We start from the raw sequence: 248,115 nt of genomic DNA on the forward strand, positions 1-248,115 counted from the left end.
TGCCTCAGCCTCCCAAGTAGCTGGGACTACTAGTGCCTGCCACAACGCCTGGCTATTTTCTGTTTCAGTTGCCATTGTCGTGTAGCTGGCCCAGGCTGGGTTTGAACCAGCCTCGATGTATGTGGCCAGTGCTGTCACCACTGTGCTACAGGCGCCAAGCTGCTTTTAGGTAGGTTTTTGCCTCTCTCCTCCTACCCCTTCCCCACTGCTTCATTTCTGCTAAGTCTGACTTCCCTCTGTGTACATATGTGCTCATTGGTTGGTTCCAATTTAACACATTGACGAGCAGCCCAGAAAAAATATTTTTCTTTGAGGCCACATTATTTTATTATGCCAAGATAGGTCAAGAGACTTGTGAGTTATATGAGGTTGGATAATTAAATTAAAAAACTTATCCTGGGAAAAGTGCTACATACCTCATTGCTGAATATCAGTATGTAACTGCAAAAAAAAAAAAATCAGTATGGTCACTTTTTTTTTTTTTTTTGCGCCTGGGGCTGGCTTTGAACCGCCACCTCCAGCATATGGGGCTGGCACCCTACTCCTTTGAGCCACAGGCGCCACCCCAGTATGGTCATTTTTAAAGCTATGCACCAATGCCTTCAGGGCACTTTTTCTAGGAGGAGTTTAGAAACTTAATTGTCAGACTTCATAAGATGACAGTTCTGATGGCCATTGCAGAAAAAGAGTACCAAAATTGCTTTCAAGCATAAACCTTCCCAAAAGGAGTACTTCGAAGGTGACCATGGTGATATTCAGCAATGAGGCATGTAGCACTTTTTCTAGGATGAATTCTGAACTTAATTGTCCAACCTTATATATGCTTCATGAGGCCAGAGCTCAAAAGTAGTGTAAGTTAAATACAATTCACTCGGCAGCTAATGGTGATTACATATGGTGTTCGTTTTTCCATTCTTCGGATAATTCACTTAGGATAACGGTCTCTAGTTCCATCCAAATTTGTTGCAAAAGGCATGAATTCATTCTTTTTATGGCTGAGTAGTACTCCATGGTATACATGCACCACATTTTATTAATTCATTCATAAATCAATGAATTAAAATGTTATTTAACAGATTTTGTAAGTGTGTTTTATATATATGTGTGTGTGTGTTTATGTGTGTATATATATATATATATATACACGTGATACACATATATACTCATATATATATAGACACACAAACACACACACAGGGTGTCCATAAAGTTCTTGTGCAATTTAAAATAATTATAAATTTTAAATTGCACAAGAACTTTATGGACACTCTATATATATGGAGAGAGAAAGAGACTTTTGCTACAATGCCAAGGGTGGTCTCAAAATTCTTAGCCTCAAGTGATCCTCCCACCTCAACCTCTGGAGTAGTAGGGTTTACTGGTGGGAGCCACTGTGCCCAGCTACAGTACTGTTAACCATAGGCATAATGTTGTAGAACACATCTTTTTTTTTTTTTTTTTTTTTTTTGCAGTTTTGGCCAGGGCCAGGCTTGAACCCGTCATATGGAGATGGTGGTATATGGGGATGGCGCCCTACTCCTTGAGCCACAGGCGCTGCTCAGAACAAATCTTTAGAAGGCATTCATTTTGCATGACTGATACTTTATACATATAACATTATTTATCACCTTCTCATTTCCTGTCCCTCTTGTCCTTGGCAACCACAGTTCTACTGTAGCCTTCTCTGAGTGTGATTATTTTTGATACTTTATACAATAGGACTCATGCAGTGTTTTTCCTTCTGTGCCTGGCTTGTGTCACTTAAAATAATGTCCTCAAGGTTCATTCATGTTTTCAGATACTGCAGAATTCACTTCTTTCTAAAAGTTGAAAACTATTGCATTGTAGCTACATACCACATTTTCTTTATCCATTCTTTTGTTGATGGTCATTTAGTTTCTTTCTGTACCTTGGCTATTCTGTAGCACTGCAATGAACATGGGAGTAGTATTAACTCTTTGAGACTCTAATTTAAGCTCTTTTCAATAAATACCTAGCGGTGGGATTACTGGATCAGATAGTTGTTCTATTTTTAATTTTTTTTTTTTGAGACAGAGTCTCACTTTGTTACCCTCAGTAGAGTGCTGTGACATCACAGCTCACAGCAACCTCAAACTCTTGGGCTTAAGTGATTCTCTTGCCTCAGCCTCCCGAGTAGCTGGGACTACAGGCATCCGCACCAACACCCAGCTATTTTTTGGTTGCAGTTGTCACTGCTGTTTTAGCTCGCTGGGGCCAGGTTGAAACCTGCCACCCTCAGTATTTGGGGCTGGTGCCCTAACACAGAGCCACATGCACCATCCCTATTTTTTAGTTTTTTAAGAAATCTCCATACTGTTTCCCATAGCAGCCTCACCATTTTTCATTCTCACTAACAGTGTACAAGATTTCAAATTGCTCCATATCCTCACCAATGCATATTGTGTTTTGGTTTTTTATTATAGTCATCTTAACAGGTGTGAAGTGACATCTCAGTACGATTTTGATTTGCACTTCCCTGAAGATTAGTAACATTGAGCATGTTCCCATATATCACTGGCCATGTATATATCTTTTTTAAAGAAATGTTTATTCAAGCCCTTAGCCCATTTTTTAATAGTTCTAAAGACCAACAAGTATTTTATTTTTTATTTTTTAAGCAGTATGACATTTTATTAAAATTAAATAATATATGGCTCAGCGCCTGTGGTTCAAGTGGCTAAGGCGCCAGCCCCATACACCTGAGCTGTATGCGGGTTCGAATCCAGCCTGGGCCCACCAAACAACAATGATGGCTGCAACCAAAAAATAGCCAGGCGTTGTAGCAGGCGCCTGTAGTCCCAGCTACTTGGGAGGCAGAGGCAGAATTTGTTGAGCCGAGGAGTTGGAGGTTGCTGTGAGCTGTGATGCCATGGCACTCTACCCAGGGTGACAGTTTGAGGTTCTGTCTCAAAAAAAAAAAAAAATTAAATTAAAATAAAATTAAATAATATAATATACAACATGAATGAATTTTATAATCACTGTCCATATCAGTGCCATTGAAATTTCATACTTTTATTTAAGTTTGTGAAATAGATATTTTACTGCTATTCTTTAGACAAACAAGTATTTTAATTGTTTCCTTTTTTTTAAAATTTCAGATTAATGTGAAGGTACAAATAACCAAATCATAATATTCGAATTTATTAGGTACAGTCCCTCTTGTCGTTAACATTAATCATCACCTGTAATCCCAGCTGCTTGGGAGGCTGAGGCAGGAGAATCGCGGAAGCCCAAGAGCTAGAGGTTGCTGTGAGTCCTGTGTACATCATGGCACTCTACTGAAGGCGGTAAGGTGAAACTCTGTCTCTACAAAAAAAAAAAAACATTAATCATAATATTTGAATTTATTAGGTAGAATCCCTCTTGATTTCTGCATCAAAAAGGTGTGCCATATATCCCTACATTGTGCCCATTCAGTGAGAGCACCCCAAGCCCACCTCCTCTCCCACCCCCCAACTTGAATTGAAATGAGTTTTTCTCCTATGTGGGCACGAATTAGATCACCTACTGGCTTCATATTAATAATTGAGTACATTGGATAATTGCTTTTCCATTCTTGTGATGCTTTACTGAGAGGAATGTGTTTCCACTCCATTTAGGTTAATACAAAGGATGCAAAGTCTCCATCTTTTTATGGCTGAATAGTATTCCCTGGTACCAGAAACAGAAAAGTTAAATCTGTAATAACCTCAATCAGAAATGAAAAAGGGATAACAGGGCGGCGCCTGTGGCTCAGTCGGTAGGGCGTCGGCCCCATATACCAAGGGTGGCGGGTTCAAACCCGGCCCCGGCCAAACTGCAACCAAAAAATAGCTGGGCGTTGTGGCAGGCGCCTGTAGTCCCAGCTGCTCGGGAGGCTGAGGCAAGAGAATCACTTAAGCCCAGGAGTTGGAGGTTGCTGTGAGCTGTGTAAGGCCACGGCACTCTACCGAGGGCCATAAAGTGAGACTCTGTCTCTACAAAAAAAAAAAAAAAAAAAAAGAAAAAGAAAAAGGGATAACAGTAACAGATATCACAGAGATACAAGAGATTATCTCTGACTTCTTCAAGAAACTCTAGAAATTTGACAATGTGGAGGAAATGGACCAATACCTGATTCCAGAATCACACCCTCTCCTAGACTTAACTAAGAAGAAATAGATATCTTGAACAGACCAATATCAAGCACTGAGATCAAAGATACAATAAAAAATCTTCCATCAAAAAAATCCCCTGGAGTAGATAGGAATTCTATCAAGCCTTCAAAGAAGAGCTTTATAGCCATACTGCAGAAACTATTCTAAAACATTAAGAAGGAAGGAATCTCCCCCAACATCTTCTATGAAGCAAGCATCACTCTGATACCAAAACTAGTAAAAGACCCAACTAAAAAAGAGAACTTCAGACCAACTTCACTAATGAATAGAGATTCAAACTCACAAAATCTTAGCCAACAGATTATAGGTACACATTAAAAAAATTATACATCATGATCAAGTAGGCTTCATCCTATTGATGCAAGGCTGGCTCAACATATGCAAATCCATAAATGTAATTCACCATATCAATAAAAGCAAAAACAAGGACCATATGATCCTCTCAATAGATGCAGAAAAAGCATTCAATAAAATTCAGCATCATAATCAGGCAAAAGAAGGATATAAAGGGCATCCAAATGGGGGCAGAGAAGTCAAACTCTTGCTCTTTGTTCATGATATGACCCTAGAGAATCCCAGAGACTCGAACACAATACTCCTGGAAGTGATCAAGAAATACAGTAACATCTCAGGGTATAAAATCGATGTCCACAAATCAGTAGCCTTTGTACATGCCAATAACTACCAAGTTGAGAAACTAATCAGAGACACAATTCCCTTTACAGTAGCTTCAAAGAAAATGAAGGGCGGTGCCTGTGGCTCAGTGAGTGGGGCCTCATATACCGAGGGTGATGAGTTCAAACCCAGCCCCAGCTAAACTGCAACAAAAAAATAGCCGGGCATTGTGGCCGGTGCCTGTGGTCCCAGCTGCTTGGGAGGCTGAGACAAGAGAATTGCCTGGGCCCAGGAGTTGGAGTTTGCTGTGAGCTGTGATGCGACGTCACTCTACCAAGGGCAATAAAGTGAAACTCTATCTCAAAAAAAAGAAAATGAAATACCTAGGAATATACCTAACAAAAAAGCTGAAGGACCTCTACAAAGAGAATTATGAAACCCTAAGAAGACAGATAACAGAAGACATTAATAAATAAAGAGCACACCATGCTCCTGGATGAGAAGAATCAACATTGTTAAAATGTCTTAGCCCATTTTTAAATCAAGTTGTGAGATGTTTTTGCCATTGAACTATAGGAGTGCCATATATATTTTGGAAATTAACCCTTTATCAGATATATGGCTTGCAAATATTTTATCCAGTTCTGTAGGTTGCTTTTCACTTTGTTGATTGTTTATTTTGCTGTCCAGAAGCTTTTTAGTTTGATATAGTGCCACTTGTCTATTTTTGCTTAGGTCACCTGTGCTTTTGATGTTGTATGCATGAAATCATTGCCAAGACCAAGGTCATGAGACCAAGGTCATGAAACTTTCCCCTTATGTTTTCTTCTAAACAGTTTACAGTTTCTGGTCTTACATGTAAGTCTTTGATACATTTTAAGTCGATTTTTGTGTATGGTGTAACATAAGGATCCAATCTCACTCTTTTGCATATGAACATCCAGTTTTCCCAGCACAATCCATTGAAGAGACTGTCCTTTCTTCAGCGTGTATTCTTGGCACCGTCAATGAAGATCAAATGATCTTATACACTTGATTTATTCCTGGGTTCTTATTCTGTTTCATTGGTTTATATGTCTGTGTTTATACCACTGGCATACTGTTTAAATTAGTGTAGCTTTGCAATACATTGTGAAACCTTGATTCCAAAGCCAGACAAAAGGCATCACAGAAAAAAAAATATAGGCCAATACTTCTGATGAACATAGATGCAAAAGTCTTCAACAAAGTAATAGTAAAACAGTCAACAGCACATTAAAAGGATCAAACACCATGACCAGGCAGGATTATGCTGGGATGCAAAGATAGCTCAACATATGAAATAAAATACTGTACTGTGATATACCACATTAACAGAATGAAGGATAAAAGTCACACCATGACCCTAGGTTCTTTTCTTAGCTTTCTTGTATGTATTTTTCCTCTGACCTTAAGTATACCATTTCTCCAAGAATCCAAAGTTTTCTTCAGTAGGAAATATTTGGAATGAAATACAATTTCTAAATGTCTAGGTAATTTGGTCCAATCATTTTTTAGAGTCTCAGAAAATGCTCAAGTAGTATAGGGGTTAAAAGTACAAAGTTTGGAGTCAAACAGCTCAATGTTTAAATCCCAGATCTACCATGTACCAGATGGGGATCTTAAAAAACTTATAGGGCTTCTGGTTTGGGACACAACAGCAAGGCAGCATAGACTGAGGGTTCTGTCCTGGAGAAGATGCCACAGGAAGACAGAGAGAAGATGGATCTTAGAGCTGTGCTCAGCAACTCACAGCAGAACCCCGTAGGGTGGACAGAAATCGACTTGGTCCTCTAGTGGGGAAACTGGCCAGTGGGTGGGGTGGGTCTGGGGTCCCTCATAGCAAATGGGTTTGCGGGAAAACTTACCCATCCCTCGTCAGACTCCCCCCTACCTCTTTTGGTACTTCATAGGCTATTAGCAGTGTCGTCTGGAGACTGCGTGGTTATGAGGAGATGGCAATGAGCATAGGTGGCCTGACTGGCCCTGGAAAGTCACTTCCCTATTCTCTACACATGCACATCACCACTCTCACAACTCTGTGGGCATCCACTTAGGATAGAGAGTGGCTGCTTCCAACTGAAGGTTATTTGAAGACCAGTTGAGCACAACATCATGCCTCTCCCATACACACACACAATAATATAAACATCAATTCCCTTGGAGAAGCACAAGCTTGGCTAGACTTCTACCCCTCTCCATGGATGCATTTTACTAGGCGGGGGCAGCTAATGATCCCCAAGGAACGAGCATAAGCTCAGAGGGCAAATTCTGAGCACTGCATGTTTAAGAAACAACAAATTGAACAAGCTATGCCAGTGAAAGGAGAACTAATGAAAAGCAGTAAAAGAATTAAAAACAAGAATAAGAACAATAGGCTGGGTGCGGTAGCTCACATCTGTAATCCTAGCACTCTAGAAGGCTGAGGCTGGAGGATCCCTTGAACTCAGAAGTTTGAGACCAGCCTGCGAAGAGCAAGACCCCATCTCAACTAAGAATAGAAAAAATTAGCTGGGGTGGTGCCCGTAGCTCAGTGGGTAGGGCACCGGGCCACTTACACTGACGCTGGCGGGTTCCAACCCGGCCCGGGCCAGCTAAAACAACAATGACAAATGCAACAAAAAAAATAGCTGGGCATTGTGGCAGGTGCCTGTAATCCCAGCTACTCGGGAGGCTGAGGCAAGAGAATCACTTAAGCCCAAGAGTTTGAGGTTGCTGTGAGCTATGATGATACAGCACTCTACCCAGGGCAACAGCTTGAGACTCTGTGTTAAAAAAAAAAAAAAAAAAAAAGAAAAGAAAAAATTAGCTAGGCATTGTGGTGGCTGCTTGTAGTCCCTGCTACTCAGGAAGATGAGGCAGGAGGATTGCTTAAACCCAGAAATTTGAGGTTTTTGGAAGCTAGGCTGATGCCATAGCACTCTAGTGTGAGCAACAGAATATTTTGTCTTAAAAATAAAAATATATGTAGAAAGAATAAGAATGATAATCCATTGTATATTTCAAAATAGCTAGAAAAGAATAATTTGAAAGTTTCTAGCATGAAGATGAATATTTAAAGTGATAGCTATTCCAATTCGCACTGACTTGATATTTACAAATTATATGAGGGAAATACCACCTGTGTCCCCAAAATACATATGTCTGTTATGTATTGATAAAAGAATTTTTAAAAATAAGAAATACGCTTGAAGAGCTGAAAAGAAACACTGGAAACTGGAAATGCAAATAAACAATTCAATAAAATAACAACTAATTTTAAGAACAAATCCTGCAGTCCTTGAATAAAGAATCTGATGGATTGGTGCAATAGTGAAAGTTCTAGTAAATACGATGAGCTAGAAGATTATGTCAGGGAGTCTCTTAGGAGGCATCAGAAAAGGATTTAGATACAAAATACAAACAAAGAGAGAAAGAAGAAATTTGGAGAATCAGGTTAAGTGTCAAAGTCACTGGGGATACCAGAAGAAAAAAAGAAATGGAAAGATGCAAATGGTTGGAAAAATAATGACCCACGAATTTCCCAACGTGGCACAGCTAGTAAAAGGCACAGCCAGGAGGTCAGGCCAGGCAAGCGAGCTTGGGTAAACTACATACTACTATTATTTACTGCCTTGGGTATTCTACATCAGATGCCAGTCTACAGGAGGAGGACTCAGGTGAGAAAAGGGCATAAAAGGGGGAAAATTATAAAATAAAGAGCAGAGGCAGTGCTTGAACTGAGGAAGAGAGCGTGTCAGGAGCAGAGGTAAGTCTGAGTATATTAACTTGGTGTGGCAAAATCCTAAAAACAAACAAACATCAAAACTTTCGAAACTACAGCCACTCACTGTCTAAAAACAGCAACAAAAAACAGACAAGTTACTTCCTATCTCTAATCCTTAATTTCATCTATAAATGGAGACTATACTATAACACCTACTTCATGGCATTGTTATCAAGGAATAAAATGACCTAATATGTGTAGAATTCTGAGCACAGAAACATAACTGGCATGTTTTTTAATGTGAAGATAGACCCCATCAAATAACATACATTTTATTTATTCCAACACTCAGTATATATTTGTTGAGACTCATTTAGGCATTAGGCACCAAAATCTAGTGGTGAACGACAAAAACCCTACTGTGGTGGAGCTTCTGGTGGGAGAGAAGGGCAATACACAACCAAGTATAAATGGATAATATAATGCCAGGTAGCTTAAGTACCAGCAAGGAAAACAGAACAAGGTAAAGGAATAGAACGTGGGGTGTGAATATGTGCTGTTTAGATGAGGCGATCAGGAAGGGTCTATGGCAGAGGGCAGAGAGGGAGAGATCTGGAGGAAGCAAAGGAGTTCTTGGCGAAGAGAACAGCAGGTGCAAACATCCAGAGATGGGACAGTCCGTGGCATATTCCAGGAATGGCAGGATGCCAGTATCGTGGGGGCGGAGTGAGCCAGGGAAGAGCTGTTGGAAACAATATTAGAGAGCCCCTTCCCCTGTCACTAAAAAGCCAGTTTCTCTTTCACCACTTGAAAATGTCTGGCCCATGATATGAGTCAAAGGTGCCAGTCACGGAGTGTGTCTTCCTATGTTAGTAAAAACTCTTTCTGGCTTCTAAAACTTACGATATCAGAAGACACCTCTGTCTCACACTTGTAGCGTGATCCACCTCTAAAACAGAGTGTCCTGGGCAAACCTAATGTCCTTGCCTTTGCCCCCCTGGCCACTGGAAGTATTTTTCAGTCCTCTGATTGCCCTTGCCCAGGTCTGTGGGAGTTACTCAGACATGTTTCAAGTACCAGAGTCAGTCACACTCTGAGTCACCCCCTCATTCTAGGGGAGGCGGCCAGGAAGTAGCTGGGTCCTGGGGGAGGTCTTGATTTAGTACTGTTGGAGTCTCTTACACAGCCCTGCCCACGCCCATGGATAACCCTATCTCACCACTTCAGGCTGGGGTGGCTGCGTTCTTTAGAATGGCACCCCAAACACCACCTGATGCTTCTCTCCCCCAGGGAAGGCTGTTCCTTGACCCTACGTTTCACGTCTCATGCCTCTCAGAGAGGATTTCTGGCAACAGTCTCTGAAGTCAGAAACAAATACACCCCTCCCTTCTTGTTTTATTTTCCAGACACCTCTGAATTTGTAACTGGTCTGGAAGGCTATCCAGTTTTTACCACCATGAATCTGGATTGCATTATTATTTGTCAACAGCTTCATCTAGGGGTTTCAATTACACTGGGGGGAAAAAAAAGCCCAGAACCAAGGTTATAAACAAAAATGAAACTAATGAATTGCCACCTGTTGGGACTTTAAATTTGGCATCTAGGATACTAGGAGGAGACGAGTCAGCAGCCCCTAAGATTGGAATCTAGGGTTCTCAGGCTTCTCCTTCAAATTAGACACACATTCAGAGGGCAGTGCATCTACAGGTATTACCAACAAGGGCCAATAAAAGGGGCCAGACCCTTTTATTCTGAATATAATCATTATGAGAAGGGAAAGACAGACCTCACAGCTCCAAATAGTTTTCTTCCGAGGTTGGTGAGAAAGAACTGAAAAATACACACATACGCGATGGAGAGGGGCAGCTGTTAATATTTAAGTCTGAGATGTCCTGGCCACTTGACATCATTTTATCTCCTGAAAAATGATTTTAAGAGTCCGCTCATAATTATTATTGTTATTATTATTTTGAGACAGAGTCTCACTTTGTTGCCCTGGATAGAGTGCTCTAGTATCACAGCTCACAGCAACCTCAAGCTCCTGGGCTCAAGCGATTCACTTGCTTCAGCCTCCCAAGTAGCTGGGACTACAGATGCCCGACACAACGCCCGGCTGTTTTTTAGAGATAGGTCTCTCTCTTGCTCAGGCTGGTCTGGAACTCGTGAGCTCAAGCAATCTATCCACCTCAGCCTCCCAGAGTGCTAGGATTACAGGCATGAGCCACTGGGCCCAGCCAGAATTTCTTCTTCTTGTTTTTTTTTTTTAAGAGACAGTCTCCCTCTATTGCTCAGACTGGTGTGCAATGGCATGATTATAGGTCACTGCAGTCTTGAACTCTTGGGCTCAAATGATCTTCCCACTTTGGCCTACCAAAGGGCTAGGATTATAGGTGTGGTGAACCAATGTACTGAGCCTAGAATTTCTGTAACCCAGTTATACCTATCAACCTGGCACCTATTCTCACAACATGGCAGCAAGCAGGTATGTAAAAAAGATTAAATAAGGCTAATTACAGATTTTATTTACCTGCCCTTACATAACTCTGAAAGGGCTGGCTCCTTGGCTAGCCACAGTAAAGCCTATAGCTGTGCACCTTCCTAGGAGCTGGCCCAGGTAAGGTTGTAACAGGATAAAGAACAGTGACCCAGTAGCACCTGTGGCTCAAAGAGTAAGGCGCCGGCCCCATATACCAGAGGTGGTGGGTTCTGGTGGCCCTGGCCAAAAACAGCAACAAAATAAACAAACAAACAAAAAATAAAACAGTGGGCCCAGCTACAGCTCAGTTCATGGATGAGAGATTCACAAATATTCCGAGAAACTAGGTATCTTTGCCCTTTTGAGATTGATGTCATAAACAGAAACTACTCCACACTCCAAAAGTATGACTTCACGACAGCCAAAGGTACCAGCCTCCTGTGTGCTAGAAAGATAATTAACCAAACTTGCCAAGTCTTAGACTTCACATGGCCAGTAGGTGAGGACATTAACTCATAGGAATCATGGAAGCTAATGAAATAAACAGCCCCTAGGTACTGAAGTCCTTTCAAAGGACTTCACTGCTTTCTGACCATACAGCAGCAACTTTCATTTCCCTTTGCACTGGGTGTACTCAGAAAAAATGGATAAAGAAGGATTGAAAACAATGGAAACACACACACTGAGTATGTCTTTCCTTGTCTGCCCAATTCAGAGGTGTCTCCTGACAAACTCCATGATGAGAAGTTTTAAACACAGTGTTTAAAAAAGTGTGACCATCACTTATGGTGATGTTCAGAAAACTGTACAGCCATATGGTAGCTTAGAAAGAATAGGAACTATGGAAATAAAAAGGCCCAGGTTTGAGTCTTGGTTCTATCACGCACTTAGGTACGGTACAAGGACATGTACAAGGTACTTAAAGTCTCAATTTATTTCCATGTTAAGGCAAACACATAAATACAAAGCAACCGTTTACCTCAGTGTATTGGTGTGACTGGGCTGCAATAACAAAATACCAGAGACTAGGCCAGGTGTGGTGGATTGCTTGAGCTCGGGCATTCAAGACCAGCCTGAGCAAGAGCAAGACCTCCACCTCTATTAAAAATAAAAAATACATTGGCTGGGCGCTCATAGCTCAGTAGTTAGGGTGCCGACCACATGCACTGGGGTTGGTGGGTTCAAACCTGGCCTGGGGCCTGCTAAAACAAACAAAAATATAGCTGGGCATTGTGATGGGTGCCTGTAGTACCAGCTACTAGGGAGGCTGAGGCAAGAGAATTGCTTGAGCCCAAGAGTTTGAGATTGCTGTGAGCTATGACCCACAGCACTCTATCAAGGGTGGCAAAGTGAGACTCTGTCTCAATAAAAACAAAACAAACAAAACATAAAAAAATATATAGCTGGATTTTGTGGTGGTTGCCTTAGTCCCAGCTACTTGAGAGGCTGAGGCAAGGGGATTGCTTGCACCTAGGAGTTTGAGGTGCTGTGAGCAGTGATGATTCTTTTTTTTTTTTTTTTTTGTGGTTTTTGGCTGAGGCTGGGTTTGAACCCACCACCTCCAGCATATGGGACTGGCGCCATATCCCTTTGAGCCACAGGCGCGGCCGAGCAGTGATGATTCATGACACTCTACTCAGGGTGACAGAGTGAGACTCTGTCTTAAAAACAAACAAACAAACAAGAAACAGACTATCTGGCTCAAACAACAGAAATTAATTTTCTTACAGGTCTGTAGGCTAGGAAGCTCACGATGAAGGTGCTATCAATGTCAGTTTCTGGGGAGTTTCCCTCTTGGCAGTAACAGGTGACTTCTCATTGTGTCCCCACACGGCCTTTCCTCTGGGCAAGTGCAAAGAGAAGGAGCTCAGGTGTGCTTCTTCTTCTGACAAGGACATCAGTCCTATTGATTAGGGCCCCAGCCTTATGACTTCGTTTCACCTTCATTATCTTCTTGAAGGCCCTATTGCTAAATATAGTCATTTTGGGGGTTGAGGGCTTCAATATAGGATTTTGGGAAGGACACAATTCAGTCAACACACTTAAACACTGTTACCAGGATTACTCCAGATTATGTATCCACAGCACCTAGCCCTTTTTTCCCCCTAGCACATAGCACGTGCTCAGTGGACACTGGCACCCTCTCCCTCCCCGTGTCCGTCTCTACCCCAGTGTGTACTTTCTTCTTTGCACAGGAGAAGCCAAGCCTGGGCCTTTGCACAGATGCTGATAACTTGAACAGAGAATAACCCAGGGATTCCCAAGACTTTCCTTTGCTAATCCATTCCCTTATTGATGTGGTTTCAGGTGTGCCCCTGGGCCAATCTCTCATTTCTGAGAACTGTCCTTCCCATCCAAGCCATAGCAGGTGCAGGCCCAGCCACAGCAGCCCGTTCCTTCTCCATGATAGTAGATGAACAACTCAAGCCAGATTCTTTCTTTTGGGAATATGGATTGGAGATTCAGTCCCTGCTGAAGGAGAGACATCGGCCTGCAAAAACAGAATTGGGTTGATGATAATATTAAGTAACATACTGAGAGCTCAGTATGTACCAGGTACTGTTCTAAGTGTTTTTTGCATATTGACTCATTTAATCATTGCTACAACCCTATGAAGTAGATACTTTGATATTCTGCTTTTATAGGAGAGGAAATTCAGGCCCAGGGCCACATAGCTTTAAACTTGGATATGGATAAAAGTGTAGGCTAGCACCTAGCCGGAGGAAAAAGCAGAGTCCAGCATGGGTGTGTGGCCAAACCATTCTTTATCACGGTTTCCATGACATGTTCCAGTATCTGGTCAATATATTCCTATTTTGCTTGAACATTTTAAAATGGGGTTCTGTTCTTTGTAATCCAGGAAAACTTTTACTACGACCATTTGCCTTATCTATAAGAGCTGCTGTACCAAACATTAGAGTATGGTCTTTGCATTTAACAATTGCCTGTACATGACTATGGAGAATAATTTTTCTTTTTTAAATCCCTCTATTCCATTATAATGTTTAAGACTGTTAAATCAAAATGAAGAAGCCCCCCCCCCAGAAGATATCTCAAGAATAATGAAAATGTCCTTTTCTGGACAAAAGGTAGATGGCTTTTAACAGTAGGAGTGCAGCATGCTCCCGAGAGATGATGATGATTAGCAGGTCCACACAGGTGATGTATACAGGGAGATAAATTGTATCTTTCCATCAAGTCTGGAAAAGCTGGAAGGCAAGGTTAGGGTCAAGGGTAAGGGTGTTGGGAATATTAGCAAATTGAGCCAGGTAAATATGATCAGGAAGCTTATGAATTGCCATTCACGCCAGTCTATTGGAGCTCCTGGAATTACGTTGTGTACCATGCATACAGCTGTATGTGACAGCTCTGCTTAATCACAAAGTTTTGAAAAAATTCACTAAATAACAAGAAGTTCCTATTGCAGGGAATTCCCTAACTAGTTTTTGTTGAAAAGAAACTCTGAATGTAGCTACTATTAAAGCACTTTTAAGTGTGGTTGCTGTAAAATGTTCTCTTCCTTTCCTTCTCTGTTGCTTCATAGTTTTTGCAAGTATTAATAATCTAGGCTTTCTATTTTATTTTCTGTAAGCCAGTGGATCTGAATTAGAGGAGGACAGGCATGAATGGAATTATTTGGGAGGTATTTTCACGATACGCCTGCCCAATTATTAATAGGAGTCTAGATAAATTGTAACATGTTCACACAATGGAATCTATTCTGTAATAACAAGGAATAAACTCCTGATACATACAGTAACATGAATAAATTTCTGCAACATAGTAAAGAAACCAGAACTTTCATATATTATAGACATATAGAAACACTATATGATTCTGTTTATATGAAGCTTGAGAATGAGCAAAATGAATCAATAGTGTTAGAAATCAGCTGAGAAGGGCTATCCACACTAAAAAGTCACACAGGAATATCTTGAAGTGATGGACATTTTTTTTTTTTTTTTTTTAGAGACAGAGTCTCACTTTATTGCCCTCGGTAGAGTGCTGTGGTGTCATGGCTCACAGCAACCTCCAACTCCTGGGCTTAGGTGATTCTCTTGCCTCAGCCTCCTGAGTAGCTGGGACTACAGGCGCCCACCACAATGCCTGGCTATTTTTTTGTTACAGTTTGGCCGGGGCCGGGTTCGAACCCGCCACCCTCGGTATGGGGCTGGCACCCTACCCACTGAGCCACAGGCGCCGCCCAGTGACGCACATTTTCTGTATCTTGATCTGGGTGATGGTTTATGAATGTATACATATGAAAAAGTCCTCAAGATGTTTGTACACCTAAGAAGATTTGTTTTTACTGGATGTGAATAGTATCTCAATACAATACTGCTTAAAAATATTATACACATACATCTACACCCCCCAACCTGCCTCTGCTCTAGCCCAAGGGAATAAGATATGGGAGCAGAGGATTCAGAGATAATGAGTATTTTGAAAAAACTCCCCATTTCCCTCCAATACTGGAAGCTGACAAACATTCTTTTAAGAATTGGAATTAGGCTGGGAATAAATAGTAGAACCTCTGTAAGTTGACCACTCCAGGGACTATAACAAACTGACCAATGTAAGGAACTAGGCCTACTGTACTGATACTGACATGTGCTGCCTGACTGGCCTATGAAAATCAGGTCAACTTAAGGAGGTGGTCAGTGTAGGGATGTGGTCAACTATGAAGGTTCTATTGTGTATAAACACAACTTTAAAATTCATAGAAAGCCCCTAGATATCATCAACATTTTCTTAACAAAGCCTACTTACTTTCCAGTTTGCCTTGGTTAGGGAACTTGTTTTGGTTTCAGTGATTTCAATGTCTTTAAAGGTATAAAATTAATACATTAATGAGAGGAACATATGGGTGGGGGTGGAGTCATGGAGGCTCAAGAGATACTGCTTGGTATTTATATTTATAGTTTGAATCATGCTTAGAAGAAGTCAGATGTTGCTTTTTTTTTTTTGTAGAGACAGAGTCTCACTTTATGGCCCTCGGTAGAGTGCCGTGGCCTCACATAGCTCACAGCAACCTCCAACTCCTGGGCTTAAGCAATTCTCTTGCCTCAGCCTCCCGAGTAGCTGGGACTACAGGCGCCCACCACAACGCCTGTCGGTAGGGCGCCAGCCCCATATACCGAGGGTGGCGGGTTCAAACCTGGCCCCGGCCAAACTGCAACCAAAAAATAGCTTTTTTTTTTTTTTGAGACAGAGTCTCAAGCTGTTGCCCTGGGTAGAGTGCCATGGTGGTGTTGCAGCTCACAGCAACCTCAAATTCTTGGGCTTAAGCGATTCTTGTGCCTCAGCCTCCCAAGTAGCTGGTACTACAGGTGCCCCCCACAATGCCCAGCTCTTTGTTGTTGCAGTTGTTGTTTTAGCTGGCCTGGGACTGAATTCAAACCTGCCAGCCTCGGTATACGTGGCCGGTATACGTGGCCGGCACCCTACCCACAGGGCTACGGGCTCCACCAGATGTTGCTTTCAAAATTTAACATTAACAAGTTCCTAAAATTGCAAAGCTGTAACATGTAGTAATGTGTTCATGGGCAATCTCATTAACCAAATCCTGTTTACCCTGATGCAGAGTAAGGAGACTTAAGTGTGGCAAAGACTTGGTAAATGGATTTCCTTTTTTGTTTTTGAAAGAAATTTGTGACTAGCTTTTATATATTTATCCAGAAAATGCAAGTTTTTTTTTTCCTTACCTCAAATTGTACTTTCTGTTTTTAAAAAAATATTTTCATTGCCTTTCTGTGGTCTCTTTTAAGAACAGTAAAAGAAATGTGGCTGGTCAGATGCACTTCATAGGCTTTAAATTAATAGTGTATTTTTTCTTGTTTTTAGTACAATGATTCAAATTTAATAGATGAACCCATAGAGTTAGTTCTAAATTTTGGCTTTACTTACCACTGAAAACTCAGTGACATCCATCAGAGTTTCAAAACTTTTTTTTTGAGACAAGAGTCTCACTCTGTAGCCCTGGGTTGAGTGCCATGGTGAGTTATAGCTCACAGCTTCTGGGTTGGAGCAATCCTCTTGCCTCAGACTTCCAAGTAGTTGTAATACAGGCATCTGCCATTAATTTTTCTGTTTTTAGTAGAGACGGGGTCTCACTCTTGCTCAGGCCAGTCTCCTAAGCTCAGGCAATCCACCTGCCTTGGCCTCCCAGAGTGCTAGGATTACAGGTGTGAGCCTGTAACAGTCAACACTTTTTGATCTGAAGGAGATGTGAAAACAGACCTGTCCACTACATTTTGCTTTTCATTGGGTTTATCGCTTAGCTTCCTCCCCAGGCATGTCATTTCTCTGGAGGAGTATACACTCCTACAAGGTCAGGCCTGGGGAGGACCTCAGAGATGGACTAATCCAGCCAAACTCTGTCTGCTGTCACACTCCAATTAAAAATAAACTCAGGCCTAGAGGTGAAGCGGCTTGTTCAGGGTCACATGGCTGGTCAGAGGCGGAACTGGAATTCTTATGACTGTGTGCAAGTCCTTTGCCCCTATTTCTGTGCCCCCAAAGCCGCAGGGTGCTATGCTCTATTTGCCATCATAGCAATTTTAGAACAAAGATAGGCATGTTACCTCCTTTCCACTGGGAAAGATGCCAAGAGGCCTCCCATCTCCCAGGATGGAGCAGAAGCCTGAGTCTTACATTGAGAGCCTGAAGGCATTTTCTTATCTTTAATCCTAATCCTGTCTTGGTCAAATTTCAAAGAGATTAACAGCATGCAGTTTGGGCTGGACAGACAAGGGCCCATTATCATATCTTACAAGCTGCATGACCCTTGGTGTGATAGGTAATTTCTTCATACCTCACTTTCCTCGTGTAGGAATGGGGATAATGATACAGGAGTTCCCAGAGTGCTTTACATACTTTCTGGAACACAGTGAGGCACTGCCTAACATTTTCTTTGGAAATCCAGCCTATACAAACATTTTCTTGAAAAACTGAGAAACTTTCAGTATTTTCTTTCCATCCTTTTCACATTGCATTCAGCGTCTGACTCTTCATAGTTCTGGAGATTGGCAAATGCTCAGAGAAGTTAGTCACTGCAGGTTTGCTCAGGGTGGGTACAGTAAGGCTTTGCTCTACAGTTTCCAGTTCTTTTTCCCAAGAGTGGGACATTTTTGAGTTGTAGACATTTGAAGTAATTCGGGATAATTTCTGTGACAATGACTTCAAAGTCCTTTTTCAACCCAAGAAAGCTTGTAAGGACTACACTTGAGTCTGGTGAGATAAAAGAACCCAAGACATGTATGTAGCACTGCAAAGGACAACAGAAATGTAGGCAAACCCTTTAATTTCACAGCTGCAGAAATCTAGGATCTCAGGGGCTGGGTACTTGTCAGTTATCCAATCGTTCAGCAGCAGGGGAGGGCCTAAAACCCAGGTTCCCTCGCCTGGATCAGAGCTTCGTCGCATTAACTCCACCCAAAAGTGCGAAGGAAGTCCCCTCCCAGTGCCTACCCAGGCAGGGTGGGGCGATTCTGTGGCACAGAACAAACTGGGAAAACCGCATATTCCAACTCTCAGCACCTATATAAAACTGGCTGCTTTTGCCATTCCTGATGTGGGGTGGGAATGGGAGACATAAAAGGAAAAGGGCGCTAAGACACTACTTGGTCCAGTACCTGGAAGTCTGGCTGTGCTGGGGCAAGATCTCTGACACTGCCTACTTGGCAGGGCCTTCTTACTCTCTCCTGGTCTGTCTTGTCTTGTGTGGTGGCTGCACAGAAGCGTCCTGCTTGGAGGGCCCCGCAACAAAAGGCGGACTGTCCTTGCTCTAGGTCCGAGTGGACGAGTTCGTGCCACAGCCACGTCCCTGTGGTCTTCGGAAATCTAGGTGGGATTTTCCTTTCGTGTCCGCTGTCTCCCCCAAGGCGGGGGCAGTGTAGGCTTGAGTTGGTTGTGGTGGCTTTGCCTTCGCTTCCAAGTCTCTTAACTCCGGGGAGTTTCATCCTGTCCTCCGTCGTCAGCACCCACTTTACCTAAAACATTTTTCAAAGCTACCCTATTAAAAGTGCGCGACTTCTCCAGGGCCTGCAGAAGGAGCTCACGCAGTCGGCATTCCTCGGATTCCAGCGCTGTGACGTCCCCAAGGACCGCGCGCCCGCAGCTCGGTCGCTCCGGCGCTCGGGCTTCACGTTTCGGCGCTCGCCCGCGCGCCCTCCCGGGCCGCATTCCTCCCCGCCCCCGGCCGCGCGCCCCGCGCTCCCTCCGCCTCCAGGCCCCCAGCGCCGCCGAGCCCGGCCCGGGGGTGGGGGAGCCGCGGCCGCCGGCGCCTGCTCCGTCCCCTCCCACTCGCACGGCCCCTTCCTCCCTCCTCTCTCAGCCGCTAGCATTTCCTGCCGCTTTGGCTTTCCCGGCCTCTCAAAGTTCTTCCCAACTTTTTCTCCGCCGAGCGAGCGCAGCCGGCGCAGTCTCGGGGGCAGGTTGCTGCGCTCCTCCGGGCTCAGCTGCCTCTTCTACCGGCTCTGGTCCTCGGGGAGCAGTAGACTCAAAGTGACCGCTGGCGAGCTCTGCCTCCCCACCTCCGCGATCTCCCCTGGCCTTCTCGCCCCGGCCCCCCTCGAGAGGGACAAGCCGGTGCTTAGGTTTTCCTCCTTTGCTCCGGTGCGCCCCTGCGCCGACTCTCGAGCCGGGATCGCGGCGGAAACCTCCCTCCCCTTTCGCCTCCGCCGGCTCCTTCCCTCCGCCCCTCCTCCGCCAGCCGCTGGAATCAATTCCGTGGGGAATCGGGGCTCTGCAGCAGCGAAGGACAGCCTTTCCACGCGGGACTCCGGGGCGCGACGAGGGCGGTGTAAGCAGGTAAGCCCCATCCGAGGCGGGGGAGTCGGGCCCGAGCGTGGGGGCGCCTCGGTGCTCCGGACGTCTCGAGGATGACCTGGGCAAAAGTTGGCATCGCCAACTTGGCTATTGGCGGCCCGGGACGCCTGGCAGGGCGCAGGGGCGCGAGGTGGCCAGGCCGCTGGGCTGTTATTTCGCTTTGGGAGCTGCCCGCGCTGAGGCGCATAGCCTGTCTAGGGAGTAAGCTGGAAGGTGAGCGCTGTCCGGGAGTCTGTGTTTCAACTCACACCCTCGTCCTTCTCCCCAGTACTTTCTGCGTTTGGGGAACGAGAGAGGGCCTGGAAAGGGCAGCTAGACCGTGGGGGCAACCCGGGTGAAAGACGAACGACGTTGCGGTCACAGCGGCGCTGTAGGGAGATGCAGCTCCCAGACGCCCCGTCTGCCTCCCACGGGGACAGGATCTTGAAAGGGAGAGTTTTCTTTCCCTCTCACTAGGCCCCAGCCGGTGCCACCGAACTCCTGGGCATCGAGGCTCCTGGGTAAAAGCTGTAGACACGTAATTTCAGATCAGGTCTCCACTTTAAACTTTCAGAATTCTGAGCATCAAGAACCCTTACATGACCCCTATCCGCTTTTCTTCTGGAGGGGACATTGAGGCAGCTCTGTCCCTTTCTCCCTTTCCCTCACACTTCCTTCAGTTCTCGTCGCGCTCCCTCCCAGCCTGCTATTTACACAGATTGTTGGGTTTTGACTTAAGTCTATGGAAGGACTGCCTGTTACAGCGCTTTGTGAAGGCGAGGAATCTCTAAACTGCGGGCAGCGTTATGGGTTGCAGATTTTCCACCAATGTGTTAATTTCTTGAATGGATTGGTTCACTTCTTTCATTCAACAAACCCAGTATTGAGCCGCTACTTTGCCTGGAAGTGGGGTGGGGAGGTAGAAAGATGCTAGAACAAGATGACAGTGCAGGAGTCTGCTGCTTAGTGGAGGAAACCCACAAGCTGATTAAGAGTTATAGTGCAATGGAATACTGCTTCCCTGAGAAGCTCCGGAAGGCTAGATCCTGGAGGTTAGGTGTGTGCACCCTGGGATTACAGGGTCATGGTGGTGCTCACCTGTGATTAGGATGGTGTCTTCTAGGCAGAGCAAAACTGCTGGCGCAAACAGAGTGCCGAAAAGGACAGAAAGGTCAAGCCTAGTCCTGGGGGCTGGAAGGGGACTTATGGCTAGGTTGATGCACCCTAATTCCTCCTTTCCCCATCAGAAATTAAACTAGAAGCATGTTACCCACTTATGTGAACCACAAGCAGCTTCCAGAGAAACAGACACCTCCCTTTCTGGATACACCCCAGTGCCTGCCTCTGTTTCTCCTGTGAGAAGCTTGTATGATCATCTACATTTTAATTGGCCCATGCTGGGTTTCATTAAAATGGTATTGATTCTTTTTTAAAAGAGCTTCTAAACACAGCAATAGGTGATGATAATACTGATGCACTTACACACCTTTTGTTATAAAATTACCTTATGTTTTGGTGATGGGGGTAAAAGCTTGTGCTGTAGAAATGACAGCCTTAATGAGCAGCAGTTGTTTTTTTTTTTTTTTTTTGAGATAGACTCTCAAGCTGTTGCGCTGGGTTAAGTGCTGTGGCGGTGTAGCTCTCAGCAACCTCCAACTCTTGGGCTCAAGAGATCCTCTTGCCTCAGTTTTTCAATTTTTAGTAGAGACGGGGTCTCGATTTTTGCTCAGGCTGTTCTCAAACTTGTGAGCTCAAGCAATCCACCCGCCTTGGCCTCCCGGAGTGGTAGGCGTGAGCCACCTGCCGGCCCAACGAACAGGAGCTTAATAGCATGATACCCTTTTGCCTCATCTGAATGGGTGGCCATGCTGTTCCGAATTCATTTATTTGTGTTTGTTCTCTACTTGTAAAAGTCTTTATTACTGGTTTAGCAGGATTGTAAGGAATAGTGTTTCTTTCTCTGAAACTTTATGAAAACTGAATACATTGTATCTTTTTGCAGGTCCTTGTAGCTCAATAGCATAGGATTCAGCAAATCCTGCCTTGAAAAATTCCTTATAGTACAGTAGCATTTTGTACCTGGCTTGCCTTTCAAGGGTGCCTCTTCACTGGGCTGAAGTGGTGTTGTAGTATTGTTCATAGTGGCTGAGTCCTGGCCAAGGTGACAGATGTCCAGCTTTTGGTGACCTCAGGCCAGTACAACAGAGTGGAAAGAACACACTGACTTCCTCCAACTTTGGGTATTTACCCAAACCCCTCTAACAGCATCTTGTCTCAAAAACAGCCCCTTGACAGTTTTCCTGAATTAGAGAACCTGCATGAGAGAAATGGCTGAAGAGATCCCTTTTCTCATAATCCCAGGCATCTACTTAGTTTCCATCATTGGCTTAAATATGTAATTATTATTAACACATTAGTTATTCAGCTTTATGCATATTGTGTCTTATTATAGACAGCTGTCACAGGAAGAACAGAGAGACTAATTTAATGTGGAAGAACCATAAAGAATTCAGAGAAAAAAATCAGAATTTGTAGAGTAATTCTTTCTTCCCCTGAATGGATGAGCCAAGTGTCAAGAATTGTGAGGATTTTTTTCTTTCAATGCCTGCCTTCCTTATTAGGCGTTTAAATTTTCCCCAGAGAAGAAAACATCAACCCTCTGATTGCATATTACAGCCTTCCTGGTTTCTATATTCTTGTTCTTTTTAAACAAGAATTTGATCAGATTCTTGCGTTTGAACCTCATTAGTTAGTCACAAAGTGCTGTGTATTTTTAAAATTCATTCTCCTCAAAAGGGTGCTATGCACTTTGTTAGAGATAAGGCAAGGGAAAGAGATAAGATGTAATACTTAATTAACCAATTAAAGAATGAAGAAAAACAAACACAACAACTTTGGTAGGAAGGAGGTTCAAGTTAATGTCTAAAATAAGCTTTTTGATCTCCCCTTACTGATTTAATTTGCCCTCCCTCTGTTTGGGTCCCGTGGAAGGCTTGAGTTGTGTGTGTGTGTGTGGCAGGAGGTGTGGCAAGTTTTGCGGCCTTTCCTGCCTGTCAGTTTACAGCAGCAGGGGGTCCAGATTTGGGGGTTTGAAATATAGCTAGGTTCAGATTCCAGCTTCACCATTTTTTCTTTAGCTGTGTGATGTTGAATGAACTTTTTTGTCATGGAGTCTCAGTTCCTTCATCTGCAAGGTGGAGCCAGTACTTTGCCAGTATATTTACGGAGAATTCAGGATGGTGCAGTAGATAGCACTTCACCCAGAATAGTTTGAGGATGGCCATTTATATATTCAGAGTTGTATGTGGCAATGAATATGCTCTTTGTGTGTTATTTTCCAGCAACCTGAATTCACATGTGTGCCAACATACACATAAAGCTTTGTCTTGACTTTTTTTAAAGTCTATTGGCTAAAAGCAAACATGTTTGTTGACAGCTACCATGTGACTCCTTATACATGGGAAGTTGAGAATTAGAGGCCCAGGCAGTAGGGAAGTTTGGGGAGGGTAGCCACTTTGAGAAAAAGGCAGAAACAGGGATCATTTTCCTTGTATGCTTCTTATTGTAACCAGGGTCATAAGGATTCTTGTAGTTCTAACATTGAAATGTAGTCATGTTAGGCCAACTCTGCCTGACTTTAACAAGAGTGCAAAACTGTCTGATGTAATTCTGCAGCCTTGGTTTCCTTCTTTGAAGCCCATAGAGTCAATGGCAACACCTCTAGTGTAATGCCAGCCACTGGTTGCTCGAGCTTTAATATTGCCTTTCATCTGAGAAGCCTGAACATTAGCTCATTGGTCTTCATGTGAACCTCCCAGTGGGAGGAAATGTTAGAAGAAAGGAACAACTCAAAGGACAGGTGTGTAATATGTATTCATGAAGCAGAATGGATGGCCAGGAATTAGTTAAATCTTGCATGCAGGCCTGAGGTCATATGAGGGCACCCTACCCCTTTGAGGAGTCAGGGGGAAAAAGCCTAGGAAAGAATGCAGATCTGAGTGAGATATTTGCAGTAGAAGGGAAAACAAAATGCATCTTTCTCAGATTAGCAATGCCTTTGCTAAATGTTGCATGCATGCTGACTATGAAAATAATTTCGGAATTATTTATCATTCTGAATTAAAGGATTGAGGAGGAAGGACTTAGAGTAGCTGAGAATAAAAGGTAATTGTAACTAAGTGCCTTTTTGTGTGATGGGCTGCTTTAAGTTGGGTTAGAACGACATATTAACATTGCTTTAATTTCCTTTCCATTTTTACTGTGGCTTTTGTATTTCTTACCTTTCTCTTCTCAAGCTTTTTTTTTTTCTTTTAATTCTTTGTCCTTGCTCTTGGGAGAACCATAAGCATTCTTAGATGAGTCTCACATGTAAAATTTGGTGTATGGGTGATTAAGCTCAGTTCTTAGGAGGTGCAATTAGGCCTAGGTCAAGAGTTTCATCCTGAGGCTGGTCAATTAGCTTGACCCGCAGGACTATCACATATCCAGAGAGCCTGTAACCCTAGTTAGCCATCCCATAAATGCTTGATGTTAGCTGATCGGGAGGAGTCTGGTGAGAAAATGAGCTAGGGATCCCCTGTGGTGTGGTGTCCTCTAAGTCAGTGTTGTTCAATCATTTTTATCTCACATACACTTGAACCTATAGTTAAACTTCTGTGACACCCTTAAATTAGGTTGATAAAAAAAAAAGAGTGAAAAAAAGAATATACTTATTGTGCTTTGAACTTCTTTCAAAAATAATGTAATTAATGATCTTAGGTGTTCAGGCACAGCTAAGCTTGTCTCAGGGCACACTGGTTGAAAAGTATTGCTTTTAGTAGTAGAATATCTTCTTCACATTTGTAATGTTTGAGATTTTAGTGTTGAACTGAATTCCTAAGGTAGAACGCCTTACTATGGGGGATACTGACTTGATCTACTTTGCCTTACAAGTTTTGAAACTCACAGGAAAAAATTACTCATTGCTGAGAATTAACAAAAATTCCTAAGGTATATCTTTGCGTGAACTGTGTATACTTACATACCTTATATTGAAGTTCCTCTTGTCTTTGGAAATCTGCCTTTGGGGGTTATCTCTTTCACATCCCATTCCTTTCAAGGAGTGAGGACATTAGTGAAGACAGGAGATCTCAACCTCAGGTGAACAGCAGAACCACCTGGAGGGCTTGTGAACAGGTGGCCTCTCCCCAGGCACACCCTGATTTCTGATTCAGTACCTTTGAGGTGGGCCTGAGAATTCCCATTGCCAAGGATCTCCGGGTGATACTGATGCTCCTGGTTCTGACAAATTGCATTTAAAGAACCACTGAGCTAAGAAATCTTATTTCATCCACCCACTCCTGTTTTGTAGGCTTGGTATGGTGGTCACTTCATTTTTTCACTTGTTAGGTTGAAGGATCTGTTCCTGGTTGCTTTTGAGCTGCAGAGAGGCCGGGTGTCACTGAATGGCCTCTTATCCAAAGCCAGGCCCACGCAGAACATAAGTTCAGTGTTTCCACTTCATTGGATCTGCTTGGCTGTCATCTCCAGTTCAGACCTCTCTTGCTTGCTACCAAACACTTTAGTTTACCTGGGGCTTATATCTTGAGTATCTAATATACATGCTAAATCCTACTTATCTGAAACTGAACTCTCCAGTCTCTTGCCACAGGTTTTCTGCCTCTGTATTTCCTATGTCAGTGATGTCGCTGTATATTAAGAGCTGCTCAAGCCAGGCACTTGAGTTTTCTCCCATGTCTTATTCTTTCTTTGTACTCTCAATCTTTCTTCAAATCCCGGGAACATATCCCATCAGTTATTAAGCCCTTTGAGTTTGAGTCTCTAGAATATTTTTAATTGGCTCCCTACCTTCGATCCCGATGCCTCTTGGGATTGTTGGACGAGTGTTGCTATGAATTGAACGTCCCCTCTGAAACTCATGTTGAAATTTAATTGCCATTGTAATTGTGTTAAAAAGTGGGATCTTTAAGAGGTGATTAGAGCCCTCATGAATGGATTAATGTCAGGTACATCATCTAGAGAGTTGGTTGTTATAAAGCAAGTCTGGACCCTGGTCCTTCTCTCGGGCTTGTGTGCTCCTTTTGCCTTCTGCCATGGGACGACCCTCGCCAGATGCTGGCACCGGGCTCTTGGATTCTCCAGCCTCCAAAACTGTGAGCCAAGTAAACTTCCGTTCTTTCTAAATTACCCAGTCTGTGGTATTCTCTTATCGCAACAGAAAATGGACAAAGACAAGATTAAAGATTGTCTTCCAGGGTGGCGCCTGTGGCTCAATGGAGTAGGGCGCCAGCCCCATGTGCCGGAGGTGGCGGGTTCAAAGCCAGCCCTGGCCAAAAACTGCAAAAAAAAGATGTCTTCCACATATTCTTTGGGCACTATGGAAAGGACTTTTAATAACAAATTCTTTAAAATCTGACTTTTGAATACTAAAGTCTTTTGCTTCTTGTTCCCTTGGTGAAATGGTCTGTTTCTGAGTAGCTTTCCATCCGTTTGCTGTTCCCCTTCGCTGTCTGTGCTAGTGCCCAGTAACACATACCATGTGGTGATGTTTAATTCCTCATTTGTTACATTCACATCCAGAGCAGCCTCTCCCCTTCCTGCCCTCTTAGCCACTGTGCATTTAGCTAAAGCTCTGTCTTCATCTACTCCTTTCTACTACTAGTTAGGCCTTCTTGTCTTTATAGTCCAATATCACTTTGAACTTACCTACCTTGGTAAATTCACCATATTATGCTTATTCATCTTCGTGTCTCCTCTTCTCTGAGTAGGGACCTGACTCAGTTTACTCGGTGGAGGTTGCATAGCAATGGCCATGATGGTGCTAATATTATCGTCATTGTATAGATAATGAAATGCAGTTGATTAAAAAAAAGACGTGCTTATAGAATCGGTGAATGAGTGCATTTCTGAAATAATTACCTTAGGGTTGAAAGCCCAGCCTAGGCTGGAATTCATTAGTTATTCTCTAGTAAATAGTTATTATGCTTTGGGAAAATTACATCTTGTTAATGACGATATGTGATTAAAAAAAATTAAGCTGTTGTCTGAAGTTACTAATACTATGGTTCTTAATGTTGTTTTGCTTTACTTAGATACTTCAAAAACATAATTTTCTTTTTTCTTTTTTATTGTTGGGGATTCATTGAGGGTACAATAAGCCAGGTTACACTGACTGCAATCAAAAACATAATTTTCTTTCAAAGTATTGCAGATCAAGGAAATGTAAATATCACAGAAAGATTAGGAAATAGGAACATTTGAGGGGTAAGACCTAAAACTAAGTTATTTTTGCAGGTTTAGATATATTGATTAGAATATGCTTAAGTTCTTTCCTGTGGATCATTTTCCTTGGTACCTGTGTAAAAAGGGCAGATGTTACTCAAAGTCTAAGTTACAGTTTTTAAAGTAAGAGAGACGAGGCTGGGAACAGTAGCTCATGTCTGTAATCCTAGCACCCTGGTAGGCTAAGGCAGGTGGATCGCTTGAGATCAGGAGTTTGAGACAGCCTGAGCAAAAGTGAGACTCCATCTCAACCAAAAATGGGGGGAAAAAATTAGCTGCACATGGTGATGCCCACCTGTAGTCCCAACTATGCACGGGGCTGAGGCAAGAGCATAGTTTGAGCCCAAGAGTTTGAAGTTGCTGTGAGCTGTGAGGACCCCATTGCACTTGACCCAGAGCTACAGAGTGACACTGTATCTCAAATAAATAAACACATAAATAAAATAAATAAAACAAACATAAAGTGAGAGAGATAAGACTCCCCACGACACTACGCAAACTCAGATTTGCCGGTCTGCCCATAACCGTGTCAGTCAGCCTGTTTTACTTACAGAACTATCATAAACAGCCATGATATCATTGATGTTTCCCCTACATCACAAGATTGACTTTTACCATTATTTTAGTTCTCAAGTAAAAGGAATTAAGGCAGATTTCATGGTCATGAAAGTGAATTCGTCATGTATTACATACATACTTCAGCTTGATATTAAAGGTTTTCTGGAAATAATCCCTAAGTGGACCTCTGAGTTCTTCAGATTTATGTTCTGCTATTCCTCAGGGTTCTGCCAAGCTGCAGGTGTTTCCTGAACAGGCCCAGTAATTTTCCAACTATGGTGGTGCAGTTTCCTTGCCTAGGAATTGTAACACTCATGATTGCCCATCATAGCTGTCGTCCCTCAAAGTCCTCCTCAGATACTACGTTCTCTGGCAGCCTCCCCTCATCTCCCTTGGGGTCAGGCTCTCCTGCTGCTCTGCACTTGGTGTTTACCCCACTGTGCTTGTGCCTTGGTTCCCCTGCCTCATCCCCTCATTGGCCATCAGCTGCCTTGGGACTGCCTCTTGCCTCACTCCTCCATGTGGGTTGTGCACTTCTCTTCTGCTCTTGGTCACTTATAAATGTTCACTCAGGTCTGCCACCCCTTTTCCCAGGACTGCTCTGGTGCCCTTCCTTGTTCCCTAGGACAGTCCTTTCTGTCACAGCAGCACCACTTTGTGTAAGCTGTCCCCTGTTCCAGTTCTGGGACCAGTCTACTTTCTACAGTACTGTCTTTCCTTTCCTTTTTTTTTTTTTTTTTTTTGAGACAGAGTCCCAGCTATTTTTTTTTGTTGCAGTTGTTTTGGCTGGCCCCGGTCGGGTTTGAACCGGCGACCCTTGGTGTATGTGGCTGGTGCCATAACCACTGTGCTACAGGCACCAAGCCTATACTACTGTCTTTTCTAAGACACATCTGATACCTTCACTCTCCTGCTTAGAATCTTTCTTGCCACTTTATATTTAGGGATATACATGCATATATTTATTCCTACTATATATATAATATATAAATATGTATGTAATATATACTACTATATATATAAAAAAATATATATATATATAAATAATAAGGGCATAAGGAAATGGCAGAAGAATAAGCACTAAATACCAAGCGTGGGGGTAACTGGGGTGGTGAGGATGAAGATGTGATGGTGTTTTGTTTTCTAAGTTGGTGATGGGAACGTGTGTTTCTCATATTCTCTTTTAGGTCTAAAATATTTAATTTAAAACATTTTCCAGGGCTGAGTGTGGGGGCTCACACCTAAAATCCCGGCACTTTGGGTGGGTGGATTGCCTGAGTTCAGGAGTTTTATACCAGTCTGAGCAAGAGTGAGTCCCTGTCTCTAAAAATAGCCAAGTGTTGTGGTGGGTGCCTGTAGTCCCAGCTACTCAGGAGGGTGAGGCAAGAGGATCACTTGAGCCTGAATTTGTGGTTGCTGTGAGCTATGGTGTCATGGTACTCTATTGAGGGCAACAAAATGAGACTTTATCTAAAAAAAAAAAAAAAAATTACCAATACCAAATTTCCCATCTAGCAAAGCATCAAGGCGCTGGTTTCCACCTACATTCCTAGCCTTGTCTGGCCACTCCTCTAAGCCTCTCCTGGCTTCCTGTCACCTTTCTCCCAACATTTCTCATTGTTGAAACTTGGATGCTTTGACTCACGCTGTTATTGTTATTTCTTTCTGCTTTGCATTCTTTTTACATCTGATCACGTCATGATCCCCTACTCATTCTTTAATGCTTAGTATGATGTTTACATCTTTTGGGGTGTTTTATCTGACATTCCTTTTTCATTAATGGGAATGATTCCTTGCATATCTGTCCTCCTGTGGCACTGTACACGTCCTTTGCTGGGGTGTACCTCATAGTGTATTAGAGCTGGTTGTTCATCTCTCTCCCCAAGTTGTGAACTGTTCGAGGACATGTTTCGTGATTTGTTTATCCTTGGGTTCTTGACACCTGATGCAGAATTGATGTTTAATACAATGTTTGGAGGACTGGGCCCAGCAGCTCATGCCTGTAATCCTGTCACTCTGAGTGGGGGAGGTGGGCGGCCTGCTTGAGCTCAGGGTTTTGAGATGAGCTGAGCAAGAGTGAGACCCTATCTCTATTGAAAAAATAGAAAAACTAGCTAGGTGTTGTGGCAGCTACTTGGGAGGCTCAGGTAAGGGGATTGCCTGAGCCCAAGAGTTTGAGGTTGTTGTGAGCTCGGATGCAATGGCACTCTACCCAGGGCCACAGAATGAGACTGTCACACACACACACACACACACACACACACAAAGTGTTTGGGGACCTGATGAGTAGTAGATATAAAATAAATGTTTTTAATTGAAGCAGTTCTTAAAAAGTGTATCCATAAAATCTTCAAACAAGTTGGAGGTAAAAAATATCCTTTGGGCTCAGTATCTAAAATTTTGATCGAAAATCTAATGGATTTATACATAGATTACCTATTTTTATTTTTTTGGCTGGGGCTGGGTTTGAACCTGCCACCTCCGGTATATGGGGCCAGCACCCTACTCCTTTGAGCCACAGGCACCGCCCTGGATTTCCTAATTTAAACACATGATTTGTTTTGCTACTATTTCTTCTGCTTTTCCCATTTGCTTTATGTAGGTGGCTTTTTTTTTTTCTTAGCCTCTCATGTTCCCCCTCCTCCCATCCTTTCTGCCATCACCATGGAGTGTGTTTGTGGTTTCTGTATAGTGTCTGCAGGTGTGTGCAAGTCTGAGTTTGGAAAGAGCTCTAGGCTGTGAAATGGTACCACTTGTAAAGGATGACTTCAGCCCTCAACATGGCTTGCACTCGGTGGAGAAGTGGCACATCCATTTAGAAGGAGGCTGCAGGGTTTACTTTTATGGCAGATGTGTCCCACTGCAGAGCTGTAATAACCATAATGAAGGAGGATTATGCTGCATTAGGTTTATGAAGGGTGCACCAGTCTGTTACCAGGTCAGTGGTGACAGCTCAAGGCAGCAATTAGGTTTCATTTTAGACTCCAGGAGGCAATTAGCATTCCCTTCTGCCAGGGAAATACTGGGATCTATTAGGCATGTATTTCATTATGTGTCTTTTTCATTATACATTTTGTAAAATGTGCTTTTGATGATGAAGGTACACATTTTTTGAGCCATAAGCATGTCTCTAAATTATCATTTGAAAAATGGAGCTGACTTTTAGACTCCCAGGGTTTAGACCTATGAGTTATATGTGTACTAACTTTCTGGTTGCTTTGTGCTTTTTAAACTGGGATTTTTTTTTTTTAAAAAAAGATCTTATGCATTCTTTTAGTCAAAGGTATGACTATGTTACAGAATATTATATAATTATATAATTATGTGATTTATGAGGAGAAAAAAGTATGACTGATGTGCAATGAATTAAAACACCAAAATAATGAAATGACACCTACTGATCTTAATTATATTCTTTAGAAAATTATTGTTTTACTTAAGAGGCATCTAAAAATAAAGACAGGAGAGGATGATTTGTGCTGTGCTTCTGCTGAGCAGCTGTTTGGTTGCTTTTTAAGATGAGGCTTATTTTCTGAGTACCAGGTTAGGGACAAGTGTGGGCTGGGTGTCCCTTCATCCTTAGGAATGTTTGTAGGCATTTTAGTTCTGCCTGTGACTATAAGGTGATATTTAGTAAGTTATTTAAGCAAATTTCCTCCCCTCTTACCTCCTTCCCTACCTTTCTCCCTCTATGCTTCTCCCTCCCATCTTTCTCTGGAATAATCTCTATTTAGAGAATTCTGATAGATTAATTAGTATGTATATATTCAAAATTAATATGTTTTCAGGTATGATGGAAGGGAAAAGTGCATAGGGTCCAGCACATAAGGCTGGGAATGCAGTGCAGAAGTTTGCAAAGGATGTCTCTTTCCTTGAGATAATTAGGCTGTGCCCTTATCGTTTGGTTCTTGGTTCATATTATTATTTTTTCTCATTTGTAGACTGGTAAAACTATAAAAATGATTTAACATAGCACTTTGAAATCTGTATTACATTTGTATTGTATATTAAAGTATTGTATATTTCATTTGCTACAGAAGTCCTGCCAAAGCTAAATTCTTCTTGGTAAGGTTTTTTTTTTTTTTTTTGAGATGGGATCTTTTTCTGTCATCCAAGCTGGAGTGCAGTAGTGCGGTCCTAGCTCACAGCAGCCTTGAACTCCTAGGCTCCAGTGATCCTCTGGCTTCCATCTCCAGAGTAGCTGGGACTACAGGTATGTGCCCACCATCCCATGCTAATTTTTAAGTTTTTTTAGAGCTGGAGTTGTACCGTGTTGTCCAGGCTGATCTTGAACTCTTGGCCTCAACCTCATATCTCAGCCTTGCAGATTTGCTACGATTGTAGACATGAGCCATTGGGCCCAGCTAGAAAGGATCTTTCTCTTTTATTTTTCTTTTAAATTCCATTTTTTGCAACACTTTTATATCTCAAGGGACGTGAATATCACATGGAACACTTATTAGAGAAATCTTGGCTTAGAAGGTACCTGGAATAGAGAAGATATGTTTGTTATATTTAAGAAATATAATGTGTAATTTAGACAGTGTAGTGACTTGGGTTGTTACGGTTAAACATTTAAAGTCTTCATTATCAAACCAGAACTATGTTTAACTTTGTAAATAACTAACTGGACTTTTTTCTTTTTTTAAGAGCATGAAAGTTTAAAGGAAAATACCAGGCATTTATTTACACAGTTAACTTTCAGAAAAAGTTTAAAGGGCAATAAACATTTAGTCTAATTTTATGTATTTATAATACAGTGAGAGTAATTTCAGATTAAATTTGAGGCACTTATAGGAACCTCATCCTTCAAAGAAAGACTCAGATCTATTCAATTGTCTGTGTTATTGAGGCCAGAAAACGTGGTTAATATATACACTATGGAAAAAAATCTTCATTCTGCAAATTTTGGCCATCAGCCCTCTCCTTCCTCCCTTGCTAATAATGATGCCAAACAGCGAGCAGGCAGGCTGGGGAGGGGTAAGCCTTTGAGGTTTTTAGAAATGCCATTGCAATTATTTTATTAATAGTCGCCTCTGTTTGAATTGTTTTGTGTAATTGAGCACGTAACAAAGGCATTGTGAATATAATATGAACAGGTTTTTACCACCATGGCCTCTATTTATGTCAGGCTAATTTGCTCAGGATTCCCTTCTTCACATTTCCCCAGTCCCATCTCTGACCTTTCACAAAATAGAGCTTTATATATAGAAGTCTCTTCTACAACCTTCAAATTCATAACAACATTCTGAAAGAAATGTTATTTTTTATCTATAGCTTATCCTTGAGAAATATGCAAGTTAAAGAGATTATTGGTTTAGGTCTCACAGGTAGTAAGTGAAGAAGTAGCATTTGAACTTGTAGCCCAAGTTCTTCTTAAACACCGTGCGAGGCTCTGAAGTCTGTGCAGGGCAAGTACATGTATACCCTTCCTCCTTTCCTTCCTCCTCTTTCTTTCCATCCATCCACCTGTCCATCCATCAGTTTTTTAAATAATTGCATTTTGTTGTTTTTGAAGGTGGGTATGTTTTTCTGTGGTCATAATCTTTAAAAGAAGCAGCAACTAGTAGTAAAGCCATTAGCCCTGCTGGTCATTCAGCATTTGAAATGCATCTACTTTGAGTTGAAATTTGCTGCCAGTATCAAATACCTTGAAGACTTTGTATGACAAAAGAAAAAAAGGAATGTAAAATATCTCATTATATTTTTTTATTGATTAGATGTTGAAATGATATTTTGGCTATATTGAGTTCAATCAATTATTAAAATTAATTCAATTGTCTTTATTTGCTTTATATATGTAACTGCTAGGAAATTAAAAATTAGATATGTGGCTTGTATTTATAGTTTGTGTTGTATTTCTTCTGGACAGCACTATTTTAGATGGTCAGACTGTCCTTAGGAGCCCTGGTCCATTGGTGATGGCTAAGAGAACTGGGGGAAAGTGGTTAGAAGGTAGTAGTAGTTATTTGCAATAGTGGGAGGCCAGCCTGATGGCACCTTGGATGACAGGTCGGCAGAGAGAGGCTAATATTAGTGGGCATTTATTTAGTACTTAACCATGTGCAAGTACTTTGTCTGGTACTTTCATTGGATTATCTTTATTGATCCTTACAACAACCCTGTGAAATAACCAATGATTGGCCCATTATAGATGAGAAAATCTAGAGCTTAGAAAGACTAAATTATTTGCACAAGATCTTACAGCTAGTAAATAAATACTGGTTTACTATCTAATACCATTGGTCTGCAAATACTAGTAAATGACAGCGCTGAGTGTCAAATCCAGGCATGAATCCAGAGCGTGTAATTACTCTGGACCATTCATCACTTCTCAAAGGCAGACCCCCTTCCCCGCAAACCTACCAGAATTGATCTCTTATAGTCCTTTTGTTCATTAATGGCAACTAAGGGTGCCTGGTCTCCTCAGTACTGAACAGTGTCATCTTGGAATTAGCAAAATTTAGTACAACAATTGATGTTCCTAAAAATCACCTCAAGGTAACAAGAAATGATGAGATCATGTTTAGAATTCTCTATTTACTAACCCAAGGTTATCTTAATTAGAAAGATACTTAAGAGATTGCTTTTAAAATCTTAACACATACTTCAGATTCCTTTTTAACTAAGAGGCATTGCTGTGTTTCGTGGCAAGTACAGATTTTGTAAATACAAGCAATAAATCTTTTCTACCTCAAAGCAACAATATTTTTTAAAAATTGGTAAAAGTCTATCCACAAATCTATTCTAAGCTATTTTAATTTACTTTTTGTGTTTTTCTAGACTATGTGCATATGTAAATATATTTTCATAGTTATAGTTTTATATACTCCACATGTAAGCATGCTTTACATACTATCTTTTAATAACTAATCCTTTTAGTACGTCTACATATAATTGTTACACTATAGATCTCATTTAAAAAAAATTATCAGGATAGGCATAGTAATCATTCCTGTAATCTTAGCACTCTGGGAGGCTGAGGCAGGAGTATCACTTGAGGTCAGCAGTTTGAGACCGGCTTGAGCAAGAGCAAGACCCCCATCTTCACAAAAAAATTGAAAAATTAGCTGTGAGCAGTGGCATTTTTCTGTAGTTGCAGCTACTTGGTGGCTGAGATGGGAGGACTGCTTGAGGGCAGGAGTTTGAAGTTGCGTGGGCTGTATGAGAGACTATTGCATTCAAGCCTGAGCAACAGAATAAGACTCTGCTTTAAAAAGACAAAAAAAATTATTAGATGTATGAATATTTTATGTTTTTATGCTTTTTGCTATTCCATAAAGAGATTATAGTGAAGATTATTCACATTAATAGATTTTTTTTGCTCTAGAATCTACTTTAGGATCAATTTTCCATGAGAAAGATTGTTATGATGAACATTTTAATGATTCTTGACTTATACAGATATAATAGAATTTCAAATGTAGATCATGTAGATAAATTCAGTGGTACCATAGCTTTATTTTCAGAAAGCTTAGGGTCTTTTAGGTCTTACTTTTGTACAATGTTTGAGTAGGAACTGGATTATCCCAGCAAATACTTCTTCCTAACTTTTGCTTTTGTCTGTTTTTTTTTACAGACAAAAAATTCTTTATGGTCTGACAAAAGAATTGGTGAACTCTAAATCATACACTCAAAGGCTGATTAATAACCCTTGTACCAGATTCACTTTTGCCATAGGCGTCCATTAAGCCTTACATCAGATGAAGCAGAAAAAAGTGTGTCAAGTAGACATATTTCTGTTATATATGTAGTATGTATAGAATTTTGGGAAAATATATGTGTAAGAAGTTGACATTTAAATAGAGATTCAAAGAGATACAGGTATAGATATATATGAAGTATTAACACATACCTCATTGAGAAAAGGAAATAATTATAAATGATGACATCATTCTCTATTAATTTTTGGTGCCTGTTGGCTTGCCTTATGTAAATGTCAATGGTATCTGCCTGTTACTTTTGTATTCTACTTTATAATGAGCTTTTTCAAATATCTGAAGCAAACATATATTTGATTATATCAGCTATTGTATAACTTGCCATATTTTAATGGCCAGCTATTGTCATCAGAGTAACTATTCTGTTGTTAGTTTATACTGTGGTTAAAAAGGTTCTAAAGTCTTAGTGGCTGTTAACAACAGCCATTTATTTCTTGTTTGTGGTATGTGAGTGCTGTGGGTGGGCCGCAGCTCTTCCTGGCCTGACTGTGCTCAGTTCAGCCCCACATGGCTTCTCATTCAGGGATCCAGCCTCTATCTGGAACATGCTGTTCCCATGGCTGAGGGCAGTAGCTTAGTGAGAAGTGTGTAACTCCTTTTAAAGCTCTACGCAAAAGGATCAGATAGGTTGTCTGTTTACATCCCATGGGCCAAAGTATATCAGGTTGTTAAGCCAAAAATCATTTAATTTGGGGACCTGTGCTCATCCTGCGAGATTCCTAGGCAAGTCACAGCGAAATAGGTGGGATGTATTGCAGGAAGGGAGTAAAGATTTGGGATCAATAATTGTATGTTTTATTATAATAAGTGATTTAGCTATTCTCTTGTGTTTTGATACTTGGGTTGTTTCCAATATTAATGATTATAGATAGCATCTCTGTAAACATTATTGAACAAATTATATATATTTTACTTGGAGAGTATTTCCTTAGGGTACGTTTCCCAAAGTGGCTCTGTGGGTCAGAGGATGTGAATTGCTTGTAGCTCTTGTTACCTACAGCCGGATTCCTCCCTCAGTTTATAGCGCCATCACCAGTATTTAAGTGAACAACTTTCCTTGCGTCCTGCCAGTGCTGGGTTTTGGACTTCTCTCCTTTTGTTAGTTTCATAATTGCTTACACTTCAGTTTTTGTAATTACTAGCGATGGTGTTTTAAAACAAAATTTCAAACAAATTGTATTGTTATTCATCTATTAAATTGAATAAAACAAAGGCCGTCTATTATTTTCTTTCCTAACTTCTGAAAGCCATTGTTAAAAAATACTCATTTTCATCCTTTTTGTTTTCTTGACTTGTACTTTTGTCAATGGACTATTCCTTAAACACATCTTTATCCTTGTATTAAAGTAGGGGAAAAAAGTCAAAACAAAACATACTTGACGTGAGGATTTAGAACCTTTATCTGAATCAAATCATAGTTATTATGACTGTGGAACTATGGGTAAATGGCCCAATCTCCTCAAGTTACTGAGTTTTGTGGTAAATTTTAAACTGTTAAGAGAGGGGATTTATTTACTGCCCTGTTGCCTGACATTGGATGGCTTTAATTCCATGGTTTTCAGATTCGCCTTTTGCCGAATGGTTTATGTAGCAAAAAAATACCACCTGAAACCTAAGAAGCAGTCTTTCCTACAGCTTTCTCCCCCACCCCCAAACTGTAAAGGAAAACTTTTTATTACCAAGTGTATCTTCTCATTTGGTTTCCTTTACAAGTGTCATGTTGCCTACGGCTACACTTGCCTTTGGCTTCTGCTTAGAAATAATGGTGTCTAGACATACCCATAAATATCCTTGGGTATGTTTCCTCATGTAAAGCTCTGAGACTTCATAGTGGGGGCAAGAAGATTTGCAGGACAGATGTGAGGAATCTTCAGGCCACTCAATCCAGAGTCCTTGGCAGCATGGGGTGGAGGAGAGAGATAGGATGGGAAGTGGGCATGGGGTTTGGAAATGATGGTTGGATCTCAAAAGTACCATTGGAGTGCAAATGCCTCCTACCTCAGTTAGCAGAGGGATGCCAAAAATCCTCTGAACTGAGGAATCCTTTCTTCATGTTTTGAGACACAGCCTGGTAAAACTTGTAAGAAATATTACAGCTCCATGGGAAGCAAGTGTGAGAGAAGCTAGGTGATGTCTGAACCAGGCATTAGTATGTGAACCAGGGTTTGTTTGAACAGTAATATGAGAGTTAGTGGTTGCACAATGTGAAAAGTGTGAGCAGAAAGCGTACTGATGGTCTGGTGGTTAAGATTTGGATTAGCCTTGAAATATGAATTTGAATAGATTTGCCATGGAAGTTTTTGGATTTTTGTTCTTGAAATGCATTTTGATTTTAGTTCCAGTTCCTTTTATATATGTCTTTCCGGAATTCAGTACAGATTTCTTTGAAAGATGACATACCATTGATTTATAAAGTTTTGATTTTTGCATAGTAAATCTTTTGGGAAGAATGGGTATTGAGGCTCAGAGTAGATGGGAATGAGGATGCTTTATATTAATATAGAAGAAATCAAGTAATTAATTATAGAATAAAAGCTTTTAAGGTTAGTGTGGTATAATAGGATGCTTATTTATATTGAACTGGAGCATATCTTGGCTGAATTTGTAGAAAGCTTACTACAAAACTCTTCTTAAAGGTTGTCATACTTACTGTAAAGGTTTTCTTAAGCTGCTAGTAGTTTTGACAACAAAGGAGTGCTTATCCTTGCCATGTGTTCTGCGTCACTGAATTTTTCATTTTGGAAGAGTAGAGGCTGAGGGTGTAAAATGTATTATGCTTGTGTGTTTGTAGAACTTTTGGTCTGGGGTTGATCACTCCTGGGAACCTGTACTGTGTTGCTCCAATCAGTTGGTGTTACCATTGTTCACCCTCATTTTCCTTCCCTTTCTTTTTTTCCTCCCTCCTGGCTTATCAGTTGTCTTACTAGTGTAATCCAGGCGAAAGCTGTAGTTGTTGACCTAGGAAGGCCTATGATTGCTAGGCTATTTTATATACTTGAAGTCATCTATTCTTTCTTAAGTAGAAGGCTTATCCATCACTAACAGGGAATGTTCAATGCAATGCATAGCTTTTTTCAACATACGATAAATTTGTGTTTCTTTATAAGCTGTTGTGTGTCTTGTAGTGATTAGTGCATGTTTGTTTATGTCTGCGAGATGTTAGAGGTTGTTTATAAGAAGGATAGTGGCCAAAACCATGTTAATTTCTCCTATATCTCCTTGCCACAAATCCTCAAGGAGAGCATATTCAGAACATTTTATTTTGCTGGTGTATCTTGTTGTCAAATACAAATATATTGTTCAGGTAGCCATCCTGTGGGTGACCTGTTTGTCATTTTATCTCCCTCCTCACTTTAGGGGTTTGATGATGTTGGTCTCACAAACGCACACTTTTTTTTTTTTTATTAAATCATAACTGTATACATTGATATGATCATGGGGCATCATACACTCGCTTCATAAACCATTTGACACATTTTTATCACAGTGGTTAACATAGCCTTTCCGGCGTTATCTCAGTTACTGTGCCAAAACATTTACATTCTACATTTACCAAGTTTCGCAAATACCCCTGTAATATGCACCACAGGTGTGATCCCACCGATCCCCCTCCCTCTACCCACCCTCCCCCCCTTTCCCACTTCCCCTTATTGTTAAGTTGTAGCTGGGTTATAGCTTTCATGTGAGAGTCCCAAATTAGTTTCATAGTAGGGCTGTGTACATTGGGTACTTTTTCTTCCATTCTTGAGATACTTTACTAAGAAGAATATGTTCCAGCTCCATCCATGTAAACATGAAAGAGGTAAAGTCTCCATCTTTCTTTAAGGCTGCATAGTATTCCATGGTATACATATACCACAATTTATTAATCCATTCGTGGATCGATGGGCACTTGGGCTTTTTCCATGACTTAGCTATTATGAATTGGGCTGCAATAAACATTCTGGTACAAATATCTTTGTTATGTTGTGATTTTTGGTCTTCTGGGTATATGCCCAGCAGAGGAATTACAGGATTGAATGGCAGATCTATTTTTAGATCTCTGAGTGTTCTCCATATATCTTTCCAAAAGGAATGTATTAATTTGCATTCCCACCAGCAGTGCAGAAGTGTTCCCTTTTCTCCGCATCCATGCCAACATCTCTGGTCTTGAGATTTTGTGATATAGGCTAGTCTCACTGGAGTTAGATGATATCTCAAAGTAGTTTTGATTTGCATTTCTCTGATGATTAAAGATAATGAGCATTTTTTGATATGTCTGAAGGCCGTGCGCCTGTCTTCTTCAGAGAAGTTTCTCTTCAAATCCCTTGCCCAGCCTGCGATGGGATCCCTTGTTTTTTTCTTGCTGATGCGTTTGAGTTCTCTGTGGATTCTGGTTATTAAACCTTTGTCAGAGATATACCCTGCAAATATCTTCTCCCATTCTGAGGGCTGTCTGCTTGCTTTGCTTACTGTGTTCTTAGCTGTGCAGAAGCTTTTTAGTTTGATCAAGTCCCAGTAGTGTATTTTTGAAGCTGCTTCAATTGCCCGGGGGGTTCGCCTCATGAAATACTCACCCAGACCAATTTCTTCAAGGGTTTTCCCTGCATTCTCCTCTAGTATTTTTATAGTTTCATGTTTTAAGTTTAAATCTTTAATCCAGTGAGAGTCTATCTTAGTTAATGGTGAAAGGTGTGGGTCCAATTTCAGTCTTCTGCAGGTTGCCAGCCAGTTCACCCAGCACCATTTGTTAAATAGGGAATCTTTTCCCCACTGAATGTTTTTAATTGGCTTGTCAAAAATCAAATAGCGGTAAGTAGCTGGATTCATCTCTTGGTTCTTTATTCTGTTCCAGATATCTACTTCTCTGTTTTTGTGCCAATACCATGCTGTTTTGATCACTAAAACGCACACTTTTGGTCAGTTATCTATGACCTACGGATTAGGACTCACCTTCTAGGCTGGTGGATATCACACTGAAACCCATTTGTTTTTAAAACAATAATATTTCAGTTCTTAAAATATCTCATGAATATTCATGCTAACTTCCCTACCATCCAAGCATATCTGTTGAGTTTTTATATATGGTTTCTAAACTTTCTGTTATTGCAATCATGTCATATATTTAGAATCATATCCAAATGGAATAATACACTGTGGGACTTTTTATTCTGCTTTTCTGCCCATTTGTCTTTTTAGTCATGCTTTTCCTTGTTTCTGCATATTCTTCACATATTTATAATGTTGATAGTTGTATAGTTCATTGATTTAGCATGTTGTAAATAACAATTTTCATTTGTTGACTATTTGGGTTATTTTCAGATTTTTTTGGCTATTATAAATAAAATGTCATCAACAACTTTATCCATATAGTATCTTCTTTCACATTATTGCTTTGGGTTAAATTCCTAGGAGTTTAATGCATCAAAGAAAATAACATACATTTTTATGTTCTTTTTTGGAAAAACTTTTCTTGTAAAGATTGCCCAAGTTACGTGCTGCTAGATTTTTAATTCATAAGCCTCATATTTAGTCATTGCTTTGTTTTAAAAGTTAATATTAAATATTTATTATTAAGATATTGATTACTTGAAGATGAGGGTCTTTTATTCCATTATTGACTGTTGGAAGGTATGCAGCAAATTTTGATTAATTGAGCTGTAGAGAGAAGTGCCTTATCAGTATTTTTCTAATATTGTAACTATTCATTTTTCTACATCTTATTAATTTTTAAATGTTCTTTATAGATTTTTATTGTTTTTTAGAGACAGAGTCTTACTTTATCGCCCTCAGTAGAGTGCTGTGGCATGACAGCTCCTGGATTTAGGTGATTCTCTTGCATCAGCTTCCCGAGTAGCTGGGACTACAGGTGCCTACCACAATGCCTGGCTATATAGATTTAATAAAAAGCTATGAAGAGAAAAAAAAATTTAAAGCCACCAGACTGCAAGTTCAGCCTTTTAGATTTTCTTAGTTGATTATGTTTTGCTAGGTATGCCTCAGCATGTATTTCTGTGCTATTACGAAATACAGTCCGTGTTTTAACTGCATGACTATTAATAGTTAAGGTGATTTAGATCTCTTTATTCAGATTTTTGAGAAAGAGTTTCCTTCTATCACCCAATATAGAGTGCAGTAGAATGATCATAGTTTACTGAAGCCTCAAATTGATTCTCTTGCTTCAGCTGGGACTACAGGTATTCCCCATCATGCCCAGCTGCATTTTTCGTAGAAATGGGGTCTTGGTCTTGTTCAGGCTGGTCTTAAACTATTGGCCTTAAGTCATCCTTCCAGCTCCGCCTCCCAGAGTGCTAGGCTTCAAGTTGTGAGCCACTACTCATGGCCTGTTCAGAAGTTTTTAATTCTAAACTGCCATATCCAGATACAAGTCCTTTTGGATTGAGAATGAGCTGAGCCCTCTTCACAATTAGGCTTCTTGGTATACATTTCTAAGTTAGGCTCGGGGCCTGTAGCTCAGCGGTTAGAGTGCTGGCCACATACACTAGGGCTGGAGGGTTCAAACCTGGCCCAGGCCTACTAAACAACAGTGACAACTGCAACAACAAAATAAATAGCCGGGCATTGTGGTGGGCGCCTGTAGTCCCAGCTACTTGGGAGGCTGAGGCAAGAGAATTGCTTAAGCCCAAGAGTTTGAGGTTGCTGTGAGCTGTGACACTACCACACTCTACTGAGGGCGACATAGTGGGACTCTGCATAAAAACAAAAAAAAATTTCTAAGTTATTGTTGGTCACTCTCGGTTGACCTGATAAGATCAAGTTCTTAAAATAGGCAAAGTGAAAGATCAGACCCAATATGTTGGATAGAAACCTCTGTCTTCACTCAGACACTACTCCCTAGATATCCTATAACAGCTGGTCTGATTTTTATGTCTTGACCAGAACTTAGCTGCTGAAGGCTTTTTTGCTGTTCTTTGCTTACGTTACCTGTTGTCTTCACCACTTCTCACTGCTTTCTTTCTTGTCCTCTGATTTTTATTATTATTATTATTTTTTGCAGTTTTGGCCAGGGCTGGGTTTGAACACCTCCAGTATGTGGGGCTGGCGCCCTACTCCATTGAGCCACAGGTGCTGCCCCACTCTGATTTTTCCTTTTTCCCTTTTTTTGCCTCCTATCATTTCTTTAACACATCTCAGACTTAAAACAAAACAAAACAATGAATGGAACAAACAAAGCCTGGATTTTCAAATGCTTTGCCAATCAGAATGCCCCTTCTTCTCTTTTGTGTTTGGGCCAGTCAATCCTTGGGTGTAATTTTGGTTTCCTTTCATTGCTGTGTTTTGTTTCTGGCTGGAGTGTTGTAGGAACTGCTGTTTTTCCTCCAAAAGGATGTCTTCCCTCTCCTTCTTTTTCCTTCTCTCCCTCTCCTTTTTTTCTTTTAGCTGTCTGGGGACCTTGAGTCCTTACATAACAAATTCTAAAGCCAGTCTCCTTATAGTGTATATTTTACTTGTGATTGAATGCATTTGAATGATATTTTTCCAGAAATTATTATCTCACCTTTAGAAAATCAAACAGTGACTTTTGGAATAGTGTTTGAATTACTGTTGATATGTGTACACTCTAATTCCAGCTTAATTCCAACCACTATGGTGTCTAAAAAATCGACCCAGGCACCTTTAGAAATGACTCTAGCTTGTTCCATGAGAGTCCCTTAGGCCATGTAAGATGAAACCACCCTGTGCAGATGTGTAATGGGCCAAGCGCATTTCAGATTTTTGCAAGCCCTCCAACCATCCCCCACGATCACCCTAGTGGAAAGTGCTCGCCTGTGGAATTTCAGAAACCCGAGTCCTGTGCTTGCCACTAATTAGCTATTTTGGTTTTAAGTGAGTTGCTCAGCCAGTCATGACTCAGTTTCCTTGTCTTCAACCTGAGCTGGGTGATGTAGGGAAATATGTTTCCTCAGATTCCTAGCTCCTCAACTTTCTGAAAATTTACTAATTCTAAAAACCTTTATTTTGATTTTTGGTTGAATTTGTAGACAGAACAGAGAAGGAAGCCTCTGTGCAGTTACTCTTCTCAGAAGAAAACAGTAGTTGCCTGATTTATTTTTGTCCAAGGAAAGACTCAAGCAGAAGCAAATTTAAATACTAAATTCAAACTTTTGTTTTGTAGGGATAGTTCATTTTATACTCTGACCCTTCCCATGAAAAATGGGGCTGTGCGGTATACAGTGCTTGTTTTTGCATCTGTTTACATGAATATTAATTTTGTTGGGTTCTGTTTTCAGAGGTTTACCATAGTTGTTGAGGTCATTTTAGGCAGATGTTGCCCTATCAGAGGGTGAACGTCACTGGGCTGAGAGAATCAGTGGAATTTAACAGAAGTTTTTCTGTACTGTGGGAAAAGATGGATACTCTGTTGTACCTACAATGCCCTTTGCAAAACATCTTTTTCTGTCACACTACTGGGAGAACCTTCCAGTCTTCCCTAGACATTCAGTGCTTCCTGGGGCTGACTTTGTTGGCCCTGTGTTACGTGTGTCTAGTTGGCATCTCCTGAGCTGTGATTTGTGTCCTTTTGGGAATTGCAACATCATCTGCTGGGTTTTAGGTTTCCTGACACCCTCTGTGGCTGATTTCGTTTATAACATACACTTACTACATTGATTTGTTTTGCGAGTTTCATAATTTATTTTGAAATAATTTAAGACATTTGGGTGTTTCACATTCTGGGCTGAAAAAAAAAATCTCCATTCTAGAGAGCAGGACTTGATAGGAAAGAAAAGAGAGGACTGGGAGGTGGGAGAAGGGTTTCCAAACAGGGAGCTGCAGCAGATGTGTCGGGAGCTGCAGGAGAGAAGCATGGTTTGAAAATATAGGTCTCACAAGTCCAAGTGTTGTCTTTCCTTTGATTCTGTTGCATTTGAGTCTTTCAAATTGTTTTGAAAGCACACTTTTATGTTGCTTACTTTCTACTCTTAACTATTTTGATTTTAATTTAACCAAAAATCTTTTTTGTTCATTCAGTTTTTATTGATACAAATTGCCATTCTTTTCCTCTTTGTTTGTAGTACTTTGATACATGCACACTATTTCCCATTCTGTACCTTTTTTTTTGAGACAGAGTCTCAAGCTGTTGCCCTGGGTAGAGTGCCGTGGCAACACAGCTCACAGCAACCTCAAACTCTTGGGCTGAAGCGATTCTCTTGCCTCAGCCACCCAAGTAGCTGGGACTACAGGCGCCTGCCACAACACCTGGCTATTTTTTGGTTGTAGTTGTCATTGTTTGGCAGGCCTGGGCTGGATTCGACCCGCTAGCTCTGGTGTATATGGCTGGCGCTGTAGTCACTGAGCTACAGGCGCCAAGCCTCTATGCCCATTTTATTAAAAAAAATAATAATAATAAGCAAATGGCTCTAGAAGTTTGTAAATCAGCCCAGAAGGAGGAATAGATTTTTTTCTATAGAATAGTGTTAAAATTGGTGCTTAAGTTCTCAGCTATCTGGCAAAAGTACTGTTGCCTCTTAAGTAGCATATGAATAGAAACTAGCCACTCTTTCAAATACTATTTCAGTGCAAAAGAGATTTCAAGCCCCAGTGGTCAGTGTTGGGGGCTGGAGGGCCCTGGTCAGCCTCAGCAGGAGTAGGGTGGCCTTCAGGCTTTGTAGCAGTGGGCAGAGGCTTGGTGAATACCCCAGAAGCCAGGCTCACTTAAACTGGACTCAGGGCTCCCAGTTGTCAATCGATGGTACTTAACCATTCTGAGACATGTCATTAGATGATTTCCTCCTTGTGTGAACATCAAAGAGTGTTTTTGGACAAACCTAGGTGGTATGGCCTCCTACACACCTAGACTCCATGTAGCAGGAGCCTATTGCTCCTAGTCCGCAAACCTATACGGCAAGTTTACTGTTACTGTCCTGAATACCGAAATTGTCACACGATGGTAGTATTTGTGTATTTAAACATAGAAAAGGTAGAGTAAAATTAGGATATAATTTTTGGGATCATTGTCATGCATGCTGTCATTGAAGTCCTTATGCAGCTTGTGATTGCAGTTACTCTAGGTTCATTCTTGGTCAGGGAGAACTTATAATAAGGATTATGTATGCAAAATGTAAAGATAAGGGAGAGTAGCAGATGTATTCCTATGAGAAACTGTGTTGACCTCGGAATGCCAAGTTCAAGGGCACCACCTCTGTGAAGATGGATTTGGCCTGTCCTTGTAGATCCTGTCTTGTGACAATGTAAAAATTGCCCAACTAGGAATTGTTGTATTAATCTGTAATCTTAGGTGCCTTCACAAAGTATGATTGGGTCTTGAAAGTCAGGATAATTTTCATTACTCTTGTTCAGGCGTCCTCAAACTTTTTTTTTTTTTTGTGATTTTTTGGCCGGGGCTGGGTTTGAACCCGCCACCTTCGGCATATGGGACCGGCGCCCTACTCCTTGAGCCACAGGTGCCGCCCCTCAAACTTTTTAAACAGAGGGCCAGTTCACTGTCCCTCAGACCGTGGGAGGGCCAGACTATAGTTTAAAAAAAAACAACCATGAACGAATTCCTGTGCACGCTGCACGTATCTTATTTTGAATTAAAAAAACAAAACGGGAACAAATACAGTATTTAAAATGAAGAATAACTAAAGTTAAATCAACAAACTTACCAGTATTTCAATGGGAACTATGGGCCTGCTTCTGGCTAATGAGATGGTCAATGTCTGGTTTCCTATTTGTCACTGGCTAGTCATAACAAGTGATGTAAGTGTGCATAAGTTAGTCCCGAGACTGAGAGGAGGAGTCAAGAGACAGAGAGGAGGGGAGTCCGAGAGTGCCGCACACATTCCATACATGCGCACTGTTACAGGGCACACAGCGGCTGGAGGGCCAGATCAGTGACCTCGGCGGGCCACATGTGGCCCGTGGGCCGTAGTTTGAGGACCCCTGCTCTTGTTTGTAGTTAGCTCCTGATCACCATTGCAATTTTCAGATCTTGAGTTGGTGTTTCTTTGCTTCTGAATAGCTCTAGTGTAAGCCAGCCACTTTGGCATGTACCCAGAGGCCCAGCTACTCAGAAGGCAGGAGCAGGAGGATTGCTTGAACTCAGGAGTTCAAGACCAGCCTGGGCAGCATAGCAAGACTCTGTCTCAGAAAAAAAGTAGGCCTAGGGTCTGCCTCCATTTTCTTCCGTTTTATCTGGCCAGCATTTTATTTATTTTTTATTTTATTTTTTTATTTTTTGAGACAGAGTCTCAAGCTGTTGCCCTGGGTAGAGTGCTGTGGCATCACAGCTCATAGCAACCTCAAACTCCTGGGCTCAAGCGATTCTCTTGCCTCAGCCTCCCAAGTAGCTGGGATTACAGGCACCCGCCATAATGCCTGGCTATTTTTCGGTTGTAGTTGCTTTGTTGTTTGGCAAGCTTGGGCTGGATTAGAACCTGTCAGCTCTGGTGTATGTGGCTGATGCCCTAGCCTCTTGAGCTACAGGTGCTGAGCCCTGGCCAGCATTTTAAACGTAGTTCATATCACTTATTCTTTTATGAAGTATTAAACATAAAGTACATTAAATTGTTAAAAACACCATGGCATTTATTTTCACAGTAGATTGTCTTTTGTTTGTTAGTAACATTTGTGCTCCATTTATTTTTACCTCTGGTGGTCTGGATTTATTCTTTTCTTGTTCTTATTAGAGTAGCCTGCAGTTGGCTCACGGCACTTCTCAGCAACCCCCTCCACTTAATGACTACTTGGTTTAGACTCAGGGAATGTATGATTATTATTATTTTTTTATGCCGGTTTAAACTAAATGTACTTAGGACAGGGAGTTTATTTCAGAACCTGATGTGAAACATGTATTGTATTATATATTCCTTGATTATACCTATATTCTAGATATGGATGTTTATATCCTGCTCAGTCCTTTTTTGAACACAGATAATTATTTGAGTTAGTTCAATTATGTTTGTCTATCAGTCATTTAGCAAGCTATCATTTTTGAAAAGGAGATACTAGTTTAATTTAAAGCTTACCTTGTTGGTGGGAACTGTACCACTTTCCAAACTGGCCAGGGATTTCCAGACTCCTTTTGGAATCTTTAAGATGCTATGTTACCGATATGAAATATCTCATAGTTGTGGGAAAAGTGGTGTAAGAAGTTTCTGATTTATATTTTGTCACCAGATTAAGGAAAAAAAATCTCCTAAACTGTGGTTTTTGAGACATGGCCTTCTGACAAATAATTGGGGGCGCATATGCTGGATCATTGTTGCCTGTGCTTTTCCTAACTGCCTATTTTCCTACCATTAGTAGTTTTTCTTTTTTAGAAGTTTTTGTTTGTTTGTTTGTTTATTTATTTATTATTCTTATTTTTTGAGGCAGAGTCTCACTGTGTTGCCCTTGGTAGAGTGTTGCGGCGTCACTGCTCACAACAACCTCAAATTCTTGGGTGTAAGCCAGTCTCTTGTCTTAGCCTCCCCAGTAGCTGGCACCACGGGTGCCCTCTGCAATGCCTGGCTATGTTGTTGTTGTTGTAGTTGTCGTTGTTTTAGCAGGCCCAGGCCGGGTTCGAACCTGCCAGCCCCAGTGTATGTGGCCGACGCCTTAACCACTGGGCCACAGGCACTTAGTCTATTCATTTATTTTTGAGATAGAGTCTCACTATGTTGCCCTGGCATCATAGCTCACAGCAACCTTAAACTTTTGGGCTCAAACGATCCTCTTGCCTCAGCCTCCCCAGGAGCTGAGACTACAGGCATGTGGCCCTGATGGGTGGCTTGTTTTCTCTATTTTTAGTAGAGATGGGGTCTTGCTCTTGCTCAGTCTGGTTTTGAACTCCTGAGCTCAAGCAATCCACTACCAACCAGCCTTGGCCTCCCAGAGTGCTATGATTACAGGCATGAGCCGCTGCGCCTGGCAGTAGTTTTCCTTATTGAACATTTCTTGCTTCTTGTTTGTGTTTGTTTATATTGTCACCAGCTTAGCATTTATCCAGTTTTCTCTTAAGATAGGGATCTGCTGTTTTATTTGTATAGTTATATCAGAAAGTTCTTTTCTTTACCAGGGCTAGTTGGTAGCGAAGAATTCCTTTCTGCCACTAAGAGACTATCGACTACTTTATGAAAACGTCATGCATGTGTATGCATTTATATGGGAGGTCTTTTTATTTGCGCTGTTCACATGCTATGTGTACCATGCATGGCCCTTTCATGCCTTTTCAACAAAACATGCTTTTGTTTTAATTACATGGAGCTGCCTTTCTTTTTTTTTCAACACTGTTGTTTCTAAAGATAAATTTCATTTTCTGCTTAGGAAAACAGATGACTCTCTTTCCCTGAAATTCCTTCTGTGAAATGACAGGTGGACCCGGCAGCCATGTGAGTCAGTTTTATTTACCCTTGTGTTTCAAAAAGAAGGAAGGCTAATTTTAGCCGCGTTAAAGAGATACTAGCCTGGGGTAAATAACCATGTAGTCCAGGTGGGTAGAAAAGAATGCTTGTGACATTCTTTTCATCAGCTCCAAGCAGGGGGTAGGGCAGTAAAACATTTGAGTGAACTGGTGAAATGTTTTGTATTTATTTACAACGCACTTAATCACAAGACCGATCCCAATAAACTCAACAAGTCAAAGTGAAGAAGGAAAGTATATGAGGCATGCAGAACCGTAAAAGGGGGCGCTGGAAGGGGCCTGCAGATTGCATTTGGCCTGTGCCTCTTTCTGTGAAAGGATGGTGGTCCTGGGTGGATTTGACCAGGAATGTAATTAGGTCCATTCTCTTCCCACCTGCTGCTAAACTATTAATACTTGACATTTTCTTGTAGGTTCCAGGCATCTGAAGCATCTGAATTCTGTCTTGCTGAAAATCCTTCTCTTTTCTTTAGCCTTTTATCATTCCTAGTGTTATCTCCATTCTCTGTTGTGCTGGAGTCCATGACTTGATTTCATTGTTTGCCACCATCTGATTTAAAGCAAAAGCATTCTAAAACTACCCCTGTCATTTTCATTGTTCCTAGATGTAGTTTGTAGAGAATCAAAAGGAAGGAAGGAGGATAGCAAGCACCTCTAGATGAGAAGTCCATCACATTTCCTCCCGGGAAGGCCAGGAGGGAGACACAGCAAGCTCTGACGTCCTGCTCCCTCCGGCCCTGCCTTCCTGCCTTGTTGTGATCTCATTGGATCTACACCAAACGATGGGCAGACGGAAGTTTAGTTCATACCTGCTGGCTCTGCTTTTAATATTCTGAATGAAAGATTAGAATCCAGATTAATTTGAAAGAACTTTCATGTAATACGTTACTAGAAAAACAATTTATACAAGCAGTTATCGCATTCACCTAGCAGAAGTCTCTGCAGGATTGGTTTAGTCAGTGCCTAAGAAGAATGTAGTGTTAGCTTACGATACAAGTAGAGAGCTTTAGTAGCCGGAACTGTCCCTGCAGTATGTCAGTGCATCTTAGGAAGTAACTTCACTTTATTATGGATCAGCAAGCAGTGAGAAACTGAACAAGATGCTCCTACTTGGCGCTGGGGGTACAGGAACAGACTCCAGTCAGGTCATTTTGAGAGTACTGTGGACTTTGCTACAGAACACTATTGATGCTGTGATAGGAACATGCCTCCCTCTTGATTCTTGAGGGATGTTTTTGTTTTAATTAAAGGCAAATGATCAATCTATCTAGGGAAATAGTTTAAAACCAATATATTTGGAATGTAAAACAGAACACAAGGGCAGGTATTCTTAAGACATTTTTCTCAGGATACCATTTATTTTGCTGTTTAATGTAAAGACTTTTTTAGAGTAGCTTTTTAATTTTACCTCTTCTGTTTTAGTTTAGCTGAATAAAACTCTACTTAAAATGAATAGCTGTCATATTTAGAGGTAGCAGAGGAACTATGCTCCTCCTTTATTCTGTCCCACTCAGACCCCACTGACACATCTGTCCAGCGGGGTTTTGGATGGGGTCAATCCTTGGGCTCAAGAGATCCCACAGGAAGTTCATTTTTCAAGACTCACCCTTTATGTGAATAAATCACTTGGTCATTATCAACTGTTTTCATTCTTTGTGGGTGACTGAGAATAATACTGTTTAAGGCCAAAGAGCTCATATTTGGATCAGTTTGTGTAATATAGCATATTTAATATGCTCAACAACCACAATGAATGGAGATGTGGAATAAAAAATACAGTGGAACCTCCATACTTGACCTCCTCCCGACATTGACCACCGCTGTATGTTGACCAGTTTGCTGCAATCCCTTGGGTGGTCAACTTACAGAGGTTCTACTGTATTGCCATTCTGGAGACATAACTTATTATATCCTAAAGAGGGTCATCTTTGAATGTACCCAGGAAGTTTCTTTTTTTAGGACTAGAGAATACAGAGTAGATTTGGATGTGCTGGAGTCATATTTTAGTTGAGTAGAGATATCGCTGACATTTTTACATGATGTGTTGCTTCCCCCTCAAAAAAAACCAAAACACAATAATTTCATCCCTGGGAAGAGAAATCTAACAGCAATGGATTTTGTTGTAGTTGTAGTCTACAAACTTCTCTCGTTTTCCAAGTGCTAGGTGAAATAGAGGCAATTGCTGAAGGGTTCTGAAAGAAAACAAAGCATAGTTCCTTCTTTGGAGGATTTAATTAATAAATTAATTTACTTATTTATTTTTTGAGACAGAGTCTCACTTTGTCACCCTGGGTAGAGTGCTGTGGCATCACAGCAACCTCAAACTCATGGGCTCAAGTGATTGTCTTGCCTCAGCCTCCCAAGTAGCTGGGACTGTCAGCGCCTGCCACAACACCCAGCTGTTTTTAGAGATGGGGTCTCACTTTTGCTCAGGCTGATCTCAAACTTGTGAGCTCAAGCAATCCACCTGCATTGGCCTCCCAGAATGCTAGGATTTTGGGAGGATTTTATATGTTTTTTACATTTTACGTCCTTTCTTTAAAAGGGTTTATTTTAAGCTTTCTTTAAGTCCCATCTCTTTCTCTCCCCACTCTCCCCGCTGCCGATTTTTTTTTTTCTTTCCATTTCGTCTCAGAAGAAAGATAATTTCCCTTTGCTGGTGTGTTCTTGCATATTTTCATTTATAGCCTCTGGTTAGTACTGTGATTAAGATTTTTGGATGCAAGTGGTTGACTGATACTTCTTACTTCAGCTGTGCTTTAATGCCACCCTCAAATTGGTGAGCTGACCTAGCACTGCCTCCTTAAGTGTTACATACACCATGAACTTTGCTTCTAACTAATCTTAACATAGCTGGTCAGGGAACCAGAGATGTACTCGAGGAGGGATTCTCCTTTCTCCAGTTATGTTCCTTAAGTTTTGGTGCAATAATTATTTCAGAAAGGGAGACATAGTATGCATTTTGTAAGATTTATGTAAAGCTCACCGAGGAGGAAGATTTTATAGCACCTACTGTGCTTTTACAGAAAAAAAAGTGGAGGGGGCTGTGCCATAAAAACAGAAGGAGATAGACATGCAGGGTTGATAATTGCTCTGTGAACGATATTAACACAGTATTGTGAAGACTTAGAAGTGGGACTGATTACATTGCCTGGATGGCAGGAGACAACCTTAGCAGAGGAGGATGGAGTTGAGCCTGGAAGGATGGATAGGACATGTTTGGTGGGAAGACGAGAAAGAATGTCTCCAGGAGGAGAGAGGGAACACGAGCTATGAGGGAGCAGAGAGCAGATGCCTTAAAGTTCAAGGCATGTTTAAGAAACCCGGAGGAATCCAGTGTGTCTGGTGTGTGGGGTGGGGAACGAGTTGCCTGCAAAATGCTAGTGACAAAGGAATGTGTGTGCCTTTTCTATTTGGAGAGATTAGCATTTTCCTGGATGGGATGCTTAGTACCTGCCTGTCTCTCTTGAGGTTTTTTTCTTGTATCAAAATTAATCCAGTGTTTTCAAACATAAACTGCCTTTCTATTTCCTTTGAATCTGTTCCCAAGGAAAATAAATATTTGCAGTCCTAGTTGTAATATGTATTGCCCGGGTGAGCTTTTAGTAGTAGGTAACATCAAACACACATTACCCAAACCACATTTTGTGTTTGTTTTGCCTGGGTGCTAATCTGGCAAGAATGATGTCCAGCAGGAAAGTCAACATATCTTAATAAACCATCTGTTTTGTGGGAATGCTAGCTTTCTGGCAAATGTAGTATCTGCTTGGCATACGTTTCACAGTGAACACAGTCCAGTGGGGGACAGCAGTGTATTTTGTTGGTCACTGCTGTCCTTGCAAAGGAGCGTCTGAAGGGCTGTTATTTTTCAGTTTGTATGTGTTACCTCGGCCTCTTACACTGTCAGCTTTAAAAAGAAAACAAAATCAAAACTAAGAACACTGTACGGAAATTATTCCTACCCCTTCAGTACTGTAGCTTCTTCTGGGAGAGAAGGAAGGTGACGAAGCTGGAGGAGCAAATGACTTGTTCCCATCTTGTGATTGGCCTGTCACTTATGCACAGGACAGTACACGGAGGTTCTCTTGCGGTGGTGGGGTGTTGTGGAGGTGGGGGTGAAGGTAGCTCCTGTGGGTGGGGTGGAAGTGTACTTCCTGCTTGGATGTTTTTGGAAGGAGGAGTTTAGAAATTATACTCAGGTGTTAAGAGATTCTTTGAAAAGTTGAGTACAAAGTTCTTTATCAGGTGTAGAAGGAAGCCTAAGTGAGAATGTCAGCCTAAGTGCAGTTTGGCTGGGAAAGCTGTCTTTTGCCAAATGTAACTTTCCCCAAAGACCTCGATACAGCAAGACATTTCTTGGGCAAAAGAAATGAAAAAGAACATCTCTTTTTTGGGATTAAAAATGCAATGAGCATGCTGGACTCGGTTTTTAAAAATGAATTGACTTAGTGTATAAATTTTTCATCGTCTTCTGTTTATGGGGGAATCTTCCCATTGAATTACTGATCAAAAGGCATCAAAGACATGGCCATGTTGCCATTTGATAAAATTAGAAGACATCGTCCAGAAAGAGTTCATTTTTTTGCTCTTAGTCCTGTTGAGTCTTGATTGTGGCTGATGGAGGGAGTAGGAATCTTGTTTATTATTGATTGGAGGAGGGCAGCTGCCCAGAGACCGGACAGAGTTAAAGAGGCTTCCGGTTAGGATGTGACTTTTACTGACGCCTCCAGTGCCTGCTCTGATACACGCCGGGATTGGAGGTTCTTAGATCCTCTGCTTTGCTCAATCCTCTCCATGGTTTTTAGTCCCCTTCTAAAAAGGAAGGTCTAGAGGGCCTGCAGCATGTCTCTTTGGGAGCCTCCCTTAAATGTGGGACCTTTCACGAAGTGGCTCGAGGTTAGGTGATGGCGTGAAGCCCTGTTCTGATGATGGAGGAGTCAGCACCTGTCAGTATTCTCAGAGTAGTCTGACTCAGACGGCCCGAGTCAGCTTCACCTGCTTGGGAACATATTAAAACTAAAGTTCCTTCAAGAAATCCCAGACTTGGCAAGTCAGGCTCTCTAGTGGTGTAGCCTTGGATTCTGCATTTTAATAAATTCCCTGGTGTCTTTTTGCTTGTAAAACCACTGGTTCATACTTTCCTGGTCATACATGACTACGCTCAACCCTTTTGGAAATTTTGAAAAATCTTCCCTCAATGATCCATGCATGGCAGTGATTTTCATGTTTCTTTTCTTTTTTCTTTTCAGAGTTTCAGTGTGTCACTCTCAGTAGAGTGCCATGGTGTCACAGCTCACAGCAACCTTAAACTCTCGGGCTTAAGCAGTTTTCTTGCCTTAGCCTCCCAAGTACCTGGGACTATAGGCACCTGCCACAACACTCAGCTATTTTTAGAGACAGGGTCTCGCTCTTGCTCAGGCTGGTCTTGAACTCATAAGGTCAGGCAATCCACCTGCTTCAGCCTCCCAGAGTCCTCAGATTACAGGTGTGAGCCATTGTGCCCTGGCTCTTAAGGCAGTGATTTTCATCTGGTGTGTTGTGGCACACTGGTGTACCTGGAGAGGATCTTAGGTGTGCCTTGAAAATCAATTAATTGTTGATCAATTAATTAAGATCCTTAAATTATTTTCAGAAGAAATTTGATGCACATTAAGTATATTCTTTGTTCTTTTTTTTTTTTTTTGATCAGCATAATTTAAGTGTGCCATAGGTTTACTTAAGTTTACTATAGGTTTGAATGTGCCATGAGATAAAAAAGGTCGAAAAACACTGATCTATGGGATAGTGGATGAGTGGCCATTGAAGAGTCAGAAACTAAGGCTGGGAATTCCATCCTCTGGCTTTAACTGCATATGTTTGCAGAGGACCTGTTGTGTGCTGGCCAAGATTTAGACCAGGGGTCCTCAAACTGCGGCCTGCTGGCCACATGAGGCAGTGTGATTGTATTTGATTCCGTTTTGTTTTTTTACTTCAAAATAAGATATGTGCAGTGTGCATAGGAATTTGTTCATAGTTTTTTTTTTTTTAAACTACAGTCCAGCCCTCCAACGGTCTGAGGGATAGTGAATTGGCCCCCTGTTTAAAAAGTTTGAGGACGCCTGATTTAGACTTTCCAAAGGTGAACACATTCCAAAGGTGCCTAGCTAGTCGTCCCACGTAGAGCGGTCACTTTACATCCTGACTGTACTTTTCTGTGAAATCTGATTAAACTTTTTGGGGTGAGGTTATAGAGGGCAAATCAGGTGAAGACGTTGAAATGACTGTGAGCTTTTATTCCAAAAGCTGAGCCATCTGATAGTGGAAGAGTGTAGTGTATTTAGAAACGATTGAAAAAATAAAGTAGCCCTGTAGGAAAAGTAAATAAGTGATCTTTCATTTATATTTTACATTTCTTCAGTCTGTCATGAAAGGCGTGCCTCACTTTATTACACTCTGCAGATACTGCTTTTTGTTGTTGTTACAAATTGAAGGGTTGCAGCAGCCCTGCATCGAGCAAGTCTGTTGCTCTCCTCTCAGGCCTCCACGTTCCCCGAGATACAACAATATTGGAATTAGGCCCATTAATAATCCTACATTGGCTCTACGTATTCAAGTGAATGGGACAGTTGTGCATCTCTCATTTTAAATCAAAACTTAGAAATGATTAAGCTTAGGGAGGAAACTGAGCTAATCCAAAAGCTAGGCCTCTGTGCCGTACAATTAGCCAAGTTGTGAAGGCAAGGGAAAAGGTCTCACAGGAAATCCAAGTGTGTTACTTCACTGAACACAAGAATGATAAGAAGTGAAACAGCCTTATTGCTGACAGGGTGAAAGTTTGAATGGTCTGGTTAGATCAAACCAGCCCCAGCATTTCCTTAAACCAAAGCCTTATCCAGAGCATGGCCCCAACTCTTTTCAGCTCTATGAAGGCTGAAAGAGGGGTGACAATGCTGCAGAAGAAAAGTTGGAAGCGGGCAAAAGTCGGTTCATGAGATTTAAGGAAAGAAATTTTTCATAATATGAAAAAATGCAAAGTGAAGCAGCAGGTGCTGCTAGAGAAGCTGTAGCGAGTTATCCAGAAGATCTAGCTAAGATCACCGAAGGAGGCTACACTAAACAACAGATTTTAAATGGAGATGAAACAACTTCCTATTGGAAGAAGATGCCACCTAGGACTTTCATAGCTAGAGAGGAGGAGTCAGTGCCTGCCTTGACTCTTGTTAGAGGCTAATGCACCTGGTGACTCTGAGTGGAAGTCAGTGCTCATTGACTCTTCTGAAAATCCCAGCTCTGTTAAGAATTATGCTAAATCTGCTCTGCCTGTGCTCTAGAAATGGAACAGTGAAACCTAGATGAGAGCACCCAGGGAAGCCCACCATGGTGGGCCATGAATGGTTATCTAAGAGTTGTCTTGGGCTACACGTTAAACACACAAACACTAATGAAAGCTGATGAGCAAAAAAAAGTCTGTGCATAATTTCTGTGACATCTGGCACCACAGATAAGCATTCATAGCCAGCCACGAGTTGTGATTGGATGCCCCTGGATGGTTTACTGAATTTACTAAGCCCTCCCTGTTCAACCCTGCTGTTCAGAAAAAAGATTCCTTTCAGAATATGACTGCTCATTGATAACGCACCTGCCCACCCAAGAGCTCTGATGGAGATGTAGAAGGAGATGAATGTTGTTTTCATGCCCGCTACTACAACCTTCATTCTGCAGCCCATAGATTAAGGAGTAATTTTGACTTCAAAGTCTTAATTTAAGAAATTTTTAAAGGCTTATGTGGCACAATAAGGTTTAACTGTCAAAGAATCTGGAGAATTAGGGCAGAGTCGGTGGAAAACATTCTGGAAAGGATTCATCATCCTAGGTGCCATTAGCAGTATCTGTTATTCATGATTCTCAGGAGGAGGTAAAAGTAGCAACATTAACAGGTGTTTGAAAGATGTTGATTCCAGCCCTCCTGGATAACTTTGAGGGTTTCAAAACTTCAGTGAAAGCAGAATTTGGTGGCTCATGCATGTAATCCTAGCACTCCAGGAGGTTGAGATGGGTGGAGTCCTTGAGCTCTGGAATTGGAGACCAGCCTGAGCAAGAGGGAGACGCTGTCTCTACTAAGAATAGGAAAACTAGCTAGGTGTTGTGTTGGGCACCTGCACTCCCAACTACGTGGGAGGTTGAGAATTGCTTGAGCCCAAGAGTTTGAGGTTGCTGTGAGCTATGACACCATGGTATTCTACTCAGGGTGGCAGAGTGAGACTCTGTCTCAAGCGCCTCAAACAAATCAACAAAACTTCATTGGGTATGTGGTGGAAATAGGATGAGAACTAGAATTAGAAATAGTCTGAAGATAGCACTGAATTGCTGCAATCTCACTATAAAACATGAAGGGATGAGGAATTGCTTATGGATGAGAAAATAAACTGGTTTCTTGAAATGAATCTATTGGGGAAGACGCTGTGAACATTGTTGAAATGACATTGCGTTTGGAATAGTGTATGAACTTAGTTGATAAAGCAGCCACAGGGTGTATGAGAGGATTGGCTCCAATTCTGGAAGAAGTTCTAGTGTAGATAAAAGGCTGTCATCCAGCATCACATGCTACAGAGAAATCCTCAGTTGATGCAGCAAACTTCTTGTCTTAAGAAATTTCCTTCACTACCCTAACCTCCTGCAGCCACCACCCTGATCAGTCAGTGGCCATAAACATTGAGGGAAAGACCCACTGCCCCAAAAGATTATGACTCACTGAAGTCTTAGAACTCACTGAAGTCTCAGAGGATCATTAGCATTTTTAGCAATAAGATAATTTTTTTTTCTACAGAGATGAGGTTGAGGTCTTGCTCTGTTGCCACCACCCCCAGCTTAATAAAATATTTTTTATTCAGGTATGTACACATTTTTCTAGATATGATGGTATTGCATACTTAATGGACTATAGTGTGGTGTACATATAACTTTTTATGTACACTGGAAATCCAAAAAATATGTGTGACTTGCTTTATTGTGGTACTCATTTTATTGCAGTGGTCTGGAAATGAATCCGTAATTTCTCTGAGGTGTTCCTATAGCTGGTACTGACCAGAACAAAACAAAACTGGTTCAATCAATCTGGTATGAAACGTACCAGTGATCGCTAAACTCTCCAAATACTAGAGAAGAGTAAATTTAACTTGGTGACAGCTAATTTGTAGTTTCAAGATTAAAAGGTATTTTATATATTACTTGAAAATTTCATCTAGGATTTAATAATCTAGGATGAACCTTTACTGACTCGGGTTTCATTGAACAAAGGCATATATGTGGAGGTCTTCTTGTCTTCTGTGATGTATTTTGTCTGTAGAGCATTGATGTAAGATTAATCCTATCTGTAGGAATTTGGAGGCATTTCTGCCTTTCAGGCTGGCAGACTCAGGAGGCTGGGAAGGATTGGTAAGGAGGGGACATTGTTAGCTAGTTGGTTAATGGTTAACCCCTACAACATGCCAGACATACACATAATCCTTGAGACTTGTTGCTCAGAATGAATAATGGTTAACCATTCCTTACCTTTGACTAAGACCATATGCCTTTCATAGTTGTTTTTTTTTTTTTTTAATGTGTGGGATTGTGATGTTTCCTTTTCTTTTGCAAATAAAATTTACATATCACAGAAGTTTTATGACTCATTCCTTGGGAAGAAAACAGGTGGTATGCACAAATAGTTTGCCATCTTTTTGAGACTAGTGTAATGATTGCTATCGAATTGTCATTCAGCTTGAAAACAGCTGTGTAGTTAGGAGTCCAACATAAAACAGTCCTTTCCTCAGTACAAAACACGAAGAAAAAAGCTCATGTTAGTAGATGTGTCCTTATAGTCTGCTGTGCTGTGTGTGACAATGAGACATTCTTATTTACGGGGACCAGTTGTTTGGACTGGAAGAAGATTAAATGATGAAAATAAACAAAGGGAACAAAGAAAACTTGGGACTGCATTGGGATGGGGGCAGTGTTGGTGATCCAATGGCTGACTCCTCAGAGAAAGACACCTGCGTCCCTGGTTAAGGACTGTTGCTTACCTGGCGGAATGCCACCACCAAGACAGTACGATTTCAGGTTTACCATTCGTCACATCCAACTAAAGCTTTTGGTGTCTTTTCCCACTTAAAAAAAAAAAAACAAACGTTCTGTTAACATTAGACATAATTTTGTATGTTAAAAACCAAAAAAGCTTAGCTGAAAATTGGTTCTTCTTGCCAAGTTTGAGAAATTGGTGATTAATGGTATGAATGATTCTGTACTTGTTATCAGGGTTCTGGTTTCCTTTCCTTAATAATCTACTTCAGGAATTGTTCTTAAGTTTCCTTTCTAGTAATCTGTCTATTTCCTTTCTAGGAATCTGTCTGCTGTTTAAGCAGAGGATGCCTGGCTCATGTGGCCAGAGTCTCTCTGTCTCTATCCCCGGGAGTTCATTGTAAATCTGTTCTGACCTGACAGGTGTGGGTTGGACTGGTTCTTGCTTGTTACAAACACTTAAACTTAAGATAATAGTCATAGTAAAGGGCTGGGGGACCTGCGGGCCTGTGGCACATGTTGCCTTGAATGTGGCTTTTTGACTGAATCCAGATTTTATAGAACAAATCCTTTCAGTAGAGGGATTTGTTCTGTGAAGTTTGGGTTTGGATGAGTGTGTGCATTTGGGGATCTGGAGGGCCACATGGGGCCTGTGGCGCAATTTCCCGCCTTTCCCTTGTAGCTAAGCTTCCCAAGAAAGCTCTAAGGGTGGGCTGCACTTCCCACTCTGTCCTCAGCTCTTTGCGGCCTGGCTGGCAGCCCCACCACTCTGCAGACACTGTGGCTAAGTGCATGTCTCTCCGTCCTTACCTGACCTTCCTTTGGAATTCGTTAGGGACCAAATCCTCCTCCTTAAAGCAGTACCATCTTGAGTGGCCTTGATGTTCCTCCTCCCCGCTTCTCTGTCCTTTGACGGTTCTCCACCTGCTGGTCACCTGTGCATGTAGGCGTCGTCTAGCATCTGATTTCTGTCCTCCTCTTACTGTTTTCTCCCAGTGGTGTTCACAGCCATACCCGTGATGAACCTTGAGTTCATCTGTAACTCAGACCTCTCCCTTTGGGTCCCCACCTATCAACTGCTTGCTGGCATGTGACTGAGAATTCTTAAACAGAATTCATTGGCCTCTCCTTAAATCTGTCTCTTTTCCTAAATTCCCTACTTTGGTGAGAATATCACCTCTGATTGACAAACCGAGGGCTTGGGTCAACCTTAATGCTTCATTCTCCTTGTCTTCTTTATGCAGGAAGCACCTTTTTCTTATTCTAAGGCAGTTACTTTTTCCTGGTCCCAGCCAGTCCTGCTTGTTGCTCAGATTCAGTATGTACCTCACTCCTGCGGGGAGATTTCCCAGAATTCCAGACCCAGCCCCTCACCCTGGGCACCACCCTTGCCAGGCTGGTGGTGTGACTCATTCACTATAGTCCCTTGGGCCTAGCAGGGTGGTGCCTTGGAAATATGTAATTTAGTGGAAGTATCTAAGTCTTATTCCAGGGTTGATGGGTGTGCTGCTCTTTCCATTCAGATATGAGGCAGAAACATCACTCTGGACTCTGGTCTGAAGAGCCCTGGTCCTGATGCCGGGCATGTATTTGCTTCCAGTTGGATTTGACAGCTATGGCGGGGGGTGGGGAGGGGTGTGATGAAGGGCAGGAGGGAGTTTTGGAACAATAGGAAGAACACAGGCTTCCAGGATGTTGCTATAAGAAGAGCAGAGGATAATGCATCAGAAGTGTCTGGCACAGAGCTGGTTCTCAGGGATAGTGTTTGATGGGGCTACCCATTGCCAGGGGCTGGCCAGGTGCATGGATGCAACCATGACAAAAGCATTCCCCGTCTATGTGGTGTTAGACTGTGAGTCACTTTCTTGATGTACTTCTGACTACTCAGGTGCAGTGTAAAGGTCTTCGCAGAGATAGGGCAGAAGGGGAGGCAGTGGCAATTGTTTAATGTTCTGTAATATAAATTGAACAACTTTTCTTTAGTCTTAAGGTGAGTTTTCCACATTCCCCTAACTAGTAGGAGAGGCATTGGCAAGTAATGATAGAGTTGGCGGCATTCTGATGACCATTTTCTAGTTCTACCAGAAAGGAGCATTTGAGTAAGGCTCTTAAGAGTTTCCTATTTTTCATACGTCTCTATAACAAGAAAGCCCTGTGTGCAAAATGATCAGAGTCCCTGGCCACCAACATTGCTTCAAGCTTATCCTTACTGTGGAAGCACAGAGACTCATCTCTGATCTAAAATAGATAAACAAAAAGACAGAAGGCAAACCTGATGGAAGGAGGTGACATTAGGTATGTTTGCTGCTGAACAGATAGAAACATTTTATATGCAAATAAAATAAAATGACTCATATTGCTGATGTTAGTGTTCTTCCTGTAGCTAAATATTTTCCCTAATCGCACCACCTAGTTCATGACCAATAAAATAGGGGTGTGTTTAACACATTAACTGCCATGGAAGTTGTATTTAACTTATGCTAGTCTTGAGCCTGGGGCCTTGTGACGTGTATATAACTCACACATCTCTTTAACTTGGGCACATTGGGAGCTGCATGGGGTCCAGGGCACATTTTTTTTTCCTAGTGTGGCAATCAGTGTGTTAAATAAGATTCAGTCCTTCTGATTATCGAACTACATCAAAGATGCCATGTTTAAAAAAGAAGGTAGTGTTTTTCCCCACTTCACCTCCAATATTCAACATACACTTAGGTCAGATTACCTTTTATATGTCATTAGAGATTATTTTTGAAGATTTAATGAGTTAGTTTTGTAAAGTACTATGCTAACATCTATCGTTAATAACCACTAAATGATGCTAGCTATTTTATTATTAATGTTCTTGTCTGTTTATAGCAAAATTGTATTTAAGTTTACTTTTCGTGGTTTCTCCAAGTGCATACATACTAATATAATTTTCGCAATTTGAATTTAAAACTTGGTATCTCTCTATCATCTAACCCCAGTGAGAATGGCCCACATCACAAAATCTCAAAACTGCAGATGCTGGCGTGGATGTGGAGAGAAGGGAACACTTTTACACTGCTGGTGGGACTGCAAACTAGTACAACCTTTCTGGAAGGAAGTATGGAGAAACCTCAAAGCACTCAAGCTAGACCTCCCATTTGATCCTGCAATCCCATTACTGGGCATCTACCCAGAAGGAAAAAAATCCTTTTATCATAAGGACACTTGTACTAGACTGTTTATTGCAGCTCAATTTACAATCGCCAAAATGTGGAAACAGCCTAAATGCCCACCAACCCAGGAATGGATTAACAAGCTGTGGTATATGTATACCATGGAATACTATTCAGCCATTAAAAAAAATGGAGACTTTACATCCTTCGTATTAACCTGGATGGACGTGGAAGACATTATTCTTAGTAAAGCATCACAAGAATGGAGAAGCATGAATCCTATGTACTCAATTGATATGAGGACAATTAATGACAATTAAGGTTATGGGGGGGGGAAGCAGAAAGATGGACGGAGGGGCCTTGGTGTGTGTCACACTTTATGGGGGCAAGACATGAATGCAAGAGGGACTTTACCTAACAATTGCAATCAGTGTAACCTGGCTTATTGTACCCTCAATGAATCCCCAACAATAAAAAAAAAAAACAAAAAAAAAAACTTGGTATCTCTCAATTGAATGTGTTTTATCTTTTTGGTGGGAATTTTCTTTTGAGATACTTGGTCTACTTTTATAGGGTTAAGCTGAATGTATTTTTTCAATAATAAATACTAATAGGTTTTTTAAATTAAAGATTTGAACACTTTTAATTTTTCTACCATCTTCTTCTTCTTCTTCTTTTTTTTTTTTTTTGCAGTTTTTGGCTGGGGCTGGGTTCGAACCTGCCACCTCTGGCATGTGGGGCCTGCAACCTACTCCTTTGAGCCACAGGCGCCACCCTCTACCATCTTCTTTAAAGATGGAGGGAAATCTAGTTACATCCTATGGAAATAATTGATGCATTTAATTTAATTTCTGTTTAATTTCTGTTTTTCATGCGTATTTTTCTATTATTATTATTGTTCTTAATGTTATTGTGCTATATTTTACTGTGGAATACTTTTATATAAACGAATCACTCTGCTTTTGTTTTGATAATTTCTTCTAGTTCTTCAACATTTGGCACTGTATTTCCTTCAAAGTTAAAATGTCTATCATTTTTTCTTTTTATTAAAATGATAAAACTGTCTAGTTACTATTACAAGTATTTTTCAATGCCTACTGTGTATTGGGTATTATTTGCATGTGTTTTTCTTGTTTAATCCTTCTCATTCTGTGAAGTGGATTATAGGATGATGAGGTTTATTTTGCACATGCGAAAACAGGTTTATAAAATGTACATCATGGCTTGGTCTCTGTGGCACAGTGGTAGCTTGGCATCTGTAGCACCAACCACATGCACCGAGACTGGCGGGTTCAAGCCTGGCCTGGGCCAGCTAAAGAGCAATGGCAATTGCAACAAAAAATAGCTGGGTGTTGTGGCCAGCACCTGTAGTCCCAGCTACTTGGGAGACTGAGGCAAGAGAATCGCTTGAGCCCAAGAGTTACAGGTTGCTGTGAGCTGTGATGCCACAGCACTCTACCAAGGGCAACATAGTGAGACTCTGTCTCAATAAAATAAAATAACAAAATAAAATAAAATAGCCTGGCTAGTAAAGAACAGAACTGGATTGAATACAGGTCTCTGTGTCTCTGAATCCTAGGCTCTTAACTCTCATGGCAAAACGTTTTCAAATGACTCTACTGACATAAGCAGGATGGTGCAACAAGAGGCCCCAGCTCTTGTCCCTCTGTCACATAGAAAATCACCTATTTAAAAACTATCCATTTATGAAAAATATCATTATGAGTGCTCTAGAGTTTAGTTCTATCCATTAAATACGTGCAACTTTTTGCCTGTCAGTCTTACAACATAAAGTAGTTAAAAAAATCAACTCTTGGAAATGAGTATATAGCATGCAAATTGGGTTTAAGTTGATTTTTCTTTATATTACAACCTGGTGATTCCAATTCATTTCCTTAACAAGTGTTTATGGAGCTCCTGAATGTTATTTATTGTTCTAGGCACAGGGATAGGTGGAAAGTCAACCAGGGATAAGAGAAGTGTAAGGTTACCTCTTTAAGGAGTTTGTAATTTACTTGTTTGTAAAATACTTACTACATCTTCACTAAGTTTTCTGTGTTTAATCAGCTCTCTCTCGTATGGTTTTATAATCATTACATTGCAGTATTATTAAAATATGAAAAGACAGCTTTGACATTTTTACCAAGTTCCACCAGATGAATTCTACTATTGGCCACATTATTTCTTGAACCTTGCTGTTAACTTAAAGCTGCACAGCATATCAATTTAGAATGCATTTTTATTTTTGCTCTATTTAGTTTTCTCAAGCTCCTGTTGAGCCTGGTGAATCTTTTCATTGTTCTGCTGCTCTGTAGTGTCTAAAAGTAATGAAAAATTACCAAGGAGCAGATGTTTTTTAATCTTTCCTCTAACATTCACAATCATCTTTCCAAATTAATCTGCCTTTCTTCATATTAATGATGAGGAACATGAGGCTGCAAATGCCTCACAGGTATTGTTCCAGGGCGGTCACCTACTGGCTTCAGATTTCTTTCAAACTTTTTAATGAAATCCTTAGATAGGCTGTAACAAATCATGCCCTTATCCCCTTCTGTGAGAACCACGGTTCCTTATAGGCATTAAAATATGGTGAGACCTGTGGTAAAGTGATTACTTGTCTGTCCCTGAATGGTTCTGAAAATTTAAGGTGTTGTACTTTGTTGTTGAGACAGAGTCTCACACTGTTGACCAGCCTGGAGTATCATGGCATCACCTCATTCACAGCAACCTCCAACTCCTGGGTTCAAGTGATACTGTTGCCTCATCCTCCTGAGTAGCTGGGACTATAGGCCTCCCCCTCCATGATGATGGCTAAGTTTTCTATTTTTAGTAGAGATAGAGTCAGGCTCTTGCTCAGGCTGGTCTCAAGCTCCTGAGCTCAAGGCATCCTCCCACCTTGGCATATCTGAGTGCTAGGATTCTGGGGGAGCCACCACACCCAGCCTGAAAGTTGTACTTCTTAAGAGAGATTTCAGCACTTTTCTCTGTAAGCCAGTTGTTTCAAGGCACTTGTATGAAACCGTAAAAGAATTGTTTACTGAGTTGAAGGAGGAGGGTGTTGGTGACTTTCTTTGTTGCTGAAAGCATAGATCTGTTTATAAGAAGCTTCTCAAGTAGAGAGTTGAATCCATGTTGAGTGAAAGAACAGGGAAACTTGGGTGTTTCACCAAAGTTTGAACTGACATGGGATGTGGTAGAGGAAATTGCAACATTGTCTAGAAAGGGAAGGCAGTTAGATCTTTGGCTATTAATTGGGAAACTGTGACCTGAATCCATTTTTCTCCCAGGCTGCTAAGATTTTATTTCCAGAGTCTTTGACAGTTGTCACAAATATACCATAATGTGGCAACATTATGGGTTTGTCTTACATATTTTGGGGACTGTTCCGCAGAGGACTTTGATTTGGGGACATATCTTCATTGGTGAGTTAGAATCAGGTATAAAGGAAAACTGCCTTAAACAAGAGTTGTGATTCATTGCCTACAATGAGAAAATACCACACATGGGAGCTGCCAGAAACACTTTTATGGCAGAAGTGTTTGCTCTTTCCCCTCTTTCATGGGAGTTTTCTTTCATGAAAGCTCCTTCCAAGAGGCTGTCACAGAAACGTCACAGGCGTAAGAGTTCCTGTAGGAAATGTAATGGCTTTTGAAATCGAGTTTCCTGTAATGTGAAGAGGGTTTCTATATTTGAAACATAAAACAAAACTGAGTATTATTTTCTTTATAGCAATTGTTTCATAGGCAGTTTAAAAAAATGAAAAATTAGAAATCACAATTTTATGTTAGAGAGATTGAAAGCGTATTAACCATTAAAAATTTTGCAGTTTTGTGAGTTTGGGCAAACTTTCTGTATTCACAAAAATAATTTTAATATGTAAAGTGTTGGCTTTGAAGTTTTCTTTTGAGGGCAGTAATGTGTTTAAAAGATAAATTCTTTATTTTTGTTTGAATGGGCAAAAGATGAATATGATGCAAATATTAAAAGTACAAAAGATGATACAGAAAAAAGTCTTCATTCCACCTCTGTTCTATAGCCTCCTGGTCCCCCTCCTAGAGGCCAAAGTTTTTAATATGCTCTTCGGAGATAGTTTATATAAAATTCCTGCTCTCTTTTCCTCATACTCTTTCTACTGACCAGTCTCTTGGTCACGGTATAACCAGCATTGCCTCTTATTTTGGAAGGCATTCGTTTTGGCACCGTAGAGCTTTCCCATTTGCTTTTCTGTTACACGTAGACACAGTCTGTAAAACCTGTCAGGGGTGGAGTTTTTAGGTTGCTTCCAGATTGTGCGATTATAGAGAATTTTTTCAGGCATGTATGAGTCTTAGGGCCCATAAATTCCACTAACAGGAATTTATTCTAAAGTGTGGGTGCTTGTAATTTTAACAGATATTTGCCAAATAGTTTGCTAGGGAAATTATACCATCAAACATATATTGTGGTGCACTGTAGTATTGCCTTTTGAAGGCTTTTTCTTGGAGGTAAGAATATGAGAATTAAAAAAATATACATCCTTACATATATAATAAGTAGATATGTGTGTACATTTAGATATATTCTGTTAAGAAATCATATTTGAGCCTCTTTTTTGGAAGCAAGGTGTTTATGTGGCAGTTTTCCAGCACTGAGAGCTATCAGATTGAGAAGATATGAATAATGGGTGATTTGTGTGGCACGTGGTTTTGTCTTTTCTTTCTCTCTTCTGCCCCTCTGAATGCTTTAAGAACTAGCTGAGTGTTACCTTCTTCCATGAAACCCTCCTTAATTATTCTTTGCAGCTATACTCAGTGATATGCTTTAGTAAGTTCATCTGCACAGCATCATGTTTGAGTGTTGTGTTGAAGAATCGTGGTGTTAGATTGTAAAGAGCAAAGAGGCATTTGCTTCTTAGCTTTGTCCTGTGATTTTTATCTAGTTTTGGGGAAAGATACAATAACGTTTGAAAAATATTATTTTCTTATGTTTGTAAAAGCCTCCTCTAGTACTTCATTATAACATTTTAAGCATAACTCTTTTTCTTTTTTTGAGACAGTCTCACTCTGTCACTCTGGGTAGCGTGCTGTGGCCTTGTACCTCACAGCAACCTCAAACTCTTGGGCTCAAGTGATCCTCTTGCCTCAGCGTCCCAAGTAGTTGGGTCTACAGAGCCTGCCCGGCTCTTTTTAGAGATGGGGACTTGTTCTTGCTCAGGCTGGTCTCGAACTCCTGAGCTCAGGCAATCCACCTCCCCCGCCCCCCCCACCCCACCCCGAGTGCTAGGATTATAGGCGTGAGCCACCAGGCCTGGCACAAGCATAAGTCTTACAGTTTTTCTGAACATAAAAGGAATGATGAGCATTATAGAAAATATAAGAAATACAGAAAACTCTACAGAGCAGATACTAAAAATCACCCAGGAGCGCAGAGCGGTTTGGTGGGTCGTTGGGAAAGCATCATTTCTTTGCTCGGTGACTGCGGCTCTTCATTGGGTACCAGAAGTGGCGTGGCGCTCTGAGAAGTGGCCTAAAACTTCGGTGTTGGGTAAAAGAAAATGGCTCAAACCAAGCAGACCAATCGTAAACCGACTGGTGGGAAAGCCCCCCGCAAACAGCTGGCCACCAAAGCTGCCAGGAAAAGCGCTCCCTCTACCTGCAGGGTGAAGAAGCCTCATCGCTACAGGCCCGGCACCGTGGCGCTCAGAGAGATTCGTCCTTATCAGAAATAGACTGAGCTGCTCATTCGGAAGCTGCCTTTCCAGAGGTTGGTGAGGGAGATCGCCCAGGATTTCAAAACCGACTAGAGGTTTCAGAGTGCGGCCATTGGTGCGCTTCAGGAGGCTAGTGAAGCGTACCTGGTGGGTTTGTTTGAAGATACTAATCTGTGTGCCATCCAGGCTAAGAGAGTCACCATCATGCCCAAAGACATCCAGTTGGCTCGCGGGATACGGGGAGAGAGAGCTTAAGTGAAGGCAGTTTTTATGGTGTTTTGTAGTAAATTCTGTAAAATACTTTGGTTTAATTTGTGACTTTTTTTGTAAGAAATTGTTTATAATATGTTGCATTTGTACTTAAGTCATTCCATCTTTCACTCAGGATGAATGCGAAAAGTGACTGTGCACAGACCTCAGTGATGTGAGCATTGCTGCTCAGGAGTGACAAGTTGCTAATATGCAGAAGGGATGGGTGATATTTCTTGCTTCTCATGATGCATGTTTCTGTATGTTAATGACTTGTTGGGTAGCTATTAAGGTACTAGAATTGATAAATGTGTACAGGGTCCTTTTGCAATAAAACTGGTTATGACTTGAAAATAAAATAAAATAAAATAATAAAAATCACCCAGAACCCTGCTAGCCGTGAATAATTGTAGCCATCATTTCCTTTGTCCTTTTGTGTGTGTATGTTTATAATTAAAGGAGAACAGCAGGCCAGTGTAGTTATACATTCTCCTTCTTCTTCAGCCTAGGAACAATCGACTGTTTGGGGTGTGCCCTTCCAGAACATTTCCTATGCCCATCTATACATAATAGGAAATGTAGAGAAAGTTTTGAAAAAAATCAGAAACAAAATCATACCACATGTCACACTGCGATTGCTTTTGCCACTCAGTAATTTCTGTGGCACAGTTCTTATAAACATTTGTACCTTTGCAACAGGTTCCATAGGCTTCCAGCCAAGGTGGGTTTCTCCTTTTACAAATAATGCAGAACTGAACATCCTTTTAGATAGATGCATGTGGAATCTTACAGACTAGAGATGGAAGAAGTGGGTTAAAAATCATGTACACTTAAATTTTGATAGATAATGACAAGTTTCCACTTAAAAAAATTTTTTCTTTTACGGTATACAAATTTTTTTCCCTTTTTTATTGTTAAATCATAGCTGTGTACATTAGTGCAATCAAGGGGTACAATGTGCTGGTTTCATATACAATCTGAAATAGTCTCATCAAACTGTTCAACATAGCCTTCATGGCATTTTCTTAGTTATTGTATGTAGACATTTGTTTTCTGCCTTTAGTAAGTTTCGCCTGTACCCATTCTAAGATGCAGCAGTAGGTGTGGCCCCACCCATAATGCTCCCTCCACTCTAACCTCCCCCCTCCCTTCCCCTTCCTTGGCCCTTTCCTCATAGTCTTGTGCTATAGTTGGGTTATAGCCTTCATGTGAAAGCTATAATTTAGCTTCATAGTAGGGCTGAGTACATTGGATACTTTTTCTTCCATTCCTGAGATACTTTGCTAAGAAGAATATTTTCCGGCTCCATCCATGTAAACATGAAAGAGGTAAAGTCTCCATCTTTCTTTAAGGCTGCATAATATTCAATGGTATACATGTAACACAATTTGCTAGTCCATTTGTGGGTCGATGGGCACTTGGGCTTCTTCTATGACTTAGCAATTACAAATTGGGCTGCAATAAACATTATGGTACAGATGTCTTTATTATATTGTGATTTTTGGTCTTCTGGGTATAAACCTAGTAAAGGAATTACAGGATCAAATGGCCGGTCTATCTTTAGGTCTCTAAGTATTCTCCAAACATCCTTCCAGAAGGAATGTATTAGTGGGCATTCCCACCAGCAGTGTAGAAGTGTACCCTTTTCTCAACATCAATGCCAACATCTCTGGTTTTGGGATTTTGTTATGTGGGCTACTCTTACTGGGGTTAGGTGATATCTCAAAGTAGTTTTGATTTGCATTTCTCTGATGATTAAGGATGATGAGCTTTTTTTCATGTGTTTGTAGATCGTGTGTCTGTCTTCTTTAGAGAAGTTTCTCTTCAAGTCCCTTGCCCAACCTGAGATGGGATCACTTGTTCTTTTCTTGCTAATACGTTTGAGTTCTCTGTGGATTCTGGTTATTAGACCTTTATCGAAGGTATAACCTGCAAATATTTTCTCCCATTCTGAGGGCTCTCTGCTTGCTTTACTTACTATGTTCTTGGCTATGCAGAAGCTTTTTAGTTTGATCAGGTCCGAGTAGTGTATTTTTGATACTGCTTCAATTGCCTGGGGAGTCCTCCTCATAAAATATTCACCCAGGCCGATTCCTTCAAGAGTTTTCCCTGCACTTTCTTCAAGTATTTTTATAGTTTCATGTCTAAGTTTAAATCTTTTATCCAGTGAGAGTCTATCTTAGTTAATGGTGAAAGGTGTGGGTCCAGCTTCAATCTTCTACAGGTTGCCAGCCAGTTCACCCAGCACCATTTGTTAAATAGGGAATCTTTACCCCACTGAATGTTTTTAATTGGCTTGTCGAAGATCAAGTAACAGTAAGTAGCTGGATTCATCTCTTGGTTCTCTATTCTGTTCCAGACATCTACTTCTCTGTTTTTGTGCCACTACCATGCTGTTTTGATCACTATAGATTTATAGTACAGTCTTAGGTCTGGTAGCATGATTCCTCCTACTGTATTTTTATTGCTGAGTAATGTTTTGGCTATTTGAGGTTTTTTCTGATTCCATATAAAACGAAGTATTATTTTTTCAAGATCTTTAAAATATGACAATGGAGCTTTAATAGGAATTGCATTAAAATTAAATATTGGTTTGGGTAGTATAGACATTTTAAGAATGTTGATTCTTCCCAGCAATGAACATGGTATGTTTTTCCATTTGTTAACATCTTAAGCTATTTCTTTTCTTAAAGTTTCATAGTTCTCTTTGTAGAGATCTTTCACGTCCTTTGTTAGGTATAGTCCCAAATATTTCATCTTCTTTGGCACTACTGTGAAAGGAATAGAGTCCTTGACTGTTTATTCAGCTTGGTTATTGTTGGTATATATAAAGGCTACAGATTTATGGGTGTTGATTTTGTAGCCTGAGACATTGCTGTATTCCTTGATCACTTCTAAAAGTTTTGTAGTAGAATCCCTAGTGTTTTCCAGATATACGATCATATCATCTGCGAAGAGTGTAAGTTTGATCTCTTCTGACCCTATGTGGATACCCTTGATTGCTTTTTCTTCCCTAATTGCAATGGCTAAAACTTCCATTACAATGTTAAAGAGCAATGGAGACAATGGGCAACCTTGCCTGGTTCCTGATCTAAGTGGAAACGATTTCAATTTAATTCCATTCAATAAGATATCGGCTGTGGGTTTGCTGTAGATGGCCTCTATTAGTTTAAGAAATGTCCCTTCTATACCAATTTTCTTAAGTGTTCTGATTATGAAGGGATGCTGGATATTATCATAAGCTTTTTCTGCATCAATTGAAAGAACCATATGGTTCTTATTTTTTAGTTTGCTTATGTGCTGAATGACATTTATAGATTTACGTATATTGAACCAGCCTTGAGACCCTGGGATAAATCCCACTTGGTCGTGGTATATAATTTTTTTGATGTGTTGTTAGATTCTGTTTGTTTTGATCTTATTGAGTATTTTAGCATCAATATTCATTAGTGATATTGGTCTATAATTTTCTTTTCTTGTTGGGTCTTTCCTTGCTTTGGGGATCAAGGTGATGTTTGCTTCGTAGACTGTGTTGGGTAATATTCCTTCTTTTGCTATATTTTGGAAGAGGTTTAGTAATATAGGTACTAGTTCTTCTTTAAAGGTTTGGTAGAATTCTGACATAAAGCCATCTGGTCCTGGGCTTTTCTTTTTAGGGAGATTTTGTATAGTTGGTGCTATTTCAGAACTTGATATAGGCCTGTTCAACATTTCCACTTCATTCTGGCTAAGTCTTGGTAGGTGGTGTGCTTCCAGGTATTGGTCGATTTCTTTCAGATTTTCATATTTGTGAGAGTAGAGTTTCTTGTAGTATTTGTTAAGGATTTTTTGAATTTCTGAGGGGTCTGTTGTTATTTCATCGTTACATTTCTGATTGATGAAATTAGAGATTTTACTCTTTTTTTCCTGGTTAAGTTGGCCAAAGGTTTATCTATTTTATTGATCTTTTCTAAAAACAAACTTTTGGATGTATTGATCTGTTGTATAATTCTTTTGTTTTCAATTTCATTTAATTCTGCTCTGATTTTGGTTATTTCTTTTCTTCTGCTGGGTTTGAGGTTGGAGTGTATTTCCTTCTCTAGTTGCTTGAGATGTCCCATTAAGTTATTAACTTCCTCCTTCCGTTTTCTTGAGGAAGGCTTGCAGTCCTATAAATTTTCCTCTTAGGATTGCCTTTGCAGTATCCCAGAGGTTCTGGGAATTCGTGTCTTGATTATTGTTTTGTTCCAAAAATTTGGTGATTTCCTTCTTAATCTCATCAATAACCCATCTATCCTTTAGGATAAGGTTGTTTAGCTTCCATGTTTTTGTATGGGTATGCAGGTTCCTGTTATAGAGTTCAACTTTTATTCTATGATGGTCTGAGAAGATGCAAGGAATAATTTCTATTTTTTTAAATTTGCCGAGGTTAGATTTGTGCCCTAGGATGTGGTCGATTTTGGAGTATGTTCCGTGGGCTGATGAGAAGAATGTGTATTCAGTTTTGTTAGGATGAAATGTTCTGTGTAGATGTGTATTAGGTCCAGATTTTGAATGGTTAAGTTCAAATCTAAAATTTCTTTGCTTAGCGTCTTTTTGGAGGATCTATCTAGCACTGCTAAAGGGGTGTTAAAATCTCCATCTACTATGGAACTGGAGGAAATCAAATTACTCATGTCTGTTACAGTTTCTCTTATAAATTGAGGTGCGTTCTGGTTGGGTGCATAAATATTAATAATTGAAATCTCATCATATTGAGTATTACCTTTAACAAATATGAAGTGGTCCATCCCTATCCTTCCTTATTTTGGTTGGTTTAAAGCCTATTGGGTCTGTGAATAGGATTGCAATGCCTGCTTTTTTCTGCTTTCCATTTGCCTGGAGTATAGATGACCATCCCTTCACCTTCAGTCTATATTTGTCTTTTAATGTAAAATGCGATTCTTGTATACAACAGATATCTGGCTTGAGTTTTTGTATCCAGTCAGCCAACCTCTGCCTCTTTAGAGGACAATTTAAACCATTCACATTAATTGAGAATATTGTTAAGCCTTTTGAGAGTCCAGTGGACATTTTTAATCCTTTTGCGACTGTGGAAGTTGGATTTGATCAAAATTTTCTGGGTGGGTATACTTTTGTGGTGGCGGATTACACTGGTCTTTATGGAGGATAGGTCTGAGAATATCCTGGAGAGCTGGTTTAATTATGGCAACCACTTGCCAGTTTTCCACTGCTTTTGTCCTCCTTTTGGGGTCCAGAAGTCCCTTGCTGACTCCGTGTATCCTCAAAGGGGTGATTATAGGCAGATCCCACCAGCCAGAGATGCCTGGAGTCTTATCTCCCCATACTCACCATGCCCAGTTGCAGGGAAGCTATTACTCCTATGGTATACAAATTTCTGCTCAGCGAAGCTGTTTATAAGAAAAGCATGACAGGGCATGTGCCAGAAGCATCACAAAGTACCACCAACATTTAAGGTCAATCCCACTTGAGATCTACTTCTCTGTGAAGAGCCGATGGTCTGCAGGGGTCAGTACCTGAGGCGGTAGCGTAGGTACATGGCTCTCCCAGACGACAATGCCTCTATTTGGCACCACGATGCTGAGATTAGGAGAATCTGCAGTTGCTTTGCTCCACCGGTTAGGAGATGCAGTAGTGAAAAGCCAGCGCGCAAGCGTGTGTGTGCACCTGTGTGTGTGTGTGTGCACGAGTGCCGGCGTGCTCCTGGACTCTCCTGCGAGGAATTGTTCCCTAGTAAATAAAAAGCACCAGCTAGCACTGCAGGTGGCACGTCCAGCTCTCTCCACCTGGGCCACTTTAAATTTGAATTGTGTATCCTGGTAAATAATAACCTCCGTGTGCTTATCAACCCTAGAGATGATCAATCTCTTTGATTTTACTTGATAGGTAAAGCACGGCCTCTTATCCATGTTTAATTTACATTTTTAGAGAAAGAAAAGTGGTTGAATGTCTTCCTATATTTCTTGTGATTTTTTTCAGCTGTAAATTATCCATCTTTCTAGTTTCATATTGATTATTGGGATTTCTTCGATATTAACTGACATATATTGTAAGTATTTTCTTCCGCATTGTTGTTTTCTAACCTGCTTTTATTACCTTCAGCCATACAGGAGTTATTAAAAGGACTTAATAAAATCTGTATGGTCTTTTAGTTTTGGATCTTACTTAGCAAAGACCTTCCAATTTATAATTATTTTTTCTAGCACTTTTATAATTTTTTCTTTCGGAGATTGAGCTAGATTGAACGACTGAATGATTGAGTTCTACAATTCCTTTTCCCCTCTAGTAAAATCGTGAGAATTTCTGTATTTATTGTATATGATTTTTATGGTTTAGCAAAGCTGTTCTGTATAATGTAGATTAATTTATATATTAAGTTAAATCTAAAGCATGGAAGTTCACAGATTATAGCTATCCTACAGGACTTTCCAAATCTCTCTGCGGCTGTCATCTAGTTGAAGTCATTTCTAATAATAACATTTATTGGGTCACCGTAAGGGTCTCAGGACATGGAGAAGAGCATCATAAAGAAAACATAGGCCTCATCAAATCATTTCTGTTTGTATCTATAATATTTCATTTGAAAAGGAAAGTGTTGATTAAAAGAAGAAACAGAAAACCAATTATTTGCTAATCTATTTGCAGTTTTGGGAGCAGGGCAGGTAACAGTAACTGATTTTTCCAGAGGGATTTCATTCAGTGACTGGTGCTGATCATGCACCAGTGTGTGGTAGCATGTGGGTGTGACTAGAATTCCTTGCCCTGAAGACCTGGGCTGAGCTCCCTTGACTAGGCTGTGACTGAGCCTAACTCTGTTTCCAGCCCTATCCTGTTTCTGTTGTAAACTATGTTCCTAGTGTGACCTTCTGCTCTAGAACACTTCGCATACTACAATACCACCTTTGTTCACTGGAATCTAGTTATGCAGAAGCAATAAATATGGCAGAATATAAATTTTTTTTGAGAACTGAAGTGTATTTCTGAATCTATGAGCATAAAACTGAAATGGAAAATTACTGAGTACATTATAAGCTTAAGACCAGGAATGCCAGAAGGGTTTTATTTTTATGTTTAGAAGAGAAACATGAAGTGTTGTTTGTGTGTGAAACATATATTAAAATACCTATTTAAAAAAGCCTTTTTCCTGCTTGACCTTCATTGGATAACTGTAATCTTATCTAAATTTCTTATCTCCTGTAGTGAATTAGTAGCAATTACTGTAGATTTTCTGACCAATTGTTATTTTTCATCTCAGTGGCATTTTTTTCCAGAATATTTTAATTAAATGTAATTCTTAATATCATTTTTCAAGTCTCCTTTTTATTCCTTGAGTATTGATTCTTTTTACCACCTTTCTCATGCTTGTAATAGCTATAAATTGATAACTCATTTATTTGTGGATCAGGTACTCTGATAGTTTCTTTACTTGCATTATCTTATTTACTCCTTCCACTGACCCTGTGAAGTATAGTTATTATTTTCATCGTAGGGAGGAAAAAAACTAAGGCTTTATCCCTGCCTTGCCTTCATTGAATAACTGGAATCTTCTCTAAATTCCCTATCTCCTGAATTAATAGCACATTATTTCTTACTTAGATTCGTTTGAATTTGAAGGAAAATAGAGGTTAAATAATGTGTCCAAGATTTTACATTGGTTGAAACTCAAACACAGTATACAAATTCAGGACTTACTTCAAAGTTCAGGGTCTTAACTAATAGAATGTCTTTAGATTTTTTTCCACCTTAATGAGTAACTCTGTGTCTCCATCCCTTCCTGGAGATGGAGAAGAGAAAATACCTCTCCCCACTAATACTGGTCTGAATTCTGAGACAGTTACTTCTTGATCCAAAGTAATTTTGGAGGTGGAGCAAGATGGCGGCCGAGTAACAGCTTCCCTGCAACTGGGCATGGTGAGTCTGGGGAGATAAGACTCCAGGCATCTCTGGCTGGTGGGATCTGCCTATAATCATCCCTTTGAGGATACAGGGAGTCACCAAGGGACTTCTGGACCCCAAAAGGAGGACAAAAAGAGTGGAAAACTGGCAAGTGGTTGCGTGTGTCGATCAACCTAATCCCACTGGCAGCCATAAGTGCAAGCAGCAGTGAGACTGCAAACCAGAAAGGCCTTACCTGTGAACTGTTTCGGTGTTTTTGGACTTGACACTCTGTTGAACTGCCTTGGGGAGAGCTTGAGCAGGAGTGCGGAAACTTTGGGCATTGTCTGGGGCCCCAGACGGAGCCACTGAGCCGGACGAAACTAATAGTGTTTAACCGTGGGTGCAGGGAGCCATTGTGAGAGAACTGCCCCGGCAAGCTCTGCCCTCAGGGTTGCAGACCAATGATCGGGTGGGAACTAGTAACCTACTGACTGAGCAGCCTAAAGGCGGGGACTGAGCTGCCTTACAGCCTTAACCCTCAGGGGCAGAGTGAGACCTGTTTTGGCACACTGGAGCCTCGGGCTGTTGCCCTGGGTAGAATGCCGTGGTGTCATAGCTCATAGCAACCTCAAACTCCTGGGCTTGGCACCCCCCGAACCTCCACAAGAGCTGCGCCGTGACCCCCGACCTGTGACCCACACCCACCGGGGCCTCCTCATGCCCTGACCAGGAACTGTGGGAGCCACGCAACCCTGCATCCTCCCTCCTGTACCCTCCCTGCCTCCATACCAGCCCACTCGTCTTGCCAGGGACTCTGGTAGCCGCGTGCCCTCCAGAGACCTCCCTGCCTCTGTGCAGAGCCCTTCTCCTGGCCAGAGACTGCTGGAGCCTTGGGCTTTCTGTGCCAAACTCACTGGGCGCCAGGCACTCCCAGAACCCTGCGCACCGCCTCCTGCCCTGTTGCTGGATCCGGGTGTGTCACACACTCCGGAGCTGCTTCCACAACCAGAACTCCCTGGCTGGGGCAGCCCCAGAGGAACTACACAGGGTCACTCCCTAGAAAGATCCAGAAACAATAGAGTGATCCCGCTGGGGTCTAATCTTGGAGAGACACCTCCCCAACTCTGAGGATGGCCAGAGGCAACAGTGAGAAACAATCATGAGGCGAAATCAACAGAAAAACTCTGGCAATATGAATAAACAGAGTAGATCAACTCCCCCAAGGATCAATGGGGCAGACACAGGACAAGATCCTATGCACAAACAAATAGCTGAGATGTCAGACATCGAATTCAGAATCTGGAGAGCAAATAAGATCGAATTAGAATTCCAAGCAGTAACCCAAAAGATATCTCAAGAATTCAACGAATTCAAAGACCAAATGACCAAAGATTTTGACACATTGAGACCAGAAGTTGCATCCCTCAAAGATCTGAGGAACACAGTAGAATCCCTCAGTTAACAGAATGGAGCAAGCAGAAGAAAGGATTTCCGACATTGAAGACAAAGCTTTCGAATGCTCTGAAACTCTCAAAGAAGAAGAGAAATGGAGGGCAAAAACAGATCACTCTCTCAGAGAGCTCTGGGATAATTAGAAGAAAACCAATATTCATCTTATAGGGATCCCTGAAAGTGACGAAGTGGCTTCACAAGGCACAGAGTCTCTTCTCCATGAGATTATGAAGGAGAACTTTCCAGACATGCCAAGAGATTCTGAAATTCAGATAGCAGACAGTTTCAGAACTCCAGCACTACTCAACCCAAATAAGACATCCCCCAGACACATCATAATCCATTTCACTAAAGTTTCATCATAAGTCTACAAGAGAATCCAACTGTGTTTTATCAAGACCGATGAATAAAAGTGGGAGGTCAGGTGCAGTGGCTCACACCTGTAATCTTAGCTCTCTGGGAGGCTGAGGCAGGTAGATTGCCTGAGCTCAGGAGTTTGAGACCATCCTGAGCAAGATGGACACCCCATCTCTACTAAAAATAGAAAACTAGCCGGTTTAGTACTTGAGACCATATTGTCTCAGGTACTCGGGAGGCTGAGGCAAGAGGCTCACTTGAGCCTAGGAGTGTGAGTTTGCTGTGAGCCATGATGACACCAAGGCACTTATACCCAAGACCCAAGGCATCAGAATGACACTCTGTCTCAAAAAAGAAAAGAAAAAAAGAAAGAAAGAAAAAGAAAAAGGTATCTACCCAGAAGAAAAAAATCATTTTATCATGAGGACATTTGCACTAGACTGTTTATGGCAGCTCAGTTTATAATTGCCTAGATGTGGAAACAACGTAAATGCCCATCAACTCAGGAATGGATTAACTAATTGTGGTACATGCACACCATGGAATAATATAGAGCCTTAAAAAAGATGGTGACTTTACATTTTTTGTAATATTCTAGATGGAGTTAAAACACATTCTTCTTAGTAAAGTATCACAAGAATGGAAAAGCAATTATCCAATGTACTCAATGCTATTATGAAGCCAGTAGATGATCTAATGCATGCCCACATAGGAGGAAAACTCATTTCAATTCAAGTTGAAGGGGTGATGAGAGAAGGGGGACAGGGAGGGGATTGCGGTGCTCTCACTAAATGGGCATGGGGTGGGGGTATTTGGCATACCTTTTATTTGTGGGACATAACCACAAGAGGGACTTTACCTAACAAAATCAAATATTTTGACCTGGTTGTTTGTACCCTCACAATGACCCAAAATAAATTTACTTAAAAAAAAAAAAAAGTTGGGATACTTTATGAGCCCTGACAGACACAGCCACTGTAGGGCTCTTACTATAGTTTTATCCATGAACTAGTATTATATTGCAGCACTGTGAGAACATGTAAAATGAAATGATTTTAGAGTTTTCCCAGGCCATTTCCAATCCTACATAATTACTGTAATCAACAGATTTTAAGAACTTATTGAAGAAATGTAATTTTAAAAACACATCTGGCGCCGGTAGCAGACCGTAAGCCTCTGCAGGAGGCTCTGAGCAACGGGGGGGGGGGGGGGGTGCGAGCGGCGGGCGACGGGGGGCCGTGACCTGAGCAGAGCTGGGGCCATGAGCCGCTGCTACTGGGCTAAGCAGGTCCAGCCCGCTGGTCCTGGCGATGTCGGGCTACCCACGCCACCCAGGCACCACCCTGCTGTCTCGAGCCTGGAGCCTCGTCATTCCCGATGATGACAAACTTGAAGATCTTGAAGAGGCAAATCTATTCTCCTTCAAAGAATTTCTGAAAACCAAGAACCTCAGCTTGTCCAAAGAAGATGCAACCAACAGAATTTATTCAAAGGGTGAGGACACTTGAGTGGAAATTAGAAGCAAAAATGATCAAGGAGGAGAGTGACTACCATGACCTGGAGTCGGTGGTTCAGCAGGTGGAGCAGAACCTGGAGCTCATGACAGCTCAGGTCTCCAACTTCAAACATGAGAATGAAACTCTGAGGTCAGGCCAGGGTGCCAGCTTAACTGTTGTGAAGCAGAACACCAACGTGGCCTTACAGAACCTCCACGTTGTCATGAACAGCGCACAGGCTTCCATAAAGCAGCTGGTTTCCAGAGCCGAAACGTTGAATCTTGTTGCCGAGATCCTTAAATCTATAGACAGAATTTCTGAAATTAAAGACAAGGAGGACAACTCCTGAGGAGCATTGCAATGCTCTCGGCTCAAAGCTCTGTGCAAACCCGAGGTCACTCCTGCTTCATCTGAACATGCAATTGTGTCTTTAACTGTGCAGTCTTCACCCAGAGTAAAGTATTTATCATGAGATACTAATTTCATGACCTAGAACAGCGTTATTGGCTGCCCACAATGGGAGTCGCTCCTGTCTGGGAGTCCAATGTACAACTTCCTTGCGGTCCTTGTGAAATTCCTGCTGTTTTATAGGTACTAATAATCTGTTGAAAGGAATTTTTATAAAAGCTAGTGATTTTTTAAATTGCTAAACATAAAAGTAGCTATTCTATAATAACTGTTTTTCATTACTATTTTAAAAAATTGTACGTTAAGTTCAGTGGATTGAACTTGATAACATAAGTAGAAAACGCTAAATGAGCCATCATGGAAATGATCAGCTTGGGCCAGGACTTGTGCCTTCTCACCTTTACTCAGCGTCCCTCTGTTTCTCTGTTCAGTCTTGTGGCCTTCCCAGGGTGGCCTGTGTGAGGAGGTCCTCCCACCAGGACTCCCAGGGACCAAGGCTGCACATTCCATGCTGTCTCAGCCCCACCTCTCCTATGAGCTTTCAGATTTGAAAAACTGTCTTGGGCTGAGGGTTTTAATACATATTTCAAGTATTTTGTACAATTAAGTTTAGAATTCAGGAATTGAAAGTGTGTCCAGTCTGCCTCTAGTCCCTCACCTGTAAGAGGGAAGGACAAAACGTGCCTTTTGACTATTTTCTCATAGATGTTATTTTTTTTAATTTTCTTTTCCCTCCTGTTCAGACAGCTTCTCCATTTAAATAAATTCTGAAGTTCAAAAAAAAAAATACATCTTGCCTATGCCACTGGGTAGGGGGTTATACCATATTAAGCAATTTCTGTTTCTTAAACTAGCGCAAATACAGTAATGAATTCTGACATCATGGGAAGCACTTCTGTTGTCTTATTTATAGCCAAAGATGTTTTGATGAATATGCATGAAAGGATGAAATGTATATATATATATATTTTTTTTTTTTTTAAATTTTTTGTATATATATTTTTGAAGCAGAATCTTACTGTGTCAACCTGGGTAGAGTGCCATGGCATCATCAAGGCTCACAGCAACCTCAAACTCTTGGGCTCAAGTGATCCTCTTGCAATTTTTAACTATATAGTCCTACTGTGATTCAGTAATCAACGTAATACAGTTATGTACTAGTAGTAGTGCTCTGTGAAAGGTAAGTGCTACAGTAGTAATTGTTTTATTCTAAGCTATTTCATCAGTTCCCAGAGAAATGCTTGTCTTGGGAGAAAGAGTAACTTTGAGGTTATGTGTGAAACATTTCTCCCCTCCAGGTTTTATAGGAAAACCTAAAGGATCCTCAAGTGTTTAGCTCTAGAAGGGACCTGGACTTGTTGTTGAAGTGCTTCAGTTCCTCCATCCTAATGCCGTGTTGCAGGAGGACTAATGTTGTATTTGGTCAGAGCCCTGGGATTAGACGGAAAGAGGGGAGGTAGAGACCAAGGTCAAGTCCTTACTATAGGAGAGTTATCTTTTGACCTATTTTTTATTCCCAGGAGCTCATATTTATTAGTAACTATGTGTTGCTTACTGTGCCAAGCTGCTAAATCTAAGCTCTCAGAATAGAGCGTTATATTTTGAGCTACATGCTACTATTACCCTTTATAGATAAGACACTGATGCTTAGAGAGGTTAGATATATTGGTCAAGTTGACGAGAGGTGGACTCAGGACTTTAATTTCAACATCTCTGGCTCTTAAGACTGTCCTGGGATACAGGCAGTTCCTGAGTTGAAACATCCAACTTCCGTACAACTTGCATTTATGAATGGAGGATATTATAGTAAGTCCCCAAGTTACAAACATGTACAACTTATAAGCAGAGTCTATAGGTAATAAGTAAATGAACCTGTACCTTTACCTACATACAAAACAAGAACAAACCTACAGAGCCTATCTGTTCATAACCCAGGGACTACCTGTAATCCCTTAACTTCAGTTCTCTCTGCTCATTCATTTGTTCAGTGGACCAACACAGTTGGCTCTGGAGCTCCAGGGTTGAATATGAAATGGTCCATGATCTTGAGTAGCTCATGACCTTGGAAAAGGGGCTGGAAGAGAGAGTCCACGTCTAGGGCTGAGCAAATCCAGCGAAGAGGCATCAAATCTTAGAAGGGGCACTTTAGAGAAGTTTCTGGAAAGGTGAGTCCAAGTAAGTTCTGAAGGACAAGTAGGAGTTAACTGGAAAAATCAGAAAGTAGGGCCTCTCAGAAGCAATGGCCCTCAGAGGCTTAGAGGCTAGAAATGGCATGGTTGTTCCATCATTAACAGGAAACAGAAAAAAGAAACAGCACGGTGGATTCCTGCCGTCTGCAGGGGATTGGTACATAAAGGAACCATTACATATGGGACAATAGGTATGCATTTCAGTTTAGCTTTGTGTTTTTGAGCAGAGTCTCAACCTCTTCAAGCCTCAATTTCATCATCTCTAAAATGGGGGTAAATAATATACTTATCTCAAGAGGACTATTAAAGGGTTTAATGATATAATGAACTGAAACTATTTAACATAATGCTTGACCTATAATAAATGTTCAGTATATTGAAGTTTTAAGTTATTAATTACTATCACGCTCCTCCTCCTCCTCATTATTTAGGCCTTAAAGGATCTTTCTCATACCACCTTATGTCATCTTTAGATGCATGCTTAGCCACACCATAAACTAGGGGAAATTTTGATGTCTTTGAATGCTATGGTGGAAGGATAGAGAGAATTTCATATTTTGAGAAGTAGCAAGCTCACTTTGATGAAATGTATTGCAACATAGCAGAGAGGTCAAGAACCTGTTCTGATACCCATGTTTGTGATGGGAAAAGGCAGTAATAGTGGCTGTGAACAGTGTGGCTCACACCTATAATCCTAGCACTCTGGGAGGCTGACATGGGGGGATTGCTTGAGCTTATGAATTCAAGACCAGCCTGAGCAAGAGCGAGACCCTGTCTCTAAGAAAATAGCTGGGTGTTATGGCAGACACCTATAATCTCAGCTACTCGGGAGGATGAGGCAAGAGAATCACTTGAGCCCAAGAGTTCAAGATTGCGGTGAGCTGTGATGCCAGGACACTCTACCAAGGATGACAAAGTGAGACTCTGTCTCAAAAAAAAAAAAAAAAAAAGGCAATAATACTACTTTGTGTCACTTTTGCAAAAATCTTTTAAAGTACAGCTGTCAAAAGAACAACCAAACAAATGGAAAAAAAAAACCTCTTTCCAGAGAAGGCCATTTACCCTCTTAGATCCTGAAGAACTCATCCTGGTTAGATTATGAGGCTCTTCCTGAAGGCAAGAGCCAGATTATACTCCCCTTAGAGCTATAGCATCTGACACCTTTTAGTTGCTCAGTGAAAATTAGTTGGACGAGTGAAACTGAATGATGTTCCTGAATGCTCTGGTATTTGGCATTTTAAAAAAGGGCAGATGTTGTTAAAAAAAAAAAAAAAGCTGAGAATTATGACAGTGCATTTTTTGGTTCCTTCTCCGTGATTTTTATGTGCTTAGTAATGGTATTGCTTCATTTAGATCAGTGGTTCACAACCTTCCTACTGCCGTGGCCCTTTAATACAATTCCTGTGGGTCATGACCCACAGGTTGAAAACCGCTCGTTTAGAAGCTTTAGTGATTGTGATTCTTTTGTGTGCTGTATAGAGAGTTCTGGAGATTATTAAAACGTTTTGTGGTAGGTGGGCTTTGTGATTACAGCACACTAGATCTGGCTTACACAGTCTTATTCCTACGGTGGGCTCGCATAGTGCCCGACACATACTACCCTGTTTCCCCGAAAATAAGACAGTGTCTTGTTTTAAGGTGTGCTCCCAAAGATGCTCTAGGTCTTATTTTCAGGGGACATCTTATCTTTACTGTAAGTAGGTCTTATTTTCGAAGGATGTCTTATTTTCGGGGAAACAGGGTAGGTACTTGATAAACGTGAGCAATAATGAATTTCTGTTAAAAATGGTCATTGTTCTGAAATATAATCTTATTACCTTTGTACCACAAGTAAAGGATTGCCCGTGGTCAGTACAAAATACAGCTGCTGTCTGGTGGAGATGTTATGCTGCTCACAAGGTCGGCTTATGTGCTTTTTGTGTGGGATGCTCACTTTCTTCCTATGCCAATCACTGTTGTCACATTTCAGAGGTGAGGCATTTGGGCTGAATGGGTCCAGTGTTTCAGGGCAGGGACTGTGGATCTCAGCTCTGCTCTCTGTTTGTTCTTGTTAGTACACGTATGCCTGCAATATTTGAGGTCTGTCATATATCATCTTTTGAATAAACAGAAAATCTTTGCCCTCACCCTCTCTCGGACGCAGCCATTTATGTTACCCCTGGCCTGAGATCACCAAGTTGAAAGCATCTATCTCCTCTTTCTGACACCTTAGGGAAGGGCCTTTTGGACCCAGCCAGCATATCTTTAAAGTCACCGTATAGCATGTTATTTCTCAACAAGATGCTTTTCATATGCTGTTTGAAACGTGTAAGCATTTGTCCCTGTGGCTCTTCTAATTAATTGGACTTAACAGTTTTTGATTCGCCTTCTTTAATTCTAGTCTGGATAGTTTTTGAGACCTCACGGGATGTTCCTTGCCTCACTCTCCTTCCTTTCGTTCATTTACTTTCCGTCTCTCTCCTCCTCCTGTGCCTTCTTTAGTTACATGTGACCTACCCATGAATTGGCGACTTTAGGATGTGTCTTGAAAAACAGGCATATTTTACTTGAATTTGTTTTTTGTTTTTTTTTTTTTGTAGAGACAGAGTCTCACTTTATGGCCCTCGGTAGAGTGCCGTGGCATCACACAGCTCACAGCAACCTCCAACTCCTGGGCTTAAGCGATTCTCTTGCCTCAGCCTCCCAAGTAGCTGGGACTACAGGTGCTCGCCACAACGCCCGGCTATTTTTTTGTTGCAGTTTGGCCAGGGCCGGGTTTGAACTCGCCACCCTCGGTATATGGGGCCGGCACCCTACCGACTGAGCCACAGGTGCCGCCCATACTCGAATTTGTTTTAATATAGAATTGGATTAAGATTTGTGTTCATTTCTGCACTTACCCGGGAAATTTTAAAGTGTATAGGTGTTTTTTCCTGGTATTATTATTCTGTTGGTAGAATGAGGGGAAAAAAAGATGCTTTGGAGAGTCTGACCTAAGTGCATACATTAATACGAACCAGTAGAAGCTGGTGCTTCTGGGTGACATTGGGCTAGCTTTTCCAGATTTATAGAGAATTGCAAAAGTTAACATTGGTGATATGCCGTGTAAACATTTGAGAACTTCTGCATGTTTTGATTTATTTTTTTCAACACCACAGTATCAAGATTTGGCCTTTGACATTATTGTTCACTACTTGGGGTGTGGGGAGGTTGTTTTTGTCTTTTAAGCGGAAGAGGAACAATGCCAGTAAATGCCACTGGGTGTGTGTTGAGTAAATGCTGTGCTCACACGTGTGTTGAGTAAAGACTCTGGTTCCCGGGCTTCCACTGCCTCCCGTGTCAGCTTTTTTTCCTTTTAGTTCTGGGCCCTGGGTGGTCTCACAACTTTGTTCTTATTGTCCCAACTCTAGGTACTCCAAAGAGTCTATTTCTTTCATGTGGTGACTAGTTGTATACATTCAACACTGTCAGCAGGTCATTTGCTCTGAGTTAATAACAAAGGCTCATACTTGAAGAAATTATGGAAGATGGGAGACCATGTGGCCTGCTGGAGACAGCACAAGGGCCATCACTGATTAGTGTATCTTAGGCATATACTTAAACTCTGTAAACTTTAATTGACTCATTGGGATAATGTCTACTATAGGGTTGGTGATGCATTAGAAATAACACATGTATAGAATTTAGTATGGAACTATGATCTTTGGTAAAATAGGGCATGGTTTTAGGTCATGAGCATTATTTATTAATCCTAACTCCATGATACGCCCCACCCCCAGTAACATTGACCATCATGGTGCCAGCATCTCAGGAATTACTATCTAAATGTAAGAGGCTGGATGTCTTCAGCCCTCTGGTCATTCCCCTTTGTAGATTTGGGCTCAGTCCCGAAGCCGCGTTGGTAGTTACATTAGCCTCCTATATTCCTCAGGTGGTAGAGCTGAGAGTTAGAGACCTGTGTCAGTTGTACTTTGGACTTCTCTTTGGGTCCACTTCTCCCAGCTCAGTGTCCATTGGCTCTTTATTCATCTATTCTCAATAATTATATAAAGGAGAATTTCATGCCTTTTGTCTGACGAGGCCTTGAACCTGGTAGCTATCACAGATTTTGTGGAATCAAAGTGTTCCTCTTTTTCCCTTCCTGAAAGATTCCAAAGGCTGCCTATTAGGTATTCAAGGGGAACCTTTCTTCCCCAAGAATCATTCCTTTTTACTGAGTCTGGGAGGCTTTCTGGTGTCTTTTGTCTTGGGGCAGCCTCCTGACTCCTGGGAAAGATGTTAGGCCCACTTATAAATAGTGCTCAGAATAAAAATGTAAAACACAGTAAAGGCTCAATAATGTCAGCTAGGATGATGGTGTTGGCGGGGGCAATAAAGGCTTTAATCTCATTTATGCCCCCTCTTCCTTCCTACCATCCTTCCAGTGTCGTTACCTGCACTAAAGCTCTGGTTAGACTCAGGTCAGTGCTTCTGATCAGTATGTTTAAGTATTGTTTACTGCTAAGCCAAGTGTGGTGTTTAGATGGCACTTTCTTTGTTGAACACATTTTTGTTTTTCCTCGAGTTGGCAAATGCCATACCCTTTCATTCTCTTGCTTATCTCTGAACATCTGAGGAAGTCTTTCCACACACCTGCACTGCTTTGTGAAATGCCTGTCCTATAACTTTCTACGTTTAACCTTGTCCGGTTATTTCAGCACCCTCTCCCCTTTACCTTTGTCCTGCTTGAAGACATCCATCCCTCTTGGAGCCCTCTGACTTCCTGTTCCCATCTGCATTGAGAAGAGTGACACATCCTTATAAAGACATTCAAACAATTGTCCAATTTTCAAATTCTTCCCTACTCACAACCTACCTACTTACTTCCCTCGCAAAAAACAGGTGTTTAGTTTCTGTGCTTGTATTTTGTTGGGCAGGGTTTCTGAAATCTCCTTGTTTCAGAAACATGAAGATTTGAGCCTCCCGTCTTCCTCCCCTCATCCATTTGAAGTGATTTTTTTTCATTGGAAAAGGGTGGAAACATCTATATCTCACCAGTTAATCTCAGCCATCTTTTAGCTTCTAGCTCCAAATTCCTAATGATTGACTGGATTAAACTAACCAGGGAGAGAAAGAGATTAAATAAACGTTAGTATTCTAGACTTCTGTGTTTTCTTTTTCCTTTTGTCCTATTCTCCTTTGGTATCTAGTACATGTGATAGCATGCTTAACTTTGTTGGGGGACGATGGGGGTCTTTCTCTAGTGAGAGATCTTTTCTTTCAAATGCATATTTTATGGGACGGTCCAACATGCCTGCTCTGCGTTTTCTGTTAAATAATAAACTCACCTCTGATTAGGTTGTAAAGGTAACGTGTTTCATATTAGCACTACAACTTAAAGAAGACAGGAGAATTTAGAATTAATAGAGAATGATAGAGATAATCAAAGGGTGAAGAAATAGTATCTAAAAAGAGAAAGTAAAAAAGGTAAGACTATTTATGTTGAGAATATCAAGCAGTAGGCGTTATAATAAGAGAGTTAAATATATAAAAGTGCAGTGTAGAGACCATGGTTTCTAGTTATCCTTTTCAAAATGAAAGATTTGGGGAGGAAATGGATGAAATTAGCGATAGAGTATATAAATAGCATAATAGAGTAACTATATTTTAACAAAAAGAGATTTTAACACAGTGAAGACTGTTCCTGAAGTGAATTATCAAGATGTGGTCACCTGGAATGTATTTGTGCGTGTGTATGTTTAACCATCACAAAAGTTCTAATTTAGCATGTAAATGACTAAAAACCACTACATATTTTTTCAAATCAGTTCATTCTGATGTGAGAGCATCCCTGCACAAGTAGTAGAAAAAAATCTTCATTCTCACTGCTCACCTGTCTTAAATGCCGTGTTAGGATCCTCATTTTTTAATCTAACTTAAGTGAGGCAGTGCTCTCGAAAACTAACGACTTCCTAAGGGTCCAGTGTTGGATTAATTGGAGCAGTTTTCAAAAATCATATGTAATACTGAAATAACTAGAATATTTACATTTTTATTCTTTTGCTGTATTTGTTTGCACAAGCATACAAACGAGAAAGTACATTTCTTTACCCATTAAATATCTCTATTGCTTCCTGCTTCTGTTTCAAATGTTACAGTCAAGTTTGGCTACAATCTTCACCCAGAACTTCCTCATACATGAAGCTCTTTTCTTTTTGTACCGTTATGTACCTTTGCTGTCTGTATTTCTCCTTTTTGTTTCACACTTTTTGAAGCGTATCCTAAACCCTTGTCCAGATGGTGGTTGTGAACTTTCATTCAGTCCTCACCCCAGCCCCTGTCGGGCTGACCTCTTCTCAGCTGCCCAGCGTCCCTGCTGCTCTTTTTTGTCTTCTCCTTACCTCACATTTCGTATGACTGGGAGGCAGAGTGGGTGTCTTTTCTTGTTCTCTGGGAAATATAATAGTCAATATTCCATGCTCTGGGAATAATAGTCTTTGAGGAAATGATATATAAATATGAGGAAGTAGAGTCATTTGATGTTTGACCCAAGTAATATTTCCCATAGTTCTCATTTGGTGAAGGGCAGCAGGTTACATTTTTCAAAAGCTGTCCTTGAAACTGCTGTTTTGGCAGGACGCGGTGGCTCATGCCTGCAATCCTTGCACTCTGGGAGGCTGAGGTGGGAGGATCGCCTGAGCTTAGGAGTTTGAGACTAGCCTGAGCAAGAGCAGGAGCCCATCTCTACTAAAAATAGAAAAACTAGATGGACGTTGTGTTGGGCAGTGGTAGCCCCAGCAACTTAGAAGGCTGAAGCAGGGGGATCACTTGGGTCCAAGAGTTTGACATTGCTGTGAGCTACAATGATGCCAGGGTACTCTCCCCAGGGTGACAGAGCGAGATTCTGCCTCCAAAAAAAAAGAAGGTTTGGCAGCTGAGGCACCAGCCACATACACCAGAGCTGGTGGGTTCGAATCCAGCCTGGGCCTGCCAAACAACAATGACAACTATAACCAAAAAATAGCTGGGCATTGAGGCAGGCGCCTGTGGTTTCAGCTACCTGGGAGGCTGAGGCAAGAGAATCACTTAAACCAAGGAGTTTGAGGTTGCTGTGAGTTATGATGCTCAGTCTCGAAAATAAATAAACAAATAAATTAATAAAATAAAAAATTAAAAAAAGATGAAGAAAAAAAGGAATTGCTGCTTCTGAAGCTGAGTTACTGTGACACGACACTGTAGCTATTGAGAAAAGGGAGTGTTGACACTTTCTGATGGTTGATCCTACCCAGGGTCATGCCTAAGTTTCACAGTTGTCCTGTTCATTTCAAACTGGGTCCCTGGAGGCATCCTTCCTTTTAGAGCTCCAGTCACATGAGTACACTGAGACTTTCAGATATTTCTTTTTGAGTTCAAGTTTTCCTTTCTTAAAGCTTTTCTGCCATCTTTTTATTTTTTTATTTTATTTTTTTTTTATTAAATCATAACTGTATACATTGATATGATCATGGGGCATCATACACTCGCTTCATAAACCATTTGACACATTTTTATCACAGTGGTTAACATAGCCTTTCCCGCATTATCTCAGTTACTGTGCCTTTTCTGCCATCGTGAAGGAATCATGTTTAAGGTAATCCAGTGAGAGAAAAATGTCATAACATGAACTTGTTTTGTTTTTTGACTCCAAGTATGATTCTTTTCTGTTTTTTGTTTTTTTTTTTTTTTAGACAGTCTCACTATTTTACCCTCCATAGAATGCTATGGTGTCACAGCTCACAGCAACCTCAAACTCTTGGGCTTAAGCGATTCTCTTGCCTCATCCTCCCAAGTAGCTGGGACTATAGGTGCCCTCCACAACGCCTGGCTATTTTTCTTTTTTATTGTAGTCGTCGTTGTTTAGCAGTCCTGGGCTGGGCTCAAACCCACCAGCCCTGGTGTTTGTGGCTGGCGCTGTAACCACTGAGCTACTGGCACCAAGCCTCCTTTCTATTTTATACTATGCATTTTTTAATTGACATACTTAAGAAAATACATTATTTCATTCATTTTACAGGTAAAATAGAAACCATAGCAATTTATCATAGCTTCTGCATTTGATAGTAATTTGGGAGGCAATTTAGGAGTATACATTAAGATACTTTTTAAAATACTTAGCTTTTGGCTTGATGACAGCCCTTAAAAATCTACTGTACACAAAAAATCAGCAGTATAGGCAGCTCTTTTTAAACAATAGCAACAATTTAGACCTAAACTAACTTTTGAACAATAGAGAATGGCTAAATATTTGGCACTCTACACACAGAATATTATGCAACAGTTAAAAGTTTTTGAAACTTTTCTGTAGTACAGGAAAATAATACGTAGGAATCATAAAAAATGAAAATGTACAAGGTAGTACAATCCCAGTTATATAAATGAATAAAACATATACTTAATTAAAAGCATAGGATAAAATATGCAACAGTTTTAACATTGGTTCTCTCTGGGTGGTGATATGGGTGCTTTGTTTTTCCTTTCAGTTTGCTATACTTTCCAATATTCTTGTAATAAATTTATAATCAGAAAATATTAAAGATTATTACAATTTTTTAGTTAAAATAGAAAAAGAGTCACATTTCTAACCTCCCAAAATTCAAAGGAATGAACACTCATGGTTTCAGGATTCTAGTGGTTTTAATCGGTTCTAATTTTGAAAAGGAATGATGCTTGACCCTAAGTTTTTTTTTTAAGGAAACATATTACATTGTATATTTTGCTTTTAATCCATGTATGATTGTATACCATGCTGAAAGCCATGTGGGTACAGGAGACTGCTCTAAATATTGTTATTTGTTTTTTTGGGTTTTTTTAGAGATAGTTTCACTTTATCACCCTTGGTAGAGTGCTGTAGTGTCGCAGCTCACAGCAACCTCCAACTCCTGGGTTTAGGTGATTCTCTTGCCTCAGCCTCCCGAGTAGCTGGGACTACAGGCATCTGCTACAACGCCTGGCTATTTTGTGGTTGCAGTTTGGCTGGGGCTGGGTTTGAACCCACCACCCTCGGTATATGGGGCCGGCACCCTTCTCACTGAGCCACAGGCGCTATTATTTGTGAAGGGGCGCATATGGCCATTGTGCACTCATATAACCTAAGGGTAAAAGACTAGGCTTTGGAGCCAGCCTCAGCCACTTGCGAACTCTGGAACTTTGACCAGTTTATATAACCTCTTTCTTTATCTATAAATTGGGACTGTGGAAATTAAGTGAGATAATGCATGCAAAAATGTTTGGTTCAATTCTTGACACAAAGTAACCATTTAAATTCCATGACCGCTAGAATAATAAATGAAGCTGCTGTACTACAGCTTCTGGAGGAACACTTCCTCCAAGTTTTCATATATATAGTATTTAGGAGTAGACATTATAAGTGGTTTAAGTTTGTTTTCTAATACACATTAGTAATCCAAAGATTATATAAAAGGAAAGTAGATGTTTCTTCCTGCTCTTCCTTTCATCTCTATGAGGATGGAGATGTTTGGGGCTTTCTCCAAACTCACCTAAATATAGACACACACAACATGATGAGTTTTTGCTTTATGTATTACTCTGCAGCTTTTCCTATTTAGCAGCACACCACAAGAATTGCTCAGTCAATAGAGATTTAATGAATTATTTATAACTTTATAATCCCCTAAATAACGTGGATATGCCAAAATGTGTTTGAACTATATATTCTGGGGACTTAGGTTGTCACCAGTCTCCACCGTTTGTTAGAGACGATGTTTACTGCAGCATCCATATACATACCTTTAAGATTTGTTGCTTTTATTTCTGTTGAAAGTTTCTCCAAAGTGGCATTGCTGAATCAGGGTATCTGCTTATTATAGTGTAAAGGGATTTGGGTTGCAAAAGCTGTACAGTACTTTGTTGGTTTCTGTCCTCTTTCAGCCTAATCGGAGAACAGCTATGTATTTATTTTCCCAGGGATTTCTTTGCTTCTGTGCACAAATGTTAGTAAATGATGTTTGATTTCCAGGGAGGTCTGAAATCCTTAGAATCCTGAAATGTAGGTGGAAATCAGAAGGGCAAAGGAAGCCTCTTGAATTAGGTTTACTGTGTGTAGGATTTGCTATAGCTGTTAGACGCACATTTGCTGGAAATTGTACATGTTCAAGTCTGAGTTTTTAAAAGCAAAGAGCCCCACTTGCACACTAAAGCCCTTGCCATTTGCCCTCCTGTTCCTGAGTGTGCGCACACCCTGCAGGGCTGCAGAGGAGTAGAGCCATGTCCGCCTGCAGCATCTTGTCTCCAGAGGCCCAGGCTTGTTCAGCACTGATGCAAGCAGCTGAGCAAATCTTTTGAGGTCACCGATGGTAACAGGAGTGATACTATGCTAACACGGTGTTTTCACAGCAGGAAAGATACTGTGCTGGCAGTAGACAGGTTCTTTTTCTTTGTGATGCCATGGAGACTTAGTACAATGTAATTTGTTCCAAGTGCCCACTTAAATAGTGTGGGGTACGTGTGTGTGCTGTGTTTGTCTTTACAGTGCAGAGGACAGAAGAAAGGACAGTCCTGGTGAGTGTGTGGTGCATGTGTGTACCTGTAGTCTACTTTTATTAAGGGGTACAACCATCTCTGTTTAGAAGCTTGCCTGTGTACGTATAGTCTACCTTTATTAAGGGGCATAACCATCTCTGTTTAGAAGCTTTGCCTGCCCCCCCACCCCGCGCCATTGGTAATTAAAATTTGGTTACATCAGTTGGGATTATGCAACTCTTTTAACAGCTGACACTAGTTCATACCTGTTTTCATTCTTCCATCTGATTCAACTTCTTGGTGCTGGAGAAGTGATTACATTATAACACCTTATTTCTTTCTTTTCTTATTTTTGAGATAGGGTCTCACTCTGTCACCCTAGCTAGAGTGCAGTGGTGTCATCATAGCACACTGCAACCTCAAACTAATGGGCTCAAGCCATCCTGCCTCAGCCTCCTGAGTAGATGGGACTACAGGTTCACACCATTAAGCCAAGTTACTTTTTCTATTTTTAGTAGAGGCTCACTCTTGCTCAGGCTGGTCTCAAACTCCTGACTTCCATCAGTCCTCCTGCCTTGGCCTCTCAGAGTGCTAGGATTACAGTATGAGCCACCGTGCCAGGCCCATTATACCATAACACTATAGAGCAGCAGTTCTCAACCCGTGCCTTGCGACCCACAGGACCCGTATTAAAGGGCCGCAGCATTAGGAAGGTTGAGAACCACTGCCATAGAGCCTGCTTGGCTGATTCACTGGATGGGACCTGTCAGTGCTTATTTTGCTTTTATGTTTTGTCTTCTTATGGTGAATAGCCTGTTAAAAATTCTCTGCTTTGTAACTATTTGGCTTATTGGGAGGAAGGTTTGTGGTTGTGGTACTTAGTAGTCAATGTGTTTCTTTGGGCTTTCTGTAGTGTCCAGTGAAATACCGACAATAATAATGATAGTGAGAGCAGACACGTAAGTAGTGCTTGCCATCGGCTGGGAATTTATGTATTATTAACTCATTTAACCTTCCTAACAACTCTGTGGTACATAGTATTATAACTCCCGTGTTAGGAAGGAGGCAGCTTCTGAACCATGGTTGTGGGGTCTGTGAGCGGCTTATTTTCGGAAGTGAATCTGCATCTGGGTGGGGCTTGCTCGGGGGTAGAGGAACCTATGAATGAGGTGGGACGTTCACACCAACATGGAGAATTGGCAGAGCCACTTGGCCGCTCTGCTGGGTGTTTGGTAGGAAGTGACACCCTGGACCTGTGAGGGAAGTTGAGGAAGTTCACTCAGGCACGGATAGGAAGGAAACAGGGCAAAGGGAGGTGTGGAAAGCTTTGCTGGGGAGGGAGGTCACAGGCCACCGCCTCTCACGAAGAGCCCCTCTTCGCCACTTCTGCCCTTTCATGGCTCACATCTTCAGGGAAAAGAGTGAAGCAAGTAGATGAAGGTGTGTTTACCTTCAGCAAGTTCCCTTTGTTTTGACAAATGAGTCATACACCTCAGCTGGAAACTTCTCCAGTTGCTTTTATGATTGTGGTTTTCAAATTTTCCTTAAAAGACAAGGTTCTGTGCAACATGCTGGGCTGGACGCTCCCACTCTACAGCACAGAGGGGTGCAGGCAGAGAACCGTCTAGGTAAGAGGCACTGGGGGTGATGTGCTGGCAGGACCCTGAGTCTGCCACTGTGCCCTCTGGGGCTGAAGACCCAGCTTCAGGGTCTATCTCTGCCATATCCAGGTAACTTCTACAGGGGGTGAGCAAAGATAGGCTGCTGCCACTGTTACTTTTTTATCACTAGGCGACAGCTCGTAATTCCCTTCCTGTATATTACCAGCATGGTTCATTAGGTAAGAACACAGGGTCGGATAGAGCTCTGGGTTGTGAACTTGACTGTCCTTAGTCACTGTGATCTTGGGCAAGTTCTTTCACCTTTTTAGCCTCAGTGCCCTCGTCTGTAAAAGGGGATAATAAGAATAGCCCTCTCCTGGGGCTTTGAAGATAATGAAGATAATGGTCAGCAGAATGCCTCTGTCACTCTGTCTGCTTCATAAATGTGGGTGTTCATTATCCCCACCTTAGTGCTCTGACCCTTGTGGGGATCTCCCATTCTGGTTCCTGGCTGTAATTAGCGCCTACATTCCAGGACACATATCACTGTGGCTATAGATACTGATAGCAAAAAGAACTGGAATCGGAGAGTTGCAGATTCCACATCTCTCCAAGAAGGGTGGAGTGTCTTAGGACAAAGCATTCCTGGCCTGAATAGACAAAGCTCATTGGAGAAGTGAACCAGAGTCAGGTATTCTGATGGAATTGATTATGCAAACTGGATCGGGAAGAATCCCTTACTGGATGCCCGGCTGATTATTCTTTACATTTTAAACAACTTCTTGTTTTATCTACAAAGAAAATAATTTTTTTCTGCTGTGTTTTAAAAACAAAGCAAAAACTATTGCTGTCAGTTTGATCTAGCTAAGTGCAAGTTTTATTTTGGAAGGGCAGTTAGGTTGGAGGGAAAATTCTGACCTCTTTTTATCTCTAACATACCTCTACGAAGTAGGCACTGTTGCCTTTTTTCACTAAGTTGTTTTGCAAGGTATCATTTGAGAAGTATTTTGTATTAAAAAAGTTCAACTTGTTATTATGGAAATTTCAGACCCAGCCAAAGCTGTAGAGAATACTGTGACCCCTGACACACCTGTGTCCCACCTTCAAGAGCTGTCAGTGCATGGCAGCATTGCCTTATCTGTTTTCCCTCCCAATTCCCCCATCCCTGTGATTTTTAAAGCAAATTCCAGACAACATTATTTTGTCTGTAAATATTCAGGATATACTGTGAATGCCTTATGAGAAAAGTTTTAATAAGGTCAAAAATGAAAACTTGCATGTTTCAAGTTCCTTCTTGTGAAAAAAAATCATGTCTCTGTAGACATCTCAAGGCAGGAATCCTCAAAATGGGGGGGGGCAGGGAAATGATTTTTTGAGCAATAACCTGGAGGGGGTGATTTTTTTCAAACTAACTTGTTCTTCCAGAAGATTGTCTCTTACAGCGACCCCTTGCCCCCCCCCCCCCCCATCCTCTCAGTAGTTCATGGAGCTCGTTTACTGCTTGGTAGTGGAGAAGTACAAGACAGAGAGCCACCAGCTAGGGGAAGTGATTACAGGTTATGGAGGCCTCACTCTCTTGAGGGCATGATTGTTGTTTTTAACCACCATGATGGAATTTACTTTAAATGTATGTATTTTCTACTTTCTTAAGCAGATTATGCTGGATATTATTTCATTGCTCCTAGTCACTACAGGGCATTTGAACACAACCTTCTATGCTGCGGAGCCTCAGTTTAATTATTGACCTGCCCCCTCCCTTATTGCCAGTTTTATCCCATGTCAGGGTGCTTATCTGTAAAAGCCTCTCATCTCTTTGAAATCTGTTAAGGGCTGAGAAGCAAAGTCGAGAAGCTCCTGAGGAACTGTATGGAAAGTCAGAGTGAAGAAATTAAGGGTGGCTGGCGAAAGGATGTGTTGGCGCCGTTGTTTTCAGCTGAGTTCTGCATAGATGAGGTTGCTGTGTGGCTGTTTTTCACATAGGTGAGGTGAATGAGTATGTATCAGTGTAAATGAACGTACTATAGCAGGAATCTCAGAATTTCAGATATGGCTTAAGAAAGGTCTTAAAGGTCATCTGGATGGCTAGTGCACAAGAAAGCTGGAAAATGTGTTTTGGAACAAATTTCTATCTCAATACTAGATGTTTGAAAGCGAGTAAGATGTGTCTTAAGTTTTTGTTGCAGTTATTTTCTTTTAGCAACTGAAATAGAGGGCTTTTGTCTTAAACCTTATGCAGAAACTTTACTCAGCTAAAAATAAGTTGACATCTGGATATGACTTAGGTACTATATAGCTCTAAACTGATTGAAGAAACTAATAATTTATTTTTTGCAAAATTAACTTCCTTTTTCCTCATTTTAAAGGAGAAATCAGAGTAGACATTTTCTCTTTTCTTTTTTTTTTTCTGAGACAGAGTTTCAAGCTGTCACCCTAGGTGGAGTGTCCTGGAGTCACAGCTCACAGCAACCTCAAACTCTTGGGCTTAAGTGATTCTCCTGCCTCAGCCTCCCAAGTAGCTGGGACTACAGGTACCTGCCACAATGCCCAGCTATTTTTTTTATCGTTGTTGCAGTTGTCATTGTTGTTTTAGCTGGCCCACATTGGGTTCAAACCCGCCAGCCTTGGTGTATGTGGCCGGCGCCCTACCTGCTGAGCTATAGGTGCCTCCACAGAGTAGACATTTTCAATATTCTTTTCTTCGCTATCCTCTCCAACTTTACTCCTTTTTAACTTCTCTTTAAGAGAAGGTATAGTATAATACTTAACAAAACTGGGTTGTGCCTTGTGCTGGTTTGTACACAGAATGGACTAGTTGGATCAATTTTCCTTTCTTATATCCAGCCCAAGGTTACATACACAGTTCTGTGAGGTGTGCCTGGAGAGTAATGATATGGAATTCCAGACACTGTTGGTAAATATAGGCTACAGCTCAATAGCAGTTTCTCTTGGTGATTTCAGAACTTACCTTTGGAAAAGAAAAGCCAAGTATGCATAAAATAGCATAGGAAGTAAAAACAAAGTGTGACGGTCATGTGTCAGGTTTGGATTTGAACTTCTGTCTTCATGTCCCTCTGCAGGTAATTCAATAAAGAGGAATAGTTGGTATTTGTGAATGGTCTCCTCACTTCTTATCCATTGTATTCAAAAATTTATTTCCTCTGTCAAATGACTTTTTCTGTACATATTATGAAAAAGTTGTCTCTGCTTTTTGTTTTTTAACTCTGATTTTTAAATTTTTTCTTGAGACAGAGTCTCACTTTGTTACTCAGGCTAGAGTGCTGTGGCATCAGCCTCAGCAATCCTCCTGCCTCAGTCTCCTAAGTGTCTGGGACCACAGGCACCTGCCACAATGCCCAGCTAATTTTTCTATTTTTAGTAAAGATGGGGCCTTACTCTTGTGCAGGCTGATCTCAAACTCCTGAGCTGATCCTCCTGCCTCAGCCTCCTGATGTGGAATTACAAGGGACTCACCACCACGCCCAATTTATAACCCTCTCTTAATGTCTGAAAAGTCAAACACATCTAAGGCTTCAAATTCCTCATGATTTGAAAAGTCATTGAGGTCACCCTGGAGACTCCTGCCCCGTGTTAGTTAGTGTCAGAAACTCAACTATCTCAGGATTCATTCTATCTTTCATCACGATGACAAACATCTGTTTAGCGTCCTGCTAGTACAAAGCCCCATTTTATGATTATCGGAGGCCACAAAGCAGCCTCTGACATGGATCTTGCCCTTGAGGATTCCAGCTGGGGAGCTGAGACGTGTTCGGGAGTGACTGTAGCACGAGAGGGACCGTGATGTGCCAGAAGCTGTAGAGACACAACCTTACGGGTTATAAGTCCACAAGAATTTGGGATCAATATTCCACTGAAGAAAAGGACAAGTGGCAACACTAGACTATATACACATCTGATTGGCTAAGATAAAAAACCTTCCCGACTCATGGCTCAGTGCTCGTAGCTGAGTGGTTAGGGCGCCGTCCACATACACCCAGGCTGGCAGGTTCAAACTCGGCCTGGGCCTGCTAAACAATAATGGCAACCAACAAAAAAACAGCCGGGCGTTGTGGTGGGCACCTGTAGTCCCAGCTACTTGGGAAGCTGAGGCAAGAGAATCACTTAAGCCCAGGAGTTTGAGGTTGCTGTGAGCTGTGACGCTACGGCACTCTACCAAGGGCAACATAGTGAGACTCTGTCTCTAATAATAATAATAATTAAAATAAAAAAGAAAAGAGAAAAACTAGCGGGCTAGTGCCACATGCCTGTAGTCTCAGCTACTGGCGAGGCTGAAGCAAGAGGATCGCTTGAACCCAAGAGTTTGAGGTTGCTGTGAGCTATGATGCTATGGCACTCTGCCCAGGGTGACATAGTGAGACTCTGTCTCAAAAAAAAAAAAAAAAAAAAAAAAGCCTTCCCCACTCAGGGTGGGCTCTTAGGGAACTTTTAGTCTGAAGATTGTGTCCTTGATGTTTTGGGTGTCAGAGTTTTAGGGATAACTAGGTAGCAGCGCTTGGGCTGGGGAGTGCATGATTCTGCTTTTTACCCTTTCGTCAGTTTTCTCATGGGATGGGCATAGCTTCCTGTTGAACTCTGGATTCTTCACCGTTTTTCCTTTTAAAAGCCTTTCTCTGCAGTAGATGGTAAGGTATTCAAGCTTCTCTGCACAACTGCTTGGCTATCCTTTGAGCAAACCTAGCATCCTGAGAGAGGAAGAGGAAGGAATGTATCCACTCCTACTGGGTGCTGACTAGAAACATTTCCTCACTTCCTTCTCATAAATAGGTGGGGTTGATATTAATCTTTATAGATGAGTAAACTGAGGGCTGAGAGAAGATAAGTGATTTGCCTTTCCATCGGGGCCTTTCTGGTTACACCTGCTTGCACAGGTGTCTCTCCAGGAGCCCTGGGATCCCAGGGAGACTCAGTTCAACTGCAGATCTCCTTGAGTCCAGTGAGTGTCTGTTGCTTTATTGAGACAAGGACCCTGGAAGCTAGATAGTCCAGAGAGTTAGAGGCACTTTCCCTGTCCCCCTAGTGCTTTGTATCCAAATTACTCTTATCTCTAAAGAGCAAACGTCTAATTCTTTTATGACTTGCTACTTCTCTTTCTAGATTGCAGCTAGGAAAAGGAGAATTAGCACATTGTTTTGAAATTAGGAAAAATTAGTTTGTCTTAGGAAAAAATGAGGAATCAGTGTTATTTTTCCCATCTGTATGTTTTTTTTTTAAAGTTACTTTCATTGATACGAACAGCTGTCAGCAGCAATTGTAGCTTGATGTTGTTTACTTGAGTAGATAAGCAAACACTATATACTTTAGCCAACCCCCCTCCTAGAGTCCCCCTACTGTCAATATGCCAGACCAAAGTGGTACCTTTGCTACAGTTGATGAACCTGCATTGATGCATCATTATCACCCAGAGTTTATATTAGGGTTCATCCTTTGCCTTTGTATTTTTAAATAAAAAATTTTAAGAAGCTTCTTTTTAAAAAATAAGTTACTATACTTATTATAAGTTTCTTTTTTCTATAAAAAATTCTAATATACTTAACCGTTCTATCTCTTTTAAAAAGTAGTTTTGATCAGGAAAATCTAAGGTGTCTTAAACATGTGAGCTTTCTGTGAACATATGGCACTTAGTTCTAGGTTTATAATGTTCGTGTGGTACAGTGAATAGGATGAGCCCCCAGAGAGCCACATGCGGGAAGTTGGAAAGGTGCCAGCAGCCAGCCTATTTAACAGAAAGGAGAGACTTGGAGTGGATCCTCTCTTGCAAGTTTCCTGCAAATTGAAGATACAAGATTTTTTTTTTTTTTTGAGACAGAGTCTCAAATTGTCGCCCTAGGTAGAGTGCTGTGGTGTCACAGCTCAGTATCCTTAAAGTCTTGGGCTTAAACGATTCTCCTGCCTCAGCCTCCCAAGTAACTGAGACTACAGGCACCCGCCACGATGCCCAGCTATTTTTTGGTTGTAGTTGTCATTGTTGTTTGGCAGGCCTGGGCTGGATTTGAACCTGCCAGCTCTGGTATATGTGGCTGGCTCCCTAGCTGCTGAGCTATAGGTGCCGAGCTGAAGATGAAAGAAGTTTTTTAAAACTCAAAATAGATATTTTCAATCTAGGAGATATATTGCTAGATTGCCTGTTAGCGATGAATATAAAGGCATTGCTCCTGATATACCATTTTAAGTAGACAATACACTTTAAAATAATTTCTTTTTGCGGGCGGCGCCTGTGGCTCAAGGAATAGGATACTGGCCCCATATACCAGTGGTGGCGGGTCCAAACCGGGCCCTGGCCAAAAATAAATAAATAAATAATTTCTATTTGTAAAAATAATATAAAGCATTTGCAAAAATGCTAAGACAATTTAGAAATATATAAAGTTTCAGTTTTATTTGATACCATCAAATAGCCCTGCTTGAGATAATAATTTTCCTGAACTTACGTTCTTTCTTATTTATGCATTTTTGTTTATTTATAATAAAAGCTGTGATCATCTATACACATTGTGGTGAAGTTTGTTTTTTATTTTACTAGCTGTGCATTGCAAATAGTGTTCTGTAGACTAGGTAGAAGAGATTGTTTTTGCTGGGATAAATGTGGACCAAGCCAGCCACATTCTTTCATAGGTGTTTATGGTGAGACACACCTAAATGTAAAGTGCCTGGCCCAGGATTAGAAATGTGCCTTGTGCACACAGAGCAAATATTTTTCTCCTTTTGAGGTTCTCTGGTTAATGTAGGAATTGAATCTTGGCCTCTTTTGCCCTGTGCTTTAATGAGTTGAGAGGAATTTGTGAGTAGTAAACACCTACGAGCTCTGTGTATGAATTTTGGCTTCCTTCTCCCACTTTTTTGGGTGGGTCCCCCATATGCTGTACTTATCAAGAGATCAGTTTGGCCTTCCTTGGAGGTAAACATGATACTGTGCCAACATAAAGTGATTTAGAAATGTTAAGATATTCTACCAAGCCGGAGTTTCTAGCACATGTATTTTTAAGCCATCATAAAACATATACCTGTCATGTTAAGGAATGCGCCAAGGGCAAGTATCAAAGGGCAAGTATCAAAGCCCTGCTGTGGGAGTCTGGGGAGTGTGTTTTGCTGTGTTGTAGGTTATGCCCTGACAACCTCCTTGAGGCACGGGTGCTGGCAGGGAGTGGTTTATAAATATTGAAGTCATTTTACTTATTAATTTAAGAATTCCTGCAAGGAGAAATTATTCCTATTTGTATATCCAAGTGTCACGGGGCTCAGGGATAATTTCGTGTCGGCAGATAGAGGAAGGCTGTTGGAAAGCCTGGGTAGATCTGCCCGAGTTAGAGAATCAAGTTAAGAAAACAATCCGATGATCAGAAGATACTCCTTGGAACTTTCTGGAGACCAGCGTATTTGGATAGCAGAGCTTTCTGGACATTTCTGGCCTCTTTGAAAGATCACTTTAATGAGTCTCCTAGCCAGAGAGACCATTACTGGCTCACGGCCGAACGGTAAATTCACTTTTGTTGTTACTGTATTCTTGTGTTCTCCATGACAATAATGTCATCATTTTCATTTGGTGGGACATCGGGGTGTCAGTTATTAGTAAGTTGTCTATAGTACAGTGACATGGCTTTTGCATCAAGCATTTTGTAACGGAACAATGTGGTGGTAGGGTGGTCCCCACATCTGCCTGAGTATTTGTTGAAAAGAAGACAAAGAGATGTGGTTTTAAGTTCATTGAATTATTTATATATTTCAGTGTTCTTAGAAAAAGTGGAAAATAGCTGACTGTATTAAGTGCATATCCCCACCATTTTATGCCATCCATTCTAAGTAAATAAATTGTATAGAATGCACAAATAAAAGCAAATAATGTTAACAAAAGTAAAGAAGAAATGTTGCAAAGAGTGAAGAGGAGGACCAAGGTCAAATTGTAAGCGCAGTAAGGCACTTAACGCATTGAACCTCACTTCTTTCATCTGTAAAATAGGTATTATGAAATCGGCACTACAGGATTATTCCGGAGGTTGAAATGAAACAATGTATTTAGATCAAATCCACTAGTACTCAAATTCTGCTAGTATTTCCTTGAGCAGTTAGAACTGTAGTGAAAAAAACTCGTGAATTAAAGTTGCATAGATATTAGTTTGAGTTGTGGATCTGTTGTTTACATTGTGCATCTATAAATGAGTTTTTCAATCTCTCTGAACCTTCATTTCTTCAGTCGTAAAGTGGCTTTTATGCCATCACCCCTCTAAGATCAGGTTACCTCATGGGCTCCACCGAGACACTTAGGAGCCACAGGTTCTGGAATGGGCGTGTTCATCCGTCAGGAGGCTGTGTGCTGTGCGTGCACACATGTGAGCATTACCTCCTACACATGTGTCTGCAGTGCCCCTTCCAGCTCGTAATCATGCCCTTCCTTTCTGTTTGCAGCTGCCGTCTGGAGGGCCGCTCTGGGCATGGACACCCTTTTCCCTACCTGGAGGATCACAGGTGGTAGTGTCGTCATCCACTCACGAAACTGCTAAGGTCATCTCAGGGGCGTGTGCGCCAGGATAGTAGGGCGGCGTCCGAGGGCCACAGAGCCATGCCTTTCGGTCTGAAGCTCCGCCGGACTCGGCGCTACAACGTCCTGAGCAAGAACTGCTTCGTCACTCGTATCCGCTTGCTGGACAGCAATGTCATCGAGTGCACATTGTCGGTGGAAAGCACGGGGCAGGAGTGTCTGGAGGCTGTGGCCCAGAGGCTGGAGTTGCGGGAGGTAAGAGTGTGCGTGGTTGTGTGTGTGTTGGGTGCATAAGGCAGAGCTCACCAGAGGAACCAGCCATCTGTTTCTTGGCACCTGCCATGTCTTTTGGCCTAAGCAATGTTATTCTTAGCATGGGTGTGATCTTAACCTTCAGTGGATCGGGGATCTCAGCCAATGTCACAAGAAGGAAGGATACTACCTAGCTTGCACCTACTTTGCTTCAGCCAGTGAAGAGGGGTTTTTTGCAGGGGACGGATTTGAAAACAAGAGACTCTCCCCACCGAAGTCATTTTCTCTCTTTAAAACACTTGAGTGGGTAGCTGGCATTTTGGCATTCTGGCTGCATGTGAAGGAGAAAACACCCACATACAGATGGATGCAGCCACTTTATTTTGTTTGTTTGTTTCTATATTTTCCTCTTCAAAAAGAAGAAAAAGACAAAAAGCATTTAAAGTGTGCATGACCAACAAGGCTTTCTGTGAGAGCTTATAAAATAGGGGTTTTGTTCCTTGTAAGCTTGCTGGTGCCCCCGCGTCCTTCGCACTGCCTGTGAGACTGCTTTTAGGCAACTCCAGGGCTGACCGTTGACTCAGCCTATCACTACTCTTCAGAAGAGACTGCCATCCAGTGTGCTGTTTATGAAGCAAGCCCTGCTCCTTTCAGTCCTATAGACAGTCGGGACAAGAGACTTTTGTGAGAAATCTACACTTGAGCGTTTGTGTCTTGAGAGCCATGTGATATACTGGCTAAGGGGGACGGGGGATGGTTGAGCGATTGCCACTGCTGAATCACTGTAGCCCTTGAGGTTCAGATGTTCCTGAGGGTGAGGAAATATCCTGTAATCATCCTGAGCTGTGGGCTCTTATAGGGGCCAAGTGACAGCATTGCCTAGTAGCTCTGGTGACAAGAGGAAGGGTGACAGTGACTGTTGGCCGTGATTGTGGCCTCTCTTCACTGAGTTACAAAGGATTTGGGGTCCGGGGGGGTCTTCCTTTCCTCTTGTGTCTTCCACAGGCTAGCTGTCTTTCCCTGGGGGACTCTTTCACCTGAAGCTCTTCTGTCCCCAGCTGTTCTTTGCGTTTATACTTCCCTGTCAGTGATCAGGTCTTCCTTTGCGGTTTATTTTCCTGTGTAGGAGACCGTCCAGGACAACAGGTATGGTAGCTGGTAGCTGATATGGTAGACCAACTGTGTGACCAAATCAACCTTGTTGATTGGTAGCTAGCTCTCTTTTTCTTAGTAGCATATTAGGGTACACATATTAAACATACACATAAATACATGCATGTAAAGGAAAAACCTTAACACTGTAGATTGAGATTGGGCAAGAGATTCACCTAAATTCTTTGGAAAATTTAATTATAGACCATTTATAAAGATATGCAGTGGTTTTACTTCTAAGTCTCTGAGTCACTCAAATTAGAGCAGCTAAATATGCAGTGAGGGGCAGTGTAGCTAGTGGTTAGGTAGTTACAAGCACAGGCATTGGCGCCTTAAACTTGAATTCAGATTGTGATTCTGTCACTTTATTAGCTGGGTGTTACTAGAAAAGTTACTGAATCTTTCTGGGCATCGGTTTGCCAAGCTGTGAAATGGGAAGAATGGTGTTTACTTCATGGGGCTGCTATAACTATTAAAATAAATGGAAAATGAATAGTGCTGTGGCTATTTTATAATTGTTCATATTTGAGAGTCTTCAAGAATGACTTTTTATTAAGGAAAATATTGAGGAACTACCTTCTGCCAGACCCTGTATTTGGACTTGGTGAAATGAAGATAAATAAGGTACAATTTTGTTTTCAAGACATGTACAAAACAGTAAGAGAGTCCAGCCTTTAAATGAACAGTTAGGATTGAATGTGATCTGTGCTAAAATAGAATGTGGGGACAGGCCTGAAAGTCAGTGGCTCTCCTTATAGACTTGTGCCGTGTGCAGTCTGACCCACTGAACACTGCAAGCCTTACCAGCAGGAGAGAAAGACTCAATGAAAGACGAACAAAGCTTTTACTTTTTGAATCAGAACTTGAAGGATATATATGAGTTCAGAAGGTAGAAAAAAAGGCAAGGTCATCTTTAGCGTGGGGAGCTGGATTTTCAAAGACTGATGATGTGAAGGAGCAGCCAGCATTCTTACGGGCTGACAGGGTACCCTGCGAGTCACCGGGTAGAGCTGGCATGCACAGTGGAAGGCAAGGGGTGCTGGAGATGTGGATGGTGATAATTACTTTCAACAGTCTATCATTTCTCTTGGTGAGAGGGCAGAAGTCAACCCTGGATTATCCCACAACTACATCATCACAAAGGATAAAGCAGTGTGGTCCAGACTCTCGCATCATGTGTGTATTGTGCTGTGATTGACATTTCACTAGGAAGGTAGAGTTTACATTTGGTCTGACTTTATTTGCCCTAAATGGGTATATTCACATTAGAGTATATTTCATGTTTTGGAATTTTATGCTTTCATCCTATGACAGATAACATTGAAGCTATGCCTTTTTGTGAATCAATCCTGTAGATACTCCTGAATTAAAGAATAAAATAGAGTGATCTAATTACTTTGCTCTTCATTTGCACATACATACCTCAAAGAACCCAAACGTAGAAGGAACTCCCATAGAAGTGGGAGGAGTGTACTTGAGGAGAAGGTGAGAACTAATCTAAAATACAACACAATGTTTAGTCCTTATCAAGGCTTGAAAAACAGATTATAGTGGATATTTGGCTTTGTCATTAGAAATAGTTTAGGTCTACCCTAAATTTTGTAATAGCTTTGTCTGAGGCAAGGATATATATGGTAGACTTTTTACAAAGATAATTTTGATTAATTTTTTGTTTTTATATTAATTATTTGTTTTGCCATTTAGTTGTATTAGAACATTTTGAAATAGACTCTCTTTTTATTTTAAAGGCTTTGATTTTTTTTTTTTTTTTGAAACAGAGTCTTAAGCTGTCACCCTAGGTACAGTGCCATGGCATTACAGCTCACATCAACCTCAAATTCTTGGGTTTAAGCGATTCTCTTGCCTCAGCTTCCCAAAAAGTGGGGGCTTCAGGGACCCACCACAATGCCTGGCTTTTTTTCTTTGCGTTGTAGTTGTCATTTTTTGGCAGGCCCCAGCTGATTCGAACCCACCAGCTCCAGTGTATGTGGTTGCACCCTAGCTGCTGAGCTACAAGGCACTGAGCCAATTTTTTTTTTTTTTTTTTTGAGGCAGAATCTCACTATGTTGCCCTTGGTAGAGTGCCGTGGTGTCACAGCTCACAGCCACCTCAAACTCTTGGGCTTCAGCGATTCTCTTGCCTCAGCCTCCCAGATAGCTGGGACTACAGGCACCTGCCACAGCGCCTGGCTATTTTTTTGGTTGTAGTTGTGTTTAGCTGGCCCGGGCCGGGTTCGAACCCTCCAGCCTCCATGCATGTGGCTGGCACTGTAACCACTGTGCTACGAGCGCCAAGACGAAAGGCTTTGATTTTTTTATAGCAATTTTAGGTTCACAGCAAAATTGAGAGAAAGGTTGGAGACTTGTCATAAACCCTCCTTCCCCCATGCACTCACAGCTTCCCCCACTGTCATCATCCTTCTTCATTGTGGTACGTTTGTTATAATCATCATCACCCGAGGTCCAGAGTTTACATTAGGGTGCACTCCTGATGGTGTACCTTCTGTAAGTTTGGACAGATGTATAATGACATATCTATATGGTAGACTTTTTGAGAATTAAGCCGATTTTAAAAGCACTGATGTGCTGCAATTTGACATGGCATTCAGAAGAGCCCAGCTTGGATCATACAATCAGCAAACGTCATCGAGCCTGGGGAAGCTGACTATGATGGGGTCTCTGTTCCCAGAAACCCTGGAGTTTAGAGAATAAGGCAAACTAGCAATAAAGGGAATAGCTCGTGCTGGGATATAGAAACAGGAAAGAACATGGAACTTTCAGCGAAGGACAGAGTTCAGTGTGCACTGATCAGTTTGTGTGTGTGGAGGGGCTCGTGGCAAAAAAGGGGGTGAGAGGAGAAGCACGTGGAAGGGAACTCTGGAGTCTGCTTTTGAATGGTCTGGTGTGTCTGGCTGGGGAGTTTTCACTGGGTCCTATAGGGCAGTGTTTCTAAAATAGGTCACAGCAAATGATTAGCATAATCACTGCCTTTTAACGTACTGTATGCTGTGCCGGGCGGTTTCCATACATCAGCTCACTTAATTCTCAGAACAAGTCTGTGATGCAGCGAATCTTGCTGTCCCCATTTACAGGTGGGGAGACCACAGATCAGGGTGATCTGCCAGCAGTCAACTGGGCTGCAAATTGTGAGTCTATTTCAAAGCCAGGCAGGCTGATAACACTGAAGTTCCCGGAAGTGTATAGTGGGAGAACAGGGATTGTGGCAAAATGTTTTGGGAAATACTCTCGTAAGTTGTATAATAAAAGAGAGAAAGTGTTCGATGAAGTGTTTCACAATGATCTTATCTTTCTAGTAAATATTTTTATGGATTGTTTGGTGTGTAAAACACCACTGTGATGGAGAAAGTCATTGAAAGACTTCTAGGAGGACCACGACATGATCACCTTGCATAGTAGGACAAACCCAGGAGCATAAAGGAGCAGGGACGGATGTGAGGGACGGGTGGAACAGAGATGCCAGTGGATGTAACAGTAATCCTAGCTAGACATCATAAAATGAACTCCTTAGGAAAAAAATTGTTTTCAATTGTTTTGAAGATTAGGAAAAAATTAGGTAAGAGTTTCAGGCTGGGAACTCTATTATAAAAAAGGACATTTAAGGGAGATGCATATACAAGGCTTAGAAAGTCACAATTCTGGATAGAGATTAAAGATGGCGGCCGAGTAACAGCTTCCCTGCAACTGGGAACAGCGAGTCTGGGGAGACAAGACTCCAGGATCTCTGGCCGGTGGGATCTGCCTATAATCATCCCTTTGAGGATACAGGGAGCCAGCAAGGGACTTCTGGACCCCAAGAGGTGGACAAAAACAGTGGAAAACTGGCAAGTGGTTGCGTGTGTTCGATCGACCTAATCATGCCGGCAACTGTAAGTGCAAGCAGCAGTGAGACTGCAAACCGGAAAGGCCTTACCTGTGAACTGTTTCTGTGTACTTGGACTTGGCACTCAGTTGAACTGCCTTGGGGAGAGCTTGAGCAGGAGTGTGGAGAACTTTGGGCATTGTCTGGGGCCCCAGACTGAGCCACTCAGCTGGGCGCAGGAAGCCACTGTGAAAGAACTGCCCCAGCAAGCCCTCAGGGTCTCAGAGCAAGGATTGGGCAGGCCAAAGTAACCTACTGACTGAGCAGCCTAAAGGCGGGGACTGAGCTGCCTTACAGCCTAAATCCTTAGGGGCAGAGTGAGATGGTTGTGACACACTGGAGCCTTGGTCTGTTGCCCTGGGTAGAGTGCCGTGACGTCACAGCTCATAGCAACCTCAAACTCCTGGGCTTGGCGCCGCCCAGACCTCCATAAGAGCTGTGCAGCGACCCCCGACCAGTGACCCGCACCTACTGGGCCTCCACATTCCCTGACCAGGAACTGCGAGAGCCACACAACCCCGCATCCTCCCTCCTGTGTCCTCCCAACTTCCACACTAGCCCATTCATCTGGACAGGGACTCTGGTAGCTGCATGCCCTTTGGAGCCCTCCCTGCCTCTGCGCAGAGGTCTTCTCCTAGCCAGAGACTGCTGGAGCCTTGGGCTCTCTGTGCCAAAGTCACTGGGCTCCTGGCACTCCCAGAACCGTGCGCACCACCCCCAGCTCTGTTGCTGGATCCGGCTGTGTCACAAACCGGAGCTGCTTCCACAACCAGAACTCCCTAGCTAGAGCAGCCCCAGACGAACTACACAGGGTCCCTCCCTACAAAGATGCAGCAACAATAGAGTGATCCTGCTGGGGTCTAATCTTGGAGAGACACCTCCCCAACTCTGAGGACAGCCAGAGGCAACGGTGAAAAACAATCATGAGGCGAAATCAACACAAAAACTCTGGCAATATGAATAATCAGAGTAGATCAACTCCCCCAAGGATCAATGGGGCAAAAACAGCACAAGATCTCATGACGTCAGAAACTGAATTCAGGATCTGGATAGCAAATAAGATCGAATTAGAATTCCAAAAGTTATCCCAAGAATTCAACGGATTCAAAGACCAAATGACGAAAGATTTCGACACATTGAGACAAGAAGTTGCATCCCTCAAAGATCTGAGAAACACAGTAGAATCCCTCAGTAACAGAATGGAGCAAGCAGAAGAAAGGATTTCTGACATTGAAGACAAAGCTTTCGAACGCTCCCAAACCCTCAAAGAAGAAGAGAAATGGAGAGCAAAAACAGAGCACTCTCTCAGAGAGCTCTCGGATAATTTGAAGAAAACCAATATTCGTCTTATAGGGATCTCCGAAAGTGACGAAGTGCTTCACAAGGCACAGAGTCTCTTCTCCATGAGATTATGAAGGAGAACTTTCCAGACATGCCAAGAGATTCCGAAATTCAGATAGCAGACAGTTTCAGAACTCCAGCACGACTCAACCCAAAGAAGACATCCCCCAGACACATCATAATCCATTTCACTAAAGTTAATATGAAGGAGAAAATTCTGAAAGCTGCCAGATGAAAGAAAACCATTACCTACAAGGGGAAGAATATCAGAATAACTGCAGATCTCTCTGCTGAAACCTCTGCTGAAACCAAGCTAGAAGAGGATGGTCATCGACATTTAATCTCCTAAAACAAAATAACTTTCAACCCAGGATCCTGTACCCAGCTAAACTGAGCTTCATTTATGATGGAGAAATTAAATACTTCAACGACATTCACATGTTCAAGAAATTTGCCACAACTCAACCAGCTCTCCAGGATATTCTTAGACCTATCCTCCATAAAGACCAGCATAATTCTCCACCACAAAAGTAAACCCACCCAAAAAATTTTTGATCAAATTCCAACTTCCACAGTCACAAAAGGATTAAAAATGTCCACTGGACTCTCGAAAGGCTTAATTAATACTCTCAATTAATGTGAATGGTTTAAATTGTCCTCTGAAGAGGCACAGGTTGGCTGACTGGATACAAAAACTCAAGCCAGATATCTGCTGCATCCAAGAATCGCATCTTACATTAAAAGACAGATATAGACTCAAGGTGAAGGGATGGTCATCTATATTCCAGGCAAATGGAAGCAGAAAAAAGCAGGCGTTGCAATCCTGTTCACAGACACAATAGGCTTTAAACCAACCAAAATAATTAAGGATAAGGATGGACACTTCATATTTGTTAAAGGTAATACTCAATATGATGAGATCTCAATTATTAATATTTATGCACCCAACCACAACGCACCTAAATTTATAAAAGAAACTCTAACAGACATGAGCAACTTGATTTCCTCCACTTATAGTAGTTGGAGATTTTAACACCCCTTTGGCAGTCCTGGATAGATCCTCCAAAAAGAAGCTAAGGAAAGAAATTTTAGATTTAAACTCAACCATTCAACATCTGGACTTAACAGACATCTACAGAACATTTCATCCCAACAGAACTGAATATGCATTCTTCTCATCAGCCCATGGAACATACTCCAAAATCAATGACATCCTAGGCCACAAATCTAACCTCAGCAAATTTAAAAAAATAGAAATTATTCCTTGCATCTTCTCAGACCATCATGTAATAAAAGTTGAACTAAATAACAACAGGAACCTGCATACCCATACAAAAACATGGAAGCTAAGCAACCTTATGCTGAAGGATACATGGGTTATAGACAAGATTAAGAAGGAAATCACCATATTTTTGGAACAAAACAACAAAAGACACGAATTACCAGAACCTCTGGGATACTGCAAAGGCAGTCCTAAGAGGGAAATTTATAGCACTGCAAGCCTTCCTCAAGAAAATGGAAAGAGAGGAAGTCAATAACTTAATGGAACATCTCAAGCAACTGGAGAAAGAAGAACACCAACCTCAAACGCAGCAGAAGAAAAGAAATAACCAAAATCAGAGCAGAATTAAATGGAATTGAAAACAAAAGAATTATACAACAGATCAATACATCGAAAAGCTGTTTTTTTGAAAAGATCAATAAAATAGATAAACCTTTGGCCAACCTTACCAGGAAAAAAAGAGTAAAATCTCTAATTTCATCAATCAGAAATGTAACGATGAAATAACAACAGACCCCTCAGAAATTCAAAAAATCCTTAACGAATACTACACGAAACTCTACTCTCACAAATATGAAAATCTGAAAGAGATCGACCAATACCTGGAAGCACTCCACCTACCAAGACTTAACCAGAACAAAGTGGAAATGTTGAACAGGCCTATATCAAGTTCTGAAATAGCATCAACTATACAAAATCTCCCTAAAAAGAAAAGCCCAGGACCAGATGGCTTTACGTCAGAATTCTACCAAACATTTAAAGAAGAAGTAGTACCTATACTACTAAACCTCTTCCAAAATATAGAAAAAGAAGGAATATTACCCAGCACATTCTATGAAGCAAACATCACCTTGATCCCCAAAGCAAGGAAAGACCCAACAAGAAAAGAAAATTATAGACCAATATCACTAAAGAATATAGATGCTAAAATACTCAATAAGATCCTAACAAACAGAATCCAACAACACATCAAAAAAATTATACACCATGACCAAGTTGGATTTATCCCAGGGTCTCAAGGCTGGTTCAATATACGTAAATCTATAAATGTAATTCAACACATAAACAAACTTAAAAATAAAGACCATACGATTCTTTCAATTGATGCAGAAAAAGCTTTCGATAATATCCAGCATCCCTTCATGATGAGAGCACTTAAGAAAATTGGTATAGAGGGACTTTTCTTAAACTAATAGAGGCCATCTACAGCAAACCCACAGCCAATATCGTATTGAATGGAGTTAAATTGAAATCCTTTCCACTTAGATCAGGAACCAGGCAAGGATGCCCATTGTCTCCATTGCTCTTTAACATTATAATGGAAGTTTTAGCCATTGCAATTAGGGAAGAAAAGGTGATCAAGGGTATCCACATAGGGTCAGAAGAGATCAGACTTTCACTCTTCGCAAATGATATGATCGTATATCTGGAAAACACTACAAAACTTTTAGAAGTGATCAAGGAATATAGCAATGTCTCAGGCTACAAAATCAACACCCATAAATCTGTAGCCTTAATATATACCAACAATAACCAAGCCGAACAAACAGTCAAGGACTCTATTCCTTTCACAGTAGTGCCAAAGAAGATGAAATATTTGGGAGTTTCTCTAACAAAGGACGTGAAAGATCTCTACAAAGAGAACTATGAAACTCTAAGAAAAGAAATAGCCAAAGATGTTAACAGATGGAAAAACATCCCATGCTCATGGCTGGGAAGAATCAACATTGTTAACATGTCCATACTGCCCAAAGCAGTATATAATTTTAATGCAATTCCTATTAAACCTCCATTGTCATACTTTAAAGATTTGAAAAAATAATACTTCGTTTTACATGGAATCAGAGAAAACCTTGAATAGCCAAAACATTACTGAGCAATAAAAACAAACAGGAGGAATCACGGTACCAGACCTGAGACTGTACTATAAAGCCATAGTGATCAAAACAGCATGGTACTGGCACAAAAGCAGAGAAGTATATGTCTGGAACAGAATAGAGAACCAAGAGATGGATCCAGCTACTTACCGTTATTTGATCTTTGACAAGCCAATTAAAAACATTCAGTGGGGAAAAGATTCCCTATTTAACAAATGGAGCTGGGTAAACTGGCTGGCAACCTGTAGAAGATTGAAACTGGACCCACACCTTTCACCATTAACTAAGATAGACTCTCACTGGATAAAAGATTTAAACTTAAGACATGAAACTATAAAAATACTTGAGGAAAGTGCAGGGAAAACTCCTGAAGGAATTGGCCTGGGTGAATATTTTATGAGGAGGACTCCCCAGGCAATTGAAGCAGTATCAAACATACACTAGTGGGACCTGATCAAACTAGAAAGCTTCTGCACAGCCAAGAACATAGTGAGTAAAGCAAGCAGACAGCTCTCAGAATGGGAGAAAATATTTGCAGGTTATACCTCCGATAAAGGTCTAATAACCAGAATCCACAGAGAACTCAAACGTATTAACAAGAAAAGAACACGTGAGCCCATCTCAGGGTGGGCAAGGGACTTGAAGAGAAACTTCTCTAAAGAAGACCGACGCAAGATCTACAAACACATGAAAAAAAGCTCATCATCCTTAATCATCAGAGAAATGCAAATCAAAACTACTTTGAGATATCACCTAACCCCAGTAAGAGTAGCCCACATAACAAAATCTCAAAACCAGAAATGTTGGCGTGGATGTGGAGGAAAGGGCACACTTCTACACTGCTGGTGGGAATGCCCACTAATACGTTCCTTCTGGAAGGATGTTTGGAGAATACTTAGAGACCTAAAAGTAGACCTGCCATTCGATCCTATAATTCCTTTACTAGGTTTATACCCAGAAGACCAAAAATCACAATATAACAAAGACATCTGTACCAGAATGTTTATTGCAGCCCAATTCATAATTGCTAAGTCATGGAAGAAGCCCAAGTGCCCATCGACCCACGAATGGACTAGCAAATAGTGGTACATGCATACCATGGAATACTATGCAGCCTTAAAGAAAGATGGAGACTTTACCTCTTTCATGTTTACATGGATGGAACTGGAACATATTCTTCTTAGCAAAGTATCTCAGGAATGGAAGAAAAAGTATCCAATGTACTCAGCCCTACTATGAAGCTCAATTATAGCTTTCACATGAAGACTATAACCCAACTATACAAGACTATGGGGAAAGGGCCAAGGAAGGGGAAGGGAGGGGGGAGGTTTTACTGGAGGGAGGGTATTGGGTGGGGCCACATCTATGGTGCATCTTAGAATGGGTACAGGCGATTGCACTAATGTACACAGCTATGATTTAACAATAAAAAAAAAAGTCAGAATTCTGATAATATTGTTATATTTGGATCAATCCTTTTCCCCAAATGAAATCTGAGATGGCACCATCGATGTAATAAAACAGAGCTGTTCTGTTTACAGAGGAGTTTGGATACCTGGTGTGCTATCTCAGTTTGAAAATCACTGATCTGGGTTAGGAGAAAAATAGCTAAAACAGTGCTGCCTTATGATTAATTCTCATGATTTAAAAATAAGTTCATGGAGAGGCAGCAGAATTTAGTGTCTAGGAGTGTGAGCTTGGACCAAACCACCTAAGTTTGAATCCTGGCTCTGCCACTTACTAGCTATATAATCAGGTAGCTGGTAATAGCAACTACTTCTGTGAGTTGAAGGGAGGAATCAGAGTTAGTTTTGCTAAGTTGGCATGTTAGGTACCAGAGTGTTGGTATGTAGGACGTATGCAGCGTGGCTTCCTCCTTCACAGGACACTGCTCAGGCTGTCCAGCCTCTGCCCTGACATTGTTTGTTTGTTGAGACAAAGTCTTACTTCGTCACCCTGGGTAGAGTGATGTGATGTTGTAGCTCACAGCAACCTCAAACTCTTGGGCTCAAGTGATTCTCAGCCTCCCAAGTAGCTGGGACTACAGGCGCCTCCCACAACACCTGACTATTTTTGGAGACAGGGTCTTACTCTTGCTCAGGCTGGTCTGGAATTCCTGAGCTCAGGCAATCTACCCGCCTTGGCCTCCCAGAGTGCCAGGATTAGATGCGTGAGCCACTGCACCGGTGTGATAGTTATTGTTAATTTAAGATTGTATTGTCCGATTATGGTAGCCACATGTAGTTATTGAGCACGTGAAATGTGACTAGTTTCAACTGGGGTGTGTGGTAAGTATAAAACACACGTCAGATTTTGAAGTCTTAATATGAAAAAAGTTTAAATCTCTCTCTTTTTTTTTCTTTTTTTTTGAGACAGAGTCTCACTCACCTTTGGGTATAGTGATGTGGCATCATAGCTCACAGCAACCTCAAACTCTTGGGCTCAAGTGATTCTCTTGCCTCAACCTCCTGAGTAGCTAGGACTACAGGTGCCTGCCACAACGCCTGGCTTTTCTAGAGATGAGATCTCCCTCTTCCTCAGGCTGGTCTTCAACTTATGAGCTCAAGCAATCTGCCCACATCGTCCTCCCAGAGTGCTGGGATTACAGGTGTGAGCCACCGCACCCGGCCATCTCGTAATTTTTATATTGATTACAGCTTAAGTGATACTTTGAACATGACATTTTAAATAAAATTTATTAAAAGTAATTTCACCTTTTGGTTCTTTTTAAAGTCAGCTACTAGAAAATTGAAAACTAAATATGTGGCGCACCTTATATTTCTACTAAATAATACTGTTCTAAGAAAGGCAAGGAAGGTCTTGTTAATAGTAATAGTGAATATAAAGCATTCTAATAAAAAGTGAAAGTATGGGGCGGCACCTGTGGCTCAAGGAGTAGGGCGCCGGTCCCATATGCCGGAGGTGGTGGGTTCAAACCCAGCCCCGGCCAAAAATAGAAAAAAAACACACACACACAAAAAGTGAAAGTATGCGAAAATAATTTCTTTAGTGACAACTTTGACTCTACTTTTAACTTAAACCATTTATTCTCCCCTCCTATTATTTATTTTTATTTTTTTTAGGTGCCGCCACCCCTCCTGTTATTTTTAACGAGGAACCTAAATACTCTTCTCTTAACTGCTAAACTTCATGAACTGCCTTAGGAGGGTGCAGAGCTTTGGAAAATGAATTTGTTAGCTCTTGGGTCTCTCCTACAGCTAGACTAAGAGCCCTATTGTTTTTTTTTAAAGGAACCTATAAAACAAAACAAAACAGGGTGGCACCTGTGGCTTAGTCGTAAGGCACCGGCCCCATATACCGAGGGTGGCGGGTTCAAACCCGGCCCCGGCCAAACTGCAACCAAAAAATAGCCGGGCGTTGTGGCGGGCGCCTGTAGTCCCAGCTACTCAGGAGGCTGAGGCAAGAGAATCGCTTAAGCCCAGGAGTTGAGGTTGCTGTGAGCTGTGTGAGGCCACGGCACTCTACCGAGGGCTATAAAGTGAGACTCTGTCTCTACAAAAAAACAAAACAAAAAAACTGTAATCACTTTGTAGAGTAGGTGGTTATCCTCTAATTTATTCCTTTTGTCTTTGCAAATTTATATTTTCATCTTTACTAAGAGCTGTTTATCTAGAGCTATCACTACACCAAAAATTTTCTACAATTTGCTAGCTTCATCCTGGCTAGAGATTATAAAGATACAGAATCTCGAATCAATTTTTGTTAGTGGTGAGAGGTGCTGATCCAGTTTCAGTCTTTCACATGTGGTTGTCCAGTTTTCCCAGTGCCATTTATTGACTAGGGATTCTTTTCCCCAGTGTATGTTCTTGTTTGGTTTATCAAAGATCACGTGGCTGTAAGAGGTTAATTTCATCTCATGGTTTTCTATTCAGTTCCGGATATCTATGTCTCTATTTTTGTGCCAATACTCTGCTGTTTTGATTGCTGTGACCTTGTAGTATCACTGAAAGTCTGGTAGGGTGATGCTCCTGGCTTTGTTTTTATTACTAAGAATTGCCTTTGCTATACAGAGTTTTTTATGGTTCCATTATTTTTTCCAAATCTTAAAAGTATGATGTTGGTATTTTAATGGGGATTCCATTGAATCTGTAGAGCTTTGGGAAGTATAGACATTTTGACGATGTTGATTCTTCCCAGCCATGAGCATGGCATGATCTTCCATTTGTTAATATCTTCTGCTATTTCTTTTCTTAAGGTTTCATAATTCTCTTTGTAGAGACCCTTCACCTCTTTTGTTAGGTATATTCCTAGTTATTTCATTTTTTTTGAAGTCATTGAGGGAATTGTGTCCTTGATTAGTTTCTCAATCTTGGCTATTATTGGCATATACAAAGCTACTGATTTGTGGACATTGATTTTATATCCTGAGACATTGCTATATTTTTTGATCACTTCCAGGAGTCTTGTGGTTGAGTCTTTGGGATTCTGTAAGTAAAAAGATCATATCATCAGCAAAGAGAGAGAGTTTGACCTCCTCCACACCCATTTGGATGCCCTTAATATTTCCTTCTCTTGCCTAATTGTATTGGCTAGAACTTCTAGCACTATGTTGAGTAGTAGAGGACAGCCTTGTCTGGTTCCTGTTCTAAGAGGACGATTTAAATCTAAGGCATAAAATAATAAAAATCCTCAAAGAAAGTGTGGGGAAAACACATGAACATATTGGCCTGGGGAAAAGATTTTATGCAGAAGACTTCCATGGTAATTGCAACAACAACAAAAATAAACAAATGGTACTTAATTAAACTGAAAAATTTATGTACAGCTAAGGAAACAATGACCAAAGCAAACAGACAACCTTCAGAATCGGAAAAGATAATTGCATATTATGAATCAGACAAAAGCTTGATAGCTAGATCTATAGAGAACGCAATCAACAAGACCAACAATCCCATATATCACTGGGCAAGAGAGTTGAATAGAACCTTCTCTAAAGAAGACAGACTAATGGCTAACAAACATATGAAAAAATGCTCATTGTCCCTAATATCAGAGAAATGCATATCAAAACTACCGTGAGATATCACCTAACCCCAGTGAGAATGGCCCATATCACAAAGTCTCAAAGCTGCAGATGCTGGCATGAATATGGAGAGGAGAGAATGCTTTTTATACTGCTGGTGGGACTGCAAACTAATACAATCTTTTTGGAAGGAAGTATGGAGAATCCTCAGAGAACTCAAGTTAGACCTCCCATTTGATCCTGCAATTCTATTACTAGGCATCTATCCAGAAGAAAAAAAAATCCTTTTATCATAAGAACATTTGCACTAGACTATTTATTGTAGCTCAATTTACAATTACCAAAATGTGGAAACAAGCTAAATGTCTGCCAATGTAGGAATGGATTAACAAGCTGTGGTATATGTATACCATGGAATACTGAAAAAGATAGAGGACTTTACATCTTTTGCATTAACCTGGATGGAGTGAAACACATTCTTCTTAGTAAAGCATCACAAAAGCGAAGAAGTAAGAATCCAATGTACTCTATTATAATATGAAGGCAATAGATGAGCTAATATGGGGTGGGGGGTATGGGAATGAGCAAGTGGGGAGGAGAGAGGGGGATGGGGGGTCACAGTGTAGGGCACACCTCCTGGGCGTGGGACACGATTATAAGAGGGATTTTTCTAACAAATGTAATCAGTGTAACCTAATTCTTTGTACCCTCGATGAATCCCAAACAATAAAAAAAAATACAAAAATAACTTGGATGGAAGTGGAAGACATTATTCTTAGTAAAGCATCACAAGAATGGAGAAGCATGACTCCTATGTACTCAATTTTGATATGAGGACAATTAATGACAATTAAGGTCACGGTGCGGTGGGGAAAGGGGAGAGCAGAGAGAGAAAGAAGGAGGGAGGGGTGGGGAAAGGAAGAGCAGAGAGAGGGAAGGAGGGAGGGGGTGGGGCCTTGGTGTGTGCCACACCTTTTGGGGGCAAGACACCATTGCAACAGGGACTTTACCCAACAAATGCAATCAGTGTAACCTGGTTTATTGTACCTTCAATGAATCCCCAACAATTAAAAAAAAAAAAAAAGGCACAGAATCCTAGCATTTCCTATCATCAAGGAAAAGTTAACTTACTAAGCTTTCAGCAGTTGGTAACTTATGTGTGATTGGGGGGTTTTCCATTAAATGAAACACCTCATTTCCTGGCCCTGTCAGATAATAGAGTAATTCTGCTGTATTTTATATTGATAAATATAAAATATTACTTGCTTAATCATATCCACATATGTATGTATTTGCAGAGAGATAAAATAATCAGCACTGATTAAGAGTCTACTAAGAGTAGATAGGTGGGGGGAGAGTTCTGTGCTTTGAATTTTGTATTGCTTTTGTCTTTGTAAAAATTATAATGTGAGATCTTTTTAGCTTACTTCAGTCTCAAAATGTACTGGCATGGCTCAGTGCCTGTAGCTCAAGCGTCTAGGGCGCCAGCCACATACACCAGAGTTGGTGGGTTCTAATCCAGCCTGGGCCTGCCAAGCAACAATGACAACTACAACCAAAAGATAGCTGGGCATTGTGGCAGGCGCCTGTAATCCCAGCTACTTGGGAGGCTGAGGCAAGAGACTTGTTTAAGCCCAGGAGTTGGAGGTTGCTGTGAGCTGTGATGCTACAGTACTCTACCCAGGGTGACAGCTTGAAGCTCTGTCTCAAAAAAAAAAAAAAGTGCTGGCATTTATGTCTCCATTTTCTGGGTATTGAGATCGTGGGTAAAATGTTCTCCCATCTTAACTTGTGAATCATCTTTCTATGCATTCTGAGTGAGTTGTACAGACTCAGAAGAGCAGTTTTTCTTGACTATGAGATTTGCTTCTTAGGCCTCTGTTACTGTGGTTTCTTTTCCTGTACTATTATAAAGAGATTGGCTAGGAAAATTAAGATGATGCAGTTGTTAATTATAGATGTGTCAGTTATGGAAATCTCAGACCTACCCAGAGTAGAGGTTGATTACACACAAGTTGTTGTTTTACAGTTATCCAGCTGAGGTACAGTGGTTTATTTTCCAAAGCCATTGGAATGTAATTGCATGAAGTTCTGTTTCAGAGTCTGCTTATAGTCATCTTTTGAAGTATTTTCCATGCCTCAGAGAAACTTTTCATGCTTGTATGTAACTCATATATTTTATATGGAGGCATACCAACTATTTGTCAATTTACAACCGAAAGACTGGCAACCCATTACAACTTAATGCAAGGTATTTTAAACTTTTGCTTCTGGATGACTAACTCGTCAAAATGCTAGAGATACGATCATAGGTTTAATCTCTGGTAATTGCCAAAACTGTGCCTGTAACCCTTACAAATAGCATTAAAGCTGTGCCGTTGCTCACAAAACTGGAAAAACAAAACCCTCAGAAAAATCTTTCCCTACTAATAGCTCATGTGGGGCTTAACAATATCTCTTTACAATAAATAAATAAAGAAATGAGAACAAATTATATTTTTCAATAGACTTTATCTCGTTAGAGGAGTTTTAGGTTCACAGGAGGATCGAGCAGAAGGTACGTAGATTTCCCACATACTCCCTGCTCCGAAAATGATTTTTCATGGCCTTCATTCCCTAGAATCTTTTCATAATCCCCAAAGGTGAACACTTTGAGACTAAAGTATCCACACACCATTCTGCCACCGATGAAACTAGCAGATTTTTGAATACATGCATAAATTTATGCTTCCTTTGTTAAAATGCAAAATGCCAAATAAATGGAAGAACTATGCACTTAAAGTTGACATTCTAATGTGGCTTTCCCTACTTTCTTTCATTGTCGTGCATTTTTTGAAACTAGTTCAGAGATGTGGGTCCTGTGCCTGGGAACTGGTTCTTCTCTTTTCTCTCATCATTGCAGTAAACTCATTGCAAAACTCACGGCATCAGAGCTGTCTGTTCTTCTGTTCTTAATCAGGCAGAGACATAAAATGGAATTTATACCTTGCCTAGAAATAGCATGAGGATTAGATGGGCCTGGCTTATATTTAGTGCCTCAGACATAAACAAAATAAATGCTTCAGGCATTCACTCAGGCAATACAGTGAGATCCTCTTGCCTTGGTCCTGGAGAAGGTGTTTTCTATTTGGAATCATCCACCACATTTTCTTCAGCCATGTGGCAATGTTTAGCAGTGAAGCTTGGGTTCCAAAATTGAGTTAGAGTTTCGTCTGGCAAGTCAATTGTGAACCAGCCTGGAGAGGGCTCAGCTGGGTTTGATGGGATTAAAAGACCCTTGGATAATGCACAGGAAGTTGACTGGCACAGGTGTTAGTTGACATGAGCACTTAGGCTCAGATTCCATTTCCTGTGAGGCCATGTATAGATATGACGGAATAAACTTGTGCTGTCTTGTAAACTTGAAAAGAGCAGTGTGGGAACTTTGAGGGAGGGTCTCTCTTCTCCAGAGTAGCGATATTGCAAGAGGAGCAAGGAGGGAAGCGGGGTATGAATGGAAGTTATTTTGGGTGTAAAAAACAAAAACAGGGTGGGAGGGGGAGTTTCATAAATGGACTTTCCTTCCTGCTAGATACTGAATTCAGTACTTCTAATACTAGGACATTTTGGCCATGAATAAGTAGAAACTGTGTCCTCCAGATTACCTCTCCTTGCCAATTCCACCTGCACTGGGAACCCCATTTCTTGAGCAGTTGTGTAATTTTTCTTTGGATAATGCATGTGAGTCACTCTGAAATATTCTACATCTTTTGAAAGATGTAGTATCACAGCAACACAAAAACTTACGCCATGATTAGGTTTTCCTGTTAGAAGTGGTTTACTTCATTATTTAGAGCTCCATCCTGTAAATTATGGCCCAAGATTATTAACTGACTATGATTTCTCTTGTACCTCATCACCTTCCTTTTCATCACATACACGTGTGTGCAGGAGTGATTGTGTGCATGCACGTGCGTGTGTGTGTATATACATATATTCTATATTCTTCCTCCAGATGTTTTCTGGAAAGGAGTTCTAGCCTGGTCTAATGATCTGGATGGATGATAATGAAAAAAGGATATTTAAATTTTAGCCTTCAAGACACAGCAGCAATAAGAATTTTAATTTTTCTCAAAGTTGATTGTATAATATTTATGCATTTATGGTGGACCCTATGTAATTTGAATGTTATGAATCTGAATGAAGTACAGACCATGAAAGTATCTCCCAAATGTCAAAAGTAGTTCATGGTTAGCCTGTCAAGCAATTGTGAACCTTGTCCTCTTTTCCTTCACTCATGCTTATAATTATAATAATTATTATATGGTTTACGTATATTACCTAATTCATTATGTACAAATTCACTCCTAGTCATCCAAAATACAGTGAAATTATCCTTATAGGGCTATGTGCTCTGTAAGGAATTCAGTATGATGCAGAACTGCCTTGGACCCTTTTTAGACAAGTTCATTGAATTAAGCACCCAGATGACCTCATTTTAGGTTTAGCTTAAGCATGTATCATCGATCTCCAAGGACAGTATCAGAGTGACGTTCCAGTGTCCCATTAATACCTTTAATGATACCCTCGGAAAATCTTAGGGCAAGCACAGTTTTGCATTTTGTTTTTTCTTATACCTTTTAAATATTGGTTATTTGTAGATATTTCAGCTTTTACTTGTGCCTGTGTTTTCTCATTTACTTCCAGTTAACCTTTGTTGTGTAATTCTAGGGTTCACAGGGACATCAGTAGCACTGCTGAAAAAGACTCACAAGGCCTGCCTGCTTTCAATTACTAGGGGTGGCGGTGAGGACAGGAACAGCAGTAGCTGGGGCCCAGCAGCAGTGGCACCAAACAGCACCATTTATGAAGTATTTACTTACCATGTGCCTGTGTGTGATTGCCAGGCATTATCTCAGCCTGGGGGTGAGAGTTGTAATCATCACCCCGTTTTACAGATGAGAAATCTCTGAAAGTCTGGGAGGCTCAGTAACTTATGAGAAGTTACAGAGACAGAGCAAAAGCTGGGAGATGAGCTACTTTGAAGCCTATTTTCTTACTATTCAGCCACATTTCATTTCTTCTATGTCATCACATGAGCACAACTGATGGACTTGCTGAAGCAGGAAGAAGTGAGAACAGGGTCCAAACTCACTCAAGCAAGTTCATCTAAGTTGATAGAAATAGGACCTTGGCTCTTGTTGTTGGCATTTCGTTGCTCAAGAAATGTATAGATTTCTGATGGGAACTTGCCCTTTGGAACATCGTGGAGGGAAGCTGATTAAATAATCAGTTCCCCTTTGAAAGTAAATCCATTTAAAATATCCTTTAAAGCATCTGGGGCTGCATCTTTATGTAGGCAAGGATGCGTTTTCTGGTAGAGTCAGAGTCACAGCTTCAGTAGAGGTTTTCTGGTAAAGTCAAAGTCACAGCTTCAGTAGAGGTTTTGGTTGGATTGTGGCAGGGTTTGCATTGAGGGGCAGCCAACTGGAATGGGAACATCGGCATGAGATGCCTTTGGAAATTAAACATGGTCATGAAAACCTTCTTTTGAAAGCAGATTTCCAGGTGTGCTGTAAACCATTCTAGGCTGTAATTGAAATATAAAAGAATCTTCAAAAGCAGTGATCTATTTTTTGGTGATTGTTGTGCTAATCCTAAAATCCTAGCATGAATTAATTCAAAGACAGGATTGGGTGCATAAAAGTACTTGTTTTAATCATTTAGCATGTTACTCAAAACTAAACTGGTTGAGGCTTCAAGTCTAAGGGTGAAAATCTTTCTTTCATCTATCAAATCCCACCATAATCTGCCAAGAACAGCCACCAGGGGCTCCTGTAGCAGGTGTGAAGAGAAGCTTCTTCCACTCGCAAAGCTCGAGAGGGGAGAGATTTGCTGCAGTTCGTGTATAATGAAATGGGAACGGGTGATGCCATTTAAAGTACTTCTCTAAAGCTCAAAAAGAGTGAATAAATCTTTGCTTAAAATCGGGTACTGCATGAAAATATTTTACGATGCAGAAGCTTTCAGTTGGCAGGTCTTGTCTTAGGAGTTGAGTAATAAGTTACTTTGCCGCAGGTGCGAGAACTGTGTTGGCTTAGCTAGTGTGCTCCATGTGAGAGTTTCAGAAGGCATCCAGGAAAGACAGCCTTCAGATCTCAGGAAAATAGTGAGCACCGTCCGCAGCCCGTACGCATCCCGGTACCTAATGTAGGTGTGTTGTATCCAATAAACAAACAGCAGCAGTGTGTATGAGGACTGTGTCTGGACACCCCGTGTGGGTTGCAGCATTGGGTGCATATACTTTCTTTTAATTTGTCCCAAAGTGGAAAGTAAAAGCTGGAGCCTTATGTATGTGCTGAGGAACCAAAGATGGTGCAGGGTGCTGGGGTCTTGTTTCCTGTGTGGTCTGGGGGGCTTGTGGTGAGCATGGACTGACACTGTTTTACCCTCTTCATCTAGACACACTACTTTGGCCTTTGGTTTCTCAGCAAGAGCCAGCAAGCACGATGGGTGGAGCTGGAGAAACCTCTGAAGAAACATCTGGACAAATTCGCTAATGAGCCTCTGCTTTTCTTCGGAGTCATGTTCTATGTGCCAAATGTGTCATGGCTTCAGCAGGAGGCCACACGGTAGGTGCATTTTCCTGCTATGTTCCGTGTAAGGGTGTGACCTAACTGTGAAGGCTTCCAGTGAAGTAGATGAGCTGGTTGATGAAGGGTGTGTGTGTAGAAGGGGACAGGGTGGAGTAGTTGATTATTTACTAGCTGCTTTGCAGCTTTAATATTTTGATTGATTCCACCATAGCTAACCCCAGCAATTCCCTGTAAGGCTGGTAAGGTAGTGATTCTGAACTAGGTAGAATTTTTTTTTTTTATTTGAGACAGAGTCTTATTATGTTACCCTCGGAAGAATGCCATGGCTTCAGAGCTCACAGCAACCTCAAACTCTAGGGCTTAAGCGATTCTCTTGCCTCAGCCTCCTGAGTAGCTGGGACTACAGGTGCCCACCACTACGTCTGGCTATTTTTTGTTGTTGTTGTTGTACTTGTCATTGTTTAGCAGGCCCAGGCTGAGCTCAAACCCACCAGCCCCGGTGTATGTAGCTGGCACTGTAACCACTGAGCTACGGACGCCAAACCAACCAGGGAGAATTTTATGTCTAATGGCGTTGCAATGTTAGTTGGAAGCTACAGTTAAAATAGGTATGCTAGAATTTAATAAAAAGTTAATCACCTATGCTGTTTTGTCCAATCCTGTCCTTAAGACATCCCCAAATAAAAAGTACCGTCTTTGGATTTGAGGATTGGGAAGGTAACTTAAGAAGGGAGCAAACTTAAAGAGGCAGAGTTAAGAGAGAAGAGTTTGGATTGTCCTTTGCTAAGTAAGAGAAGACGAGAAGCCAGCGGTAGAGAGGAGACCTGGGGATTGGTGTCACGCAGTTGTTCAGACGCTGCTTTAACTTGGAGAAGTCACTTGCCATCTTTGAAGTGATATTCTCCCCCCTCATCTACAAAGTGAGGGATTTGTTTCAGTTTGTAAAGTATGATTCCGTGAAGGAAACAAGTGTATTTTTGTTGGTGTCAGTATATTTCACGTATCGGTAAGAGTTTTCTGATGGGGAGTCTCCTCATCAAATGGAGATTTTCAGTAGTAGCAAAGAGCATCACATTATCCCTCTACTGTTTACCTTTTACTCAGATCTTGGCATTTAGAGTGCTTGGGAAGCAATGTCACTAACGTGTCTAGAAGAAGGGAACAGTATTCAACTTGGTCTCACTTGTGTACTTTCTTTTTTTGTGGTTTTTGGCTGGGGCTGGGTTTGAACCCGCCACCTCCGGCATATGGGACCGGTGCCCTACTCCTTGAGCCACAGGCGCCACCCTCACTTGTGTACTTTCTAGATTTTAAACTTCTGAAATAGTGATACATTTATTAGAATTTTTTTTTTGAGACAGAGTCTCACATTGTTGCCCTAGGTAGAGTGCTGTGGTATCATAGCTCACAGCAACCTCAAACCCTTGGGCTCAAGCGATTCTCTTGCCTCTGTCTCCCAAGTAGCTGGGACTACAGGTGCCTGCCCCAACGCCCGGCTATTTTTAGAGGTCTCGCTCTGGCTCAGACTGGTCTTGAACCTGTGAGCTCAGGCAATCCACCTGTCTGGGCCTTCCAGATTGCTAGGATTACAGGTGTGAGCCTGGCCCATTTTCTTAGAATTTTCATATATGTTATAAGGTGATATGCTGGGTTTTTTTCCTTGTTTATTTTTATTTAAACCTGGTGTTAGATAGATGATGTGTCTACATACAGAGGTTGCAAGTTCGCTCACAGTCTGACCCTTGAAAGCCTGGTGTTCAGTCTCATGTGATATTCGTCTAAAGCAGTCTTTTGCATTCTGTCATGCACCATTTTGAAGTTATTTCACTTATCCAGGTCCTTCCTGTATAAAAGAAATCATTAACTCCTCAAACTGGGACAGTTTCTGTGGCTTTTGAATCCTCCTTGGGCACTTCATGCAGTGCTGGGAACGCAGCATTAGGTTAATCAGTGCTGGTTCTTGACTCTCAGACCATAAAATGTAAGATGAGTGATGACGGTGAAGCATAGACTGGAAATTAGTGCATAATTGAACAAAGTTTAGTCTGTAAGGAAAGTGAAATGTTAGGCAGACTTAATCCTATAAGGCCAGTTGTTGAGGGAGAGTATCTGAAATGGAAAGGAACTGAGAAATTGTGCTGTGTGAAGTTAAAGGGTTGTTTAAGCTCAGAAAAATGGAGTTTTGCAAGGGCACAGTGGCTGCCTTTAGATCGGGGTCCTCAAACTTTTTAAACAGGGGGCAAGTTCACTGTCCCTCAGACTGTTAGAGGGCTGGACTATAGTTTTAAAAAAAAAACTATGAGGGCGGTGCCTGTGACTCAGTCGGTAAGGCGCCAGCCCCATATACCAAGGATGGCGGGTTCAAACCCGGCCCTGGCCAAACTGCAACCAAAAAATAGCCGGGCGTTGTGGCAGGTGCCTATAGTCCCAGCTACTCGAGAGGCTGAGGCAAGAGAATCGCTTAAGCCCAGGAGCTGGAGGTTGCTGTGAGCTGTGGATGCCATGGCACTCTACCGAGGGCCATAAAGTAAGACTCTGTGTCTACAAAAAAAAAAAAACAAAAACTATGAACAAATTCCTATGCACACTGCACATAGCTTATTTTGAAGTAAAAAAACAAAACGGGAACAAATACAATATTTAAAATGAAGAACAAGTAAAGTTAAATCAACAAACTTACCAGTATTTCAATGGGAACTATGGGCCTGCTTTTGGCTAATGAGATGGTCAATGTCCGGTTCCCTATTTGTCACTGCTAGTCGTAACAAGTGATGCAAGTGTGCATTAGTTAGTGTAGATCTGGTTGGAGATTTCAGATGTTTCATTCTGGAAAAAGTCTGTTCACAGACATAAGTGCTGCCAAAGATGGTTGCCATTTTGAGTGCATGGTTCCTGAGATTAGGGTATGTCTCAGAGGGGAGAGATGCATAGAAATTAGGGAGGCTGACTTGAATGTGTCTTTCAGAGAGTCACAATTCTGCAGTTCAGCCAGTTCCATTCGGTAAATCATATCCACATTTTCAATGTCAGTAGAAAATGGGTTACGGAAAAGCCGTATGTCCTGTTCATGGAGATGAAACTCTTTAAATCTAAATTGGAACTCCTTTTGCAACTTTTCCAGTGAATCCACACGTTTTATTTGGGAATGCAACCAATGGATTTTCCGCTAACAGATTTTGAGTTGTGGGGAAATGGCAGAAATTTTCCTCCTTCACTTGTTTGATGAGGAGGCCTAATTTTACTTCAAATGCTTTCACATGTGATTGCGTATCACAAAAGAGCTTCTCCTTTCCTTGAAGTTGCACATTGAAACTGTTGAGTAGCTCTGTTACATCTGTCAGAAAGGCAAGGTGCCATTTCCATTCTGCATCATTGAGCTCTGGTACTTCATTGTTTTTTGAAAGCAGAAAAGCTGTAATCTGTGGAAGTAAGTCATAGAAATGTTTCAAAATTCTCCCTCAACTCAGCCAATGGACTTCTGTATGGTACAGAACATCTTCACAGGCAACATTTAGCTCAGACAGAAATTCCTGAAATTGTCTGTGGTTTAGTGCATTACCTCTAATGAAGTTAATGTAAGAAACCACAGTTTTCATAACAGAGTCCCACTTCAGTATTTACTACAAGCATTTGTTGGTGGATGAGGCAGTGTATGGCTGTTGGATGAGAATGGTTATGTTTGTCCATCTCTTGGTTAATGTGAGCAATTACTCCTTTCTTAGACCCCACCATGCTAGGAGCACCATCAACTGTCACACTGGCTAGTTTTGCCCAGTCCAGCTCCAAACTTTTCACAGTTTGGCAAACCTTTTCATAAATATCCTCTCCTGTAGTTGTTCCTTTGATGCTTTGCAGTGCAGCAAGCTCTTCCGTGACGTCGAAATAGTCATTCGTCCCATGAATAAAAATTAGAAGTTGTGCAGAATCACGAACATCATTACTTTCGTCAAGTGCCAAGGAAAAATAGGAAAATTTTTTGCGTAGTTTTGCAAATGCTGATGCAAATTGTCTCCCATTTCTTCAATCCTTCGTGTAATTGAGGGTCCTGAAAGACTCACTGTACTAAATAAATCAGCCTTCTCTGGATACATCTCTTTGGCAACAGAAAGAAGGCATTCTTTAACAAATTCTCCCTCCACGAATGGTCTGCCAATGCACACTATTAGCTTGGCAACTTGAAAACTTGCTCGCAGTGATGAAGTATTTAGCTGTTTCTGCTTCACAAAAGTATTTTGCTGAGTTGTCAATGTATATTTCAATTTTGATATTTTATCTTTTCTCACTTCTCTGACCAAACAATCATATTTATCTTTATGTTGAGTTTGATAGTGTCGATGCAAATTATATTCTTTGAACACAGACACTATATTCTGGCATGTCAAACACACAGCTCTTTCCTTGTACTGCATGAAAAAGTAATCGTAAGTCCACTGTTCTTTGAATATCCTACACTTCGAGTCAATTTTTCCCTTTCTTGATATCATTGTTTCCTAGGGATTCCAAATTGCTATTAGTAAAATACATACATACATATATATATATATATATATATATATATAGCGCTCCAAAAACAATATACCAGCAATAACTTTGCCCACACAGAGAAATATAGAATGCACTGCCCATCAATGCAGTCTGATCAGTGTCCATCAATGCCGCCTTGCCAGTCCACATCATTTCAGCCTCTCCAGTGCCCATATGGTGGAACTCTGCTTTTACCTCAGGCTCACACTGGTGCAGTGCAGGAACAGGCATGATTACAGAGCCGGTTCCTCCACAACCTTTTCAGTTCACATTACCCTGTGTGAACCACACTGTGATGTGTGAACTCACACAGGAATCTGATTGCATGGAAAAAAGAAGGCACATATGCCTTTTTTCTTCCGAATCTAATGCGAGTTCAGCCATACAAGCATATGGTTGAACTCGCACTGCTCAGAGATCGCAACAGTGTGAACTGGGGCTTACACAGCACACAACATACAACATCATACACAACTGAATAGCAATCAGAATATAAATGCACTTACTGGCAATTAAATTGGGTATCCTACTCCTCAATTGTCTGCAGAGCTGGATTAAGTTCCCATGGGGTCCTAGGCAGATTACCAGTTTGGAGCCCCCATGCGATAACACTGAGCACTGACCGTTTGCAATAACACTGACTGCTGGCCATTTGTGATAACACTGAGCACTGAACATTTGCATTAACACTGACCGCTGGCAATTTGCATTAATACTGAGCGCTAACAATTTGCATTAACACTGAGCACTTATAATTATCATTACCACTGAGCACTGACTATTTGCATTACCTCTGAGCTCTGACCATTAGCACTAAGTGGTGACTATTTATGTTATCACTGGAATGCAACCCCCCTAGAAACCACCGCCAACCAACTAACCAACTTAAAAAAAAAGCTCACCTAACTTCAAAAAAAAAAAGGCCTCCCTTAACTGCAAAAAAAGGGCCCTACTAACTGCAAAATTAAAAAAAAAAAAAAAATAGACCTCCTAACTTAAAAAAAAAAAAAAAAAAAACCCTAACTTGTTCGTAACTCGGTCCTTAGGCAGCAGCAGGCTCTGCACAGGCAACCTGGTGACTCCTCTGATTACACCAGAGACTGAGAGGAGGAGTCTAGAGACAGAGAGAAGAAAGGGCGGAGAGAGACAGAGAGAAGGAGGGGAGTCAGAGAGTTTGCATGCATTCCACACATGCGCACTGCGGGCCAGGACGAGCGGGCTGCTAAGCAAGATGACAAAAACACCTGGCAGGGAGAGACAGAGAGAAGGAACAGAGTCGGAGAGTTGGCGCACATTCCACACATGCGCACTGCGGCCCGGAAGAGTCGGCTACTAAGCAGGACAGGCAGCTGTGGCAAAAATACCTGGTGGGCCAGATAAATGTCCTCAGTGGGCGCATGTGGCCCGCAGGCTGTAGTTTGAGGGCCCCTGCTTTAGATATTTAAAGGCTTTTGTAGGAGGGGGAATTCTGTGTTAGCTTTAGAGCACAAAGTTGGAGCCCACAGTAAGTGAAGTTCGAAGGAGTTGAAAGACTGGCTCTAGGCAGCCTATGTGGTGCTCTTTGGAGGAGGCCACCATACTGGGTAGGGTGTTGGACTAGACTAGTGGTTCTCAGACCAGGGCCTTCCATGTCGCAATTACAAGAGCATTTATTATAAATATGGATGCTAGAGCCATTCCAGAAGTCTGAATTGTAATGTTGGGCTGTGGATCAAGAGGACGTGGTGTTTAAAATAAGTAGTACTCTTTTGGTGGTTCTGATAATTATCCAAATTTGTACATCAGTGAATTAGTTAACCTTTAAAACTATTTACAGTTATAGATTTTCCAGGTAAGTAAACTTAAAGTTGCATTATTTGACTGTCACTGTTTGCATTTGTAAATTAAAACAACAGGCATTTAAATCTCCTCTACTGAGGTTAGAGTGAGACGTTTTAGTGGTGGTTATTAAGCACAGGGATAAGGAAGGGCTTCTTTCATTTTAATTTAGAATTTCTTGTTGCTCAGTTCGCTCAATTCATTTAAGATAAAAGTTGACAAAGAGGGAAAGAAGTGTTTTCCAACACCAAATTCTGAAGCAAACTCTGTTATTGTCAACTTGGTCAGAGACACTAACAGAAAAAAATGTAAAATTTTAAAAGACACTTTTGGACCTTAACATTGGAACCAAACTATGCGGATTTCAGGTATAACCTGCTCTTTATGGCAGAGGCTGTTTAAAGTTAGGAACTGGATTAGCATGAAAAGTTGTGTGTATGTGTGTGTCTGTGCGCACGTGCGTATGTGAGTTTCAGCGTTGCAGAAGTTTTTGTTGCCCCCAAGGGACCCTCAAGCTGGAATGTGCCAAGGGGTGTCAAATCAAGTGAAAGACTTAAGCTGGGGGAGATGCAGAAATGAGAGGAAAATGTGTTGTTAGTAAAGAAAGGAAAGTTGATAGGAAGAAATAAAAAGGGGAATTACATGTACTTGGGAAGGCTGAGGGCCACCAACAACGACCCAGATGTGATTCACTGAGACATGCCTTGGGTGTAGGTGTAGGAACTGGAGTATAAAGGAAAGCTGGTTTGGACAGAATAATGTTCTTCAATGATCAAGTTTTATGGTTTTGGTGTTAGAGATGAAAAAAGGAGCTGAACAGCAGGTGAAGAATGCTACTAAGTGTCCATAGGAGCCTTTGGGAATCTTGAGCCTTCTTGGGAGGTTTTAGAAGCATCTGAAGTTCGAACTGAATACTGAAATTGCCTTCCAGGCAGAGCAGCCAAGGGGAAGCAGTGGAGGTGGGGCAGGATTCCAGAGGAATGTTTCACAGAAGGCCCCAACAACATTCATTAGGAGCGGGTTAATGACTAACTCTCCAGTTGTCAGCCGGTGTCTGGGTTCCCTGGCATCTCAGGTGGAGATGGGCTTTGGCATCTCTGAGAGCACCTGGGATCTGCAGTATCTGACACAAAACAGTTAGTCTTTGTGATGCCCTGCAGAGTAAGAGATTTGCATAGATTAGAAACAGAAATCTGTCTTTCATTTGCAGGCAATCCCTTGGAGGAGGCTAACCATTCAACCATCTGTGCTTAAAAAAATGAGCCTTTGTCTGGAGCCAACCAAACTTGTTTTCACCCAGCACATGTTTGCAATGGTTTGGCTACTTTTGCTTGAGAGTAAAACAAGTCCTATAGCTTTGTCATGACCAGCCATTTTCTCTCTAAATCAGGACAGAGGGTCTAGATAAATACTCTGGGTTTAGGGGTGATATGGACCCCTATATATGTGAAGATACATAGGGATGAAAGGAAGATAATATTTAAAAGGTGTTTATTTCATTTCTTGTCTCCAGACCAGTTGCCATCCTTGGAAACTTGCAGTTGAATAGTATATCCAGAACAACACAACAAAAATTTGAGAATGATACTGATTGCAAACTGTTTAATAATAGGGCAAATGACCTCATTAAAATTATCAAGTCCAATGAAGACAATTAATGACAATTAAGGTTATGGGGGGGGAGGAAAAGCAGAAAGAGGGACGGAGGGAGGGGGGTGGGGCCTTGGTACGTGCCACACCTTTTGGGGGCAAGACGTGATTGCAAGAGGGACTTTGCCTAACAATTGCAATCAGTGTAACCTGGCTTATTGTACCCTCAATGAATCCCCAGCAATAAAAAAGAAAAAAATTATCAAGTCCAAATTGTTTTGAATTAGAACATTGGAAGGCACTGCTTTTTTGACGTTAATTTAACCTGTATTTCTCATCACATCAGCTAGATAGTGACTTTAGAGGAGCAAGTCTCTTCATAGCTAAGGGAAACATGGAGAATACTGTGATTGTGTTGGAGAAGAAATGGACAATTCAGCCCCCCCCCCCCGTGAAAATTGAATGAGAAGACAAAAGATACGAAAGGAGAATACGCACAGAAGTACAAAGAAAAGGAGAGAATGGGAGAAATCACTTGACATTATTACATAAGTGTGAAAAAACTGGTGAGAAGGGTACATGAGTAGACAGGGGGGTGAGTCATGAAACCATAGGCATTAAAGAGATTAAGAACCACTACGTTTGTTAACCCCACTCCAAACTGCAAGATAAATTATCTTGGAGCTTTAAAAATGTTAGTTTACCCCTGTTGGTTAAAATGACTCAAGGGATGGGACCACTGTAATTTTTTCCATCTTGCTTTGCTTTTCGTATTTCTTTTTGCCAGTTTTTCTATTCAGCAAAGGGACTTTTGCTAGTTTATCACCCCTCCCCCATTATGTCCTCCTGACTCAAAGGAAAGATTTTTGTAATGTGTTTTAATGATTTGCATAGCAACAGTCTTCATTATAAACACATGGTTTTCAGTTTTTTTCTGGACACAGAAAGAAAAAAGATGGTTTGTGAGAGGTGGAGAAATTCTTAGTCACACAGAAGGGTACTTAATAATAGCAAAGGAAGGCCGGAAAACTGCCGGCCAAGATCGCTGCTTTTAGTTTAGGTCTGGTGTTTTTCCAAGTCTTCTTCAAGCGAGAGGAAGTCCCTCTTTAATTTTTTTTTTTTTTAATGGTAAGGAGAAAACTTTTAAAATCCAAAGTAATTTTTTGAATTTAGATCTTAAACTTTTAAGTTGCTGAGTGCATGTGTGGTTTCTAAAATTTTAAATTCTGAGACATTTTTCTTTTTACCAAAACATGTTTGTCTTTGCATTACTCACTGTCAAATGGTATGTTTGCATAGTGCAAAGCAGCTTCTCATTGTCCTAATGAAGTCAGATAACATTTCCTCTTTTTCTGGGACATCTTTTTGGCTTGGCTTTTCAGGTGGGGCTGTCCACCCTGTCAGTGGTGAGCACTGGACAGAATTAACAGAGTACAACTACTGCCGTAGCCAACATAATCGCTCCCCTTGCCAGGATAGTCTTAGGACCCTGCTGTCCATCTCTAGGAGATTCCAGGTTCCCTGGTTGTGTTCCAAGTACCCTCTGTCTGCTGGGCACTGCTTCTCTGTCTGCTTCTTCTCAGCCACTGTGGGCCTCCCTTACTATGAGGGTCACTGTTCTGCTATATGTGTAAATCCTCCAAGGTGCTAGTTTAGGAGACTATCCTCATTAGCTAGGTAAAACTGCCTAGCAATTGTTACCTGAAAGATTTTCTAAATACTTAATCTTTCTATGGGCTTATATGGGCATTCTTCAATGTTAAAGATACTTTCTGTCTTGGAAGAACAAACTGGGCAAGTCTTTTTTTTTTTTTTTTTTTGAGACAGAGTCTTACTATGTCACCCTCTGTAGAGTGCTGTAGCATCACAGCTTACAGCAACCTCAGACTCTTGGGCATAGGTGATTCTCTTGCCTCAGCCTCCCAAGTAGCTGGGTCTACAGGCACCCGCCACAACACCCGGCTATTTTTTGTTGCAGTTGTTGTTGTTGTTGTTGCAGTTATCTGTTGCTTTAGCTGGCCTGGGCCAGGTTCAAACCTACCAGTCATGGTGTATGTGGCTGGTGCCGTAACCATTGTGCTACAGGTGCCGAGCCATGGGCAAGGCTTTTAACCAGCTGAGAATAAATGCCCACTTTTACAGGTGTGCTATTTAGGTACCAGAAAAAGGATAAGTTAAGTGCTTTTTATTTTTATTCTTTTGGTGATGATGAATGACAAAGGGAGTTAGGTGATCACTTTTTGAGACAATGGTGGGGGTCCCTTTTTTTTCCAGCTACACATTTGGACCCATGGCATCTTGATGCCCAGCCAGATTAGGTGACCCCAGAAAGGGTTAAAACGGTGTTTTGTTTGTGTGTGTATGTTTTTTTTAAAATAGATTTTATTTTATTTATTTATTTTTTTTTTTTGGTAGAGACAGAGTCTCACTTTATGGCCCTCGGTAGAGTGCTGTGGCCGCACACAGCTCACAGCAACCTCCAACTCCTGGGCTTAAGCGATTCTCTTGCCTCAGCCTCCCAAGTAGCTGGGACTACAGGCGCCCACCACAACGCCCAGCTATTTTTTGGTTGCAGTTTGGCCGGGGCCGGGTTTGAACCCGCCACCCTCGGTATATGGGGCCGGCGCCCTACCTACTGAGCCACAGGCGCCGCCCTAAAATAGATTTTAGAAAATAGTTCCAATGACCTTACAAAAAGCTTTCTTTACCTTTTCTTTCTTGTAAATACCAATGCTGGTTGACTCTCATAATCTGCCTTGTGTGCTATTGTAAACAAGTTGGTGTTCAACCAGTGTTTAAAGCTGCTCTTTATAAAAGCTCTAATTATGGTAATATTTCCACTTCCTTTCACAACACCCTGTATTTTGTTCCTCCAGTTCTTTTGGTTCTTTTATTATTTGAAAATGTCATTTTAATGGATATTTAAAGTTTACCCCTGGGCTGGAAAATAGGGACTTCCTTGAAGTCAAACTTAAGATTCAGCATGAATTCCCCGTGGATAATATAATTTGCTGAGAATAGCAAATCCTTCCCCTGGCCAGTTCTAGCTGGTGAATGAGAACTTGTTCTCTTTCTGTTGATTATTGAGAATGGAGTTGTTTCTGCCAGATAGTTTAGATATTTTAAGATGCAGTTGATACTGGGTCTAATCTCAAACATTCTGTACTGTTAATATTATGTGTGATGAGATGGGAGAGGTAACTGCCTGTCTGTAACAAACAGAGCAACCTTGGAGGGAAGAAGAATTAGGTTCCGAAAAGGAGATTGTTTTTTGCATTCTTTTTCATTTCAAAGTACCTGTTCCATATTTTGCTAGTCAGTAGGAGTTTAATAATGAACAGTTCTAAGTCCTCTCTCTACAGGCAGTTTTTATTTCACTTCCATATATTTGATTTACTGGAGGTTTATTGGAGTCTGTCCTTAAAGCTTCCATTGCTGACCTTATTTACTTCCTGGAAGAGGCTTTGTCACTGCTTTGGAGAACCCAAGGGCTAATGTCTCTGAAGACTGGGGCCAGCTTCATGGGCCTATGGCCTGGGCCGTTAGCTACACAGGGCCTCATGCTCAGAAGGGCTGCATGCTTGGTTTACTGCTCTGCTGTTGCCATCTTGAAATCCTTAATTTTCAAACAATGGCCCCTGTATTTTCACTTTGTAGTAAGCTCTGCAAATTAAATAGCCACCCCTGCCCAAGACTGCTGCCCTTGCCTCGTATGTCCGTCTCTGTTCATTCATCTCTGCTTTTTTTGTTGCTGTCTTGTGATTTGCTCCTGGCTATGGGTGGGTCTGAGTCTGCTGTTTTGGGCATGATCAAAGAGAAAAAATAAATTTAAAAATCCCTCAGGGGGAACAGAAATGAAATTTGTACCATATATGCAAATATGAAAATAGAAATGTAGCCCTGGCAACCATTTCTGTTCTGGACCTGACTCACTGGGAAATCCTCTTAGAGACTGTGGAGATAGTGTAAAGCCAATTTACTTTCTTTTAGAGAAACTGATGATTAGCTTGTCTTAATTCTTAACTAAGATTTTCTCATATTTTACTATGGAAAAGATGACTCTTTTTTTGAGAAAATTTATACTTTTCTTAATTAAATCAAGAGTGCATCCTTGGTGCCTACTTCATTATATAAGTCTTCCAAAGGCATAAAGTTGCTTCTGGGGTTCCCCGCCCCCCCTTGAGAAAAAGATAGGGTTTGCAAGATATGCAGGTAGAGAGTTAGCTATAGAGGCAACTTCCCTTCCACTGGAACAATGAAGTGTAGACAAAATGAAGTTACCCTAACTTTGAACATGATTTAGATGTTTCTCTGACATTTATTCCCTTTAGGGGACAGAAAACAAATAGTAAAATATCTCAGTGTTCTTTAATAATATCACTTGGCCTAATTCATTACAAGTACCCTAAATAAAGGGAACAATCAGAATTTCAAAAGGAAATAAATCAAAGGTATCATTCATATTTCAAAAGGAGTTTCATGTAACGTGGGTGTTCTTTAATTTGAAATATTTGACTTTATCTTGCAAGATACGCCTTAACCATTAGTAAAGCACAGTGTCCAGAAAATAAGTACAAGTTCAGCATCCTTAATTCAAAAACTCGAAATCTGAAATGTTCTGAATTCAAAACTTTTCGACTGTTCCTGTGCTGCTCCAAGAAAATGCTCACTGGAGTATTTTGGATTTCTGATTTGGGGGTGAAGGAGACGACAGCAGGGATTTTCACCTGGTGCGCTGTGATAGGATCTGAGGTGAAAATGTTTAAAGATTATTAATTAAATTATTTTCAAGAGAAGTTCAAAGCAAGGTAAGTGTATTCTTTTTTTTTTTAAGACAGAGTCTCACTATGTTGCCCTCAGTAGAGTGCTGTGCCATCACAGCTCACAGCAACCTCAAACTCTTGGCCTTAAGTGATTCTCTTGCCTCAGCCTCCCAAGTAGCTGGGACTATAGGCCTCCACCACAATGCCTGACTATATTTTTGGTTGTAGTTGTCATTGTTGTTTGGCAGGCCTGGGCTGTATTCAAACCCACCAGCTCCTGTATATATGGCTGGTGCCCTAGCCACTGTGTTACAGGCGCCAAGCCTCCACTCTTTTTTTTAATCAAAAAAAAAAAAAAAAAAAAAAAAAATTTTTTTTTTTTTTGAGACAGTTTCAATAGAGTGCTTTGGCATCACAGCTCACAACAACCTCAAACTTTTGGGCTAAAGGATTCTCTAGCCTCAGCCTCCCAAGTAGCTGGTTCAACAGGTGCCTGCTACAAAGCCTAGCTATTTTTTGTTGTAGTTGTCATTATTTTTTAGCAGGCTTGGGCCAGGTCCGAACCTGCCAGCCCCAGTGTATGTGTCTGGTGCCCTAACCACTGAGCTATGGGTGCCAAGCCTAAACAACATAATTTAAATGTGCCATGGAAGTTTAACTATCAGCTCAAGTGTCAGATAAAAAAGGTTGAAAAACACTGCTCTACAGGGTAAGAATATAATGTAAATATTCCAAAATCTGAAATCCAAAATGCTTCTGGTTCCAAGCATTTCTGGTAAAGGATTCTCAACTTATATGGTATTCTCAAAGAAAACTTGTCTTGGGCGGCTCCTGTGGCTCCCATATGCTGAGGGTGGCGGGTTCAAACCCAGCCCCGGCCAAACTGCAACAACAAAAAAAATAGCCAGGTGTTGTGGCGGGCGCCTGTAGTCCCAGCTGCTCGGGAGGCTGAGGCAAGAGAATCACGTAAGCCCAAGAGTTAGAGGTTGCTGTGAGCCGTGTGACGCCACGGCACTCTACCTGAGGGCGGTACAGTGAGACTCTGTCTCTACAAAAAAAAAGAAAACTTGTCTTTAAAAGCGATGCTTTTATTATCAAAGATTTTAATCATATAGTTTAACATGTTTATTAGTGTTTGGTCTATTTGGGACATGCCAAAAGCAAACAAAAATAATACTTCTATTCACCTGTTTTGAAGGTAATTTCTTAAGCAGAGCTGTTGATTTCATCTTTCGTGAATTCCTTGATTTCCAAGGATACATTCATTCATTTGTTCCTTCACCCATTCCTTGATTCCAGATTGTTCTTTATTGCATTACATTGAACAACTGAGCCAGATTCAGCATTCAACATGAAGAAATCAAGGGTTTTAATAAAGCCTGGATCAAAATGTTAACAACTCTTTATTTTTTCAAAAGCTGAGTAGAAGCCAAAGCGGCCACAATGTAGTGTTTACCTTTAAGGAAGGGGGTGGTGAAGGAGGGAAAATGAACAGAAGCTATGAGAAGAGGTGTTTGTCATGTCAGAGCATGCACCCTGGGCGTTATGAATTTTTAAAAGACATCCCCTTCCTTATAAAGGATTTGCAGGATCTGTAGGGGTATCATTATAGTGAATGAGATTGAGAATGGTGTGTTAATTTCAAAAATGGATATTTGAAAAAAATCTTGGGATGGAGGGAGTTGCAAGGAGTAAATGTTTTGGAATTGTTTGCTCTACCCTTTTCCAGGAACATTGGTGTGAGGACATTACTTTGGAATGGAGCGGGTGGGGAGGGAGCAGGGACGTGACAGGATGCACTATTCCACACTTTCAAGCAGCCATTCTCAACCTGTGGGTCACGACCCCTTTGGGGGTTGAATGACCCTTTCACAGGGGTCACCTAAAACCATCACATACACTCCGTACAAATACAGGTGTATGAAAGTAATTTTATGGTTGGGGGTCACCACAACATGAAGAACTATATTAAATGGTTGCGGCATTAGGAAGGTTGAGAACCACTGCTTTGAAGAGACTTCCTGGTGTCTGAGCAGCAGCAGAGTCTGGCAAGCACAGAATCTAAGACCTCTCACCTCCCTAGACTGAAGTTATTATAGTTCTGTGCGGTTCTGTGGAAGAATGTGCTTTGCATTCCATTACTGGGTGCAGTGTAATGCAGTGACGGAGCGCAAGGTGTTATGCTCAGTGTCTCAAATGATTGTATTTTGCAGTCCTCACCAGAACATTAAGAACCGGTCACCATTATGAGTCCCTGTAAAAGAAAAGGAGTGTTTTTTTGTTGTTGTTTGTTTGTTTGCAGTTTCTGGCCAAAGCTGGGTTTGAACCTGCCACCTCTGGCATATGGGGCCGGCACCCTACTCCTTTGAGCCACAGGCACTGCCCAGGAGTGTTTGTTTTTTAACTAACAAAAGTTTTATTCCTTACAAGTGGAGATTTGGGTCATCACCTAAATTGAATCTTTTATATTAGTTTGCCAGAGCAATAAATTCATTCATACCTCCTTTTGCCAGCTTTACCAGAGTAATGGGGAATTTAGTTTCTCTACTGAAGTACCAGCAAAGAAATCCAGGGCCTGAAGGACCAGTAGGATCAGAGATTATAAACTGGAACTGTGAAGGCAGATTCTGCTCTAGAGGTGGGCTTTGTTTCACTGGGATCATTTTTGAAAGAATTAAATTGGGAGCCTAAAACAGAGGCACTGACTATCTGGGGCCAGTTCCCTGGGGTGTTAAGAGTCAGCAACCTCCCCACCTCCTTGTGATCTGTCTGGCCCTGCAGGCATTAGGTGGTGACTGCTGATACCAGCACTTTGCATACCACTTGAAGTACTTCTCAATACTTGGGGTCAAGCATCCCTCCTCCTTTGGCCCAGTTGAGGTTTTTTTGCCATTCAGCATCTGGCTGTTTTAACCCTTCAGCCATCTGCAAAAGACTACAGGTGGTTGAGTGCAGTATGAGAGTGTAATTTCCCTTAAGTGCTTGTTGGAAGACTTCATTTCTATTCAAGGATCAATCCAGGGTGCTAGACCTTATGTCCTTGCACTTCTTGTTGTAGAGACTCGGCTCACAGTGTCCAGATTCCGTCTTTCTTACTTACAACACATCTCATCTCTGATTTCCCTCAAGATTCATGCATAAGAAGGGTACCAAGCAATCATCTAGATCATAAACAGACACAGCCTGTTAGAGAAAGAACAGTTTGCCTTTTATCAAGAAAGATCAAGTTTTACCTGAGTCTGTATCTAAATATGAAACCCTACAGATGATGACACCCAGCCATTTGCTTTATTTTACAGATTAAAAAAAAAAAAACAAAAACAGAAAAACAGAATCAGAGAGATGAAGAAACTTTGGCCAGAGTCACACAGCTGGAAGCCTGGCTGTTAAGCTGTTCCTGGGATAAGGTGCTGACATTGGAAAGCCTGTAGGCCTTTGCCAATCCTCTCCTCCTCTGCCTCTTGCTCAAAGTCAAGACACACTGTGGCCTTGGAGGGGATGGGTTTTGTCAAAGAGAAGGAAGTAGTTTAGACAGAGGAAACAAAGGGTAGAGGCAAACAGGCGCTTCTTTGAATGGAGTCCTTTAAATAGTGAGCATTATGTAGAGATGGGAACTAAGATGGGTTTTAGTTAACATTTTATCAGGGATCTCTAGCCCTGGGCACTAGCGAAAGTGCCAGGCTTTCAGATGACACTAAGTCCTTTAGAAATGTGGTAAATTGAGACATTGGAAATAAACAGTAGAAAGGTGTCAGCAAGTATCATGTGACCAGGTGTGACTCTGAAGTAATGATAGCTGCTTTTTGGTGTAGTTTGTAAAAAGCAGAGGAGGAGTAATCATAGCGGGACATGTTGTGACATGTTTCGGTTTACAGCCACTGAACTCTCTTTCAAGGTCAGCCCGTCAAACTTGTGCTTGCAGCTGGGTAGATGTTTTGCCTGATGTTTGCTGCCAGCATGAAAACGAGTTACCGTTATTCAGAACAAAGGCTGCAAATTTGACTAAGTTCACTGAAATGCAAGTCAGGCACCTGATACCTTAATAGAAAATCATGGGATGAAGCAATGTTGGAAGCAAATGATTTGGACCAGCATAAATGTTTTACTCTTTATTTACTTTTTTATTTTAGATTAATATGAAGGTACAAACAATTCAGTTACAATGTTTGCATTTGTTAGGTAAAGTCCCTGTTACATTTGTGTCCCATACCCAGAGGTGTGCCATAGGCCCTTACATTGTGCCCATTAGGTGGGAGCACATCAATCTCCCTCCCCCTTCCTACCTCCCTTTTCCTACCCTCCCCTACTTGAAGTGAATTGAGTTTTTCTCTTGTGTGAGTATGTGTTAGATCATCTATTGCCTTTATATTAGTATTGAATACATTGGCTACTTTACTAAGAAGAATGGGTTTCAACTTAAGGTTAATACAAAAGATATAAAGTCTCCATCTTTTCTTATGACTGAATGGTATACCTATACCACAGTTTATTAGTCCATTCGTGGGTATCACAAATGTTTTAAAGAAGATAGAAAATTATCAGGGCGTTGCGGCAGGCGCCTGTAGTCCCAGCTATACTTGGGAGGCTGAGGCAAGAGAATTGCTTGAGCCTAGGAGTTTGAAGTTGCTGTGAGCTGTGATACCCCAGCACTCTATCAAGGGTAACATAGTGGGACTCTGTCTCAATTGGAAAAAAAGAATAAAAGAAGATAGAAAATAGGTTATGATGACGAAATTGAGAAACCCATAAGTCCATAGGTCTAAGGAAAACGTGAAAAAGGTCAGAAATGTGGATACTGAAATAAGTGACTGACTATGAAAAGAAGGATACTGGGTGGCGCCTGTGGCTCAAGGAGTAGGGCGCTGGTCCCATGTACCAGGGGTGGCAGGTTCAAACCTGGCCCTGGTCAAAACTGCAAAAAAAAAACAAAGAAAAGAAAAGAAGGATACTGATGGAAAATCTGAATGTACTTTATGTATCTGCCAGAATGCTCTCCTATGTTTTGAATGATTGCTGAATATTTTGGTTTAATCTTCAAGGAAAATACTAGTTGGAAATTAAACACAGTACAAAAACAAAATTCTGCCATAGTAGAAGGAGAATGGACTTGACCTCACCCACAGGTGACGTTTCTTGGTCACACTCTGTAAACCCCCCCAGAATTCAGTATCCATTGTTCTGAATCAGTGAGAAGATGATGCCAGCACAGCTATTCCAAGGTGTACTTCAGAAATCCCTTCTCACAGTGCTCTGCACATAGTAAATATTCAAATAATGTTTGCTTTTTAAATAAGGAATATAAACTAGAAAGTAGCTAAAAATTGCTGCATTCCTCAGGAAGCCACGCAGAAGGCTCTGTGGTCCCCACGAACCAGAAACATACTGGAAGAATATTCTGGGAAATGTAGTTCAGCCTTGCCATGCTGTGATATTACAGTGTCAGCATGAGGCTTAGTGCATTATTAATGATAGAAAAACCACTTCACTAGGAACTTTGTTTTAGTAGAAAATCTGTTGAGTATAAATTTGGTACTAACTCATGAGTTCCAAAAGTCAAAATTTAGGATTTAATAGCGTTAAAGATAACTTCAAATTAGTACCTTATTCTTTCAGGCAATTCTGAAAAGCAGGGTTACAAAAAACAATTTAAGCAAATATTTTGCATCGTTACCATAAATGTATATTTCCCAATGAGGTTTTCTGTTGTCACCCTAGTCCCATAAGAGAGGGCAGATCCACTGCAGAGGGCCCTGGTTGGTGGAGTATCCTGTGTGGTGTGTGGGAAGGCTAAGGTTATCAGGCTTGTGTGAGGAAACAGGATAAGGTGGGCCAGCCTCATAGAGTTTCCAGATGGTCCGGAGCAGCTGTTCAGGACAGTGAAGCCAGGTGACTGCCACAGGATGGGCCAGGCTGTCCTGATGCTAATCTCACAGTACTTGTAACTTGAAGAGGGGGTAGTCAGAAAAGATAAACAGATTCCAACACACTGTGTTCAGGGTTTAAACCTAGGTTTTGCCAGGTTCACTTAAGGAGTTAGGAGTCTGATACGCTCCCTGACAGATGAGAGACACCACCACAATATATCTACTTCCCTGTACTCAACAGCATATATGTTTTTGTTTGTTTGATGCCCAGGGCCACATCGGTACATACAAGCTAGCTTGGAAAGAAACACACCAATATCCACTTGATCTCCAACAGTAATTGCAAACAAATATTAAGGGGAAGGGAGGGGGGAAGTCAGATCGAAGGAGGATGAATGGTGGGATAACACCTATGGTGCATAATGCAAGGGTACATGTCGGATCTATTAGTATAGAGTATAAATGTCTTAACACAATAACTAAACAAGATAAAGTATATATTAACCAGTGTGATGGAAGCATTCTTAATTCTATATGAAATCAGCACATTGTACTCCATAAATGCATTGATGTGTACATTATCTATGTGTTTATGATTTAATAAAAAATAAAAATATTTTTAAAAAGGATGTTGTAAATTATTTAACTATTATACTCTAAAGTGTACATTTTCCCTTTCTGACTTAATATCATTTGCTAATTTAGGACATTGTATAATTACACCTAGAATATGATTAGAAAGCCATTTAGAGGCAGGTGAGTTTGCGTATACCTGTAATTTTAGCACTTTGGGAGGCTGAGGTGAAAGGATTGCTGGAGGTCAGGAGTTAGAGACCAGCCTGAGCAAGAGTGAGATCCCGTCTCTACTAAAAACAAAACTTGCCAGACGTTGTGGAATGAGCCTGTAGTCTCAGCTACTAGGGAGGCTGAGGCAGGAAGATCATTTGAGCCCAGAAGTTTGAGGTTGCATTGAGCAGTGATGACACGATTGCACTCTAACCCAGACAATAGAGTGAGACTCTGTTTCAAAAGAAAAAAGTCTGTTTAGAACTCTGAACATTTATAAAAGAGTATGAATTGAATTACAGATATTCTTGTTATTGCCCTGGGATACTTGCATTTTATCTGAAAACACACACACACACACACACAGAGGACCACACACAACAGACTTCTCATTACTTCTCTTTACTCTTGATCAAAAGTGTAAGTAATTGGTTAGAGGGCATTAAAATAAGGGAGGATTGGGCTAGCTTTCGTGAGGAATGAAATACTCCTGTGGGTTTTTTTTTTTTTTTTTTTTTTTTTGAGGCAGAGTCTTACTGTGTCACCCTTGGTAGAGTGCTGTGGCATCACAGCTCACAGCCACCTCAAACTCTTGGGCTTAAGCGATTCTCTTGCCTAAGCCTCCTGAGTAGCTGAGACTACAGGCGCCTGCCACAATGCTTGGCTATTTTTTTGTTGTAGTTGTCATTATTGTTTGGTAGGCCCAGGCTGGATTCGAACCCGCTAGTCCTATGCGTGTGGCTGGCACCCTAGTTGCTGAGCTACAGGTGCTAAGCCAATACTCATGTGTTTTTAACTGTCCAGAGTAACGTTTGTGTAGTATTGTAAAGGATGCTCATTGGAGCATTGTACCCATTCTCCTGCTGTGCTTTTCATTTAAGAAACATAGAATTTTATAATAAGGGTATTACATTGTATCACATCAGATCCCTGTTTATTTATTTTATTTTTTTGCAGTTTCTGGCCGGGGCTGGGCTTGAACCCACCACCTCCAGCATATGGGGCGAACCAGTCTCCAATGTTATATGAGTTGTTATATGATTGCTGATTAGAGCCAGGGCACTGCTTCTCATAGATTCCTTGCCTTCTGTTTTCAACCTTGTTTTGTTTTTTCTATATTAAAAATTACCACAATATATGTATTTCATGACTTTATACTTCCTAATTATTATTTAGTATTTCTCTTACAATTGGATGTCTGCCCTCTCCCCCCTTTTTGTTTGCTTTCTGTTTACTTACCTGTTGTTTCCATCATTTTTTGCTCATCTATTCCTTCTCAAGTCCTTGAAAAGTCCAGCATTGATTTTGCTCACCATTTTTTTTTTTTTTTTTGAAGACAGTCTTACTTTGTTCCCCAGACTAGAGTGCTGTGGCATCAGCCTAGCTCACAGCAATCTCAAACTCCTGGGTTCAAGTGATCCTCCTGCCTGAGCCTCTGAGTAGCTGGAACGATAGGCACCTGCCACAATATCCGGCTTATTTTTCTGTTTCTCGTAGAGATGGGGACTCACTTTTGCTCAGACTGGTCTTAAGCTCCTGAGCTCAATCAATCTCCTGCCTTGATTTCCCAGAGTGCTAGGATTACAGGCATGAGCTACCACACCTGGCCAGTTTTGCTAACATTTTCCTCTTGAAGGTTGTCAAAGGACAACTCCACTCCCAAACCAGTGGCCTTTTCTTCTAGACAAGGAAAGTCCATGCCTCAAGAGTCCTCAACTCCCTTGGCTTTTGTTGACCTTTACTTTATCTCTCATCTCTGGCCCACTTTTTTTCAACTTCCAGTCTCCCGTTTACTGGAACTCAGATCTTCAACATTTTCTTCTTTTTATGTTTTGTCTGTAATAAAGATTAATCATCTTCAGCCTTTAGAAGTAAATTTTGACAGATGTGTCTTAATTTTATACCATTTACCCGTATCTGAGTCTTGATTCCCTGCTGACAGAAGCCGGCATTTATTCATTTGTATAGTGAATACTGCTGCATGCCTGGTGCTGCCAGCGTATGCGGAGCCCTTTCTACCAAGTGTGAGCCCTTCTGCTTGTTCTCACCTTCTCGCTTCAGATTCCTCGGGTGGTGACGATGGCATCTGTCAGTCACCTCTCTAGCACTTGCGTCCCCTACCTCAGTTAGTCCTGCTAGGATCCAGAAAGGTAGACAGTGATGGACTTTTATCTTCCTGCTGCCTTCTCTTGACCTAAAATCCTTCCCTAATTACCCAATTTTTCTGTAAGTGCCTCTTAGATTTTTCCACTGGCACAGATTGAAAATCTGTCACCAGAGGCCCTTCTTTCTTACATAGTTTGTTACACTGGGCCCTGACACTTCCTTCAAGCTTCATCACTGCCTGTACAAGTTTCCTCTTGCAGTCCAATTGTCACCTGTATGCTAATAGTCAGCTTTTTGTTGAAGTGTAACACAGATAGACAAGTGCAAAAATTGGAAGTGTCCAGCTCAGTGGAGTTTGGAAAGTGAATATATTCATGTAAGCAAGCCCTACTTAAGAAGTACAACTTCAGCAGCAGCTGAGACTCCCTTGGTATGCTGGCTCAGTATCTGAGTAACCAACCATGATCCTGAATTCACACTATACATTAGTTTTGATTTTTTGCTTTTTTAACTTTTTAGGTAGAAGAAGACAGCATGTGCTCTTTAATGTGTTTGGTCAACATTTTGTGCAAGTTATCCATATTATTATGTTAGTGATTGTTAATTTTCATTGCTACATAATATTCCACAATAGAAACATTGCAATCTACTCACTCTGCTGTTTCCATTTGAGAACTATTATGAACTGAACTGTGTTACATCCTGTGAGCATTTCTTGTAGGTGTTCTGTGGACAGTCTTGCACAGAGCTTTGATGAATGTACTCGTTTCTGCTGAGTATCCATATGTTAGTTTCATTCAGTGCTTTTTCAAAATTTGTATTACTATCAACAAAATAAAAAGCAAATTGTAAGGCTGAAAAATCTTAGGTACAAGTGGTCCCTGGGTTATGGACCAGATATGTTCCTGAGAATGTCTTTAAGTTGGATTTGTATGTAACTCAGATCCCTGATAAACAGCACATATATGGTGGTAATAATAATAACAATGCTGTAATGGCTCCTGGGTCGTAATAATACATTGTAATACTATAATCATAATAATGATGATGTTAACCCTATACTGTACTAGTACATTACAAAAGCTATTTGGGCTCTTTTAACTCATACAAACAGAGGTAAAACCAAACTCAGAAAAGGTTTGATAGGAGATAGGAAAAATTTCAGGGAAGAGTATTAAAAGTCAGCACTCGCATAACATTGCCTCAGTGCCAGGCTAATAGGAATGTTATCTTCATTTTGATCTTCTAACCAAATCAATAACCCTTCCATCTTAGTCATTAGTTCACTATGCTGCTTGGTAATGATGCTTTCTCTGGAGCGCTGTGTTTCACATGCTCCGTTATTCTCACTTTATAATTGTTCTAATAGTTGAGTGACTGAAGCCTAATGCTTTCCCAGTGAATGATGGCGTCTGCCCTTTCCCCAACTTAAGTTTTCTTACCTCTGCTCCAAAATACAGTGAGTGGTAAAGAGTGCAGGCTCTGGAGTCAGACAGACTTGGATTTGAATTCTGCTCTGTAATTCTGCCCTTCTTCATGAACTCAGGTGAATGATTTTTTCTTCCTAAGACCCAGTTTCTCCATGAACAGAGGATCTTGTGAGGATTAAACTGGTTAGTGAGTGGAGAAGTGCAGTTCACAGTGCCTCACACACTCACCATTGTCCTTTGACCTCTGGTTTGTAGCCGTACCACCTTTTTTACACAATTCGGTTTGCATACCAATTCTAAACATCTTTTTTAAGGATTGCCTTCATCATTCTCCCTATTTTATCAAAAATATTTCATGTTTGACTGTTGTCTAGATGATAAAGACGGCCATTCCAAGGCATTGGAAGCACTGTAAAACTGCCTTCTGCTTCCTTGCCCAGCCCTTTCTTGGCTGACTAGTCCATTCAGTATCTCTGGACTCCCCGGCCTTTTAGCTCCTTCCTTCTTCTTCACTAGTACTGGAATAGCTCCCTCTTCCTTTTTTCTTCCTACCTTAGTAGGCTACTTGGCCTTCTAGACTCACCTGTGGGCATTCATTCACCAAATTTATTGAGTATTTCCTAAGGATAAGGCACACTTCAAGATGCAGAGGCACCCAAATGCCAGTCCTATCCAGTTTTCCAGTCTATTTCAGAAGATTAGATGTCACATAAAAAATATCATATCCTAGTATGATACCATCATATACTAAAGTGGTATCATATCAAAGTGTGGTATCACACTTTAGTATGTGATGGTATCATATTAGGATATCACTTTAGTAGTAACTCACTGGAGTTACCTTTTCATGTGGGTGGTATGATAGAAGAAGCTTAGGAGTGGTCTATCAGGGATCTCTAGAGGAGCAGAGCTAATGAGATGTCGTATGTAAAGGGAGAGACTTATTTGAAGGATTGGCTTGTGGAATTGCAGAGGCTTGGCAAATAAAACTTCTGCAGGGTAGGCCAGCAGGCTGGAGATCAGGGAAGGCTTGCAGTTTCACTCCTAACATGAATTCCTCCTTCTGGAGAGTTGTGTCTTTTTCTGTTAAGATTTCAACTGATTGGGCGGGACCCTTTGACATGATGGCAGATAATCTGCTTTGTTCAAGTCACTGATTTAAATGTTAATCTCATCTAAAAACAAACAAACAAACAAAAAAATACCTGTACAGAGCATCTAGAATAGTGTTTGACCAAACATATGGGTATTGTAGCCTAGCTAAGTGAACATATGGGTATTATGGCCTCACTAAGTGAGTATGTCCTTGTAGGAGGTGTCCCTAGAATTGGGTTTGGAAGAAGAGATTGGATTTTGATAAGGGAGTCAAGGCTGTTGGACAAGAGGGCAACCTGGGCCACAAAACTGTCAGCCTGTTTCCCCCACCCCACATGCCCAAAGGGGTAACCCCATCAGCAACAAGGGCTCACTGGTGAGTGAAGGTGGAAGGTGTGAAGGGAGAACATTCTTAGTTGAGGATATTATGTAAAAGGAGAGGAAAATTGCAATGTGAAGTCCTCACGGATATCTAGAATGTGATAGGAAGCAACTAAATTGCATCAGAAAGAGGCCTGGATTTACCCTTTGGCTCCACACCTTTGCAACTTTGTGCAAGCTGGCTTACTCTCTGTGAGCCAGTTTCCATGTCTATGAAGTGGAGATAATGGTATTTATTCTTTTATTCCTCCTTTCCAGCAATGCAGACATATCCACTTGTTGAATTGTATTGAATCAGTGTGGTTTCAGCTAGAAATAGAGGATGCCCAGGGACTACAGTTCTGCACCGACTTTGAAAGCTCTATTATTTTGCCACGTAATCTTGGGGAAACCAGTTAACTTCTCTGTTACCTTTTTTTTGGCTAAATAGTCCGCACATCCTGTAATGTACATCTGTTACTTAATTTGTTAAATAATAAATATCTCCTTTACCTTAGCAGGTTGAGAACATTTCTATCTTAAAGACATAGTCAGATCTTTTTATGTAAGATTTCGATTTTGTTGAAGAAAGAATTTTTTAAAGTTATGGATCTCCTGTTACTATTGGGTCACAAGTTCCTAGTAGGAGATCTCTTGAAACTAAACCAAGTTATGCTGTTTCTTCTTTAGAATTTTAATTTGAATAAACGCAATAAGGAAAAACATCATCTACTAAATTTAGAGATTCCAATATTTGTCCTGTAAAGGAACTCTTTTTATATTTTCTTGCCTAAGATGCATGTGTTGAAAAAAATGTATGTACCTTTCTAAAAATATTATATTATTAAATACTATATATTTATCCTTAGCAATAACCTAGCACAACTTAACACAATTTTACATAATTAATGTTTTGGTTAGCTTGGATAGTCCATTTTGGACAAGGTATAAGTCAACTGGATTTTTTTATTTTTTCACACATAAATTCAGTAAATATTTACTGTATTCCCTAAAACAAATTGTGAAACAATATTATTCACTTTTGAAATAATAGCTATTATAGATCCCCTTCCACAGAGAAGGTAAACATACAGAAGGTGTTTGTATAAAAATATAAATAGATGGTAAACTATAGAAAAGTCCATTATAATATGTTTTCTCTTATTTGCATAAACCTATGATCAAATTCTCCTTTAGGGCTAAATCTATGGCCATGACTTTTATGAGGAAATCGTTTGATCTATAAGCACGTTTGGGCCTTTATTGGAATTGATAAAAGCTACACAGAAGGCACTCACATGAAAAAATGGAGAAATACTTGGGATTTAGTTCTGTGAGCAACATGTGTAGGACTCAGTTTGCCAGTGTAAAGAATGATAGTGGCTCTAGGTGAGTGTTCATAAAAACAGTAAAATTTAAATGAGGGAAGCGCATGGATTAGTAACGATTATTTGCACAAACTTGTTTTACTTCCTTGATGTTTTCAGTGTATGTCTTTTGATCCACTTTTACTACTAAGGCCATTTTTAGTATTAATCCTTTAATTCAATGATGTTATGGCAGTTTTATAATGAAGATCAAGTAGGAAGGAGGAAGTCCCCTTGATTTGGGCTTTCCAGAGATTTTGCCAAGCCCTGGGTGAGAGCTAGCACTTGTCCTGTTTACTCTGTATTTCCTTCACCGGTCTCCTTGACATTCTTGATCTGAAAATTCAGATCATCACAAAACCAACAGAAATATGCATGAACTTCTTTCTGTCAAGAGTTGAGACAGAAGATTTGCTGGATAGGAGCTGAGGAAGAAGAATGATCAAAAGAAAAAGAGAGAATCCATTATTAAATCAAGGATGCCCCTCCCTTTAAAAAATGGAATACTGACTGGTATGGTTAGATGACTATTTTGAACTTGTAGGTTTTAGTGAAAAATAATGTATTTATAATTTTTTTTAAACAAATAGTGAAATCCATTTCCTCTAAATATATCTTTTTTTTTCTAAGACAGTCTCACAATGTCACCCTGGGTAGATTACCATGGTGTCACAGCTCACAGCAACCTCCAACTCTTGGGCTTAAGCGAGTCTCTTGCCTCAGCCTCCCGAATAGCTGCGACTACAGGTGCCTGCCACCACACCTGGCTATTTTTTGGTTGTAGTTGTCATTGTTGTTTAGAGCCAGGGCTGGATTCTAACCTGCCAGGTCTGGAGTATGTGGCTAGCTCCCTAGCCACTGAGCTACAGCCACCAAGCCTCTAAATCTGTCTTTTTTTTTTGTTGTTGTTGTTGTTGTTGTTGTTTGTTTGTTTGTTTTCTTTTTTTTTGAGAGAGAGAGCGCCTCAAGCTGTCACCCTGCATAGAGTGCTGTGACGTCACGGCTCACAGCAACCTCCAACTCTTGGGCTCAAGTGATTCTCCTGCCTCCGCCTCCCAAGTAACTGGGATTACAGGCGCCTACCACAACGCCCGGCTATTTTTTGGTTGCAGCTATCATTGTTTGGCAGGCCTGGGCTGGATTCGAACCCGCCAGCTCAGGTGTATGTGGCTGGCACCTTAGCCACTTGAGCCACAGGCACCACGCCTAAATCTATCTTGTTAAAGAGCAGTCTTGTCCGTTTCCAAAAACCGAAAGTTTTATTTTAGTTGCTCAGGCCAAAAATCTGGTCGTCATCCTGAACTCTCTTATGTCCCACATCCACTACCGTGCCTTACCGGGGGTTGTGGTGCTTCGTGGCATTGCAGCACCTGCCCCTTGCTTTTCCCTGTCTTCCCAGTGATTCATCTTCTTGCCCTGCTTTGCCCGCCAGCCTCGGCGTTTGCGAGGACACCACAGCTCGCTTGCCTGAAGGCCTTTCTACTTACAGGTCCTGCTGCTCAAGTCATTTCTTTCAGATCTTGACTCCAAGTGCCCTTTATCCGAGACTTTTCTGACCCACCTCCTACCCTGTAACTTTCTGCATCTCTTCCCTGCTTTTTCCTCAATGGACTTATTCACTTATTTGATTGTTACTTGTCTTCCCTGCTAGAATGTGAACTCCGTGAACAAGAGTGCAGACTGTGTTTCTTTAGTTCACTGCCGTATCCCTACTGCCTAGAATAGCTCCCAGCATGTCGTAGGTCCTCATTAAGATTTTGTCAAATGGGCTCGGTGCCTGTAGCTCAAGTGGCTAGGGCGCCAGCCATGTACACCGGAATCGGCGCGTTTGAATCCAGCCTGGGCCCGCCAAACAACAATGATAACTACAACCAAAAAATAGCCGGGCATTGTGGCGGGCGCCTGTAGTCCCAGCTACTTGGGAGGCTGAGGCAAGAGAATTAATTGCTTAAGCCCAAGAGTTGGAGTTTGCTGTGAGCTGTGACACCAGGATACTCTACCCAGGGCAACAGCTTGAGACTCTGTCTCAAAAAAAAAAGATTTTGTCAAATGGATGAATAAATAAATAATTGAATACCTTGTACATTCCTAATATTTTACCACCAAGTTGGATCTAAGTTAGTTTACTTTTTAAATAAAGGTGCTCTAAGAGAGTAGGAAAGGATTATACCAATAGACATGGGCAGCTTTTAGGATGATTTATAACCAGTAGATTTTGTGCTGGTTTCATGAACATATTAACAAAATACAAGAGTCCATGTATTTTCTGCAGTCATCTTTTATTAAGGGAGGCCTGCTGAGGTTTTTGTTTAAGGTCGAATTTGAGAACCTACTTAACACTACTTTTCTGGAGGAGTCTGCTCCATGCGGCCTTATGCCCACAGTGTGAGCCCAGTGCGGCCACTAAATGCTAAAACTGGCATTCTGTCTGGATTTCATTCCCTGAGTTCTTGGTTCCTAAAGAGACATTTATGTGCTCCCATTCTGGTGTCTAATGAGATAGTTTTAAGTTCTTAAGTCTAAAATGGAAAGGCGGAATGTGGTTTATAGCAGCCCTCCTCTGTGGAGTGGAAGAAATGAGGAATTTTCTTTGACTGGGAATTATGTGTCTCTGCTTGGCAATGCCCCATCCCTGTCCCCTTGCCCTAAGCAAAGAGTTTCTGTCTATCTCAGTGATTTTCAACTGGTATGCCCTGAGAGATCTTTAGGTGTACCACAAAAATTTTTAAAGATCATAAATTATTTTCAAAAGATGTTCTAAGCATAATAAGTATATTCTTTTCTCTTTACTTTTTTTTTTAATCAATAAAATTTAAGTGGCATGTCAGTGTGCCACTCAAGTGTGCTGTGAGATAAAAGAAGTTGAAAAACAGTGCTTGTAATCCTTTCACTTGGGGTCATCATTTTTTTCTCTAAGAAATTAATTTCTGCTTTGAAATTTACTAGGTATAAAAGATAGTCTTGTAGAAACTGAGGCAGTTAAAAAACTAAAACTCTAGAAGAAGAAAGGACATCCAAAATTATTTTAAAATTGCATTTCAAATAAATAGGGTATCTCTTCCTCTAATCCTCGAGCCTCAAAAAGGTATTTGAAAGGAAGAATTGTAGAGAGACGTTTCCATGCTTGAAAATACAAAGCACAATTTTGGCAGAAATCACAGCATAGGAAGATAGTAGATTCTTGGGCAGTGAGATGTTTGCTGGTTTGGTATTTTATCTTTGGCAGTTGTTACCACATTTGATATGTTGAGCTGCTTTTGAAGATTCTGCAAAGGAACTGATTCATTTCCAACATCAAAAATTCAATAAATGGTCAGTGCATTCGTGTTGTAATGTGTTTATAACCTTCCATAGTTTTTTTCTCTTCTTCTCTCACCTTTTTTTTTTCTTGAGACCTGTTTTCCAGACTTATAAAAACTACAGACTACCCCAGATTAGGACACAGTTCATAATGTAATGAAAGAGCACTTGACTATAAAATCAGAAGCCTTAGCGAGCCCTCCCTCCCTTCTGAGCTCTTTCTTCACAGGTGAACGGGAACCACAGAGGCTGCATCTCTCCCCTTCTCATTCTCTCTCCCCATCCTGCAGGGTGGTTTTGAGTTTGAAATGATAGGAAATAGTACAAATTAAAAGTGTTGGAAAATAGCTCCACAAAGGTCAAATACTGTCATTGTTAATAACTATTTCAATGCTCTGGTTTCTTAATATCTAGAGAGATTAATTAAATTTCCAATTGTAGAGACATATCTTCCATACCATTTGACAAACATAAAGTGTGTTTTTATTATTTCTTTCAGATTACTGTAGGAACAACATGAAGTTTCTTTCAGCCATTTTGTAATTGATGGTCTTTTAAATAGGGCCATGTCACGCATGGCTTTGGTGATGACCTATTCTAATGGAGACCTACCATGGAGACCTTCCAATACAACAATGAGCAAATCAAGCTTATAAAATAGCCAACAAGGCAAAAATGGATACACAAAGTCAAACAAATTGTCTGACCCATACCGTCTTAGAGTTATAAAATGAAATGGGGAACTTGGATGGTATAATACAGTGACAGAGGAAAGGCTTTATATTATGTAATACCTGGAATTGATTGGGGGTTTTGAATTTGCTGCTGAGTCCAGTTTTGGTTTATACCAACTATTCTGCTGGCTAATTTCTACAAAAGCATTCTTTTTACCTACTGGCTTTCCCTGAGTCAGTAGATAATCATAATACTTTTTGTGTGACTACCAGTGTAGGGTCATCTACCAAGTAGATGTGGTGTTCCAGCAGGTGTATGTGGTTGGCAGCCCAGCACATCCCATTTACAAGAGCTGAAGATGCCTCATCCTCCTGCTTGTCCTGGTGGCAAGGGACTGGGTTGGAGAAGATAAACTCCTTGTACAGAGTGATGTTTTCATTCACCTTCCTGTACACTTGAGTTTTGTGGCCACTAGCAATGTGCTTAGCCATATGACTTCATATGGGCTGGGGAATTTAGGTTCTTTCTATTTTTATCCTCGTCTCTAGGGACATTAATTAATGACCCCCATTGCCTCATTCATTTATTAATCCACAGTCAGTGTATTCTGCTCATTTCTGGGACATTACTTCATTGACAGAGAATTGACATCTTTTAGCAGCTGCTCACTTGTGAAAAGGTAGGAGCTGCCTTTAATTAGGGATTCTAAGGAGGTACTCGAGCCCATTCATAGAGATAATCTTCAGGCCCCATATTTGTTCCTTTTTATCCTTCAGTCCAGGCACATTGCTGACAACAGTATTGCTCTTCCGTCTGTTAGTTCACCAAAATGTCAGGGATATTATGCAGACTTCTTAGCCAGCAACCTGGCTCTTTACCAGGAAGACAAATCTTTGGGTGGTTGACTCACCCAGCTTCCAGATGTAATTTAAGCTCCTTTCCCACAGTGGAATTGTAGGTAATAATACGAACACATGATTTTCAGGGCAGGCAGGTGTGTATTTTGGGCCGATGAGTCAAGACATACTTATTACTAGCGTAAGAGCGTGTGACTCCATGTTTGACAGCTGCTGTGGAGAGGAGTGGTTTGGGCTGGCTAATTAGCACGGAGCCGCGTTCCTCCCTGATTTGTGCTTCTTTTACTCTCGTGAGGGTTTACTGAAAGCTCTTGGTCTGTGGCTCATCTGCGAGTGTCTCCCATGCTGCTTGGTAATTCAGAGAGCTGTTTGCATCACTTACAAGTAAACAAGCAGTCCACACTAAAGGCGGATTTTTGTTCTCTGCATAAAGACAAGTATCTTAAGATTTAAGGCTTGATATGATGTTGGGTTATGTTTCTGAAACTTTGATTGAGGTGCTCTTTCATGCCATGGAAATAGCACCCAATAACAATACAGTGGGGTGATTAATCTGCCTCCTTCCTTCCCTCGTTGCTTCCATCTGTCTCTCTTAGTGTTTCATCTGCTCAGAAACCTCTGTCTATTTAGTGCCACGTGTTGCTCGGAGGTCTGTGAGGAGGTCTCAGTGGTGTGGGGGAGATGCCCATGCCTAGGCTGGAGGGGCTGGCGGGGGAGGCTTGAGGATGCTGCGAAAAGAGTCCTCTGACTTGCTAAGAGGGCTTGGGAAGCTTCAGCAGAGATCAGTTTCCACTGAGCCTTGAAGGATGGGTAGATCATTGTGCGAATGGAGGAGGATAGGCCAGGGCATTCAGAGGAAGCGGCTGGGAGGCAGGAGAGCACGTGGCAACTCCAGAAACTCTGTAAACTTAGTGCAGCTCAAGTACAGGGTGTGCGGTGGGATGTGAAGGGAGAGAAAACGTGGTTTTGACTGGATTACGAAGAGCCTGGTATGCTGTTATCAGGAGGTTGTACTTTTTCCTGATTAGGAACATTGAGTATTTTATAATGTTTTTTGTGCGTGATAAAATTTATACAATGTAAATTCACCATCTTAACCAATTTCAAGTATACAATTCAGTGGTTTATTAGTGTATTAGCTAAGTTGTCCAATCATTGCCACTATTCTCATTTCCCAACATTAGCAATCACTCCCTGTCTTTCCCTTCCCTCAGCGTCTGGCAGCCAACTAATCTATTTTCTGTCTCTATGGATTTGCCTCTTCTGGACACGCCACATAAATGGATCATACAAGATGTGGCCCTTTGTGCCTGGCATCTTCACTTAGCAAACTGTCTCAGGGTTCGCCCAGGTTGTAGCATGCACCAGTGCTCTGTTCCTTTTATGGGTAAATAACATTCTACGGTATGTAGATGGGTAGGCCACATTTTGTTTCTCTATTCATCACTTGATGAACACTTGGGTTGCTTCTTCTTTTTGGCTGTTGTGAATAATGCTGGTATCCGTGTACAAGTTTTTGTGTGGACACGTGTTTTCAGTTTTCTTGGGTCTATACCTACAAGTGTCATTGCTAGGTCATGTGGTAATTCTATGTTTAACTTTTGGAGGAACTACAAAATTGTTTTCCAAGTCATTGGAGAGTTTAAGACAGATGAAAACAGACTTGAATTTTATTTTAACATCAAACACTTTAGCATAGTATTTTCTTTGAAGGCTAAGTATTTCTACTTCCTTAAATTGCTGTAAAGGCATCTATACCTTTTAGCGTAGAATGGGAAAGAAAGTAGTGGTCTCAGAGTACTCTCTTGCTCACTATGTATTGCAGAAAATGAGTTTTTTTTTTCTTTTTAAACAGAACCACTGATTAAATTATAGGCTATTATTAGGGAATTTATTGTGCTTATAAGCAGTCCTTGGATTCCCTGTAATTTGTTATAATTAATGCAAGAGTTCAAGAGCAGAAAGCAAGGTCAGGTTGTGGCATGCCTTTCTTTTTTGCAATACCTTGCTATCATTGGCCTTTTTTCACTAGTAGTTAAGGCTTGTATGTGTTTGTGTGCATTTAAATAAACATTGCTCTTTGGGGGCAAAAATTGCAATCATTTGACTCATCGAAATTTTAAGGATTCTCAGTAAGAAGTTAGGTATCTCTGACAAAATAGGGTATTTATTGAGCAGTAAATGTTGAAAACTTTCTAGACTTGACTTTTTGCCAAGAAAGTCCCCTCACCCCAAGGCAATCTTGTTTACATGTCTTTGGGTATAGCAGGTATTTTTATTTTCATGTATATACGTGTTTTACCTTATGTGGAAAAGCTAGAAGGAAAATGTTCCCTTTTAAGGTTATCTTTGTCAGTTTTAGCTTTAGCTTTTTCCTTTTGTTTGTTTTTTTCTTTAGAGTGATTTCAATTTCACATAGTTGCAGAAGCATTGCCTTTGTAGTCTGTTGGAAAGTGCAGAGTTTTAATTGACTGTCAACTCACTCATTAAATATAAAAGCTTTTAGATAGTGCAGGGGTCAGGTACCAAACACATTATTATACTTCAATAGTCATAAACTGAAATTCTTCTCAAGGGTTTTGAGGATAGAGGGACAGAGGGAGGGAAGCATTCAGGTTTATCTGGTTGCATGCCTGTGTACATACTGTTTATCTGGTCCTGGCAGCCGGAGAACAGCGTGGGCCACCCTGTCCATTATCTGGGTTTACAGCTGTGACACCATTTGGAATGGATGGAATGTGCTGTTCTCCTGTTGGTCTCTCTGTCGATCTGAGATTTAAAATTATATTCTCTTTTGCTTTCCTGTACCTCAGAATCCTAGGACAACTTGTTCTCAGTCCCTCTTTGGTCTTTTATAGTAGAGAAACTTTTACATTTGTTTCCTTCTTATACCATACAACATCCAGTAGAAAGCAATGCTGTCTTACAGCTTGGTTCACAGTGCACTGTCCTAGGAGAACTGGGTTCCAGTACGTTCTAGCAAGGTTCTAATGATATTGCAGGCTGCAAACGAAGTTTTCCAGGAGGAAAGGACATTTTTAAGTCTTAATAATAATAAGGGCAAAACTATCGGTCTTTTTCTCTCTTGTCCTCCACCCCAGAGTTTTATTGAAAGACTTCGAAGATTGAAGAATTTAAGGATGGCACTTCTTTTTAAATTGTCATGTCCCTCCTGACCGTGCAGATGAGGAGAGAGAAGTTGGTTTGACTGAACTTGAACTATAGAGGAGGGACGGGCAGACAGGAGCCAGGTGATGGTAATAGTGACGCTGTAGGTTGGTAGTTACAGCATAGAGTGCTTTTACTAAACAGCTTTTTGTTTTTGTTTTTGAGACAGAGTCTCATTTTGTTACCCTCAGTAGAGTGCGGTGGCGTCATAGCTCACAGCAACCGCAAACTCCTGGGCTTGAGTGATTCTCTTGCCTCAGCTACCCAAGTAGGTGCCCACCACAACACCTGGCTATTTTTTAGTTGCAGTTATCGTTGTTTAGCAGGCCCAGGCCAGGCTCGAACCCGCCAGCTTTGGTATATGGGGCTGGTGGCCTAGCCACTGAGCTACGGGTGCCGAGCCAGGCTTTAGCCATTTAATTGGGCATATCTGTTGAACTAGACTTGGAACAAGTTTCGCTTGGGGGAAGAGGGGTAGAAATATATATATATATTTTCTTTTTACTGTTATTTGCATTTATTTCATGTTGCGTCTATCCCCACGCCTTAAGTTTTTGTTTCTTCATTTTCTTCTGGGTATCTTCTTTTTCTGTGCTACCTCCTCTTCTGGTTTGGGAACAATCTGTTCCTTTTCAGTAGGGATCATCTCGACGTGGCAGGGGGAGCTCATGTCTGGGTTAATGCGACCATGAGCTCTGTTAGTTTAGTGACGCATCTTGGGTGCTTTGTTCACTTGGATGTGCTCAATGACCAGAGAAGCTACATCTAAACCCTTAAGTCCAGCATTACTCTCTGCATTTTTAAGCACGTGCAGCAAAAATTCAGCGCTCTTTTTAGGCTGCCGACCCTCTGTCCAGCCCCACTGTTTGGCTTGGGCACACCTATCAATTCCACCATCGTAAGGTCGGAATGGTACACCCTGTTTCTTTAAAGTGACATCCTTCAGATACTTAGTGGCTTTTCGTACTTGCATACCCTTGATGGCCTGAGCAGTTTCACGTGTGTTCTTAAAGTGAACACTGAAGATTTGAGCCTCTTGACTTGCGTTACTTTGTGGGGTTCTCTGGGTCGATTGAATACTGAAGCATTTTCACAGATCACCTCAGGCAGCTTAGGGAAAGAGGAAGAGCGGCGGCTGCTCGGGAGAAATATTTTTAAAGCAACACGTACCCAGCCTCTGAGTTCCTTGTGCCTTTCCTGCGGCTCTGCTGTAGTGCTTCTCAGAGTACCACATGGACTTGCTTAAGCTGAGCAGAATGAACAGACCTTCAAGCAAAACACAGTTGCGGAAGTGCTTGGATAAATTCTTCATACATAAGGTGGAGCTTAAAGATTTTAGCAACGCATCTCTGAACATCCAGGAGAAAGTTATAGGCTATAATTTTGAAAGAGTTATTCGATACCTCTGTCAGAAGTACTGAATGCTCTGTTGATTTGACCCAGTGTGGCATTTTCTAAAACTTTCCTTTCAAAATCTTAGGGGAGGAAGTAACAAAGTTACTTATTTTCTTGCCATTGGATAGGAACATTCAAAATAAATGAAACCCCCAGAAACAAGTTTATAGCATCTGTCAACTTTCAGTTGCAATGTTTAATAGCACTGATCAGCAGGAAACCTTTTCTGTGTTACCCAAAGAAGTCTGCCTTTAATTAAAAAAAAAAAAAAAGAATATTTTCTTTAAGAATGAAAGTAAAAATTTAAAAAAATAATTTTACCTTTATTCAAGAAGCATAATTATGTTCACCAGTTCTTAGAGGTAGAGCAGAATCCTAACCTAAAACTGCTTATCAGGCCTCAGTAGTCTATTTCTACATCTTTGAATATGAAAAATATTAAAAAGTTTTCTTTGTGAACTTGAGTTTTCAAAGAGGATCTCTTTGGAAAGTTGGCAAATAACTTACTTTCCTGGCACAAGGGTTGGTTTTTTTTTTTTTTTTCTTTTCCCCTCCACCCAAAAGCTATGACAGGGTGGAGTATAATTCCATTAAATTGTATGTTTCCAAAATAGGATTCACTGTTACATTTTATGGCTGTTATAACTGAATTGCTAATAAAAAGTAAGCAAAAACCAAGCATTCTAGAAATAGAATTTAAGCTCTATATTGTCTAATTTAGTTGTCAAATTGGATAGAGTTATTATATTTTATAAAAGTGCCATTTAGCAAAAGTGTACCAACCAATTTCCAAAGTGATCTGAAGTTCATTCTCATTTCTGCAATCTTACATAGTGACGGCCACAGTCTTGTGAGGGGGTCTCACCATGCATTGCTGCTGTTCAGATTCTCTTGTAGTCTGGATGGTTTCCAGGGAAGGATACCTCCTTCTTCAGCTCCTTGGGTTTTTATCTCAGCACAAGCTTATATCCAACCTGAAAGACGGGGGACAGTCCTTGGATTCCTGGCTAGAGGATTGTGATTCAATGTTTCCTAGGGTAGGATGGATCTGTGAATAGAACTTGCTTGTGCATTGTAGCAGTGATATCTGCAGATTAAAGTTGGAAGCAGCAGGTTAAGAAAAACTTTAACTCTTGTTTCTTAGGATCCCATGGACTAATTGGTTGGTGGTGTATCGTAGGTGATCATTTTCACCTCTAAGTTGATGTGTAGACAGGCTCTAGCTCTGTCAGATAATACCAGGATAATACCGTTTCAAATTTTTTTCTTTATGGTCATTGGTTTTTGTTTTTTGTTTCTTTTTTTTTTTTTTTTTTTGAGACCAAGTCTCACTATGTCACCCTTGGTAGAGTGCCGTGGCGTCACAGCTCACAACAACCTCAAACTCTGGGCTTAAGCAATTCTCTTACCTCAGTCTCCCAAGTAGCTGGAACTACAGGTGCCACACAATGCCAGGCTATTTTTGTTGTTGTCGTCATTGTTGTTTAGCAGGCCTGGGCCAGGTTCGAACCTGCCAGTCCCCGTGTATCCAGCTGGTGCCCTAACCACTGAGCTACAGGTGCCAAGCTACCTTTTCAGGTGTTTTACTCCTCGTTATACTCCTTGGCCCTGCTTCCCTTAAATAGCACACTAGGGAAGCAGGACCATGGTGGTTAAAGAGCTGACCTGTGTCCCTGCAAGGCAGAGACTGTACTCTGGTGTTCTCCAACAGGCTCTTTGGCATCCAGCGAGTGATTTTTGTTCACAAGAAGTGCACGATAGCTACGGGTTAAAATGTCTATCTCCCTGGCTTGTATAACAACAAATAAGTCAGAACCATTGAAGATGGGAAGGAATGAATGGCATGTACAAGACGTTCAAACATGGTACGATGAGCTGGAGTAGGTGAAGTTCATCCATCCTGTCCTACCTTGAGATTTTGTTTTCTGGTTTTTTGTTTTGTTTTAAGAATCCCATTACACCTCTCTTCAATAAGCTTTATATTTCTTTCCTATCCTGAGATTCTGCTTTTGGATTCTCTCAGGGCTTTTCTGCTTATTTGTTTTTGGTGTCTTTTAACTTTACTGAAGAAAGGCCCAGTGGAACTCTCTGGCAAAAGCATGAAGTTAACAAATTTCCTCATCACTCTTTTGTTCTTATTGCCCCAGTTTTCAAAGTATGGTGTTCAGATTCCACCTGGCTCCTCTTCATTTTCAAAGATCAGGGTCCTATAAAAGGACTCAGGAGATAAAGTGGTGCTCACCGGCCTGGGATAGGGAAATCTGAGCTGCAGTAATGATAATTGCGTTTGATTAAGACCAGTGAAATATCCGTGAGTCTGTAAAGGTATTATTTTTCAATAAAAAATTGTTTACCTAGAGGGAATGATAAGGAGCAATTACATTGTTACATAAATAATAAATATGTTGGCAAAATTGGTAAATAAAAGGAAAAAATATGGAACAAAAGGTGTATCTGCTTTCACAATGAACTCTTGGCACTTTAAAGAGGTTTTGATAACTTAGGGACCTGCTTACTTGCTTAGGTTCCTCCTATCTGAGAAGTTTATAAACATAAAAAATCTTTCATAAGAAGCTCAGAGGCAGTTGCTGAAGTCTCTTTCAGAGAAGAAGGTGTCCTACGTGAATGAGTGGGTCTTTGACTGTTCCCTTGAGAACTGATCAGAAAACCAAAAGGAGTGCTTGACGAAAACTTGGAGCCAGGGTGGTGTGAAGGGAAGAACCTGGCGTAGGGTCCTGAGGGAAAGACTCAAAGGGAGGCTGAAGAAGGCAGACAGGAAGGAGACATTTTGTGCTGCATGATGTGCAAGGAAATCTTCCAGAGCCTATATATTCCCTTCTGTTTCAGGTATTACTGAGCTGTCTCCCAGGAGGGAAACTAATATTGTGTTTCATTAGATCATTTTTCAAATGTGAATCCATTATTTATTTTATTTTTGAGACAGAGTCTGTTATCCTTGGTAGAGTGCTGTGGTTTCATAGCTCACAGCAGCCTCAAACTCTTGGACTCAAGCCATCCTTTTGCCTCCATCTCCGGAGTAGCTGGGACTATAGGCTTCCACTACAATGCACAGCTGTTTTTAGAGACAGGGTCTCACTCTAGCCCAGGCTGCTCTTCTGAGCTCAAGCAATCTGTCCACCTCTGCCTCCCAGAGTGTTGGGATTATAGGCATGAGCCACTGTTCCCAGCCCGATTAGTTATTTTAAATAAGGCTTGTGATAGACAGGGCTCACACTTCTTGAAGCAGAGGGGCTTATGGAAGGCTTTTTGTTGGAGTTCCTGGTTTGCTGGATGAAGCCATGGAACCTCCAGTGCAGGTGTGCTGTGAGCCTATTCCCTCGGGCTGGGAAATAGCCAGGCAAGTGGCAGGCACCTGGGCCGTAGGAGTGCCCGGGACCTCCCTTCTGTAACGTCCGTCCACCTTGGGTGGGACATTTGACAACATCTGCCTGAGGCTGGCTGTAGTGAGCTGGGGACGAGAGGAAGCCAGGAGAGACTCATGTCGCATACTTTACTGTCGCCATTTAGAATTCTTTGGTCTTGGATATTCTGATGTCCTCTTGTAATGTTTCTTGAAACTCACATAACGTTGCTTCAGTGAAACCTTTTCATGTTCTCTGAGTCTCTCCTATGAAGGAAAAGCAGGTCATGACTCCCCTTTTTCCTACCATTTTACCTATTTTTACCCAGAACTCCCTAAATAAACACATATGCTACCTTTGATTTCAGAGTCTGTAGATGATCCCACCTAATGTTTCCTCCTTATTAGTTTGTACAAACTCAGCAACACCAGAAATGCCACTTTACTACCAGTAAAAGACTTTTCGCCACAAGTTTGTTTTTAAAGAAAATTAACTCATCACTTTCCAGTTTATTTCTGAGGCAAACCAGTTAGAAACTGTGTGTGATTTCATTGATGACCTCAGTTTTTTAATCATTTTTTAGTCAATTTTGTAAGTTGGATGTAAATAAAAGGTAATCTCCCCAAAAGCTCTGCTTGAGTCTTTGTCCTCCATAGTACTTTCATTGACACATATTTGCTTTCAGTCCAAAAAATTCTAAACAATTCTTTTTTTTTTTTTTTTTGAGACTGAGTCTCATTATATCACCCTTGGTGGAGTGCCGTGGCGTCAAAGCTCACAGCAACCTCCAGCTCTTGAGTTTAAGTGATTCTCTTGCATAGCCTCCCAACTAGCTGGGACTACAGCGCCCCCCACAACGCCCAGCTATTTTTTGTTGCAGTTGTCATTGTTGTTTAGCTGGCCCGGGATGGGCTCAAACCCACCAGCCTCGGTGTATGTGGCTGGTACTATAAGCACGGTGCCATGGGCACCAAGCCTAAACAATTCTTAAATAGTTATGGAACTTTTAAATAGTTCAGTAATTTTTTTTTTTTTTTTTTTTGTAGAGACAGAGTGTCACTTTATGGCCCTGGGTAGAGTGCCGTGGCCTCACACAGCTCACAGCAACCTCCAACTCCTGGGCTTAAGCGATTCTCTTGCCTCAGCCTCCCAAGTAGCTGGGACTATAAGCGCCCTCCACAACGCCCGGCTATTTTTTGGTTGCAGTTTGGCTGGGGCCGGGTTTGAACCCACCACCCTCGGTATATGGGGCCAGTGCCTTACCGACTGAGCCACAGGCGCCGCCCAATAGTTCAGTAATTTTATGTTTGAGGATTAACTACAAGCTCTTCTCTGTAACCTGTGTCCCTGATTGTTGGGACTTAGCACAGAGTGATGAGTGGCCCTGGCTCTGACAAATGGGCACAAGACTTTCCTACAGGTATCAGGGACTTATCTTTAAAAATCACTGGAGACACTTGTTACAGACATTCATTCATTTCATCAAACAATGTGAGCAGGAAGTAAAATTACTAATGAACGAAACCCATAAAATGATTACGAATTTCTCATGTGAATGACGGAATAGGAGTAGGAAAAAAGGGTTATTGTTCTATTCTATGTTAAGTTTGACCAGAAAGGATTTTTAAGTAAACTACTAGTGTTTGCCCTTCTGATTTGGGATTGTCTCACCTTGGATTGACATGGTGGTCTTTGTCCTGCCCAGTAGACCTTAACAGGAGAGACCTGGGGACCCTGCTAGATAGAGGGTGCAGAGAGCCCAGTTTCTTCCCTCAGGGAGGTGTTGGGCTGAAATGGGATGATCCTGTCATGCTCTGGGAAGAGCCAGCGATGATTAGGTCTCAGCACTGACTGCTTCTCTCCAGGAGAGTTGGGCTTTGGGTCACTTCTGTGTTCCCCCGATTGAGATGTCAAAGTTACGTTAAAATGGAGAGTTATAGTTACCAGGAGCATAAGGGTTGTGTTTGTCAGAATTAAATGCTAGTGGTGACTGTGTGTTAAGAATGTGGTGGAGGGCGGCGCCTGTGGCTCAGTGAGTAGGGCGCCGGCCCCATATGCCGAGGGTGGCGGGTTCAAACCCAGCCCAGGCCAAACTGCAAAATAAAAAAAAATAGCCGGGCGTTGTGGCGGGCGCCTGTAGTCCCAGCTGCTCGGGAGGCTGAGGCAAGAGAATCGCTTGGGCCCAGGAGTTGGAGGTTGCTGTGAGCTGTGTGACGCCACGGCACTCTACCCAAGGGCGCTACAGTGAGACTCTGTCTCTACAAAAAAAAAAAAAAAAAAAGAATGTGGTGGAAGGAAGTGGAGTCCTGGGAAGTGAAAGTCTGGAGTGAGGCGAGTTCTAAATGTTCAGGTGATCCTAATTATTTATTATAATGATAAAACGCTGTTTTATTGGCAAGGATACAATACACTGGATTAGCCGCTGGGAATAGTGGTTTCATCTGAGACTAGATGTTGCGTTTGGGTGCCGTCTGTTCCTTTGCACTTTGCTGGTTTGAGAGTGTACTGCAGGTTGAAAAGATACAGGTTAGATTTTTTATGAGTCAAAGACTTGTCAGGTGAAGCCAGGCTCTGAAGAGCTTTATACGGGGCAGGCATAAAGTTTGTTTGCACACGAACTTTATGTCCACCCTGTATTATCATTTAGCAGAATTCTAAATTATTTGGCCTCTTTGCGATTTGCCTTACCAAACTTTTGAATTTGAGAAATGATGTGTTTCTAGAATTTTGTCAGTAACACACACAAGTAAATGTAGCTTCGACGGTCCTATTGTGGGTGTCCAGGTGTAGAAGAGCATTTTCATTCTTGATCTCTGTTACGAAGCCCCGGTTCTTATCAGTAGTTCATCCTGCTGGCCAGCAAATAAATGACTTGATGAGAATCCTTTCAAGCTCAGAATGAATGACATGGGGCACCTGCTACATCAAACAAAGATAAACACAGGCAGAGGTCACTTTCCATCTTTTATAGAGATGACCTTTATCAACATCACCTGCGTATCCTGCTGTGTACACAAGATTTTACATCTAGAGACATCTATGTTGTTGGAGTATGTTCCAAGTATGTGTTTTTAAAGTTGTTTGTTCCTCTGTTCCCACGAACAGATACCAGTATTACCTGCAAGTCAAAAAAGACGTGCTGGAAGGGCGATTACGGTGTACATTGGAACAAGTGATTCGCCTAGCTGGCTTAGCTGTGCAAGGTAAGACCTAGTGTGAAATTCCCTTTTCTGTTTGATGATGGTATCGTTAGCCTGTCAGAGTGAGAAGTTAGATTTGCTTAAATGATTCCCCTTAGTAATGCTCCCTTTTCATTTCAAGATCTCTAGCCTTAAAAATGCAAAGTGAGTGATTTTTGGTGGCAGGATGGTAGATTTCCCAAAGCTGTTCGCGAACTGCTCATGCTTGTATAATTACAGTTTTATCTGAAGAAATCGCAGCTTTTATCCTGCCTTTAATTAAGGCTACATTTCAGGGTTTGTGGAACATTTTCTCAGAATTATTGCACTGCACAATGTGGTCATGTTGTGTGGCTTGCTGCAATGAATGTGTGACTATCACAGCAGCTTCGAGTATAATAGCTTTAAACATTATAGTATAATTTATTCCAATGCCGTTAGAAAGCTAAATGAAAATCCATAATGGTAATGTGGAATAACAAATGTGTTTTGGACTAAATTTATCTTTCAGCCTGTCCTGTTTAAATTTATCAGACAGCCATTTCTTAACCTTCTCTAAATTGTTACATGTGGATACTTTATAGTTTACACATTACTGTTTGTTGAGTGGTAGTTAAATGCCTTCAGCTGTATTGAACATCAGAAGATGGTAATGTAACTTTTGAAAAGAAACCCTTCCTTTCATTCATTACTTTTTTGAAAATCTGCTAATATTGGAGTTTACGCCTTCTAACAGCTTAGTTCTTGCTGCCTGAACTGTTGTCCTAGAAGCTGCAAACTGACTTTCCATCCCATACTTTGGACTGGTGTCTGAAGCAGCAGCCTCCCTTTAACCTCTTTCATTCTAGAGTGTTAACAATTTCTCTTAGACCAGTTAACTCCTGTTGTTATTCTGTGGCTGGAAATAGGCAAGCATCACATCTGTCTACTAAAGACCAGAAGGGGACAAAACAATGGCCAGCTGTGATAGGAAAGGCAGTGGTAGTGTCACTGAAATATGGAGAAGGCAGTCTTGATAGAAAGAGGACAGAGGTGCTCCAGTGTGACCCGCAGCTTCAGATTGGGTCTTTCTCCATTGAAAAAGCTTTTTTTGATTTACTGTATTTATTCTTTTTCCTCTCACTACTCAATCATTAGGCTTATGATTGGTGTCCTGGGCCTTATTCTGGATTCCCTTTTCATGGGATCCTTGAAGCTAGGACGAACCATCCTCTAGCTGTAATATTTTTAAAATAATTTTTTGAGAACCTGTATTGGATCCTTAGAAAGGCAGGTTAATAGAAATATAAATAGTAATGGAACATGATAACTGATGATTGAACTTGAAAATAGGCAGAGCAAGTGATTTTTGTTGTTCATAGGCTGCACCTAGTCTAGTTGGTAATTAGGTTATGTGCTGAGCGTGTAGGCTGCTGTTTACCTTCTCTGCATGCGCGGGCGTGTGTGTGTGTGTGTGTGTGTGTGTTTCCTCTCATTCTGTATTTGTTACAGGTATCCTATCTGATGCTAAAACATTTCCCTGAAATCATATTTTCATGCAGGTTTGGTTTTCATGGGAGCAAGTGAGATAAAAAGCAAAACATTTGTAGCGGAGGCTCCTGTATTCAACTTGCATGTGCCCAGACATACCATTGTGAGTTGAAAACAGGACAGAACAGAACTTTTGGCAACTTGGAACATGTGAAGCTGTTTAGGAGGTGTAAAGATTTTTGAGGTTGCTTGCCAAGGGTGATTTACAGTGGGAATTTCCAGCTGCAAATATATGAAAAGATGCACATGGGTTTGGCTACAAATTAACCTTCAGTTAAAAAGTCCCTGTGGCAGATAATTCCTAAGATATGAATTCATGTATACTTAGCAAACGTAAATACAGGTATGTTTAAAGTTTTTTAAGTAGACTTTAGAAATTTCCCTATTGTTCCTAAAAAATTGTGTGTTGGTGCTCACATGTTGATGTTTACCATATTGCTAGGTAAAAGTGGTCACTATATCAAACACACCTTGGCACTGTTTTTATCTAATTATAGTGCAGAAATAGGAGGAAGTGGAAACGTGGGGATAAATCTCCCCTGTTTTATTCCATCTTTAATTTCATACAGTAAATATTACCTTTTCATTTTTCTTCTCAGCTGATTTTGGAGACTATAATCAGTTCGATTCTCAAGATTTCCTCAGAGAGTATGTGCTATTTCCTATGGTAAGTGTAATTTTCTTTTTCGTAATTAATTTTCTTTGGACATTTAATTCTTTCCTTTGAAAGAAATCCTCAGAGGATTTTATATACACATATTCCTGGGGGAGAGTGGAATTCATGCATTTATAATATAGGGATAAGTTTTATAAAACATATGGAGAGAGAAAAGATGCCTCCTTCTGCCTTGAAATCTTCCCAGTTTCTTTTTCAGAAAGTTCCTTATTGGTGTATAGAAATGCTACTGATCTTTGTACGTTGATTTTGTAACCTGTAACTTGGCTAAATTCATTTATCAGTTCTAACACTGTTTTGATGGCATCTTTAAAGTTTTCTATGTATAAAATAATGTCACCATCAGAGACACTTTCACTTCTTCCTTTCCTATTTGGATGTGTCTTTATTTATTTATTTATTTATTGCCTAATTTCTCTGGATAAGACTTCCAGTACTATGTTGAATAAAAGTGATAAGAATGGCCAGAAAATAATCTCATTTACAATAGAATACAGAAAATTAAATAGTGAGGAGTAAATGTAACCAAGGAAATGAAGGATCTGTGTGCTGAAAACTATAAAATGTTGACAAAAGATATTGAACATGGCACTAAGGGAAAGATGGCCCATGTTCATGAATCAGAAGAATAAATATTGTAAAAATGTCTGTGCAAAGCAAACTATAGACTTATTGTAATCCCTATTAAAATTCTACTGTCATTCTTCACAGAAATAGAAAAAAGAACCCCAAAATCTGTATGAACAACAAAACACCCTAAGTAGTGAAAGCAGCTATGAGCAAAAGGAACAGTGCTGAGGTATCACACTACTTGACTTTAAACTATATTTCAGAGCTATACTAATTAAAACAGCATGAAAAAAAAAACAGCATGATACTGGGAAAAAAATAGACACATTGATCAGTGAGTGGAACAGGATAAAGAATCTAGAAATAAACTCACACTTCAGTGCTCAATTGATTTTCCACAGCGTAGCCAAAAATACTGTGAAGAAAGCATAATATCTTAAATAAGTAATACTAGGAAAAGTGGCTGTCCACATGCACAGAAATGAAATGAGCCCTTATATTTCCCATTATACAAGAATCAACTCAAAATGGAATAAAGTAAGGCCTGAAATTGTAAAACTACTAGAACAAAACATAGGAGAAAAGCCATATGACATTTGTCCAGGCAATGATTTCTTGCATATGACCCCAAAAGCTCAGGCACTAAAAGCAAAAGTAAACAAATGGTATTGCAATAAAACTAAAAAGCTTGTACATAGCAAAAGAAAACAGTTAACAGAATGAAGAGACAACTCATGGATTGAGAGAAAAGATTTGCCAATCATACATCAGGTAAGAGGCTTAAAACATACAGGGAACTAAGTCTATAAGACAACAAATTACCCTATTAAAAATGGGCAAAGGACCTAAACAGACATTGTTCAAACGAAGACATAACAAAAGGCAAACAGGTATATGAGAAGTAGTCAACATCACTATCATTAGGGAAATTCAAATTAAAACCACATTGACATCTCACACCTATTAGAATAGCTATTATCAAAAAGATGAAAGGTAAGCATTGTCAAAATAATGGAGAAAAGGAAAGCCTTTGTACTTCGTACATTGTTGGTGAAAATGTAAATTAGTACAACAACATTTGGAAAACAGTATGGAGGTCCTTTAAATAACTAAATACAGAATTACCATTTGAGCCAGCAATCCCACTACTGGGTATATATCCAAAGGAATTGAAATGAGGATGTTGAAGAGATGTCTGTACTCCCGTGTTCATTGCAATATTATTCACAATAATAATAGGGAAAATAATAGGGAAATAATCTAAATTCTCATCAACAGGTGAATGGATTGAAAAATGGGATACACACACACAAACACACACACAATGGAATATTATTCAGCCTTTAAAAAAGAATGAAATTCTATCATTTGTAACAACATGGATGAATACAGAGCACGTTATGCTAAGTGAAATAAGCCGGGCATAGAAAGACAAATATGGCACAATCTTACTTACACTGGGTGTGAAATTTAACAGAGTCAAATTCCTGGAACTAGAGAGTAGAATGGTTTTTGCCAGAGGCTGAGGTGGGGCTGGGTAGGGAGGCAGAGAAAGATGAAATGTTGGTCAAACAGTACAGAGTTTCAGTTCGACAGGAGGAATAAGTGCGGTGATTTATTGCACAGCAAGGTGGCTGTCTTATTGATAATGTATTGTAAGCTGGTGGCATGGTGGCAGAGGCCTGTAGTCTCAACTACTTGGGAGGCTAAGTGGGAAGATAGCTTGAGCCCAGGAGTTCCTGGCTACAGGTAGCTAAGATCAAACCACTACACTCCAGCCTGGGAGGCAGAGTGCTACCTCATCTGAAAATAAATAAATATAAGAGAAAAACTCAAATCAATTCAAGGTGGGGGGCAGGGGAACAAGGGGGTGGAGAGAGGGGAAGTGGGAAGGGGATGGGTTTACAGTGTATGACACACCTCTTGGGTGCGGGACACAACTACAAGAGGGGCTTTACCTAACAAATGCAAACAGTGTAACCTAATTCTTTGTACCTTCAATGAACCTGAACCAATAATTTTTAAAAAAAATAAATAAAATTGTATGTTTTAAAGTCGCTAAATGAGTGGATTTTCAATGTTTTCACCACAAAGAAATGATAACTATGTAAGATGATAAATGTGTTAATTAGCCCAGGCTTCCTGTTCCACAATGTATACGCGTGTGGAAACACCACACTGTACTCCTTAAGTATATATAATTATTATTTGTCAATTAAAATTTTTAAGAAGGCACGTCCCTGCCACTGCCCTCCCTCCCCAGCTTTCACCCACGACCCCTCAGTGTGCTGGCTCAATTCCTTTCTGTATGTGCTGAGCTTCTTCCCCAGAGCCTGTGCACTTGGGCTTCTCTGCCTGGAGTGATGTGCCCCAGTGTTTATGTCATTCAGGTCTTGACTCAGATATAACCTCCCCAGAGAGGTCTTCCTTTTCTTTGACCACCTATCAGATACACCCCGAAACACTTCCTGTCATACCACCTTTTGGGTGTATGCTTCCATATCTGAAATTGTTCGTTTTTATGTATATATTTGTTACTGTCAGCTCAGATGGCAGCTCTCTGTGGTCCTTAAGCAGGGACCGTGTCTTGTGCCTTGTTGTCTGACGCACAGTCTGTATTCAGAAAAGTTTGGGGAACGAATCAATGAGGTCAAATGCCATCCGAACTGGAGTAGGGATGAGGCCAGATTTTGACCCCTGGAGAACTTTTGTTGGTGGGTTGGTTGATAGCTTCACAGTAAATGAGAAGTGTTTTAATGAGAAAGGATTAAAATATTTAAAAAGCCATTTTAGAGATGAACTATAGCCAATTAACATTTTGACTTTAGTTTTAGAAATTAACATCATCCCTTATTTTCTTTTTTTGATCAACTGTTTTGCCCCAAGCGCTGACCTGGGTAAGTAGCACCCGGGGGATGAAATTGTAATAAAACATGGTGCTTATTTTCAAGGAGACTACAGTGAAGTTGGGTAAATAGGAAGTTTGCAAAATCAGGATGCAAAGCCAAGTGTAATAAAGTATGATTGGGATTTTATGTGGACAGAGGTTATTTGTGCTTGCGGGGGTAGGGGTAGGGGTCAGGGAAGGCTGAGAGGCTAATGGAATATGAACTGTGTCTTAAAAGATGGATAGGATTCTACCAGACAGAGAAGTAGGGAGCATGGAATGATCTGGAGAGAAAGAAGTAGAGGCAAGGCGGCCTCGGTGTTTGGGAATGTGTCATCTGGCCAGTTTGGCTCAGGGGTGCTGGAAGGGAATTGGGGCAGATGACCCTGAAAACTTCTGAGGAGAAGTTTTAGAATGCATAGGCTCCTTCCAGGGTTCCTCCAGCCCCACACTTGGAGAACTGCTTGCTGGATTTGAGCAATGAGACCATTTGAGGGAGGAGGTCAGCTGGGAATATGTTGTGGTGGTCTTGGCAGGAGTTATTATATAGGTGTTAGCAATAAGATAAAAAGAAGAAAACAAAAGATATTTTGGAAGTAAAATAGGCAGAACTCAGCCTCTTATTGGCTATTGCACAAGGCAAAATGTCTCATGTAAAAAGGTGAGAGACTAGTATAAGTATAGTTGGAATTATCTATGTTAGGGCATGAGATAAATTATCTAAATTGTTCTTAGAGGCTAGTGAAATACTACAAGCCTCTGACTTTTCAAAAAGACCTCTATCCTACTTCCTTCCAAGAAAACAGCAGTATTATGTGTTGTGCCTGCTGTCTTTATGCTGTGTGAGTTCTGCCCATGAAATCAAACTCCGTTCAGAGATCAGCATATTACTTAGACAAGTCCTTCACAGGGTTTAGTGTCACTGTGCTTGAATCTCTTTTATCTTAGAAGCTCACCTCAAAAGTCAGGATGTTTTTCAGTGTGCTTGTGGGGAGAAAAGTGAAGCTCAAATCTTAGGATTTTAGAGAATGTGTATTTTTGTGTCAAATGGAGTGGCTGATAATGGAAGGCTGATAAGTCTCCCTTTTAAAAAAAAAAAAATTGTACCCTACTTTCATTAATGGTCTTTATCACATTGCTTTTGGAATACACCAGCTTGGGATGTGCCTCAGAATTTTCAGAAGTGATTACCAGCATGATGTTTATAAGCTTACGGATTGTAAAATACTTGGACAGTGCTGTGGAGTTGTAAAGGTGTTATTGTGTGCACCTCTTACAGAATGAGACTGTGTTTCCACTGGGCTCTGAACTCCTCGGGTACTTACACAGCAGAGACTTCATGAATCTCACCATTGGACAGAAAGATATTAACATTATTCTTGGATCTAAAATTGCTCTCTCCAGGATGGTAGCCACTAGCTGTGTGTAGATGTTAACATTCAAATTTAAATGAATTAAAGTCAAATAAAATTAAAAATCCAGTTTCTCAATTGCATTGGCTACACATTAAGTACCCAGGAGCCACATGTGTCTATCAGCTATCATGTTAGAAAGCTCAGTTAGGGAACATTTCCATCACCCCAGAAAGTACAGCCCCCAGCCTGAAGATAGAGTTCCAGAGGCTGATTGTTGTCAGCATACATATCTGAGTCAGAAGTATTCCGAGGCTTTTGCCGTCAGCCATCCGCATTCATCCTCCTCGCCTCTGCCACATTGTGGCCTGTGGTTGGAAATTTCATGACTCTTGCCCTGAGCAGTGCTGTGTCCTTGCTGTGCCCTTACTGGCTGTAGGACTTTGGGCAAAGTTATTTAACTTTTCTAAGCCTCAGTTTTCTCATCTAAAAATGTGGATAACCTCGTCCCATTGTAAGCATTAAAGGAGATAATGCATATGAGGTCCCTGACTTGGGACATGGTAAATTCTAACTACAGAGTTGTGTTATTATGATGATGTCCCTATTTTATGTAAACGTAAGGATGTTGAGGAGTCTGCTTTCCAGGTAACATCGCTCTATGCATTTTGAAATGTAACCAGGCAGAGCACAGGCAGAAGGTACAAATGATCATTAACCAGCTTTGCATAATTAAACACTCTTGTTTGACAGTATGAAACTTACATTCTGCATAGTGAGTTCAGTTCAGCGAACATATGTTGAGAACTTAAAAACTGTCATTACATAAAAGCCCTGTGATAGCTTCTTAAGTGATAGGAAGAGGGATGTCTGCCCTCGAGGTGCCTGTAATTTGATAGAAGGAGGGAGACCCCGGGTAAAGGACAGGACGAGTGTGTACATAACTGTAAGAAATGCAGTGGGGACACTGCACCGAGGAGGGCTCTGGGAGACACATGCAGAGCAGAAACGTCAAGAGGAGGAAAACCTTACATCAGCTTGGGGTGGGAGGGTGGGTAGGAAAGCCCCACCAGGGAAATGATAGCAGAGACAGGCCCTGAAGGGTGCTGTGACAAGCCACACTGTGTGATGTGACTGGACAACAGTTCTTCCAGGAGGGGTGGGCAAGAGTGTGAGTGGAGGTAGAAGCAGTTGGTGTTAAGAGGAGTTTGCCCGAGACCTTTAGTCCTTAGGGGAGCAGTTCTCAAAGGGAATACTGCGTCACCTTGAAGAACGTCTGAGTGCCAGGCCCAGGTGTTGACCTAACTGAGCAGGCAGTGGGGAGCCATGGAAGGTTGTAAACTTTCTGCTTGGTTCCACTAGAGCTTTCAAAGAGAAGAATGCATTCCTTTGGAGGGGGAGGGAAGATGAGATGAATGGCTGTGTTTGATCTTCTAAAGGAACTGAATTTGTTAAATGGCATTTCTTCAGCAGAGAAAAGAACAAAGCCAAGTACACAGGATGCTCCCCAGGTGTGTGGCTGTGTACAGGCGTGCACGCTGCCATTTTTTATTCGTGCAGGGCCACTCTTGTATGTCTGTCTGGCAGGACGCATGCCTCCTGGAGGCCCCAGACCCAGGTGGAGGAGGTTGAGCTGAGTACAATAACAGAAGAGTACGTTTGGGCTTTTTTTTGTTGGTTTTTTTTTTTTTTTTTTTTATTGTTGGGGATTCATTGAGGGTACAATAAGCCAGGTTACACTGATTGCAATTGTTAGGTAAAGTCCCTCTTGCATTCATGTCTTGCCCCCATAAAGTGTGACACACACCAAGGCCCCACTTCCCTCCCTCCTTCCCTCTTTCTGTTTCCCCCCCCATAACCATAATTGTCATTAATTGTCCTCATATCAAAATTGAGTACATAGGATTCATGCTTCTCCATTCTTGTGATGCTTTACTAAGAATAATGTCTTCCACGTCCATCCAGGTTAATACGAAGGATGTAAAGTCTCCATTTTTTTTAATGGCTGAATAGTATTCCATGGTATACATATACCACAGCTTGTTAATCCATTCCTGGGTTGGTGGGCATTTAGGCTGTTTCCACATTTTGGCGATTGTAAATTGAGCTGCAATAAACAGTCTAGTACAAGTGTCCTTATGATAAAAGGATTTTTTTCCTTCTGGGTAGATGCCCAGTAATGGGATTGCAGGATCAAATGGGAGGTCTAGCTTGAGTGCTTTGAGGTTTCTCCATACTTCCTTCCAGAAAGGTTGTACTAGTTTGCAGTCCCACCAGCAGTGTAAAAGTGTTCCCTTCTCTCCACATCCACGCCAGCATGTGCAGTTTTGAGATTTTGTGATGTGGGCCATTCTTACTGGGGTTAGATGATATCTCAGGGTTGTTTTGATTTGCATTTCTCTAACATATAGAGATGATGAACATTTTTTCATGTGTTTGTTAGCCATTCGTCTAGTGGTGGTTTAATGGAATACTTTTTGATCTTCACTTATCTTGATTTTATTTTGTTGCCACTTGCCTTTCATTAGTTTTTCAAAATCAATATTGGGTTATTACTACTACTCAGTACCTAGACGTACACACACAGCTAAGTTTCAAAGTCAAGTGCCGTCTCTGTTACGGCACAATACGAGCAATAATGATGCACTTACTTTCTCTCACGTACTGGAGTCATTTCAGTGGATGGCTACACAGGAAACAGCAAATTAATCAGCTAACACCTGGAAAGAGCTGCCATGGTTCCTTTTGTCTTCTCTAAGGTCTTTCGTCAAGTATAGAATTAGCAGGACCAGCAGAGGTATAGAGTGTCTAGTACAGAGACATTTTTCATTTTCAAGTTTTAAAAAAATACTGGTTTTTCATATTTCTTTTCTTTTTTTTTTTGTAGAGACAGAGTCTCACTTTATGGCCCTGGGTAGAGTGCCGTGGCATCACACAGCTCACAGCAACCTCCAACTCCTGGGCTTAAGCCATTCTCTTGCCTCAGCCTCCCGAGTAGCTGGGACTACAGACGCCTGCCACAATGCCTGGCTATTTTTTTTTTTTTTTTTTTTGGTTGCAGTTCAGCCGGGGCCAGGTTTGAACCTGCCACCCTCGGTATATGGGGCCGGCGCCTTACCGACTGAGTCACAGGCGCCGCCCTGGTTTTTCATATTTCAATGATTTGTGATAAGGGATTCCTTATAATTTTGAGGTATACATTTTTGGGGGTAGTGTTTCATCTCTGAAGAGTTGTTAAGGCTCTGTACAGAGGTCCACTTTCGCGCACCAGAAGACGCTGAGAGAGCTATGGCGGGTATGACAGTTAGAGACCCTGCGGTGGATCGTTCTCTACGTTCTGTGTTCATGGGGAACATTCCTTATGAAGCTACTGAAGAGCAGTTGAAGGACATCTTTTCTGAGGTTGGACCTGTTGTTAGTTTCAGATTGGTATATGATAGGGAGACAGGAAAGCCAAAGGGTTATGGCTTCTGTGAATACAAGACCAAGAGACAGCCCTTAGTGCCATGCGGAACCTGAATGGGCGTGAATTCAGTGGGAGAGCCCTTCGAGTTGACAATGCTGCTAGTGAAAAGGACAAGGAAGAGCTGAAGAGCCTTGGCACTGGGGCCCCTGTCATTGAGTCGCCTTATGGAGAGACCATCAGTCCTGAGGATGCCCCTGAGTCTATTAGCAAAGCAGTTGCCAGCCTTCCACCAGAGCAGATGTTTGAGCTGATGAAACAAATGAAGCTCTGTGTCCAGAATAGCCCCCAGGAAGCACAGAACACGTTGCTTCAGAGCTCTCAATTGGCTTATGCATTGCTGCAAGTACAGGTAGTGATGAGAATTGTGGATCCGGAGATTGCCCTGAAAATTCTGCATCGCTAGACAAATATCCCCACACTGATTGCAGGCAACCCTCAGCCAGTCCATGGTGCTGGGCCTGGCTCAGGATCCAGTGTGTCAATGAACCAGCAGAATCCTCAGGCCCCTCAGGCCCAGTCTTTGGGTGGAATACATGTCGATGGTGCACCTCCTTTGATGCAAGCTTCTATGCAGGGTGGAGTTCCAGCTCCAGGGCAAATAACAGCTGTTGTCACAGGACCTGGCCCTGGTTCCTTAGCTCCTGGAGAGGTATCAGTCTGCAGAGGAAAGTTGATGAGAACTGGAAGAAGAGATTTTTCTGTTTAGTAGAGACGGGTCTTGTGCTTGCTCAGCTGGTCTCAAGAGAGATCACCTGAACTCTCACTGAGTTCAAGTGATCCTCCGGCCTTGGCTTCCCAGAGTGCTGGGATTACAGGTATGAGCCACTACACCCAGCCAGAAGAAGAGATTTTTAAAGAAATTTCAGTAAACTCAGTATTTTCATTTACTCACTTTATTACAGTTAAATTTTTTGAGTTATAAGTGCCTAACGTACCTTAAAATACCACACGTTACAATTAATCCTACTGCATATGACAGGTAGGCAATCCATGATATGAAGTTTATTAAATGAATTGAAAAACACTTAGATTTCTCTGTACTCTGTTCCGTGAGACCAGTATGCTGATGATACACCTGGGTGTCATAGCAATGTACAATTACTGTAAAAGTTTCTAAACATCTACTCCATTTCTATACTTGTTATGAACTATTAATGTACAGTTTATAGATCAGCACCATCTGTAGACCACAGTTTGCCTAATACTGTGCTGGTGTACAAAAAAAAAAATAAGAACACAAAGGAATTGAATAGTAGAATCAATAAGATTTATTTACTATGTAAAGGGAACCTTATGTTTATTGACTAGAGAATATACTCCCCACCTGTCCAATGACCATGGAACAGTTAAAAAACAAAAAAAGACCATTATATATGGTACTTAGCCATAACATTTTAACAAATTCAAAAATGTAGAAATTCTACAGACCATGTTCTTTGCTTATAAGCCAATAAAATTAGAAGTAATTAAAAGGTGGCCAGGCGTGGTGGCTCACGCCTGTAATCCTAGCACTCTAGGAGGCCAAGACAGGTGGATTGCTTGAGCTCAAAGGTTTGAGACAAGCCTGAGCAAGAGCAAGACACTGTCTCTACTAAAAATAGAAAAACTAGCCAGGTTTATGGTGGGTACCTATAGTCCCAGCTACTTGGCAGAAGGTGGATCGCTTGAACCTTAAGTGTTTGAGGTTGCTGTAAGCTATTAAGCAACAGCACTCTACATAGGGCAGCAGAGTAAGAATCTGTCTCAAAAAAAAAATAATTGAAATGTGACTAGGAAAAAAAAACTTGGAAAATTGAGGAACATACTATAGGTAATCCTTGAATTCAAGAGAAAGGAAAAAGAAATTTATAAATTATCTAAAGGGAGTGTGTATACTTCATTCAAAAAAGCATAGGAAATAGTGAAGGCAGTGTGTAAAGGACAATGAATATCCTTAAATGTCTATATTAAAAAATTAAGGAATTCATCTGGTCACGGTGGCTCATACCTGTAACCCTCGCACTTGGGGAGGTCAAGGCAGGAGGATTGCTTGAGGCCAGGAGTTCAAGACTAACCTGAGAATAGAGCAAGACCCATCTCTAAAAAAAAATATTTAAAGTTTAAAACTTCTCTAGAATTTTAGATACCCTGTTCAAAGCTCTTTGACAGTGATAAGAAAGAAGCAAACAACCTAGAAAGTTGGCAAAGAAAATGAATAGGCACTTCATAGAAAAAAAAATCCAAATAGCCAAAAAAAATATATATATATATATTTAAAGTTAGTTGGATTACAATTAAGTAATGAAATTTTACCCATCAGACTAGCAAAAATTTCAAAGAGAGATAACCCTTAGTATCGATTGGGAAAATGGTACTTACACATTAAGAAATGTGAAGTTTTTCAGCTTTTTGAGAAAGTAGTTTAACATTAAAAATTCATACATTTTGACCCACCAATTCCACTTCTGGGAACCTGGCCCATTCAAATGATAACACTGTTAAGTGATAATGCATAATATGAGAAATAATGCTCATAATATCTTCTGCCATTCCTTTTCTCAGATACTAAATTTTTATATTATTTGTGGGATTTGTTGGGATACAGTGAACACAGCTAGAAAAAAGCTTTGAAATCATTTAGACCAGTGATTTTCAAACTTTATTAAAATCTCCTGAAAGACTTATAAAATGCAGATAGTTAGTCCCTACCCCCAGACCGATTCAGGAGGTATGAGGTAGGGCCACATGAATTTACAGTTCTAACAAATTCCTGATGTTACTGATGCTACTTATCTGGGGACCACATTCTGAGAACCACTGGTACAGACCAACTTAACAAGTGAGGAAGCCTGGGAATGTATTAATTTTATCAAGTCATTTTGTTCAAGATTACAATTATTTAGTGGCAAGGGCAGGACTAGCACCAGTTCTTTGGGATCTTAATCCATAGCTCTTTGGTGCTTGGCGCGTTAAATGGAATAGAAGAATGTGATATATACTTGCTATTTTAAGGAAGTACTAATGAACTGCAAATAGACCAGATGGTCTTTTCTCCCCACTGTCAGTATATATTGCTCCTTTGAGGAAAAGAGAACTAGGAACTATTGCTATATGGAAAGGACCAGACAAGGACTTGTGGTACATGATTATTTATATAGTAGTAGTCATGCCCCAACTGGTTAAGGTAGACCAGTGTCTCCTTTCCATAACATATTTTGCAATGACTCTGCTATACTGAAATGAAATACACAGGTGATGTAACCTGCATAGCGTGATTTTAAAAAATCAGTATAATGGCCTAACTATAATACAGAGGACAAGTAAAAGGACGTTAATTAATAATAAAAAGAATTTTTTGGCTTGGTGCCTATAGCTCAGTGGTTAGGGCACCAGCCACATGCACCAGGGCAAAAAATAGTGGGGCATTGTAGCAGGTGCTTGTAGTCCCAGTTACTTGGGAGGCTGAGGCAACAGAATTGTTTAAGCCCAAAAGTTGCCATGGCACTCTACTGAAGGCGACATAGTGAGACTCTGTCTCAAAAAAAAAAAAAAAAAATAGCAGTGCCTGTAGCTCAGTGGTAGAGCACTGGCCATGTACACGGAGGCTGGCAGGTTTGAACCCAGCCCAGGCCAGCTAAAACAACAATGACAATCGCAACAACAACAACAACAAAATAGCCAGGTGTTGTGGCAGGCGCCTGTAGTCCCAGCTACTTGGGAGGCTGAGACTAGAGAATCGCTTAAGCCCAAGAATTTGAGGTTGCTGTAAGCTGTGACACCACGGCACTCTACCCAGGGCAACAGCTTGAGACTCTGTCTCAAAAATAATAATAATAAAAAGAATTTTTAATACGCAAGTATTTGAGCATGACTTCACTATAAAATAAAATGTAATAATCAGGTGCTTGCACCTATATACCATGATGTAAAAGCTAAAAATGTTGACAGGCAGGGCACAGTGGCTTAGACCTATAATCTCAGCACTTTGGGAAGACCGAGGTAGGATTGTTTGAGACTACACTGGACAACATAGTGAAATCCTGTCTCTACCAAAAAAAAATGTAGACAAATACCAGCATATTGTTTTGACAACTCAAATGCCGTAAGGACAGTTGACATTGGTGATGTTATTTTCTGAAATGGCGAAATATCATGGTAAAGTTCTTAAATGTTAGTAATTGTATTTCTGGAATATTCAGTGATATATATTTTTATATATTTATTTATTTAAAAACAGTGCAGAGAACCTTTGTGTTTACAAATAAAATTAATTATAAAAGTTCTAAAAAAAAAAAGAGTTGTTAAACTGTTGGTAAATCCTTCTACAGTGTAACGGGCATTTTAGACACAAAGAAATGGGGCACTTATTATAATTTCCACCAAAACATCAGCCACAACCCCCATCCCCACCCCCAGTAGGCTATGCCCTCATCTGGATGTAGCTCAGAGGAGGACAGTGCACACCTGTGCCCTCCCTGGCGCTTACCGGTCCAGGGCGGCCTGGGAAAGCCAGAGGCAGCTGTCTTGGTGGCCTGACCCTCCCCAGGACTTACTGATCACCAAAGGGATAAGATGGGTGTTAGAATCACTGTATCCGTCAGCCTCTCAGGAACTGCTTTGGTCTCCCCACCTTCGATTTATTTCCCCAGACTCCATCTCACCATCCTAAGCAGTGCTTTGCTGGAAAATGTTTAACAGGTCCTAATTTTCATCTGCCATGATGTAAATCCTCCCACCGTGGTGTCCCTGAAGGGAAGTCAGGAAGAGTCCACAGTCCCAGGGCCTTGTGATTCAGTGGGTCATCCACTGTTGGTCAACTCACTGAGTGGTGATCTATAGACCAATTTTCTTACACAGCTCTCTTGGTATTTTAGCCAGTATGGCTCCTCTGTTCCTGGGACCATGAAGTAACATGAGAGTGAGTTTGCTTTGCCGTCATGTGGTTTTGAATCAGTTTCTTGGTATCACGCAGGTAGACAAGTGTCACACAGTCACTTCTAGGACTCATCTTTCAAAGGGATGATGATGGCCTGGAAACTCATTGGCCTATACCATGATTGTTAAAAATATACAAGTACATGCAAAGCATTTCTGATAAAAGTGCATCCGAGAGGCAAGCAGATAGGGAAGAGGGTAAATGAAAAAAGAGCTATTCCTGGGTTCTACAGAATTTAGGTGGCAACCCAAAATATACCTTAAGTTATAATGGAGAGCCATGTGATGACAGAGAAAATCGTAACTCAGTCCTAAAATGTAGAGCATTTAATTCTGCAGGAGTAAAGGAGAGAGTGAGAACAGAGGCTAATCAAGAATGTGTTTTGGGCTTGGTGCCCATAGCACAGTGGTTATGGCTCCAGCCACATACCCCAAGGCTGGCGGGTTCAAACCCAGCCTAGGCCAGCTAAAACAACAATAATAACTGCAATAAAAAAAAAAAATAGCCAGGCATTGAGGTGGGCACCTGTAGTCCCAGCTACTTGGGAGGCTGAGGCAAGAGGATCACTTAAGCCCAAGAGTTGGAGATTGCTGTGAGCTGTGATGTGATAGCACTTTACAGAGGGCAACATAGTAAGACTCTGTCTCAAAAAAAAAAAAAAATATGTTTTGGACAAGGGGGCTTTTTAAGGTTTGCAAATAAAATAGCAAATGCCCCGACCATTTGACCTTCAGTGCTTTCTGTTCTTGCAGGATTTGGCCTTAGAAGAGGCTGTTCTGGAGGAGCTGACCCAGAAGGTAGCCCAAGAACACAAAGCTCACAGGTAAGGCAGGGGGAGCCAGGCCTGGCCAGCAGGTGTGTGGTGTCCATGGGCGGGAGGCACTCATCTCCCTAACCCCCACTCCTGGTCCCAGCCAGTGCAGCTGTGCCTCTTCCATATGACTCAGCTCTGTACCTCTGCTTTGAGAAAGGTATCTGTGGCCTTGGAAACTGCCCTTTTGTCTGACAGCCTGGGGTGGGCTGTGCTGAGAGTGGAGACCTCAATTGCTTCCTTGGGAGAGAAGGTGGAAAAAGGAGAGAGACTTTAACTTATGGAAACACCAAGAGCTTGATATCAGGGCCATTTGAAGCTGATTTGTACCAGTGGAAAACAGACATCCTTCCTGTCCAATGCCAGAGTTGCAGGGATCCAAGTTTCCCTTACTTTGGCCACTTGGCTCCCAAAATATTATCCTTATAATAAATCTTTTCTTTTTTTCCTTTTTTTTTTTTTTTTTATAAAAAAGAAGCTGATATTTCTCCTGGGTAGGAGCGAAATGACTTTATTTTAAAGCAGACAGCCTTATTTGCAGGGATGTATGGAATAATTATTTAGTGTTTATAGCGCTTTGGCTCTTAATTAAATGCTTTTCCTTCCTCTTACTATTCCCTGTTGAGTAAAAGGCTACTGGGGAAGATGTTAATGAATTACTTAGTAATGCACCATACCCTCACGGTTGGGTAATGATTGCTCTTCCCAGAAAGGAGAGCTAAACCACAGCTCTGGAATTTGCCATCAGGAGGGTAGGATCTTCCACTGGCTGCCCTTAACCATTTCCTCCTTTGATGCTATTTTGGATTTTAGTGGAATCTTGCCAGCAGAAGCCGAGCTTATGTACATCAATGAAGTGGAACATTTGGATGGATTTGGACAGGAAATCTTCCCCATGAAGGTAACGTGCTATGCCCTGTCCTTGCTTTAGCCTTCTCGGAATAGCACCGGTATTTGGGTATTTGGAAAAGGAGTGTTGGTAGCAGTGGGCCAGAAGGGTGTGGCCTTCTTATTGCTATGTGGCAAGTCCAATTTACTTTAGAAAAAGTAAATGCTTTTTCTTTTCTTTTTTTTTTTATTGTTGGGGATTCATTGAAGTAAATGCATTTTCTTAACTAGAAAATTCTGGAGCTTTCAGTGGTCTTCAGCAGACAGCCATCTAAGTGAGTACCAAGCACCAGTCAGTGCCTTCGAGGTATTAAGGGTCATATCCAGTCTTAGGATAGGACAGGTAGCTAACGCCATTGCACATTAATCCAGAGCCTGGCCAGGAGTTTTCCTCCCCATGCTTTTTCTCTTTTCTCTTCATGGAGCTGATGCGGGGATAATTGTTTGTGAGGTAGAATGAAACATTTCTTGCATGCAGTTATATTTTATTTCTCCTTCTCTGTAGGGCCCTCTATTTTGAGTTTCCAGCCCCTTTGGTGTTTTTACAGAAATATGCCTAGGAAACTGTTACAGCGTATCACATCCTTTGCCCAGATCCACCTCCTGAAGTGTGTGTGGGGGGTCATGGTGCATGGTCATTTATAGAGCTGAGCCCATAATCCAAACTCATTTTCTGTTCTCTGATGACCAACTTCACAAAAACTGGAGTTTTGTCAGAAATCTAAAGCAACTGGCACATTTCGGCAGTTTGGGAGACGCCTGCAATTTCAGCACAAACATTTCACTCCAGACTGGCTCCACTGGCTGTTTTATAAGTGTTTGGTTCCCCCTCTGTTGCACGTTTGCAATTTGCCTTAATGAGAACTGCCCATGTGCATCAAGGAGGACCGAGCAGGGTGGCCATGGCTTGCAAAAAGGACTAAATGGCTCTTTTTTAGATTTGTTTAATTTTCTTTTGCTTCTCTAATGGCTGTCCTTGGTAGAGTTGTAATCCATTTTCCTTGCAATAATGCCTTATGAAGCCATCTGCATCCCACTTACATTTCAGCAGCCCATATATAGTCATGATATTTCGGGTCATTGAAAAATCAGAGTAAACTTTTCTCCACTTCTAGAAAACTGACTTCTCTATCCCTGGAAGTTGGGGGTTTTGTTGTGGCGGCTATTTGCTTCTGTCGTTTCAAGTAACTCTGAGCTGTGGGAAATAGAAGCAGTTGAGGTAATGCTGAAATCCGCCGTGCTTGTTTCCAATGCACTTTTTAGGATGTTCTTTGGTGAGGCCAAGGGGGATATCAGGCCTTCCCCTGAGTGGGAGCACAGGCACTGCTGACTCATGGCAGGGAGGGTGTGACTGGCTACGTGCTGCTTTTTCCTCATATATCCGCTTGTGACTAAGGTGACCACTGACAGAGCACATGATGCCTGCTGACCCGAGGATGAGGGTGGGAGCAGCAGTACCGGTGGGGGTGGGGGTGTGGTCAGCTCTGAGATGCATGAAAAAGCAGACAGGAAAGTATGCGGGGAAAGGCTGTGCGCGGGGCTGGACTCCCTTTTGGTTGGTACAGGTTCTTATTGATCAGATAAAGTAAAAAAACCTGTTATGATATATCCCGAGGAAAGAACACGTCTACGGTGGGATTTTCCATGAGTGGTTCCTTAAAAATTTTCAAGGCTGAAAGAACAGCCATCCATTTCCTGACAGGTGTGCCCCCCTCCTCCACACACACACACACACACACACACACACACACACACACACACGGGTGGCTGCAAGCTGAGTTCCTTGTAGAGTCAGAGCACACGGACACGGGGAAGGGTGCTTCTGGGGTGGCAGGACAGAGACTGGAACCTTGATCTGTTGCAAGATAATATGTTGAGCCCTTAAGTTTTGACCAGTGCACTGTCCCCAGCAAACTGGGTAGAGTAGCAACCTGGAGAATCCCTTCTGTGGTTTTTCCAATGCCCCAACCCAGTGAACAACTCTTCCTGAGTCCCCAGCACCACAGATTTACTGGCAAAGTGCCCAGAGACGTCTTTGTGCAGAATTTTCCTTTTTCTGTCTCTATCTCCTACCTTCTTTTGCCACATACAACTTCTATAACTCATCTCTTCAGCTGCTCACAATCTCCGAGACCATTCTCTTTCGTCTAACCCATTTCTTTCTCCCATAACACTTCTGCTTTTTCACTAGCAGTTGACTTGCCCTTTTTCTATCCCTGTTTGAAGACTCCTATTCTAATGTAAGCTTTGCTGGGTGGGTTGAGAAGAGGTCACTGAGAAGGGACCCTGTCTTCTTTGTGTCTGAAACAGGATCCAGTGTTCTAGGGAATATAGGGCTCTTCTTTTCCCTCTTAGTCCTAGTTGGGCATGGCCCCATCTTGCTCCAGAGAGAACTTTCTCCCAACAAAAGCAGAACTTCACTGCAGGGCCTGAGTGACTAAACATCTACTAGATATTAGATCTTATTCCCACTCCACTCTCAGAGCCTGGCAGCTGATTATGCTGTCTTAGGCAGGAGCCTGGAAGTACCTGACTGGACAAATAGACCAGATTGAAGATAAGACATGTGGGATTCCCCAACATAGGTCCCAGAGCTCATCCGGCAGGGAAGTCCACAAGTCCCTCCTGTGCTCATAAAGCTCCCAAACAGCAATAGCATCCCTTTCTCAAATATGAACAGCCAAGACACCCAATTCTCCAGTGGGAATGATAGAGACCAACACCATGAAAATAAAATGGGTCAGAAGGTGCGGGGGGGAGAACTACCTGCTTAAAATTCCCTCTGATGAGTCTTAGAAATTAACAACAACAACAACAAAAAACCAATTTGCCTCTGTGAAAGAATAAGGTACTTATGAAAAGGAACATTTGGAAAATACAAAAGAACTTTTCAGAAATTAAAAATTAAATGTTTGGCATCAGAAATAAAAAGTTTAATAGATTAGAAGATAAAATTGAGAATAATCTCACCCCCAAAACCAAAATAATGGAAAGTGAGGGGTAGGAGATGTAAAAGAATTGGAGGACCCGTTAAGGATGGTCAACATCTAAAGGATGGGAGATATAAAAACAGTGAACGGAAAAACAGACAGTACTTTGAGAAAATTTCCCCACACTAAGGAACACATGGTTCTCTACTGAAAGGGTCATGTACGGTGGCTGCAAAGAGACATATAGTAGGGCTTAAGGTAAAAGTTGCACCTTTGGGGAGGGGAGACAGGGGGGCCAGGTCTGCTACTGGTTTCCTTTAAGCAAGCCCTGAATGATATTCAGCTGCTGAAACTATGTGCAGTTGTAACTTTGATTTAAAAAAAAAGAGAGAGCAAGAGAGAAAAAGTAATTTAATAGATATTCATGAAAGAGAAAATCCAAATGGCCAGTGGATCTGAGAAAATGCTAATATTTGCTTTTAAGCTGGGAATATGTTGTGACAAGCTGAAAAGTTATTATATATAGTCCACTGGGATATGCAGTGGGTGAGCTCCTTGAGCACCTGCCCTCTCCCCCGAGCCCCTGGTTGCCTTGTTGCCCTGCAGTTGTTTATGATTCTTTCCACTTATGGGTGAGAAACAGGATGTGGTACCCAGGGGTAGGCTATAGCCAAATGCCCCAAGACCCACTGATCTCCTTTATCACAAGTATCTTTTTTAAAAAAATAATTTTTTTAATTAACAAAATGGTACATATTTATGGTGTGCAAAAATGTTATGAATACATATACATTGCGAAATAACCAAATTGAGCTGATTAACATTTGTATCATCCCAGATAATTGTTTTTTTTTTTTTCATGGTGAGAACACTTAAGAGATTTCAAGAGTATGATACATTGTTATTAACTATAGTCACCGTGATAAGAACTTATTCCTCTTAATGAGCATTTATATTCTTTGACCATCTCCTCATTCCTCCCCCTCCTCAGCTGCTTGTAACTCCTATTATATTTTTTGCTTCTGTGAGTTCCATTGTTTTAGATCCCACATGTGATTGAGAACATGCAGTATTTGTCTTTCTGGGCCTGGCTTCTTTCACTGAACGTAATATTCTCCAATTCCATCCATGCTGTGGCAAATGACAGATTCCTTTCTTTTTACAGCCTGAATAGTATTCCACTGTGCACATCTACCACATGTTCTCTGGCCATTCAACTGTGATGGACAGTGAGGTTGATCTTGGCTGTCATGAATAGTGCTGCAATGAACGTGGGTCATCACAAGTATCTTTTGTTGATCTTATGCAGGACAATCACGGAAACAGTGTGCACCTTGGCATTTTCTTTATGGGGATTTTCGTGAGAAACAGAATTGGAAGACAAGCAGTAATATACAGGTAGTTTTATTTGTCTTTTATTTCTTTTTCATTTTTCCCCTTAAGGGACTCTAGAAAACCACACTGAGTATTAACACTTACCCAAACAAGTTAAGAGTCAAACTATGGATCAGAGTTGAGCTTTTCTCAACTCGGATGAGGATAACAAACAGTTCTGGAGAGATTCTCACTCTTCTTGGAGGCCTGATTGGGAAGAGAAAATCCTTTCTTCCCACCTGATTCCAAGAAATACATTGTTGAACCCCATTGAGTTAGAAGAGTGGAACTAAACTCCATGAGTTTGGTTGGAAACCAGCTTTCTGGTCACTAAATCCAAATTGGCTTCTTTCCATTTTCTTGTACCCTCTGCCTAACCACATGCAAGTGCCACAAGAATGAAATCACTTTATTATGATATATAGAGGACTTTCATACTTTTAAAAATTATTTTGACATTTTAGAACTTTAACAGGAATAGTACTAGTATAGAGACGTGGAAGTCTTCCATTATGTATCAATACACTCGTTTTGTATTGGTGCCCACAGATTCTGTTGTAATGTCAACAATCTGTGCTTGTTTTCGCTTACAAGGGCAATGTGGCTCATTATTTATCAGAAGAACAACTTTCCTGTGTGTGCATCTGATCGGCACAACTGGGCAACCAGGGCAGATAATCAAAGACACCTCTCAGAGGCAAGCACAGCCTACCTTTTTGGGGGTGAATCTTGGCTAGCCGTGGACCCTTTGGATTAGCAGTTACCGCAGGTCATTTTGAAACAGTTTTCCAACCCAAAGCTTCCTGGTTGGCTTTTAATTTCCCTACATCCCCACCCTGACATTATTTTCATGATTTTTTTCTTGCTTTTAGTCTAGAGAGATTATTGAAGCAGAAGTGGAGAGCGAGAGGGAGATCTTTGGGGCTGTAGAATAAACTTTTTGACTTTAGGACATGGAGTCAACTCCATATACTTGCCACAAAGTGTGAATTAACAGTGTAAAATATATAAGTTTGTGCAGAGTTGTAACTATAAATCTTTACGCCCATCAAAGCTATCCAGGCATTCTGTCCTACCAGTTCCCCATAGTTAAATCAATGTTTGAGTGTCTCCTTGAGTCTACAGAAGAGAAGTAAACACATCTTACACACCTGCTATTGAGGTAAAATGAAAGGAACAGCAATGTGCAAGTTTGATGAACATAAGCCACTCACGGGTTTTGCTCAGTTTCCTTAAAAACTGCCTCCAGACTCCTTTGTCTTGAAACCTCTACGAAATGGAAATTTACTTCTACTGTAGTGTTGTGTTAATTATGTCACTTGTTGACGTTGAACTGTGGGGTACCGAGAGTATCTAGGGCTTTGGCAGTTGATTTGAAGGAATGGAGCCAGAGGAAACTAAATATCTCTTATCTAGAGAGACCTTCACTGAGGAGCATGTAGCCATGAGGGCATGAAGATGTAATCTGGTAGAAGTGGAGGTCAGCAGCAAGCTGGGCAGATCACAAGTAAAGAGTGTTGCACCAGCAGATGGACTTAAAAACACTTGGTACTGGTGTAATGGAGAGATCTCTGACAGAAATTCTGGAACTCCAGGAAAAGAACTCTTTCATCATTCATCCCTGATGAACGGAGGGAACGTGGCTACTTCAGGTAGTCGTTTGTGGCTAAATTGCCTCCTCTTTAAAGAAGGAGCAACAATAGCTTCTTTTCTGCCTTAGAGAGTTGATGTAAGAATCATACTCTGTGGAGAGGAGAGGGAATATTACTCTTTGTTCTTCTTGCATACATTTATTGAGTCCTCTGTGCCATGTATTTGGCTCAGGTCTTGGAATATAGAGATCAAGAAAGCAGAACACCTATACAGGATGGGGAGCCTCTGCTCTAGTTAGATTTCTAGTCTCGGAAATAATAATGGAAATACAATTAGGTGAGCAACAGAGGAGGGCAATTAGTCCTTCTCACATGTGAGTGGTAGGAGAAAGAGAAAGGGAGGGTTTCCAGAAAAAGTGACCCCTGAGCTGAGGTTGTCTAGGCAGAGGATGCTGGAAGGGGAAGGGAATGAGCAGGTGTGTGATGGGGTGAATCAGCACTGGGCAGGATCCAGGCTCTGAGTGAAGGGGAGCTAGTGGTCACAGAGGGTGAAAATTGGCTTTGAGAAGAATGGGAAGCAGTAGCTTTTCTCCCCTTGTCCAGGGCTTATTTTGGTGTATCTCATTTTAGATAAGGTCTCCATGAGAACAGGGAAGGAAAGTCTGTTTTCCTGTGTGTGTATGTTTGATCACAAAAGCATAGTCAAGGCCTGGTGCCTGTAGCTCAGTGGTTAGGGCACTGGCCACATACACCTGGAGTGGTGGGTTTGAATTTGGCCCAGGCCTGCTAAACAACAATGACAACTACAACAACAACAACAAAAAATAGCCGGGTATTGTGGGGGGTACCTGTAGTCCCAGCTACTTGGGAGGCTGAGGCAAGAGTTTGAGGTTGCTATGAGCTGTGACACCACGGTTCTCTACTAAGGGTGACATAGTGAGACTCTGTCTCAAAAAAGAACAAAACAACAACAACAAAAAAGCATAGTCAAATTAAGTAGTCCTTGGGTGTTTTTTTGAAGGTTAGTAGTGTACATTGCAACACAGAATAAATGAATTCTTCCGCTTAGATTCTTGGAAACACACAATTTTTTAACAGTTTATGTTCTCCTGTCATTACAAAGCAGGGGTCAGGGAAATGTTTTGTCAGTTTGGAAATTCAGGTAGAAAATAGAGGCAGCAAAGGTCCCTTGCAAATTTTCCTCATTGCTGATTGTAAAGGAATCTATCCTTTATGAACAGTGCTATCTAGATATTTTACATCAAATTTTTAGGTATTTGAATACATGTTACGTTTACGTTTCTCTTTTGAGAGAAGGAATATTTAGCTTTTTGAAAAAATAGTTAGATTCTAATTTGTAAAGTGAAGCTCAACAGCAGCAGGTGAGCTCCTATGTTGGATTGTAAACATCTGGGACAACAATGGGCAGACACAGTTACATTTCTTTCAACCAGGTGGAATGACATCGGGAATATCACCCATAACAAGTCCGCCATTCTAGTCGAGCTCATCAACAAAGAAGAGACTGCCCTCTTCCACACGGTAAGTAAGCAATGTGGATGGGTGCACGCAGGCTGGGCGACAAGCAGCTCAGCTGTCGGACTTTTCAACTCATAATATCCTTTCCTTTCCGTGCTCTCTGTACCTTGGGAGAATCAGTATTCTATTGAAGAGATGCTATTGAATACTTGGCAGTGCTACCAGGACTCATTTCAGGACAGCAGTGGTAAAATACCAAGTTCAACATACCAGGTTTCCAAGCTGACTTTTGACCCTAACATTTGGATTCCTCCACCCGCCTGACTTGTGATGGAGCACGCTGTCTGGCCTGCTGCATTCCGTGCTCTCTGGTTACAGCCCTCATTGGGTAGCCCCTGATTATATTGCATGGCATTTGCTTCTGTTGGCTGCCCTGAATTTTTCTTCCCCATCGTGGCCCAAGCTTAATCTGAAGTAAGCTGAGTGACTGACCTCTGTCGAGGGCCTCCTCAAGAACCAGGCCATTCATGTGTCTCACTATCTCCAATTTAACGGTATCTACTGTTTATTCTATGCTCTGCCTTGATTCAGCCATTTATTTTTAATGCACTTGATCTAGAATTACACGAAGACATGGCGATTCATTAGTCAGGACATAAAGGGTTCCTTAATAGGTAGCATTTTCTGCCATTCTTCAGTAGGCTTTGTAGGCACGGCTGTTGCTGCAGTCCGGCAGGTTGGTTTGCCTGCTGGCCCAGCCTGTTATTTTGTGGTTGAGATGAAGGGAGAAAGCGATACCTCTCCCCCCAATCCCAAGAGGAATCTTAGGGAAATGTACACCTAATCAAACTAATGTTCATTTTTTTTCTGTTCTGTTTTTAAGGATGATATCGAAAATGCCAAGTATATTTCTCGGTTATTTGTTACACGGCACAAGTTTTACAAACAAAACAAAATCTGCACAGAGTAAGTACACATTTACCACTTAACTCACCCTGTCCCTAGATGGCTTTGTCAGATTAAATTCATGTACTTTAGGGAGGTTGTAGATTGCTGTTTCCGTTCACTCTTTTCCTTTGTTCGTTGTAGAAGCCAAAGAAGTAACTTAAAGCCGGGCAGGAGTGACAGAACTTTAATGATGAAGAGTGTCTAGCGTAGTACATGTGCCTAGAGAGAAAATAATTCACACATTGCCTGCGAGGGCTTGACTGCCTGGATGGGTCGGCCCACATTAGTGCCTTTCCAACCCTCTGCTCCGAGTTTGGAGGAGCTGAGTGGTTCCCAATTTGCCAGGGTGCCCCTTCGTGTCAGATGTGGAGTGTGTTCAGAAGTGGGTAACAGAGGGACGAGCCAACTTGAAAGAGAAGAAGCTCCTGTCATCCTCAGCCCTGTTTCGCTTACACAGTTGGCTAACCCTGCGTGTGCTCCTGGGTCATGTCACCTGACTGCAAATGAGAGGCCAGGGTAATTAGAGGACGATTTGGAAGACACTCATAGATGTCACAAATCCGTGTGTATTTTTTTAATTTAATTTGGAAATAAAGAGTGATAAAGGGATGTGTGATGAGGGCACTTACATGTGGTTTGACCTCAGATGTGGCGTGCTGGGGCTCACTCTCCTGTTGTCTTTACCTTGGTTGCCTTCAAAAGACGTTCCTTAGCAGAGTGCATTCAGCAGTTTGGGCACCCAATGTGTTTAATTTTTGTTTCAAAGAGCGTCGGGGTTGTAAATGCAAGAGAAGAACTGCCTTTCCACTCCCACAGTGGACACATCAGGAGTATGCAGAGTACTGTCCTAGAGCCGTTCCTGCTTTATAACTGGGTCCCCAGGTCATGCCAGACTTTTTTTCTGCACACAGTGGAAGCTCTTCAAACCAGTCACTGCAATTAGTCACTGTCAGGGTTTGAAACTGTATCTCATAGTATTATCTACCAGCAAAGTTTGCAAATATGAATCAGGAGGCTGAGCAAAGAATGGAAAGTCGAGCAGCCAAATCTTTCTTCCAGACTCATTCTCTCATGCATCCCCACACTCCGTTCTTCTGAGCAGATTCCCTATAGGTGGCTTCTGTGCCGTTCTGCTCTGCTCCTGCTTTTGACCTGTGGGGGTGGCTTTGACACTAACAAGAATTCTATAGTTGACGTCTGAAGGGTGAATAAACCAAACTGTTGGAGAAGTAAGCATATTTCACTGTAGTGTTCTGGTTTAACCACTTCTTAGTGAATGGGTTTACTTTAAAATATACTGAGTATTTATATTTCTTTGCTGGTTGTTTCTTCCAATATTAGCGAACATCACGTATTAAACTGAAAATAAGAAGAAATTCTGTTTTTCATTTCTACTTCAATAACAATCATTCTTTTCTTCTTCCTAACCAGGTATGAGAGATTTCTAGCCTCTTATCTGATTAAAATTTATAGCACACACTCTCTAAAAAGTACCCACATGCACACTAAAATTCTCTGCACAGTTTCAGAGGCTCGGCACTATGTTAATTACGGCCTGGGGTATCCCACCTTTGATAATAATGTATTTAGCCAGTCATTTAAAAAATTCAACATAACTACATTATGTTCATTTCATTAAAAAAGAAGATACTTTATCACCAAAAATGTAGGAAGAATGAAATCTCAGATCATGGAAAATCCTTTAAATTGAAGAACTTTAGTTTGATGAAAAGCTCTACATATCCTGGTTTGGGGTTGGTGTATTTTGTTTTGTTTTGTTTTGTTTTGTTTTTATGATAACATAGAAGACTAGGAAAAACATTCTGATGGTATTTGGGAACCATTACTGTATTGCTGAAAAGCAACTTTGATTTCAGTTCTTAAGGATTTGCTAAAACTTAGAGTTTATTTTTATTTCCACATTAAAACAAAATCTGTGTTCTCAGTCTGCAAAGGATCTGGTCAGATAAATATTTGTAAAATATATTACCTTAAAAAGTACTTTTAAAGGGTCATACTCAAAAATATTATATATTTTGGATTTTGATTTGACTAGAAGCATTTTTAAAAATATTTTTCCTTGGATTTTTTTAACTATGAAAGATTTTACACATACATAAAAGTATAAAGAATACACTTTTTAAAAATCCATGTAATGGTGTGATTTTTTAGTCCTTTTCCCCTCATAATCTTTCTATAGAATAAACCTCACTCTTTTACTAATACTTTGTAAGAACTACCATTATAAAATTACTATATTTTCCAAACGTTTTGAAAAAAAAAAGGAAATCAAAATTGCTCTTAGGATAAAACGACCCAGAAATAGACAGTGTTTACACTTGGTATAAGTCTTACCCAGTCTTATCTATTTTCCTCTTCTTTCTCTCCTTTGTCTATCTATTCTTTTTGTATCTGGTGAATAATAATGACCATTCTCATGTTTTCAATTTTTTATGTAGGCAGTCAAATTCTCCACCTCCCATCAGACGCCAGCCTACCTGGAGCCGGTCCTCTCTGGTATGTATAGAATCTTCAGTAATCCAACAGTCTTGACTGTGGAGTATTCTTTGTTATTTGAGAGGGCATCATGACTGGTTAAGATCTTGTGAGAACACAGAAGAGCATCATTCTGCCAAGCCACCCATTTTTAGCCCTGTCCCCTGCACGATCCATGTCCATAGCTTTAGATTTACCCCAGTGAGTAAGTCTTATTCCAGGCCAATGAGATGATGGCCCTCCAACATACATACAAAGTGTAGTATGTTTTTATCTCCTTGATCCTCTGTTCTGATTGTTGGATGAAGACATGTCTTCAATTATAAGCTCCACATTTTTTTTTTGTATTTACTATCATAGGTAGAGTATAATAAACTACTCAAAAAATGCTTTTTAAATGTGCAAGTATTAAATGACTCTAAATTGACTGTATCAGAGTATCCAGTGGGGGAAATTAATGCACATTTTCTAATTTTAAGGCTTTAATTTGTCCAAAAAAAAAAAAATTTTTTTTTTGAGACAGAGTGTCACTAGGTCACCCTCGATAGAATGCCGTGGCATCACAGCTCACAGCAACCTCAAACTCTTGGGCTTAAGCAATGCTCTTGCCTCAGCCTCCCAAGTAGCAGGGATTACAGGTGGCTGCCACAACACCCAGTTATTTTTTTTGTTGTAGTTGTCATTGTTGCTTAGCAGGCCCTGGCCATGTTCGAACCCACCAGCCTCGGTACATGTGGCTGGCACTGTAACCATTGTGCTATGGGTGCCGAGCCATCAAAAAAATTTTAATTGATCTCACTTTTCTATGTAGCCTTAGCTGCTGCTGTGTTTTTTTAAACTGTTATCCTCATCATATGAACGCGGAAACACAAGTCTAATATCAATACCTGTGTTTTTTCTTCAGTTATGTTTTATTTTCAGGATTATTCAAAGATAATATAGTAGAAAGATGTGAAGAGTTGGTTTCCTTCAAAGTTTTCTGCTTGTTTAAACTCACAAAAAATCAAAATAAACACATGACCTGTTTGTTTTTCTGGATGAACAGTTCTTAAAGTTGATAGACTACAACTGAATTTTTCTTCAGATGCATTATATACCTTATGGCATATTTTTAACTTGTCTTTTAAGGTAAAAGTTTGGAGAAAATTTTTTTCTGGAAAATACATAGACATGGACTTTTGGAATTCTTGAGTTGAGCCATTTTATCATCACATAATACTTCCTGAGGTGGCCCTTTGGCCTTCAGCTTTCCCCTGGAACACCAATAGATTTGTTCATGGACTGGTTTCTTTATTCTCCTTTATTGGTGTTATTTTCCTTTTCCTATCTTTAGCATCGAAGTGTTGGTGAGATGATTTTTCATGTATGTCCATGAAACACCATGGAAGTCAAAGTGTTTAAAGACTCTCATGTGGTCTGATCTTGTCCAAATTATCTAGAGAAAATGCAGAGGCTTGCCTATCTTATTTGGATGAAGACAGTCTACAGGAAGCCTGATCCAACTCATGGCTTCCCCCTTTCCCCTGCCCTTTACATTCAAACCATTTCACCAAGAATTCCTTATAGTGAATGAAAATAACACCAGATAACATGGTCTCTTGACTTCTTTGCTGAGAAACAGGACTGCCTAATGCTGTTTTTGTCTTGCCTGCCTGCTGCCTATTATATGGCATCTGATTCATTTCTGATTAGCAAATTGGGAAAGAAATGGAGTAATATATTAGAATATACAAAAAAATAAAATAAATGATACAATCCTGAAATGGTGTTCAGAGGATCCGCTTGCACCAGTTCATAAATAGTGACTTTTTTTTTAATAAGTGAGAAAAGGCAGTGAACTAACTTTGCCTCACCATGTATTTCTCCTCTCTTGTACAAATTCCTCTCCACTGTTTTTTTAAAGCCTTACAACTGGCTGTCCTACCCTGGAAAAATTGAGTTGAATTATGTATTGCCAAGAAAAGGAAAAATATTTTTGAATTATAACTCGAAAATCAGCCAAAGGGAGACTTGAGGATATTTAGAACTGATCTAGCATCTTTTCTTTGGTACCCTGAACTACTTTCTTAGATTAAATTAGTTTCAGTTCTGCTCTCTTGGTTCCACTTAATTTGGAGATCTGTTGTCTTTATTTCCTTCTTTATTTGCTCTCCTGATGCTTAAGCACTGTTTGTGGCAGAGAAAATGACAAATGAGTTACTTATCCAGCTTAAGCTCTGGCAAGTGTTCCTTTTCCATTGAGGGATGCTGAGAAAGTGTGACCCCTGCTGGCTTCGAGTTTCTTGATTTGAGCTCAGCTGCTTCTCTGGTAAAACAGTTATCTTTAAAATAATATCTATAAGGCTAAGTCAGAGAAATATAAGATCATCATGTTTAGTGGCTTACAAATTTGAGGGGTTTTTTTCACATCAAAACTTTTTTCAAACAAACTCTAACCTGAAACCCCAATACAGAAATAAAAGGGATAAAGCTTGAGGTAGGGAGAGGAAACAATTTGGTTTGATGGAGAGGAAGCTGAGACCTACGGAAGTTAAATGACTTGCTGTAGATCACATTAGTGAATTGTCATATTTCCTTTGTTCAAACATGTAATTCATCTAAGTATTTTTTTTTTCTGAAAGTTTTATTCTCTTCTGAAGCAGGAGGTTACTCAGGAAGAGCTTAAAAGTCATTTTTAAGAGACTAATGGAAAAGACTCTGCCTTGAGGGAGAAGGGGTAGATGGTTGGACTGGATTACCTGCCAGGGACCTTAGTTCTACATTTAGACCTTAGACCTACATTTAGTTCTTCAGTGGGGTGGTCAGTAAGTGGTCTGGAGAGCTATACACTCGTTGTTTGTTACATTTTAGTTAATTATATAAGTTTGCCCCTGGGCCCATCTTCATACCAGCCCTGTTCCTCCTATTTGAGGCTGATGTGGGGCCGTGAACCTGGATTGTAGGCACAGCTGTGCTGGTGTGTGGAGCTGGTGAATAGAATTTTGAATAGTATAAAACAGGTGTACCTCTCGTTCTCATTTCTTAGATGGGTTATAATAATGTACTTGTCCTAAGTTATTCTTGTAAAGGAAGGCACAGAGCAGGTATCTTAGAACGTAATGGAAGGCTGCATTCAGTCTTGATTATTTCTGATCTTGAACCAATTTCAGGTCTCCCTTGTCATTTCTCTAATCTCAGGCTTAGTGGTGAGCCGAGAGTGCAGATGTGTAAAAGATGGTTGGGTCAGAGGGGTGGCAGGGTAGCCAGCTGCCACATGCCTCCCTGATGACATGGTGGTGGGGACTGCCTTGTGTCAGGGCTGGGCTCTCTGGGCACATCAGCGGCCATGTCTGCCCAGCCTCCCCACCTTTGCTGTGCTCTCTGTTTCAGCCCAGGCAGCAGCCGTACATCTTGCCTCCTGTGCATGGCCAGTGTGGGGAGCACTACTCGGAAACACACACTTCGCAAGGTAACTTCAGCTGGCCCTCGGCCCTTCTTTAGATAAGAAGTGGAATACCAGGAACTTTTTTTTTTTTTTTTTTTTTTAAAGATGACATTGGGCGGGCGGCGCCTGTGGCTCAGCGGGTAGGGCGCCGGTCCCATATGCCGGAGGTGGTGGGTTCAAACCCAGCCCCGGCCAAATTAAAAAAAAAAAAAAAAGATGACATTGGGCTTGGTGCCCGTAGCTCAGTATGGCCACATACATCGAGGGTGGTGGGTTCGAGCCTGGCCTGGGCCTGCTGAACAACAATGACAATTGCATCCAAAAATAGCCGAGCGGGCACCTGACTCCCAGCTAACTTGGGAGGCTGAGGCAAGAGAATTGCTTAAGCCTTAAGAGTTTGAGGTTGCTGTGAGCTGTGATGCCACAGCACTCTACTGAGGGCAATATAGTGAGACTCTGTCTCAAAAAAAAGAAAAAGAAAGAAAAGAAAAAATATCAAATAAAGATAACAGTGATATTTTCATTGTAACTTACTGTCTGAATGACAGTAGCTAGCAGTTTCAGTTTGTGCAAGGCCTAGAATATTGGTTACCCTTGAGGGGAAAATTTCTCCAGAATTGGCTGCTCAAGAAGTTGGGCCAAGGCAATAGCAAGTTCTTTTCTCCTCCCTTTCATAAATGAGCTTAAGAGAAAAGAGCGTCACGGTGCAGTCTAACTGAATGCACTTCACTTTCATGGCCAATATCAGAGGGCCAGTGAATGCAGGCATCTGGAGTGGAAGAAATACACAAGCTCAGCCTCTTTTTTTCTCACCTCTCTCTCCAGCCCCTTCCTCCCATCCAAGTACAAACCAGGCCCGACCCTGCTTAGCTTCCGAGATCAGACGAGATCGGGCGCGTTCAGGGTGGTATGGCCGTAGACTCCAGCCCCTTCCTTAGTATGGTTACATGTTGCTTATAAAGGAAATCTGTTTTATCCTTCTTTTTTTCTTATAACATCTCCCAGGCAAAATGTGTGAAAAAGCCCATTTCAATAGTAACTACTAGGAGAATGATGACAATTACCATTTATAAAGCACTTATGATACTGCTCTAAGCACTCGCTGTATATTTTCTCATTTAATTAATCCTCAATATAAACCTATGAGTATTATTATTATTTCTATTTTATATGTGTAAAAAATTGGGAAATAAAGAGATTAGTGGTGGAGCTTGGATATGAAAAATCAGAGTCTCTTGATCATTATACTAACTACATCTCCAGAAAGGAGATTGTGGAAAAACCTTGGATGTCAACAATATATTAAGTGAATAGTTTCTATGTTATCAACTCCTGGCTATCCAGAGACCTCTGTGTTACAAAAGTATGACATGAAAACCAAGACAATCAAGACCATTTAAAATAAGGAAAGAGTATTTTTTTTTTTTTGCCATTTTTGGCCAGGGCTGGATTTGAACCCACCACCTCTAGCATATGGGGCCAGCACCCTACTCCTTTGAGCCACAGGCACTGCTCCATTTTTGTAGAGACAGAGTCTCACTTTACTGCCTTTGGTAGAGTGCCATGACGTCACAGGACTCACAGCAACCTCTAGCTCTTGGGCTTCCCCGATATTTTTTATAAACAGAGTAACAAAGTTACCCTGTTTCTAAGGGGAGGCAGCAAGCCCTATGAAAGGCAGATAAATTGCAAAACGTTTATCTCTCTCCTAGTTTTCCTTGTTTATTCCATCTGATCAGATCTGGGTCTGCGCCCCCCCCCTTTTTCACACAATTGAATATTTTCAGTCACCTTTTCTGACTTTGCCTTCTTCAGCTTTGCTCAGCTTAAATATGTGGTGTGAAATGAATATATTTTGGCCATAGAAAAGTGTTTTGGCAAGAAGTTGCCTTCCTTGGGAGGGGGATGTGTGTGTGTTTTAAAGGAACACCAGACACATAGAATGGGTCTGACTTTAGCAATCTAATTTTTAATTTCTTTGGAGATTAAACCATAATTAATTTTATTTGAATTGACCTCAGTGACAAAACCAAATCTAAAGGAGGATTTTAGGAATGGCTAAAAAGAACTTTTATTCTAATTTTCCCTTCACTGGTTGCCCCTCAGAATGAGCTAGCCATGCTGACATTCTTTTTTTTTTTTTTTTTTTTTTTTTGAGACAGAGTCTCTAGCTGTTGTCCTGGGTAGAGTGCCATGGTGTCACAGCTCACAGCAACCTCCAAGTCTTGGGGCTTAAGCAATTCTCTTGTCTCAGTCTCCCAAGTAGCTGGGACCTTAGGTGCTCACCACAACGCCCAGCTGTTTTTTGGTTGTAGTTGTCGTTGTTCAGCAGGCCCCAGCTGGATTTGAACCCACCAGTTCCAGTGTATGTGGCTGGCGCCTTAGCCACTTGAGCTACAGGTGCAGAGCCCACCATGCTGACATTCTGGCCACATCACTCTTCTTGTTTCTTTATGAAAGCTCAACAGTCTCTTGGGTACAAGGACCTTTTCCATTGCTATCAGGACAAACAGCTCCATGTGGCCTATAATTTAAATCTATCACCCTATTAAAGTTCTTGACTGCCTGGCCTAAATATCCAGTACTGCTTCTGAGCCCTTCACAAAAGGACAGGTCTACCCAGCATGTGGGCCATTGTTGGTACCTGATTTCAAATCTCATGTTGCACACCAGGTGACAACACTTACTCCAAACGTGCATGCCTTTCTTTGTCTTGGTTTACTTTTTCTTTTCAGTCTGCTTTAATATGTTCTTTCTGTATGTTGGCATCTGCTCTAAGAGAGTAACAATTTTTCTGTGGGATATGTGGGTGGAGACCAGGGGATTTCACATTTTATGACTTATTTAAATTAAAAGTCAACCCATGAGTGTGAGGATCAACTTCACTGTGGCAGTGCGGATGGAGATTCATGCGCCTTTGTTTGACTTCTTGTAGATAGCATTTTCCACGGGAATGAAGAAGCCTTGTATTGCAACTCTCACAACAGCCTGGACTTGAACTATGTAAACGGCACTGTCACCAACGGCAGTGTGTGCAGTGTTCACAGCGTCAACTCCCTCAGCTGCTCACAGAGTTTCATCCAGGCTTCCCCGGTGTCCTCCAACCTCAGCATCCCTGGGAGCGACATCATGCGGGCTGACTACATCCCCAGCCACCGGCACAGTGCCATCATCGTGCCCTCTTACAGGCCGACCCCTGATTATGAGACAGTCATGCGGCAAATGAAGAGGGGGATGGTGCACACGGACAGCCAGAGCCAGTCTCTGCGCAACCTCAACATTCTCAACACCCATGCCTACAACCAGCCGGAGGACCTGGTGTACAGCCAGCCCGAGATGCGGGAGAAACACCCCTACACCATCGCTTATGGGCCACAGGGGGGCTATGGTAACAAACTGGTCGGTCCCTCTGACCACATGAACCCAAAGAGTATTGTGGTGCCCAGCAAGCCGGGGGCCAGTGCCATCTCCCACACAGTGAGCACCCCGGAGCTGGCCAACATGCAGCTGCAAGGCAGCCATCCCTACAGCACAGCCCACATGCTCAAGAACTATCTCTTCAGGCCGCCGCCCCCCTACCCGAGGCCGCGCCCCGCCACCAGCACCCCAGACCTGGCCAGCCACCGCCACAAGTACGTCAGTGGCAGCAGCCCGGACCTGGTGACCAGGAAGGTGCAGCTGTCTGTGAAGACCTTCCAAGAGGACAGCTCTCCCGTGGTCCATCAGTCCCTCCAGGAGGTGAGCGAGCCCCTCACGGCCACCAAGCACCACGGCTCGGTGAACAAGCGCCACAGCCTGGAGGTGATGAACAGCATGGTGCGCGGCATGGAAGCCATGGCGCTCAAGTCGCTGCACCTCCCCTTGGCGCGCCGCGGCACGCTCCGGGAGCAGGGCCCGCCCGCCGAGGCCCCCCAGCTCCCGCAGTTCCACCACAAGAAGACCTTCTCCGACGCCACCATGCTGATCCACAGCAGTGAGAGTGAGGAGGACGAGGAGGCCCCCGAGCCCGTGCCCCCGATCCCCGCGCTCCGCGACAAGATGGAGTACAGCGCCCAGCTGCAGGCGGCCCTGGCCCGCATCCCCAACAAGCCCCCGCCCGAGTACCCGGGGCCCAGGAAGAGCGTGAGCAACGGGGCGCTGCGGCCGGACCCGCCCAGCCTGCCGCCCGCCGCCGCCCGGGCCAGGGCGCTGAGGCACGGGCCCGCCAAGGCCGTCAGCGCCGCACGGCCCGACCCGCCCGCCGGCAGCGGGGCCGCTCTCGGCCCGTCCATCTCGGAGCCCGACCTGACCAGCGTGAAGGAGCGGGTCAAAAAGGAGCCGGTGAAGGAGAGACCCGTGTCCGAAATGTTTTCCCTGGAGGACAGCATTATAGAGAGAGAGATGATGATCAGGGTGAGTGTCCGCCTCTAGGGGGTGTTTTCTGGGGTGAAGGCACACGTGCTTCGTGCACGGCTTATTCAGGGAATGTGGGAACTTTGTAAAGGATCACTGCGCATCTGTATTCTACTGCACAAAATGTTGGCTTTTCCCCTTTCACGTCCATCTTCCTTTGTCATTCCTGGGTGCTCATAGGTATCTTTGGGGTGGTGCTGAGGTCAGTGCCTCAGCCAACATTTGGATGTTTATTCACGCTCACACTCCCAATTGTGTGAGCTGCTAGAAGCTTGCCTCCCTACAACACTAAGGTGTTTTGTTTTCTTGAGGAAAAGCTTTTTTATTTTTGTTGTTTTTTGTTTTTGTTTTTGTTTTTTTATACCAACTTCCTGTTTAGAAGATCCATAGGTCAAGATAGCTCACCAGTATCATCTGGGCTGCGATATGTCTAGCTTTAGTTTCAGATTTTCTTTTCAATGGGTGTTTAAGAAAATTATAGCAAATGGATTTATAACTCAGAAGTTTACCTTTGAGCCTCAATTCTATCAAAAATTCACATTTTTTACACATACACATTTCATGCATACTTACTACACTTGAAGATATATCCTAATATTAGGTGGGACTACTCCAACTTCAAACTGTTCAAAGCAAGGTACAGTGGCACACACCTGTTGTCCCAGCTCCCTGGGAGGCTAATGTAGGAGGAGGTTCCGGGACAGGAGTTCAGGACATAGTGTGCTATGATTGCACTTGTGATTAGCCACTGCACTCCTCTCTGGGCAACATAATGAGACCCTGTCTCTTAAAAAATAATTAAAAAGTGCAACCTGGAGGAAGGCCAGTTATGTTGTCAGAACAAGACCCATGCAGATGATTGGTGAGCATATTAGAACAACAAAATGAGTCTGTCTCTTGCTAATAAGAAAACATGTTGAATTGTTATAACTTTAAAAAATCTCCATTGCTAATTGTCCTGGAAATTTTTGCTTCCTTAAAAAAAAATCATTTAATGATAACGGATCAAACTCAGATCGACTTTTCTTCTTTCAATATCATTGTACTATGAAGTAACCAGGCCTTATTTTAGGAATTCCACGGTGGCAACTTAACATTTGACTGGGTGGAGCTCATTAAATGCCCTTCACGTGTAGATCTTCCTTGCCTGTCTCTGGGCTTTGGCGTGAAAAGAATAATCAAGGGACTCAATTTGAAGGAAGCCAAGTTCCTGGGTTCAGATATCTAATCTGTAGCGACTTTGTTGCTTTTAAAAAACATTAAGAATATTCTCTGTTCTTAGGCCTCGCCTGTGGCTCAGTGAGTGTGGGTTCGAACCAGGCCCCAGTCAAACTGCAACAACAACAACAAAAAATATTTTCCATTTTCAGCCTCACTGTTTTGGCTTCCCTGAACACTTTTGGGTCAGGAAAGTGTGAAGAGTTTTTTATGTAGATGTAACTTTTTGTACTGTTTGTAATCCTAAAAGGAAATTATAAAAGGTATATGTATGCCTCTAGCAAAGGAAGCCTGTGGCTGGGGATGGAGGGAAATTTGTGGGTGGATGCCATGCGGGGAGAGCTTTCCTAGTGTGTGAAAAAAGTAATTTGTTGGTAGAAAGAAATTTTCAACACTTCTTGGCCCCAGGCCTTGTAAAAGCAACATTACCATCAAGAACCTATCAGTCTAAGCATTCAATTTAGCTTTTTCTCCTGCCAACTTGATACTTAATGATGTCCACATGTTCTCATAACCTCATTTTGGTCATATTCATCCCTCTTGTTAGCCGAATTAAACAAATAGCCTGTAGGCAAAATCATGCTACTGGTCCCTACTTAGAGCTCCTTGAATTAATCACAGAGGGACAGGGGATCTTTCACTGTTGTTTTTCCCTCCATGGTATTTATTCCTTTTCATCCATGTGGATAGTAGTGGCTGGCAAATTTTATTTATTACCTTTTAGTTCAAGAAAGTAATTATCCCATTTCTATTTAATTTTCCATTAAATAGAAATGTTGTTGTTTCCCCTGAAGACCACATACTCAGGAGCTCAAGGATAGCAGCAGACCCTAGAGGAGAATTAGGAGGTTCTTCGGTGAGCCAGAGGGCCATGCAAGATGGGACAGTCCCAGTAGCTCTGAGCTCAAGATGATTCTCCATGACCCCTGACCATGGTCTGAGCAGCAGCAGCCCCACATCTCAGATACTCTAATGCCCTCCTCACCATGGGTACCTTCTACAGGTTGATGGGAGTAGATAATGGGGGAGGCCACCCTAAGCCCTGCAGAAATCTTCCCTCTGGCACCTCTCCATAATTGTGGAGCTGCTTGTCTGTTTGCTGGATGATTCTGGCCTGCTGCCTTTCTAGTTCATCCTTCCAGCTCCTGCTGCTGCCTGTCTTAAAGACACTTCACTGATTGTAGCCCCCTCACCAGAAGTCAGATGCAGTGAGAACATTTATTTTTGAGTCATTTATTTTTTAAAAAAAAGCTAATAGGGGGCAATACCTGTGGCTCAGTGAGTAGGGCACTGACCCCATACACCCGGGGTGGTGGGTTCAAACCCGGCCCCGGCCAAACTGCAACAAAAAATAGCCGGGCGTTGGGCGCCTGTGGTCCCAGCTACTGGGGAGGCTGAGGTAAGAGAATCGCCTAAGCTTAGGAGCTGGAGATTGCTGTGAGCTGTGATGATACAGCACTCTACTAAGGGCAATAAAGTGAGACTCTTGTCTCTACAAAAAAAATAAATAAATAAAAAATAAAAAAGCTAATAGGATGAGTGACAAGGAATTAAGAGACATAGTTTGACTTATCATTGGGTTTCAGTGTTCACTAGCCAGGCAGTAATCCTTTCCTAAGAAGGTAAGTTAGATGTTCTTTGTCTTAGGCCCAGTTAGGGTCACCTTACAGTGCAGGTGGGAACAAAGTGACACTATTAAGAGGAACTCGGGACCATTTTTCTAGAGTTACTGCTTCTCAAAACTTCAGAGAGGCATGAAACAGATTCCCAAGTGAAAGAGGTGACTTTGGTGGTGGCTGGTAGGGGGCATTCCCTCTCATAAAAACTATAAGCAAACAAACAAATAAAAACCTAGAAATTTAAATCTAACCCCTGCCCACCCTCACCCTTCACTGTAATGGCTGGAATTGAGAAACTAAAGCCATTCTGTTAGAGTTTTATACCTTTCAACCCATTGTCCAATGGGTTAGCCTGTCACTGGAATAAGGATCCTAATTGGCAGCTTCCCTCACTGAGGCTGCTTGTAGGGGACGTTGTGGTGATGGTAAGACACAGTTCCCTCTCATCCCTAAACTGGTGGGATGGTGCCTTCAAGACATCTTCTTGGGGAGTAAATTTATAAATCACAGAATAAGGACAAAAGGCTCTAAATCTCTGAAAAGAAGCCAGGGAGAAATGACCCTTTCATCGGTGGCAGTCAAATGAATCTGCAAGTTGGTTGCACTTCAGTTGGGGTCACAATTTTATATTCTATACACCTCATCTCTTTCTATGCTTTCTGAAGTACTCTGTTCTTCCCTTAATGTCTAAGAGAAAGCTATTTTTAGGAAGTGGCCTTCATGGCTTGCCTCAGTAAATAGTTCACACCTCAGTCAGTTGGGGGAAGTGAGGAAGCAGGACAGTGGGGTGCCAGCTGGCCCTGGTTGATCTGATTTCAGAGTATAGGTGTGATAGAGAGGGTGGAAAGAAAAAGCCACAAGCCAGGGCCAGGTGTCAACATTCAAACCTTCCCCTGAGTGGTCTGCTCAGCCCCTAAATCCATGTTTCCCATAGCATAGTCACATCCAGTGATGTCCTTCTGTAGTCACTGGGGGCTGCAGTGTCTGTGCTGGTGAGCCCTGTACGTGAAGCATGAAGGGTAATGCCTGGGGGACCATCTTCAATGACCCCAGCCGGGCTTTAGCGTTAGTGAGTTTGCTAAACCATGTCCGCTGTCATTCTGGATTTGATACCAGTAGATGCACCAAAGACCAGAGGTAAATATAGGATTACAGTCCTCAGTCTTAGCTCCTCAGGATGGAAACTTAGGAAGATTTTTCTCTACAGCTTATGTGTCTGTATCTCTCCATCAACGACATCCCAAACCATTTTCCAAGTTTCACACCATTCAATCTGTGCAGAAGGGCCATCGCTGTGACTGGCTTAGATGATTCCCGTAACTGTCTCTCTTTTCCTTGTCCTGTCTACCCTCAGCCCTTGTCATTCATTCTAAACTGTATTGCATACACCCTGTGGTTTGTTTTTTTTTGAGGCCTGTGGCAAGTCGTATTTGCAGGAAGTCTTTTTTCTTATTTTCTTTATTTACCTATCTAGCTAATGAATGCATGAGAATTAAAAACTCAAGAACGGGCTTCTGCAGGCACAGTGGGAATACTGGGAAGGTTGTGTTTGAATTTGCCCCACTAATGGTGATTGTCTGCATTCCTTGGCTGAGGAGTTACAGATTTGGGGAGATTAAAACACATTCCAACATTCTACTGGTATTATAAACAATGAGAACATGCCTTTTCTTGCCACAAGAATCTAGAGAAGCAGAAGATGGCAGGCCTGGAGGCACAGAAGAGGCCGCTGATGCTGGCAGCACTGAATGGGCTCTCGGTGGCTCGGGTCTCAGGGAGAGATGAGAGTCGAGTTGATGCCACCTGCGTTCCCATGGACGAGAGGGTAAGCGCTAGACTTGTCAAACATGATTCATCCTCTGTGGTCTTAGATTCCCAGAGTTCCCTCCTTGCCCCAACATGCCAGCCAGCACTACACTGTGTTCAATGCTTTGATTCTTTAGTTTGAGATTGTTAGGAAGATCTGGTCTGTGTTGCATTAAATTAATCCTTTCCAACATCTAACGTTTCCTTTTGGTCTTCCCACTTTGTCAGATTGGTGGAACCGCTGTTTGCTTAAAGCAACCAGCCCCTAATAAGCCGTATGGCTTGGTCAAATAATTTATTTGGGCCTATTTCATTTTTTTGTAAAATGAAGAAGTTAAAACAATTGCAGTAGCTCTATGTTGCTGTGGTTTTATGAACAATTTCCACTTCTTAGGGAGTAATTATTTTATCTAAGCATTTTATAGAGTTCTCTGGATATGCAGTCGTTTGCGTGACTATAAAATGTGACTGATTTATAATTGTTAGGATAACACATCATGAGACCTTTGGTTTTGAAAAGCAGAAAGAAGTTGAATGGTGATGTTTTAGAGGTGGTGAAAGGTGTTCCATTAGTTTCTGAAATTGCTGTCAGAAGGTTAATGAACAAGTTGTATAGACTGCTAATAACATTAGGGTGTTCCATTTCTGCTGGTATGTATCCAGTATTTAGAGCCAGGAGGGAGTTTAGAGGGATCATTTAATCCAATTAATGCCATATTATAATAATTAGTAGTTTGACCAGAAAGGGGAGGCAGTTTAATCCTTAGAGGTGTAGAACTGGACCAGTATCATCTTAAGATTTAGCTCAGTAAAAACAGCTATGTGGGTAAAGGATGTTTGGATAACTAAGATTAACATTCTCCTTGTTGTTGGGACTTTAAACAGAGGTGCTAATAGCAAAAATATTGACTTGTTGAATTTAAACTCCTGCCAGTTCTTGAAGATTTGTTTTCTGTTCATAGTATGAGCGAGCAGGAAAATGCTTATCGGTTAAGAGAAACTAGCAATGTGGTTAATAATGAGACCACATAGTCCATATTGGTTGTACATTCTGAAACCCTTTATCGACATTATCACTGTCAATACATGAAGAAATCTGGTTGTTTTGTTGGAGCTTTTGAATAAGAAATAACCCAGACAGCTGAAGGTCAATTTCTGCTGCAGTTCAGAACCCTGAAGAAGAAGCTAGAAGAAGGAATGGTGTTCACAGAATATGAGCAAATCCCAAAGAAAAAGGCAAATGGCGTTTTCAGCACTGCAGCTCTGCCAGAAAATGCTGAGCGCAGCCGAATCCGGGAAGTTGTCCCCTATGAGGAAAATCGAGTGGAGCTGATTCCAACCAAAGAAAACAACACCGGATACATCAATGCCTCCCACATCAAGGTAAGCGGGTGGGAGGGTTGCTGGGTTAAGGTTAAAAATGCCAGGAGAAAAAACGTATGGGCTGCCGCTGTGCTTCTTGGCCCATCCCCAGACCCTCAGGGAGTGTTTTTGAACTCCTGTGCTTTTCTTATTCAAGTGGAAGGGTATGTCTGCCACTGTGGAGAGAAGGAAGTCTTGCAGCCTCAGGAAAAACCTCAGGTCAGCAATTTCTGAAGTTTGCTCATTATAGAGGCTCTAACTTTCTCTTCTCTGTGAGCTACAACTCTCCCTAAACTCAAGGGAGAAACTGAGGATTGTCTTTTCACTTTGTAGTTAGCTGATGACAAGACTTTGGAAGTCACAGGTATTGTGTTACTGTCCTCGAAGTTTTTATCATGTTCATTAGCAGTAGCTACTGTTGTTTCCCCGTGTAATACTGTATGTCCTGCATTTTACAGCTCAAGTCCCAAGTTTGCATGGTGGTTACAAGAGGGGAATAATTTACAGCAAAACTATCAACATGTGGTTAGTGTCAACTCTTACAAGGCTAGCCACACTAGTCAGTGTATTAGCATGGTTAAGTTTTTATTAATATTTCAAATGCTTCAGACCGTCATATCTCAGTATTACATAACTGAGCTCTACCCTAGTTAAAATTGGGGGTTACAGATACGTGTGTACATACAGTTAAACATTTTCTAAGTAGCTAATCTTCTTCAGCATCCCTGTCTGTAGTGTCCCTAAGAACAGAGCATACATGTTTAGAATGTCACCATTTATTTGGAATGCTGAAGTGGGAGAATCTCTTCATATACTAATGTTAAAGCAGTTGTTATGGGAAGTTTTTAAATAATACAAAGTTTAGTCCATTGTGATCAATAGCCTTAGAAGCCTGTTTCTTTTCTTTTTTTTTTTTTTTTATTGTTGGGGATTCATTGAGGGTACAATAAGCCAGGTTACACTGATTGCATTTGTTAGGTAAAGTCCCTCTTGTGATCTTGCCCCCAAAACGTATGGCACACACCAAGGCCCCAACCCCCTCCCTCCTTCCCTCTCTCTGCTCTTCCTTTCCCCACCCCTCCCTCCTTCTTTCTCTCTCTTGGCTCTCCCATTCCCCCACCCCCAATGTGACCTTAATTGTCATTAATTGTCCTCATATCAAAATTGAGTACATAGGATTCATGCTTCTCCATTCTTTTTTTTTTTTTTATTGTTGAGGATTCATTGAGGGTACAATAAGCCAGGTTACACTGATTGCAATTGGTAGTCTTGCCCCCATAAAGTGTGACACACACCAAGGCCCCACCCCCCTCCCTCCGTCCCTCTTTCTGCTTTTCCAAACCCCCATAACCTTAATTGTCATTAATTGTCCTCATATCAAAATTGAGTACATAGGATTCATGCTTCTCCATTCTTGTGATGCTTTACTAAGAATAATGTCTTCCACGTCCATCCAGGTTAATACGAAGGATGTAAAGTCTCCATTTTTTTTAATGGCTGAATAGTATTCCATGGTATACATATACCACAGCTTGTTAATCCATTCCTGGGTTGTGGGCATTTAGGTTGTTTCCACATTTTGACGATTGTAAATTGAACTGCAATAAACAGTCTAGTACAAGTGTCCTTATGATAAAAGGATTTTTTTCCTTCTGAGTAGATGCCCAGTAATGGGATTGCAGGATCAAATGGGAGGTCTAGCTTGAGTGCTTTGAAGTTTCTCCATACTTCCTTCCAGAAAGGTTGTACTAGTTTGCAGTCCCACCAGCAGTGTAAAAGTGTTCCCTTCTCTCCACATCCACGCCAGCATCTGCAGTTTTGAGATTTTGTGATGTGGGCCATTCTCACTGGGGTTAGATGATATCTCAGGGTTGTTTTGATTTGCATTTCTCTAATATAAAGAGATGATAAACATTCTTTCATGTGTTTGTTAGCCATTCGCCTGTCATCTTTAGAGAAAGTTCTATTCATGTCTCTTGCCCATTGATATATGGGATTGTTGGCTTTATTCATGTGGATTAATTTGAGTTGTCTATAGATCCTAGTTATCAAGCTTTTGTCTGATTGAAAATATGAAAATATCCTTTCCCATTGTATAGGTTGTCTCTTTGCTTTGGTTATTGTCTCCTTAGCTGTACAGAAGCTTTTCAGTTTCATGAAGTCCCATTTGTTTATTTTTGTTGTTGCAATTGCCATGGCAGTCTTCTTCATGAAGTCTTTCCCCAGGCCAATATCTTCCAGTGTTTTTCCTATGCTTTCTTGGAGGATTTTTATTGTTTCATGCCTTAAATTTAAGTCCTTTATCCATTTTGAATCAATTTTTGTGAGTGAGAAAAGGTGTGGGTCCAGTTTCAGTCTTTTACATGTAGACATCCAGTTCTCCCAACACCATTTATTGAATAGGGAGTCTTTCCCCCTAGGTATGTTCTTGTTTGGTTTATCGAAGATTAGGTGGTTATAAGATGTTAGTTTCATTTCTTGGTTTTCAATTCGATTCCAAGTGTCTATGTCTCTGTTTTTGTGCCAGTACCATGCTGTCTTGACCACTATGGCTTTGTAGTACAGACTAAAATCTGGTATGCTGATGCCCCCAGCTTTATTTTTATTACTAAGAACTGCCTTAGCTATACGGGTTTTGTTTCGGTTCCATACAAAACGCAGAATCATTTTCTCCAAATCTTGAAAGTACGATGTTGGTATTTTGATAGGAATGGCATTGAATAGGTAGATTGCTTTGGGAAGTATAGACATTTTAACAATGTTGATTCTTCCCATCCATGAGCATGGTATGTTCTTCCATTTGTTAATATCCTCTGCTATTTCCTTTCTGAGGATTTCATAGTTTTCTTTATAGAGGTCCTTCACCTCCTTCGTGGTGAAGGAAACTATGGTGAAGGGAGTTGTGTCCTTAATTAGTTTCTCATCTTGACTGTTATTGGTGTACACAAAGGCTACTGACTTGTGGACATTGATTTTATATCCTGAAACATTACTGTATTTTTTGATGACTTCTAGGAGTCTTGTGGTTGAGTCTTTGGTGTTCTCTAAGTATAAGATCATGTCGTCAGCAAAGAGGGAGAGTTTGACCTCCTCTGCTCCCATTTGGATTCCTTTATTTCCTTGTCTTGCCTAATTGTATTGGCTAGAACTTCCAGCACTATGTTGAATAGTAAAGATGACAGAGGACAACCTTGTCTGGTTCCAGTTCTAAGAGGAAAAGCTTTCAGTTTTACTCCATTCAGTAAAATATTGGCTGTGGGTTTGTCATAGATAGCTTCAATCAGTTTTAGAAATGTTCCACATATGCCTATACTCTTCAGTGTTCTAATTAGAAAAGGATGCTGGATTTTATCAAATGCTTTTTCTGCATCTATTGAGAGGATTATGTGATCTTTATTTTTGCCTCTGTTAATATGGTGGATAACGTTTATGGACTTGCGTATGTTAAACCAGCCTTGCAAACCTGGGATGAAGCCTACTTGATCATGATGAGTGACTTTTTTGATGATAAGCTGTAATCTATTGGCTAGGATTTTGTTGAGAAGTTTTGCATCTATATTCATGAGTGAGATTGGTCTGAAATTCTCCTTTTTGTTTGGGTCTTTTCCTGGTTTTGGTATCAGGTTGATGTTTGCTTCATAGAATGTGTTGGGGAGGATTCCTTCTTCCTCAATTTTTTGAAACAATTTCTGCAGTACAGGAATAAGCTCTTCTTTGAAGGTTTGATAGAATTCTGGTGTGAAGCCATCTGGACCATGGCATTTTTTGGTTGGAAGACTTTTTATTCTTTCTTTGATCTCAGTGCTTGAAATTGGTCTGTTCAGGAGCTCTATTTCTTCCTGGGTAAGTCTAGGGAGAGGGTGTGATTCCAAATATTGATCCATTTCCTTCACATTGTCAAATTTCTGGGCATAGAGTTTCTGGGAGTATTCAGAGATCATCTCTTGTATCTCTGTGGAATCAGTTGTTATTTCCCCTTTATCATTTCTGATTGAGGTTACTAGAGATTTTACTTTTCTATTCCTCATTAGTCTGGCCAATGGTTTATCTATTTTATTTATTTTTTCAAAAAACCAACTCCTTGTTTCATTAATTTCCTGAATGATTCTTTTGTTTTCAATTTCATTGATCTCTGATTTGATTATGGATATTTCTTTTCTTCTACTGAGTTTAGGCTTAGATTGTTCTTCTTTTTCCAATTCCATAAGATGTCTTGTGAGAGTGTTGATTTGCTATCTTTCTGTTTTTCAAATGTAGGCATCTAAAGCGATGAATTTTCCTCTCAAAACTGCTTTTGCAGTATCCCACAGGTTTTGGTAGCTTGTGTCTTCATTGTTGTTATGCTCAAGGAAGTTAATGATTTCCTGTTTTATTTCTTCCTGCACCCATCTGTTATTCAACAAAAGATTGTTTAATTTCCATGCCTTTGTGTGGGGTGGAGCGTTTTTGTTAGAGTTGAGTTCCAGTTTTAGTGCCTTATGGTCTGAGAAGATACAAGGTAAAATTTCAGTTCTTTTGATTCTGTTGATATTTGTTTTGTGTCCCAGGATATAATCAATTTTGGAGAATGTTCCATGGGGTGATGAGAAGAATGTATATTCTTTATCTTTGGGATGGAGTGTTCTATATGCATCTATCAAGCACAGTTGTTCTAGGGTCTCATTTAAGTCTCTTATATCTTTGTTTAATTTCTGTTTAGAGGATCTGTCCAGCTCTGTAAGAGGAGTGTTAAAGTCCCCTGTTATGATGGTATTGTCAGATATCATATTGCTCAGACTGAGTAAGGTCTGTTTCAAGAATCTGGGAGCATTTAAATTGGGTGCATAAATATTTAGAATTGAAACATCTTCTTGTTGTATTTTTCCCTTGACCAATATAAAGTGACCATCTTTGTCTTTTTTGACTTTAGTTGCTTTAAATCCACATGTATCTGAAAATAAGATTGCAACTCCTCTTTTCTTCTGAATGCCATTTGCCTGAAAAATTGTCTTCCAACCCTTGACTCGGAGCTTTAATTTGTCTTTTGAAGCCAGGTGTGTTTCTTACAGACAGCAAATGGATGGCTTGTGTTTTTTAATCCAGTCAGCCAATCTATGTCTCTTCAGTGGGGAATTCAAGCCATTAACATTTATTCAGATAATTGATAAGTGTGGTAGTATTCTATTCATCTTATTTTGTGAGAGTCCATTGCTTAGTTTTATCTTTTGCATCAGTGTGGAGGTTAGGTTCTGTCCTTTAATTTCTGAGTTCTTACTTTGCTGCTGATCCATTGTGGTGGTCAGTGTGCAGAACAGGTTGAAGTATTTCCTGTAGAGCTGGTCTTGTTGTGGCGAATTTCCTCAATGTTTGTATATCCGTAAATGATTTGATTTCTCCGTCAATTTTTAAGCTTAGCTTAGCAGGGTACAGAATTCTGGGCTGAAAATTGTTCTGTTTAAGTAGATTAAAGGTAGATGACCATTGTCTTCTTGCTTGGAAAGTTTCATTAGAGAAGTCTGCGGTCACTCTGATGGATTTGCCCCTGTAGGTCAACTGGCGCTTACTCCTGGCAGCTTGCAGAATCTTTTCTTTTGTCTTGACTTTGGACAGGTTCATCACAATGTGTCTTGGAGAAGCTCGGTTAGAGTTGAGGCAACCTGGGGTCCGATATTCCTCTGAAAGCAGTGTGTCAGAATCTTTGGTGATATTTGGGAAATTTTCTTTTATAATATTCTCTAGTATGGCTTCCATTCCCCTGGGGCATTCTTCTTCCCCTTCTGGAAATCCCATAACTTGTATGTTGGAATGCTTCATAAAGTCCCATAATTCTGACAGTGAACGTTCTGCTTTCTCTCTCTTCTTTTCTGCCTCTTTTACTATCTGAGTTATCTCAAGAACTTTGTCTTCTACCTCTGAAATTCTTTCTTCTGCATGGTCTAACCTGTTGCTGATACTTTCCATTGCATCTTTAAGTTCCCTAATTGACTGTTTCCGTTCCTTCAGCTCTGCTGTATCCTTTTTATATTCTTCATATCGTTCATCTCTTATTTTGATTCTGTTTTTGGATTTCCTTTTGGTTATTTTCCACTTTATTAGCAGTTTCCTTCATTGTTTCCATCATTTCTTTCATTGTTTTCATCATGTGTATTCTAAATTCCCTTTCTGTCATTCCTAACATTTCTTTATAGGTGGAATCCTCTGCAGTAGCTTTGTCCCTTGGCGGGGTTGTTCTGGACTGGTTCTTCATGTTGCCTGGAGTTTTCTGCTGATTCTTCCTCATGAGTGATTTATCTGTTTCCTTGCCCTAATTTTCCTTTCACTTTCTCTTGCTATTTAAGTTCTCGTGCCTGTGGACTAAGGGTTAGATGAGTCCTTTTGGTACAGGACCAGAAGGGTGAGAAGGTTGAAGAGCAAGAAAGGGATGAAAGAAAGGAGGACTGAGTGAAAAGAAAAAAAAAATAGAGAAAGGAGAGGGGGTGGGTAAAAGGATTATTGACAAAGAGAAGAGAGGTACAGAAAGAGGGAGACAGAGCAATATAGGTGTACAGTAGGTTACTTTGACACAACCTTTAAAAAAAACCACCTTCTGGGGGTGCCCAGTTGGGTGGGTCCCTTGAGGTCAGCAGCTCTTTGCTAACCTGATCAGACACAGTAGCCCACCTCCACCTAGTAGAAAGGAAAGACAAAAATGCTATAAATCAAACCAAAAGAAGCAAACAGAAAACTTTATGGGATAAAATTGGGTGAAAAACCAACTAATAGCGGTAGAAACACTAGCAAAAATGAAGTTCTATTTATTAAAAAAGGCAGCAATGGGAAATTATAATTAAACTAGAAAAATTGAGAAAGAGAAAAGATCTGTACGGGAAAGGTTGAAATTAAAAAAACAACATCAACAACATCAACATAAACAAAAAAAACAACCAAACCAGAAAAAAAAAAAAAAACAGAAAAAACAAAACACAACCAAAAACAAAGCAGTATGTATATGTTGTTGAATATTGTCTGGGCAACACGTGGTCTTCTGGGGTATGAGATGTTAATCACAGTTCTGATATGAATGGAGGCTGCTGATTTCTCTAACCCTAACAGGTAGACACCCTAAATCTCTCTTCAGCCCACTTAAAAAGCACTTTGAAGTTGTAAACTTGCTGAGCAGAAGCTTTCCCAGGACAGTGCTTGTCGCTGGAATCACTGCTGAAGTGGCTATCGACTTACCCAGTGTGCCAAAACTGGTCTCACTCTGCCCCTGAGGGTTAGGACTGCAAGGCGGCTCAGACCCCACCCTTAGGCTACTTGGTTGCTGGGTTACCAGCTCCCACCGGATTCTAGGTCTGCGACCCTGAGGGCGGAGCTTGCCAGGGCAGATCACTCACAATGGCTCCCTGTGGCCCACAGCCAAACACTATTAGCTCCGTCTGGCTCAGTGGCTCAGACTGGGGCCCTAGACAACGGCCAAAGTTCTCCACATTCCCGCTCAGGCTCTCCCCAAGTCAGTTCAACTGAGTGCCAAGTCCAAAGACACCAAAACAGTTCACAGGTAAGGCCTTTCCGGTTTGCAGTCTCGCTGCTACTGAACTTACAGTTGCAGGCGGGTTTAGACAGATTGAACACACACGACCACTTGCCGATTTTCCACTGTTTTAGTCTTCCTCTTGGGGTCCAGAAGTCTCTTGCTGACTCCCTGTATCCTCATAGGGGTGATGATAGGCAGATCCCACCAGCCAGAGATCCCTGGAGTCCTATCTCCCTGGACTCACGGTGCCCAGATGCAAGGAAGCTGTTACCCGGCCGCCATCTTGCTCTTCTCACTTCTCCATTCTTGTGATGCTTTACTAAGAATAATGTCTTCCACTTCCATCCAGGTTAATACAAAGGATGTAAAGTCTCCATTTTTTTAATGGCTGAATAGTATTCCATGTTTCTTTCTTTATTTATTTATTATTAAATCATAGCTGTGTACATTAATGCAATCATGGGGCACTATATACTGGTTTTATATACCAATTGACATATTTTCATTACACTGGTTAACATAGCCTTCCTGGCATTTTCTTAGTTTTGTGTTAAGACATTTATATTCTACATTTAGTAAGTTTCACATGTACCCTTGTATGATGCACCGTAGGTGTGATCCCACCAATCACCCTCCCTCCACTCATCCTGCCCCCCTTCTCCTCCCTCTCCCCCTTACCCATATTCTTAGGTTATAACTGAGTTATAGCTTTCATATGAAAGCCATAAATTAGTTTCATAGTAGGGCTGAGTACACTGGCTACTTTTTCTTTCATTCTTGAGATACTTTACTAAGAAGAATATGTTCCAGCTCCATCCATGTAAACATGAAAGAGGTAAAGTCTCCATCTTTTTTTAAAGCTGCATAATATTCCATGGTGTACATATGCCACAATTTATTAATCCATTCATGGGTTGATGGGCACTTGGGCTTCTTCTATGACTTAGCAATTATGAATTGGGCTGCAATAAACATTCTGATACAAATATCTTTGTTATAATGTGATTTTTGGTCTTCTGGGTATATACCTAGTAGACGAATTATAGGATTGAATGGCAGATCTATTCTTAGATCTCTAAGTGTTTTCCAAACATTTTTCTAAAAGGAATGTATTAATTTTGGAAGCATTTTTCTTGCCTTGTCCAGAATTATTTTCTTTCCTCACTGGAAAGAATAAAGAAACTATGGCAGAATTACTAGTAGTACATTCCTTTGAGCCTCTGAAGTATAACTTGTATGTCAGTTATAACCAGTCTTGGTACAGAATTTGAAAAAAATAACCATGATTGGGTGTAGTGTGTTTTTACACAGAGCATAGATCACCATATATTTATATATGTTATTTTTTTAATAATTAGAAGGTACTGCCAACAGGCATATGAAGGAATCACAAGGAAAGATCATAGTGCTCATTTTTACTCTTATTTTGGGAGCGAGAACTAAAACAAAAGATGAACCCCAGGAAACTCTTGTGTAAACCAATAATGATGTTTCACAGACTTAGTTTAGGTGATGGAATAACAACTCAAATACAGAAGCAGATCACACAGCTGCTTCTTGATAGAGTGGCTCTGGAAGTCTTATACAGCAGTATTATACCATCTTCTTCTTTTGGCCCAGTCTCTTCCACCATTTTCCATCTGCTCTACGGAAAAAATCGTCCCTGTTCATAAACTGTGCCCAGCGGGTATCGTTAACTGAGAAGCATTCCCTTCCTGAGTATTCTCTAAGGCCCACATTTCATCTTGTGGATCCGGGTTAGACATGGGTGCATTTAATAGACCCACAGTGCTTGCAAGAACTTGTCCTTGTGTTTTTGGAATAGGTTGTATATTTTGCCAATGTTTTCCTCCCAGGTTCCAAACAGCCGTTAAAACAGAACGGAGATTTATTTGCTCCAGAGGTGGAATCACATCTGTGAAATTTACCTCAGTAGCTCTGGTTGTGTTTTTAATGCAGTTTTTAATGCCCTCCTGTCAATACTTAGAATATGCTGAAAGGCCCCAGGCAACAGCATTCTCTGGAAGTATTTATGGTTCCTATATGTTGGGTGCCAGAGAGGCTGATGTTTAAAATCACAATTCCACAGATAAACCAAACTCCTAGCCAGCAAATATATGAATGTTATCTCCCACCAGTACTTGGGAAACAGATTTTTCTTGCCAGCTTTGACCTAAACATGTCTTGTGTAATGAGACAGTAACTGACATCGTTTTTGTTTGGATCAAATTAGTGTATAGTTTCATAAAATAGATGAAGGGGAAAAAGTTTCAAAGAACAGTCACTTCATTGCTCTGAGAACTCTCTAGAGATCTGCACTGTGTGGATGTGTACAGGGCCTGACTTTGTATTATCAAGGCATAGGAATAGAAGAGAGAAGAGAAAGAATTCCTCCAAGGCCACCATTTCACCTTCATAGCATGACCTTTAGCACTTTGGGTACAACTTCTCATTTTTGATTCTCCATAGCTGTGACTTTATAGCTGCAGAATTATCACCCTGAAGTATGTGGGGCCATAATTTTATTATCCAACATTATCTCATGACTCCCTGGTTCAGGTGGGTGCTGTGGTACTGTACAAGGTCAAGTTATTGATAAAATATCATGTACTGTTAACAAGTGCATTCAGAACATGTTTGCCAAGTGTGTCACCGCAGAGCAGCAGTGACAAGGGAGGTTTATGACACACTTCATATCAGGTCAGCAGGAAAAAGATAGGGCTCCATGGTGGACTTTTTTATTGTTGAATAGGATACCAAAGAGGACTGTTTTTCAAACTACAAGGTCTGACAAGTTCGTGAACTTGCTGCCTTGCATTTTTATTGACAGCACTGTACAAACAACTCAGTAAGGTTTCATAACCTTGATACATCAGTGTCTCACTGCTGTGTTCATGTGAGCCTGTAGCAGTGTCTTGCTGAGTAGCGTTCATTATTGTTGTGGTTTTGTGTGTTATTGCAAAAATGTCAGAGCTTGAATTAGAACAACAAACAAACATTAAATTTCTTGTTAAATTTGGGAAGAGTGGAAGTGAAATCAGGGACATGGTAGTCCAAGTTTCTGTGGATAAATAATATCATGAAGAAAATGTCACTGAACAAATGGATTAAGCTTTTTTCTAAGGGGATAAAAGTGTCATTGATGAAGAGAGGTCAGGGCAGCCAGTAATAAGCAAAACTGATTTAAAAAATTACAAAAATTCATCTAATTGTGTGTCAAAATCATGGCTGACTATGAGAAGCAGAGCAGACCAAGTAAACACTGATAGAGAAACACTGAAAATCTTAGCATGAGAAAGGTGTGTGGAAAAATGGTCCTGAAAGAGCTCACCAATAAACAAAAGTAAAGGAGAGTTGAAGTTTGTCAAGACCTTTTGAAGAAACAAGACAATATTTTGTGTTGTCTTATCATTCGTGTTGAAACATGGATATACCGATACAACCCTGAAACAGGGCATCAAAGGGCATGGTGGAAGTCAGCCAATTTTCCGTTACCAAAAATTTTCATTCGTCTAAATCAAGAGTCAAAATGATGTTGCTCACTTTTTTTGATATCAGAGGGATTATTTATTATGAATTTGTACCAACTGGACAGTTAACCAAGTTTATTATTTGGAAGTGCTAAAAAGACTGCCTGAAAAAAAATTGAAACCACTGGGCGGCACCTGTAGCTCAAAGGAGTAGGGTGCCAGCCCCATATGCCAGAGGTGGCAGGTTCAAACCCAGCCCCTGCCAAAAACTGCAAAAAAAAAAATTAAAACCATCTGAGCTTTTTGCCAACAACTCATGGCTCTTGCATCATGACAGTACACCAGCTCACACAGCACTGTCTGTGAGGGATGTGTTAGCCAGTAAACAAATAACTGTATTGGAACACCCTCCCTACTCACCTGATTGGGCCCCCAGTGACATTCAGGACATCAAGGGTAAAATGATAACAGCTCCGATGGCCACTCCAGAAAAAGAGTTCCAGACTTTGCTTTGAAGTGTGGATTAGGTGCTGGCAATGGCGCATAGCTCCCTAAGAGGAATACTTTGAAGGTGACAGTAGTGATAAGTTTGTGAACTTAATTTTCAGTCCTCATATAGATCACAACACAGTAGTGGGATATGAAATCAATTTAGGCGTCATTACTACTTGTGTGTATGGGAAAGTTTTAATGAAATAGACTACACTGGAGAAGAGAAAAGAATGGAAAGTATCAGAATGCATTGCGCATAACAAGCATGACCACTATTTTTGTAACAAATCTTAAGTATACATATGCCTGTTCATATAACATTGTGTGTTTAGATACACATATATGTGGGGTGGTGTGTATATATATGTTTTTAGTGTGTATGGTTTGCACATACTGTGTGAGTTGCAGACAGAAAAAGTCAGGTAAATATTTTAATAGGCTTGAGTGGCAAAAAGTGTTTCCATATGATAGTATGTCGCTAGCCATCTACGGTCTCAAGGTTTTTCTTAATTGTACTAAGCCATTTGGCTCAAGAAATATTATCCAGGGTTTTTAAGTGGATACTAATGGACAGGTTTGTGGTCAGCAGGTAATTCTGTCTTGGACAAGGGTGCATTTACCAATGGTTTTCTTGGTTTCCAGGTGGTGGTTGGTGGGGCAGAATGGCACTATATAGCCACCCAGGGGCCCTTGCCACACACATGCCATGACTTCTGGCAGATGGTATGGGAGCAGGGAGTGAATGTGATTGCCATGGTCACTGCAGAAGAGGTAAGTGGTGTGTCCCGCCCAGCATCCTTTTCCTGGGGGTTGAAAGTGGCCGGAAGATAAGCTTTGTGTTGGCGCCTCATCCTCCTTCCCGCAGTGCTGTTTTCTGAAAAGCCTTTGATCTTTGACATATATCCATTTTCTCTTCTTACTTTGAGATAGGTTTTCCCCCACCCCCGGGGATAATTTATTGTTGTGGCTTTTCCTGCTCCCACTTTTTTATCTGACTTGAAACTCTGTTCCTTGTATTGCCGTGCACTAAAATGAAAACAAAACAACACAAAACCAAAAACAACCAAACCTTAGTTCAGCGAGCTGACTTTGCAGGCCAAACCAAACTGTGATCTTTCCACTGGAATCTGAGCACGTCAGGCTGCTCTGGGTAAGTCGACACAGATTCCCCAACCCTGGGCCTGTAAGTTCCACATGCCACCGTGCTTATCAGCTAAAAGGAGAGCAGAAGCTGTTGTTCTTGGAGAGGCCTTTATTCTTTGGGGAACAGAAAAAAAACCCACACATCTTTTTCTTCCTTTGCCAAGCCAAACACTGTTTCTGTTGTAACTAGAGAACTCTGTGTGGTGTTATAAAAACTGGCACATACTGCCAGTGGGTCCATTCAGCTCTGAGCTTCCTGTCTTTGGGGGAAGAAGTGTTGTGTTTCTTCCCTTGTCACATTCTCAACATTTTTTTAACCACCTGCTTTTGTTCCTTTCATTAAATTCCAGCTTCTGTTGTGAAGTCATTTAAGGGACTGGCTTCATGTGCTCTTACCAGTAGCCATGGTGTTGCAGTCCCCCTTTCCTGACTATGTTAAAGGGGCTTGGGAACAGAGACAACTGGGGGTGAAAAAGTCATATTCCCTTTCCTGACTGTTCTGAGCAATTGCTCTTTCCAGAACAGTCTTTTAGAAGACAGAGGTGAAGGGGCTTCAAGCTCTTTAAAGGCAGCTGTACTTCTCTGGGCAGACCTTCTGTTTGACTTTCCCACAAAGAGAATAAATCCTTCTGAAAGCCTCTAGTTGTATAGATTTACCACCTTATGTGAATCAGATCATTGCAAAGGATTCCCTTAATGTGCCACCTGTGCTAACCTCAGGGGCATGTGGCGAATGAGACAGCCATCATCCCTGTCCCCATGGAGCTTACCTCCTCGTGGGAGGGACAGTAAAAAGTGAAGAAATAAAGTAATTTCAGATAGCAGTAAGTGCCACAGAGAAAATGGAGCAAGGTTATGGGACACTAGGGGGTTGTGGGGGGTTGCTTTACATTGGGTGACAGTCACAGTCCTCTGAGGAGGTGGCATTTGAGGCAAGACCCAAGAGAGAAGAAGGGGCTAGCCTTGTCAAGACAAAGTCGAGACTGGTGACCCATGGGGCAGCCAAGGACTTAGAGCCTCTTAAAATTTGTGGCTGATTTAGACACTCAGCATAAAGGTAAATGCAAGGGCTCAGGTAAGTCTGCTTTCACAGGATTAGTAAATAAAAGAGAAAGGTGTTTTTTATTGCTTAAGGAGACTCAAGTCAAATGATTCCCGGACAATTATTTGTATTCCTCAAGTATGTATTGCTTTCAAAGTAAGCTAGCATTTAGATTCCTCTAAACAGCTGTTCGGGTTCCCAGACTGCGTCCCTGGCACCGCAGCTCTGTATGCACAGTGTTCCTTCTCTCTCTCCACCTGCCCCCTGCCCCCTGCCCCGTCTCCTCCCAGCAACCACCTCCTCCATCCACACTCTCTGCCACCACTCCAGGGACTTCAAAACTATGCAAAAGGTAAACATAAACCTTTTGTAAATGGTTGAGAAGATTCATATCCTCAGAAAAGATTATAGAATTAGGGGAGAAAGAATGGTTATGTAGTCAGCTTTTCACTGTTTTAGTTGTAGATTGAATTAAAAAAAAAAAAAATTGGTCAGGGCGGCACCTGTGGCTCAAAGGGGTAAGGTGGTGGCCCCATATGCCGGAGGTGGCAGGTTCAAACCCAGCCCCAGCCAAAAAAACTGCAAAGAAAATAAATAAATAAATAAAATATATATAAAAAAAAATTGGTCAGAATGAAAACTGTGAGGTTAACATTAGATGGTAGAGACAGTGTCAGTAGTTGGCATGTTAGAGTAGACGGGTCTGGGCTGCACATCAGAGAAAAGAAGTGAGACCTAGAACCATTACTAAAATCTGTTGCTCTCTTGTCCGTGGATGAAATCCACACTCCCTGCCGTGAGACTGTGAGGCCTTCCCAACCTCCTCTCCTACCTCCTGCCCCTTCAAAGTGCCCAATTTTAGCCACCGTAAAAACATTTGCTTCTTGAAGGCATCACGCTTGTTCCTGTCTCTAGAGTTGTACTTGCTCTTTTTTCTGATCTTCATCTGCTCTTCAGTTGTGAATCTTTTAAATTTTCCTATTGGTGTAACTATTATTGTAAATCGTATTATTGGTCTTAGCTAAAATGTATAGGATCTGCCCCATGGTAGACACTGCACAGTGCTACTGAGTTGGTGATTTAGAAGCTATTTGTGTTTTCTTTTGTCTTCAGATTTTAGAATTAAGAAGATGAGAGCTTCCCCTTACTTATTTCAAATTTTGCTTTTGTGTGTGATTTAGGAGGGCGGACGAACCAAAAGCCACCGATACTGGCCCAAACTGGGTTCCAAGCACAGCTCAGCCACCTATGGCAAGTTCAAGGTCACCACAAAGTTTCGAACAGATTCTGGTTGCTATGCAACCACAGGCTTAAAGGTCAAGCACCTTCTATCTGGTCAGGAAAGGACGGTATGGCATTTGCAATATACTGACTGGCCAGATCACGGTTGCCCAGAAGATGTCCAAGGATTTTTGTGTAAGTTTTTTCTTCGTAAGTTTTACCAGCTGCATCAGTGGTCTGTCAGTTGGAGGTGAAATGGAAAGAGAGGATGCTTTGTCTTAGTAGGCAAAACTATTATAACATTGAAGTATATGTTTCTTTATCATTAGATAGAAGAGAATAATACATGTCATTTATTATATTCTGTTTACCTTTTATGCAAATAAGTGAAGACTGTGGTAAACTAATTGGTTCCCCCTGGATTTAGACCTTTAGCTACTCATTCAAGCAATCACTACTCTGACTCATTCTACAACACAGATGAACCTTGAGGACATTATGCTGAGTGGAATAATCCAGTCACAAAGGGGCAAATAGTATGTAATTCCACTTATGTGAGGTTCCCAGAATTGGCAGATTCAGAGAGAGAATGTAGAGGAGGAGCGGTTAGCAGGGTCTGAGGGGAATGTGGAATTACTGTTTAATGCTGTGGTCCTCAGCCCCTGAGCGGCAGACCAGTCTCTATCTGTAGCCTGTTGGGAACTGGGCTGCACAGCAGGAGGTGAGGGGCAGGTGAATAGAAGCACCATCCATATTGACAGCTGCTCCCCCCTGCAGCATCACAGCCTGAGCTCCACCTCCTGAAACGTCAGCGGGGCATTAGGTTCTCATAGAACCCTCCTGTATACAGTGCATGCAGGGGGTCTAGGCTGTGCACTCCTTTGGAAAATCTAATGCCTCTTCCCCATCCATGGAAAATGGTCTTCTATGAAACCGATCCCTGGTGCCAAAAAGGTTGGGGGTAGCTGATTTAATGGGTACAACAGAACCTATAGTATTTCTGTTTTGAGATAGTGAAAACTTATAGGGTATACTTATAACTTTGACTTAAAATGTACAAAACAAATTATGTTAACACAATTTGTATACCCCCATAATATTCTGAAAAATTTTAAGGGTTTTTTGTTTACTTGATTGTTTTTAAGTAAAGGGAACAAGCAAAGCATTAAAACAGAAAAAAAAAAAAAAAACAGAACAACTTTTGGCCGTGGGTAGTGGTGAGGATTGTACAAGGTTGTGAATATACTTAATGACACCAAATGCTACACTTAAAAAGGGTTAACATGGTAAATTTTACGTTGTGTTTATGTTACGATAATTTTTAAAGCAGAAAAAATTTAAAAATAACCTTAAAAAAATATTTCGTGAAAGTTTGGACGGCACCTGTGGCTCAGTGAGCAGGGCGCCGGCTCCATATACCGAGGGTGGCGGGTTCAAACCCAGCCCCGGCCAAACTGCAACAAAAAAATAGCCGGGCGTTGTGGCGGGCGCCTGTAGTCCCAGCTACTCGGGAGGCTGAGGCAGGAGAATTGCCTAAGCCCAGGAGTTGGAGGTTGCTGTGAGCTGTGTGACGCCACGGCACTCTACTGAGGGCAATAAAGTGAAACTCTGTCTCTACAAAAAAAGAAAAAAAATATATATATTTCGTGAAAGTTTGTATCTCATGAACTTTGCATTTCCTACAGCGGAAAACCTCAGAGCTTTTTCATACCTTTGATGAAGACAGTAAGAATTATTGAAATCAACATACAGTTTTTCAAACTAAAGTGTACTCAAAAGACTAAGTCACTAGTTTATATAGATGTACTGTCAGGATATTGATGTTTTAGAAACTGATTCACAAGATTACATATGCAGTATTTTATTTGAAAGGCCAAAAACTGGGTGTGGGCCCACCATGTGCCAAGAGAACACAGAGGTGGAACTGAGTTCATAGTCTTACTTTAAAGATATTCATGGTCTAATGTGAAAGATGAGACTGGATTCTGTCCTCAGCTTCTCGGTGGTGTCTACAGCTCTCTCCTTCCCTTTACACATGCCTAACTGCCCTGTGCTCATGGAGAAACCCCATTCTTTACTGACCCAACTTGGGAAGGAGTCCCTGGGGCTCCCTGGAGATCTCTGCGTGCCTAACAGAACTCCTATGAGCTACAAAAGGGACCATCATCCATACCCTGGATGATGTCAAAACCTGGATTTCACAGTGGTATTAATTTAGAATAGGCGAAAGGCAGAGAGAGAGAATGTGTTCTCGAGACCTAAAAGATACTGATTTACAAGTTCTAGCAAGACTATGATGCTTACTTATTCACCAACACAAGTGTTTCATTTCCTTGACAGTGATGACGGTCCTTAAGGTGGGCAGTAAAAGTAGAGAATAGGAAGTTGATTTGAACCAAAAGATCTAGAGCAAGGTCCAGAGAGATGGAGTGATTTGTCTGAGGTCAAATGGCCACTTATCTATAGCTCAAAATATTAATAAGGAGGGCAGGGACCTTTGCAGAACTTTCTTTCCTTCTAACACCACTCTTTTTATTCCTCTCAGCTAATCTTTTATTAATTGACTTAGTATAATTTTCTTTAAGAAGCAGAAAATGGAAAAAATAGAAGTACATCCATTCATGAGTGACAGCTATGATGAGAAATTGAGTTTATAAGGTGACTGACAGCATAGTCAAATCTTTTAAATCAGAACAAACTTAATGGACGTTGATCTAAATTTCTCAAAAATAGAGTTTTTTAAAGAATGTCATTTCTTTAAGTTACATTTTGAAGAAACTCAATGCAAGTATACTGCTTAGGGCCTCAGGAATGTTGGCTATTCATTTCTTCTAGGATTGAAAGATTTTTGTACATGTTTAAGTTAGAGTACCTGTTATATGCGGAGTACCTAAGCCAAATAGTCTCCCACCCTGCAGAAGTCTTCATGGAATTGCAGCTTGAGGAACTTTATTAATATGCTTTATAGAGGAAGCATCCATTTGAAAGTGGCATCTTCTGTATTGCCCAATATTCCTTTTATTTTTCTTCCTAAGTTTGGCTCAAATAAAGCTGTCTTTTGTATGTGGACATTGGCTTTTATCAGGCAGGATACTCAATTTGCCTAATATCTTTTCCCTTGCACAAAAATTGTAAAGAAGATTTCATGCAAAGCATTGAGCTCATCTTGGCTACCAGTAGTAATCACTCTGTTCATCTTAGGGTATCTTCATTTTTGTTTTGTTCAATCTCATTTTACATCACTACTCCTGGGAGTCCTGCTAGAGTAGTACTAATGTTCCTCTTACTACTAGTAGTAGTCATCTTCATCATCATCATAGTAGTTTGCTTATTTGGTAAACTACTTCAGATTATTTTGTAATTAGATAAAATTATAAAGGAAGGTATGGCTTCTTATTGTATATAAACAAAAGCTTTTAAAACTGGAAATGGTTTGAATGGTTTTTCTCTTTAGCAATTTAAGCATTTCTCCTATGGTGTTTATACCGTTGCATTAAGAGGATGGCCTCTGAGTACCACCCCCTGGGCGAAGGGCTGACGACGACTTGAACTTTACCTTAGAACGGCAAACAATGTAACAATCATTTGTACCCTCATATTAACCTGAAATTTTAAAAAGGGATGGGAAATTATTTAAAAAGAGAGAATTTCTAAACCTATTTCTCTCCCAGCTACTGCAAAATTTAAATTGCTAATTGACTTTTTCTAGTGTTTTAGACTGTTTGAGAAGTTCATTTTTTTTTTTTTTTTTACATTTTATTATTATTCTTTTTCTTCTTCTTTTTTTTTTATATTGTTGGGGATTCATTGAGGGGAGAAGTTCATTTTTATACTTTTCTCTTTTGTCGTGGTTATAAAAAAAAAGGTCATTAGGGCTTGTATTGCTGTAATTTTTCTTTTGTGCCCAATTGGAGTTGTGAACAGACCCTGTGTGGCCCTGCTGAGCCAGGCAGATGTTGGAACGGATTGGGGGGGTATGGCAACCCCTCCAGAAGGGGGGCTTATCTTGAGTTACTCACAAAACCCCTGGAATCCCTGCCGAAGAGCAGACTCCCTAGAGTCTACTTTAAAATCCAAAAATGAAGTCAAGCCTCAGTTGACATTCACTCAATAGTGAGGGGAAGAAAGAAGGGGCAGATGGATGCTCTCTCCCCACCAGAAATTGGCTCTGACAGGCGGGCATTTCAAGGGGACTTATCTGTTGTTCTGATCCCAGTCTGTTAATAGTAGGAATTGCTGTAAGTAATGTCTAAAATCATCTGCTTGGGGGACTTAGGGATTTGCAGAGGGGAAAACAGAATTTAATTTTTTAAAAAAGAACTATTTAATTTAAAGAACAAATTCTCCCATGGACTAATTGACTCCCAGCTGGTCCTGTCTGGATCCAAGACTGTACAGTGGGGTACCAGCCAAATAATTAGTGTCTTGTAAGAACTATAAATTATTGTCACTTAAAAAAAAAAAATTTCAGCATCACCCCCCCCCCCCACCTCTTGTATGCAAAGCCATGTAGGACTTTGGTGATGAGATTTGCATTTTGTCCTGCAGCCTACTTGGAGGAAATCCAGTCTGTCCGTCGCCATACCAACAGCATGCTGGAAGGCACCCAGAGCCGGCACCCTCCCATTGTCGTCCACTGCAGTGCCGGGGTTGGGAGGACTGGTGTGGTCATTCTTTCTGAGCTGATGATCTACTGCCTGGAGCACAATGAAGTGAGTCATTCTGCTCTCCTCTCTAAAAACTCAACCTTGGGGACAAATCTACTCCATGGCCAAAACTTTGCCTGTGCCCTTTCATTTTCAGTGGTTAGTGTATTCTCCTCCTGACCAGATTTTTCCAGACCCTTAGTCCTTTATTTGACTGTGACATTTACAGCCTTCCTTATCTTTGGCCTCTCTCTACTCCATGCGGATACCCAGACAATATAGAAGAAAGGAGAGTGTGCGATAGAAATCGCTTAGAGAATCTGATCTCGGTTGCCATGTACTTCCAGAAGTCCACAGCATTTTGTAGATAGTCTGGTTTCATTGTGGGTAATTTTCCATGGTGAGTTATTACTTGGCTCCATATAGTTTAGCTGGGTCTTGCATTTCTGGGATGTGTTTTGGACCAAGTCCCTTGTGAAAATGTGTCTACTTGGAAAATGTTTTTCATTCTTCGAAGTCAGGTTTTGCTTTGAAGGGGCTGTTTGTTCGTCTGGACTGGCAGTGTGTGGTGTGGCAGACAGAGCAGGGTAGATGGCTCCGAGCTCAGCAGCATGCCCTGTCTGTGCTCCGGCTGGCCACCTTCACCCTTCTCTCCGTAGGAGTGGGCTGGGACCTTGTGGCTTTCCTTTACTGCCATGGGATTAGGGAGTTACTCTTTCAGAGACTTTTGATTTATGTAAATGAGACGAACAGCAGCCAAAGGCTACAGAATAGTTTTTCTGCCATCTGTTTACATTGGGCTGTAGGGTTTTTTATCTTGTTTTTCATTGATTGGCTGTCCTGTCAGCCATGTAGAAGACATGTGCACATGTCCTGTTTTATAGATGAGGAAATGGAGGCCCAGAAACAGTTGGGTGACTTATCTGAGGCCTTGTGACTCTTATGCCGTGAACTAAGGAAGAAGCAGGGTCTTCCACATCCTGGTCTGTAGTTATTTCCTGCTTTATCTCCACATACCAAACGCAATTTGGTTTTTGTTCAAATGCCGAATGATACATATAGCTTAGAAATTTTTGTAATAGTTTGGCAATTTTTAAATGATAGGATGTTATAATGCAGTTATCTGGAGGAAATTATATGCTAATACAGTAGAACCTCCATAGCGGACCACCTCCCAACAGTGGCCACCTCCTTAAGTTGCCCTGGAGACCAGACATGCACCACATGTACGTGTCAAGACAGTAGTCCCTATGTTGACCTGTCTGTGCGGTCCCTTGGTGGTCAACTTACAGAGGTTCTACTGGGTATTCATTTACTTGATACCATTGATGGTTTCAAAATCAGATTAAATATTGCCCATGAAGTTTGTCATATTGAAGCTTCCAGGAAAAGAATAAATGCTGAGTTTAAACATGTTCAAAGGCTTTTAAAATGCCCTGTCTATAAAAAGTTAATTTTGGAAATACCCAGGCATGGGAATGTTCGTGCTACTAAAGCATAGAAAAGGAGCTATCCCAATTATAGCCTAATGTTACAAACCAGAAACAAAGCCAGAAACAGAACTTGAGCAAACGCCCATCGTGGAATCAGTTGATACTGCCTAACAGAATTTCACTGTCTTCTGAGTTGTGCCCTTTTGTCCCACATGAGGTTTCGGGTTTGTTTCTGGTACAGTAAGTTACTTGCCTCCACATCCCAGTCCACTCAGGGCTAGGAAGATGGACTGAGGGGGAGGGGAACCAGTTAGCATACTGGCATGTGCATATCCTAGCTCATGCTGGTGGTTGTAGGGGAGGAAGGGGGCCTCCTCTCCACTTCCACTTAGCTGTCTTTTCCTCCCTGTCATGTCACTTTCGTCACCAAATTCCCCTTCTTTTCTTCATTCCCTGTGCACTCTTCCTCTGCTCCCCCATCTCCCTTTTTGACTGAAGAAGTCATTCTGTCCCATCTCATCTGACATGAAAGATTGTTTTGTTCTGAGCTCTTTGGAGACCCATCAAAGGCTGAGCCTCAATGAGGCACTGACGTGGGGGCCCACTGGACACCAGATGTCCTCGGTCTGGTGGCACACAGGCAGCACATATCAAAACCAGAGTAGTTGGAGTGAGGGATTCTGCCAGCAGGGCCTCCTGTAGACTTGGTGAAGGCTCTTCCTGGGTAAATTCTCCATGTGTATCCAAACATAGCAAGTTTCCTCAATGCCTAACTGCAGCCCAGAGCATTCGTTGGTGAGGTCAGTCCAAAAAGAACTTCTGTTCCCATTGATATTCAAAGATAGCAAGATGACTCATATTTTTCATTTCCCTTACCCTCGCACAGCCGGCCTTATCTGCCCCATTTCCCCTGGTGCAGGGGGAGGGACATTCTCTGTTTTGTTCCGATGCTTTTCAGGTCTGGCTTATAACATTAAGCTCCTATTTCAGAAGAGTGGGTCACGTGTAGTTTCTTTGTTAAACAAAAATTTCAACAAATAAATATGAAACTGTGGGCCTCATTTTTCTTCTGGCCAAACCTCCCTGCCTTCTTTTCACAGCTTCTGGATAAAGCATATTTCATGTGTTAGTCTGTGATTCATGCAGCTTTAATTTTATAGTGAAATGGCTTTTCTTTTTCCTAGATTCTTCCCTCTTAGTCTCATTCTAAACACAGAAAAGTTGAGCAGGAACAGTGAAATAGATGCTTGCAGTGAGGTCGGTGGCTGTGAGGTGGGACTAGAGGGGACAGCTCTCCCAGGCTGCTCCAGAGGGCTTTTTGTGGCCTCGCCCTTTTGTTCCCTGAGTGTTAGCTGCAACATTTTAAGGCCCATGCAGTTTTTCAGAAATCACTGGTTTTAGGATTCACAGTGTACTCTCAGTCACATGGATGTAGCTGTCTGTTCAGCTATAGCTAATTACAAACTATCAAGTTCTCACTGGCCAAAGATGTCTTGATGTTGCTAATTTTTTGAGTAAGTTCCTTCTCCTTGATAAAATGAGGAGGACAACATGTCATATAGGCAAGACCAAGCAAGTGTCAGCTGCCTCATGAATCCTGGGCTTGGGGACAGTTAACAGCAGAGCCTGTGGGCATGAATCTTCAAGGCATCTGAGGAACTGCTTGCTTTGGTCCCAAACTGGCCCATATCAGACAATAATATGCTGTCATTTGGGCTAAGTCTTGTAGGTGTGTGGGCTGGAGCTGATGGTGGTGGATAAGGAGGTAGAGGTGGTAGCGGTGGTGAGGATGACAAGCCTGATGTAGTAACAGCTCACCTGTATTTAGTGTTCATTACGCGTAAACACTCTCCTGAGAGCCTCACAGAGCTAATTCAAGTAGACTTCACAGTAGCACTGTGAGATACGTCCTGTTCGTACCTTGAATAACAGAAGAGAAACTGAGTCACAGATGAATGAAGTAACACGGCTTCGTTCCCTCATCTAGAGCTGAGATGCAGCAGACAAAAGCTGGCCCTGAGCTTGTGCTTTTAATGCTGGAGTGATCCTGCATCTGTCTGCTGAGCCTTTGGCTGGTGTGGGAGAGCGGCCTTCTTCCCTCTATCCTTGTCTCTTCAGTGCCCAGCACAGAATAATGCTCATCACACATGATTTTAAATTCATTATTAGGTAGCTTCAGGCTTACATTACGGTGCTTGTCACTTTGCAGTAGAGTATAATTGAGACAAAGACCCACTTGTTATAATCTGGACTCTATATTTTGGCTCAAGACTCACTTGCCCCTTTTTCTCTTCTTATTACCAAAGGACTTTGACTTTATCCGTTTTGAAGTCTATAGTATGCATTTCTTAGTTGGTTTTAGAAAAGAACCACTATTAGGGATGGCCCATGTCATATCAGAGCCACACAGAATTTGGCAATAGCCAAAATTTTTTTCCAACTTGGAAAATGACAAAGTAAGGCATGAAGCTAAGTTTTTAATAGTTGACTTTAAATGCTTGCCCAGTCCTTGCTGACTTCATGGGTGTCATCGTTTACCCCGGGTTAAAAGCTCCCAGAGGAGAAAGAATGTGCTGAGGCCACCGTGGACTCAGCAGCTTGGAGGAGGTGCTTCAGCCATGTACGTATGGCTGGTCCAGGCTGATGGACATGGTGAGGTCGAGGGGACACTCTGACGGCCTCAATCTGTTTAAGCACCTGTGATCCACCATATTAATTTCTTCCCATTGATGACAATTCTGTATTCTTGAAGAATGGACATAGAGGCAATCTCATTTAACTCAAGATGTTTTCAGTTAAAGGTTCATACTCCAGATGTGACTGGTGTTCAGAAATTGTGCTTTGACATTTTAAAGCCATACACAGAAGTTGTGTCACTCGATCATGACCGCAATCCTGTGAGATAGCAGGATGGGTATAATTGCATTAATAACACATCTATCAGTGTTGATAAAGGAATAATATGTAATTTTTTTGAATACTCACTATGCACTAAATACTTCACATGCATTTCATCATTTGATCCTGTGAGGTGGGTACAGTTACCCCTTGTTATATTGCTGAGGAAATGTAACTCGGCAAGGCCACACTGCTGTTAGAGGAAATCATTATTATCCTTATTTTACAAATGAGGAAACTAAGACCCTGGAAATGCCTGAAATCTTATCACTGGGTTGTAATAGAGTTGGGGTTTCTCTCCAGCCTCCGTTTTATCTACCAGACTAGTCTGTATTTAAATTAGCACATCGTTGGCACATGACAGCCAGGTTCTCCCGTTCTCTTTAATTCATGAAAACGAACAGGGTCCTTATATGTTGGGCACACACATTGGATGAACACCCTGCTCGTGAGTGAGGGTACGGTCCAGGGGAAGCTTTCTGTCTCAGAATCCTGTGCTTTTTCTCTTACAGAAGGTGGAAGTACCCATGATGCTGAGGCTCCTTAGGGAGCAAAGGATGTTCATGATCCAGACCATCGCTCAGTACAAGTTTGTCTACCAGGTCCTCATCCAGTTCCTCCAAAACTCCAGACTCATTTGATTGTCGCTCATGGAGGAGGGACGTCAGCCCTGGGGTAAAGGTGGAGAGGCACCTCCAGACAACACCTGCTCCCCCGGTGGGGGACAGGTAGCTGGCAGCAGGCAGGCCCCGGCTCTCTAAAGATAGGAGCCAAGATCATTTACACACACCATGTATTATTTTGTATGAGATAATTTATTTTTCTCCCTTTGGAATAACTTTTGTGAATTATTATAATGCAGTTTTCGGGCTAATATAGTACTTTACATTTGAACCACATTTTGACTGATCTGCATTGTAATACGTCAGTAGGGAAGGTTGCCTGGTGGGTGAGTCATTTGGGGGACAGAGACATAAGGGAACACATCTCTAGTGAAGTTGTAGGCAGATTTGTAACTACCCTAAAATTAATCAGCTCAATTGCTTTATCTAAATCAAAGATGGCAAGAAATTGAATTCACCCTGAAATATAAAGAAAAGGGCTGTTTCCTGAAGGAAGAAATACTATTCTCTTACCTTTAGGGGCTCATGAGCCTTAATGGACAGCTAGTTTCCTCTCTTTTCCTGTCTGTCCACATCCTCAATAATCTCTTATCCACCCTCTCCCCTACCCTACCCTGACTTAAGATGGCAACAGCTAAAGAAAAATGTTTAACTCTGAAGGAATCACCATGTTTTGGGCTGCAGGAGGAGCGCTGTGCTGTGTTTTTTTTGGCCACCCCTCACTCTGGCCTCCAGAGCTTGTGTATACCCTCTGGGGACTGTGTCCTGGGTATTTGCTGCTTCTCCTCACTTGTACCAGTGCCCCAGTCTGGTGGCATTAAGGCACTGGGTCAGGTCATCGGGCAGCCAGGCCTCTTGCCTGATTGAAAGAGGATAATGGAACAGTGGGAAGAGAATGGGGTCAGGCAGGGCCCCAGTAATTGGGTCTTATTAAATAAGACGCATGTGCTAGACTGGGAGCTGAGGTCTAGATGCTGAGTGTGTTCCATCTTTCCATCAGTCACTCAGTCATAGGAAATCCTATAAAGAAAACAGTTGGAAGAGATGATTTGCGTAAGCTGTTTGGCACTTGGGGGCCAAAGTAGGGGGCCCCTGTCCAGAAGCCATACAAAGTATGACCCCCTTCTGTGCTGCTGTTTTTAGGTTTCAGCTGGCAGGAAGAGCGACTTCATCCCCCTCGGGTAATCCAGATCTTGGCCCACTGATGAAAGACGGTAGAATCTGTCATTCACAAAGACCTTTGCATCTTTCCTTTTCTCCATATAACCTCCTCTCTGATCCGTTCTGGTCTTCACTGCCCTCAATTTGAAGCTCAGTTCTTAGTTTCTTCTTGTGATTTCATTGGTCAATATCCCTCTGAATTATTTTTGTTGTTTTGGAAGCAGGGTCTTCCTCTGTTGCCCAGGCTAGAGTGCAGTGCCATCTTCTTGCTCACTACAACCTTAAACTCCTGGGTTCAGGTGATACTTTTGTCTCAGACTCCCAATTAGCTTGGGCTACAGATTCATGCTCTACCACACCCAGCTAATTTTTTTTTTTTTGTAGGGTTGGGGTCTCACTCTTGCCCAAGCTGGTCTTGAGCTCCTGGCCTCAGGCAGTCTTCCTGCCTCGGTATCCCAAAGTGCTGGGATTACAGGCGTGAGCCACTGTGCCCAGCCTGAATTTCTTAGGTTTTAGTACACAATAAATTGTAATCTGTCCATTTTCTCTTTCATTGAATTTTTGGGAATTTTCCTTTTTATCTCATGTTTTTCTTGAGTACAACTTGGGTATACATCTATTAGTACATGGTGATAGGAAGTCACAAAAGCATGCTCTTCCTGGTTGATTGGAGGTCCTGCCGCCTTTGTCTTCACAGCTCAGGGAAAATAAGACAGCCATGGGAGAAGATATTTAGAACACCACAGGGGTCAGTCCTAAGAGCAAAACCACAGTTACGTTTTCCTTTGTACTTCTATTAGTAGTTCTTCTTGACTACAACTTTTAAACTGTTCTTTCATTGCTGTCGCCCCTCCACTGAAAAGACAAAGCATGGCATCAAATCAACCAGACAGAGCTCACTTTTGTCACTCCTGTCACCACATAGTAACAGATGTGTATCAGAGTAGATTCCCCATTAACTCCTTTAGAATATGAATCAACCTAGTTTCTTTTTTTGTTGTTGTTGACATAGAGTCTCACTCTGTCACCCTTGGTAGAATGCTGTGGCGTTATAGCTCACAGCAACCTCAAATTCTTGGGCTCAAGCAATTCTTTTGCCTCCTTAGTAGCTGGGACTACAGACCCAGCTTTTTTGGGTTTTTTTGGTTAGCAGGCCCAGGCCGGGTTTGAACCCACGAGCCTGGAGCATGTGGCCGGCGCCCTAACCATTGAGCTATGGGCGCCCAGCCGAATCAACCCAGTGTCACATCTGGCCGGCTATGGCAGTAGTTCTGCTCTCTATTTAGACTTCAGCCAAGCTTTATAGATGCCGGAATTTTGGTGTATGACCTGAACAGAAAACCATTAGTACAACATCTCTTTTTGATGGAACAGAGCCCATAACCCTTCCTAGGAGAAGCTCATCATCAGGCCAAAAGGTGTTTCTTTTCTTTCCTTGGGTCTTTTTTCTCATCCTTGGGATATTCTACTCTTAGGGATGTTTTAGTGATTGTTCTCAGTTACTGGTTTATTGCACAATGAACAACGTCAGTCTGTATCTGTCATCTCTAAACACTGGCGTGGGAACTGTTGAAATACCTCATGTGGGCCACATGTAGATCTCGTATCTCTGAGCTCATCACTCCTGGGCTTCTTTTTAACTCATCCTCTGTTCCCACTGTTTGCTGTGGGAGTATTTGTTAATGCACAAAATGCGAGGAGGAAGTAAGTTTACTATCCAGCCTTCTAGCCAAAGTTTTTATTGAAACCCAAAGGATAGCATTTAAAAGTTACTCCACATGTTTTGTTTTTTTATAAACAAATGCTTTTGGTCTTTTAGCACATTTTGTGTTCTTTTTCACATCTCCAGTAAAATTATCTCCTGTTAAATTAGCAGCAGCCATTTAAAGTCCTTTCGGTGGCATCTGCATAATAATTGCCCAGAGATGCTTTATATCTGGGAAGCAAGCCAAGAAATAAACCTTGAAGCAAAGTGTATTAAATTAGTTACCTAGTTAGAGCTTTTGGAATGATTTCCCCGTGATGTATCTAGTCTGAAGCTGGAGCTGTCAGCCTCTATTGCTGCAATTTGAATTTGAAGGGAGAAAATTAAAAATGGAAGGGAAAAAAGATACCATCTCACAACAAAGTTATGAAATATTTTTTGGCCTCTGGTTTTGAAGTTTTCCAGTTGAACTGTTTTGTTTCTTTCATCTGCACTCACTTGGATACACTGACCCATGGTGTTCATCCTTGTTTACTGTGGTCCCTGGATCGTGGGGACTGAATTTAATATCTCCATCCTTGAGATGAAGCAACCTGCTGGCACAGCTGAGGAGTGTCCTGCTGAGCTTTCTTGGGTCTCCTTCTGTTCTAAGGAGACGCCACCCTACTAAAAGTCTCTGTAACCTTTATAGGTTGCATTTACATGTGGATACACTTCTTTAGCAGCCTTAAAGAGAGATGTCAAACATTCATATTTTTTACATGACAGTAAAGAAGAATGGGCTTCTCTACTCAGTTGGAGGTGAACCACAAGTTCAGGAAAGATGGAATATTTTTTGATTAATAAACTTCTGAGGAGGTTAAATTGAGAGAATTTTACTTCTACAATTTTGTGGTTCTACATTGAAAAGAAGAACTACTTTTTAAATTATAATTAAACTGTTATTGTTTATCAAAGAGTCACTTGGCTTTTTCTGGCCCCTCCCCCTGAATGGAGGGTCTCTGTAAACTCTGCTGGGCGTGAGTCTTGTGTGACTTACCATCAGCTAATACTTGGCCCTTATTCTACCTTCTCTCAGATTTTACTTGTCAGTTATAAACTCTAGTGAGTGCTGACACAAGGGCTCATGCCTATAATCCTAACACTTTGAGAGGCCAAGAGTTTAAGAACAAGCTGAGCCAAGAGTGAGACCCCCCATCTCTAAAAAAATATTTTAAAAATTAACTGGGTATGGTAGCACATGCCTGTAGTCCCAGGTACTTGGGAGGAAGATGCAGGATCATTGAAGAGTTCAAGGTTACAGTGATGTATGATGACAGCACTGCACTCCAGTCTGCTGGGCAGCATGATGAAACCCTGTTTACCCTCCTCCCCCCCACCAAAAAAATAACTCCAACAAAACAAAAAAACTCCAGTGATATATTAGGTCAGCATTTTAATCTAGCTGACTACTTTTCTTATTTTTTCCAGCTTAATATAGGTTTACCCATATGAAATTTCCAACAGTTGATCATTAGAAGGTTCACATGGAAGGTGATATATAATTTCATACAATTTGTTTCTTCCCTAATTTATTAATAGTATGGATTCCAATGCTATATGTCATTTCTCCAAATAAGTGCTAATGAACATGGAAGCATTTGCAGTGGGCAACCTGGTGCCTTGTCATAGTGACCCTTGCCCTGCTTGGTGAGTGTGCTGTCTTCTGGGGCTTAGAACGAGGTGACAGTGTACTGTTGACTCTCACAGGCTGGGTTGGCCATCAGGCACAGCACTGCAAGGTTTTCAGCAGCCATCCTTTTTTTTTTTTTTGAGACAGTCTCACCATGTTGCTGCCAGTAGAGTGCCCTGATGTCATAGGTCACATCAACCTTCAACTCCTGGGCTAAGCCATTCTCTTGCCTCAGCCCCTCAAGTAGCTGGGACTATAGGTACCTGCCACAACACCCAGCTATTTTTTTTTTGTTGTTGTTGTTGTTACAGTTGTCATTGCTGTTTTAGCTGGCCTGGGCCGGGTTCGAACCCGCCAGCCTCGGTATGTGGCTGGCGCCCTACCCACTGAGCTGTGGACGTCGCCCAGCCATCCTTTCTTGATGTGCAGTCTGTATTAGCTGACCTCACCCCTGCTGTAGAACATGATGTATGGGTCCCAAAGGTGTTCTCAGTCAACAAGGTTCTCTACAGTTGGCTCTCTGTATCCATGGGTTCCACATCCACAACTCACTGCAGATTGAAAAGGTCCAGAAAAATAAAATTCTACCAAGTTCCAAGAAACAAATCAAATTTGCTACATGCTGAGTACTACGTTGAATCCATGTGCATGAAGAGATGTGGAGGCATTGTTTGAGGTATTTTAGATAATCTAGAGATGATTTAAAGTATATAGGAGGGTGTGTAAGTTATATGTGAATAATACACCATTTTATATAAAGGACTTGAGCATCCATCCACAGATTTTGGGTTGGAGGGGGTCCTGGAACCAATCCCCGATAGATAACCAAGGGAAGACTGTATAACTACTGGTTTTTATTTGGGGAGATGTGTCAATCCTTTGAAGTGAGGCAAGAGAGAGTATGGAGCTCCTGAGGTGTGTGCCAAAGAGCACAAATTCAAGGGATGGGTTGAGTGAGGCCCATGTTGGTGATATAATCTATCCATCATTCCTCCTCAGTGTTGGGAATAATTCTTTTGGGCCCTTAGAGTTAGACATTTCCAGAAGAACCACATAATCACTATTGGGCTCTCAAGGTGGCCTTTCTTGGAAATTCGCCTTCCCCATGTTTTACCAAAGATTCTACTGATGCTGCTGTGTTTTATGTCCTTGCCAGGGGGGTTTAACTCACCATGCTCTTATCTAGTGATTTCTTTTCATGAACAGAGTAGCAGCTCATCCAGCATTGCCTCCAAAGGGAGAAGTTTGTGTCTCCCATGGAAAGAAACCACACAAATTTCTTATTGATTCTATGACTTTATGGGGTACAAACTAGTGGACCCTATAGAATAGAAACAGTCCTAGTTGGTTGGCTTTATAGGATGAAAATAAAGCTCTAAGATGTTAAACTGCATTTGTCTATTCCCTTGAACTCTGAGCAAAGAAGCAGAATGATTCTTTGCCTAACTCAGCTTCTAAGGCATTTGGGGGAAAAAGGCCACCTCACTGATGGCTTCGGATGAAAGTAATGGCAACTTGCCTGGGAGAAGTGTGAGGGTGTATCTAATCCAATCCTGCCAACCCAAATGTGTTGTCAGAAGTCACTGTTCCTCAGGGGGCTCTGAAACTCACCCAGCAGCTTGCCCAGTCAGGACTCACCCCTATCCTACCTGCTCTCAAGTTTGTGCTCCCATTATAACCTCAGATAGGCAGGCATGTTATCCGGCAGACTACCTTTATTATTTTTTCAAGTGTACTATAGCTATATATTTCTCCAGGCTGAAGTAAGAAGCTGTCTATCAAGATGGGAATGAATCTGGCATTAAATATCAGGCATCAGTTGGTTTCACAGACTGGAAAATTTATTGTTGTTTGGTACAGTAAAGGAGAGGAAGTGTATCAGTTCCTACTGTTCAGAGCTTTGTTCAGCCTCCCCTTGTTAAAAATAAATTCAAGGACGCTGAGTTACACGGCAGGAGCTGCTGGGTGGCCTGATGGTGACAAGCATCTGCACAGAAAGTCCTTGCTTCTCCTGCCACGCTTTGGGCCATCAGGGTCATTCTTTTTCAAAAGTACTGCAAGCTTGTCCAGAGAGGAGCTATGAATGGGGAGAGGGAGAAGAAGGGTTTCTAGATCAGACCTGAAGTTGCAATCTAAATATTTTTTAATCACAAATGATTTTCTGAACTCTTGAATGTCTCTCTTACTCCTATGTCCCTCTCTGTATCCAACCTCAGAGTGATGGGAAGTAAAAAGTAGCTCCCGGGGAAAGACTGCTGCATTGTGGGGATCTATTTGACCCTGGCTCAGAGTTGTACACTGTGTCCTCACTGTTGAGGGAAAGCTTGATGTATGTCGTAGTTATGTCGCCTGATTCTTTTGCTCAAGAGCACCATCTCCCCTCGCCCTCCCATTGCAGCAGAGGGTTCTGTCCGTCTGCGTGGCTCCTGGAGTTGGCAACCCAGCTTCTGTGCACCCAGCTTCCTCTTCCTGTCGTCTCAGGGCTGCTGCAGGTGTTCTTACAGCAAGTCATGGTTATAACCAGGGCATAAAAACTAGGAGGAAGGTACATACAGCGACATTCCTTGTTTTGTGGTGGGATATGGCTGGGCCATTTTGTAACATCCTATCTTCATTCCAAGAGCAGCTCTTAGGGCTCTGCCGACTTCGCATGCATTTTCATTTGTTCTATCTCCCAACAGCATGCTTCTCCATTTCTTTACCTACCCAGTTAGTGCAACCCCTACCAAAAGAGTTAAAACTAGTCGCAGGGAATCACTATCTTAAACTTCTCCAAAATATGTAATTAGGAAATCTAATTTTAATTTTTTAAAAGATACATACATGGTTTTAAGAAATAAAATCTGGTGAATGAAAATAACCAGAATGGAAATAGTTGGCAAACTGTCAGCTGCCAGGACGCTGCAGCCTGGCTGATACAAACAATCACTCAGCACAAGAAGAGATGAAAGAAAAGATAGTATTGGTTCTGTTTAAAGTGGTGATTGCAGGAGTACTCAATATTTATTCCAAGGTGAGCTTCTGTAGATTCACAGGGGCTGCATTTGGCATAAGGAAGTGTCATCAAGACTAATCTGTTTCTAGCTTCTTCCCTTCTGCATAGCCTCTTTATAGTCTGGCCATTCTGGGGAAACAGGTAAACCTCAGACCTGGGCTGCCAAGGAACATTTACAAATTGTATTTGATCCATTTTTACATATCAAGGCAAGGGTATGATAAGCTATCCAGCCAATCTGCATCCTTTTTTTTTCAACCCCAACTTCCTCCTTTAGGGAAACACAGATTCCATCTTATCTGAGAAAAGACCATGCAGGGGTGTCCAACCTGCAGAGCTGCATGCTGATTTTGTGAGGACTTTTTTGCTTATTTCTGGTGTCACCTGTCATGAAAAATATGCCTGGACTATTTTTTTTTTTTTTTGCTAACTCTCTTTCCTTAGTGTTTGTGCATTTCATATGTGGCCCAAGACAACTTTTACTCTTCTAATGTGCAACGGGGGGGCGGGGGGGGTGGACACCCTCTAAACTTCAGAGGCTAAAGCTGAAAAGATTGGGTTGAGATCTTTTTGTGCCTTGGTGTGGAACCTTTTGCTAGAATCTCAGGAATGCTGCTTTGAGTTTAGCTAGGGTGGTCCCCAGAGCCTGGCATTCTCAGTATTTCTCGGGGCCTCCCACCTCCCTCAACTGCAGTGTTAGCTAATAAATACTTTCAGCATAGAACTGAAAGCTGTAAATCAGAGCCATTTTTTGTTTTGTTTTGTTTTCCACTTGAACATTGTAAAATTTTATTGCAGTTTCCTTTGAACTTTCTTGCCACTGTTTGGAACCTTAAAAATCCAGTCACTTTATCCTTTGAAATACAAAATTACTCTTCATTAGAGATGATTTCCTGTGTATGTCTTTTGTTCCTTCAATAGTCAGCTAACCTGCTTGAAGATACTTAAAGGTTTACACATACAGATGACAATTCAGTGCATAGCCTTATGTAACTTACGTGGCATCGAATAACCTGTTAACCTAGTTTGTTTCACTGGACTGTTGTGCTACTTAATTCAATATTTTGATGCTTTCCTTGGTCAATGTTTTGTAAGATGTTGTGAATTTTAGTGTCATTCAAAACAATTGACATTTTAATAGATTTTGTTTTGAAACAATGTGCAGACAAATTCCCAACTCAGAATACCAATTTGTTCTTGGGTCAGCCCACAGAAGCCAATTGACTTCCAACATAACAGAGATGTAGGGCTAAGTCAGCCAGCTCTGGGGGGCTTTTGTGGGCTGATCGGAAAATTTCATTGCCACCTGTTACGTAGTTCTTGTAAGAAAAGCATTCCAGGTTGGGACTTGGGGTCCGGAGAACACCATCTCTTCCTGTGGCGGCCACTTGCCACTTTGCAAAATGGAAGCCCAGTCTCTTAACTACCAAGCTACAGTTATAAGGGAGCAGAGGAATGAGAAGCTTATAGGACATTCCCTAAACTGGGGAGTGGCTTTATCAACTGTATTTTGGTATAGACTCCCTATCAATTTAATGATATTAAAGCCTTAAATAAAACTATGCATGCTTTTCTATGTGCTATTTTTTTTTATCAGTAAATAAGCTTATGCTTCCCAGTTTGATACACAGTTATGAGGTGTATAAAACTGAGTTTGACAGTATTTTTTGCACTGTTCTCTATTTTTATAAAGTCTTATTTAGATATTGGTCTGAGTTGATATTCTCACTGCCCTTGTCATTGCTGTAAAATGTTTCAAATGTGCCTTTACAAATGTGAGATCTTCACTCTAACCTTTTTTTGTAAAAGATATCTATTGATTTCCATATGCAATAAACCATTTTTTTTCCAGAGAAAACATGTCTTCTAACTCTTTTCTGTACTATATTTTTTAGTAGTTTTAAGTCCTTACAAGTGTATCCCTTATTCTTAGGATTATTTTCATAGGCAAAAGTGCCCAGGAAAATCTGCTTTCTTAGTTTTCTGGAACCCATTTATTGCCAGGCACTTTTTAGTCCCACATAACCTGATTATACTAAAGTTAATTTGAAATTTACAAAATTGTCATGGGGCGGTGCCTGTGGCTCAAGGAGTAGGATGCCAGCCCTAAAGGCCAGAGGTGGTGGATTCAAACCCGGCCCCGGTGAAAAACTGCAAAAAAAAAAAAAAAAAAAGTCATGGTTAGAAGAAACCTGAAAAGGGGTCATCAGTAGGTAACTGGAGTGCAGAATACACAGAAATGGGTCTTTTTCACAAATGCAATGATAACCCTCACTAAGCTCCAAGGGCCCCACATCCCACTGTCATCTGTTCAGGTACCAAACTTCTTGTTATGGAAAAGGCAGGTGCCAGGCTGTTAGAGAAAACCTAATTTTTTTTTTGACTTTTCAACTTTATAATAGTTTATCTTGCCTCTAGATTTAAAGGTTGCTGCCCTGTCCAGATTCGCCCCATATCTGCCACAGCACATATACCATGAACCCCTCTTAATATGAGTGGACACCTCCGTTGTACACCTCTGATAATTAGCAGGGAATCTAACACCTATAGTCACCCACTCACTACCTCTTTGACTATTCAAAAGGTCATTTAACTACCAGAGGTCCCAGCTAGTTTCACATCCTGAGACTACTATAAGCTAGTCAGGAGTGAAAAGAGATGGCAACCAAATCTCATTAAACATATAATCCCATAGGTATGGTGACTGTGGCAATAGAACATTTATAATTCTTGAAGGAAAAACTACATAATGATTAAAAAGATAATAGATAAAATATGCCAGTAAAACCAGAGGTCAGATAGAAACACTAATTTGTTTTCTTTTTCATGAGCTGAGTAAATACATCATTTATTTTCTTTGGTTGATAAAAAAAGTACAGATCTTATCATATAACTTGAGATAAAAGAGTAACCACTGGGAGACCTGTTTGTCTCCAGACACTATTAGCAGGGCTGGGGAAGAAAATTTTAAGATTGAAAATAGAAACACAGAAGAAACTACCCCCTACCTAAAGATAAATATAAGAAACAATAACAAGGGACATACAGATGTACTATAAAATGACAAAACCAGGATCAAAGATGTCCCTGGTGATTTTATATCTTACTTTCTTTAATAAAAGCAAAACTCTACGTGTAGCTAAAGAAAACAAAGTCTAAGAATTAAGTAGAATGTGTAAGACTTGTATAAATGGAAGTCCCTTCTGAAGCAAAACTTAGATAAATTGATAAACTCATCACATTCTTGAATGTGAAGACTCACAAAAAGGTCAGTTCTCTGTATATCACTGATTCCAGTGCAAGCCCAATAAAACTACTTTGAATATGGCAAGGAAAGGCTGAGGGGGGCTTGTCTAAATGATTCTAAAGGTTATTTTGGAGGGTTAAACATGGGATAGTCAGAATAATTCAAGGCAACACAGAAACGTTTCAAGGGAAACTTTTAGCATATACTGCAAGTTTTGCAATGCAATAATAATTAAAGGACTATTTTGCTGGCACAAGAATAGACAGGTCAATGGAATGAAAGATGCAGAAATAAACCAAAGAATTAGGGGAATGATAACAGCACTGTTTTAAATCAGCAAGGGAAAATAAATCATTCAATAAACGATGCTAGCACATGGGCAGTGCCTGTAGCTCAGTGGATAGGGTGCCGGTGGTGGGATCAAATCTGGCCTGGGTCAGCTAAAAACAACAATGACAACTGCAACAACAACAACAACAACAACAAAATAGCCAAGTCATTGTGACGGATGTCTGTAGTCCCAGCTACTTGGGAGACTAAGGCAAGAGAATTGCTTAAGCCCAAGAGTTGGAGGTTGCTGTGAGCTGTGACACCACAGCACTCTACCCAGGGCAACAGCTTGAGACTCTGTCTCAAAAAAAAAAAAGTAAAAATAAAATAAAATTTTTTTAAAAAACATAAAAAAAAAGATGCTAGCACAAACGGCCAGCAATATTGAAAATTAAAATTTATTAGAGTACAAATGGATACCTTATTAAACAATTCCAAATAGATCAAAGATGTAACAGTTTTATTTTATTCATTTAAAGATGAAAACGAATTGCATTTGTACAGCAAGTGTCATAAAAAATAAAGTTAATGGGCACTCATTGAGCTCGTAAGTTATGAAAGACTTGAGTAGTAAAGTGAGCATTGGCCAGTGTTGTGTCACAGATACTTGGTCTTTGTCCCCATTTCCTGGCTCACAACTCCTAAAACCCTAGAAATTTTGTACTAAGGGTAACATTATTCTTTTATTCTAAAGCAGCAGCTGTTGGCAGGCCCATAGCAAAAGCTTAGGACATCTCTGCAGCCCATGAGTAGAAGCTTATCCCCACCCCAACCTCTGAAGAAGGGAGAGAGGGCCTGCAAGTTGTGTTACCACCAATGATCAATGATTTAACCAATCACGGCTATGTAGTAGGACCACCATAAAAACTCCTAGATGATGGGGCAGCGCCTGTGGCTCAGTCGGTAAGGCGCCAGCCCCATATACCGAGGGTGGCAGGTTCAAACCTGGCCCCAGCTGAACTGCAACCAAAAAATAGCCGGGCGTTGTGGCGGGCGCCTGTAGTCCCAGCTACTCGGGAGGCTGAGGCAAGAGAATCGCTTAAGCCCAGGAGTTAGAGGTTGCTGTGAGCTGTGTGATGCCACGGCACTCTACCGAGGGGTATAAAGCAAGATTCTGTCTCTACAAAAAAAAAAAAAAACAAAAAAACTCCTAGATGATGAATTTCAAAGATGGGTGTGGTGGTGTGTGCCTGCAGTACCAGCAACTTAGGAGGCTGAGGAAGGAGGATCACTTGAACCCAGGAGTCCAAGCTGGGGATCGCATCGTAACAAAATCCTGTTTCTAAAAAAACAAAACAAACAAAAACAAATGTGTTTGGAGAGTTTCTGAGTCAGTGAACACATCCGCCTGCAAGGAGAGCGTCACTCCACAACTCCTGTGCTCGGTACCCTCCCGGACCTCACCCTATGTACCTCTTCATCAGCCTGTTCATTTGTATTCTTTCTATTATGACAGTAATAAAAAGTAAAGTGTTTTCCAGAGTTTTGTGAGCCTTTCTAGAAAATTACCAAACCTTAACTAAAGGGAGAGAGTACCCTGGAAACCCCTTGACTTTCTAGCCAAGTCAGACCGAAGCATGTGTAACCTGGGACCTGATGCTTGTGATCGTCTTCTTGGGTGAGAGCAGTCTTGTGAGACTGGGTCCTTCAACCTTAACTCTAGATGTTAGTGTCAGAGTTGAATTTATTGTAAAGGATGCAACATTGGTGTCCAAAGAGTTTATGAATAGTTAGTGTGAATGGGAAAAAAACAAAACTAAACAAACAAACCCTACACATGGGGTTTCATAACTGTTGTGAGCAAAAATACCTTATTTTGGTGTCAGTGGGATTTGAAAGAACCTGATATTTGGTGTTAGAAAAATGTGGGCTTCACTGGAATGGCCGTACCTAACAGAAAAAGTGGTTTGGAAAAGGGAAGGGATGAAAGGGTGGGGGGTATAGAAACTTTGCTTCCTGGGTGGGCACATGGTGGTATGGACCAGCAGCTAAGCTGTGATCATTGCCTAAATGTGAAGGTTACTAATGGAATTTAGATTTGGATCTGACTCCAAATCAGATCCAAATTGGTTCAGTGGATGCATAAGGATAAGCAAACTAAGAAGAAAAAAGCAAAATGTCTCATCCCTTAGTCTTTGTTATCTGTAATGGCTAAGAAAATTAAATGGGAGTGCTGGACGGATCTTGACACCAGACCAAGCCCAGATTGTGGTTAGTCTGAGCTTTGGCCACTAGCTTCAAAGCTGCCCACAAAGGGCAAAATTATTCAAGGACAACAGAGAGCTGTCCTCAAGTCACCAGGAAGGGAGTCTATGTGGGGAGAAGGCAAAACCAACAAACTATTGAAATCAGGGGTATAGTATGGAGGAGTGAAAGACGTGCCTCATTTGCGGATCAGTATCACCACCTTCCTGAAAACCTTTACTGAAATGGATGGCAAGAGCGACTACTTTAAGGGTAGTATCTTTGGTTTTGGATACCACGGAATGGAAGAGCGTGTTTGTGTTAATAAAGAGCCGAGGGCTCACTGTAGAATAGCCACAGATGTCTACTCACGATACAGACACACAGCAGGTTATTCCTAAGGGAACAACGGCCTGGTAGACTGGATAAAAGGCACTGTAAGGCCTGTTTACTCTGAAAAGTGAAATGGTTCAACACCCCCTTATAAACACAAAACAGAATACTACAGATAAAGCTGCTGATGAGCTGTGTATGCAAGCCACATTGGACTGGCTTTATGATAATCGGGATTTTCACCCAGTGAACATGTCCATTACCCAAATCGTGGCAAACAGTATGTTTAAGGGGAATGGGCACCTTTTGCACAGGCACCCCATGTAATGTTAGTGCTGCAAAATCAAGCAACAGTTCAAGAAACCCTGTCAAATTTGCCGTCTCAGCTTACTGATGTTAACTAAAACATAAGGTTAATTCACAAGAACACATGAATTAAAGACAGCTCTGAGGCGTGAATGAATGACAGAGGGGTGAGTCCAGGGGTTCACCTAGGAGAGTGGAAATTTTAACATGAGAAATGGAGTGAATAAAGAAAACATTGATGGGATGACACAAAATGGGGAAAAGAGGGGCAAAGTTAAGATCAGCAGGGTGCAAATCCTTAGATGGTTATTTAAAAATGGGATGGGGCAGTGCCTGTGGTTCAACGGAGTATGGCACAAGCCCCCTATGCCAGAGGTGGTGGGTTCAAACCCAGGCCTGGCCAAAAAAAAACTGGGATGAATCGGACAGACATCGATGGGGTTAAGACAAAGGTAAGACAGCAATACTGGAGGTTCAGTGAAGGGAACCAAGGAGTTCCCTGATGATTCCCCATCATTACAGAGCACCAAACAAATCCTGTTTATTCCAGTTTGCAGAAAAATTTAATAATCCAGAAGGCAAAGATTACAATAGGAAACCTGACCTGGAATTACTTGGGACAAGACTCAGGCAAATTAACTGTGATAAAGGTTGACAAAAAGGTCAGGGTTCCTTGGCTCAACCCCTTGCTAAGGACCCAAAGCCTTATGTACATGAAAAGGTTAAATGACCAGAGGGCAGAGAAGAGAAATTTCTGGGTCTCTTTTACGTGGGGGCCTCATGCTTTGTGGTATCCAAACCCACTAGTGGAGTTCTAACATGGGCTACAGTTTGGTTGAAAGAATGCAGAAATGTAAGTGTTGATAGGATTAGGAAAGTTTCAACTTTTTTTTTTTTTTTTGAAGGTCTACTCTTGGTAGAGTGCTGTGGCATCACAGCTCACAGCAACCTCAAACTCCTGGGCTTAAACAATTCTCTTGCCACAGCCTTCCAAGTAGCTGGGACCACAGGCACCCGATACAACGCCCAGCTATTTTTTGTTGCAGTTGTCAATGTTGGTTAGCTGGCCCAGGCAGGGTTCGAACCTGCCAACTTTGGTATATATGGCTGGCACCATAACCACTGTGCTACAGGTGCTGAGCCAAAAGTTTGAACTTTTAAACAGGCTTTATGTAAAGAATTTATGTCTCCTTCACCTACATGTTTTATGGGAATACTCCCCCTACTTAGTATCATAAGATAAACCATGCTGGTGAAGTCCTAATGGAAGCTAGGGTTAGGAATACAGGGTTGTTGGGCTTAAGGTGAAAGTTTGGACAAAAAGTTGTATCTTTTACCCGCATATATTATGAGGATGGAGATTGCGTCTGAGAAATTTGTTTCTGTAAAACAGAAGGCATGTAAATCACCTTCAAGAAATACGTGAGGCATTATAAAAGTTTTGAGATACACAAAAATCAATAAATGTAAAATCCATGTGAGCAGAAACGAACGAGGCTCTCCCAGCAGCACTGATAAGCCGAGCAAGTTGAAACTTGGCACCAGTGAATCAGAAAGGATGCTGTCGATTATGTTTCTTGGAAATGAAATAATGGACCATATCACAGTCTAGCTTAACACTTTCATAGTGACTTACATATTAATTTGACATACCAAATGAGAACCAATAAGACTGAGGCCACACAGTGTAGAATAGAGGCTGGCATGCTTATGCAGACCAATTCTCTGTGGAATAGTTCTTGGAGGCACATAGACTAAGAGTTATGGCGAAAGTCTGTGAGCACCTCCCAGCCATGACTACTGGGACTCTGGATTAGAGAATTTCCATTTGAGAGGCAATTACTAGCTTCTTATTAGACTAACAATGGGGTTGATTGAAATCATATCCCTATGACTGAAGGACATAAAATAATCTTAAATCCTGAAATACCCATAATGTCTTGGATGATATTGGGGAAACACTCTAATGTGGGTGGTGATGCTCAGAAGAGTTCCAGAATAAAAGGGAAGTCTCTCTGACTCCTGTTTTATGGAGAACACAAGAAGGAGATACAACAGAGAAGCTCTTTTCTCCTAGGACCGACTCTGGAGCTTTGCGAAGTGCTGCCAGATTCTCTTGTCCAGGGGTCCTCAAACTGCGGCCCGCGGGCCACAGGAGGCGGTGTGATTGTATTTGTTCTCGTTTTGTTTTTTTACTTCAAAATAAGATATGTGCAGTGTGCATAGGAATTTGTTCATAGTTTTTTTTTTTTAAACTATAGTCCGGCCCCTCAACGGTCTGAGGCCCCTGTTTAAAAAGTTTGAGGACCCCTGCAGTCTTGTCGCATGGACAGTGCTCTATAACCAGCTCTTGACTCATCGATGAACTTGGAGCTGCTTGGCTTATCAACTATAGATCCAAGGTGAATGGACAACATCCTGTCTGGAAGGCCGCTGCTCTGACTAAAGAAAGTAAGAGCAAATCAGCTTAGTGGGCTGAACTGGTTGGCACAGTGTTTTGGTTTTTACCATCTCATTGGTGCTGGCCAACATGGTCGGGAAGAAGGGCAGTGGAAAACCAGCCCAGTAAAGGGATGGGCTCTTGGAATTTGAAGAATGCCCTCAAGTAGCACACATCCATGCTCATGAGAACAAACTCCTTCCAGCACCAGAAGGAAACTGGAGTCCACAAGCAGATATCCTGTGCTTACTTAAGATAGTCACTGGCTCCATGAATGACTGGATGTTGGGGGCTGCAATAATGCTGACATGATTGAATCTAGACATGTTCCTCCTGCACCTTCTGAGACACAAAATGCCAGTAAGAACTGTTGTGTTTCCTGACTAAAGGGACAGAGATGGCTCTCTGGCAGA

The 248,115-nt window shown here is 41.3% G+C and overlaps 3 protein-coding genes and 1 pseudogene across 4 annotated transcripts; 3 read left to right on the plus strand and 1 right to left on the minus strand.

Annotated features, from left to right (window-relative positions):
• The first annotated feature begins 19,738 nt into the window (after nucleotides 1-19,738).
• PTPN14 (protein tyrosine phosphatase non-receptor type 14) lies at nucleotides 19,739-241,972 on the plus strand. 2 transcript variants are annotated; one of them, XM_053604956.1, is made up of 21 exons: nucleotides 19,739-19,786; nucleotides 48,592-48,656; nucleotides 102,077-102,404; nucleotides 123,359-123,528; nucleotides 165,058-165,155; nucleotides 167,261-167,328; nucleotides 181,280-181,350; nucleotides 182,152-182,239; nucleotides 186,466-186,554; nucleotides 189,577-189,664; nucleotides 190,485-190,567; nucleotides 193,009-193,066; nucleotides 196,415-196,493; nucleotides 199,405-200,861; nucleotides 205,380-205,523; nucleotides 206,669-206,887; nucleotides 218,966-219,094; nucleotides 221,690-221,924; nucleotides 226,278-226,441; nucleotides 231,219-231,308; nucleotides 232,473-241,972. In XM_053604956.1, the coding sequence occupies exons 3-21, from the start codon at nucleotides 102,231-102,233 to the stop codon at nucleotides 232,512-232,514; spliced, it is 3,546 nt and encodes a 1,181-aa protein (XP_053460931.1). In that variant the 5' UTR covers nucleotides 19,739-19,786; nucleotides 48,592-48,656; nucleotides 102,077-102,230; the 3' UTR covers nucleotides 232,515-241,972. The 2 variants fall into 2 exon arrangements, with proteins under 2 accessions (XP_053460931.1, XP_053460932.1); XM_053604957.1 differs by having other exon boundaries at nucleotides 231,219-241,972.
• On the plus strand, nucleotides 78,869-79,806 carry LOC128595877 (endosome-associated-trafficking regulator 1-like). The gene has a single exon (XM_053604958.1). The coding sequence runs from the start codon at nucleotides 78,956-78,958 to the stop codon at nucleotides 79,331-79,333; it is 378 nt and encodes a 125-aa protein (XP_053460933.1). The 5' UTR covers nucleotides 78,869-78,955; the 3' UTR covers nucleotides 79,334-79,806.
• On the minus strand, nucleotides 157,758-158,283 carry LOC128595876 (60S ribosomal protein L17-like; annotated as a pseudogene).
• On the plus strand, nucleotides 175,435-176,256 carry LOC128595878 (cleavage stimulation factor subunit 2-like). The gene has a single exon (XM_053604959.1). It carries the CDS (start codon nucleotides 175,653-175,655, stop codon nucleotides 176,013-176,015), a length of 363 nt encoding a protein of 120 aa, XP_053460934.1. The 5' UTR covers nucleotides 175,435-175,652; the 3' UTR covers nucleotides 176,016-176,256.
• Nucleotides 241,973-248,115: the final 6,143 nt, after the last annotated feature.

This window comes from Nycticebus coucang, chromosome 10 (assembly GCF_027406575.1).
Source record: "Nycticebus coucang isolate mNycCou1 chromosome 10, mNycCou1.pri, whole genome shotgun sequence".
In the NCBI taxonomy this organism is placed as follows: domain Eukaryota; kingdom Metazoa; phylum Chordata; class Mammalia; order Primates; family Lorisidae; genus Nycticebus; species Nycticebus coucang.

Bases quoted from the DNA above. Each gene is read 5' to 3' on its own strand.
- LOC128595877 (XM_053604958.1), top strand. From the start codon at position 78,956: ATGCAACCAACAGAATTTATTCAAAGGGTGAGGACACTTGAGTGGAAA.
- PTPN14 (XM_053604956.1), top strand. From the start codon at position 102,231: ATGCCTTTCGGTCTGAAGCTCCGCCGGACTCGGCGCTACAACGTCCTG. The intron at 167,329-181,279 runs GTAAGTGTAATT...CTGTTCTTGCAG, and splicing joins AGTATGTGCTATTTCCTATG to GATTTGGCCTTAGAAGAGGC. The intron at 186,555-189,576 runs GTAGTTTTATTT...TCTTTCAACCAG, and splicing joins AGACAAGCAGTAATATACAG to GTGGAATGACATCGGGAATA.
- LOC128595878 (XM_053604959.1), top strand. From the start codon at position 175,653: ATGCGGAACCTGAATGGGCGTGAATTCAGTGGGAGAGCCCTTCGAGTT.